The 288358-nt window shown below is 41.7% G+C and overlaps 4 protein-coding genes and 3 pseudogenes across 8 annotated transcripts; 5 read left to right on the forward strand and 2 right to left on the reverse strand.

The window, feature by feature from the left end:
• Positions 1-14827: 14827 nt before the first annotated feature.
• LOC114497482 lies at positions 14828-15373 on the forward strand (annotated as a pseudogene).
• A 20924-nt stretch (positions 15374-36297) lies between these two features.
• On the forward strand, positions 36298-38230 carry LOC114497561 (annotated as a pseudogene).
• Positions 38231-39259: 1029 nt separating this feature from the next.
• GRAMD2B (GRAM domain containing 2B) lies at positions 39260-168216 on the forward strand. 3 transcript variants are annotated; one of them, XM_036020703.1, is made up of 15 exons: positions 39260-39596; positions 41450-41605; positions 141260-141379; positions 144405-144516; positions 148920-148986; positions 149879-149982; positions 153229-153324; positions 155177-155248; positions 155348-155428; positions 158342-158453; positions 158997-159119; positions 159998-160085; positions 160912-161016; positions 163722-163815; positions 167011-168216. In XM_036020703.1, the coding sequence occupies exons 1-15, from the start codon at positions 39463-39465 to the stop codon at positions 167044-167046; spliced, it is 1500 nt and encodes a 499-aa protein (XP_035876596.1). In that variant the 5' UTR covers positions 39260-39462; the 3' UTR covers positions 167047-168216. The 3 variants fall into 3 exon arrangements, with proteins under 3 accessions (XP_035876596.1, XP_028370945.2, XP_028370960.1); XM_028515144.2 differs by having other exon boundaries at positions 39261-39596; positions 167005-168216; XM_028515159.2 differs by lacking the exons at positions 39260-39596; positions 41450-41605 and adding an exon at positions 108314-108531 and having other exon boundaries at positions 167005-168216.
• Positions 168217-208351: 40135 nt separating this feature from the next.
• On the reverse strand, positions 208352-253702 carry ALDH7A1 (aldehyde dehydrogenase 7 family member A1). Of its 3 annotated transcripts, XM_036020704.1 has the most exons (19): positions 253470-253702; positions 252165-252218; positions 251038-251103; positions 243202-243282; positions 242459-242582; positions 239763-239895; positions 238320-238364; positions 234353-234430; positions 230006-230103; positions 225684-225725; positions 224083-224177; positions 219472-219556; positions 218171-218277; positions 216419-216535; positions 215219-215316; positions 214950-215023; positions 211989-212064; positions 210640-210696; positions 208352-208574 (listed from the first exon to the last, which is right to left on the reverse strand). In XM_036020704.1, exons 1-18 carry the CDS (start codon positions 253659-253661, stop codon positions 210642-210644), a joined length of 1620 nt encoding a protein of 539 aa, XP_035876597.1. In that variant the 5' UTR covers positions 253662-253702; the 3' UTR covers positions 208352-208574; positions 210640-210641. The 3 variants fall into 3 exon arrangements, with proteins under 3 accessions (XP_035876597.1, XP_028380582.1, XP_035876598.1); XM_028524781.2 differs by having other exon boundaries at positions 208357-210696; XM_036020705.1 differs by lacking the exon at positions 238320-238364 and having other exon boundaries at positions 208357-210696.
• A 4864-nt stretch (positions 253703-258566) lies between these two features.
• Positions 258567-273239, forward strand: PHAX (phosphorylated adaptor for RNA export). The gene is made up of 5 exons (XM_028515842.2): positions 258567-258713; positions 260035-260645; positions 263927-264047; positions 265639-265722; positions 271939-273239. Exons 1-5 carry the CDS (start codon positions 258618-258620, stop codon positions 272206-272208), a joined length of 1182 nt encoding a protein of 393 aa, XP_028371643.1. The 5' UTR covers positions 258567-258617; the 3' UTR covers positions 272209-273239.
• Positions 273240-275946: 2707 nt separating this feature from the next.
• Positions 275947-280720, forward strand: TEX43 (testis expressed 43). Its single transcript, XM_028505503.2, has 3 exons — positions 275947-276119; positions 276898-277006; positions 280416-280720. The coding sequence occupies exons 1-3, from the start codon at positions 276034-276036 to the stop codon at positions 280623-280625; spliced, it is 405 nt and encodes a 134-aa protein (XP_028361304.1). The 5' UTR covers positions 275947-276033; the 3' UTR covers positions 280626-280720.
• Positions 279399-280347, reverse strand: LOC114502010 (annotated as a pseudogene).
• Positions 280721-288358: the final 7638 nt, after the last annotated feature.

Raw genomic sequence — 288358 nt, forward strand, 5'->3', positions numbered from 1 at the left:
CGAAAAGAGATAGAAAAACAATAACTACCAGTGAGGAGCAAAACTGGATGGTTGGCAGTTAGAGGAGGAAACAGATGTTTCACTCTCTACACATCCATTTATTCTGACCTTTGACCCATACTAAAGTATTATTCTTTAAAATAAAGAAAATAAGAGAATACAGAATAATGGTATTAACTAACACTTAGTAGTCACTTGCCTTGTGCTAGATGCTCTGCTGTTTTGTATATTATTTTGTTCACACATTTTACAGATGAGGACACTGAGGCCCAGGAAGACCCACCGGTAGCCAGGGGTGGGGCTAGAAGATGTTCCCAGAGGTTATGCCGCCTCTCACAACTAACAGGTAATAATAGCAACACTTTGTTAGAAGACATAGTAGTGATTATTCACTCTCTCTAATGGTCAACAATTATCAATACAGAAGTGATTTTTTTCGGTGATATTACCTTAAGAAACTACAAATGATATTAAACTGGAGTCACCAGAAATGAGTGAGAACTGTAATCAGGAGATGTAGATTCTGGCCTGACTCTGCCATAACTTTAATTTTTCTTGGCCTTCATTTCCCCATAGAGGAGATGGAGTAAGGAAATATCTTTTTCCTCGCAAAATCCAAACCCAGTACGAGACCCAGGTCACTGGATGATTACAGGTCCTCCAGTAGTGGGGCTACTCTCTTCAGTAATGCAAGTCAGAGGGTTTATGTGCCTACCCCTGGTCACAACAAGGTCTAATCTCCCCACCTCTTCCCCCTCCCAAAGGTCATGTTCCTAATGCAGTTAAGACAACAGGAATTGTTTCCCACCACCCCTAAGCCACTCCCCAGGGAAGCCCACTTCTCTGCTGCAGCCAGTCACCCAGCAGGCACAGTCAGCTTTGTCTCTTACTGACAGTCACTGCCAGGAACCCAGGAGCTAACACCTCTCTTACTTTATCACCACAGCACCATTAGCACAATAACAAACATCTTCTGGCATTTCCAAAAGAATATAAATCAATACAGAAAGAGCTACCAATTAATAATGAAGGAATACCCTACTGTCTATGCAGTGTTTGAATCACTTTGCTGTGTGATGGGTTGGGGGCAATGCTTCATTCTGATAAGGAGACAGGAGAAACTCTAGTTGTTCCCCCTTTTTCAAGTCTACCACTAACAGTAAAACTCCTTTTATAAAAGGTACAGTAATTTGTAGTTATAAGAGAGAGTTGTAAGCCAGAGAAGTTTGGTTTTAGTTTGAGTGGATGTACATAGCCTCCAGACAATGGAATGTCCAAGAAGATGACTACCTGGGAGGGTTCATGAACTTTCTTATATTTAATCACCCATCCCCTGAAGGTCATAAACTCAGTAGAGAAGGAAAAAACAGCTCTCCTGTTTCTTCTATTTAAAACATCATCTCATAATAGGTGAAAGCAAAGTCTTCACATTTCCATGTGATTTAAAATTCCTTCTATCAACAGTGTGACAGAGCAAGAAAATTAACACACCCTTGGGGCAAGACAGTGAAAATATGTTACTGTCCTATGCAGGCAGATGCAAATTGCTACTGTGATTTTTTTGTATATAGATGCGTAAATAAATGCACTGGCCAAGTATGTTATTAAATATTACAGGGCACATTGGACATTTCTCCCAGAGCTGAATGGGGAATTTCCATCATTCTTCTCTTTGTTCCCATTAGCCAGATCAACTATTTGGAAAGATGGGGGAGCTCATGATGCAAATAAAGCAAATATATTTCCTCTTTCGATGAACTCTGATTTTCACTTCCAGAACCTGTCTGGACAGCAGTCAAAGCCCCTTCTTAATGAGTACTGAGGAAGACTTCCAGTCAAGATGGCAGCAAGGGTAAACATGCCTCACCTCCTCACACAACCAAATCAAAATTACAACTAAACTATAGAACAGCCATCACTTAGAACCATCAGAAATCAAGCTGAATGGAAGTCCGACAACTATAGAATCAAAGAAACCTCATCCACCCAGGCTGGTAGGAGGGATGCAGATATGGAATGAGCTGGTCCCACATCCACACATGATAAACAAAAATCCAGGAGGCATATCTTGGGAGCAAGGAGTCCCAGATTCATACCAGGCCCCCCAGCCCAGGGTTCCAGTGCCAGGAAGATAAGTTTCCATAATTTCTGGCTGTAAAAACCAGTGGGGATTAAGTTGGTAGAAGAATTTCTGGAGCCCCAAGCCATTCTTCTTAAATAATCCAAAAACAGACTTAATCAGACCCACTCCCTCTGAATCCAGGGCCAGGGTAGCAGCTTGAAAGGTACCAGTGGCATACAGAAAGGAACTGAAGTGTCTGGCATCAAGACCAGAGCTGTGGGACAGCTTTCTTCCAGACAGAAAAGTGGGCAGAGACCATTGTCCATTTTCTGAATCCTCCCCCCACAGAGCCATAGAGCCAGCAGGTGGGTGCCATATCTGAGACTCCATCAACCTGGCTTACACGGTTTGCCTTACCCTGGAGATCCCCTGAGACTCTGTCCCACCCAACTTATGGGTCCACTCAAGCTGTTATCAGTGACTTTTCCATATGAATGGCTAGTCTTGGCTCATACTTAACAACTTCCTAAATCCTCTCAAATAAGCAACAGCTGGCCTCAGTGAGCCCATAGCCCCCATACCTTCAGCTCAGTGGCCACAAACTGGCACTAGCAGAAGTCAGCCTAGATTCACAGCTTGGCTTTGCCTGGGGGTCTCCAAGCCCAGCACAAGCAGCAGCCATCTCAGATTGCTTTATAGCTCAGGCAGAGTAGCTCTGGGCAAAACACAGGTTGAGGCTGAGCTTGGCCTGTACCACCTGGGAAACTCCAGGGCCTGTGTACCCCGAGGACAACTACAGACCACATTGGAGCACCACCACCCTGCCCCTGCACAGCTGATCCTCCACAGAGAGCTAAGGTTGGTCTTCAGTGGTCACAGTCAATCCTTGTAGCTGCCTGGCCTGGCTAAACCCTCCCATTGACCTACCAGTAGAATCAAGTCTCAACTACAAGAGGAAGGTATACTCAGCCCACATGAAGGGTGCACCTTAAGTACACAGCTTGGGTGACTGGGAGGCTGTGCCCCTGGACACTATAGGACACCTACTACATTAGGCCATACTACCAAGATGAGGAGTCATAGCAGCTCTATCTGATACATAGAAACAAACACAGGGAGGCTGCCAAAATGAGGAAATAAAGAAACATGGCACCAATGAAAGTACAGATCAAAACTCCAGAAAAAGCACTGAACAAAATGGAGATGAGCAATCTATCAGATGCAGAGTTCAAAACACTGGTTATAAGGATGCTCAAGGACCTTGGTGAGGACCTCAACAGCATAAAAAAAATCCAGTCAGAAACAAAGGATTGAAATAAAGAACAATTCACAGGAAAACAATAGTAGGGTGGATGAAGCTGAGAATTAAATCAATGATTTGAAACATAAGGAAGTAAAAAACAACCACTCAGAACAATAAGAAAAAAGAATTTAAAAAATGAGGATAGTCTAAGCAGCCTCTGGGATAAGTTCAGGACTTCCAACATTCACATAATAGGGGTGCAGAAGGAGGAGATTAAAGGCTGGAAACTGTAAACCTATCTGAACAAATAATAAAGGAAAACTTCCCTAATTTGGTGAAGGAAGTAGATATTCAAGTCCAGGAAGCCAGAGAGTCCCAAACAAGATGGATGCAAAGAGGGCCACTCTAAGACACATCATAATTTAAAATACTAAAGATTAAAAATAAAGTGAGAATCTTAAACATATTAAGAGAAATACAGTTAGTACCTACAAGGGAATTCCCATAAGACTGTCAGCTGATTTCTTTAAAAAACTTTGCAGGCTAGAAGGGATTGGCAAGAAGTATTCAAAGTCGTGAAAAACAGGGATCTACAGCCAAGGTTGCTCTACCCAGCAAAGCTATCCATTTAGAATGGAAGGGCAGATAAAGAGCTTCCCAGACAAGAAAAAACTAAAGGAGTTCATCATCACCAAACCATTATTATATGAAATGTTAAAGGGACTTATTTAAGAAAAGAAGACGATCAAAACTATAAACAATAAAATAGCAATAAATACGTATCTATCAACAATTGAATCTAAAAAGTAAAGTAAACAAACAAGGACAGAATCATAGATACAGAGAGCATTTTGAAGGTTCCCAGGTGGTCAGGGGGTGTGGGGAAATCGGTGAAGAGGTGAGGGAATTAAGAAGTACAAACAGGTAGTTACAGAATAACCATGGGGATGTAAAGTACAGCATAGGAAATGGAGAAGCAAAAAACTTATACCCATGACCCATGGACATGAACAATGGTGGGCAGATTGTCTGAGGGAGTAGGGGGTGCTGGACAGAGAGTGGCAAGGGGTGGAAAATTGGGACAACTGTAATAGCATAATCAATACAATATTATTAAAAAATAAATACTGAAAGGGGTGGAGGTCTGGCTGTTCCCTGTCACTCTCTGTTCAGCATGGGACCTCTCACTGACAAATGTCCTCAGCCTTGGGCTTTCAGACCAAAATTATGAGACAACAGAAAATATCCCATTTGACATCCTATTATATTTACACCATTTTGTCCCACTGACTTCTTTAACTTCCAATGTATTTGGAAATTCCAGCTCAACCACAAAATGTCAGTAAAGCTGTACACAATGAAAGAAAAAACCCTGAAGAGTCCCTTCTGGGGTCAGCCAGCCAGAGAAATAGCATAGCATGCAACATTAAGAAGGGACACTAATCAAATTTAACTAAAGGCAAGTTGTCTTGACTCAGAACTTCCCACAAAGAGTAAATAAGAAATAAAATAGACTCTGTTCATTTTGGCAGCCAACAGTACATTTTGGTTTATTTTCCTTTTGTCCTACAGAATAATGTGTGTGTGTGTGTGTGTGTGTGTGTGTGTGTGTGTGTGTGTTAAGCAAAGAAAAAATAGTTGGAAGGAACAGGGCAAATACCAGGTCAATCTTTAAATAATTTGTCTGCTTTGTCCAAAAGCAGTGCCAAGTTCACATCAGGCATAAGGACACTGGGATAAACACTAGACAATTGAAATTTTAATCAATTGTCAGTGCCCTTGAAGGCCACAGGGTAACAGCCAACAGGACTCTGTGCAAAGCAAGTCCAGTCAAAATGCAAACATCCCCTCCTCTAACCGAGGACAGACCAAGGAGAGATGATGAATTTGCTCTTCACTTGCAACGGATTTTTTTTATTCTGTTACATCCAAGCTAATAAGATATAATCAAGGCTTACTCCAGCCTTAAGGCTTAAAATATACCCAAGCTCACACAATACAATAAGAAGCTGATTATCAACTATTATTTCAGAAAGTACAATCTCTTATGTCTTAGATTTGAGATTTACACATTTATCATTTCCTATACCAGATATACTGACAACCCTCACTTTTACTGATAATGAAAAGAAGTTATAAGTGTCGTATATGTATAGCGTAGGTATCACTTTTACCTCAGAAAATACAATTCGCCGCCTACACATTACCAGTTTAGCTGGCCGTTTAACTACAGATAATGGTCCTTTATGAATCAAGCCCACAACCTGGAGATTTTCCGATCGCATGTTCCTCTGGACCCTTGCAGAAACAATATAGAACGCCTGCGGTGTAAAATTAGTCCTGAACTTAATTATCTTGCAGCCTATTTCCTGAGTTTAATTAACTTTTCTGAGTGGTTTCTGCTGCAATGAGGACTAGGCCCATTTTGTATTATTTAGTGTCATAATCTCTCTTCTCTCCCAGATCCAAGGACACCACAAGCTCCCTCCAGTCCTAATTGCCATGGCAAATGCAGAGATATGAGAACTGAGAAACAGCTATAACCAAAATTAAGAATGTGCTGCTGTGCATGCTAATATCGGGATAGAAATCCATGAGTGTGCTATCTATAATCCCTCCCAGCCTCTAAATGAACTGACTTTAAATATTTAATTATACTGTTAAGTAAATTCAGATTATAAATTCACATCCTCATCATTGCAGAGTGTTGGGTTGCTTCAGAGGAGAATAAATTGAAGCCAGGCCGACAGCCTTTCATAAACTAGAACATGACACAGTTTACTATTTAAGCTGTCCTCCTTCTCCATGCTATGTATGCTGCTTCCCTGGACTCTGAGAAGACCGGCTGTGGCAAGATGCTCCGCCTCTAGAAAGTGCCTGAACCACTCCCCCATGAGTAGTGGGGTGCATGTGGCCTTTGGAGCCCAACAGACTAGAATCAATCCAGGCTATTCCATAATTAGAGCTGTAGCCACTGGCAAGTTTCTAAATCTCTCCCAGACTCGACCGTCCTGCTGCTGAATTCGGGTAAAGGTAAATGCCTCCCTGGAGAGTTTTGATTATGAAATGAGATAACCAACGGGCTCCCTGGCCACCCCTTCCCCTTCTCCTCCTGTTAAATGTTTTACAGAAGAAAACCATTTCTATCCAGGGAAAGTTGGCGGGTGACTCTTAACATGCCAATATGTGAATGGCTGAGAGGGCATGTGAGCAGGAAAATGAACTTGGAAAAGGAGAAGACTTCTGTTGAGACAGGTAAGAATGAAAAACTAGACAAAAAGTTGTAAAGACCTAAATATTGTTTGTACTAGGAAGGAAGGAAGGAAGGAAGGAAGGAAGGAAGGAAGGAAGGAAGGAAGGAAGGAAGGAAGGAAGGAAGGAAGGAAGGGAGGGAGGAAGAAACAAAACATAAAATATCTAGGATACTCTGATGTAAGGTGCAAGAAAGAGGGCCACATCTTCTAGAAGAGTTTATGGCAAAAACCAAGGAGAACCCAGACAGAACACAGGACCTGTCCTAGTTCACCATCTAGCCTGCAGGTCCTATCTCCACACTTACCCATGATTTGGCCGCTGCTCTGCCCAGATCCTGTCTTCACACCACAGGACTATGGAGCCACCTTCCTGATGCCACCAGGTACTTTGAGCCTATGCACCTCTCCACACATTCACTCATTTCTGCAGCTGGTCCAGTCTCACAGCCAAGTTTTCTTTGTTTTAAGTAGATTGTACATCCTCAGTTCTGGAATGTGGAAGAGTGTCCCACCTCTGTCCCAGGTCAGAGGGACACCTGGTTCTATCTAGTCACTCCTTGGTCCTTCCTTGGCTCACTATAGGAAATCTCCCTTCCCCATCAATATCCATTTTTGAACTTCCAGTCTGAGTTTCAGGGGACGTAAAATGAGTCACATTTAAGATTATTCTGAGCCATGCAAAGGGATATCTCCACTCAAAGAAGATGGAACACATATTAATGTCACTAGCGATGGGCAGGCACTGGCAGCTTGAGATCCTCCTGTGAAGGCAAAGAAAAGGGCAGTCACTGCAGATCTCTGGCTCAGGTGACATGCCACCTTGGCTCACACCGGCTGTAATGGCTGATAGTTTCGAGGGTTGTTGCTCAAACTCTAAACCAATGAGCACTTGTGGAAACATGGGTTCCCCGTGCTAAACATCCCACATCTGAGGATGTTGGGGTTGAACGAGGCAATGGCATGGCTAAAACTAGGGCAATGGCGTGCACTCAGGTCCTGGCATTTTTGTCAGTAAGGTAAGGGCACGTAAAAGTCTGTTGTTATCATTCTCACCCCATCTCAAAAATGAGGAAGAATTCCCCTCTACACCTTTATATTATTGCCATTTCCATTCAGAATATTTAAATCTACCTTGTTCAAAGAAATAATCTTCAAAATTTAGTCTAATACCTGATTCCATTCTTCAAAGACAAAAAAAAGTGCTGGGATAAGAGAGCCTATACTTTTCTCATATTTAGTTCATAACCTTGGCCATCACAGGCCCTCACAATCCACTCAACCAGTCCTCATTTGACATTAAAATTAAAATACTTAGCCTTGAGATTATCCGGAGCCACAGAGGACTTTGTGCCTCAAGTCCTCCCACCTGCATCTGGCTCCCAGCCTCCCACACACTCCACTGCACAGGCTTTAAATCATCCCGCACACCCTGCTCTTGTACCTGCCAACATCATCCACTGTCTAAATGCAGCTAGCAGCTGTTTATTTACAATTAGATCTGCCAGCTGGAAAGCAAACATTCTACATTACCGAATCAATCAATGTTACAGGGAGAGAAAAAAATCAGGTACAGCATGAAATGGAGGACAGGAACATTACATTATATTGCAGCTGTCCTTGTCCAATGCCATTAGATGTTCTCAGCACCGAGGATTAATATAACTATAGTCTATGATCAGCTGTCTGCTACTCACAGCTTTGACATCTAAGAAATACAGCCTGCTAGAGGTAAAGATTTGGGCTGTGGCAGCCCGTTGTTTCCGTCTGATGACATAGATAATACTGCCCTATGGGTTCTGCCGTGCAGTCAGGGCTTCTGCCCTACACTACGTTTACCCATTCTGTTTCCTCTTTTATTCAAGTAGCAGTTAGGGCTGAGTCACACATACTGACACTGGGCTTTCAAGACAATGTCATATCACCAGATAGATTATCTGGGGGCACCTTCTCACTTTGGGAAACTCAAATGATAAGGTTATAAAGATCATAAAGTGGCCCTGCACAAGTATCCTCCCATTTTTATTGATTTATTTATTTACTGATGTTCATGACCTTGATTTCAGTTTGGCTACTAATTCATGAAGCACAGGTGAAAACACATTGCCTGATTTAGTCCTCAGGATTAGTAAAGTAAAAAAGAGTCACAGTTTAGTAAGAATGCAGGAACAAAAGCAGGAGAACATGGCTTGGGCTTAAAAACAATACTGCCATTGGTGAGGTGAGCTGTAAGAGTCTTGCTGAGGAAGGAAAGACTACTAGTTACAAAATTATATAATCTCACTAAACCTGAGATTCCACCATACACCCCAAAATTTTTAACCCACAAAAATCCCTTATGAACGGGCTCATACTTGTCAATGCTCCTAAAACCCACTGAAATTTGAGCAGCATTTCAAGTAAATCATAAAAGTCCTTCTCTGGCCCTGCTGTGCTGTGAATTTGAAGATTTCCCCTCTGTGAGCTTGGTCCTGATGGAAACTCTACTGCCCCTAGTGTACAAGGTCTGTCCAGAAGGTATCCAGCCACGTAATATGAAAAATAGAAACATTTGTTGAAGAAGATACAAGATACAGGAAACATTGTACACAGGACAATGACACCTCAGTCCCCTTCAAACTAGGCACCTTGCGACCTCACACAGTTCTTCCAGTCACCATCAGCTGCCCCATTGTATTTTCCTGAATCTCATCAATGGCCTGAAATCTGTTTCCTTTCAAAGGTGATTTTAGCTTTGGGGAAAGCCAGAAGTTTCAGGGTACCAAATCTGGGCTGTAAGGTGGCTGAGTCACCTGGGTGAGTTGATGTTTTGACAAAAATCTCTATACAGCATGAAAAGTGATGCATGAGCGGGCGCATTGTCCTGATACAGCTGCCAATCACCAATTGCTCATAGCTGCAGCCTTCTGAATCATCCAAATAGTTTCCACAGCAGAATGTTCAAGCTTAATGTATCATTTAATGCAGATTCATTGCTCTACTCACTCAGTCATTTTGAATGCAATGGCCACACAGTACACACGCTCACTCAGTGGTGTCTACCACCCCCACTGACAAGTACAGTGAAGTCGTCATTGTTCATGCATGTGCATTCCAGTCCACTCTCCTTGCCTGCTAGATTACAACAGTGTCACACAAATCATTCTTATTATATTAACAACGACTGGACTTTTTCCGGACAGACCTCATATGCAGAAACACCTGCTGTAGCCACCAAAAAGCTCATTGGAAACGTGCAGCCAAGGCTGCTGCAGACCCCCTCTGCCCTCATTAGAAAATCTTCCTGCAGTCAACAAAAAGACAATAAAACTTGGAGAGCTTAAAGGAATCAAGAAAAGACCATGAAGGCCTTCTGGAAAATAAATTAAACTCTCTCAGCCAGGTAGTAGGACTGGCCATTAGTGGATCCACAGCCTTCGGTAAGAGCTTCCCATTTTCCATACCCAGATTAGGTTTAAAACTGCAGGCCCCAACTCCACCCCTTTCAGCTAACAACCTTGACCCAAGGGCTGGCCAAAAAGTTTGTTTTTTTCTGTAAGATGGCTCTAGTAGCACTTATTTCTCTTTAACTTCACTCAAAACAATTTTTTAGATGTATTGTGACAGTTGTCATATCAGTGTGCATTAAAAGAAAATCAAAATTGGTGAATTTTTGGCTAGCCATTTTAATATTGAAGATGGAAGAAAATAAGCAACATTTTTGCCATATCATGCTTTATTATTTCAAGAAAGGTAAAAATGCAACTGGAATGCAAAAAAAAAAGATTTGAGCAGTATATGAAGAAGGTACTGCCATGAATTGAATGTGTCAAAAGTGGTTTGTGAAGTTGCACGCTGGAGATTTCTCGCTGGACAATGTTCCATGGTCGGATAAACCTGTTGAAGTTAATAGCAAACAAATAGAGACATTAACTGAGACCAATCTAGGAGATAAAGATAGCCACACAGGAGATGGCTGACATACTCAAAATATCCAAATCAATAGTTTTTGGTGAAAATTAAAAACATATCTTTTATTTTATGGAAAAAACTACACAGACTTCTTGGCCAGCCCAGTACATTTCTACTACCTGGTTTACTTACTGCTCCAAGGTAGTCTATAAACCCTAAGCTTTCCTGAGTGCATGGGAGAGGACCTGGTTTAAAATTATAAACAAACCCTGGGTGAGAGCTATGTTGAAGAGGTATATCAGTAAACTTACGGAAGTGTCAGGCTGAAGGGAAGGCAATCAGACTATTGCAGGACCACTCTGGATATGAGAGGATAAGGTGCCAAACTGAAGTGAGATAAAAACGGAAAGAATGGTCCCAGTGGTAGGGAGACTGTATTGGCCCAAAAGTGTGGGGCAGACATTCACCTCCCTATTCATGGAACCAAGCATGAACATTTGTGGAATGGGATGAAGGCTTTTCCTCTCCCAACAGCTCACCAAGTTCAAATTTTATATGACCTACTCAAAGTCACTGTGTCACTTTGGTTTCCTTCATTTTCATCTTTTGTTTTGCTCCAGGAAGAATCCCTCTTTTCTCTCTTACCATTTATACTCATTTCCATCCCTCATGACATCCAAGTAACAACACCGTACTGGTTTTGGATTATTTGGTAGAATGCAACAAAAATGGGTTCTGACAACTTTAGCAAAAAATTAACTTTCTGGCAGGAAATGAGGTAGTACGTCAAACGGAAGGGCAAGATGAGTGAGCAGATCTCGGGAAGGATGAAAACCAGCGTAAAGCTGGGAAAATAATGGACAGTCTCTTCAGAATCACCAAAAGGATAAGTCATGTCATTCTGCTCAGGATGCGATTTCCTAGGTTGAGATTCCCAAGGAAACCATGTGGAATGAGGGAAAGGAAGGTCCCCAATGCTGATACCAAAGGAAGGTATCCCCACTGGCCATCCATCAAGCCGTACCTGGATGTGCTTGCACAAGCGACAATGGCATGACGCTCAGAGGAAAAACACATCAGGCTCAGCTCTTAAAATTACAGGTCCATCCAACAGCTCTTCGTTTTATGGCTAAACACATTCTGGTCCACCGCCTGTATTTGGTGCATTTTATTCCTCTTTTTATCATAAAATTTCTCATTTCAATATCTAACTTTCACACTGAACATTCACCTGGCTTTAAGCTCCCACTCTTGCCCATTAAGTAATTCTGATTATTTCTGTTTATCATAAAGAAAAGCCAAGGGAAGTGTACAGGAAATGTCTCCAAAAGAGGGGAAGCATTTTCAACCCCTTCAATGCTGCCCAACAGGACATTCTACAGTAATGGAAATGTTCTGTACGCAGGCCGTCAATACACTGACCACATGTGGCTACTGAGCACTTAAAATGTGACTGGTGAGACTGAGAAACTGAATTGTATTTAATTTCAATTAACTTAAATATAAATATCCAAATGTGGGTAGTAGCTACCATATTGGACAGTACAGAATAGATATATACTCTGCAAGAAATTTCTTGTTCTATTTATTTGAAATCGGTATTGCTTGTATGCCCTTCAGCACTCATATGCTCTGTGAAGGTGGGATGTTCAAAGCTAAATTCAATATTTTTCTGAGAAGGTTGAAAGCAATTCTGTAGCCAGTATATGAATAAGGCAGAAAAACGCACCTTGTGGATAAATAACTTGCATCATGTCACCCCAAATCTAACCCATCCTCACTTAATACATGAAGCTCCAGAACGCGCTGGGCCCTGGCTCTGGCTCTGACTGGGCATGTGGCCTCGGGCACGCCCAGCTTCCTCTCTCATTTCTTGAAAAGAAAGGGGCTAGACTAGGTGCTCTTGGGTCCCTCTTCCAACTCTGAAACTTCATCTTTGTTTTCCTACCACTAAAATCTAGAAGCTGTAGTATAGAGTTGTATTGCAAACATAAATGGTGGGACCTAAAGCAAACTGGAGAATGTGTCCCCGCCAACCGTGCAACTGGGAATGTTAGCCCCTCACCTGGAGATTCCAATTTTCAGAGAGGCCTCAGAAATCCTTTTTTATCGTTGGAGCCTGAGGCAATTTTTAAGAAAATCTCTGTGAACTAAGCAAAACTCATCCACAGCCGAGTGCGACATAGATTGCTCCAGACTACAACTAAAAACCTGCAGCACTCAAGCTCCGCCCATTCCAGTGACCTCCCGCGCCACCTTCGGGACTTCCTGCCTTCCTCTACACTCTACATGGTTCTCAGTTTAAATTCCTGTCTCCGATAATCTCCGTCTGGGATCCAAACACGATCTACCTTAAAATGCTGATTATTAGATCAGTACATGATTGTGAAGGCGACTTTGTTTCTATTGACTGAAACAGAGAGAAAAATTATCATCATGTGCCAATAACTGACAGGCACCCATATCTCATGGATCTTTCGTGATGCTATGAAAAAAACTCGACTACAAATGGAATTCAAGGTTTCTGTGATTTATGAAAATTTTTGTTTTACAGTAAATGCAGTTAATTTATTCTCAGATAAAATTGCAAATAATTACTGGCTAGGAAATTCTAATGTGTCACTGAAGCAGTACTTGTCAACTCCACAAAAGGTACTGCAGTGAAAGAGCATAAACACCAGGTGGCAGCATTTCATCATTAAAGATGCTGAGAAAGTGAAGTATTTTCATAAATTGTCTTGGCATAATGTCCAATCGACCTACATTTCTTCTAGATCACTTCTTAGCTGATTAATGTCTTTTGAAATTATTTTTAATCTATTATTATTATTGTTTTTATTATTAGAAATCTATTATTACTGGAATGTTCAGAGTTACCACTACCTTTGGGGTTAAGTGATGTAAAATTGCGGAATTTTAAATCACTTTTTTTAAGTAGTGCCCTTTCTTATTATTAATCAGTTTGTGTTATAGGCTCCTGGGAGTGATGGATCTGCACTTTGTAAGAGAAATCCTGATGATCAAGATTCATGTCCTGGAATCCCAGAAGCACTAGACAATAGCAGCTCATGAGACAACTTAGATAATAACGGACCTCCTTTAAAATCCAGGAATTGCACTTCCATGCATTCTGGAAATAAAACCTAAATTCAAATCTCCACTGTAATGCTTAAAAATCGGTCACCAGACAACTGGGAATCAGAGTCTCTTCTCCCACCCCCCACTTCCACCCATCCTTCCACACTTTGTTTTCATTCTACCCTGGGAAACTGCCATCTCCTTGAAATTCAAACCAAAACATATTTTACTACAATAAAAAAATCTATATGTGTGTATATGTGTGTCTGTGAAAATGTGTATTTATATGTATGCATGTATATATCTATCATGCCACCATGTACCTAAAAAATAGCAATAATTCCTTAATGTCATCAAATATCCAGAAAGGCTTCTAATTTTCAAATGTCCTACAAATGCTCAAAGAGAAACATTGATCTGTTGCTCAACTTATTTATGTACTCATTGGTTGCTTCTTATATGCCCCTGACCAGGGATGGAACCCTGGTCCACCTTGGCAAATCTTGTCGACACTCTAACCAGTATAGCCAATTCTTTAAGAAAACAATTCTTTTCTTTTAAATTACTTTATTGTTGTTCAATTACAGTTGTCTGCATTTTCTCTCCACCACTTCCCCCCACCCCAGCCAAACCCACCTCCCTTCCTTGCTTCCACCCTCCCCCTTAGTTTTGTCCATGTTTCCTTTATAGTAGTTCCTGAAAACCCTTCTCCCCACTGTCTCTACCCCCTTCCCCTCTGGCTATTGTTAGATTGTTCTTAATTTCCACGTCTTTGGTTATATTTTGTTCACTTTTTTCTTTTGTTGATGATGTTCCAGTTAAAGGTGAGATCATATGGTATTTGTCCCTCACCGCCTGGCTTATTTCACTTAGCATGATGCTCTCCAGTTCCATCCATACTGTCACAAAGGGTAGGAGCTCCTTCTTTCTCTCTGCTGCATAGAATCCCATTGTATAAATGTACCATAGTTTTTTGATCTGCTCATTTACCCATGGGCACTTGGGTTGCTTCCAGCACTCAGCTACTGTAAATTGTGCTGCTGTGAACATTGGGGTACATAGGTTCTTTTGGGTTGGTATTTCAGGGTTCTTAGGATATAATCCCAGCAGTGGAATTGCTGGGTCAAAAGACAGTTCCAATTTTAGTTTTCTGAGGAAATTCCATACTGTTTTCCACAGTGGCTGCACCAGTCTGCAATCCCACCACCAGTGCACTAGGGTTTCCTTTTCTCTGCATCCTCTCCAACACTTGTTTGTTGATTTGTTTATGATGGCCAAGAAAACAATTCTTTTAAAAAATGGGCTAAACAGAAAATCAGCAAGATGAAGCCCTCTCCTACCCACAAGCTCCCTCCCCCAACAGCCACATACGAGAGCAGATAAGCAGCCATCCCGATATTAAGAAAGACATTGATAGAAAAGATGACAGACTGCTGTCATTACTGGAAGATGTGTATGTTGATTCCAAAACTCCTGTGTCTTCTGTGCAGAAAGAAGATGCTGGAATGCCTCAAGAGGCAAAGGAATTCAGATTGCCAAAAGGCCATGACTTTGACATAAGTATTGAGAATATTCCCAAAGGCAGAATTTCCACTGTAGAAGCACTGACACTTCTCAGCAATCATGAACTTTATCCAGATACATGGACTGCTGAGAAAAAAGCAGAATATCACTGAGAACAGAAAGATGTAAATTCCCTCCTCAAACATTATCACTTCTGAAGTCAAAAGCTTCCCTCCCGAAGACAAGAAAGCAATACAATCAAAATACAGGAAACCTTGGGGTTACTTTTCCTATATGCACTCCCTGTCTCCATGCCCTGTTTATTTTCTCATTTTTAGCTTTTAAGTTATATAAAATACTGAGTGTTTAAAGTTCAAACAAAAATAAAACAACAAAACAATTTTCTCTCCATTTGCTCTCCCTGACACCTCCCTGGTGCAGAATTCTATCAAGCTGAAGTCCTCACACTTGGACTTGGGAATCGGTGTTGGGAGGGGCAGCACCAAGGCCCACAAGCAGGTTTCGACTTGAGCTGTCTGACCCTAAAGGCTCCCTCCCAAAACAGAAAACAAATATGCCTCCTCTTCTGTCTTAGCAGGAGCACAAAAGCAAGCCCCTCACAACTTTAGAATAGCCATTTTTATCCTTAACTCCAGCAATCATGAGTTCAAACAGAAAAACAAAGTCAATTCTCAGAGCACCCTGAAACAAGCTTAGCAGTATTTTAATTGTAAAGAAGAAACGTATCTCTCCTTCCTTCTTTTACTCTCTTTTTATTTAATGAGACTATATTGAGTCATTCAGCTCCTTAGGGACCACACCAGCCCTGTAGAAAACCTGAAGAAAGTCAGTCCCTCAGTCCATAAGAAAAGTCCGCAAGCACTGATGCAGAGAGCTCACATTTTCAGAGGACTTGGGGATTGGCTGTGCTGTGCCCCACAGGGAAGTGCCTGTGGCGCGGAAACCTGTGTGGGGCGGGAGTCCGTGCAGGCACACAGTCAGCCCAGCAGAAGGCCGCAAACACTCCCTCTCCACCACTGATGGCCATGCCCACACAGTTTGTTTTGGTTTGTCATTTTACTTTATATAGTTTTGTTTTCTCCACACAAGGCCTGGAGAGGATCCGCAGTGGTCTTGAGAGGATTCTAGGTACTTCCACTGTACTTGTAGCATCTTTGCCACAAGCATTGGCCACGAGCATTTTCACCGCACAACTAATTGGCCATAAGACTATTTTGCTGTTAAAAAAATTAAAAAATAAAATAAAAATAAAAAAAGTATTAAAAGGGACATAAAATTTAAAAGACTTTACTGCAACAGACATATATTTGGATACATTTGTAATGTGTGTAGATTCGTGGCAGTGCCGTGCAAATAGCATGTTATTTTGTGGATTGCACCTAAGCCCTTGTTTTCATTCTATGGGAAATAGGGGTCGAATTCTGTGTCATCAAAAAGGGTTCTTGGCCTCCCTTCCTCCTCCCAGTATACTGTGTCTCAAGATAAGAAACCAGCTCTTGCAGCAAATCATTGTCATCTGTAAAAATGCTAATATTTTAAAACCACCATCACTTCTATTTATCCCTGTATAGAACAGTGTGAGAGCTAAGATTTATAGATAATATAAAAATTCCCATCTTTATAATATAAGAACTTTGTAATGATCTCTTCTCCACTGTCTGCTAATGTAAATATCATAGTATACTGTCTTGCTGTCTTAAACCATTTCACCTTACTCCTCCAACTGATCACAAAAAAAGAGTAGGGGGAAGCTGTGAACACCAGGATACATGAAGGAGACTGCACCACTGAATCTCACAAGTATTCTACCACAGAAGTTCACACCATAATTACAGGGAACCAGAACAGATCAATTTAAGAAACAGAGGCTAACAAGAAGAAACCCACGGACAATGAGAAAACAAAGAAACAATCCCCAATTGAAGGGAAGTGAGGAAGCCTCAGGAAAAATGCTAAATGAAATAGAGGCAACTCAACTACCAGATAGTGAGTTCAAAACAATGATTATCTGGAATTTCAATGAACTCACAATGAGCTATCAGAAATTAGATGGAAACTACATCAGTCTCACTGCAAACTACATAAACATGAAAAAAAGAAATAGAAACTCTCAACAAGGGCCAAGAGGAAATGAAGAATACAATTTCTGAACTGAAGAACACGGTAGAAGGAATGAAAAGCAGGATCAATGAAGCAGAAGATCGGATCAGCGAGCTGGAGGACAAAGTAGAAAACAACACCCAGAAAGAGCAAGAAAAGGAAAAGAGGCTCAGAAAGAATGAAGAGGGATTAAGAGAAATGCAAGACAATATGAAATGTAATAATATCCGTATAATAGGGATACCAGAAGGATAAGAAGAAGAGCAAGGGATCGAAAACCTAGTTGAACAAGTAATGAAGGAGAACTTCCCTAATTTGATGAGAGAAAAAGTCACACAAATCCAGGAAACACAGAGAGTCCCAATCAAGAGGAACCCAAAGAGGCCCACCTCAAGACACATCATAATTAAAATGGCAAAATTTCAAGACAGAGAGAATCTTAAAGGCAGCAAGGGAGGAACAGGAAGTAACATACAAGGGAGCCCCGATAAAGCTAACAGCTGACTTCTCAATGGAAACACTTCAAGCCAGAAGAGAATGGCAAGAAATACTCCAAGTAATGAGAACCAGAGGTCTGCAGCCAAGGCTACTTTATCCAGCAAGGCTCTCAATCAAGATAGAAGGCCAAATAAGAAGCTTCCCAGACAAAAGAAGTCTAAAAGAATACACCTCCACCAAACCAGCTCTGCAAGAGATTCTAAAAGGACTGCTTTAAGGAAAGAAAGGAAAAGAGAGAGAGAGAGGAACACAAGTACATAAAAGACAATGAATAAGTACCTATCAATAATAATCTTAAACGTAAATGGATTAAATGCTCCAATCAAAAGACATAGAATAGCTGAATGGATAAGAAAAAATGACCCACATATATGCTGTCTACAAGAGACCCACCTCAGGATAAAAGACCTGCACAGGCTGAAAGTGAAGGGCTGGAAACAAATCTTCCAAGCAAATGGACAAGAAAAAAAAAGCCAGGGTAGCAATACTCATATCAGACAAAACAGATTTCCAAAAAAGGTCCATAAAGAGAGACCCAGAAGGTCACTTCATAATACTCAAGGGAAGAATCCACCAAGAAGATATAAATGTTGTAAATATATATGCACCCAACATAGGAGCACCCAAATACATAAAGAAAATCTTAGAGGACTTCAAGAAAGATATGGACAGCAACACAATTATAGTGGGGGATTTTAACACCCCACTATCAAAAATGGACAGATCTTCTAAACAAAATATCAACAAAGATATTGTGGCATTGAACAATACCCTTGATGAAATGGACTTTACTGATATATACAGGGCCCTCCATCCAAAAGAAGCTAAATATACATTCTTTTCAAATGTACACAGAACATTTTCAAAGATTGACCACATGATAGGACACAAAACAAGCCTCAAGAATTTCAAGAAAATTGAAATCATACCAAGCATTTTCTTGGACCACAAGGGACTGAAGCTAGAAACCAATCCCAAGGAAAAAACCCAAAACACTCAAAATCATGGAGATTAAATAGCATGCTATTAAACAACGAATGGGTCAAGAATGATATTAGGGAAGAAATCAAAAAGTTTCTGGAAACAAATGAAAATGAACTCACAACAACCCAAAACTTATGGGACACAGCCAAGGCAGTCCTGAGAGGGAAGTTCATAGTGATATAGGACCACCTAAAAAAGTTAGAAACATTCCAAACAAACAACCTAATCCTATGTCTACAAGAACTGGAGGAACAACAACAAAGGCAGCCCAGAGCAATCAGAAGGAAGGAAATAACCAATATCAAAGCAGAATTAAATGACATAGAGACTAAAAGCACAATTCTAAGGATCAATGAATCCAAGAGCTGGTTCTTTGAAAAGATAAACAAAATCGACAAGCCTTTAAGCAGACTCATCAAGAAAAAAAGAGAGAAGACCCAAATAAACACAATCAGAAATGAAAGAGGAGAGATTACAACAGATACCACAGAAATACAAAGGATTGTAAGAAATTACTACAAAGAACTGTATGCCAAGAAATTTGAAAACCTAGGTGAAATGGACAAATTTCTAGAAAAATATAATCTTCCAAAACTCAATGAAAAAGAAGCAGAAAGTCAGAACAGACCAATAACACCGAAAGAAATTGAAGCAGTAATCAAAAAACCCCCAACACACAAAAGCCCTGGGCCAGAAGTTTTCACAGGAGAATTCTAAAAAGCATTTAAGGAAGAGCTAACCCCTATCCTTCACAGACTATTCCAAAAAATCCAAAAAGATGGAAGACTCCCAAACTCTTTTTATGAGGCCAACATCATCTTAATTCCAAAACCAGATAAAGACACAACAAAGAAAGAAAACTTCAGGCCAATATCAGTGATGAACATTGACGCTAAAATCCTCAACAAAATACTGGCAAACCGCATCCAACAGTACATTAAAAAGATCATACACCATGACCAAGTGGGATTCATTCCAGGGATGCAAGGATGGTTCAATTTTCACAAATCAGTAAATGTAATACATCACATAAACAAAAGCAAAGACAAAAACCACATGATCATATCAATAGATGCAGAAAAAGCATTTGATAAGGTACAGCACCCATTCATGATAAAAAACACTCGGCAAAATGGGAATAGAGGGAGCATTCCTCAACATAATAAAGGCCATATATGAGAGACCTACAGCCAACATCATACTCAATGGGCAAAAATGAAAATCTTTTCCACTAAGATCAGGAACAAGACAAGGCTGTCCACTTTCACCACTTCTATTCAATATAGTAATGGAAGTTTTAGCCACAGCAATCAGACAAGAAAAAGAAATAAAAAGCATCCAAATCGGAAAGGAGGAAACAAAACTGTCACTGTTTGCAGATGACATGATAGTGTACATAGAAAGTCTTATAGACTCCACCAAAAAACTGCTTGACCTAATAAATGAATATGGCAAAGCAGCGGGATACAAAGTCAATATCCAGAAATCAAAGGCATTTCTGTACACCAACAATAAAACAGCAGAAGCAGAAATCAAGGAAAAAATCCCATTTGAAATAGCAAAATGAAAAATAAAATATCTAGGAATACACCTAACCAAAGAGGTAAAAGACCTGTATTCAGAAAACTACATAACACTCAGGAAAGAAATCAAGGAAGACACAAACAAATGGAAACATATACTGTGTTCATGGATTGGAAGAATTAATATCATCAAAATGTCCATACTACCCAAAGCAATTTACACATTCAATGCAATTCCTATTAAAGTACCAATGGCATATTTCAAAGACATAGAACAAACACTTCAGAAATTTATATGGAATCATTAATGCCCCCGAAGAGCTGCTGCAATTTTGAGAAAGAAGAGTAAAGTAGGAGGGATCACAATACCCGACACTAAACTATACTACAAGGCCACTGTAATCAAAACAGCCTGGTAGTGGCATAAAAACAGGCACATAGACCAATGGAACAGAACAGAGAGCCCAGAAACAAACCCAGGTCTCTATGGTCAATTAATATTTGACAAAGGAGGCAGCAACATAAAATGGAGTAAAAATAGCCTCTTCAACAAATGGTGTTGGGAGAACTGGACTGCCACGTGCAAAAAAATGAAACTTGAGCACCAACATACACCATATACAAAAATAAATTCAAGGTGGATAAAAGACTTAAATATAAAACGTGACATTATTAAATTCCTAGAGGAGAACGTAGGTAGGAAAATCTCAGATATTTCATGAAGAAACTTTTTTTACTGACTTGTCCCCTAGAGCAAGGGACATAAAGGAAAGAATAAACAAATGGGACCACATCAAAATTAAAAGCTTCTGCACAGCTAAAGAAAACAGTATCAAAATTAAAAGAGAACCAACTGTATGGGAAAACATATTTGCCAATGATACCTCAGACAAGGGTTTCATCTCCAAAATATATATAGAACTTACAAGGCTGCACTCTAAGAAGACAAGGAATCCAATTAAAAAATGGGCAAAGGACTTGAACAGACACTTCTCCAAGGAGGACATACAGAAAATCCAAAGACACATGAAACGATGTTCAATATCGCTAGCTATCAGAGAGATGCAAATTAAAACCACAATGAGATACCACTTCACACCAGTCAGAATGGCCATCATAAACAAAGCAACAAACAACAAGTGTTGGAGAGGTTGTGGAGAAAAGGGGTCCCTAGTGCACTGTTGGTGGGACTGCAGACTGGTACAACCACTATGGAAAGCAGTATGGAAAACTAAGTTTTCCTCAGAAAACTAAAAATGGATCTGCCTTTTTACCCTGCAATTCCACTCCTGGGACTCTATCCTAAGAACCCTGAAACACCAATCCAAAAGAACCTATGCATCCCAATGTTCATAGCAGCACAATTTACAATAGCTAGGTGCTGGAAGCAACCAAGATGCCCATCAGTAAATGGATGGATCAAAAAACTGGTACATTTACACAATGGAATTCTATGCAGCAGAAAGAAAGAAGGAGCTCCTACCCTTTGCAACAGCTTGGATGGAGCTGGAAAGCATTATGCTAAGCGAAACAAGCCAGGCCGTGAAAGACAAATACCATATGATCTCACCTTTAACAGGAACCTAAACAACAAAACAAAGAAACAAGCAAAATATAACCAAAGACACTGAAATAGAAGACAGGCTGACAGTGACCACAGGGGAGAGAAGAAGGAATTTCAGGGGACATTGGGAAGGGTTCACAGGAACAAACTTAAAGGACACATGGACAAAAACTAGGGGGAGGGTGGTAATGGGAGGGAAGTGGGGAGGGTTGGTAGGGTGGGCTGGATTGGGGGTAAAAGGGAGAAAACTGTATTTGAACAATGATTAAAATAAAAATTAAAAAAAAAAGAACTTTGTAATGGAAAAATGACCCCAAACTGACAACTACTTTAAATGCATTAAGTCAGCCAAAGGCAATTGATTCATTGATAAAGAAAAGAAAACAAATAGAAGTCAACCAGTTATTTTATGTTTTTATAGCAAAACTGCCTTACAGCCAGTTAGCTAGACGGCAAAGATGTCTAGAGCAAAGATGCTGTGGTGAGAATAGCTGAACGGCCTGAGCACCACAGCAGAAAACCGCGTTTAGGAAAGCAAGTAAGAAAGTCAAGGCCACATGCCAGGCTGTCTGGTTTTGCTGTGGGTGAAACAATGGGGCACACATTCCACAGGGCAACTGGGCAATCCACGAAGAGACTTCAAATTCTGCACATGCCACGACCTGGCAACCCAACTTCTAGAAATATGGCCTAAGGAATCACTGTGACTGTGCAGATGACATCGCCAAAGGCACTAGAAGCAGAGATAAACTGCCTAATGATGGTTGAACCATAAACCCGACTGTGGTGTATCCGTGGAACAAAATGATACTCAGCCTTTTATATGGGTTTGGTAAAGGTTAGTAATGATATTGAAATATGTTTGCTGTAAATCAGATTCTAAAATAATCTGTGCTAACTGGCTGTATTTTGGTAATATCCATTTTGATAACATTTCCTGAAATGCTATCCACAAAATGGCTGATAGTGAAGCCTCTGGATTATAGAATTATAATCACTTTTATGTTTTGTCCACTTTTCTTTTGAGGAAAAATTTCTTATACAGAAAAATAAGAAATTTTTCCTCATCTGTATTTTTCTACAATGAAAATATATTGATTGTGTAATAAAGAAAAATCATTAAATTGCTTCCAAATATAAGCACAGTCTGAGGACCCTTGCTCATTAAAGTCAGTGACCCAAAGAGACAGAACATTTTGACAGTCAGGGAGGTATGGCATCTGTCAGGCAGGAGCACCCACATGGGGACAGAACCAAAGCAAGACCTGTCCCAGTGTAGCCAGGCTTCAAGGTGGGGGCCAACCCCAGCAGGGACAAATCCCGGGAGCCACAAGTCCTGTCAGGGACCAGAGATGCTGCAGGGAAGGTGACACTGACACCCACCCAAGCACCCTATTTTCTCCTTCCTCTAAAGTGATTCTTGATGTATAAACTCTCCTTCCATAAAGCTGATAATGAAATAAATCCAAGTTTCTATAGATTTATAAAAGGGCTCCCAATGTCTTGGCCTGGGGAAAAGAACATTTTTATTTCCACACGCACATCCCTGCCCCAGTCCAGAAGAAGCTGTCACAGGTGTGGAGGAGAGAACGTGGTCCCGTCCCAGACAAGTGAGATCAACAACAGGCTCAAGCTTGGCTGCCAATGGTGATTTCTAAAAAGGAAATTTGAACTTGTTCCTTTGTAAGTCTGATCACTTTTAACTCAAATATATACTAATATCAGAATAGGTTCCTTATGTTTGTGAGCCTCTGTTGGTTTTTCTCTTATAATCCATGTTTCTGGTCTTGTCTGCCTTTCCACAACGGGCTGCAGCGTTCGTTCTACAGCTACGTCTCCACAGCTCCACAGCACCGTCTCCGCAGAGATGCTCCACACACCCCTCAGTGACACGGTCTGCTTTGTAAAAAAAAAGAATTCTTCATCTGAGTGACTGAAGACAATCCTTCATGGCAATGCTATCACAGACCAAAAACCCAGTGTCAATGTTATGGGTATAGTCACCTGACTTACATTTTGAGCTCCCGTTTTTGCCAAGATGATAAAAACTCAATTTTCATAAATTTGAAATTCCTTCCTTTTCATTGGTTGTATCTAAGTTTGGGGGAGTTTATATATAAAGCCAATGCCTTGAGAAGTGTGCTCCATGGTTGTTGTCATCATCCATAAGGTGTCCCCCAGGCTGCACCCCACTGCCCCAAGGGCTGAGAAGACCACACCTCCGTGGGTGGCGTCACGTGGAAACCCTAAGAAAGTGAGTCAAAGGTGATGGAAGTTCACCAACTTCATGCCAATGACATTTTCCCCTGAAACAAACATTAAGTGGCCTATCCAAGTCTGATGAATTCAGTGAGTGAGAGAATCGCTGCCACATACGAGGGAAAGTCATCCCATCACTTCTGTAACTAGTATGTATCATTTTCTTATGCGTGTATTTATCCTAGGTCTTTTGTAACAGAAAGCTAATTATAACTCATCATTATTCAATTCTCTTAAACCTTCCCCTTTTTTACATGCCATGGAGTGTAATTAATTTAGATTTAGCTATACTTCTCTGGCTTTAAGTCATTTGGGTCTACATGCTATCTTCCCAATTGAATGTATTATTTCCAAGGTCAACACTGTGGTCTTTATAGGACATTTTTGTGCCTCTTTTCCCCTTCAGTCCACACTGTAGTAGGTGCTCAGCAAATGCAGGTCACCTGTGTGTCCCTGGCAGAAAGGTGTCCCATCCCGATCATGGGCTCTGGGTCCTAAGCGCTGTGTTTGAACAGCAGCTCCTCCACGTCCTAAGAGGATAATCTTGAGCACATTATTTATGTTACCCATGCCTTAGTCTCCTCTTTTGTAGGATGAGGTAATAATAGTTCCTGTCACATTGACTAGTTTGAAGGATTAAATGACACAATGTATATCAAGCACAAAGACAAGTATGTGGCATAAATAGAGGCTATTTTTAAGATTTCCATTCAATGGGGTTGTAAAGTAGACCACTGGAAAATGAATCATGTTTTCTCACACTGTTCTATAAAGCATTTATGTAGGGTTTTTTTTGGGGGGTGGGGCATAGGGGAGATTTTTTGTTTTTATTTGCTTGTTTGTACAAAGACTGGCATCAGCTATCTAGTTGCTAGACCAGTGAAATTCTGTACAAACAAAAATAGGGCAAATGTAAACCTTTGTAATTAAAGAGTAATATAACTCAAATTCCATATTAGTGCACCAACCAAACCTCTATTTCTCAAAGCTTCATCTTAAGAAATCTTACTCCAATACCTATTTGTACAAGATGGCAATGCCCATGTACACAAGACTGTCTAAATATAAAAAGACACACATAAAGGAAAAGTCAAATAATGGTGTGTGTCCTCACTTAACAGCGCATCTCCAGAGGGCAACCTTCATGTATTTTCTGCAGAGTGTACTGGCACAAGGAGAGGGATTACTCTTTTGACAAAGACCCTAAGGAATTATAATTTGCAAGATTTATTTCTATGATACTCTGGATACTGACAGTCTCAGGTCTGCAAGATATAGTGTTCAGGTTTTTTTCTTCTGCAACTTCCTACAAAAAAGTCACCGTCAGAGCCAAACCAAGTGCCTCTCAGCCAGGTAACTACCTGTGGGTTGATTTAAAATCCTTCCAAAGATAACCCTCTCTGCTGTGAAGAGGCCTTCTCACCCCTAGGCATTTCATTCATCATCCTTAGCTTTTACAGAAAAAAAAGTCAGCTGTTCACCTCTCTCTAAGGATCAAATCCACTGTGTTCAAGACAAATTGCTTCCTTGTTAGAGCTTTAAAACAAAATATTTACTCCCAAGTCTTAATGAAGATATATTACTTCAAAAGCCACAAAATAGAGGTCCCAGATACACCTTTTGAGTGACTCCCAAGAAAGGTCAGTTAGGTTGCAGTCATAAGAGGCTTCTGCCGCCTCCAATCAATCCCCTTAAAATGCTTCTCCGAGTTCTCTGCCGGCTGTGCTAACCAGAGGCTTTGGCAGGCCGAGGAAGGGCCATCCAATGGAAATGACTTGCATCTCCGATATAGCAACAAGACAATGACATGATTTTTTTCCTTAAAGGAGAATAATTCTACATGCCTTTCATATACCATGGCCATAGGGGAAGACCAAATGACAGCATAAAAAGCTTTCCACAAAAGAAGTAATAATAATTCTCTCTACTCAGCCCTTAGATGGGAAGTGGCTAAGAGTATTCTACCAGACACGGAGACACTCAGAGAGACATCAAGGTCCAGAGGAGCTCAAACTTCCACTCAGTGAAGCACAATGACACCACTTGAAAGGACAGATACACCATCATTTGAGGACAGCGCCCTCTTTTGTCCCAGAACCTCAAAGTGGTACACATCCCAGTCAGAGATCCTTCCGGAATCCTTACAGAAACGTGAGGGGAAATGAGGTGCGCTGATGCTGAGCAATTTTCAAAAGACCTCTCAGCAAGACAGTGGCAGATAAGGAAACAGTCTTTCTGATTCTGACAGCTTCATTTCACTTTATCCAACACAAGAACTTACCCTGGGTGTCCAGATACTAGATGACCACAGTAAAACAACTTTTTTCTTTTTTAGGAGGACCAGCAGGAAATGCAATGTGGAAAAGCAAAATATCATTTTAACAAGGGTTTTTATTGTCCTCAAGATACTCCAAGCCACAGTCATTTCTCCTGCATCTGGGGAGCAGAGATTCAGGTCCAGTGGTTTTCATACCTGGCTCTGAGGAGCCCCTTTGGAGAGCACTGGCAGAGTAAGAAGAACCAGATAGAACTTTTCCACCTGACTTCCACCAGAAGAGCTATCAGATTATCTGCTTCAGGGGGTTCATGATTTTTAAACATAGTTTTTAACAGTCTAGTCTAATCCTACTCCTCTAAAAATGAAGGAAGAGAAACAGAGAGAAGTTGGATAACCAGAGAGAAGTACTGGTAAAAGAATGAGTAGTAGAACCCTGGCTGGTGTGGCTCAGTGGATTGAGTGCTGGCCTATAAACCAAAGGGTCTCTGGTTTGATTCCCAGTCAGGACACATGCCTGGGTTGCTGCCTGAGAGGCAACCCATCCATGTTTCTCTCACACAATAATGTTTCTCCACCTCTTTTCCCTTCTCCCTTCCACTCTCTCTAAAAATAAATAAATAAATAAAATTTTTTTTAAAGAATGAGTGGTGGGAATCAATATGTAAAGCATGCAGCCAATGCCCAGGATCTAGAGAATGAAAGGAGGTGAACTTTGATTGACCCGGGACCAGAGGATGAGCCCTTTTAAGAGGCGATTCCTCATGAGCACATAATACAAACCCGAGATGGACTTTGTTCATCAGCTTTACATCGGCCCCCCTTGCTCTGAACATCACTTTCTTTTGTAACAGTGAAATAACACATGGCAGAATGACCTTTCATCATAAATACGTTTATCCTCCTGCAAACTAATCTCACTGATTCTTTTCCTTTTCTTCTCTTTCAATTCTAAACTCTTCCACTTTTCCTTGGATACCTCTTCAAACCCCAAACCTTCTGTGAGGTTTTATTCAGAATTAGTAAAATCAATTTGACATGACACAATCGCATGTAAATTGATTTATCCAAAATCATCAACTCAATCTTGCACCTGTGGCCAATTCCATTTTGTAAAAAACTCAGAAAAGAGTATTTAAAATAACACAAGAGCTAATACAGGACTGTGAGTTGCCTTCGTCTATTGGAACAGTGGAAGCAGATGAGATGGGAAATCACAGCAGAAAAGGTCCTCCAGAGGCCAAGGCACCAACACTTTTGAGAGCAATATCCGTAGACTCTGACAAAGAGAAGCAAGCTGGGAAGCATCCTGGGAGCAACTTTAACACACTCTTTAAATAAAATCACCCCCTTTCTCTTCTCAGCTCAATAATCCCATTTCTACATTCTGTCCTCGTATTTTTACTTTCTATGTCTCTTTGTTATTTTTTGACCCTTCTCGGTGCTCCTCTCTGTTCTACACACACCCCTCTCATCTTGAAATGCCAGACTGTCCGCTAGGTTTTCACAAGAGTCAGAACATGAAAAAAAAAAACATTTTTCTAAGCTCCCACATACTACATTCCTAACTGGGCATCTAAGTTGTTTTTTCCAAATTACCCAAAAGCCTACTAGCAAGTAAATATTATTGTTACCATTTAATGTATTGCATTTTCTCTGTGTTTTTTCTGTGTAGACATATGGATAACGAAATAGATAGATAGATAGATAGATAGATGATTGAGAGATAACATGATTGCTCATGTTTTTTGTAAAACATTTTATTCAACAATATCTTCTGGATACCTGCCTATAACATTAAAAGAAATCAATATTATCAATATTGTTTTCATTATTTTACAGCATTACATTATCTGATGCAATAGCTTATTTAAATCCAGGATGAATTCTGCCTCCATCAAGTTGCTTCCTTATATTAGATCAGAGTGTTGATCATTCCAACAATTCCTAACTGGCCCGCTTGCCTGCTTTCCCCTCATCACCTACAATCCACATCATGGCTGACCTTACCTTCCTAAAACACAGGGAGGGCCATGCTATTCCCCTTTTTGCACCCTTCTACTATTCATCAAGTAAAATCCAAACTCCTTCCCAGACCCACCCAAAACCTGGCTCTACCCCGGGTTTCCTGCTCCATTCCCACACCCCACCCCCCTGGACCCACAGCTTACCATCCTTCTCACCATTTCCTGCTCACTCTGGAAAATCAACCCTCTGTGCTGTCCTTACTGCCCGTAATGCCCTTCCTCACCCTGCCTACCTGGCAAATCCCACTCCTGTGTTAAGGCCCTCCTCTGCGGCCTTCCATGCTGCCAGAAGAATTGGTCACTTTTCTTCCCTGTGTGTAAAGCCATTTCTATATTTTTATACAATGGCACTTATATTGTTATAGTTTTTATGTCTACGTTTATCTCTCCCAGAATTCTAGCTTTATCCCTAATGTTTTGTGCAGTAATTGCCACTCGATAAATGTTTATTGAGATGAATTTATCCCTCAATCTGTGGATGAGGTTTACAATGAGATGGGATAAGGCATTCGGCTGGGCCTAAATTCTGGGTCCCAGGAAGAACTGTACATCTACCCAGCACAGGCAACGCCTGCTTCCTCAGTGGCCATTGTAATTGCTAATCCATTTTCCCCCAACTTCCAGCTTGAAGGGAACACCCCAGATATGCAGGGGATAGAGTCTTAAGGACAGTGTCATTGATATTATTCCAACTCTTTCTACTGGTGGGAGGAGACAATGAATTTGGGCATTAAGTCCGGCGTTCTATTACGGTCTACACACTGTCGGGGGGAGGCACCCACATGGGAGCAGTCAGTGCTGCTTCAGAAAACACTAGAAGTTGTTTACAGAAAACAATAAAAGTTCACCAACAACTTATAACTAACATTTAAATGTGAATTTAGGCAAATGTGAAATATTTCATTAATCTTACCAGTCCACTTCCTTTTCCCTTCCCCTTCTAAAAGAGTATACACAACTTTCTGATTAAAAGAATCACACAAGAAATATCAAATGACATAGTCTCAAATGTGTTTCCAGGACATACACAAGTGAAAAAAAAATAGAGGGGGAGGGGTAGAAGGTGCCTAGATAACATTGGTTTCAGTGATATCAGTGTGTATTTTTCAGTTTCCTCCTAGGGTTTCTTGGTTTAATGGAACATGATGATTCTTTTTTCAATAAAACACCCCAGCACCGCAATAACAATCATGTCGTCTTGTGCTTTGCTTTGTATTGTTCTCCTCCTGTTTCTGATTGCCACTGACTTATTGGATGTTTGACCTCCTACATGGGGTTTACATGGAGACTGAAACCCAATAAAATCAAAATCAACACTGCAATAAAGTAGCTCCTCCCAAAAAAGTTTGCCAACTTAAAAATTCTTTTCTTAACAAACCTCGGGAGATACCAAACCTCACACTGCCCTTGAAAGTCAAAGAAAACTGTTTCCCCTTTCTGTCCCACTTTTTAAAGGACTGTAACAAAGAAAAAGAAAAGTGCACCAATCATAGATGCACAGCTCACAGAGTTTTCACGAACCAGGCCTGCCAGTGTCCCCAGTACCTCCATCATAAGCAGCACCCCTGGAGCCCATTTATGCCCAGGCCACAGCCTGCCCCCGACGTAACCCCCGCCCGCCCCAGTCAGACTGTAGGTTAGTGCTGCCTGCTTCCCAGCGTGATGTCAATGGAGTGTGCAGTGCATGCTCCTCTGTGCCTGGTTTCTTTCGCTCCCAGTTATATGGTGAGATTCATCTTTGTTTCCACACGTGGCACCAGTTTGTTCATGGTCATTGTTATATAAAATTGCCTTTTGTTTTGTTTTGCTTTGTTTCAGGAGCATCTAGACAAACAAGTGTTCTGAGGACAGCGGGCTGAGACACAGGGATCCCAGTGTCAGGCTATGAAGGCTTTAGTCTGACAAGGGAACAGAGAATAAGCTGACCTTCCGAAAGAGCCTGAAGTCAATGGGGAAGGAGCAACTGTTTGAGGAAAGAAGTGGAACAGTAAAAAGAGCTCTGTGAGATAAGCCAGAAAAACAGTCTCGGAAAGAAATGCCGAGAACCAAGTCAGGCATCTTGGCTCAAAAGAAAATAAAATCTGGGGTTGGGGGGAGTAGTCAGGGGAAAGACAGCTGTAATTGAACAACAATAAAGTAATTTAAAAAAAAATGAAGAAATCTGGCCTTCTGAAAAGGCTTTGATTTAGGCTGCCTTTGCTCTCTTGAGCAAAATCTTTTTTTGTCTCTGAAGTGCTGCCTGCAGGAGGCAGTCGGTCTGAAGGCAGCACCTCTGTTAGGGAGCAGGTCTCACCACACAGTGTTTACCGAACAATTCTCACATGAAAAAAACATTTGCAGTCTCTTTCTGCCTTTTTAAAATACAGGTTATCAAGAGCTCTCTCTGTAAGTTTGTGATATTTCCATAACGGTGAACTACCATTTATGAAAGTTTATAACTTACAAAACTGTTGTTACCAGCTGATTTCAACATTTAAGATAGTGAAAAATTTTACCAGTGCTTGAGAAAACTACCTGCACTTAAAACATAAATTATTTTATTTTTATAAAGATTTTTATTAGTGCAATTATCAAAATGGTCCCAGAAATATTGACTGATTCCATATTATGAAAATAAAACTTTTCCTTTCTCCTCCCTTAAAAAATAACTCAAATTGAAAAAGTACTTTCACTAATTTTTTAAAAAACTTATTTAGCCCTGGCTCGCGTAGCTCAGTGGATTGAGCACGGGCTGAGAACCAAAGCATCGCAGGTTCAATTCCCAGTCGGGGCACATGCCTGGGTTGTAGGCCATGACCCCCAGCAACCGCACATTGATGTTTCTCTCTCTCTCTCTCTGTCTCCCTCCCTTCTCTCTCTAAAAATAAATAAATAAAATCTTTTAAAAAAAAACTTATTTGAAGTACTACAGTTTTTAAAAGATATTAATTGATTCCAGCGAATTTGAAAAATATTTATTCCTAGAATCTAAGCTTTCCCTTAGATCTTCCTAGTTACAAAAGATTCATAAACCTATCACAGATTTCAAGGATCCTGGCTTAAAACATTTATCAGGAACAAGAATAGAGGTGTTGGAATATTTACCAGGGTATTAGTAAGAGAGGAGTGATCTGTCAGAACATGGGTAGTCTGAAGTCTAGTTTTAAAACCAAACCCAGATATAAGAGGACCCCCCAAAGTTCATTTCACTAAAATATACTATTATAAATTAAAAGTGATCATAAATTATTTCAGCTTCCTCTGTAATGGGTTAGAGAGAATAACCCCACAATCTTTGATTGGAGAAAGGAAGAGTGAATCGTACAGCCTTTAGGATACACCACATAACAATGGCAAGTTAATAGCCTTGCCTTCCTGAAGGGAAGGGGGCTGCTGTAGGGGTGGGGGGCCCTCATGGTGCTTGAGAGCCAGGGGCAGATGCCCACCCCAGACACCTGTACACTGCTGGGAACTTTTGCCCTGACTAAAGATGGCAGCCAAAAGAGGGTAAAAGATATGGGGAAATGGCAAAAATGGCAGACACTAAGACATCATAGGAGGGGCCAGATATGAGGTCATGCAGGTAGTTCCAGGCTAAGCATTTAAGTTAGGGCTGGCTGAAAGAGAGGAGAGAGAGCCATGAGGTCTGGAGTGAGAGAGAAGGGGTCTGACTGGAAGAAGATGGCAGCAGAGTTGGTGGAGCTGCCGGGGACCTGCTGGGCACCTGCCTAACCACCTGCCTAGCCTCCCAGATTCGTGAGAGATGCTTGGAGCTGAACTGTGACTGGGAATGCTGAGCTTCAGACTCCTGCTTTCCTGAAAAATGGTACCTCTGACTGGCATATTCTGAAGCTGGCCTGGTTTGGCAAAGGGCAGCAGGACTATGTGTTTTTGGGTGGTTTTAAAGGGAGTGGGAGTTACGGGCAGAAATCTGCCATTTATTCTAAATCTGTACAACATTAAAATAAATAATCCCTCTTCTTTTTCACCAAACTCTTGCATTGGGAGCCATGCTTCTTGGCAGCGGGCAATCGAACCCCACAGTTGTTCCAGAACCGCAGTGGCAGGGCTCTGTAACACTTCCATCGACAGACCGAGTCTATTTCCCTCTGACTGCTGTGAGTTACCCTCTGACTGCTGTGACCAACAGGATGAGGGGAAGTGATGGACGTGTGACTGACTCGGGCTTCAAGAGCCCTTCCAACTTGGTCCTCACGCTCCTGGACCTGCTGCCTCTGTGGGCAAAAGCCTGATCTAGCCTTCTGGGGGAGGGCACTTCATGGAGCAAAGACAAGCTCTCTGCTGGAGTTCCTGACTGGGCTGTTAATATTATATGTCAGCTTGACTTACAGATGCTGATAGCTGGTAAAACATCATTTCTGGTACTTCTGGAAGAGATGAGTATTTGATTCGGTAGACTGAGTAAACAGATCCGAGTGCACCAATGTGGGCAGGCAGCATGCAATCCATTGGGACAAAAAGGTGAATAAAGAGAAAATTCCCTCTCTCTTTTTAAGCTAGGATGCCCATCTTCCACTGCCCTTGGGCATCAGAGATCCTAGTTCTCAGCCTTCACACTTGGACTGAATTGTACCCCTGGTTTTCCTGGTCCTCCAGCCTGTGAACAGCAGTTTGAGAGACTTTCAGGCTCTGTAACTGTATGACCCAATTCCTATGATTAATTATAGATACAGAGATGGAGATGGAGATAGAGGTATAAATATAGATATAGATACATCCTTTTAGGTTCTGGTTCTCTGCAGAGCCCTGGCTGATACAATGACCAACACACCCCCAGAAGACAAAAACTACATGAATATGGAGTTTTACCTCAGGTAGAGCAGCAAAAGAACTGCCTGGCAGAGCACAGCCCAACTTTATGAACAGATTGCTGACTTAAGCCACTACATTCGAGGGAGGCTTGTTAACACAGCCAGAGGTAACTGCGACAGGCACCCAGAACACATTTCTTTATGACACAAACTAATTCAGCCAGGAATACTGGCTGCTATAGTTGGGGTCTTCCTATCAGGTCTCCAATTTTAAATGTCTACAGCCCTTTTCTGCCTGGCTGGGGCCCGATTTATTTTGAATCGGGACAACTATAACTAACTCCTGATATCTGTCTCTGCCCCCACTGCTTCCCACACCAAGCTAACCTCCATGTTGCCACCAAAGTACTAGGGTCCTCATTAAAACTCCCCCTGCCACCACTCTCTCCTTCAAACACACTTCTGCCTGTGGGATAAAATCCTGAGCCTAACACTCATGCCCCTTCCTACTGAGGCCCTCCTGAAGTAGGAGAGGTAGGAGTATTCCCCAGGGCTGTTAACCTCCCCTCTGCTTCCAAGCTGGGCATACTTCATGGCCTAGAAAGCCCCTCACAGCATCTGTGGCACCAAGAGGGCATTAGATGAAGCACCTAGAGCACAGGTGGCAAACACAAGGCCCGTGGGCCAAACCCAGCCCTCTACCTTGCTTTATCTGGCCCGGCACCTTGCTTCTGCTCAGTGGCAGCACCGAGCTCCTTGCCCCTATTTAAGTATTAGTTACATTTATACAGCCCTAAAATTACATTTGGCCCTTTGAAGGCAACCGTGAGGCTGATATGGCCCCCTATGAAAATGAGTTTGACACCCCTGACCAGAGGGATACAGTGTCAACTTAGAGTGAGTGGGGGCTGGCACAGCTTCCAGAGCCGTCACTGCCAAAATCGAGGCAGCCAAGGCCATGTGAACCCATGTGTCGGCTCTACCTGCTGTTCCAAGTCTGGTGTCGCAGTTGAAGATCCGTTCCCTTGGGAAGCCTCAGGGAGTCTTATATAAGAGGCCTCCGTGGCACTGCCAGGCACCCCTGGGGCAGCTGTGCAGACCCTGGGGCTCCATGGATTGCTGACTTTCTCCTTTCAGACCGTTATCTCAGTTAGGCTTACCTGTGGCCACAGTGCTCTTTCTGACAAACTTACTGCACGACAGCCAGAAACATCTCCTCAAGAGCCACCTGATGCAGGATTCTATTTTTAAAGGACAACCAGAGGAGCTTTCCATAATCTCTAGTGACCAAAATTAGCATCATCAGTAATGGGACAGATCGGCATCCTGTTTCTCGGTCTGATGCACCGAGAAGAAACAAACATCACTACTTGCTAAAAATACAGAACCTGGATTTAATCAAGGAGAAACACCAGGAAACCCAAATGGAAGGACATTCTAAAAATAACTACTCAATACTGTTCAAAGGAGTCAAATCAAGGTCATTGAAAAACAAAGAGCGGCTGAGGGACGTCGCGGCCTGGAGACTAGGAACAGGATAACTAAATACAACATGAGATTCTGGGCTGGGGTGCAGCCCAGGAAAAGAGCATTAGTGGAACAGTTGGAAAATTCAAAGAAAGTCTGTGTATCAGGTAATAGTACTGTGTCAATGTTAGTGGTCATGTGAGTTTTTATCACTTGGGTAAACTGGATGAAAGATACATGAAAATTCTTGGTATTTTTGCAACTATTTTGTAAACCTGAAATGACTTTTGTAAGTCTTCAAAGTGAAAAGGCTAAATGATTTAATTATTCAAGTCAACAGGAGAGAAGATGGACAACTGAAGAGGGCCCTTGAAATGAGACAGATTACAAATAACATCTGTCATTTTTGTTGGGTATTGGCTGATTAGAACAATGATTCGCAACACGGATTTGGGCCCCCCAACCCATCTCCCCCCGTACACACTTTCTCATCCTGTTTTGATTTGAATGTCACAAAACCTTTAGAAAATTTCAAAGTAGTGTTAGTCAAAACTCACTTTGATTTTAAGTGTAAAATATCCTGTATAAATACTTCTCCAAAGGTGAAGGGAGAGAACAGGGGAAATCATACAGACAAGCTCCAAAGACATAGCTCTGAGCTTTAAAACAATCAGTTAAAGCAGAATCACCTGGGAAACTTGTTTTTTAAAGCTCTGACACCAAGCCCCATGTAAAACCTATAGAACCGGGATCTGTAAGAGTCGAGTGTTTGTTTGTACAAGGTCACTAAGGGATTCTGAGGCAAACCAGGCAAGTTTGAGAGAAAGGGGTCTCTAACACACGACTCATCAACCACTAGGTGGTGCCAGGTTATCAAAGATGGAACTTTCTGTTACTCCCTTTCGTATACAGCATACTCATTTCTTCTTTTTCTCTCCACATCTACCCAGACTTTTAGAAAAGGATACATCACACCAAAATAAATATGCCACTCAGTATGAGTTCGGCAGTGTCTCCTTGAACTGACTTCGTTTTGACAGACAAGCTTGTTCTGAGGGACCCAGAGCACTGCTTCCGCGCCCGTCTTTCCCTAAGCATCTTCCTTTCTGGCTGCAAAGGTTTGAAAGAAGGAAATCCACTGGAAGTAGAGCCTCATCAGCAATGAATAATCACATAAGAGAGAATGAAGTGACATGTTCCTGGAAGTCATATTTAACCATTTGTAGGTTCAATCCCTGCCCTTACCCAAAAACCATGAATTCAAAAACATACCAGAATCATCAGTTCATTCTTTTCCAAACTCCCACTGCTTCAGAGCAAAAGTATTTGACACCTTCTTTAATAATTTTATCATTTCTTCTCTCTCATATTTTTTCACATTAACAAACACTGTGTGGATGATAATCTTATATCAGAATTTTTCTGAAGAGTGCATTTGTTTGAAATGTTTTGTATGTAACCTTACAAGCATTGAATTAGTTTTTCTTTTGAACAGAAATTGCTGTAAAGCTGAGCAAGCCAAATAACACATTTATTCTGTCAACCTTACAAATATCTATTGAGTAACTAACTATACATAGCAATACAGTGTTACAAGCTAGCAAGGAAATACAGGGGTGAGCAAAACAAACAACATACAAGCTTTCATGCACTTTCATTCTAGTTGAGAGAAACATATGGGGAGAGAAAAGGAAACAAATTAACAAAATAATGACAGAGCAACAATTCTTTTCAAAATAAAATAAAGCTGTGCCCAGGCCTTTTCTCACCTGCCACCAGGTCCTCCAGAGAGATGGCTGCGATGCATGCAGGGCCTGAGGCAAACATGGACCCTGGTGAGCAGACACTGAGCAAGAATGAGCTGAAAAGACACCTGAAAACTGAGAAGAAAGTAGCAGAGAAGGACGCCAAGCAGAAGTTCAGTGCAAAACAACTAAGCCAGACAAATGCTGCTGCCACCAGCTCCACCACTGACAATGCTGTGGGTGCCAAGGAGGAGGGCCTGGTCCCAAACCAACGCCACAAGATCTGCAGCCAAGGAGCCCACCAGCTAAAGGCCAGTTCGGAAGACCAGCGCCCACACAACTTCCAGGTGGACATCTTGCTCACTCAGTTCCTCCAGGAATATAGTCGGCTGCAGCCTGGGCGCCACCTGAGGCATGTCACCTTAAAGGTGGCAAGGAGGATCCATGACAAAGTAGCTTCGGGGGGAGAGCTCATCTTCTGTGGCCTTCCAGGAGAGGGGGTCAAGTTGCCAGTCATGGCCAATTCCAGGAATTGTAAATCAGAAGAAGAATTCATTCATATCAATAACAAACTGCATCAGGGAGACATAATTGGGGTTCAGGGACTCCTGGAAAAACCAAGAAGGGTGAGCTGAGCCTCATTTCTGTGAGGTCACACTACTGTCTCCTGGCCTGCATATGTTACATCGTCTTTACTCTAGCCTCAAAAACAAGGGAACACGATATCGTCAGATACTTGTACTTGATCCCGGGTGACTTGGCGAGGCAGAGATTTATCACGTGCTCTAAGGTCATCACATTTATAAGAAGTTTCTTGGATGAATTGGAATTGGGAATCCTGGAGACTGAAGCTCCATGATGAGTGCCCTCCCAGGGAGCTGTGCCCAGGCCTTTTCTCACCTGCCACCAAGAGCTGGACCTGAGTGCACATGAGAACTGCCCCAGCACTCTTCCATAGGATGCTGCTGGTTGGTGGCATTGGCAAGGTTTGTAAAATTGAACACCAGTTCCAAAATGAAGCAATTGATTTGGTTCACAGTCCTGAGTTCACCATCTATGAGTTATACCTGGCCAATGCAGACTATCGCAGTCTCGTGGAAATCACGAGGTAGGTGATTTCACAGGTGGTGGACACGTTATAGGCAGCTATGAGGTCACTTACCATCTAGATGGCCCCAAGGGTCAAGCCTATGAGATTCATTCACCCATCCTTCTGGAAAATCAGCATGTAGTAGAGCTTGGGGTGAAGCTGCCACACACTAACTTCTTCTAAACTGAACTTGTAAAATTCTTGATATCTGTGTGGCAAAAGCTGTTGAATCCCCTCCACCTGGGATCAATGCATGTAAGTGGCATCAACCCTACATTTGTCTGTGATCACCCAGAGACAATGAGCCCTTTGGCCAAATGGCACCACTCTACAGAGGGTCCGCCTGAGCCGTGAGCTTTTTTGTCATGAAGAAGGAAATACGCAATGCCTACAGCAAACTGAATGACCCCATGAAGCAGCAGTAGCTTTTTGAAGGACAGGCCAAGGCCAAGGCTGCTGGCAATGATGAGGTTATGTTTACAGACAAAAACTGCCGCACCACCTGGACTACGGGCTGCCCCCCGCAGTGGGTGGGGGCACAGGCATCAACTGAGTCACCGTGTTGCTCACAGACTCCAATAAAATCAAGGCAGTGCTTTTGTTTCCTGCCAGGAAACCAAAAACAAAAGGAAAATGTAGCAATTGCTGATACACTGGAAAGAGCAAGAGCTGGCACTTCTGTCTCGAAAAGAAGAATTACAAGTCACATAATTCAGGCATCGTTGCATTTCTACAAAAGACCAAGCACTGCAAGGAAATTATTGTATGTTGCTCTCCATCTGACTATCACAGTTCAGCCACCAGAAGAGAGAAAAGGAATTAAGAATTCCTATTTTACTCCTTGTTACCAAATAAACTGTTTGTCTCTAAAGAAGGGGGCGGGGAGGAAGAGGGAAGAAGAAAGAACAAAAAAAATAAAAAATAAAGCATAGTAATATGGTAGTTTCCCCACAAGGTGGAATTGTTTTAGACAGGATTATCAGGGAAGGCATCCCTGAGGAGGTGACATTTGAGCTGAGAGGAAACGTTGACAAGAAGAACTGGAGGTCCAGCTATCTAGGCAGAGGGTAGTGCAAATGCAGAGAGCTGGGGGTCGGAACAGGCCTGGCATGTTGCAGCTCAGGAAGAACGCCAGTACAGGGAAGCATCCACCAAACAAGGTTGGAAAGAAAGACTTGGTCAGGGCCATAGATCACAATTTAGATTTCAATTTTTGTGAAATGAGAAATCATCAGAAGACTTGCAGGAGGAAAGTAACAGGGTCTAAATTTATTTGACAGGTCATCTTGGCACCTGATTGTAGAGGGGACACCAGCTGAGTTTACGAGATGTCCCTAGGAGGCTTTCAGGTTGATGAGAGGCCTGTAGAAGGCCTTGAGCTCTTTTATTTGCCTGAGGTATTACCATGTGGTTCCTGAAGAGTTTTCCAACTAATGCCTGTGTTATATGTTCATAATATGGAGCAGGAAATAGGTTATTAAGAAATTAGGCACAGGCCCCATCTGGTATGGCTCAGTGGATTGAGTGCTGGCCTGCGAACCAAGGGGTCACTGGTTCAATTCCCAGTCGGGGCATATGCCTGGGTTGCAGGCCAGGTCCCCAGTAGAGAGCAAACGAGAGGCAACCACACATTGATGTTTCTCTCCCTCTCTTTCTCCTTCCCTTCCCTTCCCCTCTCCCTAAAAATAAATAAAACTTTTCAAAATAAAGAAATTAGCCATAAATTAGATAATTAAACTGTTACTGAATTTATGACTTTGTCTCCAATCACATGTGCAACTTTGGATCTGTCCACATTCATGCAAATCTCTGAACTTTCATTTTTCTGGCTGTTAATAATAAGGGCAGTAAAATGAGGGTTAATATTTACTAAAGCTGTGACCCATAACTCAAAGTTTTTAAACCAGCAGACAGTATTTTTACCAGCGATCAAGAGAATGTCAGGCTAACCTTCTTAAAAGCAATAGCTTCTGATTTTTCCTAATTTCTTTCTGCAACTGTAAAGTTAAACTAAAGAGAAAGAGCAGAGTTTTACTGAGGGCCTTGTCTCGTCACCATTTTGCAGAGAAGAAAACTGGAGTTCACAGACATGAAAGCTTTAGCACGTCGGAGGCCCCTAACACAATAGGTATGAGGCAGGATCTGAAGCCAGCTTTGTCTTCCATGGAACGTAAGCTGTCCCTCCAATGCAAAGGCCTGGAGTGCAGTCAATGGGGGAGTAAGAAGAAGAAGGACATCCATAATAGACCTGAGAAGACTGAGCGGTGGGTACCCCTGTAAGCTTTGTGTGGGGAGGCTAGGAAGGGGACAGGGAAGATTGAAGGGGACACTGGAAGGAGGGAATGAAGGGATGTGGTGGCAATAGTTTGTACATCTACCAAATACGATTTTGAGATCTTTAGTAGATGTCATCTACCCTACCCTATGGCTACTCTTCCTTATTTCTTATGATAACAGCCCTCTTAAACACATTAGGCTATTATCCCAGGAAGAGTCCACTGTACTCCCTAAGTTCTCCTGGCCACTTACTGAGACTGAAGACACTCTCAAAGTTCCAGTCATTAAGCGCAAGCAGATGAAAAATGTAATTTCCCCTGGGAGGGGCTATTATCTTCTTACCCTATTAGTAATATGAATATAGAATCTGAAGCAGTTCAATTTTGCTGCATAACAAACCATCTCAAAACATAGTTTAAAACAACTGCTTATTATTTTTTGCAAGTCTGCAGGTTGGCAGGTAGTTCTCCTGGCCTAGACCAATTATTAGTCAGGTGTCTGTGGTCAGACAGCAGGTCAGCTGGGGCTGAGTGGTCTGTGATCAATGAATGACTCAACTCTGCTCCGCGTGGTCTCACTTGCCGCATACCCCTAACTCAGGTATGTTGTCAGGATGATGACAGAGAAGTCAGAGAGGAAGCAGAAATATTCAAAGCTTTTTGAGGTTTAGACTCAAAACTGTCATATTACTTTGGCCACATTGTACTCCAACCCAAGTTAGAGTGGGCAGAAACTACAGTCATCAAGCAAAGGGGATGGCTATGTAGAGGCCATTAAATTAATTGAGGGCATAGATGCCTTCAATCTGACACAGAATAGGAGAGCAAACTTTGATGGCGAGAGTAGGAAAGGGAAGATAGAGGATACAAGTTATTTGCATTCCTAATCATCTCATGCATGGACATCTCATGTTCTATTATCTAGTCTTGTCCTCAAGCAAACAGTACTCATCCTTCTCATTTGTAAATCTCCATCCTGGCATTTCCTGTGCAAGTTAATCATCTCCTCACATACATTTTGTTTTGCAATGGTTTTTGATTAAAATTAATTAAATACTTAAAAACATTTAATCATTTGAGTTTAGCCATTAGATTTTTCTTTGATACAGCGTAAACAAACTTTAATGTCCTTTTATTATTCTTCTAATTAATGAACAACTTTCATGTTTGCATGAATGACATGGTGGAACAGCAATTAAAAAGGAAGAATAAAAAAGACCAACTTCCTTGTGAATTCACCAGTTTATCATCGGTAAATATTTATTGAGCCCCCACAGTGAGGAAAGAACCATGACGTGTACATTATATTACATGTGTAAAAAAAGCATATTCTGATTATAGAAAGCACAGATGAGACATGGATGATCAAATATTGATAATATCATTTGACAGTGAATATCAAAGTTGTTGTGTTAGGTATGTTTAATTTTTTTTTTAATTAAAGGAGTAAATTTAAAGGAGTAATCTGAAGAGCATTTAGGGGAAGTTAGGATGGAGCCTTTGAGGCAGCATATACTCACTACCTTCTAAAGTGAGGAAAAGTGTCAGGACCGAATTAAGACATAGGTCATCATAAGTAAGGGGTCAGTAAAAGTGACCCCACACCAGCATCAAGATAAGGTAAAGCTCTTGGGGTGAGTAGATATTATCTCAGGCAACACACAGAATGTCTCTGTGGTCATTTGCTGGCTCACAGATGTGGGTTTCAGGTGTGGTTGGTCCGGTCCCTCTGAGCAGACTCGGAGAGAGAAATCTTCAGAAGAGAAGCATGCCACTGGCTGAAAGAGCTGTCATTGGCCAGATCGTGAGTCAACCTAGTGCTGCTTCCTGGTCCTCCCCAGAGCTTCTGGAAGAGCTGCTGGCCTCTGGAAGATGTGGAGAACACAGCAGGGCCTGCCAGAAAAGAGCAGCACCCAGCATATATTCCAAGCTCAATTCATGCCCTGGAAGACCATGTGCCAGGGGAAGAAAGCCAAAATGGATGCAGACCTGAAAACGTGAGTGACAGGTCTCAGACCTGGAAAAAAACAATTGAGAATAGAGCGCTGCCTCATTGCTATATGAAAGATCTTTTTGGTATCTCACAAACAGAAAGTCTCTACACGGAAGAGGTCTTTGGTTGCCTGTTGGGGACATTTTTCTTCTTTATCATCAAGGGCTTGAGCAAAAGCAAGAGTGGTCCCACATACTTTAACGTACTTCGAACCTGACACAGCGCATTTTGCTGATAGGTGTATTGCACAGAAGAACTGGCAGAGTTTGAGGTTCCTCATGTTATGCAAGCTGAAGAAAGAGAACTCAAACAGAGGGAGACAGTGAGCAACACTCGCAAAGGCTTCAAAGTGTGATTGTAATCTAGGACTCCATTTGTTCCGGAGACCTCGGTATTGCCCAGTTCAGGAAAAACGGGACTGTAACACACTTGCCCTGTCACACTTGCCGTGTCGACTCTGTAAGTTCTGGTTTTAAGTTCCTTTTAAGCTAGAAAGACAGGTTTGGTTTTAGGTTAAATTTCTTTGACTTCCTTATAAACAGACATTATGGGTTAGGTTTTTGGTTTGTTAGCTTTTGCTCTGTTCCCCAGTTTAAATTTTGTATACAACTAGCAGAGTGCCAAGTACATGTAGATAGTTAACTTTTTTAAAGTTCCTCTGCAATTTCAACTACAATTGCTTAAATATCCCTCAAAGAATCCTATCTTCAAAGGCAAGAAAATTTTATGGGGAGGTTATTTGGCTCAGCCCAGACTTGGGGCAATAAAGAGAAAGCCTCCAGAAAGACACACGAAGGCATCCCCATGGGTAGGCGCAGGGACACCAGGGAGGCAAACCCTGGGCGTGAGGCACAATGGGGACAGAGAATATAAGATAAAATGTCGGTGGGCTCAGGAGACGAGGTATGTGCTTTGCTCCTTTTGGAGGGAGACTGTGTAGAACAGCGGGAAGACACAGGGCTCTGGCTTCTCCAGACCTGCCTTTGAATGCCAGCTCTCAGAGCTGCCGCGTAACTGCATGTGTGCCCTAGGAAAAGAGACCACTTCTCTCAGTTTTTCTCATCTCCAAAATGATGAGACATATACCCATTCCCTAGCATTGTTAAGAGGATTAAATAAAGTTCCTTTCTACTCTTTATCTCCCTCCCTGAAAACCTACTAAGAAACACTGGAACCACGTCTCTAGTGGCCCAGCCCAATCACCATGCCCCGCCCTCTTCCAGAGAGTTTACACAGGTGCATAGGGCAGATGTCGAATTCAAACTCTGGTTTACCAGAAATCTCAAAATAGCATCTGACCTGTCTAGGCTAACTGCTCACTGTGGCTGAGGAGGAGGTGGTAATATCTGTGTTTCAGTCTCTCAGTTTTCTCACTCACAAGCTGTGAAACATGGGATAAATTCATTAACTCTCTGTGCCTCTCAGCCTTTTCTTCTGCAAAACGAGGATAACTCCTTTATGAAATCATTTCCAGTACTGCACACAAGCACGACCTTTAAAAAACTCGTCCGACTTGCTACCCAGTTGGGTCATTTTCTGCATTTTTTCTTAACAAGCAGAGAATATTTTTCATTCGGTTAATGGACATGTGCATTTTTTTCTTCCATAAATTGCATGCTTTTGACCTGACTCACATCTTAAAAGATCCTATGAGCTAAATTCCCAAGATTAAACTCTCACGAACAGCACCATCTCAGTCTCCTCTTCGGAATTCAGCCTAGACTCACTGCTCTTCACTGTTTGAAAAGAATTGCAGGATGATCACTAATGGAATCAACAGTAACTTAGGGATGTATTAGTGCCTGAACTCTTTCTCTTTGCCTGTCTCTAACAGATGATAGTTCATGCTCTTCTGAATGACTGAAGATTTTGAGAGAATCATCCTTGTGTCTTCCTTGTTTTTACCATTGTGACAAACAGGTGAAATAAGCAACCACCAAAAAAGATGTAATTTCAGGGTTATCAAGAAGAGTAAAGGGAAAATACCAAAAATGTTGGCTCTGGACTTACGGAGACACATATTTAAAAAAATTAAAAACATGTCTTTAAAGGGACCAGGGATGATCAGATTCATCAATGGTGAATAAGTTTCTAATTATATGGTTTAAAATAATTATATAGCCAGAAATAAACCCTAACATTTATGGTCAATTCATTTTCAACAAAGGGGACAAGACAATTCAATGGGAAATAAGTAGTCTTCCCAACAACAGCACCCAGAAAACTGGCAAAAGAGCAAAGTGCCAGGACCACATGCAAAAGAATGAAGTTGGACCTCTACTTTACAACACACACAAAAATTGACTCAACATGGATCAAAGATCTTAAACTTATGTAAGTGCTAAAATTATAAAATTCTTGAATGCATAGGAGTAAATAAATCTCCATGACCTTTGGTTAGGGAATTATTTCTTAGCTACAACACCAGAAGCACATGTGATAAAAGAGAAGATTGATAAATTGGACTTTATCAAAATTAAAAACTTTTATGCTTCAAAAAACACCATCAGCAAAGTAAAGACAAGAGAGGTGAGTGGAGATCAAATGAAAGAAAGTGAAGAGACCAGCCAAAAAACATATATGCCTGACCCAGAGAGCAGTGTGGTGATAGCCTCAGGGAAATAAGGGGGAGGGCTGGATGGAGGTAGGCAAAGGGAGAAAAATGGGGACAACTGTAGTAGTGTAAACAACAGAAATAAAGTTAAAAAAAGTAAAGAGACAACCCACAGAATGGGAGGAAATTTTTGGAAATCATATATCTGAAAAGGGGCTTGTATTCAAAATATATAAAGGGCACAACTCGATAATAAAAAGACAACCCAGTTTGAAAATGGGCAAGTGATTTGAATAGCTTTTTCTCCAAAAGATATATAAATGGTCAATGACCACAGAAAAGATGCTCAATATAATCAGTATTAGGAAAATTCAGATTAAATGCATAATGAGATACCATCCCATCCACTAAAATCACTCTGATCAAAAAGAAAAATAAATAAGTATTGTCAAGAATATGGAGAAATTGGAACCTTCATCCATTGCTGATTGGAATGTGAAATATTGTGGTAACTTTGGAAAATAGTTTGGCAATTCCTCAAAAAGTTAAAGAGAGCAATTTTATTCCTAGGCACAAAACCAAAATTATTGAAAATGTATGTCCACAGAAAACATGCACACAAATTTCCATAGCAGCATCATTCATAACATCTAAAAACAGAAACAATCCAAATATCCATCAACTGAAGAGCAGCTAAATGAAGTGTGGCCTCTCCATACAATGAAAGATCATTTGATCATAAAATGGGTGGAGGACTGACACAGGCTACAACTGGATGAAACTGGCAAGCGAGCCAAGCAAAAGAAGCCAGTCACAAGGGATCACATCTAGTGTAATTCCACTTAGTGACATGTCCAGAATAGGTACTTTCTCTGTGACAAAAGGCACATTAGTAGATTAGTGGTTGCCTAAGGCAGAAAAGGGGAGATGTAGGGGAGATGTAGAGTAATTCCTAGTGGTTATAAAAGAGCAATGAAAATGCTCCAGAATTAACTACAAATTGGTAGTCACAAAGTAGTCGCAGGAATGTAAAGTATAGCATAGGAAATACAGTCAATAATATTATAATAACTATGTATGGTGCCAGGGGGCACTGGAAATATTGTGGCAACAACTTGGTAAAGTATATGATTGTCTAATCACTATGCTGTATACCTGACACTAGTACAAAATAATACTGAATGTAAACTGTAATTGAAAAATGAAATAAAAGCAATTTTCTCAGAGTGAATGTAAAGGTTTTTGCCACCCTGGTTGGTGTAGCTCAGTGGATTGAGTGCCAGCCTGTAAATGAAAGGGTCACCCATTTGATTCGCAGACAGGGCACATTACGGGCTGGGTCCCCAGTGAGGGGTGTGCAAGAAGCAACCACACATTAATGTTTCTCTCCCTCACTTTTTCTCTCCCTTCCCTTCTCCCTAAAAATAAATAAATAAAATGTTTTTTAAAAATATTCTTGCTAAAAAAACAAATAAAAGAGAAATAACGTGAAAACAAAGAGAAAATGTTTTAAAATTAGATGATAGTGGCTAGACAACACTGTAAAAATGTACTAAAAACCACTATATTATACATTTTAAACTGGTAGACTTTGTGTTATATAATATCTTAAGCTATTTTTAATGCCTTCAAAAAACAGTTACTTAAAATAAAGCCATATGCTTTTATTATAAATGTTGGTAATAATGATGGTAACACCTTCCAAGTGCTTATTATGTCCCAGGTAATATTCAAAGTTTTTACAAATATTAACTAATTTACTTTCCCAATAAACCTATTAGGTAGGTACTATTATTTTTCCCATTTTACAGATTAGAAAACTAAAGCTCTCAAGTGGCATTGTAAGAATTCAAATACAGAGCCTGTGTTTTTAAGAAAAATATGTCCTGGCCTTGGAATCCAATAGCAGGATATGGGGGGATCCCCGAAATTCAGAGACCTGGGGAAATTGTTACATATTCTACTTCATGAGACCACCTAAGAAAGATAAGAGTAAAAACATAGTTTTTTGTTACTTCAATACCGATGGAAAATGAAAGGTTGTAGGTGGCGTGACTGTGTCCCTCCCTCCTTGTCCTGTACGAAGACAGTGTGAAACACGGGCGGCCTGCTGCTGGGAGTCCTGGGTGTGTTTGCATTCTCCCATGGGTTACAGGAGGTGGAATTCGGCAGAGCAGCCTGATGTGAACAGGGGCCAGACTACCAGGCCAGGAGGGAAGAGAGGGTCAGGAGGGCAGCCCTGGCTCTGCCACTTATTATGCTTGTGACCATCGGTAGTCACCCAAACCCTCTGTGTTCAGACCATAGACCTGTAACACAAAGTATCTTTACCAGATGCTTCCCAGGGTTCCTGTTTTAAAATTCCATCACCCACCACCTAGTTCCTAGACTAGCCTTGAAAACATCTTGGCCAGTGTTATGTTTGCTCCCAACCAAATCTTTCTCAGACCTGTTTCATGGATTTTTCCAAATATGTCTTTTCTGCATTTCTGTCAGCTACTCTGGCTCCTAGAGCTCCACTAGGGAGAGAGAAAACAGAAAAATTGGCCTCTTTGTTACCCTTGGTTCCTCACTTTGAATGATAAGCCCCTTGAAAATAAAAAAGAAATCAATGTTTTAAATGTTGCATATATTTCCAGGATTGCCAAACTATTTGTCTACTCTTGAGGGTAAAACATAATTTTCATAATGCTAAAATGTTCATTATGATTGATTATTTCTGGGGGCTGAGAATCACAGATGATTTTGTAATTTTCTTCTTTATATTTTGTGCATTTTGTTATAAACAAAAAAGTATATGTTAAAAACCCTTATGGCTATCAACTGATTTCTCGAAAGAAACTTTACGGGCAAGAAGGGGCTGGAAAGAAGTATTGAAAGTCATGAAAGCCAAGGACATACAACCAAGATTACTCTATCCAGCAAAGCTATCATTTAAAATTGAAGGGTAGATAAAGTGCTTCCCAGACAAGGTAAAGTTAAAGGAGTTCATCATTACCAAGCCCTTATTTAAAGGGATTTATTTAAGAAAAAAAATCAAAACTATACACAGTAAAATGACAATAAACTCAAAACTATCAACAACTAAACCTAAAAAACAAAAACAAACAACTAGAACAGGAACAGAACCACAGAAATGGAGATCACATAGAGGGTTATCAGTGGAGAGGGGTAGGAGGAAAAAGTACAGGGAATAAGAAGCAGAATTGGTAAGCACAAAACAGACAGGGGGAGGTTAAGAATAGTAATAGAAATGGAGAAGCCAAAGAACCTATATGTACAACCCATGGATATGAACCCACGGATATGAACTAAGTGGGGGGAAATGCTGGAGAGAGGGGTGTTCAGGATAGAGGGAGATAAAGGGGGGAAGGAGACAACTGTAATATCATAATAAATAAAATGTACTTGAAAAAAGAAAGGCAATGAATGCTACTGAACTGTGTATATTTTACCACAATAAAGAATACAAAGAAAATCCTATGGGGACATTAAAATCATATGATATTCATAAATATTCCCGTAGGAAAAATTGCTGATTTGTATAAAATTAAACAAAGGCAGATTATACAATAACTACAATGCAATTTTTCAAAATATAATGCTATTTAAATCAAAGAACACAGTTATTTAAGTCTGATAACTCTGGGGCCAAACTTATGTTCTATCAGACACTGAAGATGGGTGTTTAAATGTTTGCGGTGATGGTAGTGAGTCAGCACACACTGGCTCAAAAGAGCTCATCATCAGCATCTCTTTCCAAAGTTCCGTTCAGCGGCATCATGTTGGTAGTTTGAAGTCAGTCACGCTGGAAGTATTTTCACTCCAGAAATTGGCAAATATGACAAATCAGAGCTCCTCCACCCTGGGAAACCATTTACTAGCATACCACTGTTTAAATAATAAATATATCAATAGGTAGAAAATTTACGCTAACATAATGCTTAAACTATCTCAACTCATTTTATACATTCAATCACACGCGATTGAGAGCAGTGAAAAGACTTGTGCAAGTGAGCAGCAGGGCTATGGTAACTACATGGGTCTTCGTATCCCTTTCCCTTACATGACAAAGACTGAATGCACAAAAGGAAAGATTACCTTAAGTCTGATATTGCTATGTTTACTAAAACTGTGGTATCAACTTTCTAATCTTTCTGGAGGCACAACTCCCTCTGCAGTTACCAACTGCTACAGATACTAATAGCTTTCTGTCCTGGGAAACACAGTGGTCTCTCTGTCTCCTCTTAGAGAAGGGCTCACACCTTTAGGGCAGGAATTAATCTCCTCTCCAATAGTTACTGGAAAGCACAGAGCACAGGAGATTGTGGCCAGAGGAAGGGACTTTGGATATGATCTAGTCTGCCAGTTAGATTGGAACAGCTCAGGCGGCTTGCAGGGGACGTTAACACCGATGTCAGCATTCCATGGGCCCAAATTGTTACACTCGTTCTCCCTCTGAGATTAGATCTTCCACAAGCCACATGCAGACACACAGCTAATGTCACATTTAGAAAGGAAATCACAGCTTCCAATTAGATCATAGTAGGACTTCATTCAACATTAGTGAAAATATAACCAGTTCAAATCATAATCTTCCTCCTTTTCCACTACAGTATTTTCTGAACGCTTACTATGTGCAGACTTCATGCCTAAACTTTACATCGAGTCCTCACAGTGGCCTTTTGAGGAAGATACTAGGATCATTACTATTGGTACAGAGGCTGGGAAAGGTTAAGAACCTTTCTAAAGTAACACAGCAAGGAAATGATGAAGCTACCCATCCAATCCAGGCAACCTGCCCCCAAGCCCACTCTCTAAACCACAACATCACACAGCCCACTCCAGAACGTGGGAACATTCACCCAAACACTGCTTTTCCACCTGCGGTTAGTCCATGATAGAGTCTGAATCTCCAGCTCACTTTGCCAGACCCGATGCTTCTTTGCCCAAATGGCTGTAGTATGGGCTGAGTATATAAACTAATTTCATTAGCACTGGCCTGAACACAGCAAAATCCAGCAGACAAATCTTAACACACGAATATCTATAATGTCACCTAACTCTAGAGGAAATTTCATTTATTTATACATGGAAATTTATATTCCATGCCTCTGGAAATCTCAGTTTGAAACTCTGCTTATCAGTGTTGTCAGTTTGGGTTTGTGTCTCAACATCCAAGTCCCACACCTGTAGCAGGTGGAGGGGAATCCACAGGCATGACTTCCCCACCCCCTCTCTGGGCTAGCTAGCATCAGTAGGCATATCAGTTCCTTACTGGTGGACTTCAGAATGGTCAGATATAATAACCAAAGATTATCGTCATTGCACAAGATTAAATTCTTGGAGTTATCTATGGACCTTGTTTCACTGATGAAAAAAAAATCTTACAGTAAAACTTTAACGAGTGGGGTTTAAGGAAAGAAAGTTAGAGCTGGAGAAGGCTTTCGACATCACCCAGGCTGGGGGCTTTAAACTCAAATGCAGGTAATGAGAATAAGTGAAGCATGTCAGGCAGAGTGAGCAACGAGGAAGACGGCAGACCGAGGCCACCGCAGGCCTCGGCTGTGTCACCAGGCAGCACTGCTAAATGCCGGCCATCTCTTACCAGTCATACTCTTTCTTGCCAGATCTGATTTTCCAGGCAAGGCCAGATGATCGCATTTTATATGAAATGTGTTTAAAATTTTCTACTCCTAATACATGGTAATGGCCAAATAGAACACGTCAGCAGGCCACATCGAGCCTAGGTTCTCTTCATTTGGTAGAAGAAGGGCAAAGTCTAAAGGTATTAACTAAGCTTACCAAGTGGGAGGGGAGCAAATTCATTATTCTCTTTTCTATGTCAGACTCTCTTTTACAATCTCTGTTTATAAAGATGTAACATCAGACAGCATCAGAAAAATGAGATATTCCAGTCATTGGTGGTCATACTTAAAATCACCTGCTAGTGGTCAGGTTTTGTCTTATTTATGGTTTTTAATCTCTGTTTCCATGGAAGGATATAAAACATCTCAGGTACCTTTATTTTAGTTGTATTTAAGTTGTTATCATAAATTATTCTTTTTTTGCTATGAATATGCTTCTGTTAAAGCTATATTTACATAAGTGTCCTACTCCTGGTGTTTATCTTCAATCTCCTGGGCTCTGCTTTCATTTTTACACATAACAATGAAAGCTGTGGCAAAGGCTAGGAATGTCTTGAGCAGAGTTCGTGTCTGAACGGTTGAGGGGGTCAAACCGCGGCAGCTCTGAGCCTGCTGCCGTGAGTTGCTACACAGCAGTCAACTGCCATTCATCTTAAAAGTAAAGCAGCCAGACAGAATCCACATCTGCTTTCAGTGGTCATGTGCCATCAGAATCTTATTCCTGTTTGAACATGAAGTCCAAACACAACTATTAGCAGATCTTGAAAGATTTAGCATAGGCAGCTCTATCAAGAATGGAAATTCAGGGGCCAAGCAACAGCTGACACCTGCCCTTGGACCGCCTGAGGTCACCCCTCCCACCAGCAACTAAGTTTCAACTTTGAATGCCACTAGGGAGAGCATGAGCACTGCCGTTTGCTACCGCTCTCTGAGCTTTCCCTCCCCATCTCGAGGTTTTACTCACCTTTCTGGCTCTGGAAAGCATTTGAGTTTGTGACCCCTGCTCTAGACTTTCAGCAATCTCATCTTTAACATAGTGTTTTTATGATAAGGAATTAATATCTTACATAAGAGTTGAGTCAATACTCTTTCAACTACTTCAGAACTGCTTCCCATAGACCGGTAGCTGCTGTCTAAATGAAATAACCGTATCAACAGATGATTGCAGTAATGAGTCAACCCATCTGCTTCTGCTTCCAAAGTTTCATCCATGTGGCCACCAAACTAATCTTTTTGTTCCCATAATCTGCACGATAAAGCTTGCACTGCCCACTGGCATTGAGGGTCCTTCATAATTCAGCCCCCATGTAAGTGAGCAAAGCTCTCCCCCTACCTCACCAACACAGCCTCTCCACTCACACACGCACCTGGATCATGCTCATTTATTTTCTCATGATCCCTATTCTCCTCCCTTTCTGCCTCTCCTCAGGCTCCCATTCTTTGGAGCTCAACTCAGATTCCACCTTTTCCATTAGGCTTTTTTAAACCATTCCAATCTCAAATGATCTTGCCTCCTTTTGAAGGTAAATGTTCAGTTAATATGTATTGGATGAATGAATGAATTCTGGCATGACCACTCTTTTTTCTTTAGATTTTATTTATTTGTTTGTTTTATTTATTTATTTTTTTTTAGAGAGAGGAGAGGGGAGTGAGAAAGAGAAGGAAAGAAACATCACTGTGTGGTTGCCTCTTGTGCACCCCCTACTGGGGACCTGGCTGACAACCCAGACATGTGCCCTGACTAGGAATCAAATCTGCAACCCTTTGGTTCACAGGCCGGCACTCAGTCCACTGAGCCACACCAACCAGGACATGTCCACATTCTTGTGACCACTTAATTATGGCCAGCTTTTTTAACCTTTTAAAGATATAGCTGTATCATCTGTAAAAATGTACTTTGGGCAAGGATTAAATAAGATGTTATTATGCAATCATCTAGGGGGTGGGATCTTGGTGGAAGTGAACAAATGGGTGAGGAATGGGGACATCTATAATAGTGCCAATAACAAAGATAAAGAAAAAACTTAAAAAAGGAATTATCTAGCAGAAGTGCCACATAGACTCAAAGGACATTATGTACACAGAGACTCAAGAAATACTAGCCTGACTTACTGCCCACCTCCTTCTTTTATTGTTAACTAACTTTTCAAAATGTGTATATTGTCTCTTCCTAGTTACACTGTTGGAGCAAGGACCGGTTTCTTAAAATGGTTTGGTATCACTCAGTGCAGCTAGCATGGAGCCTTGCTAATAAAATATTATGATTGAGTGAGTGCTAAGAAAGCTGCTCTGCTAAAAAAAAAAAATACATTCAGAGACTGGCTGCTGACACTGGAATTTCCTCCTTTACAAACATTTTGTTCTAAGTTAAGCACTGCCCCCAGTTAAAATCCAGCCCTTCCTGGGAGACAGTAACATTATATTTCATAAGTTATTAATATCTGTGCTGATTAGACTGTTTCACAAGGAGCAGAAACTGCCTCACAGGTTATTGCTGTTAGGTACAGTGAAGAGGTTGTTTAATCTAACACTTTATTACAACTTACTTAATGTCTTTCCAACATCATTGCAATCGCAGCATAGAAGTAAGGGAGAAGGAGAAATACAGACATTGCACCATATAGGAAGGACAAGGGGGGGGAAACTGGGTGCAGCAGACCATCAGAATCGTAGTGAGACAGCGCTGGTGTCACATTTTCCCCAGTACTGAAGTGATCCCTAGGGCACAGAGCATTCATTGTAAAACAAGGAAAATCCCAGACACACCGGGAAAAGTTGGTCACCCTATCAGCCGCCCATAAAATCTCACTAAACAACGCTTTGTCTAGTTTCAAAAGTGTGCCTAGAGTCCACTGCACATAGAGCGGCACAAACCTATCCCTAGCTGGTTATCAGCTGGTTAGAGCAAAGTGCTAAAGAGGCCAAGGCTAAAGGTTTGATTTTCCAGGAAACTTTGCTCTCTCCCACAACCGGAATCTGTGTATCTCACCTCAGCCAGCCATTCTCCAGTGCCATTGACTCATCACAGGGGAAACAAGGAGAGAACACAGCTACTTGGGCCAGTCCTTTCCTGCTGCCAGCAACATCAGGGGAGACACCCTGATGTTTTCCTTCTGCATGAATGTTAAGTGATCGAAAAACAACACATAAAGAAATTCATTTCCTCAACTTTCAGCTTAAATGGGTTCTAAATAACAGCAACAATAATACAGGGGTGAACAAAAGTAGATTTACAGTTATGAGTACATAAAACAGAGAGTTTATTCTTGTATTATGATTTACTGATTATCATATTATTTATTATTATTAGCCTGCTTTTGCCCACCCCGGTATAGAGCCTATTCGCACATTTCCACAACACATTTTGCCACATGATTTCATCCTAATCCTCATCCTGTGAGCTAGGCATGGCACACTCAGAGCTCAGCAGGGTTGGGATCACCATGGTTACCCAACCAGTGAGCAGCAAGCAGTGAGGGCCCTGGAGTCAGGAGTATTTTATTGTTTGCCTTAGTTGTTTTGATATAGGTCACAGCCTCCTATAATGCAGCAAAATACACAACATTCAGGGTCCCTTGAATTTATCCATATTACTTCAGTAAGAACCCCCAAACTCTTCAGGTCCCCAGGACCAAGCCACACAACCTTAAAGCTCCTGTGCATCTTGCCAAACACACCCCCAGGGGAGGGCTGGTTATTCCTCACAGGTGAGAAGGCATAAACACATCCACATTCTTCACCCTGCTGGTCCAGCCCAGGGGATTAGAAAAAGTACCTGTGCTTTTAGTGTTTAGCTACTGCCATTTTCTGCACCTCATTGGTTTTTGCTTTTTTTGTTGTTTTGTTTTGTTTTGTGCTACATATTTTTATTGTATATTTTTCCATTATCACTTACTCCCCCCATACCCTCTTCCACTTCCACCCATCCCTCCCCTCCTGCACCTCCTTGTTTTAAGCCTTTACTTTTCCATAGACTTTTCTGCCTACATCCACAGAGTTGTGTGATGTCCTGTTAATGAACTGAAAGCTGAATTTCCCAAACACGTTTATTTTTCCTTCAAAGCAAACGTGGGTAGGATGAAAACCACCCTGTGGCATACTTTCATGTTACTCATTAACTAACTTCAAAAAAAAAAAAGCCTCAGCTAGATTAGGAGCCATGTGAAGAAAGAGCTTCCTGCAATGCAGGAACTGAGCAAAGCTAAAAAGTAGATTTTTGCCTTATTGGGGAGATTCAGAAATGAGCCTTTGAGTTCATTGTTCCACCTGGCATCCGACACGAGCGCAATGGTGAAAAAAAGGCTGTCTTCCAGTGACATGGTGCTCCAGTTTGAGGTTCCCAGCAGTCCCAGCAAGGCCTGCGCCGAGGCGCCGCACAGCTCCACCGACAGCCCCAGCCCTGGCTCAGTATTTCTCAGGTGGGTACCTCTGGTCTGTGCCGCGGTGGCTTCTGCCGCCTGGCAGGTGGTCCTTAAGGAGCTCCTTCCTCTTGCCCTGACATAGCAATGCTCCCAAACACCCATTGGAACCAGAAGACGCAGCCTTGGCATCTGGGCCAGTGGATGAAAGGCTACATAGCAAAGGATGTGTGACCTGAGCAAATAGAACTTTACCACTGTTAAGGGAAAATAATTCAATGCCTTTTTTAGGACTTTTTAGCACTAGATAACCAATCAGTCATACAGTTCCTCAGTTCCTGACTCACTCTCAGGTTCATAGGAACTGAGGCCATAATTGAATCAAAAACCTTACTTCAGTATCAAAATTACCTGTATTCATTATTAAAATATTAAAATATTTGCACTTTTTGGCTTGCTACATTAAATATTAAAATAGTGCTAACCATGCTCTGGCTCAATTGTTTACCATTCAGTGATTTACAGCGGCTGTGCCCAGGTTCAGAACCTTCCCTTTTTAGCTTAAGTGTTAATGCCTACAGCAACACCACTCTGATCATTACACAGGTTAAGTGAAAATTTGTTGATTGGCTCTGTATTCATTTTGTCTCGTAAGACTCATCTAGAACTTATAAAAGGTAGACATCAAGTGCAAGTGGAAATCAATTACAGAAGTTTCCTGGCCAACTCAGACGTGAACGTGAATGTGCCTTTCATATAAATTTCTCGAGTGAAGGGGAGGGATGGCCTACCTCCACACCTCAAGTTCAATTTCACATTGTACCATATCCAGAAAGTGATCATCTGTCCTATCTTTTAATCATTTAAAATCACTCACACAAAGAGGTGCTCAAAATTATGTTTAAAATTTAAATACAAAACAAAGAAATCCCATTTTATATAATGATATTCACACATCAAAATTCAGGTTATGAATACAAATTAAATAATTTTAAAAAGAAGTTTTAGAGACCATGAGCCTGAATTTATGCAAAATGTTATCGAATACCTATTTTAAAGTTAGCTTAGTTTTTCCATCCATCATTAAAATGAATGTGCTTAGCTTGCATCATTTTTATATTTTGCTGAAATTCTAGTATTTCTCAAATCATTTTGTCTGTTTAACCCATATCTTTTGTAGATTTTAGTGTAAATTCTTTTTGGAGGTCAAGCGCTAACCAGAAGAAATTAAATTAAATTAAAGTGCATAAGTTAATTATTAATTACACAAAATATATTGTTTGCCATTCATAATCATTTTTATCTTTCAGGTACTATTGACATATAATATTATATTAGATTCAGGTGTACAAGTCAGTGACTAGACATTTATATAACTCACAAAGTGATCACCCCAATAAGTCTAGTGACCATCTGGCACCATATATAGTTATCATAATATTATTGAGTATATTTCCTGTGTTGCACTTTACATCCCCATGACTATTTGGTAACTACCAATCTGTACTTCTGAATCCCTTCACCTTTTTCACCCATCCTCCTAACTCCCCCTCCATCTGGCAACCATCAAAATATTCTCTATATCTGTGAGTTTGTCTCTGTTTTGTTTGTTCATTTATTTTATTTTTTAGATTCCACATGTAAGTGAAATCATATGGTATTCTTTCTCTGACTTATTTCACTTAGCATAAATAAACATAACACATATGATTTAAAAAGTATAGATAAATAAATAGAATCAAAATAAAATAAAAACCATCGTCCACCTAATTCAAGCCTCTTTCAAAAACAGCCCAGGCCTATTTCACCAGCATATTTAAATATTCAACATGAAAGCTCTATATTAAAATGTTTATGTGTTGTTTTAATGTGTATTGGAACCAACCTAAAAACATTACACATATCTCCAAACATTTTGGGCATTGGAGGACTTTTAGTTTAGTTGAAAGATCTATGTAATATATTGTGTATACAGTCATTGAAAATACTTTGTAGAAGCATTCAGGCACATGTTGGTTATTCAGGCACATTATTTCAGCTCAAAAATAAGAACAGGTGAATATTTCTCTTCACCTTCTAAATAAATATTAAGAATTTTTGTGGCAGTTTTTGTATCCCATTGTCCTTTTCAGGAAGAAGAGCTAATAACATCTACTCTCAGATTAACAACAGATGTAATTTTTGCAGTATTTTTTATCCATCATTCTATACTACAAAGTTTATGAGTGACTATTACATGCCAGGCTCTGTGGAAGGCACAGGGGACACAATCATAAGTAAGCAAGACCTAGCCCCCACCCTCATGAAGGTTGTTCATGTCGAAGAGAGGCGAAACAATTTATGCATACATGCATATGTATATATTAATATAATTCCAGCATGAATGCATGTTATTGTAGGAAACACATACAGGGCTAAGAGAGAGTGAGATGGAGAAGACTAATGTAGTTGGGGTGACAAGTAAGGGCCTCTTAAGGAAGTGGTATTCAGGCCAACTTACAGGATGAAAAAAGAGCTGACCATGCAATGCTCAGGAAGGCACATGTTGCTCTGAGCGGGGGAGATCTTGTGTCTTGCAGAACCTGGGGAGAGTGGCACCCAGTGAAATTGTAGAGATGAGCGGAAGTTGGAGGTGTTTAGAGCTCTATGCCAGTTGCCACGGGAAGATACTAGGGTTTGGAGTAAGAGAATAATATCACATGTGGTGCTCCCTTTAGGAGGGCATTATGGCCACCCTCTGGGTTATTTCCAGTATTTTACTCATTCAAGCATTTCTGCATCTTGCCTGTGTCTGTAAGGTATGCACCTAGGAGAGGAATTGCTGAGTCACAGATAATGCACATGACTAACTTTACTCATTATGTCAAATTGTGTTCCAGCATTCCAGGCCATTTGTGCTACTGCCACCAGCAGTGGCTCCCCTGCCTCAACAACAATGGCATTGTCAACTTTTTAATTTTTTCCATTCTGGAGGGTGTGAAGTGGCATCTTGATGTGGTTTTGATGTGCATTTCCCTTATTATTATAGAAGGACCATCTTTTCACTGTGTTTATTGGTCATTTCCACTTCCTATTTTATAAAACACCTGCTTGTGGGCTGAGGACCTTTTGGGACAGGAAAGCAAGGAGAGAGATTACTATCTTTTTCTTATTTTTGGTAGTTTTTAAAATACTCCAGAGCCTGACCTTTTGTTAGTTATGTGTTGCAAATATTTATTCCAGCATATGACTTGTTTGTTCATGTTCTCTATCATATCTGAGTTTTTATTTTTAACTTATCAGTTTATTAATTGTGTTCTTAGTGACTTATAATTTCTGTGACTTGTTTAAGAAATCCTTTCCTACCCTGAAGTCATAAGAATGCTCTGATGTCCTTCTTCTAAAATTATTGTTTCCCTTTCAAACTAGGATCCTATAAAGGATTTGGAATATAGTTTGGGAATTAGGGGGCATCACTTTAGTTTTTATATGGATAAGAAATTGTCCCACATTAACTTATTGAATCATCTTTCCTGTCCCCATTGATCTGCAATGCTGGCTCTGTCACACCCCCCTGTCTTCATGACTATCACTTTATAAGAAAAGTGTTGTTATCTGATGAGACTCCTTACCTAATTCAGAAGTGACTGGCTACTCTTGACCCTTTGCTTTTCCATTTAAATTTTAGAATCAACTTATGGAATAAGACTATTTTTAATTGATATGGCATTGACTCTGTCACTCAATTTGAGGAAATTTAACACTTTATGGTACTAAATCTACTTATTCATGCACATGCTATACCTTTCATTTAATTAGGTCTTCTTTAATGTCATTCAATAAAGCTTTAAAATATTCTACACAAAAATCTTATACATCATTTATTCAATTTATTATAGGTACTTCCAACCTTTGTTACTACTGGAAATATATTTTAAATTGCATTTTATTTTGTTGATATTGTACTGACTATAATTAAATTTCTAAATTGATCTTATATTCAACATCCTTGCTAAATCATCTCATTAATTTAATAATTAATTTATAGAGTAGATGAAGTTTTCTTTGTAAGACAATCTTATTTGAAATAATAAAAAATTTGTTTTATTTTTCTGATCTTTACTCCCTTTAAATCTTTTTTATTTTATTACACTAGCAAGGAACTCCATGCTGAGTATAAGTAGTAATTCCAGGCTTTCTTGTTTTGTTTTGTTCTTAGGTTTTAAGGGAATGCTTTTAACATTTTAGATTTTATCAACCTTTCTCAGGTTAAAAACAGTTCTCTTCAAACTGAGGTTTTATAAGAAGTTGTTAAAACTATTGAGTGCCTTCCTGGCCCCTCTGAAATGATCCTCACTTGAAAATCTTTGCCATTTGAGGGGGGAGGTGGGTAGAAGAGGGTAAAGGGGGATAAATGGTGACAGAAGGAGATGTGACTTGGGGTGGTGAACACACACTACAATCTGTGGATGATGTATGATAGAATTGTACACCTGAAACCTATGTAATTTTATTAGCCAATATCACCTCAATAAGTTCAATGAAAAAAGAACCTGTGATCTATAGAAACCTTTAAAAAATCAAAAAGAAAGAAAACCTTTGACATTCATAATGAGCACAGCACCTCCTCATTCAAAATTCACAAGAAATCATCAATTCCCAAAGTACAGAGAACATCAGGCATCCTGAAAACCATGAATTGCTGTAAGTTTTATTAGCAGACTGAAAAAGGCTCTGGAGAATTAATGGTTTCCTAAATTAGTCAGCAAACAAAAATCAGGAATTTTTATTGAATTACCTAGCTAATTTTTTGAAAACTATTGCACAAATTAGCCATTAGACCTATTGCTTTTAATAGCTTTGTTTTCCCAAAACATTTCATTTTAGGGTATCAGTTGATTTCAATTTTAGGCAAAGGTGAAAATTTCCCAGTTGTGCTAATGTGAAGAATGGAGAACTATGGGCTTTGGGGGCACAAACAAGGTCCAAAATAGCAACCAAAGAAGCCAAAAGTGAGGCAGCCTTTAGCTGGAATAAGAGAGCAGGGTGGGACCAGCCCAGGCCTGCTCAGACTCCTTCTGTGCTCTGCTTTGGGACCCACGCCAGGCTGTAATCAACAACGACCTTGGCAGTTCTAAGAAGCCTCCTAGTCATAGTCATGTCTCCACTTAGTGGCTCCAGTGAGTCTGCTTCTACTCCTCCCATCTTCCAGCTGCCACCAGTAAGTGAGAGAGGAAATGTTTGCTCTTCTTCCCTGCCATTCTCCCCTCCCAAACCCACTTTTCCTCCTTTCCTCTTAGCCAAGCCCACTTCTCCTGCCATTAGGGAAAGGGCAGCAGCACTATTCAGGTACAGCAGCACTTGGAGACCAAGAACATGTGGCTGTAGTGCCATGGCCTCAGCTCCCGTCCACTGGTGCTGTAGAGATAAGGGTGATGTTTAGAAGCAAGAGGGCAGCTGAATTCTGGGAAATGAGCTTCCTTCTCCAGGAGCAGGGATGAGGAGGGAGCTGTCAAAAAAAGCAGGACTGTCTTAAGAAGATATATGGTGGTATTAGTCCTGAGTGTGGAGTGAGTATTTCAGCGGCTAGGGTAAATCTATTCTGAGGGGCCTAGGTTAGGGTGGCAGGACTGTGATCTCCGCAGAACCTCAGAGTGGAGAGTGAGGGCGGCTGTCAGCAGGCAGACAGAATGAAGTGCATGAGGATGTAGTGAAATGGGGCTGTAGATTTTATGATGAGGATAAAAAGTACAGAGGAGCAGGCCTCTTTGATAGGAGAGTTAGAATTTTCCCAGCAGGAGAGAAAAGAACTTCCCAGCAGCTATCATTGTCAGGAAAAAAGAGACCTACAGTCCCTTTCCCCAGTTTCACCAGACACTCCCCTTATACAAGACACTCAATATTCTCTCCATATATATGCTGTATCCTGTCATCGGGCCTTTGAACATACTGGAAGCCCACCTTGACTGCCTGAAAAATTTCTGTTTGTCTTCCAAGACATACCTCCTGAAGGGTTTGGCTAACTTCCCTGTGGCCTCCTTCTTTCACCCCTCAGAACTAGCAGCCCTTTCTTATTTGTTTGGCCCCATATCCCATCCGAGCCACTTATCCAAATGTATTGCCATCAGGGGCATATTTATTATAAAAACCAATGAAGTTTAAGCTTCTACCCTCACTTATAAAGACCCCTTACAAGGCCCTGCCAAGTCCCTGGCAAGTTGTTCACATAGCCATACATTTTCACTTTTCAGACGGTACTTTAACTGCAGTTATGATTGCTACCTCTCTGCACTCCGGGATCCCTCCTTCACACTTTCCACCCAGTCCAGTAGCCGAGGGCATTTTTGACATTCTGAGCTGATGGGGCTTATTTGGAGATACACTGAGTTGGGGATTAGTGAAAGGTATTTATGTGATTTACGATCGTTTCTATGTGCACATAAGTTACTGCCAGGCACCCTGGCTTCCAGGGATACTCTCAGCATCCACTAAGCCAATTTACCCAGCTTGCTGACATGGAAGTGCAGATGGTTTGTGATGTGAACGTGTCCCACAGGTGCCATGGTTCAGCAGCATGTGGGTAATGGAAGAGAAGCAAGACTGGAAAGGTGTGGAGCTGGATTCAAAAGGTGTGGGGCCAGTCTCCTCAAATTCTTCCAATCATCAGACATGTACACCAAGTGCATTCCATTCTCATTAATGCAAGTCAAGTCCTGTTAGGACTATATACCCAAAAATGGGGCTGACATAATTATAGTTACAACTAAGATTTTTATGCTAAAATTGCACAATTTATCAGAATTCCTGTGTGGATGGGGCACAAACCCAAGGAGTACTACAAACAGCCATTGCCTGTGTGTGTCACACATAAATCACATCTCAGCATTACATTAGCGAGAACAGGTTTAAGTCTGAAAGAAAATGTCTACCTTATCAATAAAAAATAAGCTATTTTCTAGAGAAAAGACTAATTATCTTTTTCACTTAATTGGCAATATTGCAAATTATTGCCATATAAGCAGATCAATTAGTACCAGCTAAAAATTATAACAAAATATCATAGAGCACATCAGGCAGTCAGGTCATGAGAGAGTTGCATTGCTCTTCTGGACTTGGAGGTGTTTATGGCACTTGTCAGCTTTGATCTCTTTCTTCATTCTAAATAAATATTCACTTTTGTACCTAATTTTTTATTCATAATTTTTCTCAGAGAAGAGTCTGAAGTCTCACAAGCTTCAGGCCCACAAAACCTGAATTGGCGCCCAGTGCTAACTGCCTCACTGCCTGTGCTCCCCAGCAGGTCTGCGCCCTGTGTGCCTGCAGGGCCTGGCGGAGGCCAGGGGCCCACAGAGCTGCTGAGGGGCAGGTGACACTGCTGGCCTGTGAACGACTGCCTGGTATCAGTCCCTCATTTCTGGCAATTTTGGAAATATACTTATAGAAAAATTAATTTTACAAAAAATTTTTTAATCAGTGTTCACTTCATATTTTTCAAAACATATAAAATTGTTTTTTAAAAACAAAATTTAATAACCTATGCTTTTATCTTTGACTGCTTTTTTAAATGAAATTTTAAAACCTCATGGAAATCTATTTTGGATGAGATCAAAAACTGTTTAAAGTAACAGGTTAAAAAAATCAACTTCATTTACATGACATCATATTCTCTCTCTCTCTCTCTCTCTCTCTCTCTCACACACACACACACACACACAAAACCAGGCAAGTGTAACTGAATGGAAAGCTGTAGGAGTTGTAACTATGAGGAGCTACATGAGGGCAAACTGGGAACCCCTGCCAAGAAGTACACGTGTGATGAATGAGGGTTTCTATATAACCCAGCAGTAATAATAATAATAGTCTCTTCTATTTGCATACTGGCTTACTCATGGGAACTTTTCACAGACATGACCTTATACACCTTGGTGGCTTTTTGCTATGGTAGATGGATTACAGAGGTTATTCTCTGCACTGTTCAGATGAGAAAAGCAAGCAACAGAATAGGAAAATAAGTTTCCTATTGTTGCTGTAGGACAAAATTAAGACAAAATTTAGTGCGAGTAGTGAATGCACAGCCAGAGAAATGACTAAAATAGCATTCAACTCCATTGACCAATTTATTCACCGGGCTTGGCTTCAAATTATTTGGGCTATTTCCAAAACTCAAATCCATCTTCAAGGGTCATTTAATTCAGTTTCTTCATCTCACCCAGGGTGACTTTTACAACTGCAGAGGGGAGAGACAAGGGTTTCAGAAGTAGTTATGCTACTCTGTTTGAAAGAGCAAGGTTAAGGAGACCTCCCTGGGATGCTCAATTTTATACTGGCTCATTATGTGATTTTGCAGGTTTCATTTAAATTTATCTGGAAAGAGGCAAGGGCACTTGCTCTATGTGCATTTGAGAAGTGGTATGTGATGGGGACCCTGGCAAGGAGGCTCAGCTGGTGAGAGCATCGTCCTGACACACCAAGGTTGTGGGATAGCTGATCCCCAGTCAGGACACATACAAGAAAGAATTAACCAAAGAATGCACAAATAAGTGGAACAACAAATCAGTGTTTCTCTCTCTCACTCCTCTCTTCCCTCTTCCCTCTCCCTCTCTAAAATCAATAAATTAAAAACAAATATGATGGGTAATTTCATTTAACCAATAGTTATGGAATACTTTTTAGAATCTCTGTATAAGGATGCTAAGTATAGGGAAGACTGTCTGCTGTATACATCTGGCTTCATCACTTACCAGCTCTGGGATCTCTCTGTGTCTCACATTCCTAAGCTGCAAAATGGAGATAATCATTGCGTTGTGGAAAGTATTAAATGAGGTAACATATAAAGTGCTTGGCACACAGCAAATGCTCTACTGCTCACTGTAGTTATTATAAGACAGTGGGACAGAGCCACATGTGGAGTAAATAAGTGGCTGAAGACTGAGCTCCTGCTTTCATGGGCTCCAGTCTCTGTTGGTGACAGACACACACCCAGGCTGCTATAGAAGGCAGACAGTGTGCGTGCACTTTAAAGATTAAGTGATTAGCCTAACTCTTCAAACTATCATTTCCCGCAGCATGCTTCCTATTTATATTTTTGCTGCAATACTTAGATCTAGAAATAAACTGCACTTTTCAAATACTTCATGGAACAAAATAAACTTTGCCTAATGTGAAAACTAATAGCTGCCAGGATGATATTGGAGAAAAAGAAACCTTCTATTGTACTCCCTCCAATAAGCCCACAGAGGCAGAACAATGTGCCATGGACAAGCCTTACTCCAAACACACTCCTGCCACAGGGGAAAGAAGCCTGGAAGTAGGACCGGTGAAGCTGTAGACGTGTGTCCACTTATCTCACAGAGTTGTCCCTTGGACTCTGAACTCAGAGGGCCCTTGTGACCTGGTTGGCTCCTCACATGCCAGCCATGCACATAGTTCCAGGCTTTGTACCCTCTTGCCTACAATGCTATGGCCGAGTAAATTCTGAGCTGCCCTTGAAAACTCAACCAGGTATCACTGCCTTAAGAAAGCGTACCGTGACACCCATCTCCCTGTCTCTGGGCTCACATTATACCCTTACCTCCACGATAGCATTTATCACACACTGAATCACACATCTTAGATTTCTCTTTCTTCACTCTGCTGCCTGTTGTTTCCAACACATCACTCAGTGCAGTTCCTGGCACAAAGTGCACATCGATAAATGTTAGATGGGGGAATAAGTGCTGGTGGGTGATGGATAAATAAAGAGCTCCCCTGAGTTGAAAAGCAAGGCCAGCCCTGCTGGGGTTCTGCTGATCTCACCCCAGGAAGGCTGAAGCTCAGCAGAATGGTCAGGGCGCACAAGTGAGAAATTTGCCTGAGGCAGGGACAACAGTTAGTGGCAAATTCAGATGACAACTCAGACCTTCTGACTCATAATCCAGGACCTTCTCACTGTTCCACAGTGTTTTTGTTTTTTGTTTGTTTGTTTGTTTGTTTGTTTTTAAAGATTTTATTTATTTTTAGGGAGGGAAGGCAGGGAGAGAGAGAGAGAGAGAGAGGGAGAAACATCAATGTGCGGTTGCTGGGGGTTATGGCCTGCAACCCAGGAATGTACCCTGGCTGGGAATCGAACCTGGGACACTTTAGTTCCCAGCCCGTGCTCAATCCACTGAGCTACGCCAGCCAGGGCTCCACAGTGTTTTATTATGAGATCTCAACTGATAATTGCCTTGCTGTGGTCTCACGTGCTTTATCCTTGCCCTTAGGAAAAGAGAGGGGGGAGGAAAGACTACAAGGGGCAATGTAGGCTGAAATTTCTGTTTCTATAAATTTAAGCATAAACTTAATTTTAACTTAATTTCACATCAAATTAAGTTTTAAAATAAACTTAATTACTGTAAAATTGAATTAAACTAGATATTAAAGAAGAAAGAATTTAATTTAATAGAGCATTGATTTTTTAATTATATTTTATTGTTTATGATATTACAATTGACCCAGTTTTTCCTCCTTTGCCCCCCTCCACCCAGCCTCCCACTGCTCCCTCAGGCAATCCCCACACCATTGTTCGTTCCCATGGGTCATGAATTCATATATATTCTTTGGCTACTCTATTTCTTGTGCTGTACTTACATCCCATGACTATTCTGTAACTACCTATTTGTACTTCTTTACCCCTTCCTATTTTTTTCTATCCCCCAACCCCTGCCCATCTGGCAACCATCAAAATGTTCTCTGTATCTATGATTCTGTTTCTGTTCTTGTTTGCTTATTTTGTTTCTTAGAATCACTTGTATTATGTCATTTATTGTTCATATTTTTATCTTCTTAAAGAAGACCCTGTAACATTTCATATAAGTGATGATGAACTCCTTTGGCTTTTTCTTGTCTAGGAAGCTCTTTATCCTTCAGTCCTTTTTTTAAATAATTCTTTTATTGTTTATACTATTACGGTTGTTCCAATTTTTCTCCCTTTTCCCCCCTCCCTTTGTCCTTCCATTCTAAGTGATATCTTTGTTGGGTAAAACAATCTTGGTTGTAGGTCCTTGCTTCTCATCACTTTGACTATTTCTTGCCAATCCCTTCTAGTCTGCAGAGTTTCTTTTGAGAAATCAGCGAACAGTCTTATCAGGGCTCCCTTGAAGGTAACTAATTGCTTTTCTCTTACTGTTTTCCAGATTCTCACTTTACCTTAAACTTTGATGTTTTAATTTTAACATGTCTCAGCATGGGCTTCTTTGGCTTCATCTTGTTTGGGACTCTCTGCACTTCTTGGACTTGTGTGTCTATTTTCTTCATCAAGTTAGGGAAATTTTCACATTTGTCTTCACATTTTTGCAGCCTCCCTGTGTTTGTTTCTATGTATTAGGTAGAGCTGCTATGTTTCCCAGGCTTGGTAGGGTGGACTAATATACATTAGTAGGTGTCCTGTAGGGTCCAATGGCCCAGCCTCCCCTATTACCCATGCACCCACTGTGTGAGCAATGTACACCTTCCTGTTGTAGTTGAGCCTTGACTACTATTGGCACATCCAAGGTCAGCCACCTACTGTGCTGTGTCTGGGGTCACAGCATAAGCTACCAAGCAATCTGCAGATGGCTGCTACTTGTGCTAGGCTTGGAGGTGCCCAGATGAGGCAGAACTGTGAACCTTGGTTGGCTGCTGCTAGTGCTGGGCTTGGGGCAACTTAGAAAGAGGTATGGGGCTTATGATGCCAGATGCTGCTTGTTTGAGAGAATTTAGGAAAATCTGAAGTGTGAGCCAAGAGAAGCCATTTGTATAGAAAAGCCACTGGAAACAGCTTGGGTGGACCCAAAAGTTGGGTGGGGCAGGGCCTCATGGAATCACCATGGTGGGGCAAACAGTGTGAGCCAGGATGATGGAGTCTCAGATATGGCACCCACCTGCTGGCTCCATGGCTTTGTAGCAGGAGGTCTCAGAAAAGGAACATTGGCCTGGGCTGCCACTCCTATCTGGGAGAAAGCTGTGCCCCATCTCTCACCCTGATGCCAGACAATTCAGTTTCTCCCTGTATGTCTCTGATGCCTTTCAATCTGCTGCCCCCATGCTGGAGCTCGGAGGGAGTGAGACCTAGTATGTCTCTGTGTGGTCCTTTTAAGATGGACTGCCTGGAATTCCAGCAGTTTCTGTCTCCCACAGCTTTAATCCCTGCTGGTTCTTACAGCTAGAGGTTATAGGGACTTCTCTTCCAGGCCCTGGAATCCTGGGCTGGGGATCTAATGTGGTGCTGGGACCCCTCACTCCTGAGATATTGCTCCTGATTTTTACCTACCACATGCGAGTGTGGGACCAGCTCGTTCTGTGTCTCCCCACTCCTTTCATCTCGATGTGGTTTCTTCTTTAATTCTGTAGTTGTAGTACTTCCATTCAGCTCAATTTCTGATGGTTCTGAATGATGGCTGTTCTTTAGTTCAGTTGTAATTTTAATGTGGTTGTGCAAGGAGGTGAACTGTGCTTACCTGTACCGCCATCTTGACTGGAAGTCCTCTCAATTTTTAATTTCATAAATAATCCTTCACACATGCCACAAACTTTCATATCATCATGACTCTAGGCTTGTTTTCTCTCTGCCTGAGATCATATTTCCCTCAAATAATACTTAGTGAACAGTATGGTGCATTTTTACAGTAGCCTGTTAGTTTCACAGGTCAGCCCCGAGTGTCCAGTGTGGAAGGGAACAACACAAGGGTGGGAATAACAAGAAAGGGGGATCCTTTGGAACCACTTCAGAGGCTGGCCACCACAGATGCTGTGGGTGACACCAAAACTGCCCCATATTTGTAATCTGAAAGGTGGTGTATGGTGACTTGGCAGTGTTGTCTTAGAGTTCTCACACCTGTACTTGAATCACAGCTCCAACCCTTATTGTGTCACCTTTGTCCAGTTATTGAAACTTTCTAAACCCAAGTTTTCTCATTTGTAAGGTGGGGCAAATATGGATAATCCATGGTGGCTGGCAAGTAGGAGCACTCAGTCAGGGATTGCTAACTATCAGTACAGCCACAAGGTACTTTCTGTGGTGAAGTTTTACCACAGAAATACAGTTGGCAATTGGAATCCACATAACACTGTGTCAGACTCTAACCTTTTTTTTTCCTGTTTGTTTGAATATTCACATACATTCTTTTATAACTTATAAATGTCTTAGTGAGAGCTAAACATGGGGGAGGGGGAAGAATAGGAAGCTAATAAAATCCCTCTTACATATTTGAATACATGCAGAGACAGGAGGACTTTACAATCCAAACCTGAACAGCCAAAAGGCTGTCCAACTATTCCACCTCCTCCCATACGGCTAAAGTCTATATTGTGATGACCTTAGAGAAACACAAAAATAAGGTAGGTGGGGGAAACATCACTGGTACTGAGCTAAGTAGCTTTCTCAAAACTATAGCTCTTCTGAAAAAAGAAATGTGATGATCTCTAGAAAAAAAGATAGGTTCAAATGGTCAAGTTCTGTTTCATATCAAAACAAAACATTTTCCAATAGTGCTACTGGTATACATGGTTGAACAATGTTCTGTACTTAGGAATTTGGGACTTTGTGCTTTGTTTTTGTTGTAAATTTCTCCAACCTTTGTTTCTTCTCTGGCAAAATAAGAATAAAGAGACTGAGAGGAGAGGCTTGTTCGTAACTGACTCAAAATATTATTTCTCCAAATATATATACTGAAAGTGTAGTGCAAAGCACCCAGGCCTGACTGTAACAGCTTCTGTGACCTGGAGCCAATGGCTGTCACCCTCTCCTCACCTCACAGAATGGAGCAATCTACTGTGAACAGGAATTTTCCAGACAATGGAGAAATAAAAAAGAGGAAAAAAATCAAATGAGGGAATACACATAAAGCCTTCGATTACAAGCTCCTTATGGGAGAAAAAATGAAGAATTATTTTCAGGTAGTATTTTATTCGTATGGTATTTTTTTAAAGATTTTATTTATTTATTTTTAGAGAGGGAAGGGAGGGAGAAAGAGAGAGAAAAACATCAATGTGTGGTTGCTGGGGGGTTATGGCCTGCAACCCAGGCATGTACCCTGGCTGGGAATCGAACCTGCGACATTTTGGTTCACAGCCCATGCTCAATCCACTGAGCTATGCCAGCCAGGGTACTTATGGTATTTTTACCATATGGTATTTTTACAGGGTACTCTCTTATGGTATTTTTTAAAAATGTACTTTAGTTGCTTAGTGAAGTGGTAAATTGACCACAAAGCTAATAAAGCTGAAACATCAGGGCCTTAGCCAATATTCATTGTTTGCACCTAATTCTGTATTGCCTTTCTTAAAGAAGTCTCCCATATCATATAAGCTTCAGGCCCTACAAAATTGAACCTGCTCCACTTACTGTTGTTAACTTAAAGATACATTTTCAACCAAGACCAATTTTCTAAATGTTATCATCAGTATATCTTATCAGGAAATGGTATAATTTACTAGCAGTTAACAAATCTATACAAGAAATTGTTATTATGGTATGAAAGGTTATGTCCAAAATGACTGATTTCTGGAAAATATGGAAATGAAACTTATCCTGCACACACATATCTTTTTGGCACATCAATCTTGTCATGTGCAAGATGACTGTATCACAAAGGCCATGGGAAGTGGTTAGAAAACTACTGCAAGTATAAGCACTTTGCAACTGTTACTTAAAACACTTTTGGCTGACTTTTAACTCGAGCTGGCATCTCACAAATTGCTGTATCAACCTGCATAATGATTTTTGTTTCATTTTATCCCACTGTCATTCTCCCATTAGTGACAACATCTTGCTTCTAGGTCACCTACTGAATCACTACATTTATAGTGGAAAAAATAATTATTCATTTTGTATTCCCCTAAGATTTTGTGATCCCTAAGTGGTTTTCTGGAGGACGGGGGGGAGAGGAATTGCAAATTAAAATACAAATAATGAAAATAGAAAACTGCTTAGCTTAAAGTAAATGTTTCACAGCATAGGATTATTGTATATTATTTTTCAAAAAGGTTTTTCATATTTGCTAAATTGTCCACACTGGGAAATATAACTATGCAAATTATTAACCAATAGTTTAACTTTTGATGATGAATAAAGTGGCAAAATTTCAGATTGAGTTGTTTAAACAAAAGTTTGTTTTTCAAGGCCTCTTCCTATTAAGTATTAATAAGCTTATCTCTATTGGAAGGTGCCTTGTTTATCAGTCCACCTGCCATGCAGTAGCAGGCTTAACAGATGATATGACTTTGAACTTTCACCACTATCTAAGTTTATAATCATGAAACTATTTGCTTCACTGTGGCCCTAAACTACTCTGTGCCTGTGAACACAAAATGATTGGGTCATTAATGTGAAAGTTCCGAGAAAATGCTGTAAAGCATGGTAAATATTTAACTGAAATATCAAGAGACCTTTCTTACAGTCTTACTTCTAAGTGACAGGGAAGGAGTTTTTGAACATCCAAGTAATTATATAAATGGCCCTTAATTAATTATAAATAATAATAAACACACACTGTAATGAAACATTCAATTAGGCTAACACTACAGTTTTTTGGACTAGGGCTCATTTTTGTATCCCTAAGAGCAACAGCATTGTTTATTCCTGAATTCAAAAGAAATAAAATCCTGCCCTGGCCAGGTGGCTCAGTGGTTGAAGCATCGTCCAGTACACCAGGGAGGTTGCAGGCTGGGTCCCCAGTCACAGCACGTACAGAAGGCAACTGATTGATGCTTCTGTCTCACATTGATGTCTGTCTCTCTCTCTCTCTCTCCCCCACTTTCCTCTCTCTAAAAACATACATACATACATACATACATACATAAAATCCTTGCATGAGGACTTAAAATAAAAAAGAAAGAAAAAATTCTTTCGTGTGCCTATCAGGTTTTTTCATGGTGCCTGAAGGCTATATAACCATAAGCAAAGTTCTAGTTTTATGTAACTTTAACAACCTTTCAGAAATGCACAGTTAGAAACAGAGTGATGATTTTAGTTCCATCAGGTAATTGTTATTTAAGCCCAGATTTGACTTCACAACTTCTTAATAATAATGACAATATAACATTTATTAGCTGTCTACTGTGTGCCAGGCACATGAGAAACTCTTTTCACAAATTCACTAACTCAAACTTCACAATAACTTATGAAACAGGAACAGTTATTACCCCATTTTCCAGCTAGAAAACTGAGCCGTGGAAAGATTAAATATTCAATCCCCATGATAGAAGAGCTGGACTCAATCTTAAGACTGTAAGACCCATGTTATTTCTATCTCGATCTACTCCAACTCCTCCCACCCTAATCTCCTTCCATCCTGGAATAACACGTTGGGCTGGTGGAACTAGACCTCCTAGAGTAAACTGGGTGATTAAAAATCTGACATGAGAGTGGGATATGACACCAAAGGAATGAACTAAAAAAGAAATAAGTAAATTGGACCTCATCAAAATTAAAGACAAAGGACACCATCAAATGAAAGGCAATCCACAGAATGAAAGAAAACATTGCAAATTATTTATCAGATAAAGGTCTAGTATTTATTTGCTGTGTCTAATATTTAGAATATATAAATAATTCTTACAACTCAGTAGTCAAAATAAAACACATTTAAAAATGGGGAAAGGATTTGAATAGCTTTTTCTCCAAAGAAGATATAGAATGCCAATAAAATACAAAATGGTGCTCAACACCACAGTCATTACGAAAACGCAAATTAGAGATCTGAGACAGCAGAGGAGTAAATGGAAGTCACACTAACCTCCTCCCAGGACCAATCTGGAATTACAACTAAATTGAAAAGAAATCATCCTGAATAACTAACTGAAAGATGGCTGGAGAGAAGCCTTATAATCATGGACACACAGAAGAAACCACTTCACCACAATGAGACTTGTAGGGAGTGTGGAAGAGGAATGAGAGGGCTGGCTGGGATCCCACAGGTGGCAGCTGAGTGTTACAGGGGACTATTTCAGCAGCCAGGGTTTCCCCCTCAGAAGTGTGGGGTCTAAACCCCAAGCTGTGGTCCCCAGCCTATGGCACCAGAGCTAAAAAAGAACCCAGATAACATCCATCTGTGAAGAGCAGCAAGGTTTCTGTCTGCTGGGGACAAATAGCCAGAGATATAGACAGCCTCTTACAAGGCCAAAGCACAAAATTTCATTTGCAGCCCCGTACCATGGGCTCTGGCAGAGGAAGGGCAGAATGGACTAGAGACACTTGAGGAGAGTCTGGGGTTGGTGGCTCTGGAGAGAGAATGGAAGGAACAGCTGCCAGGATCCTTGTGCTGAGTCATTCCCCATACTGCAGAAGCCATCTTTCTTAGGCAGAGCACTCCTCTCCAAGTGGCATCAGCCTGAGGGGAAGCAATAGCCCCACCTACAGGAATTACTCTGCCCTACCCTGCGATGCTTAAGCCAGGCTACTGATCACAGCTTAAGGCTATATTGTCAATTAGTTTAACTACTAAGGCAGAAAATACAAAGAAGCAACCAAAATGGGAAGACAAAGAAACAGACCCCAAATAACAAAAGAAGAACTAGATGAGATGGAGGAAAGCAATTTATCAGATAAAGAGTTTAGAATAATGATTATAAGGATACTCAACAGCAAGAAAAAAGACAGAAACCATAAAAAAGGACCAGTCAGAAATAAAGAATGAAATATCTGAAATAAACAATACACTGGAAGGAATAAACAGTAGGTTAGGTAAAGCGGAGGATCAAGGTAGCAATTTGGAAGACAAGGTATGAAAAAATATCCAGGCAGAGCAGCAAAAGGAAAACAGAATGTAAAAGAAATGGGAACAGCTTAAGAAACATTTTGGACAACATGAAGCATAACAACATCCACACTATGGAAATACCAGAAGGAGAACAGAGCGAGAAAGGGATAGAGAAACTATTTAAACAAATAATGACTGAAAACTTCCTAATCTGGTAAAGGAAAAAGAGACACAAATCCAGGAAGCTCAAAGAGTCCCAAACAAGTTGGACCAAAGAGGCCTATACTGAGGCACATCATAATTAAAATGACAAGGATGAAGACAAAGAGAGAATCCTAACAGCCACAAGAGAAAAGCACATAGTTACCTACAAGGGAGCACCAATTAGACTGGCACCTGATTTCTCAACAGAAATATTTCAGGTCAGAAAGGAGTGGAGTAAAATAGTCAAGGTGATGAAAAGCAAGGACCTACAACTAAGGCTACTTTACCCAGCGAGGCTATCATTCAAAATCAAATGAAAAATAAGGAACTTCCTAGGCAAAAAACAGTGAAAGGAATTTATTAACATGGAACCAGTACTGCAACAAATGTTAAAAGGCTTGCAAGAAGAAGAGGAAGAGGAAGAGGAGGAGGAGAAAAGGAAGAAAAACAGAGGAATATAGTCCAGCAATAAAATGGCACTAAATATGTATCTATCAATAATCACCTCAAATGTAAATGGCTTAAATACTCCAACTGAAAGACATAGGGTAGCTGAACTGATAAGAAAACAAAACCCATATATATGCTGCCTCCAAGAGACCCATCTCAAATTGAAAGATACACATAGTCTAAAAGTACAGGGATGGAAAAGGATATTTCTTATAAATGGAAAGGGAAAAAAAGCTGGGGTAGCAGTACTTATATCCAACAAAGTAGACTTTAAATCCATGGCTATAGTAAGAGTCAAAGATGACACTGCAGAATGATAAAGGCAACAACCCAACAAGAGGACATAGCCCTAATAAATACTTACGCCCCAACCTCAATATGTGAAGCAAATCTTGATGGACATAAAGGGAGAGATCGACAGAAATACAGTCATAGTCGGGGATTTTAACACCCCATTGACTTCAATGGAGAGATTTTCCAGACAGAAAATCATCAAGGAGACAGCAACAGTAAATGACACATTAGATTAAATGGATTTAATTGATATCTCCAAAGCATTTCACCCCAAAGCAGAAGAATATACGTACTTTTCAAGTTCATATGGAATGTTTTCTAGGATAGATCACATGTTAGGACACCAAACAAATCTCAACAAATTTAAGAAGACTGAAATCGTATCAAGCATCTTCTCTGACCACAATGCTATGAAGCTAGAAATCAGCCACAAGAACACTAAAAAACAAGCAAAGACATGAAAGCTAAATAACATGTTATTAAACAATGGATGAGTCAACAAGATCAGGAAGAAATCAAAAGAATCCTTGAAACAAACAAAAATGTGAGCACAACAATCCAAAATCTGTGGGACACAGGGAAAGCAATTCTAAGAGGGAAATTCATAGCATTAGAAGCCCATCTCACAAAACAAGAAAAGGCTCAAATAAACAATCTAACTTCACACTTAAAAGAACTTAGAGCAAAAAACAAAGCCCAAAGTAAGTAGAAGGAAGGAAATAATAAAGATCAGAGCAGAAATAAACTAGAGTCTTAAAAAATGATACAAAAGATCAATGAATCCAAGAGCTGGTTCTTTGAAAAGATAAATAAGATTGACAAAACTTTAGTTAGATTCATCAAGAAAAAAGAGAGAGGACCCAAGTAAATAAAATCAGAAGTGAAAGAGGAGAAATAGCAAGTGGCACCAAAGAAATATAAAGGATTTTAAGAAAGTATCATGAAAACTATACACCAACAAACTGGACAACCTAGACAAAATGGATAAATTCCTAGAAACATACAATCTTCCAAAACTAAATGAGGAAGAATCAGAGAATCTGAATAGGCAGATTACACCTGATGAAATTGAAGCAGTAATCAAAAAATACTCAACAAACAAAAGCCCTGGACCAAATGGCTTCACAGGTGAATTTTACCAAACATTCCAAGAAGAATTAACGACACTCCTTATCAAACTATTTCATAAAATTCAAGAGGAGAGAGGCTCCCAAACATATTTTATGAGGCCAGCATTATCCTAATTCCAAAACCAGATAAAGGCACTACAAAGAAAGAAAATTATAGGTCAATATCCCTGATGAATATAGATACTAAAATCCTCAACAAAATATTAGTAAACCAAATATAGCAATGCATCAGAAAGTCATACACCATGATGAAGTGGGATTTATTCTAGAAATGCAAGGTTGGTACATTTGCAAATTAATAAATGTGATTAACTGCATAAACAAAATGAAGGATAAACACTATATGATCACACCAATAGATGCAGAATATCATTTGATAAAATCCAGCACCCATTTATGATAAAAACTCTGAGCAAAGTGGGAACAGAGGGAACATACCTAAACATAGTAAAGGCCATATATGACAAACCTACTGCCAGCATCATACTCAATGGGCAAAACCTGTAAGTGTCCCCTTTAAAATTGGGAAAATACAGGGATATCTGCTTTCCACTTTCTTATTCAACATAGTATTGGAAGTCCTAGCCTAAACCATCAGACAAAAAGAAGAAATAAAAGGTATCCACCTGGCTGGTGTGGCTCAGTGGATTGAGTGCTGGCCTGAAAACCAAAGGGTCAGCAGTCCAATTCCCAGTCAGGGCACATGCCTAGGTTGCTGGCCACGTCCCCTGTGGGGAGCGCACAAGAGGCAACCACACACTGATGTTGCTCTCCCTCTCTTTTCCCCTCCCTTCCCCTCTCTAAAAGTAAATAAATAAAAGCATTTTAAAAAAGAAAGAAAAGGTATCCAAATTGTAAAGGAAGAAGTAAAACTCATTATTTGCAGATGAAATGATACTGTACATAGAAAACTCCAAAGATTCCACCAAGAAAATAGTAGAACTGATAAGTGAATTTAGTAAAGTAGCAAGATTCAAAATTAATATCCAGATATCAGTTGTATTTTTAATTACTTTATTGTTGTTCAATTACAGTTGTCTGCATTCCCCCCCACTACCCCCCCACACACACACAGTTGCATATTTATACGCCAAAGACAAACTAATGGAAAGGGAAATTAAGAAAACAATCCCATTCACAGTTGCTACAAAAAGGAATAAAATACCTAGAAATAAACCTAACCAAGGGTGTAAAAGACCTGTATTTGGAAAATTATAAGACAGTAAAGAAAGAAATTGAAGAAGATATAAATAAGTAGAAGCACATATCATGTTCATAGATAGGATGGATTAACATCATTAAAATGTTCATGCTACTCAAAGCAATCTATAGATTCAATACAATTCTTATCAAAATTCCAATGACATATTTTATAGAACTAGAACAAATTTTTCAAAAATTTATATGGAACCACAAAAGGCCACACACAGCAACAGCGATCCTGAGAAAGAACAAAGTTGGAAGAATCACACTACCTAACATAAAACTCTACCACAAGACCACAGTAGTCAAAACAGCATGGTACTGACATAAAAACAGATACATAGATCAATGGAACAGAATAGAGAGTCCAGAAATAAACCCACACCTTTATAGTCAATTAATATCTGACAGAGGAAGCAAGCACATACAATGGGCTAAAGATAGTTTATTCAATAAATGGTGTTGGGAAAATTGGACAGATATATCCAGAAAAATTAAACTATACCACCTTCTTATACCACACACAAGAATAAATTCAAAATGGCTTAAAGACTTAAATATTAGACCCAAAACCATAAAAATCATAGAGGAAAACATAGGCAGCAAAATCGCAGACATTGCTCATAGCAATATTCTATCAGATATATCTCTCCAGGCAAGGGAAACAAAAGAAAAAATACATAAGTAAGACTATATCAAACTAAAAAGGTTTTGCACAGCAAAGGAAATCACCAATAAAATAAAAAGATAATCCACAGAATGGGAGAACATATTTGCTGATAATTCTGATAAAGAGTTAATACCTAAAATTTATAGAGAACTTACAAAACTCAGCACCCCCCCCCAAAATGACACATTTAAAAAATGGGCAAAAGACCTGAATAGACACTTCTCCAAAGAGGACATACAGATGACCAGTAGACATATGAAAAGATGCTCAACATCACTAATCATCAGGGAAATGCTAACTAAAGCCACAATGAGATACCATCTCACACATATCAGAATGGCTATCATCAATAAATCAACAAACAAGTGCTGGCAAGGATGTGGAGAAAGAGGAAACCTTTGCACTGTTGGTGGGGATGCAGACTGGTGCAGCCACTGTGGAAAGCAGTAAGGAGTTACCTTAAAAAATTAAAAATGAATCTGTCTTCTGAGCCAGTGATCCCACTTCCGGAAACATATCTGAAGGAACCCAAAACACTAATTTGAAAGAGCATAGGCACCCCTGTGTTCATTGCAGCATTACTTACAATTGCCAAGGTATGGAAGCAGCCTAAGTGTTCATCTGTAGATGAGTGGATAAAACAGCTATAGCACATTTACACAATGGAGCACTACTCAGCCATAAAAAAGAAAAAAGTTTTACCCTTTGTGACAGTATGGATAGACCTGGAGAACATGCTAAGTGAAGCCAATCAGACAAAGACAAATACCATATGATTTCACTCATATGTGGAATCTAATGAACAAACAGAACTAACAAGCAAAACAGAGACAGACTCATTGGTGGAGAGCAGGATAACAGCTACAGGTCAGAAGAGGTTAGTGGGTAGAGGGACTGAGCAAAAAGGAAAGAGGACTCATTGGCATGGACAACAGTGTGGTCATTGCTGTAGGGAGGTGGGTAAAGGGGGACTAAAAGGTAATGGGAAAAATACAATAAAGATTAAATTCTAAAGAAAGAAGAAAAAAGTAAATTTTTATCTTGTTTCTGATCTTAAGGAAAACACTAAGTTTTTTTGCCATTAAGTATGATGTTAGCTGTGGATTTGTCATATATGACCTTAATTATGTTGAGGTATGTTCCTTTTGTTTCCACTTTTCTGAACCCAGTGACTGGATTCATACCACATCAGAAATTGAGCCATTAGCTCCACAAGCGGCACACTCAAAGGGAGGTCTCAGCAGGCCCCGGGGCCCGTAGGGCAAATTTCCCTTTTTGGGGTCAGGCCACCCCACCCACAGCAGCTTGTACACTGTGGTCAGGGTCATTCCTCACTATCAACCAGCCTGACAGTCAACCCCACCCACAAATGGACCAATAGCAACCAAGACTCGACTAACTACAAGAGCGGAGCTCACATACCCTGCACAGAGACATGCCTGGAGCATCCAGCTCAGGTGATCGGGGAGACTGAGCCCCATGGGACACCTACTACGGAAGTCCACCCTACCAGGGCTGGGAGGCATAGCAGATCTACATAATACACAGAACAAATACTGAGAGGCAGTCAAAATGGGGAGACAAAGAAACTTGCCCCAAATGAATGAACAGGAGAAATCTAAAACACAAAAACAAAAAAGCCAACTAAATGAAATGAAAGCAGGCAATCTATCAGACACAAAATTCAAAACAATGGTTATAAGGGTGCTTGAGGAATTTAGGGAAAAAATGGATGAATTCTGTGAGAACTTCAACAAAGAGATAGTAAACAAAAAAAGGACATAAAAACCATAGAAAGGTTTCTATGAAATGAAAAATACAACATCTGAAATGAATACACAACAAGGAATCAACAGCAGATTAGATGAAGTGACTGTCCTTCCACAGGTGCCCAGGGTAGGTGCCTGCAAATGAGATTCTGTGTGCTGACCCTTTAAAAGGGCACCTGGGTTTCCAACAGTCTTTCGTTTCACCTGGGGAAGACAGAATCCCCACTGATTTTTGCCACCAGATGTTTCATGTGGGCTCCTCTTCCCAGCTCTTATGCTCCAGGCTAAGAAGCTTGACATGATGTTGAGACCCCTCGCTCCTCAGAGGAGACCTCTGCAGCTGAGAATTCCTCTGGATTTTCCACCACCACCTGTGGGTGCAGAGTCAGCCCTTTTTATGTCTCCTCCTCACCCGCCACCAGTCCTCACATGATTTCTTCTGTATATCCTGGTTACAAGGCTTCTGTTCAGCTAGTCTTCAGATGGTTATCCAGGCTGATTGTTCTATAATTTAGCTGTAATTTTGATATGGTCCTGGGAGGAGGTGAGTGTAATTTCCACCTACTCTGCCACCATCTTGGTTCCAAGCCTTGTTTCTTTTGTCAGCGGAAAGACCACAATCTAAAACAATGATTAAAAAGTATAGTATTGTAAATACATAAACCAGTAACATAGTCGTTTACTTTCCTTAACAAGCATTATATTCTATATGAACTGCGTGGGCTCTACTTTTTGTATGGCTGGTAGCATAGTAGTTTTTTTTGCGCCAGCATCACCACAAACAACGAGAGTAATGTGTTGCTCGACTTTGCAACCGCTATCACGTCACTAGGCAATAGGAATTTTTCAGCTCCATTAGAATCTCATGGGATCACCATCACATATGCAGCCCATCGTGGACTGAAATGTCGTTATGTGGTGCATGACTGCACAGGCCACCTATATTTGCCCTCCTCCCAACCCCCCCCCCCGCCCCGACCCCGTGAAGGGTCTTAAAGAGCATACTCTGCCCTCACAGTTAAAATGTAGCAACATGTGTTCCATGTTTCCACCCAGGGAAACCAGGCCCAGACTTAAATTCAAGGTTTTAATCGGAAACTAGTCACATAGCACCTTATGCTTAGTACATGCCCCAGATTTAAACTCCCAAAGGAAAGCAGATGTTTAGCATAAATCACATTGTTTGCATAGTCTAGGCTCAATGAGCCACAGTTATCAGCTGGGGAATAGTGGGAACACTCCCAAAACCCAAGTTCCCAAATGCCAGCAAAGTGTCTTTTAAAAATAGCAGTCTCAGACCTACTAGGTGAACTCTTTTCTCCACAGGGGTGGAAAATGAAGATCTCAAAACCACTATCTAATGGAAACAGATCCTTGAGGAAAAGAGTAAGAGGACCAAGAGACTCCAGAATAGGCTCGACAGGGTTTCAGGGCCAAGAGAATACCTTACAAGGTTTGGTTGCCAAGTCAGAAGTCTACTGACAGACACCCAGTAAGTACAACAGCAAGTTGGACTGGTTCAAGGAATAGCTGTCAGGCTAGTTAGGCTTAAATCATATCTATTGCATCAGCACGGCCTTCAACTCTCGAACCCTCAGAGTGGAAGTAAACCTTTGGTGCTTTCCTGGAACCAGCATGCCCTTTAAAGGAGAGGTAAAAGGAAGGATAGATGACGTGCAAAGCTTTTTTTTACTTTTATAATACCATTTGCCCTGACATTCAAGAAAGAGTCTCACAGATGGACAGATGCTAAAATAGCTATCACCAAGAACAGAGTCTTGATGCATGACACATCCCTGAACAATACTTACTAGCCCAGCTGTCCTTATTAGCCCAAATGCAATGGTCAAAGAGGTAAGCTTGAGAAATAAGCCATAAGCAGAAGGACCCTAATTTAGTCCTTTTCTCTACTGCAAATGCTTAATAGAAATTATTATCTATCTCATGGAAGGGTAGAAGGATCTGTTGCTGTCTCAGGTCTTTTTGGAACCAGTAGCCATCACATATCAACTAGAATATATATTCAAAATAAATTGTTCTTTTTCCCAGAACAATAAATTTTGGTTATAGCCCTGGCCAAGTAGCTTAGTTAGAGCACTGTCTCAACACACCAAGGTTGTGGGTTTGATCCCCAGTGAGGGCACATACAAAAATCAACCAATTAATGCATAAATAAGTGGAACAACAAATCAACGTGTCCCTCTCTCTCTCTCTCTCTCTCATTCTCTCTCTCTCTCCTTCCATCCCTCCCACCCTTCCTCTCTCTCTCTCAAATCAATAAAAATAAAAAATAAAAAATCATAAATAAATTTCTGGTACATAAGAACTGTTTAACTTCAACTAGTGAGTTACAAAATATATCCTTAAAGCACACGTAAGAAAACAGTTAAGGATCCTGTGGCTACTTAGAATTTCTGACACATTCCACCTTCTCTGTCCCCCCCCTTCAATGCCCCTTCCCCTTATTCTCTTCCCTCCCCATCAGCTTCTTCCTCTACCTGTCCCCTCTTCCCAGTACTCCCACCTCCCCAAACAATTAGAAACTGGTGGTAATTTGAAAGGATTCAAATAACTGAAGCTGTTCTTTTTATAATTTTATTTCTCTAATTACCCAGATGTAAAATATTATCTCACTAGTAGATTATTTCTAATAAAAATTCCCACGTTTGCTTATATATGTACCTGTATCTTCCCCATTAATAGCTTGATTTTTTAATTTCCTTCAATAAATATCAAGGTTCATGAAAATCAATTCTTTTTGCTAAACTATACTTTTAGCCCTATGAGAAAATTCATAGTAAATGCTTACTTTAGAAGCAACCTTACAAAATCTTCACAATTCTGCCTTAACTATCAAACAGCCATACAGGAAACCTTAGTGGCCAGGGTCAGACTGGGTCGTCCCAACGGTTGACTTGGCTGCCCTGCAGGAAACATTCCCAGCAAGGATGGGGACCCTCCATCTAACTCTCCAGGTTTAAGCTTCACAAAGAGTCAAATCCTCATAATAACTTACTTATCCAATTAACTCTTGGAAACAAGACAGCAAATGAACCATTAGCAGGCTAAACCTACCTCCTAGATAATATTAATAAGTTATTTCCCATTTAACTTGCCTTCCATTGAGGCAGAGTTTTGTTAAAACCAAAATAGAAGTTCTGAAAAGCTAAAAAAAAAAAGCAACAAAATATGATTCCTCCAAAAAGATAAAAAGTTAGTTTACAAACAAGCGGCCTAAACAGACTCTAGAACGCATACGTTAACAATCCCATGCCGGCCAGACCTTCCCTGAACCATCATGGCTACTACACAAAGGTGCTCATCTGCAGCATGCTCAGAAGTGAGCGTGTGAGAGAGCAGGAGGGGACATTTAGATCTATTTCAGTTAGGAAAGAACAAGGGGCATTAGTCTGCAGAAGCAAAGCTCAGAGTCCAGGTGGAGGGATTAGGGCATGAGATTCCACTCAGATACGTAAAGGTTTGTCATGTGGCCAGGCAACTCTACACGCCTATAGGGCTGAAATGGAATGAGTTGGAAGAGATGACAGACAGTCCAATCGTTATAAAAGAGAACTCTGAACAATCAGAATTGCCAGAACATGAACTGGGCCTCTTTAAACAGTAATGCATAGCCAGAGCTGTTCGAGTATTTGCTACATTCATTCAACACTAAATTTCTTTATTAAATATTTACATGGGAGGCTTAATACTGGCTATACGCAGGTGAGTAAAATAGTCGTGGTTCCTGCTGTCCTCCAGCATACAGTCTGGTAGGGTGACTTGGTCACATGTGTACAGGAGACTCAAACATACATCCAGGTGGGCTGTGTGAAGTTTTCCCTAACCTCAAGAAATCAATTTTTATGAAATAAAAGTCTGGGCTTTTCTCCATTTGGAGAGCCGTAAATATGGATTTGGTTTTTTTAAGGAGACAGCCAAGTTAATAGCCCCTAGCTATGAAACAGCTTAAGGTCAGCCTAGAGAATATTTAAATGCTGCTGGGGCCAAGGCATTAAAGTTCTAACTGTGGGTCTGCAAAGCACATCAATGAAAAAGGCTCAAACCCATTTTCCAAAAGTGAGCTATTTAGAATCATCTTTTGCTTTTGGTTGCAGCTCTTATGCCTTAGAGGGGTTTGTTTGTTTTATGGTTAGAAGATGTTTTTCCTTTGGAAGAACAGTGTTTTGTAATTAGATAAGAAACACAAGTCTGGGATATATCTATTATAGGAAAGATACTAGGAAGGGCTTTTTCTAATGGTTAACATTTAGTCTCAAAATTAAATCCCTTAATGCACAAAGCTGATTAAGTATGATCTATTCTTGCTTATTAATTATAATTAGTGGAATTAATTTCCTAATCACTTTTCCTCATCAGCACACTTCAAGATGTGACCACTTTACCGTAATCTAAATTTAATAACTATGACCTTAGACTTGAATCACATGGTGATTAGGAAAAATGACTGGTTGTAGCTGAGAAGCCTCACTCAACAATAGGGGAGACCTCTGGACAAATTCCAGGAGGTTAGCCTTGCTGAACTCCCAGCATGCTCCAGACACCACACAACTCACAAACATCTCTTCATGGAAAATAAACTAGCATTAACAAAAGCTCATTTCATTTCATTTTTAAGCTTTTGTTTTCTATTACTAAGACTAATCCAAAAAAAATCTACTAGCAACCTACGCATTAATTAATGCTAGAAGACAAAAAACAATGCCAGGGATTGAGAAGTTAGAAGGAGCAGGAGAGAGCATGCTACTCAGTTTTCAGAACAAGAGGGAATGTTTTGTGAAAACTTCCAGATACAGATCTGCTTTACCTAGGACTTAAACAGAAAACTTTACCACCAGATAGAATAATGATCCTGTACATTCTTATACCGTTTTCTCACCATATGTCCTGAGTGGACCTTGTTTCTACAGCTGGCTAGGCTCAAACAATTAACTATGGAGATAACTCTGATGACCCAGGTCATACACCAGGGACAGACACTCAATTCCCAGCAGGTTGCACAAGAGTATAAATCATAGCCCTGGCTGGTGTGGCTCAGCTGGTTGGAGGGTTGTCCGGTACACCAAAAGGTTGGGGGTTTGATTTCCAGTCAGGGCATGTACCTAGGTTGCTAGTTCAGTCACCAGTTTGGGTCACGAATGGGAGGCAATCAATCAATATTTCTCTCTTGCATCAATGTTTCTGTCTTTCTCTCTCTCCATTCCTCTCTCTCTAAAATCAATAAACATATTTTTTAATTAAAAAAGGTATCATAGAAGTAAGATAATAAGGACCATGGGCCAACAATAAATTGGAACATTTCCAGTTCATTGTTAAGCTTTCAAATTCTTACAAAACTCAGTGGTTGGTCATATTTAGCGGAGGGTCACTATTCTGTGACTGCTAAACTAACCGTAGGAAAAATCAGAAGCTTGGGTTGGCTGGTGGGGGGCGGGGATGGGAGGAATCCTTGAATCAGGTTTCAGGCCCCACTCTGTTCTAGTATCAGGCCTCCTCTCTAGCAGCTTCAGTAGAGTCCCCCCTGCCCCCCACACCCCCACCCCTCTCTCGGGCTGGGTGCTCAGTTAGTTAGAGCATAGTCAGGATACACCAAGGTTGTGGGTTTGATCCCTGGTCAGGTCACACGCAGGAATCAACCAAAAAATACATAAATAAGTGGAACAACAAATCAATGTTTCTCTCGCCTCCCCCCTTCTTGTTCTCTCTCTCTTTCCAACCAATTTTTAAAAAATAACATTCCTTCCCCCTTTCCTGCATCTGTAGGATTTCTGCCAACACCCCCCTTGGAGCTCCAGGCCTTCCCTGTGCCTTCCTGTCACCCCACCCCAAGTGGAAAGAGGTTTTCTCTCCAACTGTGACAGCTCTTTCAGCCAACTCAGAAAGCCTTGCAGTGAGCCCACTAATAACAAGGTTCGGCTGAGTGTTGGTAAAATGCTGCCTGGAAGCCCATTCTTGGCCTTCTCAAAGGAGGAGGTTCTCCACTATCTTATCTGCATAGGGTCCCTGCTGCTTGAGAAGGTCCTGGGACTGAGACAGTCTCCTCATTTCTTCCTTGAGACATATTCCACAGTCCCCTACCAGCCACTCTGCGATGGAAAGAGCTCTGAAAAGTGAACAACTTTTACAACTTGACTAGCAAAACCTGAACTGAAGAGATGTGAGGCAGTATCTCTTTATCTCTCTTAGTGGGAATATCCACATGTTCAGCTGGAGGATGGAACTGTGTTGAATTACAAGCTGAGAATTATCTGTAACATGCAGCACATGTGCCATATTACCTTTGGAAAACCCAAAAATGCCTCTGAATTCCAAAACACATCTGGCCCCATGGGTTTGGAAGAAGGCCTGTGGATCTGTGGTAGCTTCAAAATTAGTTCCAGAGTTTTCCTTCACTATTTTTTCCTTAAGGAGCTGAGGTAATTATACAGGATGTGTGGCTAACAGGAAAACGTCACAGATAGAAATGAGAAGTCCTCATAACTGAGTGGGAAGTTCAGTGGGAGGGGAGTACTTTTATAAAGCCCAGAGTTAGGGCAGAGTCTCCCCCAAAGCCCTGAAGAAGGCGGCATTCACCCCTTAGGAGCCAGATCCCCTTCTCCCTCGATCTCTTTGACGAATAGGCACCCAGCAGGCAGACTACATAGAAGAAAACCTTTCTTTTTTTGAACAGAGAGAGAGAAAGGGAGAATGATTTGTTGTTCCACTTATCCATGCACTCGCTGGTTGCCTCCTGCATGTGCCCCGACTGGGGATCTAACCAACAACCCTGGCGTATCGGGACAACACTCTAACCAACTGAGCACCTAGGCCAGGACGGCGGAAACCTATCTTTGAATTCGGTGGAAAGTTCACCATACAGTAAGAAGTGACTTTCCTTTATAAACAAGTTTTAAAATGATGATTTAATTCCCAAGCTAACCCAGAAACGATTGCTTCTAGAATAGCTAAAACAATGGAATCTTAAATATGCGATAAAGTCACTCTTGTGAGCAAACCTAGGAATTTAAGTTCTTTTCATGTTCCTCTTTATGTGAGACAATGTAGTCTGCATCTCAAATAATGAAATCCAAAATGCCCTTTAGAACACAATGCGTTTCTAAGTTGGATGTTGCTTATAATATGTAGTGTTTTTCTAATTGTCATCATTTATCGTGGAATGAATAATAGGTAGTAGGAACAGCGGCTCAACAAGAGACAATGAGCTGCCCCTCACACAGCTCAGGCACGAGGGAGAGAGACAGCGGGGAAAGAAATGTAATTCAAGTTACACTCATCTTAATGTAAAGCTACAGTTACATTTTTATTATTGTAATTTCATACATCAAAGCTTTTTTATGATGAGTTTCGTCTTATTTTAAGCAGCTTTATATGTCCTGATAAAGTTTGACATACTAAAAGATTCACCTTTGAGTAACATTAAAGTCTCCAAACCTTCACAAAGGTCAGAGGGACTAATTAAATACATATATTTATCCCCAGAGTTGGCTCATAAGGGAGAGGTATTCTGGGAAAGAACAACTTATAAAGTTCACAGCACCATTTTCCTGAAAATTGGACATTCAATAATATTTGAATCTGAAAACATTAGAGCTGAAATTTGTCACTAAAAAACAACAACTACGCCTTTGCCAAAAGAGGATGGAATGATAACATCTGATAGCTGCAGTCTGAGTTCTTAGAAAGTCTGTCACAACACTCTGCGCACCATACTTTTGAAAACAATGGTCTGGGGCCAGTCAAGTCCCCAGGTGACACTGAGTGGAAGCCAAAACACAAGAGCTGCCTTCCCTGAAATCAGGAAATCTCAAGATTCCACAATCTTAACACAGCCCGAGGAAATGGAGCCTTACACTGGTCCTTTTCATGACTGCAACATTTGATGGGTGGGGGTGGGAGGATGTAAAGGGAAGCAAAGAGTTAAAAGCCTTACTTTTCTTCCTGAAGGCTCCTAGGGGGAGTTGAAGGCACCCCTGTCCATGGAGATAGGAAACTGTGACTAGAAAGCACACATTAGAATCACTTACTTGTTAATCAGACTGGTTTGCATCAACCCTATAATACCGAGGATAGAAAGTCAGCCCATGCTCGATGTTAATCCCTTAAAGGAACAACAAAGAAATAACTAATTCCCAAAAGGAGTTGTGGGCACATGCAACTACCCGAGTATCTTTAGATTCCTAAAAGCAATGAGGAATCCGAGGGGCAAATGGCAGCCTGCAAATCAATAGTCAGTATCCTTGAGTAGCAGAAAAGGTCTGGGAGGCTTGGATTCTGTACTTGATGGCCCCATTAACTGGGGAAATTTGGAAAATGTGGAAACCATTAGCTAGAAAAATGAAATCAGTCCAATTGGCCTTGTTGAGTGTCTAGAATTGCTAAGCACTGATCCTGGCGCTGAGGGGAGAATTACAAAGATGTGCAACAAGACACCATCTCCATCGTGCTGGGGACACAAGCCTGTGCACATGTAACTAAACCAAGAGAAAGGTAGTATGTAGCATAATAATAAAAACTAATTGCTAACATCATAAGACACTTATTACATATGTCACACCCTATTCTAAAGGGCTCTCCATGTGTTAATTCATTTAATGATCCTGACTACTCTATGAGAAAGGTACTATTATTCTCTCCCTTTTTACAATGAGAAAACTGAAGCTCAGAGAGGTTGAAGAACTTACCCAAGGTCACACAGCTCTTAAGTGGTAGATCAGGAATTTAAACCCAGTGTCCAAATGCCATTCACCCTTGCCTACCACCGAGTACAGAATGTAAAGGATTTTAAATCTGACTATGGTGGCTAGGGGGTGCAGGATGAGGTGGAGATACGGAAAGAGGACTAAAAAAAGCCTGTAGAAGAAATGGCAATTGAGATGTACATTGTCCAGGTGGACACAGTATAACCTCTCTAGTCCCAGTTTCTTTAACTCAAAACAAGTGAAATTGATGAGATTATCTCTAAAAAAAATCTCTTTAAATCTTTTAATCACTTAAGAATTCACCTCCTGTGACGTCACCAGAGACAGTACAAAAAAAAGCAAGCTTTGGAAAACAACGTAACAGAATTATTAGCTATGTGATTTTGGGAGAGTTGTTACCTTTTCTGAACCTTAGTTTCTTCATTCATACAATGAGACAGTCCTCATTGGGTTGTTGTTGTAAAGAGTGAATAATCCACAGCAGACACAGTGCCTGGCGCATAGGAGGCACTCAATTAATTTTAGCATCTCCCTCCCTTTTCTTTTTCATTGAATTGTATGTAATCTCAGTTCTTGAACTCACCTAAGCCTTAGATCATTGTGTGGCTGGCAACATATTATAGTGTACACTTAGGAGGCGGATTGAAAAATAAAATAAAATTTGAGAGCATCACATATTTTATAAATTATCTGAAAGGCTCTATTTGCTTTCTATTTTATGTTTTAAAACTGATTGTTTCTCATGATCCTTTTAATCATTCAAGTCAACCACCTTACTGAACAGTCACGTGATAAACAAAACCGAGTGGCCATCCATGCCTGATATGGCTTAGGGGGCTTTCAATAGATATTATATAGGTTATGCAAAAAGTGCATAGTTAAGAGTTAAAAACTTTGTAATGTTTTATACTGAAATAAATATGTGAATGAAAGTGGGTGGAAAAAGTCCTCTCCAAAAACTGTTGCCATAATTTCAATTTTTATTATCAAAGATTAAGACAGAGCCAATGAGACATATATCCATAGAAAAGAATAAATAAAGGACAATGATCATATTGATATCCAAGGTCACAAAAAGAGATCAAAAACTGTATGTAAGTAGGTATTCTGTTTCTTTTTTCTCCTACTTTATTAACTCGGAATACATATTTTTAACCAGCTTTGGCTAAGACATTTGAGGCTTTTCTTTTTACTTTATTAAATTGAGGCTAATTTAAAGGAATTAAAATGCACAAATCTTAAGTGTACTCTCTCTGGATTTTTATGTATGCATCCACCCATGCAACCAGCGCAAAACACAGACCATTCCCAGCACCCTTGAAAGTCCTCTTCCCTCTTGCCAATCCATACCCACAAGGTAATCACTATTCACATTTTTAAATAGAGCAGATATCAAAAATAGACATAAGAAAAAAAATAAAGAAGCCCTAAACCTGACTCTGTGTGTGTGTGTGTGTGTGTGTGTGTGTGTGTGTGTGTGTTTTCTGTAAGTGCTAGAGTTTTCCAGCACAAAGCTTACTCACTGGCTGTTTAGTAACCATTAACTACCCAAGACCCTAAGAAATTCGCTCACTGGTGATAAACTGGAAACCAGAGCCCGGGGCTTAAGACAAACAGCCTTCCAGTTCTTTCTGTAGAAAAGTCAGATGCCTGGGGAAAGAAAGCATCTGGGGAATTAAACCAGATTGTTTATAGCCTCAGTGTCAACATAAGTGTGACTCAATGAGGTCTAAGCAAAAATTCTGGTTTATAATTAGCCAAGTCATTATCCATAATAATAATAATCACTTACACCCAGACTCTTGATTGGGTCATGAAGCTATCAACTCTGTGCGTTAAGATGCCTTTAATTTGACATTAATGGAACATAAGCTTTGCGTTGTTTTCCAAGTAATTGTGATAGTTTGATATTCTTGCATGCATTTGTTTTTCCCTGATTATTTTGATAACTTTCAGGTCATTTAATAAAATTTGGGAGTAAATGAGTGACAGAAGGCAGCCTAGTAGACAGTGAGGCAATCAGATCCAAGAGTTTGGTTCATTAGAGACCTAGTCTAAACGACTGAGCTAATGCGATATTTTAGTTCACTCAGTACTATAGGTTGGCTATCAATAAATTTTCCAAACAGGGACACTTTTTCAGAACAAAAGGATACTCTGTTATAATTAGGCCAGAACCCAGGACCAAATCAGAAGTATCCCGAGCAAACCAGGACATCCAGTCGCTCTAGTTATCATAAGCATCCACTCCGTAAGGTGTCACATTGATTAACTTATGACTCCTTCACTAGTTAAGCTGAACTTTTATAGTGGCAAAGGCATCTGAGAGGAAGAAAACCCAAGGACACATGAGGCATTATAGCTGAGATCAAGCAAGTAAATGGATCAGTGCCGCTGTCCTGAATTTGCAGCCTTAGCTTGTGACGTAAAGAAATCAGCCTGAAGAGTTCTCAGTGGGGAACAGAGGTTACATCTTCTGTAGCTTCAGTAACTCCCTTTAGCATATGACAGAGTACTCTGCACTTTGTGTGCTGTCATTAAATAGTGAGGGCCGATGAACTCAGGGAGGGCAGTACCCTCAATTTGCTAAAATATTATGCTGGTCAATAATAATGTCATAATGATAATCAATAGTTTATATGAATTGAGTGCTTACTATGTACCTGGAATGCTGTACTAATTTCTTCATATACATTAGCTCTTTAAATTACCCTATAAAATAGATACTGCTGCTATTCCCTTTTCCCCCCTACAGATAAAGAAACTGAGGCTTAGAGGAAGTAGTAAGATACATATTAGGATTCTCAGATCGGTCTGACTCTTAACCATTCCCTTATTTTACTCCCCACACCCCACCACCCCCAGGTCAGGGCTCTTTGGTTGCCAGGACAAGCTGCTCAACAAGCTCAGGCAAGTCATTTACTGAAAGGATACCACAGACAATGCCTTGGACAGGGGCTGAAAAGCAGATACTAAAGGACTACCTAGGGCTTGTCTCCGTGGCGCAATGGACAGCACATTGTACTTCTAGTAGGCCCACCATTCCCACCAGCTCTCATCTCCTGCTCCTTTGTACTGTCTACTACAAATTTATACAATATCTCCTCAAAATCTGGGGGCCTAGATTCTACACGACCAAGCATTTCTAATGTCTGAATCTCCCTCTACTGTATTATGTATCTTATTAAAGATCTTATTATATAGTTTTTGGTATGGAGGAAAGATGACTTTTTAACTTCATTTCTTTGACTGACTACAAATAAAAATAAAATTCTGATTCTAATTGCTCCATGATGTTAACACACAGGAAAACATTCTGTATGCAGATGGTTTGCTTTAAAAATGGAAACGAACACAAAGAAGCACAAAGCCCCATAGGAAGGGGTAAATGCCATGACTTTCCCAAGTGAATCGATTTCAGTAAGAACTCTCTCCAGATAAAATTGGTTTAAAATCGCCATTTTGCAATTTGGTAGATGTGACATTTCTGTGTACAAAGTTTGGGATTTTTCTTAATTTTTTATTATATTTTTCCCATGATCATTTATCCCCCTTACACCCCTGCTCCTATGATCACCACACTGCGGTCCATGTCCATTCTTCCAGTTAGTCTGTGGAAGGCAGAAAGTGATATTGCTGCAACCACGAGCTCCAGGTCCTTTCCTGGAGGCCAGCATTCTGTTACTTAAATGCTGTATTCCATTAATAGATTCACATTCCAGAACAAAGCACAGTGTTTGGACTAGAGCCCAGCCCTCCCGACTTTCAGTCTAGGGCATCTAGAGCCTTTTCAACAAGTTGTGCAGATGCAGATGGGGGGATGGGAGTGGGGTGGGTGGTGGCTTGTGTGTGATCCAAAACAGAAGAACACAACCCATCATAGAGCCATTTCCTGTCCCTCCCCATCATTTGACATCATGATGTTACTTGGTCCAAGTGTCTGGTTGTGACATGTGAATGTGATAGTTTTTGACTAAAGTTCTGTTTATGTATGTTTTGTAAATATCTGTTTATTGAACTCTCTCCCACCGGACTGAAAACTCACTTATAGCAAGCAGGTGCTTATTTATTTTCATAGCTCGGTTATCCAGAATATAGCCTGGCACACAATAGGCATGAAAGAACAAAAACAAACCAAAAAATGTTGTCAGGAAGGAAGGAAGGGAGGAAGAGAGGGAAGGGAGGGAGGGAGGGAAGGACAGGCTGCTCAGTTTGCCTCAAATGAAGGGTCTATTTGTGATTCAATCAAAAGATTCTGAAGCTACATGAGAGAAATAGAAAAACTTCATTTGTTTGAGGTGTTTTCTGCATTCCTTTCTCATGTGTTCCTTCTTTGCCAGTTTATTTTTTGGAAGCATTTTTAAATGAATAGTGCTACACAGAGAACAGATAGGAAGAAAAGATCACAAAATGCTAATGGGAATTATCAGGAAGGAATAACAATATGAAAGGATGTAAAAATGAATGAAAAATCAGAAAAAGCAATAAAAAGTATTCAATAAGTGATATAAAGAAACATGTAACGTCCAGAAACTCCTTTAATGATAATTAAATATTAACTGCTTCGAAACAATGTGCTGACCACATGGCACTGACTACATTGTCAAAACACCTCACAGGCCTAGCTGGGTAGCTGTTGGTTAGAGCATCATCCTAATATGCCAAGGTGGCAGGTTCAATCCCTAGTCAGGGCACATAGAAGAATCAAATGATGAATGCATAAATAAGTTAAACAACAAACAGATATCTCTCTCGCACGCACGCACATGCACGCTCTCTCTCTCTCTCATCAATAAATTAAAAAGAGAAAGAAAGAAACTTAAAAAAACAATCCACAGGGAGAAAAACAGAACACGCCTAACCAGAGTGTGAGGAAAGAGAAGGGCCAGTACTCATATGGAAGGTGTGATCATTAGTTCCCAAAACAAGAAAAGGAAGTAGCTGTATGACTTTCTCTAAGAAACCACGAGAGACCCCATCACTCTAAACTGTTGCCTGTGGATTATAAACAATGATTCTTGGATGTGATCTGGAGCTAGACCATCTGGGAATCATGGGACCTCTCTGACCTGTCTGAAGTGTTTGCACTCAACTAGCACACAAGTGAGAAGGAGCGTGAGCCAAAGATTTCCTTTTTTAGTTGGTGGGTTGGGGTGGAAGCATATGAGTTATATTTCTTCTTCATTCATTCTTTTCCCCTCCAAGTTGCAAAAAAGACTAATACTATTCAACATTAGAACATCTCAGGTCAGCTAGATTTCCAGGGGAGTATGGCGGAGGACCACTGGTTGGAAACCACCCAACAGCTCATTCATTCATCCAACAAAGATTTACCGAGTGTCTCACATGAACCAGCACCGTGTGAACATGACGGACGTGTCTCTTGTTTCTTGGAGAAGATTCCACTCTTGTAGGAGAGGACAGATAATAAACAAATGGACAGGGAAGATAATACCTCTCTGAGAGTATCTGCCATCAGCCTTCTCTTCCCCCTTCATACTGCCAGCACAGTGGAGAGCAGAGGCAGTCTTACTGTCCCTAGAGTAAGCCAAGCTCAGTGCTGCCTGGAGTCCTCCACACTCCTCCCTCCGGCCGGCCAGCTCTACAATCAGACTTCTTCCTTCCTCTCGTTGGAGTTGCAGCTGAGATGTTACCTCTCAGAAAGGCTTCCTTCATCTTCCATGTAAAATAGGCCTTCCTCCCTCTCCATGGCCTTCTGTTTTGTTTTGTTTTGTTTTTTACCTCTCTTATCTGTTGAAACCATTGGTTTCTCCCACTAGAACATAAGGGCCATGATAGAATGGATTTTGTCTATATTGCTCACTTCTGCATCTTATGTACTTAGAACAGTGCTGTTAGAAATGGCCATTTACTCACATGCCCAATGACAAAGTGCCTGCAGTCAGAGGGCCTAATCTGTTATTTACACTGGCGTAGCTGGTCTCCAAAGATGGTCCCCGGTAAACTGCACTCCTGTATTCACACCTTGCCTTGAACCTGGGCTGGCCCTGTGGCTCACCTTTACCAACAGAATGCAACAGAGGTGAAGCTGCCTGATGGCCAAGGCTATCTCATAGAAAGCCTTGCAGATTTTTACCTTGGTGTCATGGAACACATGCTCTGAAGAAAGCTAGCCTCCAAGGAAAAAGTCTAACTACCTTGAAACCACCGTGTTGTAAAGAAGCCCAAGCTAGCCACGTGGAGAGATTAAAATGCTCAGCCAGTCCCCAGCTGTCCCAGCCATTCCAGCCAAAGCACAGACATAGGAGTGCACGTCCAGCTCAGCTGAGTCTTCAAATGACTCCAGCCCTGGGTGCCATCTGACTGCTAGTGCATAGGAGACCCCAGTAAGAACCAACCCGCTGAGCCCCATCAATCCACCATACCGTGAGAAAGAAAAAAGTATTGTTTTAGGCCGTCGAGCTTTGAAGTGGTTAGTTACACAATAACAGATAACTGCAGAATGCACTCCAAAGACAACTCTAGATTCAAACACTTCTTTCCCTACAAACATTATATACATCTGATGGCCCTTGGGTTTCCCTGCCCCCCCAACACCCCCCCCCCCACACACACACACTCTCTTATAAGGCAAAATTTGTTTTGCTCTGTTCACTCTCCTGTACCCCTCCAAGCACCCCACTAGGAGTCAGGAAAGCTGGGTCTTTGGCCTCACGGGACACTGTAATTTTAGCCAAGTCACTAACCTCGGGGAAGCTCAGGGCCTTCTCTGAAAAACGATGATGAAGATTTGATTTTTAAATCTTGTTTGGTGTGTGGCAGGCAACCTTTTTCCCTACCCTCATACAGAAACGAATACAGAACAGAAACACGTGGAAGAGCTCTAACGGAAGCAGGAGAGGGTGTATATTAGAGGAAGGGCAGGAGGGAGGCAGTGGCATCAGAAGACCTAAGTTCAGATGCCAGCTCCTCCCCCCAACCAGTTCAAAGAGCCCCGGAGTCCCTCGGAACCTGGTGGGGCAGTCACCGCTGAGGCCTCCCGGCTTCATATCTACATCATTATACAGAAGATAGACATATATTTTAAAACTTTGGGGTATATTTTAACTTACTGTTTTTGTGGCATCATTTCTTTTTTAAAAAATACTGAACTAGAAGAGTTTCTGTTGCTTCTGCTGTCTCACAGAGTCAGATTTATACTAGTGCTTCCCAACTACCATCTGCCCGGAGATCAGTGAGCCCTTCCCATCTTGCCTATTCCTCTCAACACAGGGGCTAAAGCTTAGTTCTTGCCTTATCCCTAGAGAGAAAATTAGAGTACATATTTCAGATTTCCTCCTCTGCAGTATAATTTGGCTTGGGAAAAATGGTGCAGAACCATTCTACTTGATTTTCTTAAATATTTTTTCAAAGGCCTCTATAGTAGGAGATTCCATAGCCTACTACAGAATCACATCCCAATGTCCAATGACTGCATGCATCGAGAAATTTTCTTTCGTATTTCACAAAAATCATTCAATAATGGTCTCCTTCACATAATGCTTCTCAACTTCCATTCTTACATTTTTATAAAGTATTTTTAAGTATATTTTATTGATTATGCTATTACAGTTGTCCCATTATTTGTCCCCTTTATTCCCCTCCACCCTGTACCCTCCACCCACCAGCACTCCCCACTTAGTTTGTATCCATGTGTACGACCATACATATCAGTTCTTCGGCTTCTATATTTACTATACTGTTCTTAACCTCCCTCTGTCTGTTTTGTACCTACCATTTATGCTTCTTATTCCCTGTACCTTTTCCCCCACTCTCCTGCCACCCCTCCCCACTGGTAACCCTCTATGTGATCTCCATTTCTGTGAATCTCTCCTTGTTCTCGTTGTTCGCTTAGCTCATTTTTGTTTTTGTTTTTTTCAGGTTCAGTTGTTTATAATTGTGAGGTTTTTGTCATTTAACTGTTCATATTTTTGGTCATCTTCTTTTTCTGAAATATGTCCCTTTAACATTTCATATAATAAGGGCTGGGTGATGATGAACTCCTTTAACTTGATGTTATCTGGGAAGCACTGTATCTGACCCTCTATTCTAAATTATAGCTTTGCTGGAGAGAGTCATCTTGGATGTAGGTCCTTGCATTTCATGACTTTGAATATGTCTTTCTAGCTCCTTCTTCCTTCAAGATTTCTTTTGAGAAATCAGCTGACAGTCTTATGGGAACTCCTTTGTAGGTAACTGTCTCCTTTTCTCTTGCTGCTTTTAAGATTCTCTCCTTATCTTTCATCTTGGGTAATGGAATTATGATGTGCCTTGGTGTGTGCTTCCTTGGGTTCAAGTTCTTTGGGACTTTCTGAGTTTCCTGGACTTCCTGGAAGTCTATTTCCTTTGCCAGATTGGGGAAGTTCTTCATTATTTGTTCGAAAAACTTTTCAATTTCTTGCTCTTCCTCTTCTCCTTCTGGCACCACTATGGTTTAGATATTGGAATGTTTAAAGTTGTCTGGGAAGTTCCTAAGCCTCTCCACATTTTTTTGAATTGTACTTTCTTCATTCTGTTCTGGTTGAATGTTTATTTCTTCCTTCTGGTCCAAATCATTGGTCTGAGTACCAGTTTCCTTTCTTTTACTGTTGGTTCCCTGAATATTTTTTTTTTACTTAACTTTGCATAGCCTTCACTTTTTCCTCTATTTTGTGACCATATTCAACCATTTCTGTGAGCATCCTGATTACCAGTGTTTTTAACTCTGCATCTGATAGGGTGGCTCTCTTTATTGCTTCATTCTATTTTTGGAGCTTTGATTTATTCTATCATTTGGGCCATATTTCTTTGTCTTTGCAAATTTGTTACATAGTAAGGGGCAGGGCCTTAGGTATTCACCAGGGTGGGACAACCCACATTGCTGCATTGTGGCACTATCTGTGGGGGTGGGGTCAGAAAGGGGACAATGCTGCTTGCTCAGCTCTTGGCCAGCTTTCAGTCACTTCCCCCACTACCCACAAGCAAATTGGGCCTCTCTGGTGCTGATTCCCAGGTGGGTGGGTTTGTGCACATTCTAGGACCCTGTGGATCTCTCCAATGAACTCTCCTGTGAAGCTGGGAGTTTGTCCCACTGCCTCAACCCCCACAGTTTTTAGAGCCAGAGATTTTGAGGCTTTCTTTTCCCACCCTGGAACCCTGGGTTGTGCGGTCTATGTCATTCCCCATTTGTTCCTCCTAGTTTATCTGTATGCAAATGTGGGATCTCCTGCTCTGCCAGCTGCCGCCTCGTCTGGTCCTCCAGCTGCCTCCTTGCCATGAGTCCTCTCCACTCCTGCTCTCCATCTCAGTCCCTCCTACCAGTCTGAATGAATGTTTCTTCTTTAACTCCGTGGTTGTCAGACTTCCAAACAGTTCAATTTTTGGCACTTCTGGTTATTTTTTGTTTTCAAATTTGTTTTTGTCCTTTTGGTTGTGCAAGGAGGCAAAGTGTATCTACCTACACCTCCATGTTGGCTAGGTACAGTCTTATAATTAAGTTCTTCAGTGTCACTATATGGCTCTCTCCCAAACTCTCATGTTTTTCCCATTTCTTCCTTTGGATTATTGACCTTAATTTTGAAACAGGAATGGTATGATGCGTGTTCCTGGAATTGTTTGACTTATGATATTGATATATCAAATATCATGCATAGTTAAACTATTACTGAGCTTCCAGGTCCCATCTCGATAAGAGCATCAACATCTTCTAAAACATATCCTTGGACAGTATGCATAAAATTACAAGCATGTGAGAACATGTTACGTGTTCTTATATTGCCTAATAAGTAATAACCTGCCACGTGTCATAAATTAGGTAACTACCGGAGCATAAATTACAACCTTAGCTCCACTCTTATCTCCAAACTCATATTTGAACTCTGCCCCTGGGACTATGGACAGATGCACAGTGCAGCTGATCAATCTTAAAAAGAGACCAACATTTGATCAACATTTTATGCTATTAAAAGGAAGCCCCTACCTCCTGAGAGGAGATGGGTTAGACATGTGTTTTCTACTGGCCTGCTGCAATAACCGGAAAAAATATCAACTGGAACTACTCTTTGATATTAGAAACAAGAAACTATGTTCCCAGAGGCTTAGAGGAATAGAAGTGAAGGTATTTTTATTAGAGAAAAATCAATAAAATATATTTGACACATAATCTTAAGTCTCAATTTTCTCACACTACAGTGAAATTTCCACTATCATTTGGCTGCTGCCACCCTTTATTTTTATTTTTTTAAGTATTTTTTATTGATTATGCTATTAGTTTCCCAATTTTCCCCCTTTATCCCCCCTCCACCCTGCCCCCCCAACCCTCCAGCATTCCCGCCCCCTTAGTTCATGTCCATGGGTTGTACATGTAAGTTCTTTGAGTCCTCTGTTTCCTATACCATTTTTTATCTTTTCCTGTCTTTATGCTTCTTCTTCCCTGTACCTTCCCCACCCCCCCACCCCCCGCCATTCCTCCCTTCCCTCTCCCCACTGAACTCCCTCTGTGTGAACTCCATTGCTCTGATTCTGTTCCTGTTCTGGCTTTTGGCTTAGTTTTTGTTTTCATTGTTTTTCTTTTTATTTTTTAGGTTCATCTGTTGATAGTTATGAGTTTGTTGTCCTTTTACTGTTCATATTTTTTATCTTCTTCTTTTTGTTAGACAAGTCACTTTAAAATTTCTTTCTTTTTTTTTTTTTTTTTACTTTTTTTTTTTATTTCAATCATTGTTCAAGTACAGTTTTCTGCCCCCTACTCCCGTTTCAGCCCCTCCACCCAACCCTCCCCCCTTCCCCCCATTACCCCCCACCCTTAGTTTTTGTCCATGTGTCCTCCAAATTTGTTCCTGTAATCCCTACCCATTCCCCCCTGAAATTCCCTCTTCTCTCCCCTCTGGCCACTGTCAGACTATCCCCTATTTCAGTGTCTTTGGTTATATTTTGCTAGTTTTTTGTTTTGTTTTGTTTTGTTGTTTAGATTCCTGTTAAAGGTGATATCATGTGGTATTTGTCTTTCACTGCCTGGCTTGTTTCACTTAGCATAATGCTTTCCAGCTCCATCCATGCTGTTGCAAAGGGTATGAGCTCCTTCTTTCTTTCTGCTGTATAGAATTCCATTGTGTAAATGTACCATAGTTTTTGGATCCATTCATTTACTGATGGGCATCTAGGTTGCTTCCAGCACCTAGCTATTGTAAATTGTGCTGCTATGAACATCGGGGTGCAAAGGTTCTTTTGTATTGGTGTTTTAGTGTTCTTAGGATAGAGTCCCAGCAATGGAATTGCTGGGTCAAAAGGCAGATCCATTTTTAGTTTTCTGAGGAAGTTCCAAACTGCTTTCCATAATGGTTGTACCAGTCTGCAGTCCCACCAACAGTGCACTAGGGACCCCGTTTCTCCACATCCTCTCCAACACTTGTTATTTGTTGCTTTGTTTATGATGGCCATTCTGACTGGTGTGAAGTGGTATCTCATTGTGGTTTTAATTTGCATCTCTCTGATGGCTAGCGATATTGAACATCGCTTCATGTGTCTTTGGATTTTCTGTATGTCCTCCTTGGAGAATTGTCTGTTCAAGTCCTTTGCCCATTTTTTAATTGGGTTACTTGTCTTCTTAGAGTGGAGTCGTGTAAGTTCTTTATATATTTTGGAGATTAAACCCTTGTCTGAGGTATCATTAGCAAATATGTTTTCCCATACAGTTGGCTCTCTTTTTATTTTGATACTGTTTTCCTTAGCTGTGCAAAAGCTTTTAATTTTGATGAGGTCCCATTTGTTTATTCTTTCCTTTATGTCCCTTGCTCTAGGAGACAAGTCAGTAAAAAAGTTTCTGCGTGAAATATCTGAGATTTTCCTACCTACGTTCTCTTCTAGGACTTTAATGGTGTCACGCTTTATATTTAAGTCTTTTATCCACCTTGAATCTATTTTTGTATAAGGTGTAAGTTGGTGCTCGAGTTTCATTTTTTTGCACGTAGCTGTCCAGTTCTCCCAACACCATTTGTTGAAGAGGCTATTTTTATTCCATTTTATGTTGCTGCTTCCTTTGTCAAATATTAATTGACCGTAGAGGCTTGGGTTTATTTCTGGGCTCTCTGTTCTGTTCCATTGGTCCATGTGCCTGTTTTTATGCCAGTACCAGGCTGTTTTGATTACAGTGGCCTTGTAGTATAGTTTAATGTCAGGTATTGTGATTCCTCCTACTTTACTCTTCTTTCTCAAAATTGCAGCAGCTATTCGGGGTCGTTTATGGTTCCATATAAATTGTTGAAGTGTTTGTTCTATGTCTGTGAAATATGCCATTGGTACTTTAATCGGTATTGCATTGAATGTGTAGATTGCTTTTGGTAGTATGGACATTTTAATGATATTAATTCTTCCAATCCATGAACACGGTATATGTTTCCATTTGTTTGTGTCCTCCTTGATTTCTCTCCTCAGTGTTATGTAGTTTTCTGAATACAGGTCTTTTACCTCTTTGGTTAGGTTTATTCCTAGGTATTTTATTTTCCTTTTTGCTATTTCAAATGGGATTTTTTTCTTGATTTCTGCTTCTGCTGTTTCATTGTTGGTGTACAGAAATGCCTTTGATTTCTGGATATTGACTTTGTATCCCGCTGTTTTGCCAAATTCATTTATTAGGTCAAGCAGTTTTTTGGTGGAGTCTATAGGATTTTCTATGTACACTATCATGTCATCTGCAAACAGTGACAGTTTTGTTTCCTCCTTTCCGATTTGGATTCCTTTTATTTCTTTTTCTTGTCTGATTGCTGTGGCTAGAACCTCCAGTACTATATTGAATAGAAGTGGTGAAAGTGGACATCCTTGTCTTGTTCCTGTTCTTAGTGGAAAAGATTTTAATTTTTGCCCATTGAGTATAATGTTGGCTGTAGGTTTCTCATATATGGCCTTTATTATGTTGAGGAATGCTCCCTCTATTCCCACTTTACTGAGTGTTTTTATCATAAATGGGTGCTGTACCTTATCAAATGCTTTTTCTGCATCTATCGATATGATCATGTGGTTTTTGTCTTTGCTTTTGTTTATGTGATGTATTACATTTACTGATTTGCGTATATTGTACCATCCTTGCATACCTGGAATGAATCCAACTTGGTCATGGTGTATGATCTTCTTAATGTACTGTTGGATGCGGTTTGCCAGTATCTTGTTGAGGATTTTAGCGTCAATGTTCATCAGCGATATTGGCCTGTAGTTTTCTTTCTTTGTTGTGTCTTTATCTGGTTTTGGGATTAAGATGATGTTGGCCTCATAAAAAGAGTTTGGTAGTCTTCCATCTTTTTGGATTTTTTGAAATAGTCTGTGAAGGATAGGTGTTAGTTCTTCCTTAAATGCTTTGTAGAATTCTCCTGTGAAACCATCTGGTCCAGGGCTTTTGTGTGTTGGGAGTTTTTGGATTACTGCTTCGATTTCTTTTGCTGTTATTGGTTTGTTGAGGCTTTCTGCTTCCATTTTATTGAGTTTTGGAAGGTTATATTTTTCTAGAAATTTGTCCATTTCATCTAGGTTTTCAAATTTCTTGGCATACAGCTCTTTGTAGTAATTTGTTACAATCCTTTGTATTTCTGTGGTATCTGTTGTAATCTCTCCTCTTTCATTTCTGATTGTGTTTATTTGGGTTTTCTCTCTTTTTTTCTTGATGAGTCTGCTTAAAGGCTTGTCGATTTTGTTTATCTTTTCAAAGAACCAACTCTTGGATTCATTGATCTTTAGAATTGTGCTTTTAGCCTCTATGTCATTTAATTCTGCTCTGATCTTGGTTATTTCCTTCCTTCTGCTTGCTCTGGGCTGTCTTTGTTGTTGTTCCTCGAGTTCTTGTAGACGTAGGGTTAGGTTGTTTGTTTGAAATGTTTCTAACTTTTTTAGGTGGGCCTGTATCGCTATGATCTTCCCTCTCAGGACTGCCTTGGCTGTGTCCCATAAGTTTTGGGTTGTTGTGAGTTCATTTTCATTTGTTTCCAAAAACCGTTTGATTTCTTCCCTAATATCATTCTTGACCCATTCATTGTTTAATAGCATGCTGTTTAATCTCCACGAATTTGAGTGTTTTGGGTTTTTTTCCTTGTGGTTGGTTTCTAGTTTCAGTCCCTTGTGATCCGAGAAATTGCTTGGTATGATTTCAATTTTTTTGAAATTGTTGAGGCTTGTTTTGTGTCCTATCATGTGGTCAATCTTTGAAAATGTTCCATGTACATTTGAAAAAAATGTGTATTTAGCTTCTTTGGGATGGAGGGTTCTGTAAATATCAGTAAAGCCCAGCTCGTCTAGGGTATTGTTCAATGCCACAATATCTTTGTTGATGTTTTGTTTGGAAGATCTGTCCATTTTTGATAGAGGGGTGTTAAAATCCCCCACAATAATTGTGTTGCTGTCCATATCTTTCTTGAAGTCCTCTAAGATTTTCTTTATGTATTTAGGTGCTCCTATGTTGGGTGCATATATATTTACTATGTTTATGTCTTCTTGGTGAATTCTTCCCTTGAGTATTATGAAATGACCTTCTGGGTCTCTCTTTATGGATCTTCTTTGGAAGTCTATTTTGTCAGATATGAGTATTGCTACCCCGGCTTTTTTCTCCTGTCCATTTGCTTGGAAAATTTGTTTCCAGCCCTTCACTTTCAACCTGTGCAGATCTTTTATCCTGAGGTGGGTCTCTTGTAGACAGCATATGTGTGGGTCATGTTTTATTATCCAATCAGCTATTCTATGTCTTTTGATTGGAGCGTTTAGTCCATTTACGTTTAAGGTTATTATTGATAGGTACTTATTCATTGCCTTTTATGTACGTGTGATCCTCTCTCACTCTCTCTTTTCCTTTCTTTCCTTAAAGCAGTCCCTTCAGCATCTCTTGCAGAGTTGGTTTAGTGGAGGTGTATTCTTTTAGACTTCTTTTGTCTGAGAAGCTTCTTATTTGGCCTTCTATCTTAATTGAGAGCCTTGCTGGGTAAAGTAGTCGTGGTTGCAGGCCTCTGGTTCTCATTACTTGGATTATTTCTTGCCATTCTCTTCTGGCTTGGAGTGTTTCCATTGAGAAGTCAGCTGTTAGCCTTATTGGAGCCCCCTTGTATGTTACTTCCTTCTTCTCCCTTGCTGCCTTTAAGATTCTCTCTTTGTCTTGAAATTTTGCCATTTTAATTATGATGTGTCTTGAGGTGGGCCTCCTTGGGTTCCTCTTGATTGGGACTCTCTGTGTTTCCTGTATTTGTGTGACTTTTTGTCTCATCAAATTAGGGAAGTTTTCCATCATCACTTGTTCAACTAGGTTTTCTATCCCTTGTTCTTCTTCTTCTCCTTCTGGTATCCCTATTATACGGATATTATTACGTTTCATATTGTCTTGCATTTCTCTTAATCCCTCTTCATTCTTTCTGAGCCTCTTTTCCCTTTCTTGCTCTTTCTGGGTGTTTTCTTCTATTTTGTCCTCTAGCTCGCTGATCCGATCTTCTGCTTCATCGATCCTGCTTTTCATTCCTTCTACTGTGTTCTTCATTTCAGAGATTGTATTCTTCATTTCCTCTTGGCCCTTGTTGAGAGTTTCTATTTCCTTTTTTATGCTGATGTAGTTTTCATTGAGTTCATTGTAGCTTCCCTGTAGCTTCTCGTAGCTCATTGTGAGCTCATTGAGCTTCCTGACAATCACTGCTTTGAATTCAATATCTGATAGTTGAATTGCCTCTGTTTCATTTAGCATTCTTTTTGAGGCTTCCTCCTTTCCTTTCATTTGGGGAGTATTTCTTTGTCTTCCCATTGTTTGTGAGACTCTTCTTGTTCACCTCAGCTTCTTATATTGATCTGTTCTGGCTCCCTCGGTTTATGATGTGAACTTCTTTAGTAGAGTAGCAGTGAGTTTCAGTGGTACTGTTTCCTTGACCCCCCAAGCTCGCTGGTCTTGGGCTGTTGTTTAAGTTGGCTTTGTGTTTGCCTTTGGGTTCTGATTGTTGTTGTTGAGTCTTTCTTTGATGGTTCCTTCCCGCCAGCTGGTTAAATGTGGGTCACTCTGTCCACCACCTTCTATATTTTGTTGTGCTGGTGAGGGCAGGTTGTGTTGAGGCTGGTTCTTCTGTGTGTACAAGGTTTAAAGAAATCTTGTTCAGTTGTTTGTATTGGGTACTGTCTCTACTGTTTAGTTGTATTTCCAGATAAGCCCTGGATTGAGGTTTGTGTGGTTACTACTCCCTCCTTCACCTTCTTCTGCTGTTATCTGTTAGTGGTTCCTTAGTTGTTGGGTTTCCTCTTCCAGTGGGTATCCTGGTGTTCACCTCCTCCACCTATTCTTTTTTGTCATCAGATGGAGGGGAGGGCAAAATGGTTTAAGACAGCTACCGAGAATTCTATGCTATTTACAGTAGTAGCAAGTAGGGAAGATATAGGAGATCCTTTCACTATGTATAGTGTTAACCGTGATCTTCCACCCAGCTAGCTGATTTTTAGAAAGGATGGAAAGAAGATAAGACTCTTGTTGGGGGAGGAAGGATTGTGCGTTGGATCTATAAAGCAGAGAGGTTGTGGGCGGTCAGATTCTGGGGTAAGGTGAGAGTAAAGGGTAGTAAATAGGTGTAGTGTGTGAGAGAATAGAGTTAACCACTACATTAATAGAGTTCAGGAAACTTTGAAATGGGCTACGATCTGGGGGGGGGGGGGGGGTTGTGAAGTAATTACACTTGCATGGAACAGCAGTTATTTACAATAATATTATGGCAACATTCATATGGCAGAGTCTATGAAATCTAGGTAATAAGGATATGAAGTACCAAACATTGAGTAGTATGCTTATAGGACACAGGTGAGTTAATGGACAGTAGATTAGTAATACGGTATAGAAAGAGATATCAGGGGAAAGCTGTGAGGTCATACAATAAAACCAGCCTAGCAAAGCAGGCTATACAAAAATAAGAGGGATATAAAAATATTGTTTAAAAAAAAAAAAAAAAAAGGATGTAGGAACACTGGAAAAATAATAATAATACAAATTTGCAATAACTTGCAGGTTCTTTGTAATAGCAGAGTGACATTTATCTCACTGTCCCAGCTGTTGTGATGCCCCTTCTTTGGGTTCAACTTTGGTCTTTTCACCGTTCCAGGCTTTTGTCTCACTTGTAGGTATTTAGGAAAAAATTTAAAAAAGAAAAAAAATAGAAAAGGCAGACGAAGGCAGGAAGAAGAGATAAAATTGGAGCACAGGAAGGAGGAAGGAATAAAACAAGAAATCAGGTAAGAGAGGAAAAAGAAATCAAAAGAGAATAAAAACAATAAAACTTAAAAAATTAAAAATTGTTAAAAAAATAGAATCAAATTAAAAAGTCTCTTGATTTCAAAGTGGCCAAACCGGTTTTTCTGCTCTTGCTGGCTGAGGCAGTCTGAAGGTTGACTTGTTTGGCTTTTCTTCCTAGGCCCGTGGGGTTCGCACTGGCTCCGCGGCCCGGCCGCCGCCCGGCGTGACCAGCGCGACCCTCGCTCCCCGCGCTCCGGTGAGCGGGCGCCTGCACGGCCGTCTGCCGCACGCCGGTGCCCCCGCGGGCGGGCGGGCGGGCGGGCGCGGCCTGTCCGCAGCCTGCGCGCTCACAGCTGGGGAGCAAACAGGCCAGAGCCACTGGTCACTTCAGGAGAATTCCCCAAACAGTGTCTGTGTCCATCCACTCCTTCCTCTTGGGAAATTCCTCCCGATCAAGCCCGCCGCTTTCCAATGGCCCGGTTTCTCTCACCGCCAAAGCTCCAGCCAGAACGGTGACCCTGGGAGTCCGGGTCCGCAGCGCGACTCGGCTCTGGCGTTCACCGCCTCCAAAGCTGCTCGCCACCCGGTGTGCCCGCCAGCACCTGGACTCCTCCCAGAGCCGCCCAGACCTTGCTCGGCTGGGGAGGGAGCAGCCGACCTGGCTCTCTCCCACTAACCCTAGGGCAAACCCAGCCACGGCCCCCGGGCCTGGGGCTGCAGCCCCGGTACCACACGCCTGTCCCGGGAGCCTACCTTGATGCAGCAATCTGTTCTTTGTTCTTTCGGTTCTGCCACAATCCTTGGTCCTCCGTTCTCAAAAATGCTGAAATATGTTGGTTGCTTGCCTTTCCACTCCAAAGATCGGTCAGGACTCTCTCCCCTGAGCAGAGGAAAGCCAAATCTGCTCCTTCCTACTCCGACGCCATCTTAGATCCCCTAAAATTTCATATAATAAAGGCTTTGTGATGATGAACTCCTTTAACTTGACCTTATCTGGGAAGCACTTTATCTGTCCTTCCATTCTAAATGAAAGGTTTGCTAGATAGAGTAATCTTGAATGCAGGTCCTTGCCTTTCATGACTTTGAATGCTTCTTTCCAGTCCCTTCTTGCCTGTAAGGTTTCTTTTGAGAAATCAGCTGATAGTTTTATGGGAACTTTTTTGTAAGTAACTGCCTCCTTTTCTCTAGCTGCTCTTAGGATTTTCTCTTTGTCTTTAATCTTGGGTAACTTAATGACAATGTGCCTTGGTGTGTTCCTCTTCAGGTCCAACTTCTTTGGGAATTTCTGAGTTTCCTGGACTTCCTGGAAGTCTATTTCCTTCGCCAGATTGGGGATGTTTTCCTTCATTATTTGTTCAATATGTTTCCAATTTCTTGCTGTTGCTCTTCTCCTTCTGGCACCCCTATAATTCAGATATTGGAACATTTCAGGTTGCCCCAAAGGATCCTCAGCCTCTCTTCATTTTTTTGGATTCTTGTTTCTTCCTTCTGATCCAGTTGGATATTTATTTCTTCTTTTTGTTCCAAATTATTGCTTTGAATCCTGGTTTCCTTCTTGTCACTGTTGGTTCCCTGAATATTTTGCATTATTTCATTTTGGGTATCTTTCATTTTTTCTTTCATTTTTTGACCCAGCTCAATCAGTTCTGTGAGCATTTTGATTACCAGGACTTTAAATTCTCCATTAGTTAGGTTGGCAATGTCCTCATTGGTTAGTTCTGAGGCTTTGATGTGTTCTTTCACTTGGGCCGTATTTCTTTGTCTTGACACCTCCAATAAGTTGTAAGGGGGCGGACCCTTAGATATTCATGAAAGAGGATTGCAGGGCAACCCTCTTTGCTGCGCTGCCTGTGGGGGAGGGGCCAGAGAGGGAACAATGCAGCTCTCCTGCTTGTCTCTAGCACACTTTCCAACAGACTCTTGAGTCAGACTGGAAGTATCTCCCATTGAGGCAACCCCAGCCATAGCCCACAGTCAGCTCTGAGTCTCAGTTTCCCCTTAAGTCAGTCCCTCCCGCGCAGCATCAAAGAGCTCAAAGGTCAGCCCCACCCCTCCGCCCCTGGCCAGAGTTTTTCTGAGTCGCCCGCCTCGCCTCGGGGGGTCTGCCTTACCGGTCTGGTTGTTCTGCTTGATTTTTTCTTTAATTCCTTGGTTGTGGGAGTTCCTTGCAGTTTGATTTTCTGGTGCTTCTGGTTGTTTATTGATTTTAGATTGGGTGTTATCCCCCTCTTGGTTGTGAGAGGAAGCAAAGGGTTTCTATCTATGCCTTCATCTTGGCCAGAACTCCTGCTGCCACCTTTTAAATACTGTATTCTATTTTAGTATTGGAAGTAATAGCCTAAAGAGTAAACAAATTAGGAAGCTTAGCCCCAAGAACAAATAAGTTAGGAAGCTGTTTCACAATATCTTGTAAACTTAGGCAAATGTCACTATGTAAAATAATGTAGTTTGCTTGCTCTTTTCTAGTTCCTCCCCACTCTTGGAAAGGACTATCTGCTATTTTCCCATACCACTACCCTCTCCCCTCCTTACTTGCTGAGATCATACTATTGAAGTCCTCATCCAATACACTAAAGAACAGGTTTCAGGGCAACTTGAGTGCCTAGCAAATGAGCTGTAAACCTGTGCTGGGACCACTTGCCTTTACTCAGGCAGTAAAAGAGGCCTGACCACGGTTTGTTAAAGAATAAACATAGAACTGCCTTCATGACCAGCAATTCCATTCATAGGTATATACGCAAAAGAATGAAAAGCAGGACTACAACAGATATTTGTACATCAGTGTTTACAGCAGCATTGTTCACAGTAGCCAGAAGGCAGAAACAACCCAAATGTTCATCAGCAGATGAATGGATAAACAAATGTGCATGTAATGGAGTATTATTTAACCATAAAAAAGGATGGAGCACTGATACATGCTATAACTTGGATGAACCTTGAAAACATTATATTTAATGAAATAAGCCAGGCACAGAAGAAATAATGTTGTCTGATTCCACTTATATGATGGAGCCACAACAGACAAATTCATAGACAGGAAGGAGAATAGAGGTTACCAGGGGCTGGGAGGAATGGGGAAGGAAGCATTATTGTTGAATGGTTACAGAGTTTATGTTGGTGATTATAAAAAAAAAAAACCCACAAGTTTTGGATATAGATAGTGGTTATGGTTACCCACATTGTGAATGTGTTTAATGTTACTGAATTGTACACTTACCAATGGTTAAAATAATATTATGTGCATTTTACTATAATGAAAAAAATTATTTGAGGGCCAAAAAGGTCACTTCTGGTCTGAGTTCTGTAGTGGGGGCAGCTTGGAGAGCACCTGAGATTTAAGGAGAGAGCCACTGCCCAGAGTTTGGGAGGGTGACAAGCTCATCAAATGTCTATCTCATCCCAGCCCTGAGTTGGGGTTGGAGCTAGGAAAAAGGTGTGGAGGCTGAAAGATTAATGTTTCCAGACAGAGCCAGCTATGGACACTGAAGAGCATCACTTCCAAGCTTCCGGGTCACCCAGAGCCTTTCCCACAACATCCAGCTGAGCTCATCCAGGAGGGGTCAGTGGTCAGGAGGAAAAAAAAAAATACCAACCAGGAAATAGAGAGAGAATGCTCACGGAATTTTTACCTAAACTTTTTTTTTTAACTTATTTTTCAAGTGTCACAAAAATCGATTTTGGAGCAAGCAGGCTACAGAACTGTACTTTTGTTTTCTAATGATATAAGCTAGGAAATGGAGAGGGAATAAGCAAACTTTGGAAAGGACATGCATTTCCAAAATGTTTGAGGTTATTTAGAAGGGTAGGTGTTTTCTTTTGTACACTCACATATATGTTTATATAAACACTATGGTTGCATAGCCTTTGTAATTATTCTTAAATCTCAAATTAATTTTCAAAGAAGAATAAAGGACTTGCAGCCCCAGAGCATAGAGTTAGTAATTTTTCCCCCATCCATATCATGCTCTACTATTGCCACTTGGAATTGTTTTAAAGTCAAGTTAGGCTTCCAGCAAGTTATTCTTATCCTCAAATGCTCTGTAGCAAATTTGAAAACCACCAACATGTAAGTTATTCGTTATAAGAAACGAATGTTTTGAAGAATGCCTGGAACATGGTAGCCCTCAAAAAAAAAAATGTTCCATGAGTAAATGGATACTTCAAATGCAAAACTTCAGACAGAACCAGCAAGTCAAAGGCGCACCAAGAGGCGAGAAGAAGCAGCATTCGTTCTATTGGTTGAACGTGTAACAAACGTGTGTTAGGAGATTTTGATGAAAGCTTCCCTCCCACAGAACTAGGAAGGGTCAACCAGACAACCACCTCTTATTACCATTGTTATTGAACTAATGTATTGTTTAAGGCCCTACGAATTAGTCCTCAACAAGGAAATATCCTGTTTGAATAATTTAGGCTGAGGCATAGACCAGCCCACCACACCGCATCCGTGTGAGAAGCAGCCTCAACTTGGTCGCATCCATTTCCTGCATCTACAGCTGGCTGTTCATTTTTCAACCCCCTCGTTACAGTCAGGGTAGAAGAAAGCCCCTTTTACCAGGAAGCTAAAAGCAGTGTGTGATGCCTTCTTAGGCAAAGGTTTCACCTGCTTGACCAATTAGCTTCCTCTCGCAGAGAGACTAGTTCAACAGGTTTCTTTTTTCTCTTCCTCTGCCTCCTGGGTTGGGGAAGGAGGCTGTCACTTCGCCTTGGCCCTCCCCTTCCCTCCTCCTCGGCTCTGCCACCCTTGCTCGGACCAATCGCGGTCGCTCGAACGTGTCCAGGTTGGCGGGGCTGTGCGGGCCGGCCTGGATGCGCGGAGCGGCGGCGGGCGCAGGGGGCGGGTGCGGGGGAGGGCGCGGGGCGGCTCGCTGGGCCTGCGCCCCCGGGGGAGGCTGAGAGCCAAGGCAGGAGGACCCGGAGGCAGGACGGCAGGCGCGCAAAGATCTGAAGGTGCCCTCCAGACGCGGCCCCGATGACCGAACTACAGCAAGATGTGGAAGACCCAAAGCCTGCCAAAGTGCTCGGAAAGAAAGACAGCAAAGCGGGCTCAGCCCAGTAAGTATTCTCAGCCGGGACGGTCCCTGGCGATGGAAAGCGCGCCGCCCGAGCCTCTCTGCCAGGGGCTCAGTTTGGGGTGGAGACAGTTTTCTGAACTTTTCCACGGACAGCCTTCAGGCTTGAACTCTTTCCGCGGCTCCCGGTCTCTCCTTTTTGTCAGATTCTGGGATAGTGAAAAGGCACAGCTGCGTTTCAGGGAGGTGCGGTAGCCTGCAGTCCGGTGGGATGTGAATTATTGGAGCCGAAAGCAGGGTTGGTGTTCTGTAATTCCCAGGGGAGGGCTGGGGAACCTATTCAGATCTCTACGCCCTGTCAAGAAACAGAATGCTGACATTTATTTCTGCTGTCCTACTTCTTAAGGACGTGTGGGAGGATGCGGTTGTGTTGTAGATGTTATCTGGTCGTCGGTCTCACCGTGATGTGTGTTCGTCCTTTGATTCAGACCTTGAGGGTGCCTTTCCCCCAATTCCTCCACTGTTTCCTCTCAAAGGAGTGGGAAAGCAGTGGAAAACATGAAATATGCTTTATCTCCCCCCCTCTAAGACTGCCCGCCTTAGGTTGGCTACTTAATACAAACTTGTTGTACACTTTTTTGAGAGAGAGGTTATAGCAGTGGGGTTGAGGAGCACAATGAATACATAATAAAACACTTCAAAAATTGGGTTGTGACTGTTCTCCTAAAAGATTAATGTGCATAATAGGATTTGCACATTGTTTGACCTATACATTCTTCTGGTTTAAGAAACTTAAAACTCACATATTGTGGTCACAGAGATTAGCTTTCTGTAATGAAGCTTGTCTTCCCCTGGGCTGCTTTGTTTTTCTTTTTCTGTGGAGAAGCGTGAGTATTTACATGATTGTTATTCACAAACATTCTTTTAAAAAAGAAGAGAATCTTTCAGTGTTTGCTTATTTGCTATCGCCATAACATTAAGTGATGTTGAGCTAAATATCTGAAAAAGATAAATATTAAGACATAATATCTAAATAAGTCCAGTATTTTTATGTAACCCAACTATTGGGGGTACCTAAAATACTTTATTGATACTAATATAAAAAGATGATAAATTATGTAAGTGAAGATTCAATCTTCATCATTCATTATTTCAGCATTTACTGATTTTTAAAACTCACAGCCTGGTTCCGTGTAAAGATTTGTGTTTATAAAAGCATTTTTGATCTGTGTATCTGTTGAGGTTTGGGCTAAAGTTTTGGAAGAATAGCTTTCTTAGCTGCTTTAATTTATTGTTTCAGAGGCTTCGGTCATATTCTTGTCCAGTGCCCACTTTCTGTGGCTGCTCTGTCCTTTCCCTCCCGCACCGTCAGTTTGAGCTGGTGTTCTTTACTCTTCGTGTGCAAATTGATGCTGGAGAAAAATTGCCGTCAGTATAACCCTCACAAAATGTTTTTTTCCTCACCCCACAATAAAATCCTAACTCTGTGCTAATAATTTAAGTTCAAGAAAAAGATGAACTCTCAAATGTCATCTGTTTCCTTTGCACTTAATCATTCTTTTACATACATAACTTCCTGGAAAAAGAGGTATTGCGGATGGTCTCATCACCATTTCATAGATGTTGGAGGTGACAGGAGTGTTAAGTGGCACAAGCAAGACTAGAACCAGGACTTTAAACGTGTAGTCAGAACTCACCTGCAGACAATATTTAGTTGTAATTACACAAATGACCCAGCCCACCCACCAGCTCCTGAGTTTTGGAATATTCATTTTCCTACTCATCTAGATATTCCATCAAGGAGGTTGTTTTGAATGACTGATAAAAGGTCCCTTACAGCGTTTGGACTAATTCTCTGAACTCAACATGCTTTAGATTTGGGACACATGTTTTTATAGATGATAAGCATTGAAGCTCAAGGCCCCAACAGAGCCTTTTGTTTGCAACAGCCAGTTCAGCTTCATTTCTGTTCAGCAAATGATAGAATGTGTACTATTTGTTCAGTAATGGTGAGGACTACAGGAATGTACATGATATGGCATCTGCCCTTCTGGAACCTCAAGAGCAGTTTTGAAGGAACTGAGAACAGACACATATGAATATTAATGTACTTCTAGGGACATTGGTGGCCACTGTCACACAGCATACAAACGTGATGGTATTAAAAGTTTGGCCCTTAACCATCTCCACAGTGAGGATGTTTATCCCTTTGGCAGTCTTTGTTAACTTTCTCTTGGTTTATTGGGGATTTTGTTTGTTTTCCCCTACAAACTGGTACTTTCCAGGCTTACTGAAGTCACTCGTGATTCATTCTGAGATTTTAGACACTCTCTTCCTCTGAGCTCTTAAAACTCTTGCTCTGGTAACAGAAGAGTAAGTTTAAGAGGGAGGTAGATACATTATCACAGTGATATATTGGTGTGATAATTCCCTATCCGAAATCATTTTTGAGTACCAAATTGTTACCCTTAGAAACCCAATCTAACTGCTCTGTTTTGAACTTCATAACTTAGGGGAATGGTCACTAAGCTCAAAATTCTTGAAGTTCAGGTGTCCTGATGGTCATTTTCTTCCAAGAGTGTTAGAATGGCTTGCTTGTCCCCATTTTCCTGGATCCATAACTACACCCACGTAGGCCTCATCACCGAGAACCTAGCCTCCCAGGTAGTAACCGCCAGCATTCATTGAGAATGCTTGCTGTGTGCTGGGTGGTGTGCTCACCACTTTACATTCATTTTCATACAGAATGAGATAGACACCATTATCTCCATTTACCAATAAGAACACTGAAGCTCTGAGAAGTTCAGCAACTAGGCAGAGACACAGTTAATAAGAGAACAGCTCAAATTTAAGTCCAAGTCTTCTAACTCTGGAGTCTGAACTTGATTACCGAATTTGTACCCCTCCACTGAAGAATCTATGATGACCTTCCATGACCTACTCTAAAACATTAAGGCTTCTCTGCCAAGAACTTAAGACCCTTAAATATCTGAACACGCGTAGACCATTTCAGCCTCCTTTCCTAATACGAGCCAGTATGCACATCTTTTACAGCCAAACAATCAAAGTAGCATCCTTATTCTCAAGAGGTAGTAATACAGAAGGGAAGAAACAGGTAAGTACAGAATAAGGTTCCCTTCGCACTTCTCTTCTCCTCACCTCCATTCCTGTGCTCAAGCAGTTCCCTGTCTTCTTTCTCTGTGCTTCTTCTGTAAATCACCTAAGTTTGCCTTCATTTAAAGCCTTCCCTGACCACTGGACACACTCATCTCTTCCTATCAGTTTACTTTGTATAACATGTATGTGGTTAGCCCCATAAAATTTAGCTGTGGTTATTATTACTATCAATTAACAGTTAACATTTATTGAACATTTATTGTATATAAAGTACTGTTGTAAGTTGCTAACATATATCAACTCACACACTAGTGTAGTGTGTATTGGTTAACTTCCCCCTAAATAGATTGCAGTCATGTTTTTTCTTTTTTAATTTCTCAGAGCACCCAACAAATAATCATTTTCAATACCATCTGTTGGTGAGCTGGGGAGGCTGAGACCCCACTCCCCCTAAAGAAGGTGTATAATATGCTTATAGCCTGGAAGCAGTGGCTTGGGTATGCATCTCCGTGCTAGAAGTGAGGCTGTAGACGTACTTGTTGCTGGAGTCCACTTTGATGCCCCTCTTCTTACTAAGAGCTGGTAACTTAGCAGCCTGTTTCCTTTTGAGATTCTAGTTTCCCCCACTTTCATTATCCTTTTCATTCTGAACTTTATGTTCCCAATACATAGACAGTTCTAACATAGCCTAACTTTTTTGGCACCATTTTCTGAGGTACTCTTTTATTTCTTAAAGTGTCTCGTGGATCTGATTTAGTAATGGGCAGGTTACTTTTAATAAATTTCAGAAAGTATCTGAAACTAAGGCTGATACATTTCTGGGCAAAAGTTATTTTGATTCACATTTCAAATAATGAATTACATTATATGTAACATACACTTATAATGCTATTTGAATTTTTAACATATAAGTTTGAATAACTTGGGATGTAAGAGTTCCAGAAATTTGTTCAACCCCAGACATGGAGAGGGAGAAGGTGGACGTGGGCAATGTAAACATTTACTGTGGAGGGAAGCTCTCTGGTACTACCAAGAAGTGATCATGATTTTAGGGACATTCTTTAAGTAGTGAATTTGAGTAAAAATGAATTTCCTGCAGCGAAAGCATTTATTATTCAACCATCCTATCTTTGTACATAGCATATTGGGGGTTGACGTTGGGAACGGATCTTGGATTAGAGGTGAGAGGAGCAAAGACAAATAATTATTAGAGATAGCTTGATTTCTTAGTGCTTGTTCAACTGCAGACTTTGGAAGTACCCATTTAGCAAGAGAATCTCTATCATATATATTATGTATGTGTCATTTATCTTTCCATTTGTGTGTATTTGTAATATTTCTTTTTTAATTTTAATTTTCAGGTCACTAACTCTTACAGATTACCTTGTGTACTTTTCAATGGAAAATTTGAGGCAGGAAGAACGCATTATAATGTATTTAAAGTATAAAAATAATATTAACAATCAATGGAAAAGTTTAAAGAAATGGCAAAAATAAATAGTGTGTTCTGGTTAAATGTTTCGGAAAAAATTCAATTAACCAAATCAGTTTAGAAATTAATATTGTAGGACATTGTTGACTTATTAAGACAGTATATAAAGTTGTGAAGAATGTAGGCTCTAGGAAAGTAGGATTTAAAACCTGACTTTCGGACCTCCTAGAAGTGTGGCCCTGGCAAGTTACTTAGCCCCTCGCATTCTCAGGTTCATTATCTGTGAAGGCTAGTACTTATGTCAGCTCTTCCACATAGGCTTGCTTTGAAGTTTGAACGGGAAACTAGCAAATGCACTTTGCCTAGTGCCTGACATGCCAGCTCTCCATAAACTGTAGCTAAGTTAGTCCTCACTGTTAAGGATCTGGGACATGCTGTGGGGTGGAGGTGGGAGGCTGACGTAAAGGTAATTGAAGTAAATAGTCAAAATTCCAAAGGCCTAAACTCTTAACAGTACTGTGCACCAGTGTTCTGTTACGTGAGCCTTGGTTCTGTCTGTTCAGCCTGAGGACACTTGTGACAGCATCTGAGTATTGCCGTGACCCCAGCACAGCATCCTGGGTTTTCGTTCGTGCTAAAAGGTTCTCATGCCATCACACTGTGTACTAACCTGTGGGCTTGTTTATATTTTATTTCATCTGTTATTCAAAACTTTTATGTATGATCCATTGATTTCCACATCCACCCTGGCACTCAGCTTTTCTCTCATGGTTCCTCATCTTCAAACAGCTGAGTTTTTTTCCACTTGCTAAATTCCAATAGAACCCCCTTTCAACATCTTTCTAATTTTTTAAGTGCACAGTTTTAGGACTAAACACATTTGGAAATCACATAAAGTGAAGGTGCTGGGGCGAGACTCCTCCCCAGCCACTTTAATGACTGCTCTTTCTCCTTAAAGAAGTGTTTTTATGCAAGCTCAAGTTTATTTACCCTTAGAAGAGAAGCAAAGCCAAGTTCAACTGCATTTGCTGAGGCAAACTAACATGGTCTACGCACTCCCTCATTGTTCACTTGGTGTGTGCCATAGGTCCCTACACCCACAGGGGGACACAATGTCTAAAGATGCAAATTATTTTATGCAGGTTTGTCGAGACATGTTTTACATATCATAAAACTTGTGTTGATTTGTTACAATAGCCTGTACGACCTTCTGCTCCTGTCCCAGGAGATGCTGCTCCTCTCCTTTCCCCTGGCTGTTCTGTGTCCTGTCAGCAGAGTTTCGGGCACTGAGAAGGGAGCTTGGCCTGCCTCCTCCCCTCTGATGGAGACAGTGGCGTGTGCACGCCTGTCCCTGGTTTCTCACAGCCTGTTTCTATCAGGTGTCTGATTATACCCATTGTGTGTTATCCGCTAGTTTTCAGATTATGCCTTCCAGGCGCAGTGGGTTTAAAATTACAAAGAACCTCAGAAAAATGCTACTTCTTGCATCTTTTACTGTTCAGGATTATTATCTGAAAACAATTACCTCATGATCCCACAAATTACTCTGAAACCCCCGGTGTGTAGCACTGTAAAGAAGTGTATTGCAAATTGAGTGAGAAACTAGTTCATCACGACAACTTCCATCACCACTGTATCGTTTCTATAACAATACATCCTTGTTTGATTCTAACAACTTAAATATTGTGCTGGATGCCTTGTACAACTAATGTGGTGCTCTGTGAGCTGTCAGGAATGTATTTCTTTCCCTCCCTCTCTCCCTTCCTCTCTTAATAATAAAGTTCTGTAGGACTAGTTTTGACATGAAGTTGGTAGATTTCTTATGCTCTTCCTTGATTTCATAAGAACCTTTTCTGAAAGTTTTACCAAAAAATCCTATTTTTTCTTAACTCCAGTTCTAAAATTGGAAAATATCAGACATATGAGAGATACAGTCATAAGAGCTAGAAGAAAGGCAGTATTTAATAACTGATCCTGGCCAGAGAAATTTGCTCATGTTCTCAACTGAAGTTACTATGTAGTTGTGTGTGGGGCGTCATGCTGAGGGTCGGCAATCACCGAGGTGAGAAAGATAAGGCCTTTGCCCATAGGAGAATAGAGTAGAGGAAAGGAATATTTTGTTTCGAGAGTTGATCCTCTTTCAAAGGAGAAAAAAAGGTAGCTACAGAAACTATATCAAAGCTCAGACAAGATGAGGTAATAATACTGCTCTGCACTATAGACAGTGTTGAAAGTGCTTTTACATATATACATGTAATGAGATAGGTATTGTTACCACATTTTATGCAGGACAGAAACACAGGGACTAGCCCAAGGTCATACCAGCGCCTGAAGTGTTGAGCCTCCTAAAAGCATTCATATACAACCTCACTGGATTTAGGAGGACCAAAGATGCTGGGGGCAAAGGGGCTCCCATTAAGTGTCCTTGCATCCCTGAGTAGATCCCTTAACTTGTGTAGGGCAGTTTTCTTAACTATAACACTAAGACTCATTTCTATCCTACAGTTCTAGCATTGGAAGGACTCCTCATGTTCTATAGAGGACAGGGCAGCAAGAGCACCTTTAGCTGTCACTTGGGCTCTGGTACGTTCTCTGTGTATTGTCAGACACAGGTGCCTCTCTGGATACCTCCGTATTCAGCTGTGCTCAGCCCTGACTGGAGGAAACTGAATTGTTCCCGTTGCAGCTTTATACAGTGATTGCCTCAGCAGTCACTCATAAACTCCAGTTTTTAAAAACAGAAGTACAGAGCACTTTGCACAAGGACAGTGTTTTGAAATGTGACTGACTTGTTTCAAAAACACATGAATGTTGTCTCTCAAGTAGTCACTGAGGAACCCAAGAACCTTTCCAAAAATACTGCCGCAGCACAAAATCTGTTTGAAATTCTTGTGGAGTTACTTCAAAGCCTGGAGCCCATTCTTTGAATAGTCTTAAGGTTGGCAAACCCTCTGCTTTTGAGAATAAACTCAGTTTGGAAACAGCCTGAAGCCAACTTTGGTGAATAAGGTGGATAAGAACAGTTTAAATACCTATCACCACTCTGGATTTTTGATCAAACACAAGATGTGATCATAAGGTAGTAAGACAGCATTTCTCGCGCAGCTTACACGTCAATGTGTGTACTTCCGCATTTAGGTTTGTTATTTTGTAACCGCACTGTGAAAAGAGTAAAATGTGATGGTTATTATTCTGCCCCAAAATCACTTTTTACCTAGGTAGGGTTGAGCATATCATACTTTGAGGTTGCAAATGTCACACATGGTCTTTTTCTGAAGGCGTATACCCTGTGTATTATGGAAAACAATTTTTGAAAAAAAATTCCATGAATGTAGACAGTGAAGGTTCAGACATCACAATCTTCTCATACTATCTCCTACTTCATTACAAAAGGTGGGAATGTGTTTACCAATTACATTTTCCAGATCTCTCTTCATATCATAGTTGTTTCATTGTATACAAGGCCCTCCTCCTGACTTTACCACGTGGTAGCTATCAACTACCAGAGTGAAACTTTCCATTTTTGTCTAAGTGCTGCTTGCTAGTTAATATCACAGAGCTGATTGGTCTGCCACTGGTACGTCCCCGAGCAAACAAGCAGATTTTCCTGTCCCCTGTTCTTCACTTTTGGTCGGAATGGAGTTATTCAGCATTTTTATCTGAGATCTGGTTTTAATACTGTATTATTCCCTGAATCCTATGTGACATGCCTCCACCCTTCTGTAATCCAGCACAACAACTCAGCAAGCACTTCCCCACTGCTCACTCTGTGCTGGGAAGACCAGGCTAAAGAGATGGGTGCCACGCCCTTCGGGAGCTGCCAGGGTCCGAGGAAGAGCAGGACACTTGCACACAGCTAGTACCACGGGATGAGAATTTCTCAGTAGTTAACAGCTGCTGATGGGAATGGAGATGCAGTGGGGTTTTTTTCTTGAGGTGAACTGAGCTAAGAGGTGATGCTTGAAGTGAGGTTGATGAGTAAGAGAATTTGGCCTCAGCTGGACGGAGGAAATCACTCCAGGCCAGGGAAGAACAAGGATAGGATGCTTGGAAGTTCAAATTTGTGTTTCCGGTCACGACGTAGGGGTCTCCCGTGGCTAGACTGGGTGGGGCAGGCGGACTGGCAGGAAGAGCAGGTTGGGAAGCACTCAGAGGCCCGGTTCAGAATTCTCCTTGCTTTGTTCTCTTTGCTTCACTTCCGGCTTTGGCTCTACTACTGATTCTTTGAACTTCAGGGAAATCATTCAGTCTGGTCTTCAGTTTCCTCCCCTGTAAAGAGAGAGGGCTGACTGACCTGATTTGTTAGATCCCTTCCAACCTGAAGAGTACGAGTCTTTGAAGAAACTGCCCTACTTCTCTGCACTCCTCTGTAGCCTTTGTGTAAAGAATTCTATCGGACTGAACAAACTGAGGAAAGCGTTTTGAATATGAATAGAATCCTTTCTTTCTTACTTGCTTTGGCCTCTTTTACTTTTTTTCTTTTATTTCTTTCCCTGAGTAAATCTGTACCTGGTTAAGGCAGGATTGCCGCTGGAACATACCTAAACTCTCCTCTTACGCACATGCAGGTAGATACACATCGGCATTCATGCCGCGTTCAGACAACCCTGCTTTGCATTTGGCCACAGGTGACAGGGCCGCAGCGCCTCTGGACAAGCCACAGTAGAAATGTCTGATCAAATAACAACGTACAGCCTATAATGCAGGCAGGGACCAGACTCATTAACAGTAGAATTGCAGGTTTCTCCGATATAGTTCAGGTCTGAAAATAATCATATATTGCACTTGAATACAGAATACAATTGAAGATTAACAAGCTTTTTTCCTCAGAAATGAAGTCAGGTGTACTAGCTTACCGCTTCAATTTAATAATTGTTATAGCATTTAAAAAACACTTTATGTTCATTAAAATCCTTTTATTTAAATCAGCAGTTGAATTTAACACACATTTTTTGAGGACCTACTAGTGTTAAGCCCTGTACTCCGTTACAAGGATGTTAGGATGTACTAGACATCAGAGCAGATTTCACTATAATTTGAGCAATATCTTAATATGACATTAAATATGAGTTTTAATCTGTTGTGATAAATGAGAACGTGCACAGGCATTTTTAAAACATCAGTATTTGCCTTCAAGGACATTTTTAAAAGACTTTATTTATTTATTTTCAGGGAGAGGGGAAGGGCAGGGAAAGAAAGGGAGAGAAACATCGATGTGAGAAAAAAACCTCAGTCAACTGCCTTTTGCACACCCATGACCCAGTCTGACCTGGCCCACAAGCCAGGCACATGCCCTGACTGGGACTCAAACCAGCAACTTTTCAGTTCACAGGCCAGCGCTCAATCCACTGAGCCACACCAGCCGGGCCTGTATGAGCATTTTAAAGAGAATAGTGGAGAAGAAACTAGGCCAGTGTGGGACTGAGTGAAGACTTCTTAGAGAAAATGATAATATCTAAATCTTGAAGGGGGAATAGAAGTTAGCCTCCCCTCCTCCCAGAGAGAGAGGGAGTGTGTGTGTGTGTGTGTGTGTGTGTGTGTGTGTGAGAGAGAGAGAGAGAGAGAGAGAGAGAGAGGAGACAAAGAATGTTCTATCCAGAAATAATAGCCTAAATAAAGTGATGTGAAACAGCCTGGTGACCGTGGAGAAGTAATATCACCGGAACATAAAATGTATGATGCTGACTGCCAATACGTTGAGGCAGGAACAGTGGATTGAAGGAAGGTCACAGAATGACCTTTTATGCCATGAGAAGGAGCTTGGACTTACCTATAAGACATACGGATTCACTGAAGGGTTTACCCAGGGATGTGATAGTCAGGTTTGAGTTTTTTAGAAATGACTGCAGTAACAAGGTTTACAATAGAGTTTAAAAAAAATAGGGAGCAGGGATTAGCTCTCTCTGAAACAGTGCAGGTGAGATTGTTTTAGTAGGAAAAATGAGGAAGAGTAGTTTTGAGAATGTCAAGGGAACAAAAGTGGAGGACTGGGTGATGAACTGGGCTGACAGAGGGCGGAAGCTAGAACAACTGCATTTTTCTCTCCAGGGGGGCTGTGTAAATTGCGATGCCGTTGATCAATCATGGAACATAGAAGGAAAAGGAGATTTGGGCATTGAAATGTTGAGTTCCCTTTTTTAAAAGTCGAAATTGGTATGGAAGTCTGTGCTACAGTAAGAAATATATTTGGTCTTTGTCCCCAGTTTCCGGCAGGGAGTTCCTAAAATTGTCATTTCCTGAGTGATTGATTGGATTGGTGGGGGTTTTTTGTCCTTATAAGTAGCCACTTTTAATCACACCTGCATTTATGCTAATGAGGTGATTTAGGGTTTGGCTCCTCTATAGCCTCAGGATGGGGCTCATCACCAGAAAGGCCAAGTGTTTAGAGGCTGGGAGCTTTCCGCCCCATCCCTAACTTCCCGGGAGGGTGGGTGGCCTGCCGAATAAGGGCTATAAAAACTCAAGAACAACAAGATTTGATGAGCTTGCAGATTGGTAAACCAGTGAAAGTGCTAGGAGGATAATGCACCCTGAGAGGCCATGAAACTTCATAAGCCCATGTACCTTGCCCTATGCATTTCTTCCATCTGGCTATTCTTGGGTTGTAGCCTTTATAATAAACCGGTAAGCGTAAGTTAAGCATTTCCATGAAATGAGTCACTCTAGCAAATTATCAAACCTGATGAGGGGGTCATGGGGACCTCTGACTTATAGTCTGTTGGCCTGGGACTTGCAGCTGGTATCTGAAGTGGGGAGAGTCCTGTGGGCCTGAGCCCTCAACCTGTGGGATCTGCGCCAACTCCAGGTAGTTAGTACCAGGATTGAATTGAATTGAATTGAACTGAATTGAATGTTGGACACCCAGTTAGTGTCTGAAGAATTAGAGAACTGGTTGCTGGTATCAGAAAACACCCCAGAAGATCAGAGCTAGGAGACAGATTTGGGACTTGTCTGCATATAGGTTAATCATGTAGGTAAAATCATGGGAGTGGATGGAATTTTCCAATGCAGAGAAGAGTAGAGGACCAAAGAGAGAACTTATGAGTGATCCTATGTTGGGATGAAGGTCAAAAAAAGAGGTCACAAAGGTAGAGAATAAACAGCACAGCAGAAAACAAAACAAAATTAAACAAACAAAATGAAATAGAAACATGAAAAAACAAACAAGGGAAGGAGAATCTCAAGAGTGTCAACAGTGGCAAGTTCTACCAATAGCAGCACTGAGAACTCAGATGCCCTTAGCATTGAGCAATACAGAGATTACCAGTGAACTTTGTCAGAAAAAGTTTAGTGGAGCAATGGGAATAGAGGCCAGACTCTACTGGACTGGGTTAATGGGAAATGAGGAATCAGACCCAGTATGGGTGCACCATGGCTTCAAGAGACTTGGCTGAGAAGTAGAAGAAGGAGAGGAAGGTTACTAGAGGAAATGAAGTCAAAGGAAGTTTTTCTGTTTGGATTAGAGAGCCATGTTATCCGGTACATAAACTAGGGGGGAAAGCCAGATGGGAAGGAAAAGATGAAAATGTAACACAAAGATGGAATAACTGAACAAGCCCAGTGGTACCAAAAAAATGGACTTAAACTTCAAAAAGAAAGAGACGTCTTTCTGAAACTACAAGATTGTACAGATGCAGGAGATGCAGACATAGGTAATCATAGGGGAGAGGAAGACATGGCTGCCACTGTTTGAATACTTCAAATTCTAATTTTCTTAGGGAAGTTGTTACCTGGTCCCTTCCTTCCAGAAGGGTGGGTTGTGTTTGCATAGCAGTTTGGGAAGTGTTGGGGAGGAAAAACTTTTCCTCTACCCTCCTAGGTTCTTCTGGCTTGTCTAGGAATTAAATAGACATGAGACAGATTTAACAGGAGAAAATCAAGGAAACAGAGGTTCAGAGTGTTCCCCTTGCACTGGCTGTTTCTCAAGTAACTTTAATTAAAATAACCAACATGCCATTTTGGCATATGTGGGGGCAGTCTGCCCCAGTCTCCATCAGGAGCATGGAGAGTGTTTGGAATACAAATTGAAGGGATAGTGGGGGAAGATGTAGGAGAAATGCTGAAGGCCCAGTTGATGGCAAAGACACCAGTCACAATAAGGGCTAATTTGTCCCCCACAACAATGCTTAGAATCCAGGGATTTAAAAGTTATAAAGGCTAAGTTTGAGCTGATCTGGTGGTGTTTATGCTGAGTGCAGAAAGACTGGTGTGAGTGGAGATTGAAGGCGATCAATCACATATATGGCCTGAGCTGCTTCAGGAAACCAGTCCAGAAGGGGTTGACAGACCAGGAGAAGATGGGAATATCCAGGACTGTTGTCTGTCTCTGGGGCCAAAAGCACACCTGATGGGAGTGGTGAGGGTGGGAACTGGAAGGATAGAAGATTAGAGGCAGACGGTAGGGGGCTAGAGATGTATTGATGGAGGATTTCTGGACGCAGCAAGCTGAGCAATGACGAAAGCCAGGCGTTGAGCATGCTCCGTGTGAAGTGAGAGTAAAGGTCACTGGAGTTCTGCCAAGTTGTCGGATGTCACCCCATGGGCACTGAAGGATCCAGGTATCAAAGTTCTCAAGAAAGAGAAGATGAGCAGCATGTTAGAGGACAAAGGCAATAAGGAACATTAAATGCAGCCAGGTCGAGTCACACACAGGAGGTTGTACTTTCTGTCTGCTGAGTACAGGTGAAAATTGATTTTTTTTTAAACTCAAGTGATTTAATACAAAAACAGTTAGAAACAAGAGTATTCAATAAGGTGACTGAGTCCCAGAAATAAATTTTAAATCAATTGCCTTTCTTACCAGGAATAACAATTTTTTAAAAAATAAATAAATTGGAGGAAAAGGTACATACAAGCAACAAAAATGTAAAATACCCAGAAATAAATTTGATAAGACTTAAAGTAAAATAATACACCTACTAAAAACACAACCTAAATGGAGAGTTTTACCTTCTTTAAAAGAAACACTCGACAATATAAAAATAGCTGTATCTTAAATTTGTAAGTTCAGTGCAACTATACAAATCTCAGTGACTTTAAGAAAACATTACAAAGTGAGTCTAAAATTCTTTTGAAAGAATAAACATATAAGAATATCTAGGCTAAATCTAAATGACAGAAGATAGACTCATGATGTATTCTTAAACTACAGGCTTTAAATTTAGCACATTGACCCCAGTCTCATTTTCAGCCACCTTGTTTACCTGAGTGTTTACATCAGTATAAATCTGAAACTCATTCAAAACCCTATTTATTTACTTACTTATTTTAAAATTATTTATTTATTTAAAGATTTTATTTATTTTTAGACAGAGGGGAAGGGAGGGAGAAAGTGAGGGAGAGAAACATCAATGTGTGGTTGTCTCTCATGCACCCACAGCTGGGGACCTGTCCCACAGCCCAGGCATGTACCCTGACTGGGAATGGAACTGATGACCCTTTGGTTCGCAGGCCAGCTTTCAGTCCACTGAGCCACACCAGTGAGGGTCAAAACCCTATGTAAAATGCATTATGCAAGGTGTATTCAAATTAATGGATTATAAAACTTACAGGTTTTTTTGGTGAGCCTTCTGCTTAAAATCCCTCCCTAAACATTTACTTGAAATCTGCCCTAGTTTAAAATATTGAGCATAACTGGCGTCTCAAACCCTAGTGTTTCTTTTCCTTCTCTTTTTAAAAGAACTTATAAATAAATTAATATCTACAATTAGAGGAAGCCCATCATAGTAACATTGACAACTATAGATCTTTGTAACAAATAAGACAAAAATCACCAGTAATTATATCTTCTAAAGAAAACTCAAAAAAAAAAAAAAGAAAACTCAAACATCATTCATATTTTGATTTTGGATCGTTCATTTAACTAATATAGACATGTCATTCCAGGAGGTAGCATTATATAGTCATCATTAAGGGGGATTGTTTTTCCAGAAGTGCTAATTTGTGCTGATTTACCACTCTCCCAGCCTTCTTTGTAAAATCGCTGGGTAAAAGAAACAAAAGTAATTGATTGGGTTCCCAGTTGGCCCAATTTTCTTGACTTGGTTTAAACTCAGCTCAGTAGTTCCAAGGCTTCAGTGGGTATAAGCCACGGGTCTTAAAAGGGTCTGATATAAAGCAAAGAAGGGGTGTTTTTACTAGCTCCTCTTCCCCAGCCTCTAGGTGGTTCTGTCTGATAGAGAAGGTCCTTGGGCCTCACTTGGAGAACCACTGATTTAGGGAGTTCACAGACCCGATCTTACCAGAAATTGTGTGGCACAAACACACCTAAATGACCTATCTCGAAGGAGAGAAAAGTTCTTCAGCCTTATTGTATTCTCAGTCCTGGTTCTGGTAAGGTCAGCATATGTATTTGTGTCCTGAGCTAGAGCCCCTCCAGGCAAAACCTTGAGGCTGCTGAGCCCTCCCACACCCTCTTTCACAAGTCCTCTCCTCTGTCTCCAGGGTTGCCCTTTACCCAGGTAACCTACTACTGTCCCAGGGCGATGTTGACATAGTCAGTGACTTTCCTATAAAATACCTTTGCTGTCTTCTCCGTCCATAGAGCTAGTTCTCTCTCAGCTGTGATGGAAAGATGCCACCAGGGACTTCATCATGCATTTGTGTTGTTACATTCAGATCAGTAAAAGATACAGATGCCTTCCAATACCTTCATCCCCAGTTCTGGCTTAACCTTTTCACCAACTGTTCAGATATGGAATACATTGGGGTGGGGGCTGGGGGGGCCTCCAGGGCTCAGTGGTAAGGGGAATCAGTAGTCCTACAAAATAGGGGTCTTAGCCGTTATCTCCCACTATTGAGCAAAGCGTACTAAGCTGATAGTTTAAAAATAATAGCTGGCCTTACAGCTTAGAAAAAACCTTTCCTTAGTGGCTATTCTAAGGTAATCTGCTTGTTTGATATCTCAAGCCATTCAAGGACAGGGTAGGAATTGCTGTTATGTAAGAGCTTTTTCTCATGAACAGAATTCTGTAGGTTCTTGTTCTATGAATTGACAAGAACATCTTGCATAGATAAAGAGCAGGTACCAGTTGTGGCATATATTTATGACTGACAAATTCTAAGAATCTCATCTTTTGAGAGAGCTCATCTTTACACCTAGAACTTTGTATTTTCTTTCAAACCCACATACAGCTTGCTTTTTAGAATGGTGCAGAATTGTCACTTTCTGTGCTCATGAGGTCTGACCTAATGCTGAGACCTCTCAAAGGCAACTGCGCACGTCTGTGGGAAGCCCAGGCCACCTGAGTGCCAGTGCAGACCAAGACTTTGATGACACATAGTGCTGATGGGCCAGAGGCAACAGGCGGCTGAGCTGTCATGTCACATCACTACCTGTGTCTGCTGCTGCTCTGGTTTCTGCCAAGGCTCTCCCTTGGGTGTGAGCTGGAGAGATTGGAGCAGAGCAGCTGTGGCAGGGGGCACAGGCAGGATGCAGGTCTGGCTCTGTCATCACGGCTAGAGACGTCAGAGCTCATCCATTCGGATACCCTCTGCTCACAATTACAACCAGCTTCATGTTGGCCCATGTAGTTGTGAATCTCTTTTCCTTCATCCCCAAGAAAACTTAGTCTGGCCCAGGAATTGAGATTGGCCTGGGAATGGCATGTCTGTTTCTTCCTCTGCTCAGAGTAGCCAGAGCAGCCAGGCTCCCAAACAAAAGGAAATGGAGAGAGCAAGGTATGTACCTCCTGTTGCCAAGCTGGCCCAGCCAGGTAACTAATGCGGGAAACTCGAACCCCCCCCCCCCCCCCCCAAATCCCACACTACACACTCCAGTATCCAATAATGTGCCTAGAGATGATTTAGTCCACTTTAATCCTAAGTACTGGAGAGGCGGAAAGTGATTTTTCCTGTAATCTTTTAAATTTTTTGCCTAGACTCCTATAATAAAAGACAGATTGATAAGAGAAAAACAAACAAATTTATTAGCACATATACTTCATGTATACATGGAAGATACCCAGGAAAAAACGAGTAATTCCCAGATGCCATTAGGATTAAATACTATCTTATAAGGAGATGGGAAGGTGGATGTAGGCTTCTCAGGGGAGAGTAAATGACTTTCAGGAGAGATGAAGGGTCCATAGAATAGATAGGAAGCCTGGCAGTTTGCAGCAAAGTTTGTCTGGGTGTGGTTTGCCTTCTGGGCTCCTGGCCTTGATGAGTCAGTCCTCTCTGGTTGATGAAACTCTCAGGGAGGGATTTATGACAGTTCATTTCCTTTTGGAGGCTCTGTCCTCAGGGAGATCAAGGAAGTTCATAGAAAGCCTTTCCCTGTGTCTACTGTTCTTCAAGTGCCTACAGCTCAAAATAACCAATGTGCCGAAGTGGCATCTTTGGGGGTGGCACGTCCTGTGACTCCTCAACGATAATGCATAAACCTTCCCCGAAGAACCACTAGATTTCACTTATTTTTTAAATCAATTACAATTGTTAATCCTTTTCAGGTTTGAAATTGGTATTGTGTTTATCTGTTATTCTAAAAAGCATAAGAATCTTTATCTTCTAGAGCTACATTCTGCAGTCATTGAAGATGTAGAGATAATGTGGGGATTTGCTTCTAACCCAACAGGAGGTGGGAGGAGTGGGCAGGGATACAAACGAGACAAGACTGGCCATGAGCATATAATCATTCTTCCTTGCATGTGTCATAAAATTATCATAGATAGTGGATGGAAATATTTCTAATCACTTGTGAAAATATGTGGGTACCTTTCATTACTCAATCAGCTGTGGTGTTAATTAAGTATTAATTCCCCAAAAGTGGACCAGTGTGAGTTTCTCTGATGAAATCCATGACTGATCAAACACTGTCATGCCACTTAGATTCATGGGCCACAGAGAAAATGCATGTCCCCTAAGCTCCTTCGCCCAACATTTTTTAAATGAAAAAAAAGTGGGGATGTGAGTTCTGAACTCAGGTCCAACGTGACGGAGAGCAGCCCTGCCCACTGCCACACTGCACACACGCTGTGGGAGGGAGGCCCTGCTGTGGAGGCGAGAAAGCTGGGCTCTAATTAAGACACTGAAATATGATAAACATCCCTTGTGAAGAGGCCACTCCCAGAAACCGTGCATTGGGCTGCTCTGACAAAGACAGATTACAGACTAGAGTCTTCTCCTTAAGCTTTACCTGTGTCCTTTCAGAGGTGAAAAAGAAGAAAAGCAATCCTGCTTTCTTCCAGTCTCTTGGAATCTAGAATATCTAAGCGTTATCCTTTGAACCCTTAACAAAGTAAAGGCAGCTAAGGCACAATGGCTCCCCAGCACGAACAAGGAACTCACTTGGCCGTACTAAGGCAGACTCCACCACCTTTCACCCAGTTTTGCAGGAAGAAGCAATAAAGCTTCCTCAAGGAAAATGTTTCTTCTTTACCCGTAACCTTTGCAGGATGGCTATGTCAGATCTTTGTCTGGAAGAATTGGAAGGGTGGGCCACCGCCCTGTTAAAACTGCCCCTGGCTGGTTCAGTCTGGGTTTGCCAGAATACCATCCAACCCCCAGTGGAAAACTTCTCTGGCCTTTCCCATGCCAGTCTTCCCAAGTCCAGGAATTTCCAGCACAGTACATCCCTTCCTGTTGCTATTTATACCATCTGGTGTAGCCAAAAAGGGCTCTGGGCTGGAACTCAGAATGGTCTCTGGTGCTGGTATCAGGCAGGCAGGGACTTACAGGAAATGAGGGGAGCAGCTTCCTCCTTAGAGGTACAGACTTGTTGTCAGATCCAGACCTTGCCCTCCAGGGGCTTGTGGTCTAAGGAGGGGAAAGGAAGGTAGACAGTGGCCCATGGCTCATTTTAAAGCAAACCCCGTGTTAGCGTGTACAGTTGCCATGGCCGTCATGCCTTAGCAGGTACTGAGCAGGAACATTACAAAAAAAGGTGGGTCAGTCCTCAGGGCACAAAAGAGGTTGGGGAAGGATTCCTGTAGGAGGAGTCCCCAGCCAGAGCTGAGCCTTGGGAGGTGAGTGGTGCTGGCCAGGGCCAGGCGACAGGTCTTGTGCAGCCCATGCACAGGGTTGGAAACATGGCAGGAGCTAAAAAGCCAGCGAGGGAGGTTCCAGCTTGCAGAGAGCCTCCTGTCCTCTTCTTCAGCTTTATCCTGCAGGCAGTGGAGAACAAAAGGGTTTTCATGGACTGGGGTTGGGAGAAAATCACAGGCAAAGCGATTTTCCATAGAGATGGAAGGGGCTGAGATGGGAAGAGGAAGTGTCACCTTTACTAACTCAAGTGAGGTAGGGCAGAGCCGTGGTCCCAGCAGAGACACTGAGGACCCTAGCTAAGCCAACAGAACCAGGCGAGAACAGGATGGGGCATAACTGGAAAACATCAAGGACGTAAAATCCACAGGTCTTGGTGTCTGCCTCAGTTTGGTGGGAGACAGTCTCAGTGTGAGAGGAAGGGAGGTTCCAGCCACTCAGGGTTGTGTGGTCCCTCAACATTCTCATTTTAGTTTGCTTATTTGTGAAATATGCATAACACCTGTCTCACACTTGCCTCATAAAGTTGGCATGAGGGCTGGTATGGTATCGTGGTGTGGGTGGGAATGTTCTTTGAGAACAGCAATATAAAGAAAAGTCATCTGGAAATTTCAGTAGGAAAGAGTGACAAGGAAGAGGCAGAGGACAGGTGTTTTCCAAAGGAATATATTTTCGGCACAGGTAGAAAAAACAGCATGTTTGCTGTGGGAGAAATTAAGTACAGGAAGTAAGGATGTTAGACGTCTCTTCAACAACAGTGAGGAGTTGTTAGTTCTACAATTATTCTATAATTTTGGTGCCTATAATAACATAAATATTATGATGATATATATTATTTATCATGTGTGCCATATTATGATATAAATATTGAATAATTCCATATCATTGACAATAATATGTACAAAACACAGGATTAGATTCCAGGGAAAAACATATACAGGTAAGAGAGAGTTAATGGGTTTATTAGGTGACATTAACACTTTCAACCTTACAACTTCAAGTAACTAAAAATGTCCTCTTTTATTTCTTGCCATAGGATAGACAGCATGAACTATTCTTTCCTTAAGTGTATCGAGGTTGGGAGTGTTTGGGGTAAGCCAAAGCCTTTTATAGGAAACTTTTCTCTTACATGTAGGTAACCTATTTTTAAAAAGCGACAGTACCTTTCTTCTCTAGAAGTTGAGTCCCATTAATTTTTCATTAGAAGGGAATCTTGAGTTTTAATAACACAGAGCACTTAAGCAAAGAGAATGTTCACATTAATGACATCCATGCATCCCACGCCCATTTTGATCACTGTGGGTGGGTGATGTGGCTGGGGTGGGAGGCTGACTCCTGGGAAATTCCTGTGTGGCACTGCCCGGGCAGCATCCTGAGCCGTCCTCAGGCACGTGCAGTTCTCAGCACGGGAGACTGAGGAAGTAGCGCTGCCCAGTTTGAGTAGGGGGAACAAAGGATAGACAGGTTTCTGGAGCATTCTCTGGGGCTCATCTAGACTGTTGTGGTAACTTTTCACTCTGCTGCAATGCTCACAAACCTTGGTCCTTTAGGCTTTTGATCCCCCCCTCCCCTGCACGGAACAGAGGGTTTAGGAAATGAAGGTTGTAAGAGGAAAGACAGCACTTTAGTCATCCAATATGACAGGCAGGAAGGCAGTAGGCAGCTCACACCTCCATGCGCTAGGTCCAAAAGCCTCCTCCACCAGCTGAGGGCCAGAGTAGCTCAGCTCATCTCCATGGAGACTGGGGTTCTCAAAACAAAAGCAAACATTTCTCTCTTCTCAAGTCAGCTTCTAATGGCCCTGGGTTTTTTAATTGTTGGGGTTTTTTTTAAAGCCTTAAATGTTACTGTGCTATTAATAGGTAAAATATTCCCTTCTGGATAACTACATGTATTTCTGGCATGATACATTTCCTCTCTCTCTAAATAAAAGTTATCATAGGTATGGTAACAAGAGAAATGAAATTTATTTCAAGAGGAGTTTGTGTTAACATGAAGGAGTGTTCCGCCCAGGAAGTCTGCTAGTGGTGTCTCTCTGTGGGCTGCCTCTGTCTCCTCCCTTTACCTTTTTCACTTACCATCTGGCCCTCACGCCTTCTCTTTCCCGGGCAAGTGCCCCTCAGCTGGATTTCTCTGACATTACTTTCTTCCAGTACCCATCTATCAGAAGGTAGGAAATAGACAATAATTTTTTCAGGAGTCTCATTTTTATAAAGCTATGCCTCATCTCAAGAAACCATGGCAGGGCCCTGTTTTTTTCTCATAAACTTTCTTTTTTAAGATTTTATTTATTTACTTTTAGAGAGAGGGGAAGGAAGCGAGAAAGAAAGTGAGAGAAACATCAGTATGTGAGAGATATATCAATTGGTTGCCTCTCACATGCCCTCCACTGGGGACCTGGCCCACAACCCAGGCATGTGCCTTGACTGGGAATCGAACTGGTGACCTTTCAGTTTGCAGGCCTGCACTCAATCCACTGAGCCACACCAGCCAGTGGCTCTCTCATAAATTTGAAACAACTCTGCTCAGCCACACTCTTACCCCACTATCTTATAATTATGCTCATCTCTCAGGTTCTTATGAGAAAAAAAAGAAAGAAACACATTTCTTTCTTTTTTTGGCAATTCCTGATTTATATGTTACTTCTTTTCTTTCTCCTTTTTTAGACACAGAATCTTCTTATTACTTTTGCCTGAAGTCCTCGTCCTCCCAATGTTGTGTGATCATGGTCCTCTTTTCCCTTAAAGTGGAACTCCATTGTGATACTCTCTGTGATGGACCCCCACTTAGTACTGAATAATCCACATGGAGGCATCAACAGGTTTTGTTCTGGGTTTAACGGGGTTGCTGTAACAGTGGCTTTTGTTTTTCGTTTGTGCTTAATCTCTTCATTTCATCTATATATCTTTTGAGAACAGGGATGGTCCATAGTATCCAACTGGCTATTTATCCTGGGTATAGGATCTCTTTAGTATAGAGGTGCTTAAAAATAGACCCGATTTCCATTTGAAATTTTTACTTGTGGCCTTACCCAAAGCTAGGTGAAAGAACTTCTTAGCCCTGGCAAGTGTGGCCCAGTTGGTTGGAGTGTGGTCCCATAACCGAAAGGTTGCAGGTTCAGTTCCCTGTCTGGGTGCATCTTGGAGGCAACCATTTGAAGCTTCTCTCTTGCATGGATGTTTCTCTCTCTCCCCTCCTCTCTTACTAAAAGCAATGAAAAACTATCCTTGGGTGAGGATGAGAGAAGAAGAGAGAAGGAGAGAGAGGGAGAGAGAGAGAGGGAGAGAGAGGGAAAGAACTTCTTAATTATTCTTTAATTTTAGAGTTCCTGCTCTGGGTAATAGGCACAGTTGCGAATTTGAACAGTTGCAAGTTCAGTTTATATTAACATCCTTGCTTCATTATGTCATTCAGAATTATCTTTAATTCCAAATGGTTGTTTTGATTTATCACAATGCGTATGCTTTTTCTATATTACCTCCCAATTGCTCTCCATAATCTAGGTTTTAATTATAGTTATTTATAAAATACCTGAGGTACTTTTTGATCTTCTTTGATATTTGTGATATTGAAGTATGTGCCATGATAGCTGAAGAATTTAATGTTACACTTTGTCTAAATATTTCTTCCTGGATTTCATGCCCTATTCCTTTGCATTCCAATCTTTCTGTTTTGGTAAGTTTTTCATTGTACGTTTAAAATCTTCCCTAAACACATCCTTCAGGCCAAAAGCTTTAATTAATAGGTGTCCTCAAATATATGTTAGATATATGAAAAGTAGCTTACTTTGACATTCAGCAATTGCTGGTTTTGAAGCTGTTTTGAAGAACAGCTTCAAAGATGGAGTGAAGATAGAAATATAAAAAAGAATATTTGAAGTGCCTGCCCCTAAGCAAATTATATTCTGGTTTAAAGGATACACACACATACATATATATATTTAGAAACTTTATTAGCACTGAGTGATAAAACATAAATAATGTTTACATGCTGAGGCTGTAAATAAAAAGAAACCACATCAGAGCATCAAGCTACCTTTTCTGGGAGTTAGAAAAGTCACTTACTGCCTCCTTGATGCATTTTCTTGTCATTTTCTTTTGTTGTTTTCTAATGATGCTTGGCCTCAAAATACCACTGCTGAGAATTTTTTTATTGTGATTATTACTTTGCTTACAGTTGTTTCTTCCAACAATGGAGACGGTGCGGTCGAGTTTCCATATGATTTCAAACTATTGCTCACCTAACTAATGACCGGGTGAAAACCGAGTGTGCGCATGTGGTGACGCAGTGGAAAGGATGGAGAAGAGGCGGCCACGTTCCCTCCTCTCCCCACTTCAGCACGACCCTCTTCCCAAAGAACTCGTAAACCTTGGGAAGGAGTTCACTACATAGCTTTTGAGACAAAATTCAAGCCCAAGCCCTGTATCAAATGCTGTGTTGTTCTGCACTGCAGATGTACTCAAAGTTGTCTGCTCAACAAGTGTTAATAGCACAATTTCTTATATCCAGACATTGGGGCCAATATCCGTTCCAATATCAGAGCTGGACATGTCCTGACAGGGAACAGTGGGTAGTTGTGGGTAGTTGTGAAGGATCAGAAAGGATAATCCCAGCCAGAAGAACCAATGGCCAGCACAGAGAGGATGGAGCATGATGTGAGCAAGGCAGTGGCAAGAAGACCAACGTGGCTGAAATGCAGAATTCCTTTTGAAAAGTAGAGGGAGACTGCAAAAGTCCTGAGTGCCGTAGCTCATCATCTCCAGATGCCTTAAAGCGATGCTCAGTAGATAGAAAGCCATTGTTGGTTCTGCACCAGTGGCATGACATAAGGGAGGCGGTGTCTCAGGAAGATGAATCGGGCATTGATGTACAGAAGACTTGGAGAGGGAGACCCTGGAGGTCACTGCTGTGTTTCCAGAGGGCGGAGGGAAACATCTGCAGCTGTTCTCTACTGTTGACTTCATCCGAAACCGGTGACAAAAGGCCTTGTGGATGTGTCTTTTAAAATGTAAGCCCTAGTGAGTTGGGTTTCTAACCTCTTAGAATCAACATCCTGACACTTAAACACTTTGGGGGGTTGAGCGGCTACTTAGGCTTTGAAAGATACACAGTGATTTAGGAAAACAGAATTGGAGTAGATATGAAATAAAGGTGGGAATGAATCGCGTGATTGGTCATGGAGCAATGACTTGTCCATTTTCATGAGTACAGGGGGAAGCTCTGTGAGACCAGGTGAAAGGTGTGTTGGGGCCACTTTGGTGGCCTGCAGTGAGCCCTTCTTCCAGCCCTGGTATCACAGCTGAGTGTTAGGTATTGCTCTCTGCCCTGGCCTTGTTCTTGGGCCTCAGCAGAAATAGTATACAACTGGCAGACCCCTTCCTCTGCAAAATCAGATATTCTTTTTGTTGTCCTTTTGGGCTATTTTGGTTTTAGATACAGTTCACCACCTGCTAACAAGATACTAAGTGTAATGTACTAAAACTAGATTCGCAAAGTCTCTCCCACCAAACTACATTTCCTGTTGTGTTCCCTGCAACTGTTCATGGCAAGGCTATCTTCTCCATCCCCCAGACAGATAGCCTGAGGTTATCTTGCATGTCCTTCTCCACTGCTTGCTCTCCATACACCTTCTCGTGCTATCTCTGGATCATCTCTCCAATGCAGTCTCCACTTCTTGCCACCAAACTTGTCCCTCCCCCAATCTGCCCCCAGCCTCCACTCCCCTCCCCACACCATTCTTGTACACTGATTCAAATACAGTCCTCCAGAAGCACACATCTCATCGGGCCCTTCTCACCCCCATGATCTATATATGGGAAAAGGTGGGCACTTAATATCCCATTGTTTCATTCTTTCTGTTTAAAAGTCTTCAATTAATCCCTACTGTGAACCAAATGAAGTCTAAAAGTAGCTCTGTCTCTTTAGGAATCAAACTTCACGACAACCTGATTTCTGCTGCTTTCTGCTCCCTGTACTCCAGATAGAGCCAGAGTGCTAGATTTCCTTGTGCGTGTGTGACCCTTCAGCGTTTCCTGTATTCCTCGTGCCCTTTCAGAGTCTCCGCAAGTCCGGATTGTATGCACCCAGCTCGAATGTCAACCCTTCCACAGTAAGCTTCGCACAAGTACAATGTTGCCTTAGGTAAAGAGATGACACAGATGACTGCAATGTGATAATGGAGGGTTTGGATTTTTCCATCCAAAGGAACTGTTTTCTTTTTATTATTTTATAGGACAAATAGAAATACAATCCTCACTTCCAGTTTCAGCTGAGATGTATTTCAGTAGAAATACAGTTATACTATTTGTCTAAGCGAGAAAAGACTTATTGACCCATCCCCACACAAGTTCATGCTCATCTCCTCCCCAGAACTTCCCTGTTTCTGCTCTTTACAATTACAAGAGATTTCTGAACTCCCAAGGCACCTTATGGCAGATATCCCTTACATTCTGTATTACGCTTTATCGATGTGATAAACAGAAATTCCCAATAAAGGCTAAGTCCCTTGAGAGCACAGCATCTGGCATAATCTACACATAGTAGGAACTCCAACATTCAAGGAAAGTAAATCCGCCTGTTTTTATGATCTACTTTGTATTGTACATCTTCTCTGAGGATATTAATAAATGCCTTTAAAGGCATGTTTATCAAAATCACACAGTACATTGAAATTTATAATGAACTCAATCCCCTTTCCCATTCTCCATCTGCCTCCCAGTAGCCTCTTTTAAAATTATGCCTGATTTTAGGTGTAGTGGTGACTTTATTAGCTATAAAAATGTGTGCATCCTGCTCCTTTTTTCTTACCAGTTGTAAGCCTTGCCTCCCAACTTCCTGTTTTGATGGAACGGAAGAGTCAACTCACATTAAGTGCCCGCCTCCCTCTTCCCACTCCCAATTTTAAATAGGCACATCACTCTGTCTAGTTCCTATTTCCATATTTTTATCTCTCTGACAAGTACATCAACCTAAATCTCGTGTTAAATCAATTTGACTCCACACTTTTTAAGATAAGAAATTAGGAACCTCCTTTCGCTCTTTTATGGCTCATATTTTTTCTATAATAATACCTCCTCTTTTTTTTCGGTTTAGAACTTCTGTTCATTTGATATGAAAATGCCTGGCTTAAACATGTCTTCTTGTCCCCCTCACTTTTTCTCCTTTTATATTTCTGTAATTTGATGCTATCTTTCAGCCCTTTGATTAAATCTATAGGCCTGATCAAGAAGGTAGCATTTGAGTTAAAAAGGCGAGGAGGGAGTGAGCCATGTGGCTGTGTGACAGAGGGTAGAGCGCCCAGGCAGCGGGAACGGCAGTGGGAGCGTGAAAGGACGGGAGAGCAGAGAGATCAGAATGGGTGGACGGGGCAGGTCACGGAGTGCCTTGTAGGCTGTTAAGGATTTGAATTCAGAGCTAAAGAGTTAAAGATGGTTTCCTTTTCCACAACATTGTGATGTTTTATGGGTCCTATGTTCTTTCTCTGAAGATGTTTATTATAAGGTTTGGGGGTTTTTTCTTGTATTGAGCTTTCTTCTGTTCTCTGAAGTCAATTTTCTAAGAATTTTACTCTTATTGGTTTATCTTGATCTTTTCTGTAAGACTTCAGATTTTCTTCAAATATCTGGCATTGCTTTGTTGTCATTTCATATTTAAGAGTGAGGGGCTAGGGGAAAAATGAATGAGGGACTAGGGTAGCCTTGGAGGAACATGGGTAGGGAGTTGGCACTTTGCCTAGAGACTGATTTATTTAAAACGGAAGGACGAGAAGAGATTTATTCTGGGCCCCACTTTCTATACCAGATACCCTGGTTTTCTGCACCTGAGTTGTTCAATTTTTAATTGACATTCTTCCTGATATCTTTCCCACAGGGGCTAAGTACCTGACTGCCATTCAGGTCTCAGGACGGGGTTTGGGGGCAGAGTGGGTGGGGGAGTCAAAGATTTCCCTGATGTTTCATCCACTCCCTCCTCTTGCAGCGCCTCATTGAACTCTGACAAACAGACCACTCTTCCCTTCCATTGGTGCCCATGTTCTCAACTATGGCTTCCTCTGCTCTGCTGCAAGAATTAAATTGTTCTTTGCTTTCTACTTTCCGTTTTCCAGACATTTGGGGAAATCACTTTCCTGTTGATGGTTTCCCTCCAATGTTGTATCAGGATTATTACTTCTTTTATAAATAGGTTCTGAACAGGACTCCGAAAGGAGGGGTGAACAGCTGGGCTCCTGTTCCCCATCTTAAAACAGAAGCCTGTCGTGTTTCACTATAGGTTTTGCTGAAACCGAAGAATGCTGTTTCTGGCATTCCTTCTTTTTCTGCCAGTAATGTCATTAATATTTTAACATTATACTGACCCCTGCCTTTGGCTTAACTTTTCTAAATGTTTAAGATTATTTATTTAAAAAATCAAGTCTAGAATATTGCTAAGAATTAGTGAGGCAGTTATGATAAGAATTGTTTTCCCTAAATGTTTTAATCAACAGCCTTACTTAGAAAAATGGGCAAAATGTACATACAAACAGCTTAATTCACAAAACAGAACACTTTTAAAAATCTTACATATGTGAAAATAGTACACTCAACCTTACTCATAAGAGAAATGTAAATATCAAAACTATAATGGGATTTTTTAATTTTATTTATTTTTTAGAGAGAGGGTAAGGAAGAGAGAAAGAGAGGGAGAGAAACACTGATGTGGTAAAGAAACATCGATAGGTTGCCTCTCACACACCACCCCCAGCTGGCCGGCCCTACCGGGCATGTGCCCTGACTGGGAATTGAACCAGTGAGTTGACCTCTCAGTTCATAGACCGGCATTCAACCCACTGAGCCACACCAGCCAGGGCAGGGTTTTGTTTTTTTTTAAGTTTAACACCTCGTTAGTGAGAGTGTGTAATCACTGCTGTATATTGTAGGCGTGGGTCACACTCTGTACTGAGGGCAATTTAGCAGTAACTATAAAACTTCCAAATTATGTACATTCTGACACAGTCCCATTACCAGGAAGTTATCCTATGGAAATAGTCACACACATAATAAACATACATGAACATTTATTGCAGTGTCATTTATATTTGTAACAAGACTGAAATCCACCTAAATGCCCATCAGTAAACAACTGGTTAGATTATAATTCCCCCATTGCAGTGACCTCTATGCAGTCATTAAGGAGAATGAGGAAACTGTGGTGATAAGGAAAGAGCACCAAGACACAGTAAGTTAAAAAAAAAAAAAAAAAAAAAAACGCACACATACTCATGCCCACAGACTCTCCCCGGAAGGACACTCAGGAGTTGGGGCAACAGTAGGTACCCCGCGGAACAGGGGTGGAGGGAGATTTGTTTTTTCATTTCTACCTTTTGAATTGTGGACTTGTGCTTCTAGTACCTCTTTAGAAATAAATGTGTAAATAGATAAAGAAGTAAAATTTAAAGTTTCTAGACAAATGTATATCAGAATTGTAAATGAAAGGCTCTTCTTCCTAACTTACAAACATTGAGTTTGGGAGATTCTGAGTGCAATCTGCCACTAGAGAGGCTGAGGGCCTGGGGGAGGTCCCGGTCTCCATCACAACCCCTGCACCTTCTGCTTCCTTATTTTCAGTTAATGTGATTGATGTCTCTGGACTATGGCTGCTGCCCAGCTGTCCCCAGAGCCTTCCTCTGTCCCTGTAGCCCGTCTCCGCTTCCCAAGTGTTGCCGCCCTGGCCTGCCAGCCATGGAGCCACTAAGCAGGCAGCACGCCAAAAACAAGGTCTGTGCTGCCCAGGCCTGGGAGAGTCCACGTGCAGCCAGCATTCAGTACAGGGTCTCGGCAACGCTGGACTTGCTCAGACCTGGCCCGAGTCACGACAGTCCTTTGGGAGGACTTTATCCTAGGAGGCGCTCTGCTGGGACATACGCTCTCTCCGAGTCCCTCTAAACCTCTGACTGTGGTTTTAGGAAATGGTGGTCAGGGATTTTTAAAGAATGACAATGGACATAAAATTACCCTCCCTCTTACTGTCATAAGGGAGTTGAGTGACATTTTGTTAGCCCTTAGCTTAGACCAATTTACCTTGCAGGTAGACTCGCACACAGGTGTTTGCCACTGTAATTAGAAAGGAAGACAGCTTCCTGATGGGAACCACAGTGAGGTGCTTGTTTTGGCTTCCCTGTGATGCAGCTGCATCATCATTGCGCCCAGTAGCTACTTACTTTGACGTGCGTGAGGTGAAGCCTGAGCACAACACGTTCTCAGCAGGAGGGGCAGGCCCGGGACACTGATGTGGCTGATGTGACAGTAGAACCATAAACTCACAGAGTCTCTCTCCGGGAGGAGTGATGGTGGACCCCATGTAAGAATTCTAATTCTGAATATTTGTGAAATCCAAGTCAGGTGGTCATCAGACTAATGAGGTCTGGGAATTGACAAATAGTGGGCTATTGATAGGGACTGTCTAACCTGTGTTTTATTTGTAGATTGTGTAACAGGGTATGGCAGTGTGTCAGTGAAACGAGCACTTGCTACCTGGTAATAAAGCTGCTGTCCCCTCGTAGGTGAAGTCGGGCCTGGCCGGCGTAAGCCTGGTTCTCTGTCTCACTGCTCTGAAATTGCTACTGAAAAGCTTTCAGGGCCCACAACTGATGCTTAAATTGGGATGCAGGTGGGAAAAGAAATAACCTGCCATGGCCAGGTGAAGGTCGGTCTTGTGATTCTAGCATCGGCTGCTGCTTCTATAGCTGCTTATAATCACCCCTTACTCATCTCTCTCACTGGCCCAGCTCTGAGGACCCTGCCCTGCCAGCAGGGCTTCTTCCCATAAATATCTGATGAAAGAGGAGGACAACCAAAGTGTCCTTTAGGAGAGAAGTGGATGAAGAAGATGTGGTGCATATATACTGTGGAATACTACTCAGCCACAAGAAAAGATGAAATACTGCCATTTGTGACAGTGTAGATGGACCTTGAGAATATTATGCTAAGTGAAATAAGTCAGTCAGGAAAAGCTAGGAACCATATGATTTCACTCATGTGGGATGTAAAACTGAAGCTCCTGAACACAGACAGATAACAGCATGGTGGTCACCAGAGGGAAGGGGTGGAGGGTAGTAGAGTGTGAAGGGGGCCAATTAAATGGTGATGGAAGATGACTTGACTTTGGGTGGTGGGCACACAGTGCAATGAACGGATCATGCGTCATAGAGTGTACACCTGAAACCCATGGCCCTACGAACCAATGCCACCCCAGTAAATGGAATTTAAATTTTTTAAAAATTTATCCTAAAGAAAGAAGAGAACTGATTTTTCATTGTGGTTTTGTGTTGTTTTGTTTTGCTTTGTTTTGTTGACTCTTAGTCAGTGTCCCTAAAAGGGCCTTGCTTCTCCGTTGTCAGCTTCGCTGACAGTCATGAGCATTGCATTTCCCCTCCGCATTCTGCTCGCTCAAACACCTGGAGTCTCTGCTGTTCGGCTTCTGTGTAGTTTAAGTCTGCTGCCGACAAGACCTGAGAGGTAGCGTGCTTGTGAAACAATCTCTCCTGTGGTAGGAATTAACTTGCTTGAGTTTCCATAGCATTTTCAAGTTAGCGTCGACAGAAATCTAAAATTGAGTTGGTGCATAGATGGATTTCACTTACTCTTTGAGATGCTACAGAAGTAATCCTGCATCGATCAACACATATAAATGACCACTATGGGCAAACTGCTGAGCTGAGTGCAGTGGAGCAGGGAGGGGACAGACGTTCCCTACTTTTAAGAGATTTGGTCTAGTAGTTGGATAAGTAAGCTATTTGCGAGGAAAAAAGGTAACAGAACAGGGATGCATTAATTGGGGCCTGGTGAGTTATAAACCCAGCAGCAGCAGAGCAGAGACTACTGAGTTGGAAGATGCTGGAGCTTGTGACTCCCTCCCCCTCCCCCAGGATCTTCAAGGACAGAACCAGTGCTGAAGGCCAAGTGCAAGTTGAAAGAAAAGTAAGATGGAGACTATGTAAAAAGAAGCCGTTTTAACTTGAGCAGACCTGTATGTTCTGTCATTAAAAGGCACTGCTTGTGGGTGGGTTGATAAAGAGGTGTGCACTATACCTTCTCAGTGCCAACCTGGGGGCCCTGAATCAGGACCACCACACGTGGTGAAGCACTTAGTGCCCTGCACTGCACAGAAGTGCCTGACCGGCAAGGGGCAAGGAGAGGCTGAAATCCACTGAGCTGTGCTTCCTTGCACCTTGGTGCTGGGCTCTTTCTGGCCAGAGCAAGAGGCGACTTATCTCTGCCAGGCTGTGTATCTGGGGGGCTACATCCAAACAGAGGAGCACTTCTTTACGAGTGCTTCCTGATGGGGGCGGCTCTTTCAAAGCACACGAAGGTGCTGTACCGGACAGTGATGGCTCTGCCTCTAAATCCTAATCTGCCCCTGCCTAAAATGCAGTAAAGGGTTGAATGACCACTGAGATGGATTAGTGACATTCGGCACACACTCAGTCTCCCTACTTCAAGAGGGACTCTCGTGTGGTTTTCTGTCTGATGCTTTGGAAGAACAGCAGTGACTTGGGGGATGGGAGGAAAAGATAGACAGGCTTGAAGGCTCCTTAACAGTTCTAAAATTCTTTGAGTCCACAAATTAGTCATGATGCTAAATTTAAATAAAATCCTCTCTTTCAAACCAAAGCAGTGTTTTCCTGTGTTCAAGGCTTTCCATGTACCTTTTGTCACATAATGCAGCTCAGCTATGGACTGAGCCCTTTTGCCATACATAAGTTGTCTAACTACTTTGAAAAGGACTGAAGAAGTGGAGGGTTGGACTTTGTCCTTAAATACTTACCTATTTAGGAAAAGAGAAGTGTTAACTACAAAATGAGGGCATCAGCCATTTGTAGTGATTTTTAATGGCTACCTTGTGAGAGATACATGGTCTTGATTTTGACACCACAGTGGAATTTTCATGTGCTATAAAAAGTGGCAATTCAGCAACCATAAAGCTTAAACTAACCAATCACATTTCCTGCCTGCACATTCATTTGCAGGTAAAGATACCAAAGGAGTGGTAAGTTAGGATTAAAATGAACTAGACTGTCATAGCAATGCTATTGAATATGTCTTCCCTGGTGCTCAGTCACGATGGGGTTCTCACATTCTCAGGAGTATTATCTCTGAGTTCTTTGCTGTGCAGGCTGACACCAAGAGGGTCTGATCCATGTATAACACCTGTCTTCTCCCTTCCCTCATCCCTTCCTCTCCTCCCCACATTGGAAATGGTTTCCTCTGTTCCTGAGGTTGAGGAGACGCTCCTGTGTCCACCACACTGGTCATCCATCATGGAGGTCACTGAACCTCCATCCATAGTGGTTCAGCATGCAGGCCCTCTTGAAGGGCTTTCCTTTCTATTTCCTTTTTACCAAGGTCAAATCTAGTTTTCAAAAAAAGCCTGTTGATTATGATTATAAATCACCACTGTCCTCGATCCTATTGTCAGTATGTAAATCAACAAGATCCCCACCTCACGCTGGAGCTCTTGCACCGAAGAGCTAATACAGGGGCTTTTATAGGTGGTTGGGAGGCTGCAGGGATGGATTCCCAGGGAGAGAGGGAGACAAAGGGAGAAAGAGAGAGAGAGAGAGAGAGAGCGCGCGCACACATGTGTACACCAAGGCCTATCAGATGGGCAGACTTGAATCTGAATACCAACTCAGTCAGATGCTAGTTCTGCAGTAAATATCTGAGAGCCTCAGATTCCACACCTATAAAGTGGGATAATAATCCTAGCCAGCCTGGGTGGCTGTGCAGATAGATGAAAGATTGTAACTTGCACAAAGAGGTGCCAGTTTAAAAGAACAACAACCCTGAGTAGGACCTATAGAACTACAACAAAAGGTGGTATGTGGCACAGGACAAGTGCAAACAAAGGGCAGTGGGGGTTCCCAGCAGGAAGGCTCACACCTGGCTGAAGGCACGTGATGGAGTGTGTGCAGGGCCCTCCCAGCCTCCAGGTGCTCTGCACTGCAGCAGCCAGGCAGAGCTGAGCAGGCCCACAGGAGCAGACCTGGGAGGCAGCAGGTCCCCACAAAGTCAGATGTTTACCGGCTGAAGCCAGCTGAGAGGGGTTAGAATGGAGATTCAGAAAGGGCACAGCTGCCCAAGTTGACCTCAGCCTTCTGGTGGGGATTGAAGCTCATTCCATTCTCCAGAAGCGAGGTGACTTCACCATCTTGTCTGTCTACCACCCTCTGGATGTCTAAGGTGAAGCGTTTTTCTCTCTTCTCCAGCTCAGAGGCTGAGAATGGTATGGAGGAGAAAAAGAAGTCCTGCAGGTCGCCACCGGCCCAGTCTCCCACCCCGTCTGCTGAGGCTGAGTCCCCAGACCAGAAGAGACTCATCTGCCTGCGGTGAGTCTTCATGCTGACTGTGTTCCTCTTGCTCTTTTTGGGAGGAGGGGTCGCTGGGAGGAGCTGGTGTTTCTAGTGTTATGGTGGTTGTTAAAAGAGTAAGTGAGAATTGTCTATAGGCAAATAACACCCCTGAGAAGGAAATGAGGTGTTTTCCCTTGAAATCCCAGCACTGGCGCTTGCCTTCCTTGTTTGTCTCTTCTTAGAAGCACCTTTTTGTCCTTCCAGCCCCAGCCTTCTGCAGAATGTCTGCCCTTTTCTTCGAGCACTGACTTTGCTCTCTGATAAAGCTGGGGTGGTCCTCATTCCAGATTAGATTTATACAGCACCTGCAAAGGCTGCCCAGGTTGTTTATGAGGCCCACCCAGGGTGACGGCTTAGCCCCTGGGTGTGCACACCTGCTGTCTCACTTCCTGGCAACTACGAAAAAGAGCGGAGGGGAACCCCACCTGGGATCCCCAGGCTGGGTGATCATGGGAGGGGGGCATTTCCTGAGGCAGGTGCAGGTTTGGCTGTGGTGCTGTGGGGGTAAGGGCAGGCAGTTTTGAGATGAGGAGCTGTGGAGCTGTGGACCCCATCACTCTCAGAGGCACCAATTGTGTGCTTTCCTTCAGACGGACAGAAGAACTAGGAACTTAAGAATGGCTTTTTAGCCCTGAAAAAAGAATGGTTAAACCAATGGTCAGGTGTGAGTAATGCAGCCACTGATCTGCAGGCGTTGAGGAGTGATGTCTCTCCTCCCTGTCGTTAAAACTGGCAGACTGCTACCTCCTGCGTCTTTTGGCCTCTGCTAAAGGATGATTAAATATCTCCTGCTTTCCCTCCCCTCCCGGCCACCCAGCCCACACCCTCTCTCCACATCTATACTTCATGCAGGACCGAGTGTAAGTCTTCCCTCTTCCCCCAGATTTCTCTGTCACTCCCAGTTATCTCTCCATCCTTGCTGCACGCCTCAATCTAATCTCTTCCTTTAACCGTGCGTGTTTTCTATAGCTGTTTCCTGTCACAGCACCTGTGTCACTTGGCAGACAAGTCCCTCCGTGACAGCACAAAGCCTGTCGTTTCTTGTGTCTTTCACTGCTATTGACTGGTTACAGCATGCACTTGTAAAATCCTGTTGGTTTTACTCCAGCTTCTCCAGGCTTTAGATGAGACTAACACACACATTATTGGGGTGTGCTTGTTAAACTTCACAGGGCATATGCTCTACATAGTTGCAAAGATCCCAGCACTTGGTTTAAGGCTCTGTTCTCAGTGTAGAAATGCTTACTACGTGGTCCTGCTCATAGTCACTTGTGGGAAGTGAGAATAACATGCTTGAGAAGCCCCAAAGAAATCAGTTCTATGTAAATATGCATCCCTACCCGCACCACCAGAGACCAGTGCTATGGAGACAGGCCCCTTCTGCTGTTCCTCTTGAAGTTATTAGGCTACAGCTGCCCTGCTTGTCACATTTGCTGTCCATAGTTCTGCAAAGGGTCTGATCATTGCCTTGACAATTCCATTAATAATAATTTGAATTGGTAGAGTTGATAAATCCAAATGAGTGGATAGTATAATAGGTAATTTGACAATTGAAAAAATTATTTTATTTTCAAGTACAATACAAATGTTTACTCATATTTTTTAAAGTACTCCCTAGAATTCTAAAGAAATTTCTATCTGTGAACAGACTCAGTGGCCAGACCTGAATCCAGATCACTGTGCTTTGAGTTGCTGAGAGGCATTTCACCTGTTGTGTGGGCATCACAGATTCAGACTGAGCCCGGAAGGGGCCTAGGGCCTCATGTAGTCCGACTTTCCACAGCTGAGAACTCCAGAGCCTGGTGTCTCTTTAACTTGAGTCATTTCTGTCCCTCTGTCACACCCATATGCCACTCGGATTGCTTAAGATTCTTCTTAAATCGGCTTTGAACCAAATTTTTTAACTGTACCTCATTCTAAGGAATCATATTGTGAAATCATGGATTTCACATGCCATTTTTCCCCAATAAACAAAAAATCTACATAATCATAAAACTTGTTCATAAATAGACCCCTAAAAATCATACATGCATTCCACTTTGACATGACTAGGTTGAAGATACGTGCAGATTCCCAAAGCTACTAACATCGAGACCCTTTACTAGAATAGAATCACCTTAGAAGGCAATCCTGGACTTGCCTTTTATCCTGACTTCATTTCAGCTATTTCCCCACTCTGGGATGTTTTGTCTCTTTTCCTTACACCTAAATGCTGCTCATCCCATGAGGCCCCAGGTGTGAAGCCCACAGTGTCCCATTGGTCTCCCCTGTCCTCCTGTCAGACCAATTGTCTCATACCCCCTCCTGCTGCCCATGATATGTTTTGTTTTGGTGCTAAATCATGTACTGCCCTTCTAAGAAGTCTTTTGTCTTTATTTTCATTTTTCATTGAGGCATTATTGACATATAACATTATATTAGTTTCAGGTATACCATATGATTCAATACTTGTATACCTTGCAAAATGCTCACCACAATAAGTCTAGTTAACATCTGTCCCATGCATAGTTACAATTTTTTTTCATGTGCTGAGGACTTAAAAAGATGTTTGCTGTGTGCACAGGTTCTTGTGTGTCCCACAGCATTCAACACAATGCCCCATTTAATTAATGCTTGTTAAATATTAATAGATTTCTGAAATAAAAAAAATTTTGATTGAGCTATAGCTGTAATTTTGTTTAATAGTCTGCCTACTATACTCTTTATAGTGATTGAAATACTTTTGAGATTATATCATTATTTTCACCACTAGGTTGTATTTTTCTCTTCCACAAATTACCATCTCTTCAGTGTGAGATTCCCCCCTGCTGATGTCACCCTGGTTCTACAATGTTCACTCTGTAAGCCCCCATAGTGGTAGGAGTGACTATTGATATCCGGAAGAGAAAAGCCAAGTCAGGTTTTCTCGTGAGGCAGCATAATAATTGAGATTCATTGCAATAAAATTAATGAATAGTGTAAAAAATTCATTCTATAGACTTCCTGGATTTTCTTCCCTCAGGACAAAATCCAGTTTTGATGGTGCCTCTTTAGCAAGTGATAAGAGCGACTGTAAAACAGAAAGCAAGAATGACTCTAAGGCAGAAAGGAAAAAGTCTTCATCTTCCAGCCAGGTAAGCGGAGAATGAGATGTGTGTTGTCTCGGAGGGTGACAGAAGCATACAGCCAATGGGAAGAAAGAACCCAAGTATGCAGCTTTCTGCTGGTCGGGACTAACATGGGCAAAATTTTAGAGACTCTTAAAAAGATAGGCTGCAGATGCTTCAGCTGATTTTTCATCACTGGCCTTTCAACATGTATTGGGTGGGCAGTGAGTTCCACGCTGTGGAATAACTAACCGGGCCCACAGGCATTCCACAGCAGGGACGAGCACCAACCGAGTGCTTGGCCGTTCACTGGTCAAGACCACAAGTGTGTGACGTCCTTGTGTTAAACTGAAGGAGTCTGATAAGGCACTTGTGTGAACAGAAGGCCACCCAACAGCACACAGGAGGAACACCTGTGAACAGGGTCAGGATTCTCCCCCAGAAATAGTTTTGGGTAAGCGTGGAAGCCCAGTTCTCTGCCACAGAGTGTGACGTACTCTCTGGGCCAGCAGTCAGGTTTTTGATACTTCATTCCTAAGCACTTGAATATGTGTCTCCTAAGAACTATTACAAAACAGAACTTCCAGCCAAGATGGAGGCAAAGGAAGACATACTTTACTTCCTTGCACAACCATAAGGATCACAACTAACCTCAAAACAAAACAAAACAATAAAAAACAGAACTGCCAGAAAATCGAACTGTGTGGAAGTCCAACAACCAAGGATTTAAAGAAGCCATATGTATCTGGATGGATAGGAGGGGCAGAGACAGGGAGCCTGGGAGAAGACACGGTGTGCTGGTGATGAGGTGGCCAGTGGAACAGGTGGTCCCACATTCACATGTGGCAGATAAAAACCAGGAGGTACACCTGGGGAGTAAGCAATCCCAGCCTCAGACCAGACCACGAGCCCAGGGTTCTAGCTCCAAGAAATAAAGCCTCCTAACTTCTGGCTGTAAAAACCAATGGAAGAAAGTGGAAGAAACTGCTAGTATCTCAGGAGAGTCTGTTTAAAGGACCCGCTCTGGGATTTCAGTACCAGGGCAGCAGCTAGAAGGACACCAGTCACATGTGGGAAGTGGGGGAAGTGACTGGAAATGGGGCAGGAACCAAACAAACAGCATTGTTCCCTCTCTGACCCCTCCACCACATACAGTGCCACAAAGTGGTGAAGTGGGCTGCTCCACCCTGGCAAAGACCTAAGGCTCTGCCCCTTACAACATAACAGGTGCTCCAAGACATGGAGTCAAAGTAGCTCTATGTAATACACAGAAACAAGCACAGGGAGGCTACCAAAATGACGAGGCAAAAGAAACATGGCCCAAATGAAAGAACAGTTCAAAACTCCAGAAAAAGAACTAAGTGAAATGGAGATAGCTAACCTGTCAGATGCAGAGTTCAAAACACTGGTGATCAGGATACTCAGAGAACTCAGTAAGTACAGCAGATGCATAAGGGAAGAAATGAAGGCTGCACTAAGTAAAATAAGGAAAAATCCACAGGGAACCAACAGTGAAGGGAAGGAAGCTGGGGTTCAAATGAACAATTTGGAACATAAGAAAGAAATAAACAGTCAACCAGTACAGAATGAGGAAATGGGAATTCAAAAAAAATGAGGGGAGAACAAGAAGACTCTGGAATATCTCCCAAAGTGCCAACATATGAATCATGGGGGTTCCAGAAGGAGAACAGGAAGAGCAAGAAATTGAAAACTTATTTGAAAAAACAATGAAGGAAAACTTCCCTAATTTGGTAAAGGAAATAGACATACAAGTCCAGGAAGCACAGAGTCCCACACAGGTTGTACCCAAACAGGGACACACCAAGGTACATCATAACTAAAATGCCAAAGGTTAAAGATAAAGAGAGAATCTTAAAAGCAGCAAGAGAAAAACAGATAGTTACCAATAAGGGAGTTCCCATAAGACTGTCAGCTGACTTCTCAAAAGAAACTTTGCAGGCAAGAAGTATTCAAAAATCATGAAAAGCAAGGACCTACAACCAAGATTACTCTATCCAACAAAACTCATTTAGAACTGAAGGGTGGATAGTAAAGCTAAAGGAGTTCATTATCATCAAGCCCTTATTTAAAGGGATTTACTTAAGAAAAAAGATGATCAAAACTATGAACAATAAAATGACAACAAACAACTATCAACAACTGAATCTAAAAAACAAAAACTACAACTAAGCAACAACTAGAACAGGAAGAGAATCACAGAAATGGAGATTACATGGAGGATTATCAGTGGGGATGGGGAGGGGGAGAATGGAGGAAAAGGTACAGGGAATAAGAAGCATAATTGATAGGCATGAAATAGGGGGATGTTAAGAATAGTTTAAGTTCTGAATTTCTTTCCAAAAACCTAATTAAATAACTGATCTGTTAAAAAAAAAAAACTATTACAATGCACTGCTGACACACCCAAGAAATTTAACTAAATAGTAAATATAAAAAATATATTAATATAAAATCCATTTTCAAATTTCCACAATTATCCCAGCAGTGAATATCCTTTATAAGGATTTTTTGTTTTCCCCTCTCTAAAATCCGATCAGGAGCCAGGTACTACATTTGTCACATTGCTTTTTATTTCAATCAATCTAGTACCTTTTTAAAAAAAATCCTCACCTGAGGATATGTTTATTCATTTTAGAGAGGGAAGGAGGGAGGGGTGGAGGGGCTGTAGAGTGGGGGGAGACAGAGAGAGGAGAGAGAGAGGAGAGAGAGAGAGAAACATTGATGTGAGAAAGAAACACTGATTGGTTGCCTCCCGTACACACCCTGACCAGAAATCGAAACTGTGACCTTTTGGTTCACAAGATGATGCTCCAGCCCACTGAGTCACTGAGCCAGGGCCCCATTACCTTTTCATTTTTTGTTAGCCTCTTATTACAATGACATCTTTGAAGAGTCCATGGCCCAGGATATTTTTAAATCAAATGTGCAACCAGTGTTCACTGTAGCCACTAAAAACAGAATGTTGGTAAAACCCCCATAGAACACCTGCCTTTAATCAAGGTGACTCCTTGGATGCAAAATGTACTCCCAGGAAGCAGCATAAAGTAACCTACTTTATATGAGGTGTTTATCTGTAAGACATGTAACTCCTGGGGGTCAGTCTGTCATCAGCATGACCTGCCTGAAGCTCTTCTCTTTTTTTAAGTATATTTTATTGATTGCACTATTACAGTTGTCCCATTTTTTTCTTCCCCTTATTCCCCACTGCCCTGCACTCCCCCTCCCTCCAGTATTCCCCTGTTTAGTTCACGTCCATGGGTTGTACATGTAAGTTCTTTGGCTTCTCCATTTCCTACACCATTCTTAACCTCCCCCTGGCTATTTTGTTCCTACAATTTTGTGGAGCTCTTCTTTACAGAGATACTAGGGCCGATTTTGCCATTGAGACCACACCTAGTTTGGACAGCGAAACATCAAGGACCTAAATGTAGTATCTCTCTATTTTCCTCACGAGACTTTTTCACCAAAAGCACCTGTAGGCAGAGTGGTCCTATGGAAGGAGGACCCAGCTCCACCTTTGAGTAACTGTAGCTCCAATTACTCAGTATCTCTGAGGCTCAGTGTCCTGACCCACCCAATGGGCATGTCAGCCTCCAGGTTATTGTGTGGTGGTTTGTGAAAGCACCTTGCAAAGCGGAAAGTGCAGTCTGTACATTGTCACAGTTGTGGGAATGGATGCCCTGAAAATGAAGTGCTTTCCAGCATTTCAGCCTCTTGGGCCTTCCACCCTCGTTGAGAGAAATCCTCCTTGTCTTGGCAGTCATCTCCCCTGGCATGCAGGAATGCCTCCACAGCAACAACACTGTTAGTGACAGTGGCAGGGAGTAGGTCCTTTAGCTGTGTTATCCCATGGACGTCTGTGGCATCCCATGGAGGCAGGTGCTGTTTTTGCCTTGGAAAGAGAAGAGGAAACTGAGGCTCAGAGCAGTTGAGTGACGAGGCCAGAATCACATGCCAAAGAAGAGGTGTGGCCAAGACTTAAACTCGGGCTGACGTGACTGCAAAGTTTTTAACCACTGCCCCCTTCTCAGAGTACTCAGTGGTACAGCACCCTGGGGTCTTTGCCTCCCCTGGTGAGTTTCCTCAGAGGTTCTTCTCATTTCTTATTCAGGGCATCTTTCTCTAGTGTGTTGGCAGAAGGCTGGCCACCAGCTACACCATGATTGTAGCTGTCAGTCCAACCAGCAGGTCACTAGTGCCACGGGAAAAGGAAGCCTTTGTGCCCTGCCTCCCACTGTTTGTCACAGGAAGGTTGTTTGTGTTGGAGACTGTGAGATCAGAGATGGAATTCCTGAAGATACACAGTAAGGGAGGGAAAATGTATTGTGTGATTTAAATGGAAGTTGAAATGTGTGAAGTTTCACAGAAACACTAAGAGCTGTGACATCTCTGTTTTGTTCTCACTGCAGTACAAGGCAAATATGCACTTCCACAAGTTGTTTCTTGACGTCCCAACTGAGGAACCACTGAGGCAAAGTGAGTTCGGACCTGTTTGACTTTTTAAGCTACATATTTGAAGAGATGCTAATTGATTTTGTAGGAGAAAGAGGGCGTGGTCTGGGGACAGATTCACCAAGGGGTGTTGGTTTCTGAAACTCAGGCTGCAATAACAATGCCAGCTGCACGCAGCACTCCCCGAGTACCTTGAGAGGCAAGAAAGAATAGAAAACTGAATCTCTCCACATAGTATGAAATCAATCCGAGATGATTGCGTACTTACTGCTGACACACATTGTGTTCAGATTGTCCTGAGATTCGGGATGGAAAGAAACACAGGTTGGGTGGAGAGCCATGTGTGGGTACCGGCCTTGTGCAGAGCTCAGTGGTCACATCCGAACGCCGGGCCCAGCACGCCCATTAAGCACCTGCTCTCCTCATGATTCACCAGGGTTCCATTCCAGCCTCTCTCAGTATACGCATCAGGGCCAGATGCTGGACTCCAGCCGTGATCTCCAAAGAGGGAGGTGTGGGTCCGGCGCTCCTCCCACAATCAGACCATCTATAATACTCCAAAGAGGGTCATTAGCGACAACCCCAGGGGAGGAGGGGCAGGAGCGCTGACATTAGCATGGGGTGCCACGCCTTCCTGCATAAGGGAGGTTTTGGAACACCATTCTTGAACTATCTTTTGTAATGATAGACTTGCCTTTCCATTTTTAATTTTATACTAAAATGTGTAAGGCTTTGAATGAAAAAAATTCTCGTCTCCATAATTTTATTCCACTACACATGGTTGAAAAAGAGGTGATAGATCTTTTGAGTATGTGAGTGTGTTGTCTCTGCCCATGCCGGAGTCACAGCAGATACACAGAATGCTCATTTTACCTGTGCATTCTAAACGCTGTTATCCCTGTGTATGTTTTCTCAGGTTTTACCTGTGCTCTACAGAAAGAGATACTATACCAAGGGAAGCTCTTTGTGTCAGAAAACTGGATCTGTTTTCATTCCAAGGTCTTTGGAAAAGACACTAAGGTTTGTATAATTTGTTTACAAAGAAAGCTAACTTTTGTACTTTACTATATTTGCAATATTGTTTTAAATGTAGCAATATTTGTAAATATCTGTGTTGTTATCATACCCTTACACAAAGTTTCCTTTACCGTCGTTCCATACAGTGCCGGGTCCAACTGCCTCCAGCCGCCGACACGGCTCTCTCCCCACACAGTCCTGCCCCACACCCTCCCCACCACCCAGGGGTCTCCAGAGAATGTTCAAAGTTATTCACATGAAACGTGTCCCACAATCAGTCTCAAGGAGGTACATTAAACCTAAAACAATTTTTAAAGAAATACTTAGATCATATTGTACTCATGCCAGTTAACTATTGCAGATGTCTTGAAAAACAGCCTCTAAATGAGCTGCTTACTGGAGCTCACTCTGTGCCATCACCAGCACAAAAGGAGCAGGAATTGGAGCACTGAAGACCCAGTCTGACCGAGCCGTACACCCACAGTCCCCAGGGGACGCGGATGGACACCTTTCTGTTCTCATTAAATGCAGGTCTGGGGGGAGCAGAGGCCCATGACACACTGAGCCATTAAGGAGAGTAGCCTAAGAGAACTGGCAGTTGTCCCAAGGCACCGCCTTCTGAAACAAGGACCTTGGGCCTGTGGCATCAGAAGGGAAAGATAATTCCATCCCACTGACATTCTTTCCCTTTGAGCTGTGCTGTCACATCCAGGTCACCAGAATAAGGAGTCAGAGAGACACCTCCTTGGGTTTGCGTGACCTCAGTGAGTTTTTAAGCACTGTGACTTATGATTATGAATAAGCAGCTTTTATATTCATGAAGTAGCTGAATAAAAATTCTCTTCAAGTGGGAGGTATGTTTTATTTAAGTACTCTCCCTAAAGCCGGTGGCAGTCCCATAGACAAAGACCACGTAACAAATAAAATGGAGAGTCAGTATTTTTGCTGCTGTGGAGTCAGCAGACTGGCACCCTCGTTTTAGGTCAAGCGTGTTATGTTTATATTGCTCCTTTACTATGTAGAGTTGTTTAGATAAAGATTTTGATGCACAGTGCTAGCTGAATCAGTATAAGACAAGGCAATAAGCAATAGTCCACCATATTTCTAGATTTCTGGCTTCTAAGAACTTGTTCCTGAAGTGGGGGAGGGGATTGGGAAGTACTGAGCTCCAGTTCAACGTGGTAAAGATAATTCTCAGGAATTCGGAGAGACCCAGCACCTTGACTGAAGCAGCAGTGTTTGAAGACATTAGTGAGCAAAGCATTAGCCTTGTTAAAGGAATAGGGGAATTCACAAAGCCAGTATGTACAGTTTCAAGCTAATATGAATCTGCCAGTGGTTTCAAAATCCTACTTCTACCTAAGAGAGAACTGACCCCCCAAAAAAGGTAAAAGAAGTGACCCTGATTTTTTAAAGACTTGGCACACTGCGATTGCTTTTGCATGTGTTCTAGGAGAAAAGAGATTGAAAATTGGTAGGGGTAGGGACCTAGGACCACGAGGTCCCTACCTCATTTCCTCCCCTGGAAAGATGATGTCAAGGAGATTGGGGTTCAGCTCTGTGGCAGAATTTCCTCACTGCCCATAGACCTCAGTTCAACACACAATCCAGTATGAACTAAAGGCAGCCAAACATTTGCTCTAGGAAGGGGAGTCACCCTGCCCAGGAAAAACATTAATCAAGCATAGTCTTAATTTAATCAGGACCTTTTAGCCCACTGGTATTTTCAGATGCTAGTAAAATCAAACATGTGTATCGCATTCCATCTAGGCTCCAGCTAAAATGTTATTTCTAGTTTATTTCTCAGATGTTACCTGAATGTCATTTTATCTTCATGAAGCAGTTGACTGAAGGCTCTTTCTTAAAGGTGTCCCCTGCCTTAGATTGTGGGGGGGGAAACCCAAACTTCTAGCCCCGCAACACTGTGTGTGTGTTGCTGTTCAGAAACAGAGTTAGACTCATTTTTGTATCACTACCTGTGTGAGCAGAGCTAACTTCTTCTTTCCGGAGTTACCGGGTAACCAGAGGGGCAGCAGCACAGTTCTGGCTCATAAACCTAAGTGTGAATGCAGATGTTTTCAACAGGAAAAGCGTTTTTTCTTCCTTTAAGCTGGCAGTACTCACATAAGGCCCTCCTCTTCCCCACTGACCTTGTTCATTTCTTTCAGAACATAAAAAGCATTTTTACAAAATACATGTTCAAGTGAGTGGATGTACCCGTAGAGAGATTCGGGTCATTTCTGTTTACCATGGGTGTGTATGACGCTATTGTCAGGGATCAGAGTGATGTGATCATTTTTTTTTTAAACCTAACCTGGTTGAAGGCATGTAACATTAAAGTATCAGGAACATTGACTAGTCTTTGTGGTATCTGATAATGCACTGTAGGAAAAGGAACTACATATGGCATCTGATTTGTTCAGATTGTCTTTGTAACTTACCGTATTTATGACCTTGAGCAAGTCATATGCCACTGTAAACATCTCTTATCTCTTGGAATATCTGCTTTACAGGCATGTCATAACTAAATGATATCCTCGTCTGGTAAATTGTCATCCTTTATTGTATGAGCCGGAAAAGAACCTAGAGTTCTTTTATTTCACCCATCCTCTTTCCATGAGGCAAATGAGAAAATGAATGACACTTTATTTGAATGCCAGGCATTTTCCGTATATTTTCTCATATAATCCAAAGAAAATGCTGAGAAGTAGAAAAGACTGTCTGCATTTTCCAAATCAGGAAACTGAAACCCAGAAAGGATAACTCATGAGGTTGGGAGGTCGTATAGATAATAACAGAACTGAGCTGAGAATTCAAGTCCCAGACTGTCCGTCCAGTCATGGTTCTGTTACACCAGTGCTTTTCAACATTTTTTCTACCTACACGTGCCTAAGGACGGAGAGTGGAGTATGGGAGATTAGCCCAAACGGAATGACCACCAGCACATAACTTCTTTAGAGCCTTGGGCTTATCTTTAAAATGAATGTGAATGAATGTAAATGAAATAAAGGTTTCCCAGGAAGCCCTGGAGTAGAACTAAGCATCCAGGTTTGTCCCCTGGCTTTGGTGATGCACCCCTGCCCCTCTTTAAGATGGACTTTTCCTATGGATCCCAGAGAACCTGCTGCTGATTTTGACTTGTTATTGGTTTAATTTCATTTTGTTTTGTTTTTCCTTGAACGTGAAGATTTGAAGTGTTGTTCTGTGAAGTCTTAACCAGTATGTTATAACTCAGTGCTTGTGTTTCAGATCTCTATTCCGGCTTTCTCCGTAACCCTAATAAAGAAAACCAAAACTGCCCTTCTGGTGCCAAACGCCTTGATTATAGCGACGGTCACAGACAGGGTGAGTACACGACAGAGCCAGAGTTGCTCCGTCCTGCTCTGACCTTCCACTGCCTGAGGGGCCTTGCCAGGACCAAGACCCTGAACCGTGGATACCATCATCCCCCACAGGGAATCAGCATATATACTGTAAGACTGATCTTTAAAATCCTGGCCTTTCGACATTTGTTTGGTGTTATTTCCCCTCACCAGATGATCTATTCTAACATAATTGTTGCCAATTTTTAATGTCCTGCTGACTTAATTATACTTAAATTGCTTGACCAAGGTCAAAAAAATAAAGTTCTTTCCCAGCTTCCCTTTTTCTAACATCTGTTAGGTCAGACTAACCTGATGTTCAGTTTCTTTAATATTATTTAAAACAACCACTATCACCACCTTGCTGACAGGGTGAGGCAGGGTGACCCTGCCAGAGTCCCTGGGGTGGGGCTGGCCAGCCACCCCATAACCTTAGCTGGTACCTCTCCAAAGACATCCCAAGTACATAAAACTCGTGCTTGCTATGCGTGTGCAGCTTTGGACCCATTCCTGCTCCTCTTTGCTTCCAGGTTTGTTAACTATCCCTCATCCATACAGAAATTCCCAGGCTGTTGCTGACTGCTGGGCTGCCACAGGCATGGGTGGCTAGGAATAGTTGCCCTGAGAGATGTTTATTTCAGCGTGGGAAGAGAGAGGGAGTGGAATATTTTGGTTATTCATATTTCACTTGAAATTACTTTTTAATATTTTACCTATTCTGTCTATGAAAGCATAAAAGCCTCATTCCATCTCTATCAATACTGGATAGTTAAAGAGGGAGAAAGAAAAATAGAAGAGGCTATTCTGATGAGCTAGGTAATATGTTAACATCTAGTTTTTCAAAATGTTTAGATATATTAATGGCTAACAGGCATCAGGTTATATGCTAAATACTTCCCTTATGTTTTCGTTTATTCCATACTCCCACCCTCTAAGGGGCAGGCACTGTTAAGAAAACAAGCTAAGAGGGATTAAGTGAGCAATTTGCCCAATGTTGCCTACTTAGTGTCACAGCCAAAATTTGCAACTGGGTTTGGCTAATGCCAGAACCCATAATGTCAACTACCTTGGAATACAACACTTGTATTGTATTGTATTGTATTGTACTTTTATGGGTGAATGGAGGGGTAATCACAAACTCTGGAAAGTGAGTTTGGAAAGATGCTATAGCTCAATTAAATGGAGAAAGAATGAGTTTTAATATTTTCTCAACATTCTGTTTACGGTAAAATCATTTGTCCTAATGTCATTGGTCTCCAAATTACTTGTCTAGCTCTGATTTTACTCCTTTCCCATAACTTACTTGTAAGCATCCACTACAAAAATTTCTATATTTGTACAAGGGAAAATCTGAAAGTGGCTTTAAAAAGAACGAGCCTATTAGAGCTCCTGGGAAATTTTCAATGGAAATCTAGGTCAGAGCAGAGAAAGAAAAACCCTCAGGAATTGCTAAAGACCTTTTTAAAAAAGGAAGTAGGGAGACTTCAAAGAGGATCTAGTAAATATCACTAGCATTTTTTAAAAGCCCAGTTCATTTCTAACTTGTGCTTATTCGGGGCACCTTTATCAGGAATCAGAGCCTTCATTTTCCACTGCATTTGTTTATTACTTATATTGGGTTTGAGGATGTTGTAGCTATTGTTACAGAATATATTTCTTTTATTCCAGGAATGGAATAAAAACTGAATGTGTGGGTGAGCAGAATGAGAATATAAACCAGAGAATGGCATATATCATTTAAAATGAAAAAATATATACAAACAAATTTTGGAACTCTGAGTACTGACTTCCCGTCAGACAGTATCTATCATTAATTATTCTGTTTTGTTTTTCAGTACATATTTGTGTCCTTGCTCTCCAGAGATTCAACTTACAAACTAATAAAATCTGTGTGTGGACACTTGGATGTGAGTACAACATTGCCGAGCCTATGCTTCTGTCTGTCTTTTGTATTTCTTCCAGTTTCAGACTGAAGCCAGTGTTTTCTTTTGTTTCAATGATTTCAGAGTACAAGTGTTGGTAACAGTCCCAGTCCATCTTCTCTTGAAAACAGTTTCCGGGCGGAGCTCCCTTCATCTCTGCCTCTGGTGAGTTGCCTGCATAACTATGTAAATGCAAAACTAAGAGAATAGATCCCCCAGTCACACCTCCTGCACGGTGACCAGTGTGCAGGAGGAACTTAGGGCCGTAGGATTTGAAGCAAGTTGAAATAAACAGGGCATTTCTGTCCTGAAGAAGAGGAGGACCATAGGAGGTCATAAACCTTTTTTTCAAGTAACTAAGTGAAGGGTTGTCCTGCAGAGGAAAAGAAACACAATAGTGGACCATCCTGGGGATTACAGGACATTGGAGGTGTTCATAAAGTTTTGCCACATTTGCTTGTCAGTGTTGTTTTAGAGGGATTCACCAATCTGTTTGGGGTAAGGAATGATTCATCCCACAGATGGTTAAATGTCTCCTGTGTTCAAGGGTCTGTGCTAGAGTATGCTGAAAGGACCCCAGAAAAAATCTAGACTAGTTCATGCCTCCAAGGACTTGATGGCTTAGTGGAGAAGATGAAGAATACCTAGAAATAACTGTAAAAACGGAAGGAAGGAAGGAAGGGAGGGAGGGAGGGAGGAAGGAAGGAAGGAAGGAAGGAAGGAAGGAAGGAAGGAAGGAAGGAAGGAAGGAAGGTAGGTAGGTCTAATGCCCTAGTGAAAGGTAGAGGTTCTTTGATTCCTTTAGATGTCATTGACTGTAGAATAAATCTCCATTAAGAAGTAATTCCCCCACGTCTCTGTACAAGATGTGTGCCTATGATGGTATAAGTTGTTTGAAACAGTCCTAACCACATGATTCAATGATTATTCCCAAGTTCATTATCGTTAAATGTTGAAATGCCTTTGGTGAAGTGGTACGAGTCTATGTTTTCAATACCTACAAATCTTGATATATTTTTTTTTATTTTATTTACTTATTTTCAGAGGGGGAAGGGAGGGAGAAAGAGAAGGCAAGAAACATCACACGTTCCCCAGCTAGGGACCCCGCCTGCACCGCAGGCATGTGCTGTGTCAGGAAATCAAACCAGCAACCTTTTGGTTTGCAGGCCAGCGCTCAGTGCACTGAGACACACCAGCCAGGGTTACAAATCTTTTCATTGAAAGGTGCTAAAAACTAGTGGGATTAAAAATGCATTCACACAAAAACTTCAATTCGTAATAGTAGAAAAACCCTAATGTCCATCAATTGATGAATGAGTAAACAAACGTAATCTATCCATACAATGGAATATTATTTTCCTAGGAAGGAATGAAGAACTACTGTTATACACTACAATATGGATGAACCTTGAAAACATTATGCTAAGTGAAAAAAGCCAGTCACAAAAGGCCACAATATTGTATGACTCTGTTTATACAAAAATATTCCAAATAGGCAAATCCATACAGACAGAAAGCAGATTAGTGGTTGCCAAGGCATGTGGGAGAGGGAAAAATTGGGAGTGGCTGCTGATGGGAAAAGGTTTCTTCTGAGGGGTTAATAGCAATGCTCTGAAATGAGAGAGTGGCGACGGTTGCACAACATGGTGAGTGTTCTAAAAACAACCGCGTCATATGCTTAAAATGGTGAATTTTATCTTAATTAAAAAAATATTTTAAAAACCTTTTTGTAAAACCTTTCAAAAATAGTGGAAAGCAGTACAAAATAGAATTAACACATGCATTTGGGGATCCGACAAGCCTGGTTTCGGACCTGCATTCCACCCAGTGAGCTCCGCCATCGGACCAGCCCCTTAACTGCCCGCACTCGGCTTCTCTGCAGTGAGGCTGTGAGGATGCAGTATGGTCCTGTACGGAGCTTCGCATACTGCCTGATTCGTGACAGGTGTTCAGTAAATAATCATTCAATTGAAGAGACTTGAATTTTTCCCATTTTTTTCCCCTATGAAAATCTTGCATGAAATTGAAATGAATGTTGAAATGGCCAAAAGACAGCTAGTTGAAGGTGCAAGGTTGGTAATTTGCTTACAAGATGAGTCTCCTCTTCACTTGACAGCTAAGTTGTGGAGAGCACAGCCTCACTGCGCCTGCATCAGGATGTTTTAATGGCAGTTCTCGTCTCTTTAGTTCTGAAGCACTCTGGGGGCATGAGTGGGTATGGAGGAAAACTTTCCTGATGCTTTCCCCACTCCTCCTTCCTCTATCGTCCGTCTGTAATTTCAGTGTAATATCACTCATGCTGTTTTGATTTAGTTAAGAGAAGAGAAAGGAAGCTGAAATTTTCCTTTCAGGGCCTAATGTGTTAAAGCCATTTTCCCTCATCTGTTTCCAATACCTTTTTTAAAAATTATAATCGAAGAATACCTTTCTCTGTGTCTACCTATTCAAACATACATTTAGATCTTTCTGTCTACTGCTTTGTTTTATGTACATCTATTTCAGTCACTTTTTTTCATTACACAGTACTAACTGAGGCTTCTGCAGCTTTACCCTGTAAGCTTTTCAATCATCGGCATTCCAGTTTTGTTTTGTTTTTTTCTAGACATTTGTTATTTCAAAGAAGTTTGCCACTGTTGATAGAATTCTAACTACCCAGAAGAATCTGTTTAGTAACCAGGTACTTACTCAGTGATCTGTTGGGAAAATCCAATAATGTGGAGTAATTCTTCCTTCTTTTCCATATTTTATAGGTCAGGCCTAAGTAAAAAGACTGGGGGGTTACAAAGGCCTGCCTTTTTAATGAGGAGAAATTGGCCCTGGCTGGTGTGGCTCAGAGGATTGGGTGCCAGCCTATGAACCAAAAGGCTGCTGGTTAGATTCCCAGTCAGGGCACTTGCCTGGGTTGCAGGCCAGGTCCCCAGTAGGGGGCATGTGAAGGGGCAGCCAGCTGATGTTTCTCTCCCTCTCTTTCTCCCTCCCTAAACCCTCTCTATAAAAAATAAATAAATAAAATCTATTTTTTAAAAAAAGGTAGAACAGAAGAAACTGGCCTCTCTTCATGTCGTTATTTCCCTTCAGGATTTCAACGATGAATTCTCAGATCTGGATGGAGTGGTTCAACAAAGAAGGCAAGACATGGAAGGATACAGCAGTTCCGGCTCTCAGACTCCCGAATCTGAGAACTCCAGAGGTCTGGGGGATTTTTGTACCTTGGCTGAAATTTAATTCTCTGCAAACATCTTTGCCCCACCCCTTAAAAAACAAAAAACAAAACCAACAACAAGAAACCCTTGTCTTCCTAGTTAACAACTGGAAAGAGAATCTGGGGAAAGGGTAGTTTGAAAGTTCCAGAAAACAGAACTGCTTATGTGGTAAAAAATCCATTTCCATCTATACATATTTAATAAATGTCTCTTAAGTTGACATAATATTAGGTTGATTGAAAGAGAGAAACATATAACGTTTCCTTCCCTCTTTTAATAATACTATTAATTGTCATAGCTGAATTGTCTGCATGAGTCAGTGGGGTAAGGCCGCATTGTCCTTATATCATTTATTACTTATTTGCTTGATCATTGGATTTCAGTCCCCAACGACTCAACCAACTTATGAGAGGGTCCATTTATATATTTGGCCATTGTGCATGTTAAGAGCTTGATTTGCTTTTGTGGTTGAGACTACAGTTTGAATGTTTTGAAGAGAAAACTTACCCAGCCCCATTCTGGCCTGACAGATTTCCATGTGACAGAATCCCAGACAGTTCTGAATGTCTCCAAGGCAGAAGCAAAACCACCTAGGGCGGATCCCCACGTGAACAGAGTGCCTGAAGGAAAAGCCAAGAGCCTCCCTGCACACGGTAAAGAGCGGGTTGGGGTGGGGGTGTGGGGAGAGGGCCATCTGCTTGTACCCTTTTTTCCTTTATTTTCTTCTTTTTTTTTTGTTTGTAACTTTAAAGGGATTTCATTTTATGTCTGCCTTTCATATTCCCTCCCCTCCCTTCCTGTTGTAGATCTTTGCATGTTAAGTCCCCCATTCATTCAGTAAACATCACCAAGTCCCCTGCTTCACTATGAGGGATACAAAGGTGAACAGCCTTCATGGAGGCTCCTCCATTGTAATGAATACTTTGAGACCATGATTCAAAATATGCTGTTAAAAGTGTTGAATTATTTCTTGTTGACTAATTATTCTAATAACTGGTTACCAATTGTACTGGTATGAGAACAAGGATGATATCCATAGGGTTCACCATTCACTCCAACACAATGCTTGACACAGAGAAGGCTCTCAGTAAACATGGAATGAATGAAATATTTGGAAAAAATTGTAACTACTGGTTAAAACGACAGCCAGAAGGCTTCAGTTAGTATTTCCTATGACTTCTCTTACTTAGGAATACTTAACCTCTTTCTGTTTTAATGCATTCTATTTTCTTTTTTTATTTTATTTACCCATTTGAAAGGGAGAGGAAGAGAGAGATGGAGGGACAGGGAGAAAGAGAAACAGAGAGAAACACTGATTTGTTGTTCCACTTATTTATGCATTTATCAGTTGCTTCTTATATGTGCCCTGACTGGGGATCAAACCTGCAACCTTGGCATATTGGGGCGAAGCTCTAACCAACTGAGCTACCTGGCCAGGGTCTAATTTTCTCTTTCAAGGACATCTTTCCCATAGCAGTAGTGCTGGATGAATGTGTTTTAAAACTGTAATTTCTCAATTTCTACCCAACAGGTCAGTCAGAAACCATTGGAGTCTCACACAATGTAAAGTCTCAGAAATACCCAACTCTCCGCCATATTCTTATATTCTACGCAATCGTGTAAGTAAATTTACTAAAAGTGACTTAAGAAAATGATTCAGTTCTTTAAAGGGATAATCTTTTCATGTCGCCAAGAGCCATTGTAAATCTCAGTTTTGTCTAATGTGACCCAAATCTTTTCTGCAACAATTTTTGTTTCCTATTTCCACATTTTCCCAAAAAGCAAAACAATTGTGCCAGATCCAGCAGAGGACTAAGTTTTGGGTGAATACTATTAGTTGGGAAATTAAAATGAAGCATCTTTGTCCTTATTGTTTATTTTCCATCCAACCCATGTTCTCTGGATAGAGGCCAAAACAACTTCAAAATGTCATTCCCTTTATCTAAACCTTTGGCATTGACTTTTTTAACTTCCCCCTCGGCTTCTAGTCTGTAATCAGTTGTTGTTCTGAAAATAGCCTGACCCAGTTCTAGGCTGTTCCTTACCACCAAGGAGGACTTGCCCAGTTTGGTTTCCAGATAAAGAGAGGAATCTGTGAGTCACGGGGAACAAGACTGGGCACTCGCCGTCAGGCCCTTCCACTGAGGGAGACGCACCAAGTGGCAGGAAGTGCACTCACTGGCTTGGTGATCCTCCTTGGGTGTGGCCTATTAGAGTTTCTTGTAAATTGAGAAACTTGAGCTAAAGGATTTAAAAGCCCCTTCTCGGCTCTAAAGTTTTCCGACAAGCATCAGCCTGTCCAGTAAAGATCTTTTTAAAGTCTCTTCAGCCAAGTTGTTTTAGAAAATACCTTGCCTCAAATGTACATTGGCTCTGAATGCAGTATTTTATGAACATCAGGGCCTAGCCATTAACCACTGAGATTTCTCTTTTATCCTTTCTCAGGGTCTGTGCGCTCATCATCTCGACCTTCTACATGAGATACAGAATTAATACCCTGGAGGAGCGGCTGGGGTTGCTCACCTCCATTGTGGACAGCCATCACACTGAGTAAGACATTTCCCTCCCATGCTATCAGCTGCTTGCTATTCAGATTTGTATGATGTTTGGCCTGAGCTTAGCAACCTTCATGGCAAATATTAATTAAGGATACATTTTGTATGAGACATTTTAAATGTATATGTGGGAAGATGTAGGAAGATCCTAGACATGAATGACCTGATTGTGCATGTTCTTGAGTGGCTATAGTGTTGCCAGTGACAAGGCGAGAAACAAGCCTGATTTTACATTATCTTGTTCTATTATGCTAAGACTCAGCTGTGACCTTGGCCCATTTATTGAAATATAAAAGTTTAAGTAAAATGGCAAGGAGTCAAGACTTTCACAAGAAAGAAGTAATTCAAGTTACTCAGCACAGTTCTTCACCTAGAACTCTTTGTATTAGGCCATTCGCTTACAAAACCCCTGACTGTGAAAATGCTCCGTCAGGTCATTTTTACATGCCTGAACTAAGGAAACCTGTGCAGACACCTATGAGTCCTTTCCTTTAAACCCACTTCCATGGGGATCTTGACACACTGCCTAAAAAGTAAAATAAGTTATTCCATGTTAGAAGACATACTTTTAGCATGAGATTTAAAAGTAGAGACATTCCTTTACAGAGTACATACCATGAGCTAGAGACTCTAGTAGAATCGATCCAGGCATGCACAAATACAATTTTCTCTCACTATCTCTCACTATACCCTATAAGGTAACTATTATCCCCATGTTACAGATGAGGTAACCAAGACTCAGAGAAAGAATTTGCTGAATGTCATAGCCTGAAATAGAATCAGGATTCAAATGTAGGCCTGTATGACTACAAAGACGGTAGTTTTCCCAGTCTACCTAGGGCTACTTGGTTGTGAGAAACAGCCTAGAACTGGATCAGGCTCTCCTCAGTGTGCTTCAGAATCATTCAGGGCGCTTGTTCAAACAAATTGTAGGACCCATCCCCAAGGTTTCTGATGCAGTGGATCTGAGCTTGAGCCTGAGGATTTGCATTTCTGTCAAGTTCCCAGCGATGTTGACGGTGCCAGCCTGAGGTCTACTCTTGGAGAACTATTATGCTGTATCAGTCCAGGGCCTTTCTTTGTGTTCCCACCATTACCTAAAAGTCTTATTCTGTGGGTTAATAGTATTCCAACTACAGGTTATTTTTGAACCATAACTATATACTTGACTCAGTAGTGCAGAAGCCTGAAGAGTGGTTTGAAATAGATTCATACCCTGCCCATACTTCTCTCCCATCTCATTCAAAATGTTAATATACTTAGAATTGGCAGTGACTCTAGATTATTACAGACTGTTCTGTTAGCTATCATATAAGGGTTTATTTTAGGAAAATGTACACCGTGTGCTGTTACCATTCCGCTAACTTGGTGGTGATGAGTGGGAAATTCCACTAACAAAGGCAGATGAAATATTTATTCTACTATTTAAATAATCAACTCAAGAAGAAGTACAATCCAAAAAATAATCATTAAAGAACAGTCACAAAGATCATACATGACGTGAGATCAGGGAACCACCTATGACGGAAAGTTCTGTTAATAAAGTACTTACACAGAGCCTCCCCAGTACTTGCTCTGCCCAGGACAGTTCACCTGGCCACCGTGTCCAGGTCGCTGAATCCACATGCCTGATCTGATTTGACTCCATACCTGGCACCAGCTTTGTTACTACAGGTACAGCCTTAGATTGTCAGAATTTTATGTTGACAGTCAGTACTCTGGGTCTCAGATCCCTCACCCAGAAACTGAAAGATTTAGATTCAGGTTCTTTTTGGGGATCTAAGATTTTGATAGCATGGGTCAATGATTAAGAATTGTTTTAATACTAGACAATTTTTTAAAAATCTGATTGCTTTCTTAATATTTAGGTAATCTTCAATAATATACCAAATGCCTACATCTCACAAATGGATCATATGTAAAATATGTTAGACCAATCGTTGCCATCTAAAAATTTAATGGTGACAAATAAATTACAACCAAGAACTAGAGAGAAGCTACAGACCACAAACATCTGATAGACAGCTTTAGACCACATCTTCAGGAAAAATATGTGTACATCTCTGAATTTCCTAGTTTCAGCTGTTACCACCCCCCAGTGGGCCCCAGAGTAAGAAAGAGCCCATGCCCTGTAGTCTAGTGGTGAATAGTGAATGCATCTGCTGGGCTGTAAGACAACAGCAGCCCACATCTGTATGGCAAGACTCAAAAAACCACAGCAGTGGTTCTCACACTGCAACAGAAATTCGATGAGAGACATTTCTAAATGTTCTGAAACTTCTCCTGTAAAGCCCTCCTGCTCCCACAAAAACAAAGTATGGATGTAGCTAAGAAGAGCAATAATTCCAGCAAACTTACCCTGTAGTGGGGATAGAGAAGATACTGGAGGCTAATAAAAAAGGTTTAAGAAACCACATGCTTGAGAATAATTGTACGATTTTCATTTGGAAGCCGAGGCACACCGCAGCCACTTAACAAAAATAGCTCAAGGGATTTACTTCCAGTTGAGCTGTTAAATAGTCCCCCGACCTCTAGACTGGAGCTGTGGATTACTACAGGACTCTTCAGATGTTAACAAGTTAAATGCTCACTCTCTTCTATTATAACCTAGTTTTCTGTTCAAGTACATTTTAGATGTGTTTATTCCATCCCTTTCTTTGCTGTTCCTGCCCACAGTCATTTTTGTCTTTGTTCTTACAGGCAGGCAGCACCTTCCGGCCTGGGGTCACAAGTGCAATTAAACGTGGAGGTCCTCTGCCGCCAGCTCACCGCTAACATCCTGAAATTAGAAAAGGTGACTGATTCTCGCCTGTGTTGGGGGCAGTCACGGTCATGCCTGTCACTTGCCACAGATCAGTGGTTACACGTTAAAATGCTTCTGGTGCAGCAGGCAGCCTAAAGGGCCAAATCCCACCAGGGGTTATGTGATAAATGTGAGACTGTTTGTTATTTCCACCAAGAAATAGGTTTCCATCTCATTTTCCTTGTTGGTCTATCTTCTGCTTGTCCTCCTTGGTTAGAAATATTTTTCTGTGTCATAGGGTCCATTGGCATGTGACCCCTGACACAGAGCCTCAGGGGAGACACACAGTAGGGAGTGCCCCAACCAGAAAGTGCAACCCTACCTCCACCCAGGCCAACTGTGGCCATACGTAAACTACTGCCTTCATTCCCTGTTGTAACCGGGGAGCTGGGTGCTGTTGTTCCTCTCTGGGACAGAGGAAGAATCCAAGTTCCTATTAACTTGCTCAAGGAGACACATCTGGAAAGCTGGCAGACCTGGAACTTGAAGCAGGTCTATGTGACTTCAGATTTGTGCTTGGAACACCCTGCTTTACTGCCCCTCAGAATCCAACCACAGCCCCTGCCAAGGGCTACTGAATACCTTACCTCTAAAGGTATCATCCTATAGGGCGACTTCAGGGCAGACTTGTCCTTATGCTTGTGGCATTCTTAGATCTCAGTAGGAGAGTGAACCAGAGAAAGAGGGAGGCACGCCAGAAGTACCCCAAAGTTACACCTGATTCAATTCTCTTTACTCCTTTCAACATGTTTATCTCTCCCCATCTAAAACTTTGTTTTTACCCCGATCCTTAAGGAAAGGGCTAGAGTGAAGTATTCAGTTGAAACTCACAAATGCCCAATAGCTTTCCATACTAGTGCAGTTGTGCCTACTTGTGAAGAAACATGAAATGCAAATGAGTCAACGTGTTTGTTTGGCTACACTAAATGTTATCTAGCATTTATCCCCTGAAGTATTGAGAGCAAAGGTGTTTCCAAACTTCTGTTCTTAAACCAGGGCATGCCAGGTAATTTCTATTGAATCATTGTATCTATGCACTGACTTGAAAACTTTTTCTCTTTTAAATCCAGAATCAGCCTAGAGAAGGTATGGGGTAGCAGCTAGAATTGGTTTTGTTTTTGTTTTGTTTTGTTTTGTTTTCCTAAAATGTTAGTTACTGGGAATTGAAGATAATTTTTCCCTTTTTTTAAAATAATGAAATGTTTGGCTTCCATGCTGACCCTAAGTGAATGGGGTGATTTTAATTTTCCATTTGCTTACTCTGGTACACACCGGTTTCTTTTGACCAGAAGCACACAGAATCCTGCTGTGCTTTCCTGCATTTCTTCCCTCCCCCCTGCTGAGCCTGGCTAGGACACCACATTCTGTAGGGAGGGACAGGAAAACAGGAACTCAGAGAGAACCCCACTGCTCAGCCAAGAGGCCTGTATACCAGCAGAAACCTTCGTCCAGGGCAGAAGCCTTGCAGGTGAATTTGGGGTCAAAATGCATATGTTGACTTTCTACAAAGTTATAAATTGCACATGTGGCTCAAAGGAATGGAAGCGAAGAAAGTTACCAGGCCACACCCACGTTCTTTTTGACTGGTCTGCCCCTCCAGCCAGAGGCAATCTTGCTATGGTGCAGCACAACCTGGTGGCGAAACCCGCTATGTGCAGTAGGAACGGGGGAGCCCTGTCTCAGCTCATTTAACTCTGTACCAGCAATTTCGTTGTACTCTCCTTCAGCAATGCCTCGCATCCAGGCCTCTTGATCTGCCCTGCTTTAACTTCCTGATTTCTGTTCATGGCATCATGGCTCTTTCAGGGAAATCTGAGAATAGTTTGTGACTCCCGCCTTTTTTTCACTTCCCACCAATGACTGACCAGTTGAGAAGTCCTACATGATCTATCTTCAAATGTCTCCTCAAATTCTCTTCCCACTGCCACCATCTTTGTCCCCTCTGGCTCCCTACTACTAGTCTAACAGTGGGAGATCAGAGCTCATTGTGGTTTTTTATTTGCATTTTCCTGATTTCTACTGCTGATGAACATCTTTTTATGTATTCATTTGCCATGTGGATTTTATTCTGTAAATTGCCTGTTTATCTCCTTTGTTTTATTTTGGGTTTTTTTTTTGTCTTTGTAGGTATGTTTGATATATTTTGGATATCAGTCTGTGGTTTCATTTCTTTTTCTACCTTCTCAGTCCTGCTTTTATCTTTGGTCCTGTGGGAATGGTAGGGGAGACATGAAGTAGACATGTGGAGGATGAAGGCAATGCCTTTTATGGGTAAAGAAGGAAATACTTTCTTAGTACTGGAAGTGGCATTTATGGTTGAGAAGTACAGACGAAAGAGCATAAATTCTAGAGTCAGACCTCTGTTCTTATTCCCACTCTGCCTGTGTAACTAACCGTGTAACTGGTCTTGTCCCAGAGCCCTCTGGCCCCCCATTTCACATGTAACACCTGCCTCCATGTGGCAGTGGCGGCGCGTGGTGACAGTGCACATGCGTGGTGTGCCTGGCACAGACAAGTTAGGTCCCTTCCTCTTCACTCGCCCTGTGTCTGCCTGCAGGACACCTCAGACTCCCCTTCTGGAGGAATGGGATACATTCTCCTTCATTTGTTCCTCGGGGTTCTTTATCCCCGCACAGCACTGGTTGTCGAGGATGAAGTTCATTTACTCAACAAACATTTACTAAGCAAATGCTTAATGTTCATCTCTGATCTGTAGTCTTGAGATCCATAGATATAGTGTAGCCCCTGTCCCTGTGAAATTCACACTCTTCTGGGAAATGTATGATATCTCATAGGAGTGTTAGACATTCCTACGCAGAGTTTGTCTGATTCACACCGTCCAATGGGCTGTGTGAAGACCAGTTCCCCAGTGTGTCCAGATGTTTTGTGTCACACCTGGTATCTCCAGTGCTACTGTTCTTTTTCTTCCATCTGATTTCTCTTGGTCTCCACTGACATTTTCATCTTTGTGCCACACTTTCTTTTCCAGCCTTCTCTTGTTTTAAAGTGGATTGTCCAACAGACTTCTGTTCCATTAAAAAGCATTTGTTTGCTTGATTCAAATTTAACCCATGTGTAGCTTTTTTGAAAAATCTCCAGCTTTGTATAGGCCGTAGCAAATGTGCCCTTAATATACTCCATTCTATTTAGTAACAGGGGCTTCTCTGTTATTATCTTAAGATACAGAACAACTTACAGAAGTTGCTTGAGAATGGTGACTGACCGACCGGATTGCTTGGGCCAACATGATACCTCACGCTTCCCTTTGAAGAAGGTGCTCCCGGAGGTGTCCTGGTGGAGCGCTCCCTGCTGGCCAGAGGAGCAAGCAGCGCCGCATCCCCAGCCTTGTTTGCACTTGGAGGTCTCCAGCTCAGGAAACGGGGGTGGGGAGAATAATTTTGGTTCCTGTGCAATAAAAGTTGACCTTGACTCTTTGAGGAAGTTTTCAGTGCTGCTGCCTGAAGAAAACACCCATCTCAGGAGGTCTCAGGAAGGACCTGGTGGACACTCTCGTGGATGACTGCGGTTCAGTGGCCATAGTGACTGTGTCAGCAAACACACTCCACAACATGCCTTTTCAGTCCTTCCCACTTTCCCTTACACACTGACCTTCAAACTAAGGGATATATCGTGTGCCAACAGACCTGATGTGGTCCTTTAAAGAATTTGCCATAACTCTCCAAAGGCAATAAAGAGCTCTAATGGACAGACTTGCTTCAAAAAAATAACACCAGCATTTTTCCCTTCTGTTATGTTCTCATTTAAATCACGTGTGTATCTTCTGAATTGAATATTGGTGAGAATATTGGGCAAAGCAGATAAAGCATCCCATTTATGTTTTGTTTTGCTCCTCTAACTAATACTTAATTATACTGATTCCCACCCACCCCAGATCAACAATCTGAGAGACATGGGACTGAAGCACTAAATAAACTTACTTTGAAACCAAAACTAATCTTTAAACCCAAAGGTATAATGTGATTTGACACAGGATGAAAAACACCATATTTTTAAGATGATAGGTGGACTATGTTACTTTTGAAAAAGGTTATCTGTTTTGAATGTTGAAACCCATTTCAGCATGATGATAGCATGCTTTTTATCTTTTGCTGACTAAAATAAAGAAATAACTGGTGGTTTGCTAACTTCTATTTACCATATGGGTTGCCTGGTTTTTATTAATAATTATTTAGGTACTGTAAGATCTGTAATATAAAAGATATTCTGTTTCTATCTGCAATGCATTTTATAATCATTTCTATGAAATGTATTTTATTTAATCAGATAAGCTAATAAGTGAATTGGTTACATCATTTGTATCTGTTAGCCTCCTGGACAAGAATTGTGCCTGGCGCACCCTAGCTTTTAATAAATACTCATTGGTTAAAATGCCCTGCTAGCACTATGCTTTGTCGATTTCTAGACTCTTAACTAAGACAATATGCTTTTTAACTGCTTCTTCCTCTCTACTACCAACTCACCCATACCTCTTTTCTCTCAAGTATTCATTTCAGAACACAAAAAGCATGAGGTATTTAAATTGAGTTGCAATAATATAAGGAAAAGAAAATGAACTTTGAAATCAGGAAAACCAGTGCTTGATTCCCAGGTCCACATTTTATGAGTTATGTAACCTTAAGCAAGCTATGTGGCCATTTTCCCCATTTTATTGCCGAGGTCAAAAAGACCAATGGAAAGTGTCACTATGAAGATTAAATGTGAGAATGTCTCTAAACTATATCTCTGTGTCCAGCAAGCAGTTTACTCTCATAACAGACACCATATACATTATTCTTGTAAAGTGTTTTCGTGTCTGACATTCCAGCTTTATAAAAGTTTTATGTCAATACTTTATAGTCAAAACCCATTAGGGATTCAAAAGTGGGTCAACCACCTCTGGAGAGAAATTTTACAACTGTGTGAAGAGCCTTTAAAAGGTTCAAATTTCACTGATTTAGCAATATGCTATCTAGGAATTTATCCTGAAGCAGTAAGCAAAGATCTAGTCAAAAATTTATATACAAGAATATTCTTTGAAATTTGATGACAGCAAAATATTAAAGACTCAAAATACTCAATAGCAGAACAATTAAATGATGTAGTTGTTTAGAAAACTATTGTCAAAGAATGGCATAGAAAACAGCATTAAAAGGGTAGGCACAAAACTACATAGTTTGATCCCAATTGTATAAATTTTTGCATACATGTGTGGAAGTACACACACATTGACCTTTTCTGTATTCTCTAAATTTGCATAATGAACAGTTACTACCTTTTTTAAGTGGAAAATCAGGTTTTTTGGGGGGGGATTGGAAAACAATGACCTGAAAGGGCCTTAAACAAAGGAACCAGAACAGAATGTGTGTGTATATAATTCACATTTAACTTGCTGATGTTACTTTTGCCACTGTTTTATTCAGAACATATGTCTCATGTTTTAATTAGTAAAATTTAATCATTTTTCATAAACCTGAATCATCTTCTCTCAACTCAGTTTTATCCTACCTTCATAGGGTACTTTATCACTGCCTTTTTTCCTTTGTATTGAATTTATTGGGGTGGCGCTGGTTACTAGCTTTTTTAGTCAGATAAGTTTATTTAAAATATTAAGTGGTTCTCAGGGAATCAGATCTTACAACTGTGCATCTCCCTTCCCCTGCACTATTGATAGTTTTTAGTGTTTTTTCCAACAATCATTATAGTTGACTCTTCCGAAGAGAAAGAGCTTCATCATTTCTAGATTTTGTTGTTGTTGTTGTTGTTGTGTTTGTTGTTATTACTATTACTTTAGGGATGTTGCTGCTTCTTTCATTGTTTATAACTGGCTCCTAAGTCAAAATCTGATGCAAGTGGATCTAGATGGTGATTCCCAGACATGTCTGAATATTAACTACAGAAAAGCATGGGAAACCTGTATGTCAAGAGAAGAGATATTTCTGATGTGCTAAACAAACCTGGAGGTAAATTAGCTGCATGACTAACTTAGCCATTGCTGCCAATCAGCTTTGGACATGAAAAACAAAGAAGAAGGAGGGGAAGAAAGAAGAGGAAAGAGAAGAAGGGTCAGAGAAAGAAGCAGCAGCAGCAGCATGGGAAAGCAAGCATCTGAGATTTTCATCCCCTACCACCTAGCTACAAAAGTAGAGAATTCTAAAATAGGAAGGTGTTTCAGACACTGAGTGACCAAAATAATAGCAAATGTCCACCAATGCCTTGCCCTTTAAAACTTGAGTATTGGCCCTGACCACCATGGCTCAGTTGGTTGGGCATTGTCCTGAAAAGTGAAAGGTTGCCAGTTTGATTCCTGGTCAGGGCACATGCCTCGGTTGTGGGATTTTTTCTCTCACATTGCTGTTTCTCTCCTTCTCTTTCTCCCTCCCTTTCCCTCACTCTAAAAATAAAAATATTTCTTCCTCTTTCTTCTAAAAATGAAAAATAAAAAGAAATAAAACTTGAGTATTACTTTAATAGAATCAGAAAAAATAAACCTTAAAAAGAGATTATTGGTTGTAATGCTATTCCTATACATTCTGATATTTTAGTGTATGGTTACATACTATTTTAGTGAATAGAAATTACCAGCCTCACCTAAACAGGAAAAGCTGTTATTATTGACTTTTCAAGCTTTGTGAATATGTAAGACACCTTTCTGCATACAGGCCACAATACTCCAAAGTGTTTCCCAAGCAGGCATTTATGCAATTCTTTGAAACCATCCCAGACACATATTTTAAGATGCCTTTTCCTTATCTTCCACAACTCATCCTAATTCATAAATCATGGAGTCACACCAAGAAAACTTCCAATTTAAGTATGAATTGTTTCATGCTGTTTTGATTTCTATACCCTAATAGTGAAATTCAGGAGATGCTTTCCTTGTTTATCTATTTGTTTCTGATGATCCAAAGGTCATGGATACTAACATGTAATAGACAGCCCAGGTGATTTTACTCTCAAGCATTTTATTAAAAGTCAAAATTCTAAACATCAGTAATAGTTATACCATCATTTGGGATTCATTAACCTGATCTCACAAAGGTGCCCAATCATGTAATATTCTTTTCACGTGCTTCTTTTAAGCCTATCCCTGCTGCTAATGATGATATTAACAGTTCTTAACTAAAATTTTTAAATCATATATTAAATAAATGGCCTTTGATCATTGAATTTCTAGAACTTCTGTGTTTTTTCCTACTGTGAAGCCTTATCCAAAGTAATTTATAGATTCAATGCAACCACAGTCAAAATTCCCATGCCCTTTTTCACAGAAATAGAATAAACCTAAAATTTCAATGGAAGGACAAAAGACCCCAGATAGACAAACAAAGCAATCTTGAGAAAGGACAATGACTGATGCACAATTTCTGTGATTTCAAACTGTATTACAAAGCTATAGAAATCAAAGCAGTACAGTACCAACGTAGAAACAAGCACATAGATCAATGGGAACAGAGAGCCAAGAAACAGACTACTATATACATGGTAAATTAATTTAAGACAAAGGAGCCAAGAATATACAATGGAAAAAGGACAGTCTCTTCAATGAATGCTGCTGGGGAAATGAACAGCCACATGTAAAAGAATGAAAGTATACCACTATCTTAAACCATACACAAAAATCAACAAAAAATGGATTAAAGTCTTGAATGTAAGACACAAAACCATAAAACTCGTAGAAGAAAACATGGACAAGAAGCTCTTTGACATAAGTCTTGCAAAGATTTTTAGGATCTGAATCCAAAACCAAAGACAATCAAGCAAAAATAAACAAGTGGGACCATATCAAACTAAAAAGCTTCTGCACAGCAAAGGAAATTATCAATGAAATGAAAGGCAACCTATCAAATGGGAGAAAATATTTGTAAATCATATGTTTGATAAGGGGTTAATATCCAAAATATAGAGAGAATTCATACAACTCAATTGCAAAAAATAACCTGATTTTTTAAAGTGAGCAGAAGTTCTGAATAGACATTTTTCCAAAGAGGACATACAGATGGCCAACAGGTACATGCAAAGAGGTTCAACATCACTAATAATCAACAAAACTCAGATCAAAACCACATGAGCTATCACCTTACTCCTGTTAGAATGGCTGTTACCAAAAAGATAAGAAATGAGTGTTGGCCAGAATGTGGCAAAAAGGAAACCTGTGGGCACAGTTGGTGGGAAAATACAATAAACTGGTGCAGTCACTGTGGAAATCAGTCTGAAGGTTCCTCAAAAAATTAAAAATAGGACTGCTTTATGACCGAGCAACTCCACTCCTGGGTATATATCTGAAGAAAATGAAAACACTAAGTTAAAAAAAAATATATGGACCCCATGTTAATGGTGCATTGCAGCATGATTTACAACAACCAAGGTATGGGAGCAATCTAAGTGTCTATCAACAGATGACTGGATTTTTTAAAAATGTTTTGATACAACTTCTGGCCAAGATGGAGGCATAGGTAGACACACTGTGCCTCCTTGCACAACCAAAATAAGGACAACAACAATTTAGAAACAAAAAAACAACCAGAACTCACAGAAAATCAAACTGTATGGAAGTCCAAAAAGTAAGGAGTTAAAGACGAAATATTCATCCAGACTGGTAGAAGGGGCAGAGTCGGGCAGCCCAGATGGAGAGGACTCATGGCAAGGTGGCAGCTGGCAGACCCAGTGAGGCAGCGGATCGTGGAGGGGTGCAGCCCACAAAGCGGCTGGCAGAACGGGCGGTCCCACACTGGCACACAGATAAACCAAGTGAAATTCGGGAGTGGGAAACTGGGTAACTGGGCACAGGGAAATAAAGCCTCAAGCCACTGATTGAAAACACTTGTGAGGGTTGAGACAGCAGTGGGAGAAACTCCCAGCCTCACAGGAGAGTTCGTTGGAGAGACCCACAGTGTCCTAGAATGTACACAAGCCCTCCCACATAGGAATCAGCACGAGCAGGGCCCAGTTTGCTTGAGGGTAGCAGGGGAAGGGACTGAAATCCAGTAGAGAGTGGAGCAAGCGTCATTGTTCCCTCTCAGACCCCTCCCTCACATATAGTGTCACAACACAGTGACATGGGTTACCCCACCCTGGTGAACACATAAGGCTCTGCCCCTCATATGTAACAGGCACGTCAAGACAAAAAAAAAAAAAAATAGCCCAAACGAAAGAACAGATCAGAGCTCCAGAAAAATACAACTAAGCCATGAAGAAATAGCCAACCTATCAGATGCACAGTTCAAAACACTGGTAATCAGGATGCTCACAGAATTTATTGAATTTGGTCACAAATTAGATGAAAAAAAAATGAAGGCTATGCTAAGTGAAATAAAGGAAAATGTACAGGGAACCAATAATGATGGGAAGGAAACTAGGACTCAAATCAATGGTATGGACCAAAAGGAAGAAAGAAACACCCAATCAGAAAAGAATGAAGAAACAAGAACTCAGAAAAATGAGGAGAGGCTTAGGAACCTCCAGGACATCATTAAATGTTCCAACATTCAAATTATAAGGGTACCAGAAGGAGAAGAGTAAGAGCAACCAGTAGAAAACTTATTTGAACAAATAACAAAGGGGAACTTCCCCATTCTGGCAAAGGAAATAGACTTTTAGGAAGTCCAGGAAGCTCAGAGAGTCCCAAAGAAGTTGGACCTAAGAAGAAACACACCAAGGCACATCATAATTACATTAGCCAAGATTAAAAATAAGGAGAGAATCCTAGAAGCAGCAAGAGAAAAGGAGACAGCAACCTACAAAGGAGTTCCCATCAGACTGTCAGCTGATTTCTCAAAAGAGATCTTACAAAAGAGGCAAGAAGGGGCTGGAAAGAAGTATTCCAAGTCATGAAAGGCAAGGACCTACATCCAAGATTGCTCTATCCAGCAAAGCTTTCATTTAGAATGGAAGGGCAGATAAAGTGCTTCTCAGATAAGGTCAAGTTAAAGGAGTTCATCATCACCAAGCCCTTATTTTATGAAATGTTAAAGGGACTTATCGAAGAAAAAGAAGATAAAAAATATATACAGTAAAATGACAGCAAACTCACAATTATTAACAACCACACCTAAAACAAAAACAAAAAGAAACTAAGCAAACAAGTAGAACAGGAACAGAACCACGGAAATGGAAGTCACATGGAGGGTTAGCAACAGGGAAATGGGAGGAGGAGAGAGGGGGAAAAGGTACAGAGAATAAGTAGCATAGATAGTAGGTAGAAAATAGACAGGGGGAGGGTAAGAATAGTATGGGAAATGTAGAAGCCAAAGAACTTATATGTATGTCACATGAACATGAACTAAAGGGGGGGAATGTGGGTGGGAGAGGGTGTGCAGGGTAGAGGGGAGTGAAGGGGGGGAATGGGACAACTGTAATAGCATAATCAATAAAATATTTTTAAAAAGAATAATTTACAGAGAATCCATAGTAGAGTGGATGAAGCCAAAAATCAAATCAATGATTTCAAACATAAGGAAGCAAAAAACAACCAATCAGAAAAACAAGAAGAAAAAAAGAATTTAAAAAATGAGGATAGTATAAGCAGCTTATGGGACAACTTCAAGTATACCAACATTCACATCATTGGGTTGCCAAAAAAAGCAAGAAATTTGAAATCTATTTGAAAAAATAATGGAAGAAAACTTCCCTAATTTGGTAAAGAAAATAACCATGCAAGTCTAGGAAGCACAGAGAGTCCCAAACAATATGGATACAAAGAATCCCACTCCAAGACACATCACGATAAAATAACAAAGGTTGAAGATAAAGAGAGAATATCAAAAGCAGCAAGAGAAAAAAGTTAGCTACGTACAGGGGAGTTCCCATAAGACTGTTAGCTGATTTCTCAAAAAAACTTTGCAGGCTAAAAGGGATTGGCAAGAAATATTCAAAATCATGAAAAGCAGGACCTACAGCCAAAATTGTTCAACCCAGCAAAGCTATCATTTAGAACAGAAGGGCAAATAGCTTCCCAGACAAGAAAACACTGAAGGAGTTCATCATCACCAAACCATTATTATATGAAATCTTAAAGGGACTTATTTAGAAAAAGAAGAAGATCCAAAGTATGAACAATAAAATGGCAACAAATACATGTGTAACCACAATTAAATCTAAAAAACAAACTGAGCGAACAAGAAGAACAGAGACAGAATCATGAATACGGAGAGGGTTTTGATGGTTGTCAGATGGGAGGGGGAGAGGGAGGGGGTGAAGAAGTGAGGGATTGAGAAGTACAAACAGGTAGTTACAGAATAGCCACGGGGGTATAAAGTACAGCAAAGAAAATGGAGTAGCCAAAGTACATATGCATGACTCACGGACATGAACAATGGCGGGGGACTGCCTGAGGAAGTGGGCATACTGGGTGAGGAAGGCAAAGTGGGAAAAATTGAGAAGACTATAATAGCAAAATCAATAAAATATAATTAAACATATATACATAAATGCAGGGGCATAAAGCATTGCTGAAAGTCAAAATGTTTCAGTGAACAGGTTTTAGCAGTTCCACTTTATAACAATATAAATTTACTTAAGTTTTTCTGGACAATGCCAACATTTTGATTATTTTTAAACAAGTAAATTTTTCTAATTGATGGCAACTAAATGGTGTTTATAGCATTTTCATCATACAGTAGATACCATCTATTCACTATACTTTCTGAGTTGCACTACATGCAAATACATGTTTTTAATGTTGTCTATGTTCTGGGCTGTTCCTGTAAGTTTGCTATTAAAATACATTAAACTAGCAAAAAAAAAAAAAAAAGGCAGGGAGCAGCAAATAGGGCTGAGAAATTGCTTTTCTTCACTGTGCACATCCCCATACTGACAGCAGCCCCCTACTCAACGAGTTCTTCCAGGGTGGGGAGGTGCATGGTCCTGCGAGGTGTCCTGAGATTTGCACACCCTGACACCCCCTTGGATCCCTACACTGCCCTGTGAGCCCTAGTTGCCCCAGACGGTCTCTGTGGAGAGAAGGGGCTTCAAGGAGCTGGAGGAGCCTCCACCATCCAGCCCTGCCCATCAGGCCCTGGGTATCCCCTGTAGATGTGGGGACACCAAGGACACAACCAGTTTCTCTGCCAGAGACCCCTCACAGAGGCTCAGCCTGTGCTCCTCCACCCCTTCTCCAAGGGGTGGAATTCAGCGTAGGCCCCGAATTCCCAACACAGGTGAGCCGGCAGTGAGGCAAGCAGAGTCCCAAAGTGTGGAACAGGAACGTTGGAACCAGAGGGACAGAAGGAAGAAGAAAGAAGAAGGGAAGAGGAAGGAGGCCTGCCCCGGCCTATCTGAGCCAAGCCACGGAGCTCATCACCGAGGCCTACGGGGAAGGCAGCACCCACCTTTGAGCTCTGCCAGGCCACCCAGACGGCACGCGCACCCTGCTTCAGGGAGTTCCCAGTGAACTCTCTGCTGCCCGCAGGGAGGGTAGGAAGGGGGCAGCTGAGTACCTGAAGGGGGCAGACGAAATCTTGAATGTGCTCCTGTCCAAACTCCTATCCTGAGAGGGTGGGATGCTTCCCCGGGACTCTGGCCCCAGCACTGCCAGCTACCCACTACCCCTCTCCCGGGGCCTCGCCTCATCCCTGGTCCTGGAACTCCAGGGGCCATTTCTGTATGTCACGGGAGCAAGAATGGGGGAGATCATGAATTCAAAACTCACTTTAAAACAATTAATTAAAAGTAAAATAAAATCTGGTCACAGTACCACCTAATTATTTGGTTCCCTAATGACTAACTTGTAAAGTTACCCTCCAACAAAACTCGTATAAAATATTACAGGGAAGGAAGAGAGAAAAGAAAATTGTTACTATATGCACATTTATAATACACACACCATACTAAGCGAGGAAGAAACATATGGACAGGTGCTATTGTCTTCGTTTCTGTAACTAATCACAAAGGCATATTTTTGAGCTTCTTCCGCTGCCCAGTTTATCTTTTCTTTGCCCTCAGAAAAAAACCTCAGCTGGCCACAATTCTGAGGCGAGGTAACCCAAATTTCTATTCCTGAAGGGTCTGAATTCTCAGATCCTTTCTCTTTCTCTCTTGTTCCTTCTTTTTTGTCCTTCTCTCTCCCTCTCTCTCCTTCTCTCTCATTGCCTATTTGTTCGACAGCACTAGTAGAACAAAATGGACATTTGTCGGTCTCATCTTCCAATTCATTGGAAACATGGATCGTTAGCAAATAAAACCTCCAACCCAGTAGAGCTTGAAACTGCAGGGATGGGGAGCAAGAATTCCACAAGTGGGTTGAGTTGTAATAGTAACCTTGACCCTTAGACCCAGGGCTATGGACAACATACACACAGGCATGTGTTGTCTTCTGCTTCATTGCATCTACTGTATCCTCTCAAATAGAATCCCACCCTTTCAGAGTACCTCTTCTGACTGGCAGCCTTATGGATTCCTCAACAAGCCACGCCACTGTTCTATTACGCCAGTAGCTTCTGAGTGATGAAGTATGCAGTAAAAGCCAGTGAATTCCATGGGCACTAGCCCTCTGCTAAAATTCATTTGTTGTGAATATAGCTTCGTGATCAGAAGCAATATATTGTGGTGTGTGAAGCCTCCATGATGGTGAATAAGGCAGAAACATTATGAACAAGGAAAGACCAATATCAAGAACACATATGTATTCCAAAGAAAATACATCTCTTTCCCCTCGCCTGGAAGAGGTCCAATGTAGTGGTCTTGCCGCCAAGTGGCTCAGCGACAATCTCTGCTACTGCCAGTTCAGGCACTTGGCCAGGTCAGCCTTGGTGAGGGGAAGCCCGTGTGGAGGAGCCAGAACAAAATGTCATGACAATCGACATTTATTCTCTATTTAAAGATAAAATTTTCAATGGGTTGTTTTAGACTGAATGCAGAGCAAGAACTACAGCTCTTACAGCTGCACTTCCAATAACAAAAGAGAGAGAGATTCAAAAGTGCCAGTCTGCCTCCCCATCAGCATTGGGCTTGTTAAAATGCTATTTATTTAGCAAACGTTCAGTGAGGAAGCCAGTCAGCTACTGGGGTGAGAAAATTTCTGGGTTGCTTGGCGTTAAATCATTCTGCTGACCATTTCAGGAGACAGCAGTGGTACATGAGCAGTCTTCATGTCCTCCACCTCACTCCACCGCATTCCCTTAAGGCTGTAGCAGATTTCCATTCCAAACGTAAAGTCACCCATGGGAAATGAAGCCGTTTCTTGCTAAACTAAGAAAGAAGAACAGTCACGTGGTAATTCTCAGGCCCTGACACGGCTGATCTGTGCAATGTTGTGTGGAGAGTGTGATGTGCTATTGGCTTTACCGACGAGCATATTGTGACTCAATTCGTTTGCCAGGCAGTTGTTCCAGAAAGGTAGTTTACTGACAGAAGAAAATTGAAGGCAGAGTACTGATTGCACAATCAAAGCCAAGTGGCTGCTGAACTGAATAAAATGCTACGTAAATCCTGAAGTCACCCCAGAGTAAAGAAGATTAAATAACCAGGAGAAAGAGGGATTAACTTACAATAAAACACAAGGTGATTTCTACCTGCCTTGTCCTATCCAACTCACCTAGTGGGCTAAAGCCCAGTAAATTGGTCTCTGTCCGGGCTCAAATGTCTCTCCCTGAGCAGAATCCTACTGACAATCTTGGTAACAAAGTGAATGGGCTTTGGGTCAGCATACACATTCTCTAGCTGTCGCTTTTTTAACTCTTGGGGGAGACTTTGGAGAGATTTCCGAGTGTATTTTCCACCCTTCTGAATGATCAGTGAGTAGTATGTGATTTTGATGGTCTCCTCTAACACTGTTTTCTCTAACGCTGCAACGTGAGACTCAGCTTCAGGCAGGCCTATCTTGCAGGCTCTGGTGGTATTGATCCTACTGCCCAAATGGATTTTTGAATGAAGTTTTATGAGAAAATAACACAATAAGTAGAGTCTTTGAGGGGCTTGAGCCCACTCAAGCCTCCTGACCTTTTTCCTTGTGCTTTCAATGTCGGGAATAATGATTAATTTCAAAGAGCAATTGATTCATGCCTCCTTTTGAGACGCAGAGTATTAAATTGGGTGGGAATCCACACTTTACATCAAGTTATAGTCTCTAGAAGAAGGATCGTGGAAACAGACTCTCCCCTGACCCGGCCAGAGGATAAAAGAGCATGACAGGGTCCAGCCAGAACTAGATTCCTCCATTTTTACACGCAGCCTAAATGAGGGTTAAAAGTGTGCTAAATGTTGTCTGGGGAAGTGGTAATGAATATGAATTAAGGGCACCTGTACAGCCCTTGAAGGTGTAAAATGACATAAAACTATAAAATGATGATGGCACTAAGAGCTGCACTTTCTCTGAAATGAATAACCATAATGGCTTGAGTGGATTTGTGGGAAAGGCCTCCAAGTAAACCCACACCCACATGACCTCACCTGCTGCTGGGGCAGATGCACAGGACCGGAACGTGGTCTTCCTGGAAAAATAGGAGGTGTGTCTATTTCTAAATCAATATTTTTATAGTCTTTTGTTCAGGAATCGTCAGGCTGTTTGCCTGTGAAGACTTCCTGATGTTTGGGTAAATATCAGTAAATCAACCCATGACGTTTATAAAGGACAAAATATGTCACTCCTATCCTCTGCTGCCAGCTTCACAAACATTACCTGAGGAGTGAGGTGAAATCATCTTCTGGAGGCCAAGCAGCCAAAACCGACCAAAGGGGACGTGCTGTGGGCAATCCTGCCCACCGGGAGGACGTTTTTATTCACACACCCCTACACGAACCAGCCCCTGGTGTGAGGAAACGAACAAGCATGGGACTGCGTTTCTCCTCGTATGAATTTGGGTTCCATAGAGGATTCAGGATCTCATAAACATTTTTGTTTTGTGTTTCCTAAAGGTATTTCTTTATTTGGGGGTACTTGGTACCAATGATGACTACAGCACCGAACAGTATAAAACTAGACACAGCAGTTTCTTGCTGAGACCTGAACTGAATTGGCTGGGACGGGAACACTGCTCCAGGTCGGAACACGTGACGCTGTAGCTGCTCTTTTTCCCAAGTACTTAAGTTTCACCTCCCTTTCAAGTTGTGGCAGGCACACTGCTGGCGTAGTAACTCTGGCCCTGGAGAAAACACGGGCCTGCCACAAGATGGTTATCGGCTGCCCCTCTTACTGGATCTGATGGTCTGAGACCACGGGCCCCGTCCAAGGAGGAATGCCCTGCCTGGGCCCTGCCGGCCAGCAACCCTGGCTTCTGCAGGGATGAACTGGCAATGGGGTTGCAGGCACTGGCCCTCCCCCCAAAATAGCATGATCCAAGTAAGTCTTCAGAAGGTAGATGTTCATTGAAACAGATTCTGAAACCCCCACTGGATCTCCTGAATCACAATTTCTAGTGGTGTGTTTGAGAACTTAGAATCACTTGCAACAGAGTAAAATGGTTAAATCCAAAACGGTCCTTTACAAATATGAAGAAACATTCATTGTAAGCAAAACCCAAGGCCATGTGTTATGAGAAACAGGAAGAAGTCAATGTTGCATTCAGCTCAGGTCAGGCCCTGTCTCCTTTAGGAAGTCCCAGATTCTTCTTAGCCCTGAGGACATGTCTAGGACTGGTCTTCGAGGTTTGCACAACACACTGGTTATGCCGATTCCAGGTTGATTAATGGCAGGAGTAGGTCTAAACCATCATTAACACGGAGTGTGAATAACAGCATTCATGGAGGGATGCCGGAGCACACTTCAAACCAGGCCTGTCCATTGCTGTGACCTCAGTAGTGCAGGTCTAGAGCAGACTGTGAACTGAGAGCCTCTCCAGAGATAAGCAATGTGTGTGGTCCCCAGCCGCAGCAGAGGCCTTGATACCACACTGTCAGCTCCTAGGACAGGGAGGCTCTCATGCCTGGATGATGAACCAGGTCAATTTGTTCTACCTTTTAGTCCTCGCTGTTCTTCGGCACCTAGATGAAATTGAAATAGACTATATGCACATCAAAGAGAGTAAGTTTCTTGGTGGAACTTAAGTGTTAAGAATCTTAAGATGGCTCTGTTCTGGCTCAGAAATGGAGATGCACCAAAGCAGGCAGTCAGCTTCACAGCAGGGAGGGGGCCTTAGAGAAATACGGCTCCAACTTTTCTGAACACATTCCATTTCAGGAGACAAAGTCCCTCACAGCCTGCCCACCATTCCAGCTTTCCCATGAGGAAAAAAAGAAACTGGATAACAAAAAATTAAGGAAGAGGAACAAATTGATCAAAATGGTAATAACGGAGCAATTACACAAGCACTAAACAACTACCAAAGGAAAACTGTAATAATTGCTTAATAAATACATTCTTTGATACAAAACTATCCACACCTGCAGGTCACAGCCAACTTCAGTGGTGACTGCCCATCAGGGTAATGGCACGATCACCCATACTATTGCAGCTCTGGGAGTAAGGGGCAGTTCCATTGATACTGGGTTGGCCAAAAAGTTCATTTGGGTTTTTCTGTAAGCTGGCTCTACTAGTGCTTAGTTGTCTTTTACTTCATTCAAAACAATTTTGTTGGATTGCATTGTGACATCTGTCATATCAGCATGTATTTACAAATAAAAATAAAGATTGGTGAATTTTTGTGTAGCCATTTTAATATTGAAGACGGAAGAAAATTAGCAATGTTTATGGCATATTATGCTTTATTATTTCAAGAAATGTAAAAATGCAATGGAAATGCAAAGAAAGATTGTGCAGTGTATGCAGAAGGTGCTGTGACTGATGAAAAGCATCAAAAGTGGTTTGCGAAGTTTCATGCCAGAGATTTCTCTCTGGGTGATGATGTTCCACAGTTGGGTAGACCAGCTGAGGTTAATAGCGATCAAATAGAGACATTAATTGAGAGCGATTGACATTCTACTGTGTGGAAGATAGCCAAGATAATCAAAATGTCCATATCAATAGTTACTGATAAAAATAAAAAATGTCTTTTATTTTACAGAAAAAAACACACAAACTTTTGGCCAACCCAGTAATTTCACCAGGACAGCGGGAACTATGGACTGGAACTAACTATCCCAGGAGAACAGGACTGACGACCACCCTAGTGACAACTCACAAACAACATGCTCATCAAGAAAAGTGTAGGGGATCCAAGCATCTGGGTGTGTGCACACTCATTAAAGACTTTGCAGCATTATTGATGGTCAGATACTGAAGGCAAGGCCTCAGAATTCTCTAGCAACAGGCTGATTCCAGTGACCAAACTCTTGTGACAGTTTGAGCCTTCTTGCACCTCAGAGATCTGGGTTAACCTAACCTCCGTCCATGAGGGTCCTTGTCCGCAATGCCCCACCTCTCCTGTCACTCAGTTCCCAGTACTTCTTAGTTTGGGTTTTTTTTTTTAATTTATTAGTTCTTTTTAAATCTAGATTTCTTTAGTGATGTTATTTGGTTTCCAACGCAGGAACTGTTTAAGCTTTTCTTCTGCTATTGATTTTTAATATTATTGACAGTTATAATCAGGTAACAATTTAGATGATATTGTTCCTTTTGGGATTTATTTACAGGCACCCTCTGTGGCCTAGAGCTCTGTATTAGAATTTTCCAGAGAGACAGAACCAATAAGATATATAGATAGATAAGAGGAGATTTTATTATAGCAATCGGCTTATACACCATGGAGGATAAATCCCATAATAGCCATCGACAAAGCTGGAGAGCCGGAGAGGTCCATGGTATGATACAGTCAAGTATGAAGGCCTGAGAACCAGGGGCTCCAAAGTCCAAGGGCAGCAAGAGATGGTGGTCACAGCTCCAAAAGAGAGAGAAATCCACCCTCGCTCTGCTTTTTCTGTTCTGTTTGGTCCCAACGATCGGATTCCCACACACCAGGGGGATGATCTTTACTCAGAACACTGATTCAAAATCTAACCTCTTCCCAAGACGTCCTCAGAGACACGTCTAGGGATGCTGACAGGAATCTTGTCATCCCTTAGTCCAGTCATCCAGTTGACACAAAGTTAACCAACACATGCATGGTTTTTAAATATTTCATTTTTGCTCAAAAAGAATGTATTTTTTCTGTCTGGCAGGTTTTTCCTTCCTCATGGCACCTGCATTGCCATGTGGGTGCCTGCATCTGTGGGTGCTGGCACCCGGACACCAGTGTCTCCATCAGGTTCCTCAAAGGGTCTGGTATAGGTTCCTGACGTGTAAAGATACTGGCAGTCGGAAGTGTCCTGAAGAGCCTTCGCCATGCACTGCCCAGCCTCGTGCCATCGAGCTGCTCTCCCTGCTCCTTGCCCCCGACCTCTCAGAGTCTGCCCTTTGCCAAGGTCCATGCTGACACCAAGTGACCGACCCTGAGCTTGTACCACAGGCAGCAGCCACTCCCGCCAGCCAGCCAGCCTCCCCTGACTGGAAGCCCAACTCTGTCCCCAGGGAACTTCTCCATCCTTTGCCTTCACCAAGATAAAACCGTCCCTACAAGGGATGTGCTTACCAACTTCAAAGGGAATATTGTCTTCGTATATTGTACCAGGCAGCAGTACCTCTAAATGTCACATTTACTAGGTACCTCGAGAACTTAGTACTCAGTCAAACATGCAGGTAATATGATATCCCAAAATATGCCATTTTAGCACGAGAATTATTCTGAGTTGAAGGCAGTTGAGTCCCTGAAATCCCCCTCTACCTAAAATCAGATCCTCCCCAAAGCTCGATTTTCATAACCCTCCTCCCCGAGAAGAGCTCGAAGCTAATCACACCCAAGCAAACATCGTCACAAGCCTAGCACATCTCCATTTAGTCTCCCGTAGTGTATTCTCTCCCTCCCTTTCTCCTACTACACTAGGTATATAATCCTCCAGACACAACTGCTTCTTTGGGGTTTTAACCTCTCTCCTGGGAAGTCCTGCAATATATGTAAAATTATAAACACCAACATAATCTGTATAGCTTTTCTCCTGTTAGCCTGCCTTTTGTCAATTTAATTCACAGGCCTCAGTTACCGAACCTAAGAAGGTAAAGGAAAAGCTTCTCTTCTATGATATCAAGTAAAGCCCATGGAAATTTGTGCCATTCATCCACTAGAACACCCAGAAGAATATTTCCTTTTTAGATCAGACTCAGCCCAGGCGAAGGACATTGACTTTCTCAGGAGTTCTGGGGGAAGAGGGGCTCTGCTAGAGACAGTCAGTCAGTGAGCTCAAAGGCAAAGTTATCATGCAATGAAAGCATGGATTCTGGAGCCCAAATATCTAGATTCGGGTTTTTCTTCTGTGACTTACTAAGGGTGAGGTTTGGCAAAGTTCCATCTCTGCAAGCATCAGTCACACCACTTGCAATGGAGATAATGGCTCAAGCCTGCCGGCCATGCAGTGAAGCGGTAATGTGTCCCCAAGGGCTTGGTGCTGCGGCTGCGGAAGGTGCCGTGGGCAGTGAGCCTGAGCCTCACTTACCAGAAGTGTGATACACATACTTCCCCTTTATGATTTTTGTTTAAAACTTGGTTAGGGAGCCCTTGTGCTGAAGAGTGCCCTATCGCAGAACGCAATGAACAAATCTGTGCTTTCTCCTTGTGAGTGACAAATTATACAAACAGTGTCTCCCTCGTACAAATAGTAACAGGAATTTGTTACAAAGTCCTTTTTTAATACAATCTGTCTTCAAGCCACAAAAAAATCTGGTTAAAAAAATAACTCAGGCCCATATTGGCATGAACATTTATAGATGAGGAAGCTCAATTCCGAGAAGCTAAGTGGTGTAAATACCCAGGGACTCCATTGCAGGGAAAGCATGTGAGCCCAGGTGTTCTGATGAAATCCCATCTTCTTCCTCCCACCCTCTATGTCTCATGAGTTTGTCCTAAATCCAGACTACAATGCTTTGAAAACACCTCGTAACTAGTAGGAGAAAAAAAGGTCACTCAAGAATTCTCACAATTAACATTATTGTAGACTACATATTAAATCACATCTCATAAACCATCAAACGTATCACAAACAAGCTGTTATATGGATGAGATTAATACAGACATTCTTTAAGTAACTAACTCAATTTGCAATTTTTGTTAAATATGACAGCAGTAGCTCAAGAATTTACCTTTTGCCTTATGTCATGTAAGTTTTCTTCTGAAACTTTGAAATAGCTGGATTTTAATCTTGTTGGGACAACTCACTTTCCTTTAAAGGTAGTTGTGGGTTCCGTAGCCTTTCAAAATCCTAGCATTATAATCCTACAACTTCAATGATTCCTGAAGTTTAAGTTCAATGGTAAAGCAATATTTGTGATTACAGTTTTGCCACAGGCAATTTGCATCAGCATAAGGAAGTTTAATGCACATATAAGGCTACTATTAAGGGGGGAACAAGATCATTACAAAGCCATCTTCAATAAGAATTAATTTATGTTCACATAGTATTTTGAAATTAGTTTTCTGGATTTTAGGGAAATGTAAATCAACTAATCTATTATTACGGCTCTTGAGTATCTCATATGACTCTGATCCTAATACATAAGATTTAAAATATCCAGATTCCATTCCAAGAATCCAAGTCATTTTGTTTTGAGGTTAAAAATTCTCTACTTGTCCCAGATAACAGTGAAATTTCTCATTTGTTCCCTTAGTTTCCACTCCTACATTATTCATTTATATCACCTCAGTGATCCAGACTTCAAGCCTCCAGAATTCACAAGCAACCAGAGTACCTCAGAGCCTGAGAGCTTGAAAGAAAAGAAGGCAAAGTAAACCAAACAATGAGAAAGAAAGACAGCCTGAAAAATAACTGGAAACACAGCGTTGGAGGTTTGCCGGAAGCACAAGAGCATTCTAGTTTTGCGATGACTGGGTCTGGTTCTGTGGATGAACGCCATAGCGTGACGGGGAAAGAGAAGGTGCTCAGACAACAAGGCAGGGCGGTGGGGAATGGCTGCTGATGGAGAGGAACTGCTCACTCCGGAGCCAAGGAGAGAGCAGAGCTGCTCTGCTGAGGGGTCACCCTCTCTGAGTGGGTCACTCACCCTTGAACAGCCCTGCAGCTGCCACCACCCACCGATCTGTGTGGGAGAGGTGCCCCGCACCTGGGGCATGGCCTGGATGCCAACCCGTCCCCGCTGTCACCTGGGGGAAAGGCTGGGAGACCCAAGGAGCCCCTTCAGTCCAGACACACCCTTTGATTTTGACAGTAACCACCACTTAATGAGCACTTACTAAATTCGAATCCAGCTCTAATTACATCTTTCACTCATTCAGTTCTACCTCTGAGGTAGGTATGATTGTGAGCACCCTGTGTCAGTAAAGGTCCCCCAAGAATCAGATACCAAGATGGCATTCAAGTTGCCCAGATGTTTTTGCCAGATAAAATGAGTCTATTAAAAGTTAAAATATACTTATGATTTTAAAAATTATTTATCTTGGATTCAGATTTAACTGGATACCCTATTATTTGTTTATTTGTTGCTTAATCTGACAACCCTATACTAGGGGAAATGCCTGTGGGAGGGAAAAGAAGGAGGGAGCTGGAAGAGGCTGGGAGAGCCCTCAGATCGTGATGCGAGCCTGAGCCCAGCTGGGAGATGGAGGGAAGGCTGGCTGAAGACTGCGCAAAGAGGAGGTTAGGCAAAGCCATCAAGGCATCCTCCAGCCAAAGTGGCAAAGGAGCAGCTCTGCGTGGCCCACTGTTGGTTTTGCCTTAGTGTCCCACCACACTCAGTAGGCCAGGAGCAGCCATGGGGCCTGCTCTCACTGAGCCCTGAGACAGGTGTCAGAGGGCCAGTGGGTCAGCAGCCAGTGGTCAGTTATGTTCCCTGCAATTGGGGGTTTGCAAAGCACACCCTACTGGCCACAGACCACCCCCCCCCACACACACACACGCATACCACCCCATTTCACAGAGAAGTTCACTCATCCAAAGTCAGGGCTACTTGGTAGAGTAGCCAGGATGTGCTGGTCCCAGAAGCCTGGCTGGTGGCTCCTGGGCTAGGCCATCTCCTGTCCTAGCCCACACTTCCCATATCTTCAGAACTGTCTGAAGTTCACCACCGTGTCTGCAACAGATGCCTGCGCGTGCTTCACTTGGTGCAGACTGTTCGAGACAAGGAGGTCAACAATATCATAAACAGATATCCATCGAAGCAGCATTAACATGCTACAAATTGCCACCATTCGATGAATTTCAAAGCCCAAGTAACTATAGAGCAGTCGGGAAAAATTATAGATCCAGAATGACTTCTGAGCCCCGGTGTGGCATAACTGAGATTATGATTATTTCTTTTTAATAGTACAATAGCATTAGCAAACTCTATTTCATTAGGTCCCTCAAGTGCAATATGTTTCTATTATCTAGTACCAGGTGAGGCCAAACTCTGGATGAGAAACCCAGTAAATAATCCTGTAACGCTGGGTGAGGCTTTTCTTCACAGGCTGGGAAATGTGTCTCAGTGGCGTAAGTGTGTTTCCTATCCCACTTAAATAGAGAGTTTCACTGGGGCTTTGGGGAAGCATTCAGTGGAGAAAGCCCACACGCTGCCTCCCACCTGTCCACTCAAACTCTGGCCCCAGACCACCCACTTCGGAGTCTTGCAGCTTCCCCAGACCCTGAATCACAGAGGGCGGTTTTCTCGTCCTCTTTCTGGGCTTCCGATTTGCTTAATAAAACACATTTGATGTGTCTCCCTCCCTCCAGATGTGGCAGAGGACCAGGAAACAAGTTTTATTTGAAGAAAAATCTATAAAAAGCAATACTCAAATAGTACTAATTTGATTCTTTTTTCCTTACAATTCAGGAAAATAACTGCAAGGTATAACAATCCCAAATCTTCTTTCTAAATCTCAAACTGGTCTGAATTTGCAGTGTATGTGGCCACCCCCTCCCACCCCTACACACCAGTCATGGAATGTTCTGGACTCATGAGACTACAGGTGGAGACAGCTGTCACATCTCAGATCCTGGTTTTACCAAACAAGTCAATGGGGTGGGGAACTCCAGCTGGGTATGGATAGAGTGGTTTTTCCCTCCGAATGGTGTGTGGTAATGAAGAGTTGTCCTTTCTCACCCTCCACCCAGCAAAGCTGTCCAAGGCACAGGCCCAAAAAGCATCCCTCCTGGCGGAGACCTTGGGGAATTACCCACCAGCTGTGACCTGGTCCCTGGCTGTGTTGTTTTCCTTCTCTGTGTCGGATAAGCCTGTCATCCAGGGCAACCCCAAACATGCCAAATCATTTGGGCTGCATTTGTCTTTCAAAACATTGTCTTACTCACTGAAGCCTGTGAACTGTGACTTGTCAGGCCTACACGCTGTGATTCTTAATGTGGAAACTCGGCAGGCAACTCACGTCCCTGCACCAGTGTGTGTCGCACTCCCTGTGGCCATTCAGTGGTTATTGACTGAAAATGGTGACAGCGACCAAAAAGCACAGGATGCAAAACATATAAACTCTCTCCCCAAATGCTCCACTGATCTACCGGCTGGAGGGCAGAGGGGCATGTTAATTTCTAAGAGAAATCAGAGCATCGCTCTGGCTAAATACCAAGTTACGTTAAGTGAGATTCTGAAGAAACAAGAGTAGATGGATAATGTAATTGTAGGGTGTTACAATTTAATTAATGATATTAACATTGTGTACGAATTCATTTTTATCCTTTGCCTGGGCTTCAGAGAGGGCAGGAGGCAGGCCAGTAACAAAAAAAGAATCTTTCCTGTTAGAAACATGCCCATTCACAGGTTTTTACTAGTCCCAGGGAAACTACGTCCACAGATGCAGGCACAGAGAAGTGGCAGGGTTTCCGCCCTAACTTATATTGTACTGGTAGAAACTGAGAGTCCAGTTCCCTCTCATAACAGAGACAGTGAGAGAGCAAGTCCCAGGCAAGGTGACCTGGGTACGGGCACTTGCGCATCGAAAAGACTATGCACTTGGCATGTGTCTTAATAATTAAGAAAAACAAGTTACAAATAATCATGTACCCAGTTATTTCATGTCTGTTTTTAAAACTACATGTATAATTAATGTCCCCTGTGGGGTAGAATTTTGGCTTTCTTCCAGATCCTACGAGAGCACGTGCAGTGGTTTGCCCATGCCCCCTGCCCCGCCCCCTGCCCCACCCCCAGTGACACCGGCCTCTTGTCCTGCAGGAAAGTCTGTCGAATGCTCTAACCTCCTTCCACTAGAGAGGCGGAGGGACCTCTCCTCCGCCCTCTCAGGCACCGGGGTGGGGCCTGGGAATTGAACTGACAAAACACCAATTAACGGGGGAAAACATGCAAATTTTACTTGATGTTAATATTTTTCCATGGCCTGGGGTCTTCCTAGAAAGAAGTGAGAATTCCAAAGAGGCAGTGAGACCCAGAAGGCTCGTGTCCCACTTCACCTAACCAAGAGGGGAGCGTTGCAGACGTGTGAGGGCACAAAGGGAGGGTGGGTTCGGGCTAAGGGCAGTACACTGTGGGCAGTGACTAGGACATACCTGGGGAAACTAATGGGAAAGGAGGGTCATTTTTGAAGAGTTCATTCATGCAGACTCATCTCACGTTGACTCCCTGTCTCTGATGACAAGAATGTTCTCCCTTCCTGGTACAGGTAGGGCACCTCCTCACGGGAAATTGTGTGTCTTGCTTTTAAGTACAAACAGGGAGGCCAGAGACCCTGCCTGTGTCTGCTCTACTTCGAGTGCCTTTGAGCTCAAAATAATCCTTATGCCACAGGGCCTACCGATATTTGGGGGTGGTGTGTCCTGAACCCCTCACTGCCCTGACTGTACCTTCTCCTAGACACTCGGCTCTCTGCATCTCTGACTACTCACCAGTCTTATCTGACATGAGATGTCTCCTCCTCAACAAGGCCTTTTCTGAACCCCCACCCCACCCTGTCTACATTAGGACATTTCCCACTCTCCCTCTTACCTGGTAATTCAGTATCACAGACCAACCTATTAAATGACACTTTGTTTCAAATACCTCAATTTGTACTCAATGTATTTATTGATTTACTTGTTATTGACTTTGGCCTCCTGATGTGCCCAGGGCAGAGGCCATCTGCTTGTCCTCCAGCCTGCCAGCCCCGGGAACCGTGCCTGCTCCACAAGCACTGGTGAAACAAATGAGCACGTGCAAATGTTAACAGTGCTGACCTCCGGTTGTGCAATCATGGCAACCAAATTTCTTCTCTTTTGCCTACCTGTATTTTTGAGTTGTTGTTTCTCACTGCCGTGTGTTCACAGTAAGAAAACAAGTCACTATTACGCTTAAAAGGGATGAAGGCTAATGTTAACAACATGCTGTAGGGCTTCATTAGTTCCAAGGAGTCTCACGATTATACAGAAGCTCAAGGCTTTCTAAGTGCTCCAGAATGGAAGAAGGCTCATTTCTGTAGTGATGACTCTTCTTCTAAACTTGACCAAAGAGGTGACTACATTGAATGCAAGTGAAGGGACAGTGAGCCTTGATGGACAGGTCACAGGTTACAGGTTCAGCGAGATCCAGGCTCCCATAGGACAGTTCCCAGTTCTCTACACCTGGGCAATATCTCTCTGCTCTCACAGCCTTATTTTCTTTATCTATAAATCACTCATTTTTAATGTATCTCTTTTTTTGCCATTGTTTTATATACAATATTTTGTTCCTGGTAATATTTATGCTTGTATTTTAAGTTAATTGTTTTTCAAAACAAAACAAAACAGGAAACAAACCTCATCCATAGGCTGAACCAAATAAACTGCCAATTTGACCATTTGTAAAACTTAAAACTAAATGGTAATGGGATGTGACTTAGGATAATTGGTGTATTTCAAGCTGGGGGTTCGGAAGCAGGCCTACTGGTTTGGACTCTTCCGTGAGCCCAGGCTTTGTCCAAGCCAGTGGGACTTCCAGATGGCCCAACCCTCCAGGACCCTCTGCTTTGTGATCCTACTAGTTCAGGGTCCATTGACATTCAGGGGGAAAATGTCTTATGTTAATGTCCTATAGCTCCAGTTAGACTGATAAAATTCTCAATTTCATTTGAGATTGTCTGAATTTCATGGGAATTCCTATTTTAAAAATCCTATCATTTACTTAAAAATGAAGGAATTTTCTCATGAAGCCATAGCTCACAAATGTGTTCATCTTTGTTTTATTTTAAATTATATTCTGCTGATTATGTTATTACAGCTGTCTAAAAATTCCCCCAGAATCCCCACTCCCTCAGACAATCCCCACACCATTGTTAGTGTCCATGGGTCATGTGTATAAATTCTTTGGCTGCTCCATTTCCTATGCTGTCCTGTACATGCCCATGGCCATTCTGCAACTACCTGTTTGTACTTCTTAATTGCTTACCTCTTCGCCCATTCTCCCCCACCTCCCTCCCATTGGGCAACCATCAACATGTTCTCCATATCCATGATTCTGTCTCTGTTCTTCTTGTTTGCTTAGTTTGTTTTTTAGAGTCAATTGTTGATACATACGTATTTATTGCCATTTTATTGTTCATAGTTTGGATCTTCTTCTTTTTCTAAATAAGTCCCTTTAGACTTCTGGCAAGATGGAGGAATAGGTGGATGCACCGTACCTCCACGCACAACCAAGATTAGAACAACAACAATTTACAGCTAGAATAACACCCAGAACTGACAGAGGATTTATCTGCATGGAAGTCGGTCAGCCAAGAAATTGAAGTAGACCCGTACATCCAGACTGGTAGGAGGGGCCGAGGACAAGATGGGCAGGCACAGGTCGGTGGCGCACGGAGGTCAGGGAAAACTTGGCGCGAACTCGGCCATCGGGGCACGCAAGAACACAGCGGTGGATCCTGAGTATGCAAGCTGTGGCTGGAGGACCCAATGAGGCGGCGATTGTGGACCAGGGCAGAGCTCGAAGCCCAGGATCCCCGAGAAGGAACTGAGATCCCAGGAGAACGGAACTACCGCTGTTGTTCACTCCCGCCCCTACTCCTGCCCCTGCTCCCGCCCCCACATATAACGTCATAATCTAGCGACTGGGGTGCCCAGCCCCGGTGAACACCTAAGGCTCTGCCCCCCACCGTAACAAGAGCAACCAGACCGGAAAAAAAAAAAAAAAAAAAAGGAGAGAAAGGAGAGATAGGGAGAGATATATTTCTAACAGAAGAACAGATCAGTCCCTCAGGACTCATCCTTTTGAGCGACCAGGAAATAGCCAATCTATCAGATGCACAGTTCAAAACACTGGTGATCAGAAAGCTCACGGAATTGATTGATTTGGGGCGCAAATTAAATGAAAAGATGCAGGTTACCATAAAAGAGATGAAGGAAGATATACGGAGGAGAGCCAATAGTGAAGGGAAGGAAACTGGGTCTCAAAACAATACAGTGGACCATAGAGGAAGATAGAATCAACCAAGCAGGAAAGCATGGAGAAATAAGAATTCAGAAAAACCAGGAGAAGCATAAGAGCATCCAGGACACCTTTAAACGTTCCAACATCCAAATTATAGGGGTACCAGAAGGGGAAGGGGAAAAGCAACAGATTGAGCACGTATTTGAACAAATAATAAAGGAGAACTTCCCCAATCTGGCAAAGAAAATAGTCTTCCAAGAAATCCAGGAAGCTCAGAGAGCCCCAAAGAAGTTGGACCCAAGAAGAAACACACCAAGGCACATCATAATTACATTAGCCAAGGTAAAAATGAAGGAGAGAATCCTAGAAGCAGTAAGAGATAAGAAGACAGGAAACTACAGAGGAGTTCCCATCAGACTGCAGACTGATTTCTCAAAAGAGACCTTACAGGCAAGAAGGGGCTGGAAAGAAATATTCCAAGTCATGAAAGACAAGGACCTACATCCCAGATTGCTCTATCCAGCAAAGCTCTCATTTAGAATGGAAGGGCAGATAAAGTGCTTCTCAGATAAGGTCAAGTTAAAGGAGTTCATCATCACCAGGCCCTTGTTTTATGAAATGCTAAAGGGACTTATCTAAGAAAAGAAGATAAAGAAAAAACATGTATAGTAAAAGGACAGCAAACCACAATTATGAACAACTACACCTAAAGCAAACCCAAAAGAAACTAAGCAAACAACTAGAATAGGAACAGAACCACAGAAATGGAGGTCACATGGAGGGTTACCAACAGGGGGGTGGGAGGAGGAGAGAAGGGGAAAAGGTACAGAGAATAAATAGCATAGAATGTAGGTTGAAAATAGATAGGGGGAGGGCAAGAATAGTACAGGAAATGTAGAAGCTAAAGAACTCATAAGTATGACACATGGACATGAACTAAAGGGGGGGGATGTGGGTGGGAGAGGGGGTACAGGGTGGAGGGGAGTGAAGAGGGGAAATGGGACAACTGTAATAGGCTAATCAATAAAATATATTTTTTAAAAAGTCCCTTTAAGATTTTATATAATAATGGTTTGGTGATGATGAACTCCTTTAGTGTTTTTTGTCTGGGAAGCTCTTTATCTGCCCTTCTATTCTAAATGATGGCTTTGCTGGGTAGAGCAATCTTGGCTGTAAGGTCCCTGCTTTTCATGACTGAGTATTTCTTGGCAATCACTTCTTGCCTGCAAATTTTCTTGTAAGAAATCAGCTGACAATCTTATGGGAACTCCCTTGTGGGTAACAAACTGCATTTCTCTTGCTGGTTTTAAAATTCTCTCTTTATCTTTAACCGTTGGCATTTTAATATGATGTGTCTTGGAGTGGGCCTCTTTGCATCCATCTTGTTTGGGACTCTCTGCTTCCTGGACTTGCATGTCTATTTCCTTCACCAAATTAGGGAAGTTTTCTTTCATTATTTTTTCACATAGATTTCCAATTTCTTGTTCTTTTTGGTAATCCGATGATGTGAATGTTGGTGTGCTTGAAGTTATCCCATAAACTACTTACATTATCCTCATTTTTTTTTGGATTTTTTTCTTCTCATTGTCCTGATTGGTTGTCTTTTGTTCCCTTGTATTCTAAATCATCCATTTGATTCTTGATTTCATCTACTCTACTGTTTATTCCCTGTACGTTACTCTTTATTTCCATTAGTATATCCTTCATTTCTGCCTGGGCCTTTTTTAATGCTGTTGAGGTCCTTACTAAGTTCCTTGAGCATCCTAATAACCAGTGTTTTGAACTCTGCATCTCAGAGATTGCTTATCTCCATTTTGTTTAGTTCTTTTTCAGGAAATTTGATCTGTTCTTTCATTTGGGCCATGTTTCTTTGTCTCCTCATTTTGGCACCTCCCTGTGTTTGTTTCTATGTATTAGGTAGAGCTGCTTTGACTATGTGTTTTGGTAGCTTGACCTAATGTAGTAGGTGTCCTATAGGGTCCAGATAGGACCTCCCCTATCATCCAAGCTGGGTACTCAAGGTGCACCCTTTGTGTAGGCTGAGTACACACTCCTCTTGTAGTTGAGCCCTGGTTGCTATTGGCAAAACAATGGATTGGATTTACCTAGGCCAGTCAGCTGCAAGGACTGGCTGTGACCACTGCCCACCAACCTCTGCCCTCCATGGAGGGTCAGCTGTGCAGGGGCAGGGTGATGTTGCTCCAATGTCTGTAGCTTTCCACTGCATGTGCAGGCTCTGAGATCTCCCTGGTGGTGCTGGCCAAGGTCAGCCCATCTCTGTTGCACCTGAGGCCACCCAGCATGAGCTACAAAGCAATCTGAGATGTTGCTACTTGTGCTGGGCTTGGAGGTTCCCATGAGAAGCCAAATTGTGAATCAAAGCTGGCTGTTGATAGTTGTGGCAGACTCCAGCCATCAGAGTCCGCCTGTTGTGACCAAAAGAGAAAATAAATGCACAGGAGACAGCAGTCCTGTGGAGAAAAAGGGGACGGCACACCTAGTCTCTTAAGGGGAGAGTGTCTGTGAGTGCCTCGGCCACTCTCTCAAGAGGAGAGAGTCCGACCTTTGCCTAGACAGGCTTTTATTGTTTTTCTTGGGTCTTACATCAAAGAAGGATTTATTTATCTATTACATAGAATATTATTGTCTGCATTTTAGGTACATTCAAGGAAGTGAAAATAACATGCAGAGGGGAATGTCAGTGAGCGAATTAGCTCTGTCCTTGGGAAAATTCATACAGGCTTTGGAAATTACCTTGAAGACAGACAATATACATTTGTTGTTTTAGACCAGGGTGAGGGAGTTTTAGCAAGAGCAAGCCATAGCAGTCAGAATGCATTTTCTAGGCCTGATTCGCACAGGAAAACTTGGTTTGAAGGTCTGGCTCCTGCCCACCACTTTGCTTCTGTAAGTTTTCCATAGAGAGCTGAGTCACATTTGCCAGACTGAAACAAAACAGTCCTCTCCAGCTAGTGTCATCCCTGGGGCTGCCTAGCCAGATGTTCAGGGAATAGGGGCTCACTGAAGCTGATTGTTGCTTGTTTGAGAGAATTTAGGAAGATATGAAGCCTGAGCTGAGATCAGCCATTTACATGGAAAAGCCACTGTTAAAAGCTTGGGTGGGCCCTTAAGTTGGGTGGAGCAGAGCCTCAGGGATTCCTCAGGGTGGACCAAACCTTGTAAGCCAGGTTAATAGAGTCTCAGATGTGGCACCCACCTGCCAGCTCTGTGGCTCTGTTGGGGGAGGGCTCCAAAAAGGAACAATGGCCTCTGCTCGCATTTCTGTCTGGGAGAAAGCTGTGCCCCAGCTCTCACCCTGACAGCAGACACTTCAGTTCCTCTCTGCATGCCACCGGTGCCTTTCAAGCTCCTACCCTGGATCTGGAGCTCAGAGGGAGCAAGTCTGATTAAGTTCATGTGCAAGCCCTTTAAGAGGCAGTGCCTGGGACTCCAAAAGTTCCTTTCACTGACTCAAACCTCATTGGTTTTTGCAGTCAGAAGTTGTGGGGATTTATCTTCCTGGTACTGGAAGCCTGGGCTGGGCATCCTGGTGTGGGGCTGGGACTCCTCACTCCCAAGATAGCCCTCCCATGATATCCCTCCCGAGTTTTTATCCACCACATGTGGGTGTGGGGCCAGCCCGTTCTGCATCTCCACATCTCCTATCTGTCTGGATGGATGTGGCTTCAATTCTACAGTTGTTGGACCTCCATTCGACTTTACTTCTGATGGTTCTGAGTGATGGCTGTTTCATTGTTCCGTTGTAATTTGATGTGGTTATGCAAGGAGGTGGGCCGTGTTTACCTCCGCCTCTGTTTTGACTGGAACTCACAGAGCCGTTCACCTTCAGGCATAGCTCGCAAGTCGCCCCTTCCCCCACCTGCATGCCGCCCACAGCCACCGCTCCATGAAAATGACTGAAACTCCTAGCTTCTTCACAGTCAGCGAGGTAGAGAAACATAGTTCAGACCATCAATGTACATAGGAAAGCGTGTTTAGGAAATAAACATTCACCATCAAAGGCTTCTTACTCATGTGAGCTAAGTTAACTGAAGCAAAAAAGAAATTTAAATCCTTTCAAGAAATCCATGAAAAACATTGGCTCTCATGACATAAAAATCATAGGGGAAAATCCCAAAAGAAAAAAAAAACAATCGGTTGCTTTTTTTATGTGTAAGACTAAAAAACACCAAGGTGGACACGTCAAACTTCCTACACTGTTGCCAGTTTCAGGTGCACAGATATTTTCAGCCTAACAGGATACATGAAACATCCTGTTAACATTTTAATGCACAAATTTGTCATTCATTTTCCTAAGCCAAGGGGTAAGGTGGAAAAAGAGGACATGTTCCATATTTGTGAGTGGATGGATATGAAATAAATTAGCAAAGAGGATAACCTCAGCTAAGGCTGTCATCAGATTCTGAACACATGTAACTGATGGTTTTCTATGGCCATCCCAGCTGGATTTAAGCTTTTGATCCCAATCTTTCGCTGGTCTGACACATGCAAATGTTAAACCAACATGCCTGTTGTGATGAGGTTTAGCTGCAAGTAATGAACAGAGCAGCAAAAGCACAACAGCACAGACGAGCTAGAATGTTATCTCTCCGCCTCAGAAGAACCTAGAGCTAGGCGGCCCAGGGCAGGTAGGTCCACCTAGAAGTCCTCAGGAAGCCTGCCTAGTTTTCCACAGGGCCACACCTCACCGCATACAGGCTGACAGGTGCTGTCTTCATTCCGGGCAGCCAGGCACCCACCGTAAAAGGCAGTAAATGAGCCATCTCCACCACAGCCAAATTCTACCAAACACATAAAGGGGATCAGAAAGTGCCACCCCAAAATACATCTCTTTGGCATCAGAGTTATGTTGAGTTGAACACAACTGAGTAAAAACAGACACAGAAAATGCTCTCTGCCCTCCTTCCCTCTGCTTAAAGCAGGGCACAAACTTCCCTCGTGAAGGAGCCCCTCTCTCATACCTGAAAGAGAGCAACCTTTATCACCAGAGATGGAGAGGTGCTGGGTGAGTCTACATAAACTAAGCCCTAGTAGATAACCCTTATCTTCTATTAGTTCCCCCCATACATTTACCTTGCTGCAGTAAACCCCTCCTAGAAGCCCAAACCCCTTTTCCTTTGCCTGTCATTTCTCCACCACTTATCACCCTTTGTTTAAGTGGTACGTATGCCCACAACCTCAATCACTTCTCTGGATCATTATTTTCATGATGGTCTCTGTGTACATACAAAATAGTAATGTCAAATAAATTTGTATTTGTTAGGGTGGTCAGTGACACAGGCTGTGTGAAAAATTTCACAAAGAGAAGTGTAGAGAGTAAAGATTGTATTCACTCTCCAAGAAAGAAGCGGGGCCTGGTGTGGAGATACACGGCATTGGGGGGTTGGAGCTTTGAGCTTTTATTGCATTATAATTGGATTTAAAAGGGCAGAGGGTTGCTACTGTGTGGCCCCTGGGCAGTGTGTTCCAGTGTTATCTCCTGCCTGTGGCTATAGGGAGCAGTTAGTCACATTCTGTTCTTGCTTACCAGTCATTTCCAGTCCTGGGGACTCAAGCTCAGAATGTGAACCGGCAGTCCTGTTCGACAAGGTCACGGGCGAGCTCGGCGAGGGATGCCACAGCAGCAAGTGGCGCTGGCTTTGTCCTTTCATCCCTTTCCTCCTATTATTGTCTTTTTTTCCCAGCTTAATTCACAGGTCCCAATCGAAGAACTTAAGAATATAGGGAACTTTTCTTCCTCCCTTACACATACAAAAAAGAAGCCAAAACCTCCACAAGCATCCATTTATTTGCTTACTGAATAAACACTTGCTGATTCCATACCATGTGCTGGACATCTCGCTGCATGTGGAAGAGACAGAGAACTTGAAAAATCTAGACAAGATGCTGACCTCACTGAGCTTTCATTTCATGAGAGAAACGGACACTAAAATATCAGAGTGCACTGTAATCATCAGGGACAAAAACAGGGAAAATGTCAGCTTGACCTTGTGGTGACGATAGGCAAAAAAATCTTCCGTGCCCTCCCTCACTGTGGTTTAGGGAGACACACAAGGGAAAGAACTAACGAAGGAGAAGTAGAGCCTGAAGTCCCATTAATCCCTGAAGCTGCAATCCCTGCAGTGATGATTTGACTAAGAGCCACAATGCTGGCTGGAGCAACCTGCTGAACTCTAAACAAAGGTCAGCCAAAGTGGCTTTGCTGGAGGGAATAGTTTGTCCAGTTAAAAAGCCCCTTTTCTTTCAGTGGTTTAAGTAACTCTGAGGAAACAATGAGGCTTTTGCCTACTTCAGAGAAAACCTTTTACCCAAAAGCATCCTGTTGGGAGAGGGTGGCAGGCGCAAGGACTAGGTTATTAATTGAGACAGGGAACTGAGAGGTTGAGAGGACTGGCCCCTTGGCCCAGGAGGCACGCGGGCTGTGAAATCACTGCAATGTGGATGTTCTGGGAGGCCACAGGGGAGGGCGTTCCCGGGAAGGCTGAAGCAGCTGCAGCCAGCACTGCCCCGTGCCTTCTGTGAGCAAGAACAAAATGCAATCCCTCAAGGAGGGGAGGAGGTAGAGTGATCCTGAGGAAGTCATCATTAAACGTGTAGAGGTCAAAAAATACAAATGGAGAATGAGCCCGGAGGCCCTCCGCTTACCTGTGGTCGCAGGAAACTCTGGGAGGATTTGCCTTTTACGTGGCAGCTGAGGCGGAGGCCGAGAAGGCAGCAGTGGGAAAACGTCTTATCTTTGTCTGACTAGGAGAATAAAAATCCACTGAGTCACTGCTGTGGGGCCTGTCTCCAAAAGCTGCCGAAAAATTCTTGGCACTTTGCCTTTAGAGGTTCTTTTATTTTTCCTCTCTAATTTTAAGAAGTTTTAAAAATCCTTTGATCACTTCTTCGGGTATCTGAGGTCTGGATTTAAAACACCAGGGAGCACTGCAATGATTATCCTTAATTTTTTTTAAGTTGTAACAGATCATTACCTTACAGTGGGTAAGGAAAGTGTTCAGTGAGTCATCTTGATTGTTCTTACAACAGTTTGTTACATGTTTTAAATGCAAGCTGTTAGTATTGAGAGACGTGGTATAGAACTACCATCTGATTCTCCCAATCACAGTATAAAATAGAGCGAGATACCTCCCTGCATACTGCCCCCTCACACTATCCATAAGAAAACATGGGGCAATGAATGTATTATCTAGACCCCAAAAAGGACACAGGCAAAGCTTCCTTCCCAGGCACTGTTTGCAATCGTGAACAAAGCTCACCTTCCTAGCTCACAGCTGAAAGTCCTCAGGTCAGGGGCACACTATAAATAGGAGAAAATGTCTCCACACTCCACCTGGGGGATTTTTCACAGCCAAAAGCCAAGAAATTTGAACGTGAGTTTATCAGCTCAAACCAGGTCAAAAGCAGTGAGATTCAGTGGTATCATCACTATTTGGCTCATGGCAATCTAAGACAAAACCAGTTCTAGCCACAGTCCCTGGGTGCCTGTCAACAGCCCTGGACTAGGGTTTCCTCAGCTCCTTCCTTCAGAGGCAGCCCTGGAGATCCTGCCCCACCTGCAGGGGCCCGGCCTCTGACTGTATACCTGACACAGGTCGATTTCCTTTTCTGCCTCTCCAGGCGGGTGTCTCCTCCGAAAGACCAGATCCTGTGGCCTCCACTGGACTCTGTCTTCCAAGGACTGACCTTTGAATCAGGGATGACTCCCATGGGTCCAGATCTTTGAGCCTCTCTCACCTCTTCAATAAATCAGTGGCCCCTGGATAGCCCAGGTCTAGACCAGCCCCACACAGCCTGCAGGGAGCTCGCCCCGTTCTGCCAATAATACCACCTGTGCGTTATACTTTGCACAGTAAGTTTTTGCACTTGATGTTGTATTTGTATTTTATAGTAGTGTTAGGAAGGGAAGTATGATACGAAGGTTATTCCCTTTTTACAGAGGTTTCCAGATCTTAGAAGACCTGTGATTTCCCCAATACTACCTGGCCCAGAGTTGGGGATTGAGTCTAGTTCTTCTAACAGCCCTGAGGCAATAGATGAAGAATCCACTGAGCCAGAGAGTAGAAAATGGACCAAAGAGCAATGCGGAAAGGGCTCATGTGCCAGTTCCTAGCCTCACTCCCTTGTTTCCCTCCTCTCGCCCACCAGCACCACCTTCTCCAGGTATCCAGTCTCTTGTGGGGCCCCCTGGCTTCCCACAGGGCTTCTGGCCTGTCTGAGCTGGCCACAGCTCCTGCTGGCCCACTTGTCCCAATTCCTCTCTCCCACCTCTCACTCCTCCCTAACCAACTTTGAAATTCCCCCGATTGGCTGCTTTTGGAAGCAGATTACCTATACTTCTGTTACAGGGTGCAGCCAATGGGGTCCAGAACTCAAGGTGTTCAGGAAATTTTAAGATGTCTTCACCCCTCCGCGCCCCCAGGTATGGGTTGGGAGAAGGGACAAATGGAGCAAGGCCATTGAGAGCTGTTTCACATAGCAACAGCCTTGCAGCTAACCTCTGGCGTGGTCATTTAACATTATCTATAGCCTTTGACTGGTTACATAGATATATTAAATAGCTGTGGCCTTGATCTGAGCCAGGGGAATAGAGGTGGCTTCCCCACCAAGATGTAACTGGGGGTGGGGGGTAGGTCCCCCAAATTGCAGCGCCTGCGTGGGAGCTTGGAGATGATTGGCTCCATGACATGGGGCCACGCCTGCCCAGACTCATGATGGCAGCCCAGTAAAGCTGGAAGGATGCCATGTGTAGCCAATTGTGGGAGGAGTCGGAGATAGGGCTGCAGAGGAAGATTGGCGTGGGGATTTAAACCCAGTTGCGGCAGCCATTGAGGAGAGAACCACACGGCTTTAGCAGAGTGGGGACTCCCGCAGCCCTGCAAGAGAGAATCACCTGCGGCTTTAGCAGAGAATCACCAATGGGCTTTGGCAGAGTGGCAATCCCCCTCCCCACAGCTTTGTAGAGAGAACCACGTGTTTTTGGCTGAATGGGGACTCCTGTGGCCCTGGGAGAGAGGACCATGTGCCTTTGCCAGAATGGGGATCCCTGCAGCTTTAGAAGGGGGAACCACCACCAGACTTTAGCAGAGATCCCAGCGACACAGCTGAGGGTGCCGGGAACCGAGGGAGGCCTACCAGCCGAGCAGGGAGTACTGGGAAGAACCAGGGACTGCCTGAGCCATGGACTTCTATTTTCTTTCCTGAGATACGGTACCCCAGACTGGGCAAAGGGGGAAGGAAGGACTGTGTCTGTTTGTGGGTGTTTTAAGGGACTTTAGGATTTTTGAGGAAGACATTAGGTCACTACTTTAAGTTTGTATAGGATTAAATAAACATTTCCTTTCCTTTTCACGAATCTCTGGCATTGAGAGACATCTTTCCTATAGATGGCGGACATAATAGACCTGGGGGCTTCTTTCAGTAATAGTTTATCGTCCCAGGCCCCCCTTGTTTGTTCTGTAACACTTCCATTTTTCTGCTAAGGGATGAATGTGAATAGCACTGGGGAATGACAGAATCTAAATGAACTCTTAATTGGAAGACTATCCGGTATCACGAGGAAATAAAATGACAGGCGACACTTTTCTTGCTGTTGGTAGCCTTTCCACCATCCTGTGAACCAACCTAGGCTGCCTTTCTGGAGGATGAGAGCACGGGGAGAGGCCTCGACCACCCTGCCAACCCTTGCCCTTCCAGCAGAGGCATGAATTACCCTCCAAATGGGATGCCTGGCGACGAAGCTGTCCCAAGTCCCTGGCAATGCCTCAGACACACACAGTGGTCGACAGGAACACCAGACTGAGTGAGGCTGCAGTCAGCTCCATCAGAGTGTGGACAAAGGAGCAAAGGGCAGAAATATTTTTTGTGTCTAGCCAGCAGAGCATCCCCAGGGAAATATTGTTTTAGAATTACTACAATATACTACCTTTTTATCAAAAGTTTAAGGTGATTGAAATATGCTAAAAAAATTTCCTTTTGGAAAAAAAAAAAAGACATGCAACAGAGGATATTCCAGACAAGTGAGCTGGGGAAGTATTTTTAACAAACGCTGTGGTGGAAGCTGCTCATTTGCCTCTAATGTCCGTACTGTCCTCTCTCGATGCAACAGAGCACCCAGGTTTTGACGGGACACACGGCTCCCAAGCATCGAGGTGTGTTCCTCATCCTCTCCTTCGGCTGCGTGTGCCATGCGGCTGAGTTCGGCCAACAGAGGGAGTAGCAGTAACATGCCACCTTGTTTCTCTCCCCAACACCAAAAGAGCCTCACACTAATGTTTAGAGAATGAAAAGCACATAACACTTTGTTAACATTTGGTAACTAAAATAGGTGATGAGCTTAATGCTGTTAGTACAACTGGAGGTCTATATTTGACTTGCTTAAATTCCCTTTTAAGAAACCTAATTTATGGTTTTGATTTCAGGTTGCAAACATTTAAAAACTTTTAAAAGCAGCAAGTTTTCCATTTTGCCAATTCTTTTACTGTCATGTAATCAACTTTGTGTGTGGGTTTTGTTGTAAACTACTGTTCATTTTATGTATAATTAATCATGAAATTTAATTTTGCATCCATTTGTAATGTTTCCTTTATGTAAAACAAACTGATTTTGTTGTACTTAAACAAAAAAGAAACCAGAAGATGTCCTTCTTTATGGAAAAAATACACTCGAGTATTTGGGGTGATGGAGCATCAGGCCAACAACATACTCTCATACAGCTAAAGGCAAACATTCTTTGTACTATATTTGTTTTTCTTTAAGGCTGTGATTATGTCAAAATGAAAAATAAAAAACATTACATAAGAAAAACCAAAGGGTCAGCAATTAAGAGAGGGAGACAGAAAAGGAGGGCATTAGGGGTTAATACCCAAAATTTATAAAATACTTACAAAACCCAACACCAAAACAAACAAACAAGCCAATTAAAAAATGGGCAAAAGATGTGAATAGACACTTCTCCAAAGAGGACAAAGACATGGCCAGTAGACATATGAAAGGATGTTCAATGTCACTAATCATTAGAGAGATGCAAATTAAAACCAAAATGGGATGCCATCTCACCCCTGTGAGAATGGCCATCATTAACAAATCAACAAACAACACGTGCTGGTGAGGTTGTGAAGAAAAGGAACCCTAGTACATTGTTGGTGGGAATGCAGACTGGTGCAGCCACTGTGGAAAGCAGTATGGAGATACCTCAAAAAATAAAAAGTGAATCTGCCTTTTGACCCAGCCATCCCACTTCTCAGAATATATCCAAAGGAACCCAAAACACTAATTCAAAAGAACAGGAGCACCTCTATGTTCATTGTAGTGTTATTTTAAATTGCCAAAATATGGAAGCAACCAGTGCCCATCAGTAGATGAGTGGATAAAAAACTATTGGGCATCGACACAGTGGGATACTACTCAGCTATAAAAAAAAGAAAGTTTTATCCTTTGCAATAGTGTGTGGATGGACCTAAAGAGCATTATAAGTGAAACAAGCCAGTCCAAGAAAGACAAATACCATATGACTTCACTCATGTATGGAATCTAATGAATTGAACTAACACAAAATAGAGACAGACTCATAGATGGAGAGCAGGATGACAGCTAAGGGTGGGGGGGGCAGGGAGTGGAGGGACTGAGCAAAAAGGAAAAAGGACTCATGGATGTGGACAAGAGTGTGGTGATTGCTGGGGGGGGCAGTATTAGGGGACTAAACTGTAATGGAAAAAATAAAAATTTTTTTTAAAAAAGAGGACATTGTATAAGAATCCAAATTTCAGGTGATTCATATCACTAACTCTGGAGCCACATTTGCTTGGGTTCCAATTTCAGCCCCATTGTTTATCAGCTGTGCGACTCCGGGAAAGTTACTTAATCTCTCTGTACCTCAGTTTCCTCATGGACAGAATGAGGACGGTAATATCACCTACCTTGGTGAATTGCTGAGTATGAAATGGGCTTATATTTGTTGTTTTGAAAAGTGCCTGGAACATAGTATTACATAAGTGTAAGTAAAACAAGTAATACATCCTCAGGGGAATAAGTGAAAAATAAAATGTATGTTCTTTAATTTAAAAGGAAAGACACTAATCTGCACTTAAATCCAAACATTGTTTTATCTCCTTAACATTTGGGGGCCTATGTTTTACCCAAGAAGAATAATCAACTGAAGCTCAGGTGATCTGTGTGGTTATCACACGGGAGAGAGGAAAGCAGGTCACTAAAGGTGCTGGAATGTAAAGCAGCTCATAACAGCACTGCGCAGAGGTTAGCACATCTGTCTGAATAGGAAACCTTTTCCCTGGTGACCTCCTAGACACTAGAGCCAACACAGAGCATTTCTCTACCAAACCAGAGTGCCAGAGTTGGTTACTCTGACCAGCAGTGCCACCTACAGGTCAACACCATAAAGGCAATTTGATAATATCTGATTCCTGAACACATTTCTAGAACCATGGGGTTTAACCAGTGGGAAAAGACATTCAACTAGCTAATGGCCAAGTAGTTGCACGATCCTTATTTTTATTTTCCGACCTAACACACCTCGGGAAAGTAAATGGGTTCTTAACCAGCTTACATATAGAGGGAAATCCCATTTAGTTATTCAAATCATAAAATATATAGAAATAAACTTCAAAGTTAAGACACTACAGAAAATTACAGAATCTTTCAGGAAATTATAAATATGTGAACAAAACAAATATACCATATAATTAGATAAAAATATCTAAGCACCATAAGTTAGTTCTTTCCTAATTTATTTATAAATTTAAGGTGATTCCAATAAAAATACCAAAGAACTTTTCAAAAACCTGAAAAATACTAATAAACTCATTAGAAAAATATGTAAAACACCGTAATATCAATAGTCACTACTGACTGAGCCCTGACCGTGTGCACTGCCATTTTTATCATTTCTGTCTGTAATTTTTACGGCTGTGTGGGACGAACAGCATCATCATCACCACCCCATACAGTGGCAACGCAGGGTCTCCGCAGGCCAGCATCCATATTTCCTTCCTATATCACTCTGACTTCCCGAGCAAAGGAATTCTCTTCCCCTGACTTGAACATTAGGACCATTAGTCCGGCGGTCCTGCTCTCACCTGGCCAAGGGCCAGGTAACTACCTCACATGTAAAAGACCCATGCCAGGTCAATTGCCTGCTGTTTCAAAATTTAATGTTGAGTAAAGAAACAAAAAGCCTAAAACTGGTTAAAGTTCACTCATACTGGCAGTGGTGTTCTGACAAGACAGCTGATTGCTGCCTCCTGTTAGCTAGCCTCCCGGAGGACAGGAATCAAGGAGGGAAGGTGATGACCCCTGGGGAGTGCTGACAGAACCCACTGGCACTTGCAGACTGAAGGGCAGGACAAGGGAAGCGCTGGCAGAATCCTGTGTGGCCACAGCAGAAGGGACACCTGACAGGGCCCCTGGTAGTAGAAAAGGAATAAAACCGTCCACGATCACTACTCAGGGCTGGCAGGGAAGGGTGGGGAAATGAATATCCTGACCTGTCTGCTCTGATTGTCTACCATTGGCCAATCAAAAGCCAGAATACAAGGAAAGACCAGGTGAAGCAGTTCACGGAGGTCAGCCCCAAAGGGTGTGCAGCGGGAGAATGGATATGGGGGGGGGGCGACATGAGTCCAACAGCATGCTCTCCGATTTCTGCTAGAGGCAGATTGGTATCTGCAGCTTGCAAGGCAAACTGCTGCAGCCCCATATCACAGGTAATGGAAGTTCAAAGAGGTCAGGTTACTTTCTGAAGGTCACATAGATAATATATGTAGTACTCTAAAACAACTTAAATTTAATCAAGAAAATTTAAAAGGCTACAAAAATTAAATCAACCCAATATGTGTCTGCATGTACACACACACACACAGAATACACAACCTAAAGACAGACCCTGCTGTCCTTAGTGTGTGGTGTGTTGTAAAAGGCATCAGTGGGGAAAGGAAAATTCATTAGTGAAATTTGGAGGGGGAATTATTAAATATTTGAGGGAGAAATTCATCTAAATCAAATCATAACACACTCCCAAATTCCAAATGGATGAAAGACCAAAATGTCCCTACCACAAAACATTTGTGGGCCCTTCCAGTGCAAACAAGACAACAAAACAGCGTATTCTACATCCAGTTCCTATATCCAATCTTCCATTCAACGTGGGGATGAAGTCCTTTCTTTTAGACGACTTTTCAAAAATTCCCTCCAAAACAACCATTCTTAGGAAGTTTCTGCAGGATGTGCTCCAGCAAAAGAAGAGGAAGATGCAGGATCCAGGGATCACGAGACTCCAGCACAGACGGGCGGTGGAGAGAAGCCCTCGGATGGTGCTGGTGCAGCGGGCCTGGCGAGCAGCCAGCCTCACTGACGCAAACAGGACAAAGGGCACCTGATTCCAGGAAAAATAAAACAAAAACAGAAACTGATATGGGTAATTGGAAAATATTAATAGGCGTGTTACAGAGATGATTCAGGCATTTGGAAATCATTACTAATAGAGATTCTCTTTATATGAAATATCCACAACAGGTAAACCCATAGATACAGACAGCAGGCTGGTGGTAAAAGGTACTTCGAGGTCAAGGAGAATGGGGAACAACTGTTTAATGGGTACAGGGTTTCCTTTGGGATGATAAAGATGTTCTAGAACTAGGCAGTGGTGAGGGTTGCACAGCTCGCGAGTGTACTAAATGCCACTAAACTGCACACTTTGAAATGGTAAATCCTTTGCATTGTACTACAATAAGAAGATACAGAGCAAATTAAGCAATAAGGGCAATTATTAACTCTGGGAAAATAAAAGAATGTAGGCATAATTTTAAGGCATGATTAGGCTTGCTTGTCTTTGCATATTCATAATAATTAAATGACTATAGATTTAACCAAAAGTTGTGATATTAAAGAGTAAGCTTAGGGAGGTGGTAATAACATTATTCCTCACCTACCACAAGTCAACAGACAATCTAAATTCTCTAACTACAAAATAGCAGTACAAGCTTATTACGTAGAAATGTGGAGGTCAGTCAGTCACAGCAGGGAAGGGAGGGTGGTCTCCAGGCGGTTGCTCTGGGAACTGGGGGAGGGACAGCAGAGGGAATGGGAGCGGCCCGCGTTTGTTACAATCTCCATTTGAGTTTGTGACTGTATACGTACAACTATCACTTCTGTAAAACTACATCTAAAAAAGCCAATGGAAATATTTGTAACCTAACTTTTTAACTTAAATTAGAAAAATAATAAAAGATCAATAAATTTCATTATATGAAAAGCTCCAAAATTCGGTGCATTAAAATATATCAACAGTTTCTGGGGCTGAAAAAATGACCTGTCACCTAATCTCATCACACATCCTCTTAAAAACCTTGAAGAAGGGGTGCTAAACTTGGGGAGGGGAGAAATTGCAGCAGTGGTTACCCGTGCAAAGGTCTACACAGCAATCAGGCAGATAAAATAAGTCTGGGAAAGAGGATAACAAAGGGACCAAGCCAGGTGTGTGAAAATAGGGTGTTGGGACCGCAGGGAGTGTAGCCTACATGCCCTGTGTGGCAATACTGAAACAGAAAACATTTAAAACCATTCCTAGCCAGCTTCCCTGTTGGCAACCTTGTTCGAGTGAAGGCAACAGAAAAATGTTTGGAAGAGCAGAAGAGCAAGGTCGCTGACCCCTCTCTGTCCCTCCCGCATTCCCAGGAACAGAGAATGCCACCAAGGACGTTCTGTGGTTGCAGAGCAGAGGAGTGAAAGATGTAGTAGCATCCTGATTGGCTTTGAGAAAACTGCCTCATCTTTGCTGTATGACGTCCTCATCAGGAGTGCCTCCCTACCCAAACAAAGGCCAAAGTCTTCCACCCACTTCCCAGGGAACCACAAGCGTCAGGATCCTGGGATCAGCCAATTGGACGCTCTCTCTGGGGACTGGAGATGTACAGCAAGATCCTAAGAAACTTAGGGTTCATCACAGTGGCAGAAGTCAGCCCGCTAACCACAGTTGCTCCTGCCCACAGTGTGGGCTGGGAACTGGCAGTGTGGCTACAGCACCAGGGGCGGGCAGGGAGGGACAGGACAGTCAGCAGGGGCCCAGGATAACCAGTCATCAGCAGCATGGGGCTCCCAGCACCTCAAAATAAAATACACGGCCAGGACACACCCCCCCCCCCCCCCACACACACACATACACACACCCCCCCCCACACACACACATTTTAACCACTGTGGTTGAAAATACCAATGGGCAACTTCCACTTGTTAGGTCAAAGAATAAAGAACAAAAAGAGACGATTTAAAGGCAATTATTTTTTAATAAACGTTATGACAAAAAAAAATCCAAGTTGTTGCTAGGAATGTGTATAAAAGTTATCAATTAGTTTCAAAGAAAGCTTTCAGAGACAGTGTGACTTGGCTTCTACGCGTAAGAGCAGAGCTGCCAGTCCCTGCTGTACCCCATGTACTGGGGGTTTCCCCACACTGGACACAATGTCGGGGAGTCTCCTTAAATGCCCAACTGCAGGGAAATTATAAATGAAAAAGTGTTTAATTAAAACAATCACTGATACAGCTTGTGTTTTGGAACACTTGTTTAAAAATAATACGCTGGGGAGAAAACAGGATATAAAAAGATTTCAATCAAAACTAATCTTGCAAATTTCACAAAAACAGCCTATTAACATGATTCCTAAAATGTTTTAAACAATGCTTCCCTTTGTTCAGACAGTATCACAGTGACCAAGCGAGGCAGAGATGGAATACTTAGCATTGCGACCTAAAAAGAAAAGCCATAGTAAGATTTTTAGAGTAAATGCCCAATTTGCATGAATTTCTTAAGCAGCCACGTACATTAAAAAGTATATGTGTATTAATACAAGATAATATAGTCTGTTTCAGACTCTTAAAAAATGGAAGGAGATGTGGCTTTCACAAGATCATTTCACGAGGCATTGGAAACAGAGTCCCGGGTGTGCACGCCTGTGCCCCGGGGAGCGGGATGGAGCGGGATGGAGCGAAGGGCGTCTGGAGATGCAGGGTTTTCCAACATCATTTCCTTTTCCTTGGTTTAAATTTTTAATCAAAATTATACAGCCTCTTCATTCAACACTCAAATAGCTCTACAGGACTAGTTATGAGAAGCAGCAATGTGCCCTGTCTCCGTGCCCCACCCCCCTAGCCCTCCCCTGAAGCAATGATTTGGAATTTGCCTATCTTTATAAGCCCAGGTTGCTATTTTGATTTTAGGTATTACAGACTCACCACTACAGAACATGAGGAACTGTCACCTTTCTAACCTACCCTCACCCCTGCCTTCTTCCTGCCAGCATGCTCTCAGAAGGCTCATCATCAGCCTTCGGCCTGATTAACATTCAAGGCTGACAACTACATACCCAGGTGCCACTAGTCACACTGGGCCATGGAATACGGGACCTCTCTTTCCCTGATCAATTTGTAATTGCTTCGTTTTTTCCATTTGCTTGCTTCTCTGTCACAACAACCCCCAAACTGCCAGTTGTGAAAATCTGTCCATACATCCTGATGCATTAGGTCATCTACAAATGCCATCTTCAAAGCTTCTGCCCCAGTCCAATCTGACAGGAGTCCAGGGGGCAGCTGGTGGCTGCCCATCGGGGGAGCGCAGACTGCCAGAAAGAGGAGGGCTGCACGGGCCAATCCGAGTTCCATAGGGGCCCTGGGCGGAATCACTCCAAAGGCTTCTGAGCAGCCCCTCGAGGGAAGGAAGCAGACTCCCAGCAGAGAGACAGCGACCTCTGCTGACTTCACTCTGACAGACACATGCTGCCACACACTGTGGCTGTCCGCCAAGAACAAACCCAAGGGCAACTGCAGAAGCCTACCAGCTAAACAAACGGTTGAAGGCTGCGTGAGAAATCCAGAGACTCTTTCTATTGAAGCTACACAGGCAGAGTGCATGGCAGGTGCAGGTGCTATGGCAGGAGTGGTATCTACATCCGCCCCACAAATTTCTTCTGTGGGTGACACAAGCCATTGTGGGCAGGAGAAGTCGTAATGGTGATGAATACCTTAGTCATATTTAACAGAGTGAGGCATTCCACAGATGATGTGCTGTATGGCCCCTCCATAGAAGGGATGTACTCCCTGTCAACCACACCCTCCCCAACCTTCCAAGGCTGGAAGAGGGCAGTGTGAATCAACTCTCACCGGAGAATCCGTTACTTGCTCAGGAGATGTTCCTGCATCTACTGAGAAGACCTCTATTTTCCTTTCTGTTAGGTTCTGTGTTTTTCCAAATTCCTAGCACAGCATGTAAGTATTTTGTCTAAATTATGAAATAATTATAAACTTTAAGAAAATTAGTAACTACTTGTAACATAAAAATGCATTTTTCTATCTTACTAAATATGGCTATGCCATGACAACTTTTATTTTTTAAAAATAAGTCTCTTGATTTAGTCAGGACCTTGGGGACTTAAAAGATTAGCCACTGTCACACTCCAAATGATGCATTTATTCAGGGCAAATCTTAATTTTCTGTCTTCTTCAGAAGAAAGAGATGCAAGAAAACCTAAAAGACTTGAAGTAATGTCAATTTAAAGCACCTTTACTGAAACTTGATTCCTTGGGCCAGAGGAAGGTCCTTACTGTAGTTGATGGTACTAGAGAGAGAAAAAAAATAAACAAAATTAAATGAAGGGTAGTATATATATAATAGAGAATATTCTTATGCCTTTAAAAAATGTAGTATATCTATATACATTAACAAGGTGGAATGCCCAAATTACACGCTGGTGAAGAAAACAGGATACATAACATTATTAGTATGAATCCAGTTTTATAAAATATTTAAAAATGAGAGAAAAACAAAAGTCTGGAAAGACACAGAGCATCCATGTTTTTCAGTTATCAGGGCACAAGAATATGGGACTGGAACAATTTTCTTTCTATCTCTCAATAACTAGTACTGAATTAGCAGAAAAAAACAGATCTCATTTTGATAAAAATAAGAACTGTAATAATTTAGAAAATTAAAGCTTCCCTTTGTGTCAGTTATCTGGTAGTGATCTCATCTTTCTCCTAAGAGGAAAAATGTCCCATTAAACGGGTTCCCAAAGACCAGAGCTAAAAGTTTTCCACTGTAGATCCACAGTGCTCAAGGAAAGTAAAGGAACGTAAATGACTTCAAAGAACAAAAACCAGGCAGAGAGTATACATGCTGGAGACTTAACAAGCCACAGCCAAAAGCCCCTCAGAGATTTCTGACGGACAGAAAGAAGCTGTGACCACAAAAGGAGCCCAGGTCGGGAACCCACCCGAGGCTAGGGAGCTAGTAAGAAGGAGTAAATGGGACGAGGACGGTGTTCTTGGCCCCTCACCCTGCGCTCTTCCCACAACGTAAGGGCACATGGGCCTGAGCCCCACACTATTTTACTGCACTTGGGTAAAGCTCTTTCCACCCAAGGAGGAGAAACAGAATTCAAGTAAAAGAAACCACTCCTAGTCAAAATCTCCTAGAAGCCAGCTTCCTCACCAACTACCACGTGCTGGGTGAGTGAGCTAACCAGGTTTCAAGGGTCATGCTCACTATTCTGAGGGCTGGTATCCCGCAGCTTGCTAGCCAGGCCCGCAACCCGCCCCCACCCCCTGCAGCTCCATCTCCTTCTGATTCCTCAGCCTGCAAGGGTGGCAGCCACACCCAAGGAAAAAACTCAGAAAGGACAGCCTCTTCCACCCGCCCCTGCCGGTTGACACCCCCACCCCAAGTGTCCTGTTCCTGTGCTGTCTCTAGGTAGAAACCACCGACCAGACGGTTTCACAGTGGAACCATTAGAAAACATTAGAAAAATAAAATTAAACGGAAACACCTAAAAACAGAGCGGAAAGGAGAAAAGCGCAAAAGCACCCTGCAGCAGCCTTGAGCCCGGCCCATCCCCCCAGAGCCCCTGCTTACCACGTAGACCTTCTCATGTACTGCTTCCAGGCATCACTGCCCGACTCCCGCCCGCCGCCAGTGTGCTTTTCTCCCCCTAGAGAAACACAAACTCGGCTCACACCCCAGCTCTGGGGCTGCTCCCCTCTGTGTGGGCTCCCACTCAGTGTCCCTGAGCTGAGGACACCGACAGGAGACCAGGCGACCTGAGCCACTCCTTTCCTTTATATCTAGCCCATAGTTTCCTTCGCAAACAAATAAAAGATAGAGATGAACATAAACATGAAAATCAGAGGGAAAGTGGAAGGAATTAAGAGGAAAGAGAAATGTGTCAGGCAGCAGAAGAAAACCTTTAAAAAAACCATATCATTAGACCAAGGTGTTAAGAATAGAACCTCTGGACAATGGAAATATGTTTTTATTCTTTCATTTATGCTTCTCTATATGTAATTTTCTACAATGTACATAAACTGTTTTTATAATAAGACATTTTAGATGTTAAATTAACATACTTAGGTTGTAAGAAGATAGTGAATCCATGAACAACAAAGGGACACTCTTTAAAAGTGTGCCATCAAAGCACAATAAATAAGTTTCAATGTTATATTTAATAAGAGTAGAGGAGAAAATACTTAATAGAAGGACAAGAAAAATCTGATGAAATTTCCCATGTAAAAAATAAAGAGATTAAATGAGAGAAAAGATAACAAAATCAGACAATCAATTTCTCAAGAGATAACATTTAAATAATAGGAGTTCCAGAAATTAAAATAGAGAAAATCAAAGGGAAAAAAATGTCAAAGAAACACTACCAAAGCAGAATCAGAACTGAAAATTATGAGGCCCAATAGTCTAAGGCCAATCACTGGCCACTGAGTGTCCACCAAATGTTTTTACAAACATCCCCATTGAGGCATATTCCTGTGAAATTTCAGAACATCAGACATAATGAGTAAATAGTACAACCAATATTTTTTGAAACAGGGAAAAAAAGATCAGAAACCAAAGTGGATTGGGCTTTTCAATCACAACACTGTAAACCAGAAGATAAATGAGTAATTAGTTTCAAAAGTCTGAGGAAAAACTCTTACAAAGCTGCAGAAAAGGGGTAGCAGGGCTGCCCGTAATGCTGCTGGCATCAGGACTTGGTGGCTACACAGTTCCCTGCGCCCACAGAGAGCATTCCCTAAATGCTCAGGTGTCTCACTGGGCCTGAACTGCTTTTACACAAACAATGTGGTTTGTGTTAAACACCTGCTTTCCTTCTGCTTGGCTGAGGATGCCGCTGTGACCCGCCCCCAGTAAAAACCTTTGGTGTGGAGTCCTTAACGAGTTCTCTTGGTGGACTACACTTGTCACAATTTGTGACGCCACTGGAGAAGACTCTTAGAAGCTTGTTCCTGGTTTCCTCTGGACCTCACCCCACACACTAATGCCGTATCACTTAAAGGGAAAAAGAGAGAAAACTTGAGAAGGTTAATCTAGCACAGCAGAGGGTCAACACATAATGTCTCAGGTTGTGAAAGAGTGCAGTTAAAGCACCCTATTTAGAAAAATTAAAGTAAATTCAGAGGTGAATTACTTTTTTCATTTAGTAAGAATCTCAAAGTATTTGTCTCTGGGAAAGAAGGAGGAAAGCGAGGGCAGAACTGCTTTTTCCACTCTAAGACTTTTTTAAAAAATTAACTGTGAGAGCTGGAGTCCATGGGAAAGAGAAGGCACGAGCTGGACAAAGGGATTAAAGGGCTACAGAAGGACAGACAGACACATTCAGACCACTAAACAGTGGAGGGAAAGAGTGAAGGGCTGAACTGAAAGCAGAAACTTCCTGTCAAATTGTGCGCACTGGGGAGTAATTACACTATTCGGTCTGAAGAAGATGAAGGAATGCCCCTAATTATTTAACTTTTACAAGTATTAATGAATGTTGGTTTTGCTTCTTTATATATTTAAAGGCAATCTGTTTTTACTGTATTTTGGATCACTTTTTATTATTTATCAGGGTAACATTGGTTAATAAAATTATATAGGTTTAGGTATACAATTCTATAGTACAGCATCTGTATATTGTATGATCATTTTCAATGAGTAAAACAATAAATGATTGTTGGGCAGAGTTTTTTTTTAATTATTGCTATCACTAAGGTTAAGCACTAAGAACTCAAAGCATAAAGACAAAATAGAAACAGGGCTCAGTGAAAAGAAACAACTTAGTATTTTATCTAAAATGCAAGATAACATTTAACATACTATGTTACTATGCCCAGTTTGCCAACAAAATCCAGAATTTTCAGGTTGAATTTTTCTGGCTTTAAAACAAGTGTTCTTAATCTTTCCTGGGGTCTTGAACCCTTGCCCAGGAAACACATGCCATCCTTTCAGGGTCTGCACCCCTCAGGTGAGGGCCCTGCTCCAGGGTGATCCTGCATCTGAGAATGAGAGGAAGCACCCTGGACAGGACTCCGAACATGGAGCATAGACTTCCTCAAGAAGGTTAGACCAGATACGGCTATTATTTCTGTTTCCTGGTTACTACTGCTTTTCCTCCACTGCCTGTTCTGAACTGAATTGTCTCCCTACTCTTCCTCCCCTGCCCCGTGAATATGTTCGAGGCCTAGCCTCCAACAACTCAGAATGTCGCTGTATTTGGCAATAGGGTCCTCAAGTAGGTAATTATGGTTAAATGAAGTCATAAAGTCAGGGCCCTCGGCCAATAGGACTGGTGTCCTTATAAGAGGAAGAGACACCAAGGATGTCTGTACAGAAAACAGGCCACGTGAGGCCTTCAGAGGAAGGTGGCCATCTGCAAGCCAGGAAGAAAGCAAACTCGTCAACACCTTGATCTTAGAGCTCCAGCCTCCAGAACTGTGAGAAAATTAATTTCGGTGTTTAAGCCACCGCCCCGTGGTACTTTGTGATGGCAGCCCTAGCAGACTAACACACCACCCAACATGGAAAACAAAACGAGGATTCTCCACATACCAAAGGCACCTCCGATCTCAGCCCCGCTCGTTGGAATATTGACGTTTACGATGCCACAATCCGATCCTTTTGGTCTGTGGATAAAAAGGGGGACATGGTGAGAGCAACGTATGGGAAAGTAAAAAACAAAATCCAAACAAAACCTCTAAGACCCTCAATGCCGAAAAATGGATTTTCAAGTATGATGGTTCCATTTCCTTTTTTCAAAGTCCCTCACCACACACATCAGACTCACACAGGCTTTTTTTTTTAAATAAACAAAGTTATACCCAAGCCAGCGGAAGATTCTGCCCAAGTCTTTGGTAAAGATGCTACTTGAAAGTCCCTGTTTTACTTCATTATTCCACGCAAAGACTTCGTCTTCATTCTGAAAGGGCAGATGTTAGAAACTGTTACCTGATACAGTGTTCAGGTCAAAGTTACAAATGTTGAACTCACTTTATGAGATGTGCCAGTATGATTTTAGGGCAAAACAAGGAAACTACAGGGTCAACATCTGACTAACTCCGTTTTGCTTATACAGTGCCTTTGTGGGGTTTTCTCCCTAATTGGGCTTTAAGGACAATTAAGAGCTTCCATTCTTCTAGTGCATTCTTCTATTCAAGCTATCACATATAACAGCTAATATTTCTTGAGCTCTTATTACATACACTGACCTGAGCACTCAGCATGCATTCAGGTAGGTAATCCTCACTCTACGGCACAGGTTTTCTATTATCCCCAATTTACAGATTGGGCAAAGCAGGTGCAGAGAGGCTACATTGTTTGCTCAAGAGCTCACAGTCACACACACACTACAAAACATGAAATTATACTCTCTAGTCACCATATTGGAAACAGTGATAGACAATTTTAAGCAAGATTTTAAGAAATACGATCATGTAGTAACAACACGGTGTGATTCTCATGATTCTTTGACTGTGAATCACGGCACAGTCAAACCCTGAATGAGCCTCTAAATATTTTCTGGCACGGCGAGGGCCTGTCCCATGCCGGAGAAGGAGGCCATCTAGTTATCTTCCTCTGTTAAAACCTCCACAGCCCATCTGTCCTCACACAGATTGTAACTGTAGATCTCTAGGTTGCCCTCTATCTTCCCATTCTGTCTGCTGAAACGTAGCTCTCAGGCTATCAGACTATCTAGTTCTTCTGCAGGGAAGCCCAATGTGTGGCGCACACAGCCCAGAACCAGGTGATACAGGAAGTGAGGGCCACCTTCTCCATAAACTGCAGCATCGGTTCCCTGCTCACCCGGCTTCCCAGGCAGCCAGCATGGCATGCTCTATAGTTTGAAGTGTTCATCCTATCATAGTTTAGCCACAACCATCGAATTTATACTAATCAAAATGACTTTCTAAAACCTCCCTAAAGGCGAATTGAGTGAAATTTAATACACCTTCATTTTCTCCCAGTCTTCTCGTTTCTTTCAACATGAGACTAGAAAAAAGAGAGAAAGGACCCATTTTTACCGTGAATTTAAAGACATAAAGAATCGGAGCAAAAGTCTCTGTGTGTGCAATGGATGCATCATGAGCGAGACCTGTCACAATTGTCGGTTCTACGTAATTTCCAGGGCGATCCATAACCTGCAGTAGAGAGATGAAATAAAGACAATGAAAGCATTTTGTATTCCAGTACTTGTGGTCAGAGGACAGAGTGTTTGCCTATATTTGTGATAAAAGCCAACACCATGTTAAGTAAATTGTTTCTGCAAAATAACTTCCCATCATGAACATAAACGTCCTCCACTTCCTATTGGCTCTAACCTGGCCAGAGAAAAATAGGAAAAGAATAGGGATCAAGGATGGAGAGCTATGCCATTTGTTACAACCAAGTAGCATTGAAAAAAGTCACAGTGATGATTGTAAAATTTATATAACTTTACAATAGGTAATCTATACCCACTGTGTTATCAATCACATTGTATCCTCCACCTCTAAATTTGTATGTGGAAACCTTAACCCCATAGTGACTGAATTTGGAGACAGGGCCTTAAAGGAGGTAATGGAAGTTAAATGTGGTCACATGGGTAGGGACCTAATCACACAGAACTAATGTCCTAATAAGAGGAAGAGACACCAGATACCTCCTCTCTTCATGCATGGAGGAAAGGCTGTGTGAGGACACTCTGTGCCGGACACAGAGGCTTCACCAGAATCCAACCCCGCCACACCTTGATTTTTAAAACTTCCAATCCCCATAACTGTGAGAAAAATATTATACTGCTGTTGTTTTAGCCATCTAGTCTATGATCTTTTATTATGATAACCATAGCAAACTAATATATATTATACAAAAATTAAAAGCTCCAAAAGGATATAGTGTAGACACTCCTAACCAGCCTCCATGTAACCAAATTACTAGCTCATGTCCACTTATTACCTAATACCTGCTTCTCCTTCCATACCATACTGATGCCCACGGCCAGCTGCTCTGGCTGCTGGCTCACCCTCTGAGCTGCATGTTTACCAAGAGTCAACTGTCTTCACTTCAGATCCTGAGCATGGCAGCTGTATTTGTTATTGTAATGCTATACTGTGTTGCAAAACTTAAATATTATACAAAAGAAAAAAGAGCTATTTCCATAAAAATCAAGTGGAATGTTTCAGAAAATAACTCAACAAAAGTAAAAAACAGACGCATAAATATTCATACCCACGCTGTCCAATGAAATGTGGCTATGTCAGTGATTAAGATGACTAGAGAGAAGGAGTCTTGTCTCAGCTTCACAAGAAACTCAGTTCTCAGTGAATTTTGACCAAACTGAAACTAACATGTCGACAATAAATTATTGGTACAGCTTCTGCCAGGATGAAGACAAATTCCTACCACAAGTGAAGAAAATGCTTTGATTCCATCCAAAGAATCAAATGTAGTTATCTGTGTTAAATTAAAATGCTTTTGGTGTGTGTTTTTTTATTCCCTGTTTTATTTGACCTATTAAAATAACCATTACATATGAATTCTAATTAGTCTGAATACGAAGTCTTCTACTGTATCATGAAAAGATCTCCCCCCCATATAAATTCCTAGAGACTCAATTCAAAGGCAACCATGGCTGAAATTGTGTGTCCTTCCAGAAATTTTCCATGTAGTTTACATTGTCATTCTTCAAAACACATATTTCCCCCTTACAAAAGGGAGGAGAGAAGAAAGACACCAGAGTTGGGGGCTTTCACCAGTTTGCCCAGAGCCCTGCTTGGGCCCAGAGCTTTCATTACCTTGCCGCCATAGACCACTGTGCCTCCCTCTTTCTTTGCTGCCTCCACTGCTCCAAGGAACATGCTCACTGCCTGTTTGGTGTGTAGTGGCCCATAGAGAACATTAGCTGGAGAGAAAAAGGAATATTCCTCATTTTACCCTAAGTAGCATCATTTTATTATTATAACAGCTTTCCCAATGAACAGACCAACCCCTTCAGGCAGCCCTTCAGCTTAGAACGGGAGTCTGTGACCTTCTGTAAAGGGACAGAAAGTAAATGTGTAATGCTCTGCCTGACATGTGTGGTCCCTCACAATCACTTAACTTGGCCACTGTGGTGTGAAAGCAGCCACAGAAAATAGGTAAACAAGTAGTGTGGCCATGTGCTGATAAACTTTCTTACAGGAACAAGTGGCAGGCCAAATTTGTCAACCTTGGTTTAGATTCATTAATCAGAGTGCCACGTTAAAAACGCAGCACCCGTTCATTCACTGCAGTGTGATCACTCTCTAAGAACTTCGTAGGCCTAGCAGCTGGTGTACAATTTATAGGGGAAGACTGATGCTGCCCTATGTATGGCTGCCAGGAAGCAGAGCAGATAGGTTACCTGGGGAAAAGGGGGAGTAGGGAGGCCTAGACAGGCCTCAGGGAGGAGGTGGCCTTGCAGCAGGAAGCCCGTGGTGGGGAGAGCTGGGTGAGGAGCATTTCCAGCACTGAGAGCAACGGGACAAAGCCTTCGAGCCCTGGAGCATGAAAGGAGGTTGGAAAAGCTGGAGCTCAGGGAGCACAGGGGGCAAAGGTAGGCAGGAGGTCAGAGGGTAAAGAGGAGAGGCACAATCTGTGTGACCCTGACGATCACACAGATTGTGAGCCTGCTGAAGGAGGAGTAAAAAACCTTGATTTTAGTAGAAAAACAAAGAAAGTCACTGGAGTATTTAAAGTAGGAGAGTGGATTATCTAATCTAATTACATTTAAAAAAATCACTCTGGTCACTCTGGAAGGCAGAAGTTAAAGCAGGAAAGTCAGTCTGGGGACTCTTGAGCCTTCCACGAGAGAGGAGGTTGATGGCTTAGACGAGGGTAATAACAGTAAAGAGAAAAAAACTCACCAAAATCATCCAATCTCAGCACCACCGCCAAACTCACCCCCCAGACCACATCAACACTCAAGATCCTCACCCAGAAGCAGACACGGCACCTTAAATGTCCTATTACCTGCTTTGTATGCCCGGACTCCTCTCAGGGAAGGGGGGAAAGATCATAAACACTTGTAACAGCAGCTATCAAAAAGGAACACACGTGAAATCAACCAGATACTCACAGTCCCAGGGGTTCCCGACCCGGACCTGTGCATAGGCCTTTTTCAGTCTATTCACAACTTCATCGTGGATGCTTTCATGTAAAAACTAAGAGCAAAAGAAATACACATGGGAATAGTCAAATAAATGTACAAATTTGTTAACAATGTACAATTTTTCCTAATGTTGATTTATAGTTCATACAGTTTTGAACTATTGTGATCTTTAAACATGCGAACAGATGTTTATTTTTTAATTATATAATCTCTAATTTAAATTTAACTACATAAAGATAATAATTTTCTAAGTGGATGTTAGAATAAAATCATAAGACAAGTCTTTTTTTTATTGATTATACTATTACAGTTGTCCCAATATTTCCCCTTTTACCCCCCTCCACACAGCACCCCCACTCCCTCAGACAATCCCCCCACCACTATTCATGTCCATGGGTCGTGCATCTAGGTTCTTTGGCTACTCCATTTCCTACACTGTACTTTACATTCTCGTGGCTATTCTGTACCTACACATTTGTACTTCTTATTCCCCTCACCTCTCCACCCATTCCTCCACACACCCTACCCATCTGACAACCATCAAAACACTCTCCATATTCATGATTCTGTCTCTGTTCTTCTTGTTTGCTTAGTTTTTTGGATTCAATTGTTGATATGTATTTATTGCTATTTTATTGTTTATACTTTTGATCTTCTTTTTCTTAAATAAGTGCCTTTAACATTTCATATAATAATGGTTTGGTGGTGCTGAACTCCTTTAGCTTTTTTCTTGTCTGGGAAGCTCTTTATCTGCCCTTCCATTCTAAATGATATCTTTGCTAGGTAGAGCAATCTTGGCTGTAGGTCCCTGCTTTTCATGACTTTGAGTATTTCTTGCCAGTCCCTTCTAGCCTGCTGAATTTCTTTTGAGAAATCAGTTAACAGTCTTATGGGAATTCCCCTGTAGGTAATTAACTGCTTTTTTCTTGCTGCTTTTAATGTTCTCCCTTTAGCTTTAAGCTTTGGCATTAAAATTGTGATGTATCTTGGAGTGGGCCTCTTTGCATCCATCTGGCTTGGGACTCTCTGTGCTTCCTGGACTTGCATGTCTATTTCCTTCACCAAGTTAGGGAAGTTTTCTTCCATTATTTTTTCAAATAGATTTCTGGTTTCTTGTTCTTTCTCTTCTTCTGCCCCTCCTATGATGTGAATATTGGACCTCTTAAAGTCATTCCAGAGGCTGCTTCACTATCCTTGATTTTTTGGATTCTCTTTTCTTCTTCTTCTGGTTGGCTGTTTTTCGCTTCCCTATATTCCCAATCATTGATTTCATTCTTGGCTTCTTCCACTCTACTCATTTCCCTGGAAATTGTTCATTATTTCAGTTAGTGTAGCCTTCATTTTTGAATGGCATTTTTTTATGCTGTTGAGGTCCTCACTAAGTTCCTTGAGCATCCTTATAACCAGTGTTTTGAACTTTGCATCTCATAGATTGCTTATCTCCATTTTGTTTAGTATTTTTTTCTAGAGTTTTGATTTGTTCTTTCATTTGAACCACGTTTCTTCATCTCCTTGTTTTGGCAGCCTCCCTGTGTTAGTTTCTATGTATTAGGCAGAGCTGCTTTGCCTCCATGTGTTGGTAGTGTGGCCTAATGTAGTAGGTGCCCTATAGGGTCCAGTGGCACAGCCTCCCCTATCACCCAAGCTGGGTTACTCGAGGTGCACACTTAGTGCACCCTCCTCTTGTAGTTGTGCCTGGATTGCTGTTGGCAGGTCAGTGGGAGGAATGTACCCAGGCTAGTCAGCTGCAAGGACTGGCTGTGACCACTGACCACCATCCTTTGCCCTCTGTGGAAGATCAGCTGTGCAGGAGCAGGGTGGTGGTGCTCCAGTGTGGTCTGTAGCTGTCCACTGGGTGGACAGCTCTGGGGTTTCCACCCCAGGCTCTGGAGTTTCCCAGGTGGTGCAAGCCAAGGTCAGCCACCCCTGTGTTTTGTCCAGGGTCATCCTGCCTGAGCTATAAAGCAATCTGAGATGGCTGCTACTTGTGCTGGGCTTGGAGATTCACAGGCAAAGCCAAGATTGAATCTAGGCTGGCTGCTGTTAGTGCTTGAGCCTAGGGCCACTTCCCAAGAGGTATGGGAGCTGGGGGCTCACTGAGGCAGGCTGTTGCCTTTTTTAGAGGATTTAGGGTGTTGTGAAGCATGGAAGAAGACCAGCCATTCATATGAAAAAATCACAATTAACAGTCTGGGTGGACCCATATGTTGGGTTCAATGGAGTCTGCGGATCTCCAGGGTGGGAAAAATGGTGTTAGCCAGTTGATGGAGTCTCAGATATGGCACCTGCCTGCTGGCTTTGTGGCTGTATGGAGGGAGGGTTCAGAAATGGGACAACAGTCTCTGACCACCTTTCTGTCTGGGAGAAAGCTATCCCTCAGCTCTCGCCTTGATATCAGATACTCCAATTCCTCCCTGGTGCCTTTCAAGCTGCTACCCCAGGGCTGGAGCTCATAGGGAGTGACTCTGAGTAAATCTGTGTTTGGGGTTTTGTTTTGTTTTTGCAGTATGTATGGGTTTTTTAAGGGGAACTGTTTGGGGCTCCAGAAGTTTATATCACCAGCTCAATCCCCACTGGTTTTTGCAACCAGCATTTATGGGGTCTTATCTTCCTGGTACTGGAACCCTGGGCTGGGGGCCTGGTGTGGGGCTGGGACTCCTTGCTCCTATTCTATTCCTCCTGGATTTTTATCCATCACACATGGATGTGGGGCCAGCTTGTTTCTTGTCTCCACCCCTCCTACCAGTCTGGATGGGTGTGGCTTCTTTAATTCTGTGGTTGTCAGACTTCCATTCAGCTTGATTTCTGACAGTTCTGAGTGATGGTTGGTTATATTTTAGTTGTAACTTTGATGTGGCTGTGTGAAGAGATGAGCTGTGTTTACCTATGCCGCCACCTTGACTGGAAGTCTAAGACAAGTCTTTATCAATTCCATAAGGACCTGTTTGAGTAAGCTTTACAAATCAATTACGCCTTTTTTTTTCTAGAGCATTCAACACCTTATGAAGCAGAAAACCTCAAGCATAACTATCCCACACTACAACTGTATGAGTCATGGTGAATACATTCCACCACGATTTGGTCAGCCTACCTCTGCTGCTGTGTAACCATATGCTCTTAACCTCAGGCCAACTAGGTCTCTAGAGTGAGGCCTTAATCAGGTGAGGACATGCACTGGGCTCACTCTGGGTAGGATGTGAGCTCCATGCTATGTTCTCAGTGGTGGAGATGAATTTGTCAAGCCATCTATTCTGAGTTGGTCTCCATGTGGCGAACATATTGGCATTATGAGAACTAGTTATGAGAAGGTCTGAAGTACTGCAAAGGATTTTTCTACCTATTACTTTATTGTTCCTATGGAAATTGATCTTGGGCAATGGCTAATAATGTGGTCTAATTTTTAACACTAAATATAAAACATGAATATGTGTATTTGCTCTAAGACACAAAGAAAAAGTTGGTTGCATAGAGAAATGCTTCTTTTATGTCATTTCATATTTGCTATGTAATTACGATTATAATCATTTTTAAAAAATTGATTTTCTTCTTAGCATTAATATAATAAATGTTTAAGGTGAATAAATTTAATAAATTATAAATACTTTATGAATACTGTATCTTAGGGATTTTTTTTGAGAACTTCAACAGAGTAATGATTAAAAAAGGAAAGATTCATTTGTTGTAAAATACAGGAAAAAATGAATACAAAATGTGATGGGAAAAGTAAAGACTAATTCCGTATATCTTTTATCTTATTTTCATTAATTTAGATTATGCCAACCTTATGAAGAATTTGTTCACACTCACTGTGAATGACAGTAAAACCCAAAGCCAACTCCTCTGTAATTCAACTGCAAACTGCTTTCTTAATTAAACAGAAAGAAAACACTAATCATTTAAAACTGGCAAATGTAGCCAAATTTTGTACCTAACTGAAACCTGCCTGGCTATAGCACTCACAGTTTTGCAGTACCGTGTGAGTCGTGAAAATCAAGGCTATATCTGACACAAAACTGAAATCCAGCCAAATGTAAGTGTGGAGATTAAATATCCCAAACCCTGAAACTAAACAACGTGCTGAAACTAAACAACCTCTTGTTTATTATAAACAGAGAAAAATCAACATACATAGAGTCATTTGCTTTTCATTAAGCCATGTCACATCAAGTCAAATCTGAGACTTGAGTTATAGTCCAAAAATTAAAGTCTTTAAATGTTTCTACTTGAAATTTAAAAAAAAAAAGGCTGTCTATCTTTCAGCTGAGAGTTTTAAAATTTTTCAAATATTTAGCTTGTTTTAATCTCTAAGTAACATTGGACTTTGTTCATATTGATCTGAGTGAGGGACTGAAAATGGCCTCAACTCCCAGTCCAAGTCCAACCAATCAGAGCGAATCCCTGGTTGACTGGCAACATGTGCCATGAGCGGAGAAGAGAGAATAGGGCCACACATTTGCCAACCACATCTAGGAAGTCCATGTTTCTAACAATACTTCTATGACACCTCCTTATACAATTGGTTAGAAAGTGGTGACCGAAGTGCAGGACAAGCTCATGTGACTACACAGACACACTCACCAGGCGCCTCGCAGTGGTACACCTCTGGCCGGCTGTCCCCACGGAGGCGAAGAGAGCTGAAGGAACGACTAGGCTGAGGTCCGCATCATCAAAGGCTTAGAGAAGCACAAACACACACCCATCAGTGCCGTGAAGCAGGCAGACAAGGTACTTGCTAACTGGTATCACTGATGCCTTTACTACAGGACTTGCAGTAAGAGTATCAGAATGATGCCTGTAAAATAAGCACATTCACACTGCAGAGGCCACTCTTCATCCAGAGAAAATTATGTGAGAATAGAGCCCTATGGTCTTTATCCAAGTACAGATGTACATGGAGGCCCTTGCTCCTCTGACGTCCTCATCTTTCATTTCTCAAAGTTTCTCATACTGAGAAGCCTCCTCTGTAGCCTCCTTGTAGTCCCTTCTCTAAGACCTCATCCTTCCTGTCAGCTTTACTTGCCTCCAGTCTGAACCCCAAGGCCCATGTTGATGCCAGCTTCCCTGGGCCTATAGAGAGAGTGATGGGAAGCTTCTGATTATCACCACCATCAGACTCGCTCTCTAACATCCAAATCCTCACCTGCATCAGTCCATGCCTTTAAATGCCTCTTGTTGCCCCTCTATAGAACGTTTCCAAATCTGTGAAACCCCTCAAGCTCTTTACTCCTACACCGGATTACCTTACCCCACTTAGGAAAAAAATCTCAAAATGATCATACACAAAGGGCCCTTTTCTGCTTCCTCTGTTCCTCTGAAGAGATCAATGCAAAACCAAATTTCTCTATACTTGAGTTCATTCGTTCCTCCACCTCTTCACGGTATCTCCCTTGTGCGATTATTGTGGGGATTAAATGAAACAACACACATGAAACAGCAGAGCACAATACCTAGCAAATACCCAGTGCTAAGTCCTAAATGTATTTTTGAACTCTCTCTTTAACTAGATTAGAAGTTCATCTCGAACAAACCCTTTGCCATATACTTTTTAAACTCTGTATACCACAAATATATAGGCATTTAAACACAACCATGGCAATATACAAATTAGTAAATTTTGCTTTTTATCACAAAATGCATGCTTTTACTAAGTCTCAAACTACTGATATTCATTATATTATCCAGTTACATTAGACTATTTCCTTTTGTGCCAAAGAATTGAAAACCGGAAGTAATACCGAAGTCTACCGATACACGATTAAAATGCTTTAAGGAAGCATTCCTTCTCAGTTATAAAAGCACTAAATATTCCACTAAAGATAAACTAGTGTTTCTGAAATCCAATGTAATCAACAAGTCACATAAGAGTTACTTACTCATTCTAGAGACACACGTGGCCAGTTTTCAAATAGGAGAAGGAAAAACAAGAAACAAGGCCGCGTTAGGAAGTCTCACACGCAGGTTCTAAACCCGGGTTACATTTACATGAACACTTTTCCTTCCTAGTTACCTCTGCCTTCAAACCATCGTGTCCTGTCTCATGAGTAAAATTCTTAAACATGTGAATTAGGCCTTGGCACAGACAACACAGGACAGAGGAGTTCCTGAACAGGGTATATGTACTCAGGACTACTGAAGATACTCTGAATGGAAGACAAAATGAAAACCAAGGGTGGCCTTACCAATAATGGCATTATTTCCTCCAAGTTCTAACAAACTTCTCCCTTTAAAAAAACACATAAACACAAATGAATGCCTATTTTAGTATTTAATGCAAGAGATAAATGGCCTCAAATCATAACCTATCCCAATTATGTTTTAATTTATTTCCTGATTTAAAACAACATGAACACTGCATCCACATCAAATTTCCTGATTTCAATAATTGGACTGCGGTTGCATGACAGAATGTACTTGTTCCTAGGAAATACACTGAAACATTTGGTGGTAAAGGAACACAAGGTCTTCAACGTTCTCCAAATGGTTCAAACATAATATGCAACCACAATGTGCACGCACGTGTGTTCCTGGAGAGAGAAAATGATAAAGGAAATGGGGCAAAATAGAAGCACTGGTGAATCTGTTCAACAGGCGTATAGAAATTACTTGTGTATGTTATAACTTTTCTCTAAGTTTGGTGTTATGTCCAAAAAACCCCAGGTTAGTGTAAATGCTATGTTTTCCACTATGGAAAACTATATGGCAATTTCCCAAGAAATTAAACACAGAATTACCACATACTCAACTTAGCAATTCAAATTCTGGGTACATAACCAAAAGAAGCAAAAGCAGGAATTCAAACAGATAGTTGTACACCCGTGTTCACAACGCCATTATTTATAATGACTAAATGATGGAAGCAAACCAAGTGTCCAACTGAGGGATGAATGGATAAAAAAAAATATGGCATATATATAAAATTCAACCTTTAAAAGAATAGAAATTCTGACACATGCTAAAACAAGGATGAACCTTGGAGACATTATGTTAAGTGACATAAACCAGTCACAAAAAGACAAATGTTGTCTGATTCTAGTTATATGACATTCTTAGAATAGTCAAATCCATTGACTCAGAAAGTAGAATAGTATGATGGTTACCAAGGGGTTGGGGGAAGGTGGAAATGAGGAGTTTGTTTGTTTGTTTGATCCTGGCCTGAGAACATTCTTCATTGCTTTTACAGAGAGAGGAAGGGAGAGAGAAAAACAACCATGTAAGAGAGGAACATTCATCAGCTACCTTCCAAACATGTCTGGACTGGGCATTGAACACACAACCCAGGTATATGCCCTGACTGGGAATCAAACATGCAACCCCTTGGCTATAGGATGACTCTCCAACCACCTGAGCCACACCAGCCAGAAGTTAGCTTTTAATTGGCACAGGGTTTCGGTTGGGAAGACAAAAAAAAATTTTGGAGATGGATGTTGTTGATGGTTGCATAACAATGTAAATATGCTTAATGCCATAGAACGGCACACTTAAAAATGGTTAAAATGGTAAATTTCATGTTTTATATATTTTACCACAATAAAAACAGTTTAAAATTTACGTGCTCATTATAGACATTTATTTTTTTAGCCCTGGCTGGTGCAGCTCAGTGAATTGAGTACCAGCCTTAGAACTAAAAGGTGGCCGGTTGGATTCCCAGTCAGGACATATGCCTGGGTTGCGGGCTAGGTCCCCAGTAAGGCACCTGTAAGGCACACACAAGAGGCAGCTACACATTTATGTTTCTCTCCCTCTCTTTCTCCTTCCTTTCCCCTCTTTCTAAAAATAAATAGAGTCTTTATAAAAAAAGAAAATTATTTTTTTAAAGAGCAAAATGTATCAAGCAGGAAAAACCTACGACCCAAAGGTCACCATGAAATCTTTCTATATACTTTGTTATAGTGCCTTCTGATCTTTTTTCCTATGCATTTATATTTAGTTGAGATCAACTATCTAACTTTGATTTGTTTTCTGATTAATGTTATACCTTCTCCTTAAAATTATTAGGAGCTTATATTTAATCACTACACAGTATCCATCATGATGATGTACCAAATTTTATTTAGTTACTTCTCTAGTGTTCAATATATCAATTGCTGAATATCTACCTCATACCTACTTAGGTCAAGGCCAAAGGGCATGCATATAAGGGCTACTACATATATGGCCAACTTACATTCCAGGCAAGTTACAGAGCCCACTCTGAATGCCATTCTGACTGTATACTCCCCAGCATAAAGATTTAAAATTTATTTGCCTCAATTTCAGAGCTGTGTTTACTGCATCTTTGGGACATACATTTATTTTTCCTTAAATGCATTTTAAAATCAGCTTCTGTGCAAATACCTTTTATTTACTTGTGGTATCAGGAGTGAACGTGACAGCAGGAGAGAGCATGCTCTCACTTCCACCACTCTAAACCCGCTAAGCATCCAGTGAGTGTTAATATAAGGTGATAAGGCTGCTCTTACCAAAAGTCACTGAATGCTACCTCAACTCTAGTCTCTGCAACAGTTGATTTAATGACGATTCTGGCTACAGCAGAGCACTATTCCAGATGGCAAAAAAAGGAAAGAGAAACAGAAGATTCTATACCTAATACCGGCTCCTCCTGACTGGCTTCAAGTACTTTGTGGCAGAAGAGAAGAACAGTACTTCCTACACCCTTCCCATTCTCTCTGCTCCCTACCCTCACTCCTACAGCTTAGCCCCTCCAAGAAAAGCACTTGTAACTTAAGACAAGCTGATACATTTTTTTAAAAAGGGGACAGAAGGAAAAGAATAAGAAATCTGCTGGTGGGAAGAGTGGAATTAATGATCTTGAGTGTCCCTGCACATAGTTGCTGGCCAGTTGTATATATTCTTTGAAGAAGTTTTTATTCAAAACCATTGCCCATTTTTAATTGGGTTACCTGTCTCTAATATTGTTGAATTGTAAGAGCTCTTTATATCTTCTAAATATAAGTCCCTTATCATATAAGATTTGCAAATGTTTTCTCCCATTCCACAGGCTGTCCTTTTTATTTAATGGTGTCCTCTGAAACACAAAACCTTTTAATTTTGATGAAATCTAATTTATCACTATTTCCTTTTCTGCTTTTGCTTTAAGTGTCATAGCTAAGAAACCAGTGCCTAATCCAAGGTCATAAAAACTTACTCCTGTGATTTCTTCTAAGAGTTTTATAGTTCTAACTCACGTTTTGGTCTTTGATACATCCCGAGTTACTTTTTGTGTACCGGGTGAGGTGAGAGTCCAACCCAGTCAGTTTTGGCACGCTAAGTGAGGCAGAGGTCCAACTTCACACACATTTATGTGGATGTCTAGTTGACTCAGCACCATTTATTAAAATGACCATTTTTCCCTCATTTAAATGTCTTGGCACCCTTGTCAAAATCAGTTGGCCATAAAGGTAGGAGTTTATTTCTGAACTGTTAGTTCTATTCAATTGACCTTTTTGTCTATCCCTGTGAAGAATCTGTGAAGAACCCACAGATTCTTCATTAGTGTAGTTGCAGTTAAGTTTTGAAATCAGGTAGTGTGAGTCCTTCAACTTTGTTCCTCTTTCCCAAGACTATTCTAGCTATTCAGGGTTCTTCGCATTCGCATGTGATTTTAGGATCAGCTCATCAACCTTCACAGAGATGTCATCCGGCATTTGGAAAGGGACCACATTCAATCTGTAGGGCCCTTGCACAACACCGATCTTGGGCAGTAACAATATTTACTTTTCAAAAGCATGAAATTGGGATGGCTTATTCTTATTTAAGTCTTTAATTTCAACGATGCTTTATAGCACCCCGTGTGAAAGACTTACACATCTTTTGTTGAATTTACTAAGTATTCTCTTCTTTTCGATGCTATGCTATTATATGGAATGTTTTTCATTTTCAGATTGTTCACTGTTAATGTATAGAATGTAACTGATTTTTGTTTATTGATCTTATATCCTTGCTGACCTTATTAGCTCTAATAGTTTTTTGTAAACTTGCCTTTTAAAAGCAATGCCCAAAATGCAAAAGGGCTGGCAGATTACCCAGTCAAATCCCCCTTATTGAAGTCTATATTCATGATTGCCAAAACCTGACAGTCAGTATTATCCTTAAAAATCTTTTTTAATCGCTTCTAAAGTAGAGCATACAAAGCTATGTTTATATAAATGACAGCACACATTTAAATCTTCTATTCCACATTCACTATAGGTCCTGTACTCAGAGATTCTATTTAAATTGTGGGTTTTCTTTTTTTAATTTGCCAAATAAGTCTGATAGAATTTGATAAATACATTTGATATTGTACTACTGTAGTCATTTAGAGAAAATTACATCCTTTTCCAAACTATGCTATTTAAATTTGTGATTGCCCTAATATGAACCCACTAATAACTGTACCCTTCTTTTTCTTGGATACTCAAATAACTGTGACTGGTATCTCTATGGGGAAAAAAACAACTTTTAGATTTCACATCTGTACCTCTGAGGGAATTAAAATCCTCATTAGAAAGCCAACACTTACCAAACCTCTCCTGCACCATAAGGGCCACCTGTTTTCCCACCTGAGTGCTCCCAGTGAAGGACAGCAGGCTCACTCGCTCATCTTTGGCCATTGCAGTGCTGCGAGGCAATGGACAATGTCACTTGAGCAGAGAAACCCAGAAATGGTGCCACCTAATGGTACTGGCCAGAAAGCCCTGACTTGGACTCTTGGAAAGGCAAAGTTACAACAGAACATGGGAAGGTCTCCTTGAAAATGAACTAGATTTTGACAAATAGAACCATATATGAGAATAGGCTAACCTCTTCTGTGAGCTCTCTACAAACAGAAATCATTGTTATGGAAGAAAGTCCTTCTAGTACTGAATGGGTGAAGAGACAATGTGACCTTGGCATTTCTTTGAGGAGCATCCCAGTTATTTGGCAGATTCTTAAACTACTAATTCCTTTAAGAATTAAAAATCTAAAAAGTGTAAGGATACATCCTAAGTATCCCTCATGGAAGATGACTTATAAATTTAGGCTGTGCTAGGATTTCCAGACACTAATGATTTGAACCTCTTTGCTCATAGTTGGTGCTTCAAAAGCTTGGTGTGGGCCAAGCAGGGTGGCCACAGCATCAATCTTATATGGGGCATGAAGAGCTTGATGAATTCACCCATGCAGGCTTCCCCAGGCTCAGCCCAGCAAACATGAGCACCCACACCCAAGGCAGCTGTTCCCTAATGCACTCCTACACACTAGTGCAATTACTGCAGCTACTCTAAGGTCAAAGCCAAGGAGTGGATGCCCAGAAGGCGAAAAAAAGAGTTGGTGGAAGGACAAACTACTCATGTTATAAATGACATTTAGATAATACACCATATATATTTTTCACTTATAAAAAAGAACAAAGGAGTAACTAATTGCTCATTTTAGAGGTCACTCAGTAAGAAGACTAGTATAAAAAAAGTGACAGAGGGATACTAACATTTCAACCACACCAGTAAAAGTTATAAGACTTGACCTCAAGGACATCTGCTCAAGATGGTGGCACAGGCAGACATGGCTCACCTCTTCACTCAACCACATCAAAATTTAGAACAACTATCACTCAGAACCATCAGAAATAGAGCTGAACCAAGTTCACAACTCCGTCAACAACTACAGGGTTAAAATATCATACCCATTCAGACTGGTAGGAGGGGTACAGATATGGAACAGCTAGACCAACACCCACGAGTGGTGGATAAAAATTTGAGCCCTGGCTGGTGTGGCTCAGTAGATTGAGCACCAGCCTGCAAACCAAAGGGTCGCTGGTTTGATTCCCAGTCAGGGCACATGCCTGGGTTGCAGGCCAGGTCCCCAGTAGGGGGTGAACAAGAAGCAACCACACATTGATATTTCTCTCCCTCTTCCTCCCAAAATAAATAAGTAAAATCTTTAAAAATAATAATAAAAATTCAGGAGGGATATCTCCAAAGCAAGGAGTCCCAGCCCCACACTAGGCCCCCCAGCCCAGGGTTCCAGTGCCAGAAAGGTAAGTCCCTACAATTTCTGGCTGCAAAAAACAAGAGGGGATTAAGTCAGTAGAAGAAACCTCTGGAGCCCCAAGCAGTTCCTCTTAAAGAACCCACACATGGACCCATTTACTCAGACTCACTCCCTCTGACCTCTAGCACTGGGGTAGCAGCTTGAAAGGCAGCAGAGGCATATGGGCACAAGCTGAAGTGTTTGGCATTAAGGTGAGCAGAGGCCATTGTTTCTTTTGTAAACACTTTTTCCTCAGAGCCACACAGCCAACAAACTTGTGCCATATCTGACACTCCAACAACCTGGCTAACTGTTTGACAACCTTGGAGAAGCCCAGAGACTCTGCCCAACCCAGCTTTTGGGCCCACTCAAGCTGCTTTCCCTATGAATGGCTTATCTTGGCTGCACAACTTCTTAAATCCTCTCAAACATGCCACAGCTGGCCTGAGGGAGACCAAGGCTTGGCACTAGCAGCAGTCAGCCTAGATTCACAGCTTGGCTTCACCTGAGAATCTCCAAGACAACCACAAGTAGCAGCCATCTCAGATGGCTTTATAGCCCAGGCAGAGTGGCCCTGGGCAGAACACAGGTGAGGCTGACCTTGGCTTGCAACACCCTGGAAACCCCAGGCCAGCAACCCCGGTGGACAGCTACAGATCACGTCAGAGCACGACACTGCCCCTGCACGGCTGATCTTCCACAGAGGGCAAAGGGTGGTGGTCAGTGGTCACAGCCAGTCCTTGCAGCTGACTGGCCAGGCTAAATCCCTCCCATTGACCTGTCAGGAGCAATCAAGGCTCCACGGCAAGGGAGGATGTACTCAGTCCACACAAAGGGCATACCTCAAGTAATCCAGCTTGGGTGATAGGGGAGGCTGTGCCACTGGACCCTACAGGACACCTACTACATTAGGCCACACTACCAACACATGGAGGCAAAGCAGCTCTACCTAATACATAGAAACTAACACAGGGAGGTGCCAAAACAAGGAGATGAAGAAACGTGGTTCAAATGAAAGAACAGATCAAATCTCTAGAAAAAATACTAAACAAAATGGAGATAAGCAATCTATGAGATGCAGAGTTCAAAACACTGGTTTTAGGATGCTCAAGGAACTTAGTGAGGACCTCAACAGCATAAAAAAAGCCATTTAAAAGTGAAGGCTACACTAACTGAAATAATGAACAATTTCCAGGGAAACAGGAGTGGATGAAGCCAAGAATGAAATCAATGATTGGGAACATAGGAAAGCAAAAATCAACCAACCAGAACAAGAAGAAAAGAGAATCCAAAAAAACGAGGATAGTGTAAGAAGCCTCTGCGACAACTTCAAAAGGTCCAACATTCACATCATATGAGGGCAGAAGAAGAAGGGAAGGAACAAGAAATTGGAAATCTATTTGGAAAATAATGAAAGAAAACTTCCCTCATTTGGTGAAAGAAACATACATACAAGTCCAGGAAACAGAGATCCAAACAAGACGATGCAAAGAGGCCCACTCCAAGATACATCATTATTAAAATGCCAAAGGTTGAAGATACAGAATCTTAAAAGCAGCAAGAGAAAAGCAGTTAGTTACCTACAGGGGAGTTCTCATAAGACTGTTAGCTGATCTCTCAAAAGAAAGTTTGCAGGCTAGAAGGAACTGGCAAGAAATATTCAATGTCATGAAAAGCAGGGAGCTACAGCCAAGATTGCTCTACCCAGCAAAGGTATCATTTAGAACCAAAGGGCAGATAGTTTCCCAGACAAGAAAAAAAAAAATGAGTTAAGCACCACCAAACCATTATTATATGAAATGTTAAAGGGACTTAAGAAGATTAAAACTATGAATAATAAAATGGCAAATACATATTTATCAATAATTGAATCTAAAAAAAACCTAAGCAAACAAGAAAAGAGATAGAATCATGGATACAGTGAGTATTTTGACGGTTGCCAGATGGGTGTGGGGGAATGGAAGAAGAGGTGAGGGGATTAAGAAGTACAAATAGGGACTAAATGGTAATGAAAAGAAATATAATAAAGATTATATATTTAAAAAATACTACTACTACTAAATAGAAGCAAAAAAAAAAAGAAGTATAAATAGGTAGTTACAGAATAGCCTTGGGATGTACAGAAGAGGAAATGGAGTCACCAAAAAACCTACATGCACGACCCACGGACATAACAATGGTTGCAGGATTGCCTGAAGGAGTGAGGGGTGCTGGTTGGAGGGGAGCAATGGGGAAAAAATCAGGAAAACTGTAATAGCATAATCAATAAAATATAATTTTTTTTAAAAAAAGGACGACCTCTATGGAACCTCACCTAATCAAAGTCTAAGCCGGTAATAACAACCTCTTTCATCATGGTTCTGAGCAGTTATATGGTCAGTTCCAGTTTGAAAAGAGGCTGTGACATTATGCTCAGTGAAAGAAGCCAGACACAAAGGCCACATGTTGTATGATGTGATCTTATGAAATGTCCCAGATATGCATATCCCTGGAAACAGGAAGTAGTTTAGTGATTGCTAGGGAGAGGGGAATGGGAAGTGACTGCCAATAGTTACAAGTTTTCTTTTGGGGCCCCCCACCCCAAAATGTTTTGAAATAAGACAACAGTGATGGTTGTACAACAATGAATATTCTAAAAACAACTGAACTGTACATTTTTAAAGAGATAAGTTTATGGTATGTGAATTATATGGTGGTTTTTTAAAACAATAAATTTAAATGAAGAAGCTGCATTCCCAGGTTTCCCTTTCCTGGTCAGCACTTCAGCTGCAACTGGGCTTAGTTATTCTAGTAAAGATGACTCTAGGCAGTCAACCTGGGGCCCTTCCACAGACGATATTCTCCATCACGGACCTACCCGATGTCCGCTCCTCCGCAAGTCATGGAACAAATCGCACCAGGCAGCTTGTTGTCCTCCAGAACCTTGGCTATTATCCTAGAAAGGAAAACAGTTACTACTAAGTAAGGGAGCAGTTTAATTTCTTAGGGTTTTTGAACAACTAGGAATAAATTCCAACCATCCAGTTTTCCTGTTTCAACTCCCTCTCCCTTCCCTCAAACATCCAGGATTAGGTTTCTCCTCATAAAACAGAAATGAGGTTTTCAAACCCTTAAAAGATTCCCTAAGAGAATTTTGAAAAGAAATGTTTAAAAATCCAAAATAAACAGCACTAACTGGTATAGCTCAGTGGACTGAGCACCGGTCTGTAAAGCAAAGGGTCACCAGTTCAATTCCCAGTCAGGGCACATGCCTGGGTTGTAGGCCAGGTCTCTAGTCAGAGGCGCATGAGAGGCAACAACACACTGATGTTTCTCTCCCTCTCTTTCTCCCGCCCTCCCCCTCACTCTAAAAATAAATAAAATCTTTTCATTAAAACTTAATTTTCCTTTTAAAAAATCCAAAATAAACAAAAGACATAAAGCATTGGGCAGGTAGTTCAAGTGATCATTGTCTTCAAGTATTTTCTGCCAAACTATGAGGATGTATCTGATTCAAATTCAAGATTGCTGACTAATCACAGCGCTTTTTTTTCTTTTCGTCTCTCACTATGAATCTGTTAAAGTGATAGTACAGAAATAAAAAAGAAATAGTAAGGAATAAAACTTAGAACGATGGAAAAATAAAAGGGCATCCCCATCAGCAAAAAAAGAGGTTTCAACATATCTCTGCAAAGCAGAGCCAGCTAGAGAAGTGCTACATGATGAAAGCGGAAAGAGGTCCCCAAACCTCGAGCAGGTCCTGAGGAGACACAGCTGAGGGAGCTGGACCCGCCTGCAAAACCGTAAAGAAGTTCAGGGCTAGTGTCCGCTGGCTTCACGGCAAACCTTTCCTAGTCTCCTCTAGGTTGAAGCACTGCAAACAAGCACAGCTTTTTTCCTAAACTTATACCGTCAGTTAAAATGATAAATACAGTTCAATGCTGATTAAATCTTATTTCAAGTTCTAAAAATGGCTCCAGTAATTGTTTTCTCTGAAACAGGGATCTTCACCGTGAGCTTCCTGAGGAGCATGAGCCTAAATAGAGAAAAGATTCTTTACATCAACTTGCTGGCTACCTTCTAACTGGTTTAGTTTAAATCTCAAAAAAGATCAAAAGCCTATACCCACTTCCATAAAAAAAAAGATACCATTGCGAATGCAAGTAAATACTCAGACTCTCCCCCAGCCCCCGCCAAAATGTCCTTTATAGACGAGCACCCTGACTTCACTTATTAAATAGAAAGCAACACACAAAACAAAGAACTTACGGACACTAACACTAAGGGGGGTTACCAGAGGGGAAGGTGTTGGGGGAGGATGAAGAGGGTAAAGGGGGTCAAAATGGTGATAAAGGGAGTCTAGACTTTGGGTGGTAAGCACACAATGCAATATACAGGTGACGTATTGTAGAATTGTGCGAGAGAACCGCTTGTGATTATTTGGAGTTTTCTTTCTAATAAATGTACTTTGCTGGGGAAAATAAAAGAAACATAAAGTTATTAACTAATGTCATCCCAATAAACTTAATAAAAAATGTCCTTTACAGTGGTTTTCTTTTCCCCATCCTAGCTAGGAATCCACACTACAGCTCTCAGGTCAGAGACTAGGTGTGTCAGGTTGTACAGTTCTGCCCAGGGACTTACAGTGTATATCCTATCTACACAAGTAAACTGGTTGCCCTTGATAGGTACAGATTACTCTTTGCGACCACAAGTACAGATCAACAAAACCCTCTCCCCCTAATGCCTGAGAACCTAACCTTAGGTTAACTCTCCGGTTCTGTTGCCCAGGCTGCTTGATGAATGTCAGAGTGTCAACAACGCCACCCACACAGACGACATAGCTTCTGCTAAAAACGACCCCTGACGGGCCCACCATATCGGGACCAGGATAACTACCAGAGAACGATAAATAGGAACTTCACACGTTTTGGCCTTCTCTGAGTGCAGCGACTCTTGGAACTGCATGTCCCTTGAAGGCAGCTGAAAGCTCTGCCAATGGAATTGGTACAAGGCATCCTGGCTTCTGTGGGGCCTTAGGCTATGAAGTCAGGGCAACCCCTACTCTGGTCCATTGTAGATCTCACCTCCCTACCTCTGTGCAAACTGCTACAAAGAAATTAAAAGAAATACCTAACGCTATCCTCCTGGCACACTAGAATATCCAACAGAGAGGGATGCAGAGAGGGATGACCTCTGTTCATCTTATGAGTCTGAATGTTCAGTTAAATTTAAGAAATTCCCCTGGATATGGCCGCATCCTTGCTGAATAATGGCAAAATTTAGCATCATTTTACTTATTGTCTTCCATTACAAAACAAGATAATATTCTTGCTGTGGCTGGTGTGGTTCTGTGGACTGAGTGCCAGCTATAAACTAAAAGGTCTCAGGTTCCATTCCCAGTCAGTCAGTGTACATGCCTGGGTTTCAGGCCAGATCCTCAGTAGGGGACATGTGAGAGGCAACCTGATGTTTTTCTCTTTCTCCCTGCCTTCCCCTCTCTCTAACAGTAAGTAAAGTCTTAAAAAAAAAAACAAAAAACAAAAAAAACGATGCCCTGGCTGGCGTAGATCAGTGGATTGAGTGCAGGCTGCGAACCAAAGCATCACAAGTTTGATTCCCAGTCAGGGCACATGCCTGGGTTGCAGGCCATGGCCCCCAGCAACAGCACACTGATGTTTCTCTCTCTCTCTCTTTCTCCCTCCCTTCCCTCTTAAAAATAAATAAAACCTTTAAAAAAAAGATAATATATTCAATTATCTAAAATATCAGCCACATTCCTATATGAACATTTCAAACGCTTCAAAATGATTAAAGTAAATAGTAAATATAAAACATCTCAAAGCAACAACTTTGAACATTTGACAGTATTTTAAACCAGTTGCTTAAACCAGCAAGCCAGTTCACCATGACCACGTTAACTGTTTCAAGTTTTATTTTTTAATTTAAAAAATTGCCTGGGGAAGCTCATCATTTTTATGTTTTATATACAGAGTTCTATGAAATATTTAATTTGAATATATCCTTCCCTAACTGGAAGGATATATTTCCCTCAATATCACACATTCCTCTCAAGTAAATATTATTCTTTTTCAGTCCTAAGCCAGTGCTCCTAAATGCTCTGATATTAAGGACTCTCTTACACGGAGACTCCACCATGAGCTCTCTACTAACAACTCTCAATCAGAGAATGCAAACCAGGAAATCAAGCATGAAGGATGCACCATCGCCCTACACGGCAGGCATCTCTCAGGCACAATCTCTAAATTCTGAATGACGATTAGTAACACTGATTTTATGACATAATCAGAGTTGTTAAGTTTTCAAATAAGAGTAAATAAAACAATTTTGTAATCAAAAGATAAAATAATACATTTTAGATAGCGTGAGAAGAATCTGTGGAATAATATAGTAAACATTTCTTTCTGCTTTGCTAGCACTCTATGAAGCAAAAGCAATGAAAGAATTAGCTGGGTGAAATCAAAACCATTAACATGTTGAATAGTTATAAAATATAGCTCCTAAATTGCAAGGAAATTTCCTCTTGGTTGGATTTGCTTTTACTTTGCAAGTGATGGTAATGCTCATAAGAGTTCAGTCTCAACACTTAACACCTGGCATGTTTCCAAAGAGTTAAATGATGTGGCCCTGAAAGAGCACTGTAAACTGCAAACACTACACATGTTGTAAAAATGTTATCACAACCAAAAAAGAAAGAGGTGATCGAAATCCCATACTAATTATGATACTTTAACACTGCATTAGAAATTTAGTGCCTGTTGATCACCCTTTTGAGGTTATTCTATTCCCAGGAGAAAGAAAGCCACACATACACACATACTCACTTTGTGACAGCAACGCTAATGAGGGAAGTTGTTGGAGCTCCTTTCCTTGAGAGGGTTAAAAAAAAAAGCAACTTAATTTGGTGGAAATCATAAGTACCTTTTATTATCAAGAAGAAGCATAAGTCTTTGTGAGAAAACCTTGTTTACACAACTGAGCCTAGTAACTGAAATAGGAATCTATCCTTTACCTTGGTGTCTCTGAGACCCAGCAGTCTACAAAACTTTCATAATGCCCTGGCTGGTATGGCTCAATGGATTGAGTGCTGGCCTGTGAACAGAAAGGTCACCGGTTCAATTCCCAGTCAGGGCACATGCCTGGGTTGCAGGCCAGGTCCCCAGTGCAGGGGGGTGTTAAAGGCAACCACACATTGATGTTTCTCTCCCTCTCTTTCTCCATCCCTTCCCCTGTCTCTAAAAATAAATAAAATGTTTTTCAAAAAAAGAAAAAGAAAAGAAAGAGTCAAACTTTAAAAGAAAGTTGTGACTCACTACAAGTTCTTTTTTTCCTCCTACTTGTTTCCTCAGTTTTCTGTTTGGGGAAGGTAGTACAATAAAGATTATTTATCTGGTCTGTTTCTGACACAGAGCTTCAAAACACCTTAGAATTGCGAGTGACAGAACTCTGGGTTATGCCAATAAGGAGACTTGTGGGGCCCCCTAGGTAGCTTCAAGATGGGGGTTGGTTGGTCACCAGAAAGACCAACCAGGGCAAAGGGAAGAGGAATCTAGATTGAGTTCAATCACATGGCAATGACTGAATCAACAATGCCTATGGAATAAAGCCCCAGTAAAAAAATCTGGATGCCAAAGCTCAGTGGAGCCTCCCCGCTTGGAGGGTGACGTGCCCCAAGCTCACAGGGGAGGGCATGGAAGCTCTGCAGTCTGTAACCCTTCTAGACCTCGCCCTGTGTGTATCCTTTCTAAGAAAACTATAATTATTAAGTTTGGTGCTTTCTCGAGTCCTGGGGGTCATTCTAATGAATTACTGAAACCAAGGGTTCTGGGAACCCGCACCTTTGCAGATGGCTGGTCAGAACTGCAGGTGTTCTGGGGGCTGGGGAGACTCGCAGCCTGCATCTAAAGCGGAGCCACAGCCAGCCCTGGGGAGGACGGAGCCCTTACACGTATGTGCGGAGCCTGACACTAAATCCAGGAAGTTCGTGTCAGAATTTAATGACAATACATCCGCTTGGGGTGGAAACAATGGGAAGGACAAGGCTGTGTCAAAAAAATATGTAAAAAAAAATAAATTTTTACCAATGGTTAAAATACGTAATAATTCAAAATTGATGTTTCGCAAATAGCAGGCAGATGTGACTCAATATGTAACAGAAAGAGTAGAGTTGTAGAAAACATTTCACTCCATTTAAAACACTTGTACTAGGCCCTAACAATGGCTGCTTTATCCTCCTCCTACTAGACAAGAAAGTGAGCAGGTCTCACCAAAGGCAGACATTCCCGCAGATCATGGCGATGGCGTTGTTCCAGCCGTACACCGCCACGGGGAAGTTGAAGGCAGTGATGATGCCAACCAGGCCCACAGGATTCCACTGTTCGATGAGCGCATGGCCAGGTCCTGAGGACAGAGGAAGGCAAGGAATATGTTCAAGCGTGTTCATGTAATTCAAGTCAAATTAATAAGAGCAAAGTCTAAAACCTTTCATCTTCAGAACAAAGGTACACAGGGCCAAGTGGGGATTCCAGGTGCCTCGTGGTAGATCACTTTACACAGCAGTGGGACTGGGTACACTAATTAGCACACTACAAAAGCTACTCTTACTACATTACCTTATAAACCATAATGACAGACACTATGCCCCTGATCCTCATACGAACTGATTATTTTAATCAAGGGCACCCAGCCAGAGCAGTGAAGAACCAAAGCAAGGAGTGATGGCTCACGAACCCTGGCGAAAACCACAAACCGACTGGGAAGGCGGTGCTCCCAGCCATCCATCTTTCAGGCCACACTCACACGGCAAGCTAGGAACAGGGAAGCCGCCAGTGGCTGCACCCCACCGCCTGACCCTCCTTTGGTGTAGGCACCCTAACCTCCCTTCCTATGATGTGCTGGCATGACCTCCTCCTGGCAGGGCCTGCCTCCTCCCCTCTAGTCCTCCCCCTTTTTTTTAATCCCTCCCCCCAGAGAGGCCAGTGCAGCCCTGATAACATCACTCCCTTGCTTAAAACCCTTTGCTTGTCCAGATCACTACTGGAGCTGCCCTCTGGTAAATTACAAACTCACTCTCAGGAAAGCCTCTCCCCTCATACTGTGCCCTCCAGCTGTGCTACAGCAGCACAGTTCCCCAAGTACTCCACATTCTCCCACCCTAAGCTTTCATTTTTTCCCTCCCTATTTAAAATAGCTCCTGCCCCAGCACTCTACCCCTCCCTTGCTTGAGGACTTAACTTGAATCACTTCCTCTGGGAGGCTTTGGATTACTTTCTCTGGCTGAGCTTCAGGGCTCACTATCTTATCCTATCCTACACCCCATCACAGTACTTAGCATGTTGTATTATAATTATCCCTTTACTTATCTCCCACTTGCCTCTCACCCTCAAATGTAAGGAACCTTATAAATTCCTTGAGGACAAGGACTATGGCTCATTGATCAGGCATCACCTATTAGATCACCTGGCACCTGGCAGACACTCAATAAGCGTTAACTGCATGAATGAGGTCAAAGTTGCCCCAAAGCCTCTGCACCAATGAATAATCTACTCTTTAAAATATACATTTTTTTAAAATTTTAAGTAAATAAAGATTTAAAAATCTATGAATTTTCACTCTGGCCAGGCAGGTTATCCCGATATATCAAGGTTGAGTTCGATCCCCAGTCAGGGCACATAGAAAAATCAAGCAGTGAATGCATAAATAAGTGGAACAACAAGTCAATGTTTCTCTCTCTCTAAAATAAATTATTTAAGTTTTTAATATATATGTATTTTTTCTTTCCCAATCATAAATGTAACATAATTCTCATCATGAACATTTTTGAAAAATAGTCTAGAATAGAAAGACAACAATAAAACCCATCAAGAATCTTGCCACACCGGAATAACCACTGGTATCACTCTGGCAGACTTCCAGGCCCTGTATCTTCAATGCGGCCATACAGAATGTCTGTTCACTCCATTAAAACTGCAAACATTACATATCACGTAAGTCCTTAACCTCATCACTGAAACTTCCCAGAGTACAAGGCTGGTCCTGGCAGCACAGTATAACTCAGCAAACTGAAAATATCCATCATTCTGGAACAAACTCAGTAAGTTACAAAGAGGATCTTTACAGCAAATTGCCATAAAAAAAAAAAAAAAGATGAAGGAGACACCTTAACGGAACAATATGAAATGATTTCTAACACCCATTAGGAAAAAGTATAGAACAGAATGTATAGTTTGCTAATGTTTGTGTTTCCAAAAGACACGTATCTGCCTGTAAGGGAACAGAAGCTCTAAAAAGCTGTACGAGAAACCAGAAAACAGTGCCTACTGCCATGGGAATATGTGGGATCCCCAGGGGGGGTACTTTTCATCCTTCACTCTTTTATTACTTTTCAATTTTGTGATGAGTATAACATCTCTTCAAAAAAGTAACATTAAGGTAATTTAAAAATAAGTAAAAACAACCTTCTCATAAAAGTATGGTGCTGAAGATAGGCAATTCATAAATAGGATTTTTATTACCCACTAACGAACAGCCAAAATGAACTCTACCTTTGCCTTACAACATTTAGGTCATTTTTAAATGTTTCCTACTGATACCACAATGAACATCTTTACACACTTTGTCACATTTCAGATTATTTACTTAAATTAGATTCTTGAAACTGGCACTATATGTAAGCCTCTATTTTTTCCAGATGGATGGCACTTCGTCACTATAAGTCCCCGTAAAAGGCTGTCTCACCCATGGACTTGCTGACACCAAGTTCCATCTTTAAAAATTAAAGTGTCTTGATTTGATGTTTTTATCTGTTTCAATGTGCATTTCTGGGTAGAAAGATTAAAGACATTTTCATGCATTCACGTGCCACTCACAATTCCTCTTTTCCAACCTGTTCAGAGCCAGGGCATGTTTCGGAGCTCCCTGTGTCAGAGCACAGAACTCGGAGCTCAGCGACTTCACTGCTTACGTTCAGAAGGCAGAATGGGTCCCCCGATCATCCGTGACAAGCCAACAGCATAATCGCAAATATCCACATACTCTTGAACTTCTCCCACACCTTCTACTAGGATTTTCCCCATCTCCAAAGACACCTGAAAATACAAAAAGTCAAGCTATATTTTTCCAACAAAATTTATATGTTAAACATCAAAACGATAAGGCAGAAAATGGAAAACATATTTTGTATCTGCTTTGTGAAGGTATTAAATTTCAGAATATCCACTCATATTTTTTCTGAAAAATTTTAAAACCCAAGAAGAGTGTTCACTTTTTCCTGTCCACTGTGTTCATCTTTCCTCCAGAGAAAAGACTTTTGAAATGTATTAATTGCTTTTCTTAAAAACCACAATCATATGCCCTGACCTGCATGGCTCAGTTGGTTGAGCATCATCCCACAAAGGAAAGGTCGTCGGCTGGATTCCTGGTCAGGGCACATGCCTGGGTTGCAGCCCAGTCGGAGTGCGTGCGAGAGGCAAACAATCAGTGTTTCTCTGACACATCAATGTTTCTCTCCCTCTCTCTCTCCCTCCCTTCCCCTCTATCTAAAAATGATTAATAAAAGCTTTAAAAATATATACAGAAAGCAAAAGCAGATAAATTGAATGTCATCAAAGTTAAAACTTTTAAAAAAATCACACTGTTACATACAGAAATGCGTGAAGGCCTTATTCACCTCTAAAAGATCATATTTTTATTACAGAAATACTTTACCAAGTTTCCTAGTACTTGAATCTTCTCTCGCAAGGCATCGCCAATCTGTCTCACTACTTCTCCTCGCTTTGGAGCAGGAACCTAAAGAAAAGAATGGAATTTTAGTGTCCCATTCAAAGTGTCAACTCAGCCCTGGCTGGTGCAGCTTAGTTGGTTGGGCATCGTCCATGAACCAAAAAGTCACCAGTTCAATTCCTGGTCAGGGCACGTGTCTGGGTTGCAGGTATACTCCCCTGGGGCACATACAGAAGACAACCAGTTGATGCTTCTAGCCCTCTCTTTCTCCCTCCATCCCCCTCTCTCTATAATCAAAAATAAAAAATCAAAGTGCAAACTCACATCTCTAATACTGTATTGGGTAAATGTGCTATGAGAGAGCAAACTACAAGCAAATGGCTTTTTTATCACATCAGGACTGTGATACAGCGGGCCCCAAAGCCAAGACCAACAGCCCAGAAAATATACACATGATAGGTTCATAGTGAGCAAGGAGCTGTGCCAAGGAGAGAAATTCAGAGGTTGAACACAATCTTTTGGGATGACTCCAGAAAGCTCAAAATACCTTAAAGATCTACATGCCTTTATGATTCCCAGCAATGAGTTTTTATGGGCCAAACTGGCTTCATGCCCAAACCCTTGATGCAGCTTCCTTATACACTGGTATTCCATAATACGTTCAAATCGTATCATTCGCTTACCAAATATTTCCTGAACACCTACTCTGTGACCGCAGTACTAATAAGCACTGGGACTAAAATAAGAAGTGAGGCATTTATGGTGCTAATTAACACCTAGTGAAAGGCACAGGGATTAAAAAAGGCTCGAGTAGTTACTAAACTGCCAAAAGGGTTATAAAGTCCAAGGAGATGAAGAGGGTGCTGAGACAGAGATTACAGCAGGTTTGGGGGATAAGTGGGTAAATTATTTAACCTAAATGGTGGTTGGGGAAATCTCTAAGGAGGTGAGGTTTAAGCTGAAACCCAAAGAATAGGAAAAGTCAACCACAGGAATATTCTTCCCAGCAGGAAAAAAGAACATGTAGGAGAGATCCAAGGGAAATAAAAGCTTGTCATATTTGAGGGCCTGCGTGGGAAGGCCAGCATGCCTAAAGTCAGAAACTTTTAAGGAGTCAGAATCTTTTTTTTTCCAGCTAAGAAGAGATGTACACATTCAGCCACAAATGATAACAGAACCAGTCCAGAATGTCACAGATCCAGGGAAAAGGACCAAAAGGGACTGTTGTTGTAAGAGCAGCATGGGTCTCTCAAAAGGTGGTCGCAGAGATCAGACTGTATGTTCTATATCCATCGACAAGTTCTCAATAGCAGGCATGCAGTCGAACAATTTGTACCAGTGTCCCTGGCCTCTGGCTGCCCTTATTTCTGCTCCTGTGGCTTCCATGGGTACACAAGCTAGTAGTTTACTTGGACCTCTGCCTCCTCTTTCTTCTTTTGCGCTTCAGCCTGTGCATTCGCTTCTTCCTGCACTTGGCTCTCATGGCGCAGAGGTTTCTAAGAAGATGGTGTTAAGACCGAGCAAGAGTCAGAATCTTAGCTAAGTGCAATGGGAAGTCTTTAACAGTTTTTCAAAAGCAAAACAAAATGATTTGCTTTATCTCTTAAGGCCACTGTCTAATGGGTAGAGAACAGATTGAGGTGAAAAGAGAAGTAGGGAATCCAACTGAGAACCAATTAGGGGCCCTTGCAGGCGGCTCAGTAGGTTGGAGCACCGACCCATACACCAAAAGCTTGCGGTTCCATCCCAGGTCAGGGCGCACGCCTAAACTGTGGGGTCGATCCCCATTTAGGGCGCATATGGAAGACAGGTGATCAATGTTTCTCTCTCTTTTTCTCTCTCCCCCTCTCCCTAAAATCAATTAAAATAGAGAGAGAGAGGAGACTCTGGCTCTTCCTCACCAGAGATGGAGAGGAAGAAGGAAGACGCGCAGGGGATGCAGAGGGGCAGAAACAGGTGGCCTCCTGAGCCAAAACTGTCTCATGAAAGAAGGTAGCACTCAGCATTCCCAACTATGCTCTCTGTGGTAGTTCCAGTGAAGAGGCAGAAATCCGTTTTTATTAACTAGCCTTCCACATTTTTATACTTTATTTCTTTTCAAGAAAAATGTACTCCTTGAAAAATCCCAGGCTTAATTCAAATGAACTAAATGAAACAGTGATTTGTCCTCAAACAGGCAAGGCCAGCCCAGAGGATCATGGCCACCCAGGGGCTCCATCCACACACATGAGGAGCCAAGAGGGAACACGCATAGACCAGGAGGGGACCTGGTTCCGCTTGGTTCTTGTTTGAGGCCCCAGCGACCTCTAACTCACTGCCCACATCGGTAGGAGACTGGCAGGCAGTTAGCAAAGTCTCTGTCTCTTCCCCAAACTCTGAACTCAACTGCTTAACTCAAATTCTAATAAGTAGATTCCCAACTGACTCTACCATCACCCAGAAAAGCAACCTAGTCCCACTTAGCAGCCCCCGTTCTATAGGGAGTTCTGAACTGTGTGAGAAGTATGAGAAAGGACGTAAGGCATGGAGTCCAGCATTGCCAAGTAAGAGCAGACTGCTAAATGAGATCCTGAATGCAAACACAACAACAAAGTACAGCCCAATAGTCAAGGCTGGCATCACAACATCAGCCGCCACCCTGGAGTGAGGACAGATGGAAAGGGCAGTTCAGAAAAAGCAAAGGCTCTGAATTCACACTAACTCTCTCCTCTAACACGACCGTAGTTATCCTGGGTAAATATACACTTGTAATAGATATTTCTGGTCAAATGTTTCACTGGCATTCAAAATGGTGTATACAAAGAGTTAAACCCTAATATAAAAGATGGACTTTATATATATGTGTGTGTATATATATACACATATATATTTAATAATAATGACTCAATATTGGCTCACCAATCATAGAAATGTACCACACTATGCAAGGTGTTAACAAACTTGCTGAGAGTGAAGGGGGAGGGGGAGAGAGCTCTCTCCTTTCTGTTCCTCTTTCTGTTGAGTGGGCTCAGAACAAGTCACCCCAGAACGTGCCACTTCAACATATGGATTACTCTGTGCTGAAGGCACACAAGACCCAGCAGACTCAGGAAACGCATTTTATCTCCCCTTAACTTCCTAGAAAAAATTGGAAAGGGGGGAGCTGTATCAGGAAGAGACCTAGTACTAAATATAACTTCTTATATCTGAGAGACTTGTGTGCACAGCAGGGCAAACATTTGTTAACCAAACATTTGCTCATTAAAACCCCAGACCCCTATTCATTTCCTTCACTCAAGATGCTACACAAGCACCAGTTACCTGGTTGCCTTTTGGTTTAATATCTTTGAGGGAACCAGGGAACCTTTATGTACAAAATTAAAATTTGTTTTTCTGTTAATCTGTCTTAGTCAATTTAATCATTAGACCAGCCATAGAACTTAGAATGAAAGAAAGGAAAATGTTTCTTCCCCTACACTATGAACTTAAAACTGCTGTAAAAAATAAGTCTATTAATTTTTTTTTTTTTTACAAAAAGTGCAGTGGTGCCTCAGTATTCATTGTTAATTCATTCTGGAACTCACGTGGAGTGCCGAAACCTAGGAATGCTGAAACCTATGAGTGCCAAAACCTAGAGTACTGAACAATGAAGCACTTTCTCTTGAGGGGCAACATCACAACTCATACAAGTTCTGGCAAATGTGACAAGTCCCGAGCAGGTGTCGAGTGCTGGAACTTTTTTTTTCTCATCAAAATGCAACGAGTACAGGGTTTGATGAGTTCTGAAGCCAATGAGTAGTACCAAGGTATAACTGTATATGTATAAGAATACATACATCATGGTTAAAAATTTTGCAGTGATTCTAGCCTGGCATAATGCAATCACAGGTCACAAAATTTTATACACATCATGTATATATGCATGTAACTAGAATAAACATAACTATGAAATAACCACATAGAAGACTGAAAGGAAATGCACCAAACATAACTCTAATTCAGTACTGAGAATGTAAGGGGAGAAAATAAGGGGATCATATTTGATTTTCTTGTTTACTGCATCATCCAAGGTTTTAAAAGAGTAGGGAATATGTATTACATTACTTTTATGATAAGAAAATAAGGTCTTACTTCTGGTCAAGATGGCAGCATAGGCAGAGATGGCTCGCCTCTTCCCACAACCACACCAAAATTACAACTAAAATAAAGGACAACCATCACTCAGAACTGTCAGAAGTCTGACAATGATGTAATTAAAGCAGATACGGAACGAGCTGGTTCCACAAACATGTGTGGATAAAAATTCAGGAGGCATATCTTAGGAGCAAGAAGTCCCAGCCCCACACCAGGTACCCCAGCCCAGGGTTCCAGTGCCAGGAAGATAGGTTTCCACAACATTTGGTTGCAAAAACCAGCAGGGGTTGAGTTGATGAAGAAACTTCTGGAGCCCCAAGCAGTAACTCTTAAAGAACCCACAGATGGATTCATCTACTCAGACTCACTCCCTCTGAGCTCCAGCAGTGGAGTAGCAGCTTGAAAGGCACCAGTGGCATACATGGAGAAACTGAAGTGTCCAGCATCAAAGAAAGCGAAGACCATTGTCCCTTCTCAAAACCTTCCCTCCAGAGAGCCACAGAGCCAACAAGCTGGTGCCATATCTGAGACTCCATTAACCTGGCTAACACTGTTTGCCCCATCCTAGAGATCCCTTGAAACTCTGGCCTACCCAAGCTGTTTTTTTACATGAAGGGATGGTCTTGCCTTCTGCTTCATAACTTCCTAAATCCTATCGAACAAGCAACAGCTGGCCTCAGTGAGCCACCAGCCTCACAACCTCTTGTTTAGTGGCCCCAGGGCCTGCACTAGCAGCAGCCAACCTAGATTCACAGCTTGGCTTTGCCTGGGAATCTCCAAGACAAGCACAGGTAGCAGCCATCTCAGATTGCTTTATAGCCCAGGCAGGGTGACCCCAGGCAAAACATAGGTGGGGGCTGACCTTGGCCTGCATCACTCCGGAAACCCCTGAGGCTGTGCACCCAGTGGGCAGCTACAGAACATTTCAGAGCACCACCACCCTGCCCCTATACAGCTGATCTTCCGCAGAGGGCAGAGAATGGTGGTCAGTGGTCACAACCAGTACTTGGCCCTGAATGGTCTGGGTAAATCCCTCCCACTGACCTGCCAATAGCAATCAAGGCCCAACTACAAGAGGAGGGTGTACTCAGCCAAGCCACACAAAGGATACACCTCAAGTACCCAGCTTGGGTGATAGGGAAGGCTGTGCCACTGGACCCTACAGAACATCTAGTACATTAGGCCACACTACCAAGACACGGAGGCAAAGCAGCTCTGCCTAATACATAGAAATAAGCACAGGGCAGCTGTCAAAAGAAGGAGACAAAGAAACATGGCCCAAATGAAAGAACAGATCAAAACTGCAGAAAAGAGCTAAACAAAATGGAGATAAGCAATCTATCAGATTCAGAGTTCAAAACACTGGTTATAAGGATGCTCAAGGAACTTAGTGGAGTTCTCAACAGCATTAAAAAACCCAATCAGAAACGAAGGACACACTAATTGAAATATAGAACAATTACAGGGAAACACAGAACAGTGTCTGAAACCAAGACTCAAATCAATGATTTGGAACATAAGGATGAAAAAAACAACCAATCCGAACAACAAGAAAAATAGAGAGCCCCCAAAAATGAGGATAGTGTAAGCAGCTTCTGGGACAACTTCCAGTGGTCCAACATTCGCATCACTGGGCTGCCAGAGGAGAAGAAAAAGAGCATGAAATTGGAAACCTATTTGAAAAAAATAATGAAAGAAAACTTCCCTCATTTGGTGAAGGAAATATACATACAAGTCCAGGAAGCAGAAAAAGTCCCAAACAAGATGGATGCAAAGAGGCCCTTTCCAAGACACATCATAATTACAATGCTAAAGGTTAAAGATAAAGAGAGAATCTTAAAAGTAGTTTGCCTGCAGGAGAGTTCCCACAAGACTGTCAGCTGATTTCTCAAAAGAAACTTTGCAGGCAAGAAGGGATTGGCGAGAAATATCCCAAGTTATGAAGAACAGGGACCTACGGCTAAGACAGCTCCACCCAGCAAAGCTGTCATTTAGAATTGAAGGGGAGATAAAGAGCTTCACAGACAAGAAAAAACTGAAGAAGTTCATCATCACCAAACCATTATTATGAGAAACACTAAAGGGACTTGTTTAACAAAAAGATCAAAACTATGAACAATAAAATGTCAATAAATACATATCTATCAGAAATTGATTTTAAAAAAAACTAAACAAACAAGAGAACAGAGACAGAATCATGAATACAGAGAGCATTTTTGATGGTTGCCAGATGGGAGGGGGATGTGAGGGAATGGGTGAAGAGGTGAGGGATTGAGAAGTACAAACAGGTAGTTACAGAATAGCCATGGGGATGTAAAGTACAGCACAGGAAATGGAGCAGCCAAAGAACCTATATGCATGACCCACGGACATGAACAATGGCGTGGGGACTGCCCGAGGGAATGGAGGATGCTGAGTGGAAAGTGGGGCACAAAGGGAGAAAAATGATGACAACTGTAATAGTATAATCAATAAAATATAATTTTTAAGAAGAAATTCGTTATTTTTTAAACATCACAGTAATGACACTGCTCTGGACACTGGTCTCTACCCAGGTAGAGTAAACTTTTACTTGGCACAACTGTTTGGAGCAGGAAAATCTGCTCAGGGATAGCTTTGATTGTGTATCATTGAAACTTCAGCCTAATTCTTGGCCAGAATTAGTGAAGTAGAGGAAAAATGTTCCTCATGGTTTGCACAGAAGCAGTCACTTAGCACCAACAAAGTTACATCCAACCCAGGGCTCTCCTGGAGAGTCCACCCGTCCCCGAGACCTCCTGGCAATCACTGACTCAGAGAAAACACTTGGCTCAGCAGTCCCACACTCAGTGGCACGTGGTTTATCACTGGCAGGTTACTGAGGCTTTTCACGTGCCAGGCTCTCCTGTAAGCATTTTACATGATTAACTCATTTTACCCCGGTGATAACTCAGGAAGTAGGCACACAAGGTCTCTCCTTTTTGCAGGACGAAACACACTGAGGTGAAGTAATTTGCCCAGGTATAGCCCTGGGTTAACCACCCAGGATAGCTCTACAGCCTCCATCCTACAATTTTTGGTGGCAGACCAAAAGGGATATTCAGGATGACGTGAGGATTGGCAGATCCAGGCTATCGCGGTTCTTTACTCTCCCCTCCTCCAGAGCCTGGCCCTCATCTAGGGACAGCTCAGTGGGGCCAAGCTCCAATCACAGTCCCTACACTCGTGCATGTAGCCCCTGATGGAGACAGAGCTGAAGGAGGCAGAACCCATCTCAAAGCCTGATCTGACAGCTGAAGAACTCGAGCCCCTGCCCTTTGAAGGAGCTGCCACCAATGCCCTGTGAACTAGAAATGCAGACCTATTTTAGAGGTATTCCCCACCCACCCCCCATAAAAGTGGCAGGGAGGGAAAAGCAGCAAATGGATATTTTTAGTATAACTATGCCTTGCATTTTGCTTAATTACAAATTGGTGAATAAAGAGTAGTCAATAGCATGAATTTATGCTATATCAGCAAGAGTTTTAATACATTTAAAATGACCAATTCACACTGAAGGCCAAATATGTAAAAGGCACTATTCTAAGACTACAGCAGGAGGCTATCACAGCCCTCAAAGAGCTCCCAGCTCAGCAAGAAGGCACTGACCTGCTTTCCCCATGTTCCACTGTTTCTTTATCTCACTGAACTACAGTAAGTGAGTGATCATGCCGTGGCCTCCATACTTACATCTGCCCAGATCCTCCATGCTTCTCTGGCTTTCTTCACAGTTTCTTCGTAGTCAGCCATGCTAGCCTAAATTAAAAATTGAGGAGTTTGGGTGGGGTGGGAATAACAAAAAATTAATTAAAAGAATTAATAAAAAGAATTAGGGGGAACCCTGACCAGTGAGGCTCAGTTGATTGGGTGTCATCCCCCAAAGCAAAAGGTCCCTGGTTCGATTTTTGGTCGGGGCACCTGCTTAGGTTGCAGGTTGGTCCCTGGTCGGGGCTCTCCAAGACTGATGTTTCTCTCCTCTTGCTCCCTCCCTTTCCGTCTCTCTTAAAAAAACGGGGGTGGGAGAGGAAAAGGTAGTAATCCTTTTCTAAGAACACACAGATTATTTCTGGAAAAGAATTAGAAATCTCTGGGTAACCCTAAGGTTTGTGGTTTGGAATGATTTTCACAGCCTATGCTTCCAAAAGCTCGCTGGGACCCAGTAGGACCCTTTAGAATCTAGCTGCGCTTTTTTTAGCCTTGGTTCTCAAAGCAAGGTCCATCAGCCGCATCTGCAAACAACTGAGGTGTATTAGAATAACAGAACCCTGGCCTCCAACCCAGATTTAAGAGGTCTGAACCTTCACTCTAGAAGTCCCCAGATGATTCAGAAGCAAGGCCTTAAAGCACAGGTAGCAAACACAAGACCCGCGGGCTGAATCCAGCTCTCCACCTTGTTTTATCCAGCTCAGCACCTTGTTTCTACCCGGCAGCAGCGCTATCCAGCTCAGCACCTTGTTTCTACCCGGCAGCAGCGCCGAGCTCCTTGCCCCTAGTTAAGGAGTAGTTACATTTACACAGTCCTAAAATTACATTCAGCCCTTTGAAGGCAACTGCGAGCCTGATGTGGCCCCCAGTGAAAATGAGTTTGACACCCTTGCCTTAAAGGGACCCCCTCTCTTCCTTCTTAGTCTTCGTTGTGGTTCACTTCTTCGAGGGCACACACGCCTCCATCCAAAGAGTGGGCAGTGTCTCCTAGGCATTCTTAAATGTCAGTGAAAAAGAAACACACTGTTCTTTGACTTTCTGATTTTGTATTGCTTTTGATCACTCCCACTAACTCCACATAAACTGTTTGCATGACAAACAAAAGTACTTACCTGTCGGACTCTTGCTATTGGCTCATTGTTAGCAGGACAATAGGTTGTGATAACCTAAAAACAAAAAGATGACCACCATATGTAGAAAATGTAATCCCTTCCAAAATTGGGAGAGCAGACCAAATGAGGGAAGAAAAGGGGGAGGAAGAAGAAAAAAGATAAAGATACAATATCCACACTTGGAATCTTAACTTGTTACAAATAATCCACGCTACAGAGCTTTTCATTTTGACCTAAACATTCAGAACCACCTTTCTGCAAAACCCATCCTTGCCATCTAAGTATTCGGTACATTAACAAAAGTGTTATTTCATCTTTTTCCATTAACAACAGACTGAACTCGAGTTTTACTTATTCCTTCTGTCCCTTACTCTGCCCAGCCTCTGGTCATGAAGTAAGACAGCCGAGGCCAAACTATGGGAAAGGACTGTGTCCACACAAACTGAAAAGGTCTAGTTGAAAAGGTCAACTAGAAAAAAAAATGCCTTCAGCAGGAAATATTTTATCCAAGAACCTAATGATTAGGTGGCATAATGGGAAAAAAGAAACCAACAGGAAACTACCAATTGGGAGTTGGGGGAAGGGTATTAAAACCACTTGCGTTTCCTACAGTTACCAAATGGAAGATGTTTCCTCTAACAAAGCAGGTTCATTATATAACATGCACAAAGTTTGTTGCATGTTATATAACATCTCCTTACAAAAACTTCTTATGAGACTCTCAAAAAAATCTAGGCGACAATTACCTTATCTTCCCATCGTATTCTATAGAACGTTTTATTGAGCACTACCTGGGTGCTAGGCATGCATAGTGTTAGGCTCTGGAAACTGAGAAATGCGGAAAAGCCGGTGAAAACATGTGGCAGAATTCCAGGAAGTCCGAGCTTGCAAATTTCAAAGGATTTCAGAAAACAAAGCAATATAAAACTATAGTGTATAACATTACCTGCGGCACATGTCTTATCTGAGGAGCCACAATCAAGAACAAAATTCATCTCCACCGCTAAGCGTGTGGCATTTCTCACTACAGATCGCATAACTCTAAGGTAAGGCTTCAAGTAAGCGTGAGAAGTTTAAACCCAACCAGCTCCAAAATGGCATCGAATCGACTCTCCAAAGCACACGAAGACCTAAAACCTAGGGGAATTTTTTAAGGCACCCTACAGGAGAAAACTTTTGCCGTGGAGCACAGAAACTTCCCACCCAGTACAACACCTACAGCAGCAGTGGAGTGGGACTAAGCAGAGCCCGCCCGGCCTCCCGGAGCGAACTGAAGCTGCAGAGATTTCCCGGGACGCTCCATACCTCTCCCCGGCCGCCCCAGCTTCCATTATACACGCCCTCGTTCTCCTCGCGGAGCCCCAGCTCCTTCAGCCAAGCATACTGGGGCTGATTGATGAGCAAGGTGGACATGAAGGCGGCAGGCCTGTTCCAAGTTCCTAAGAGCTTATTCTGCCTTACAACGTGCACACACAGCTGGCGAGACAGAAGCCACATACCGACCCTCAGAAGCACAGCGCGCCTGCGGCCTAAGGAACCGCTGAAATACAGCCCCGCCCCCCGCCCGGGAGAACCCATTGGGCAGGCCCAGCCCCGCCCGGGACACGCCCCCCGCCTCCTCTAGGCCTGCTCCAGTCTTCACCCTGAGCTTCATTTTTAGGTCTGGAACAAAGTGGGTGCTACAGAAAAGAAACGAGAGGGCTACTGCCACCTAATGAAAGACGCCGGAAGCCGTGGCCTCAGCTAGAGGTTGTTTCCAGCAAAATCCTGACTCTCAAGTACACTAGGTTAGAGCGGGGCTTCTCAGACTACAATGTGCATGTAATCATCTGGCCATAGTGTTAAACGCACTTTCTGAATCCGTGGTTCTGGGCTGGGGTCTGAGAATCAGCATTTCTAACCAGCTCCCTACTGATGGTGGCACCGCTGTTCCATGTAATAACCAAAGGAGGGGTTTTGTTTGTTTGTTTTGGTGAAGGGAGGGACAGGTTGTTTTCACTGCTATTACAAATTAGAGTTTTCTAATTAATGAAAATATTATACTTCCTTCTAAATATCCTGCCTACGTATATTATTGCTTTTGAAAAACAAAGACAGTTTTTGATCAGTTTTCTTCATTCTCAGTTGCTTTTATCTTCTGACAATATCCACTCCACCACCATCCCATTTCCCATCTAATTCCACGGCAATGGGGCCTATCCTACGTAAGGGAAATACTGAGATCTCAATCTATATATAAACACATCAATATAAACCTATGTAGTCTTCTCACTGTGTCTTTGCCCTTGCTGTTCTCTCCACCTGTCAAACACTTCTGTCCATTTCTACATTCAAGCTTGAGCTTTATCTTTTTCACCAGTATGGCATAAATAATTTCAGCAAATGCTAGACATGCATCAAGCACCTACCAAGAAACTGCAGTAAGTGCTGAATAATGCTTCTGTTTGTAAATGTTATGTTTTTCCCTGTGAAGGCAAGTACCATCTCTGACTCATCCTTTCATAGCTCCACAGTTTCCACCATTGTATCAGGGTCATGTCCACCTATATGAATGAATAAATGAAAAAATAAGCCTTTGAACACACCACAGGAGTAATAAGCATAGATACCCTGTCAAGAATCGGTAATTTTTGTCAACAACCCAGCTGCCGTCTTTCGTCTACCCCAGGGATTGAGGCAGTAATTTTCTCTATTTAAAATATATATATATTGATTGATTGATTTGAGAGAGAGACTGATTTGTTGTTGTACTTATTTATGCATTTATTGGTTGATTCTTATATCTGCCCTGACCAGGGATTAAACCCGAAATCATGGTATATGGGGACAATGTTCTAACTGAGCCAGCCAGCCAGGGTGTAATTTCCTTCTTTTTTTTTCTCAGATATTTTAACTGAGAATTTAATTGTTCTTGCTTTCTGGCTGCCAGCAAGATTCTTTGTACATGTATCCCAACACCACACCCTCCCTTCTCTTTTCCTCATTTGATTCAAAAACGGAAAGACATTTGCAGATGCACTAAGTTTTAGGAGCAATACATAATGCCCTTAGGAAATGTTAACTCCCTTCTCTTCACTAAGTCAAGGAGAGAGAGGTTCAGGGTTGTCAGCCCTATCTGGGAAGATAGTCATCAGCAAATGCCAATTTTGAAAACTAGGATCACACCTCTCTTCCACTTCCTTTTTTCAAAACTCAATTCTGCCCAAAAGAGATCAGGAAAAAATGAATTTTGATGAGGCAGAGCAGGAGTAGATAAAATTAAATGAATCCTATAAAAGCACATTTCATATATGAAAGAGAATTAAATGAATCATATATGAAAACTTATATAAAAACTGCAATGCGCTATAGAAATTTAAATGTACTGACTGAACTCAGAACAGCTTGAATTAATTCCATATTAAAAGTGGCAGGATTTACAAATGGCCAATTCTGCTTTTCAAATGACTTATCAAAGGCATCACAGGATGGTGATTTAGGCAAGGACTCTGGAATCACAGCGTAAGTACAAATAACCTGTATTTAGGATATCCTCAGCAAATGCTAACTGTCTTCATTCTTCTAAGATAGCTGGCCAGGAGGCAGATGTAACTTGAACTTGTATCCTTGCCCCAAGGCAGCAGTAAATTGGAGAAATCATCGTGACTCAGAATATAGTTTCATTATTGCAAACTGGGAACCTAATTGGTTTGTCAGAGAGTGGGTAAGTGGCACTATTGTTCTGGGCAGACTGACATTAATCCAATTCACAAAACTTGATGCTAGAACTAGAATGCTGGCTTATTATTTTGTAGGAAAGACTATCTTCAGAAACCTGACCATTTACCCCCTCTGATCAATTCATTCCCTGCCAGGACACTTACTACCTATCTGGTTGTTTAATGAGCCCAGACTCAGAAGAAGAGTTGTTGATTAACAATAAATGATTCCAGCCCTGGGTGGTGTGGCTCAGTGGACTGAGTGCTGGCCTACGAACCAAAGGGTCACCAGTTTGCAACACAGTCTAGGGCACATGCCCGTGTTGCAGGCTAGGTCCCAGGTGTGGGACACACAAGAGGCAATCACACATTGATGTTTTTTTCTCTCTTCCTCCCTCCCTTCCCCTCTCTAAAAATAAATAAATAAAATCTTTTAAAAACAATAAACGATTCCAGTGTGGGTAATGGCACCAGGCTAAGACAGTCTCCCTAAATGTGTAAATTAATTTATAGACTCAATGCAATCCCAACCCAAATACCAGAATTGGCAAGCAGATTCTAAAGTTTAAATGGGAATGCAAAGGATCTAAAACAGCCAAAACAGTTTCTATAGGGAGAAAAAAGGACAAATTTACCTGATTTTAACAATTATTATAACAATTTTACAATTATTACAAAGCTACAGTAATCAAGAAAGTTTCACATTGGTTCAAAGACAGACATAAAGATCCATGAAACAGAGCAGAGAACCCAGAAATAGACCCCTGTATAAATAATCAATTTTCAGTGAAAGTATCAAGGAAATTCAATGAGGGAAAGGATAGTCTTTTTAATGAATAGTGCTATAGTGATTGGATATTCACATGCATAAAAAGGACCTTGATTGTTACTTCACACTACATAGTTAACTCAAAAAGGACCATGGACCTAAAGGTAAGAACTAAAATTCTAAAACTTCTAGAGGAAAACATTGGAGAAAATATTTCAGGGGTTGGGGGAGGCTGTTCTATGATATTTAGTTGCATCCCATACCACAAATTATAGCATGAAATTTGACTCCTACCTCACACCATACACAAATCAGTTCCAGGGGGATTGTAATCCTGTGTAGGAAAAAGTAAAACAGTAAAGTTGTCCAAGAGTTAGGAGTCAAGACTCAGGTTTTCAATAGTTTAGCTGTGTAGCCTCTATGCATTTATCCAAAACAGGAATGGGACCAGGTGATTTTGTAAATTCTTTCATATGTCTTGCCCTGGCTGGTACGACTCAGTGGACTGGATGCTGGTCTGTGAAATGAAAGGTCACCCATTCCATTCCTGGTAAGGACACATGCCTGGGTTGTGGGCCAGTCCCCACTTAGGGTTGTGTAAGAGGCAATCAATTGTTTCTCTTGCATACCAATGTTCCTCTCCCTCTCTCCCTCCCTTCCCCTCTCTCTGCAAATAAATAAGTAAAATCTTTTAAAAAATTCCTTTATATGTCTTCAATTCACATTTCAATATTCATTCTTTTCCATACAGTCTAGAAACATATCCTAAGGAAACAGCAAAACAAGTTTGCAAAAATACATTAATTGCAAAATTGGCTACAGCCTAAACGTACACTATCGGGGACTAAATACATAATGGTACCTCCACACAATGTAGTACTAGGGAGTCATTAAAATGGAACTAGATCTTTGTATTTAGGTACATGAAGGTGTCTGGGATAAATTGCTATATTGTTTATTTCTTTAATACAGATTATGCGATAGTAAAAGGTACAAATAATAAGATCCTGTTTATGTAAAAATAAATAAATATTTCTTGATCACCTATTACATACAAGCAGTCACTGGGCAGGACACTGGGAGAAACAACACTGAATAAAACAGACATTTGGTGGGAAACTCCAAGAATAAAATAAATACACACGCGACTGTTGATGCCATGAAGAAAATAAAAGGGTTGGAGAGTCACAATAGAAGTTCCTGTTTGGCGGTGGTCGAAGAAGCTTCTCTGAGAAGATGACATTCAATCAGAAATCTGAATCATCTGCAAAGAATAGAGCGTTCTGGGCGTTGGAGAGGGCCGCCTGACCGCGGAAACAGCAACTGCAAAGGCCTTGAGCCTGGAAAGAACAAAGATGCCTGAGGAACCACGTGAGCAGCGTCACCGTGGCTGAGGAGCTGGAAAGCTGGAGAGGACACAGGCGCAGGCCAGGGGCCCTGTTTGCGGTGCCGAGGGCTCGGCCTTATGGTGTGGAGGGGAGACCCCGGGAGTTGTTAGCAGGACAGTGACCTTAGGTAATAGCTTAGATTGCGCCGAAGCAAGAATAGAAGCCGAAGGTCTGGCATCCAGGTGAAAGGGTGAGGCCAAGGAGGAATCCCCGATGACCTCTGTCTATGCACAGATTTAGGATTGCTCGAAAACCAACTTTGGAGGAAAACGCACCAAAGTCATGTTGAAGCAGAGGACACATATTTTTGGAGTAGTGCAAGTGACTAATTTGTAGTCATCGTGCGTATCCATCAGCCTTGAGCCTGTGTCCCAGCAAGAGACCTCTCGGCCTCGCCACACACACACACACACACACACACACACACACACACACACACTCACTCACTCACTCACTCACTCACTCACTCACTCACTCTCACTCCAAGGCTGCCAGGGCCGGAGCAGCCCCTCGCGGGGGCGCCCGAGATACCGCCACCCGGCGGACCTTCCCGCCACCGCACCGGAAGTGCTCTCCTAACTCGCCGCGCCGCAGGAACATGGCGCAGGAGGCAGGCGACATGGAAGATGGACAGCTTTCTGACTCGGATTCCGACATGACGGTCGCACCCAGCGACAGGCCGCTGCAGGTGCCGGTGAGCGTGAAGGGCAGACGGGTGGTTCTGGGCCCCGCGCGCGGAGATCGGGCCGCGAGGCGGCGCTTGTGGGGGGCGGGGGCCGCGGGCCCGGCGCACCCCGGCTCGGCAGCTCGTTGAGAGGAGGGACCCGCGGGCTCGCGGCCTCCTAGAGGCCGGCGTGCGGCCGTTTCTTCTCTGCCCACCATCAGCGGCTCTTCGTTTTCCAAACTCAGCGAGTTCCCCACTCCAGTCCAGCTAGGGTGTTCCGGAGGGGGCACCGCCCAAAACAGCCTACGGCGCTCGTTTTTCGCCCTCAGCAGATATGGAGATTGAGGATTGGGAATGAAGTTCATTACTTGCTCTGGGGCCTGGTCTAAAATGTTCCCATCAGACCTTCCTTTGTCAGGCGATAACGGGCCACTATTTTTGTATTAGTGTCCCCATTTTCTAAGTGGGAGTTTGTCTTGGTGCCAGGCTACCCGCTGCGAATCCTAGCGCCGCCACTGTGGTACCTGGGGCAGGTTATTTAGCCTAAAGCCCCCGTCTGTAGACTAAGAAGGGGAGTGCTACGCCATTGATAGGGTGGTTGTTAGGAGTCAGTGGAGCATACAGCCTGAGAGATGTTTGCTGTCATTATTTGAAGAGAGGAAGACTACCTGATTGACTTCCATCAACCCCCGCCCTCATCTGCAGCACATAATTAGCTCAACGGTACTTTATGGTTCGGTACCAAAAGCAGAGGTGAATCTTTTGCATATAAATGATACCGACGTATTATGTTTTACAATCTGTTTCAAGTTGTTTTACATATATTGACCCACAATTTGCTAAACTTAATGCCATGGGATTTGCTTTTTAAAAGCAATATGTCATGAATCCCTACCCAGAGTTTACTGTCTAATTTAAGAGGAGTATAAGTCACAAAATTGAAAAGGAAATTGATGTGTTTCAATGGATGAAAGGGCATCTTTGGAACGAAAGAAACTCTGATTTAATTGCTAGTAACAAGTGTGTATATATCATTTTCAAACATTCTGACAATGACTGAAAAGAATGAAAATCTCAAGGTGGGAATGCAGGGCTTTGGTAATTTTTAGAAGGAGGACTTAGAACTAGGTTCTGCATTAGTTATAGAAATAAGAGTCTGTGCTTTTAAAATTGGAAATCCCTTGTGGACCTGTAGAAAAGTAGGGGCTGAATTGAATTCAGGGATGTTTTTGAAAATCAGTTCTGCTACGAAATGGTTCCGCTGAGTCCTTAAATAATTTCTTTTTAAACAGCACATGGTGGGTAGGGTTGATGTGTTTCATGGAATTGATTTATTTCCCTCCTCTTGCAGAAAGCACTAGGTGGGGAAAGTGCAGCGAGGCCCTTCCAGGGCACTGCAGCAACCTGTGCACCAGTCTCTCATTATCGGACAGTTAAAGGTGTGGACTCAAGTGAAGAGAGTTGTTCTGATTCAGATGATGATAGCTCTCTTTGGAAACGCAAGCGACAGAAATGTTTCAACCCCCCTCCCAAACCAGAGCCTTTTCTGTTTGGCCAGAGCAGCCAGAAGCTTCCTTTTGCTGGAGGGAAGAAGGTTAACAACATATGGGGTGCTGTGCTGCAGGAGCAGAGTCAAGATGCAGTGGCCACTGAACTTGGTATCCTGGAAATGGAAGGCACCATTGACAAAAGCAGACAATGCGAGACCTACAATTATTTGCTTGCTAAGAAACTTAAGAGGGAGTCTCAACATACAACAGAATTAGACAAAGAGCTAGATGAATATATGCAAGGTGGCAAGAAAACAGACTCAAAGGAAGAGGAAAATGGGCAAGGTCATCTCAAACGGAAACGACCTGTCAAAGACAGACTAGGGGATAGACTAGAAATGAACTACAAAGGCCGGTATGAGATCACAGAGGACGATTCTGAGGAGAAAGTGGCTGACGAAATTACTTTCAGGTGAGCATTTAAATTTTTCCTGCAAATGAGCACTCGACCAACTATCTTCCATTAATAGTAAATAAAGTAGATTTCACATACATTAATAATAATGTTACTTTTAAAGATTTTTTAATTTAAAGAATGAACTCTAGGCTTATTTGGTAGTATGACTATATTTGGATTTTATTAAATTTGGACAGGCTGGTAGACTAATTCTGAAAACTTTTATGAACATTTAAGCAACTCTTTCCATTTAGGACTTCAGATAAAAACATTACTTTTTAAATTGTGTGAGGGTTTTTTTGGGGGGTTTTTTTTTGGTATAATCTAGTATTCATGACTTTTTTGTTACTTGATTGAGGCATATTGTGCCTGTGGTAATACTTACCCATTTCAAGTGTTGATATTTTTGTAAATTTATCACTTGTACACCCTCACCATAAACCACTTTTAAAACATTGCCATCACCCCAATAAGATCCCTCCTACCCATATGCTCATTTAGAGTTAACCCCTGCTCCCATCCCCAGATAACTGCTAATCTACTTTCTGTAGTTACAAATTTGCATTTTCTGGACATTTCATACTAATAGAATTATACAGTGTGTGGTCTCTTGTGTCTGGCTTATTTAATGCAATGTTTTATTCATTGGGTTGACCAAAAGTTCATTTAGTTTTTTCCATAAAATGAAAGACACATTCTTTATTTTCACCAATGACTTTATTGATGTGGATATTTTGAGCATGTCAGCTCTCTCCTGCCAGTGGCTCTAGTGGGTAGAGGCCAGGGACTCTGCTAGATATCTTCCAATCCATAAGACCCTCACAGTAAAGAATTATTTGGCTGAAATGTCAATAGTACCAAGAAACTTCACAAACCGCTTTTGACACATTTGATTAGTCATACCACCTCCACACACTGCACAGATCTTTTTTTGCATTTCAGTTCTGTTTTTACCTTTCTTGAAATAAGCACAATATACCAAATGTTGCATATCTCCTTCCATCTTCTTTTTTTAAAATTTTTTTTATTTTAATCATTGTTCAAGTACAGTTTTCTCCCTTTTACTCCCATTCCAGCCCACTCATCCAACCCTCCCCATTTCCCTCCCATTACCATCCTCCCTCTAGTTTTTGTCCATGTGTCCTTTAAATTTGTTCCTGTAAACCCTTCCCATTCTCCCCTGAAATTCCCTCTTCTCTCCCCTCTGGGCCTTCCATCTTCAATATTAAAATAGCTGCACAAAAATTCACCAATTTTGATAATTTTTTTTTTTAATGCACGCTGATATGACAACTGTCACAGTCCAGTGTAACAAACTGTTTTAAGCCTTGGCTTGTGTGACTCAGTGGACTGAGTGCTGGACTGTGAACCAAAGAGTCACTGGTTTAATTCCCAGTTAGGGCACATGCCTGGGTTGCAGGCCAGGTCCCCAGTAGGGGGCGCGCAAGAGGCAACCCCACATTGATGTTTCTCTCCTTCTCTTTCTCCCTCCCTTCCCCACTCTCTAAAAATAAATAAATAAAATATTGTTTTTAAAAAAGAAACAAAACTGTTTTGAATGATGTTAAAGACAACTAAGTGCTACTAGAGCCATCATATGGAAAAAAACATAACAGACTTTGGCCAACCCAATATTATACATACACATATTAATATTGAATGGCTATTCCACTTTTTGGCTACTCTGAATAATGTTATTATGAACTTTCAGATGTAGATCATTGGACATGTATTTTCTTTCTCTCTTTATTTTTTAAAAGACTTTATTTATTTATGTTTAGAGAGAGGGTAAGGGAGGGAGAAAGAGGGAGAGAAACATCGACTTGCGAGATAAACATTTATTCAACCTATAGCCTCTCACACGCCCCCATCTGGGGACCTGGCATGTGGCCTGACTGGGAATCAAACAGGCAGCTGTTCAGTTTGCACGCCAACATCCCACGTACTCAGCCACACCAGTCAGGGCTGGGCGTGTATTTCCATTTCTCAGGTAAATACCTTGGAGTAAAGTTGCCTGATGTAAATATCATTTCATGTATTTTTAACAAGTTCAGTTTTTTTTAACTTCATTAACTCTAAATCGTTAATGAGTAGTGTCACAAATTTGAAAACAACTATGGTTAAAGAATAATGTAACTAGTAGAAAAACAAGTATTTACTTTCCAGGCAGGCCTATGAGCATTAGTACTGGATGTTTTATATACTGAGGGAGTTTGGAATTTGAGTGCTGGAAAGGAACTTAGAGATTTCCTAAACCAAAAGCCCTCACTGTGTAGATGTGGAAACTGAGGCCCAGTAGTTGTGTGGCTTGCCCAAAGTCACAATTGAATAAGTGTCAGACCTGGAACCAAACTTGAGTCCCTTTGTTCCTAGCGGAGTGTTCTTTGCCCCGCCCGCTCTGGAGAAGAAAGGCAGGAAGCTAGCTCCAGTGAGGGCAGTGGTAGGACCTCTGCAGTGCTAATCCTCCACTATCTCTGTGGAGTGTGGGCTCTGAGGTTACAGGAGTCACTTAGGCTCCCAGTGCTTTTACCTCTGGATGGTGAAGTGAAAGTAATAGTACCTATTTCATAAAGTCTTTGAGAGAATTAAACAATGCATGTAAAGTTCTTAGGATTGTGCTTATGCTATAATGAGCCATCAGTGAATATTAGCTCTATCCTTTGTTCTGAAGTAGGGTCCCTGTGAGGGAAAAATCCGATCTATTTTAAAGCTCCCAGATATCTCTGAAGTTATGAGCACTAACTTTTTGGCTTAATAGTTTTGTTCCTTTTTTTTTTTTATGGTGGTGGTGGGTGGCGGTAGTGGTAGAGTGGGGTTGGGGGGTGGGGAGGGGCTTTGGTGGTGGTAGAGGTAGTGGGTCGCAGTGGTGGGTTGGGGGGTGGGGATGGTGGTGGGGGTGGTAGCAGTGTGTGTGGAATGGGTGGGGGGTGGTGGTGATATGGTGTCAGGCTTAATAATGTAAAGCTAGTGTATGTTTGTTACTTGTTTTGGCTTGTATTCCCTTGGTTTATGTGCACATTTATTTTGAAATTCATTGTAATCCAATAAAGTACTGTGAAGAGGCCAGTTCTGAGACTTGAGATGGAACCTTAAGGTTACTACTCCTTGGGTGATCCAAGATAGGAATGTTTCCATGTCATTGTCTTCAAGGTAAAATATTGAAGATTTTGAAAAGCAGATGTTATTAGAATAGGATTTTAATTCTAGATGAGGACTAAACTGAAGACTAAGGTAGATTTATTCAACTTTACATAACAAATAAAGAATTTACTATTACTCTATTTGTTTCTTACCAGGTTGCAGGAACCAAAGAAAGATCTGATAGCCCGAGTAGTGAGTATAATTGGGAACAAAAAGGCAATTGAACTTCTGATGGAAACTGCAGAAGTTGAACAAAATGGTGGCCTTTTTATAATGGTAAGACAGACGGCTTCGTTGTCTCTTCTTTGAATTGTGCTTCATGTGGTTTTTCACAAAATAAACTTGTCTCTGATTGTTGGATCACAGACTTACCATTAGTTACTAGTTTGAAATTTAAAAACACTTTTTTAACAATGAAGACAATAAAGGATTAAGTATGATCAGTTTTAATGCATCACTTAGAAGAAACATACCTGAATTGTAGCCCGTTGGTGTGCAGACGAAACACTCACCTGGAGCTCGTATGTTAAGAGCTCCTATGTTAAGACTTTGGAGTTGGGGGTCCTTGTGTTGAGTTCTGGGTCCGCAACTTAACAAGTGTGAGAGCTGGCTAAAATAATGTGACTTCCCAGGGCCTCAATCCCCTCAGCTGTAAATGGGGATTAATCCTGTGTGTGCGGATTAGAGAAGATGATGCCAATAAAGTGGTTACCACAGTGCCCAGTACTTAGTTAGCAGTGGGGAGCAGGCGTGTTACTCTCGGTTCATTTAATCCACATGTTCTTGACAATTGGTTCCTGGGGAACAAAAGAAAAAAATCGTGTTAAATAAAAAGCACAGTAGATACATAGTATATCTGTGAGTACTAAAATTTCATGGGTGGTAGGAGTGAATAGGAAAAAAATCTCCAAAAGACGGGTACAGAGGGGAGAAGCGGTAATGGAAAAAAGGGTTGCAGACACTCGCCTGTGGCAGAACAGTGGCAGCGAGAGCACCCATCTGTGGCTGGGCGGGATCACAGGTGGCGGCAGCCTGCCCAGGACAGGGTTTCCCAGGTCTCATTTAGTTCTGCTTTTGCCTCCAGGCAAGGATGAGGTTGAATGGCCCGCCTCTTATTTCCCCTCAAGAACCTGAATAGTACCAGTTAGAATTGATAGCGTTGGCTGAGGAAACAGCCTGTGAACATAGATTACTGAAGTCAAAACCAAAACAAATTATAATAGTCTTGAATGTGCCAGCCCCTTGTTGGTGTCATTGTCAAGGTACTTTGATTTTCATTTAGTTGAGCACAAAGATTTTATTTATTTGTTTTTAGAGAAAATGCAAGGGAGGGAGAAAGAGAGAGAGAAATATTGACATGTGAGAGAAACAGATCAGTTGCCTCTTGTACACGTCCCCATCAAGGGACAAACTCCGCAACCCAGGCACGTGCTCTGACTGGAAATTGAACTAAGCCACATGGGTCAGGGAGGTTTATCAATTTTTTTAATTCTGTAGTAATGTAGTAAATTTTTATATTCCAGTGAGCTAATGCAAATCTATTGACTTCTGGGAAGATGCAAGTCCAAATTCACTTTCTTTTGACGCGTACCAGTCACTATATTAGACACAGGAAGCTTACGTTGTAGTGCGGGTGGGAGGGAGACAGTCTATAAAAAATAAATTTCATGTCTTCAAATATATTAGAAAGTGGTAAGTGCTGTGAGAAAAGAAATAGATCAAGTGTAGGTGTAGAGGAGGGAGGGCATTGCAGTTAAGCTGAAGGGTCAGGGTGGACCTTGTCACCTTAGGCATGTCTCTGTTTGGGGAGCTTTGGCCATTCATGGGAAGAATCTACACAGCATATTTTTTCTGTTTGTTTTTGTAGAATGGTAGTCGAAGAAGAACACCAGGTGGAGTTTTCCTGAATCTCCTGAAAAACACTCCCAGTATCACTGAAGAACAGATTAAGGTAAAAATGATAATGTTCTTGACTTTTAAGATCCACAATAATCAGATTTCCACTCAGCCTGTGGCTTCATTTTCTACTAATCTTCATCAACTGCCCTGCCTTAAATTGGCCAATTTTGTCACAGTCCCATTTCGAGTAAACTTGTGCCTTTTGTAAGCTCTGCCTCTTCTTCTTCTCTTTCAGAGCCAAGATCAAGATTTCTTTTATGGCAGCTTTTCCTAATTTCTTAGCATGTAATTATTTTTGTATCCTCCTACAATTTTTATTAATGAAAAATTTTAAGTGTGTGGACTAAATGAAAGAATAATAGATTGAGAACTCAGTTATCCCCCACCTAGATTCAGGGGGTGTTGATAGTTTGACTTTCTTACTTTACTGTACTTTTTTTTTTTTTGGTACTATTTGGAAATAAGTAACATGGCACTCATTGCTAGTTATTTTAATAAGCTTCACTCAATAATAATGACAATATCCTACATAGCCATACCTAAAAGAAATAAAAAAAATTTATAGTATCATTCAATTTCTGCACCTTACTCCAATATCCTAAATTGTTCCAAGAATATAATTTTAACCCTATTCTTCCCCAAACCAGGATTCTGTCCAGATTTTCACATTCCATTTGTTATATCTCTTGATCTTTCTAGTCCCACATTTTCCTCTATGATATAGACCTTTTGAAGAGTCCAAGATGATTATCTTAAAGAAAGTACTACAGCCCTGGCCAGTGTGGCTAAGTTGATTGGAATGTCATCCTGTAACTGAAAGGTTGATTCCCAGTCAGAACCCACACCTAGGTTGTGGGTTCGACCCCCAGTCCCAGAGCATATGATACTGGAGGCAACCAATTAGTGTTTCCATCTTGCATCAGTGGTTCTTTTTCCCTTTCTCTCTCTGCAAAAGTAATGAAAAAATGTCTGCAGGTGAGGATTAAAAAAAAAATGAATGTATTATATTGTCACGGACACTGGCCCACAGTGTCCACAGCATTATGGATAAGACATGAGATACATTCTTACGGACTACCGAGTCCTATAGAGGAAAAGGGACAGCACGGCCACTCTCTCAAGAGGAAAGCACCCCAATCCTTGCCTTGACAAGGTTTTATTGGGTTCAATTTGCACAGGAATACAGGTAAAACTCATTAATCATTGTCAGGCATTAAGGATCAAACAATAGATAGTATACAAAGAACTACGAGAAACTATTCTGAGTCAGGGTCTGTTAGCTAAAGGCCTATAAAACTTTGGGAAACAAACTCATTTCCTGCTCAGACCCTTATCATTTAATTGAGAGCATTCTTAGCAAAGCAGGTTTCACAGGATTTTATGTATTCTTTCTTAAGCATGATCACCCAGGGAACCCACCCTTTCCAGCACAGAGCTGCACCACCCTGTCACTGTTTCAGGCTTAAGTCAGGCAGGGGAAGTAAGGCAGCCAAGGGATCAGGAGACTTCTTGCAGACAGAATGAGGACTCAGGCTATGTCAAAGCCAAGGGGCGAGGGTCCATTACTCCCTTAGGCTACAGCCTCCCAAGTCCTTCCCTGGGGCCTCTCTTAGGTTGTTCCCCCCTTGGGGAATCTTACACGTCATTGACTAACTGATCAAGCATTGGGGGCCAGGCAGGGTGAAGTAAAAGGAACAGAAGTGGCGCTCCTGCCAGAGGGATAAGCTTTGTCTTCGACCATAAGCTTTATGGTCCAAAGGTCGCTCACTCAGCCTCAGCCATGGTGGGGGTACAGCTTCTGAAGCCAGGCAGGGCAATTCCCAACACTGTATTCTAGTGATTGTTTCCTCATAAATTTTTGTTCATTTCTCCATCTCCAATATTTCTTATAAACTAGAAGCTAGGTGCTTCAGTATCCTTAATCAGTTTTGTGTTAATAGAATGTCTTGTATGGGAATTTTACAATGAGGATGTTTTACAGCTCAAAATTTGTTATATTTTAATTTGTTAATCAAGGAACATGATTTTCATGTAGTAGAAATGATCAAGGTTCTAACTTATATTGGAAAAATGTGTACACATGCAAGACAGCTGCTATGTTTTAGGAGTGTTGTATTCTCTTTATTATTAGAGTGGGTGATAATAGGAATGTATTTTAGCTATACTGATTATGATGCTAATGATGACATAAATAAAAGCCATTTTTCTTGAGTTGATGAGAGAATATTTTGCATCTGCTCAATGTTGGGTTTTATCCTTAAGGTTTCTGGCTGTTCACTTCTGAGTCACTTTTTAAAGATCTGTTACTGAAATTGCTACAGGAAATGTTACTGTTGTTGCACATTTGAAATCTATAGTCAATAACTTTTTTCTTATTGGAACAATTTTTTATTTTTTTAAAGATTTTACTTATTTATTTTTAGCGAGGAAGGGAGGGAGAAAGAGAGGGATAGAAACATCAGTGTGTTATTGCCTCTCAGACGCTCCCCACTGGGGACCTGGCCTGCAGTCCAGGCATGTGCCCTGACTGGGAATTGAACCAGTGACCCTTTGGTTTGCAGGCTAGTGGTCAAGCCACTGAGCCACACCAGCCAGGATGGAGCAATTATTTTAATAACATAAACTTGTAACAATGTAAATTTCCTTAGGAGCACAGCCATTGAATGGCAGAACAATTTATGCCTTCATGTTCTCCTTCCTCCCCCAATATAATCCCTGATAAATAGTGTGTACTTGGAAGGAAGATTTTTCTTGGGTTTTCGTTTAATAGCAGAATGTCAGTGTTTTCAGAGAAATAGAATGATGTGATGAATATAGTTCTCTAAGATTAAAAATCTGGGTTTTAATCTTAAATTTGCAGTGATTTACAGATGACTTGTTCTCCCTTGGCCTCCATTTTCTCATCTATAAAGTGGGGACTTGAATATGTGCCCTGCCTATTTAACAGTGCTATAAAAGGATTAAATAAAATATCTATAAAAGCTTTTGGTAACTAACTGAACAACAGAGAAGAAAATAGCATTTATTCACTATTAGCCTGGCATTGGCCAAATATTTATATGGCTTAATCTATACCATAGGCTATCAAAGTGGGTGTTGCCCTGTTATGCAAATAAAGTAATAAAAATGATATGCCTAGGATCGCACAGAACACTGACTTCAAAAGTACCCATGCTGTTTTCACTGAATCCACCTGCGTTTGAAATTCAGTTTTTCTAACTCATTGTAAAGAAGGGGATTTTAATGTTAGGTTTTTATATTACACTACCAGAAACATTGCATTGTAATAACAAACAATAAAAATATTTAGAATGTCTAATAATAGAGGAATATTGAATTATAGGAACATTCTTTTTTTCAAGGAAGGGGGAGAAACATCGATTTGCTGTTCCACTTATGCATGCATTGTTTGCTTCTTGTATGTCCCCTGACTGGGGAATTGAACCTGCAACTTTGGTGTTATCAGGACGATGCTCTAACTAACTGAGCTACCCAGCCATGGCCTGTTGGGGCATTTTTAAAAGGACCCCCCACAGGGGTGTGCTATACCCTGTATTTTTGTGAAGCAACTTTAAAGAAATGAAAAAATGCAATAGTACTGAATTTTTTAGGAGGTAAAATAAAAATGTATAAAGAAAAAGGTATGGGACAATAGATTGGTATGTAAAATACAAAACTGTTAACCAATGATTTGGTCATGAGGGATTATAAATGTTTTGGCTTTTAAGATTGTTTTCTGTGTTTTTCCAAATTTTCTATGTGTGCATGGGTTGAGTACCTTTGTTATTAGAGGAAAAGACCTGAATGCAAAAAGAATTTTATTGTAGGTAATTTCATATGCCACACAAATGATTATGTTATTTTCTTTCATTGCTATATTGCTAAAAATTGCATTCTGCAAAACTTGGAAGCCAGAACTAAACCAAGTGGGTTTGCTTTCTTTTTTCCCATTTGGTTTTATTTTGTATGTGACCTTGTACTTTTAATTTTTGTTTTTAAAACTGCAAAGTTTGTGGAGAAAAAAAGAGTAAGAATAGTTAAAAGCCAATTAAAAAAAAAAGCTCAGCTATAATGGTCTCCCTCTGCAAATAGTATCTACCTCAGGTTCTTACCTCAGAGTTAAGTACTTAGAGACATGAAGGGGAGGGGAGGACAGTGCTCACAGATTATCTGCTGTCTGCATTTGCTGTAACAACTTAAACAACATGTTCTTTGGGCCAGCCCCCAATTCTGTTTCGATTCATAACCCATGGGAGTGGTGTTTCTTTTTCATAAGGCTTGCCATATTTGGAGGGAAAGGGAACCTCGTAATTTTACTTAGTGTTGCCAAGCTCTCGACTACTTGAAATTATTTTTAATAAGATACTTGGATGTGCTCCCACATAAATGAAAATACTTGTAGCTTCTGTCTGTCCACCTGAAGGTAAGTAGACACTTGAAAAAATTGTGAATTATCACATTTTTGTGAAGGTAACAAAATAGGTTTAAGTATATGGATTTGGAGAAACTGTATATGGGTTAAAAGTTTATACCTTCATATGTTAGCTCTGTGGTCTTGTGCCTCACTTTCCTCATCTGAAAAGAAAGATAATACCCACCTCTTAAGGTTCCCGTGAGAATGCGAAACGTGTGAATGTGTAATCCTGGTACGTGCTCATTCAGTAAGTAGTAGCTAGCCTGATTTTCCTCTTAATTAACCTTTTTGTAGTTCCAGAACTTTTTCATCACACAAGTAATTATCCTCTTCCTTCAGCCTTAGTCCCTCCTCATTTCTCCAGCAAATACTTGTATTCCTCCTTTTCATTAAAACCCTCATATTCCGAAGCTTTCCCTTACCCCCTTAACATCAGGCTTCCTTACTTCTTCCTCTGCTAATTGTGTGCTGCTTATAACTATTTAGTATAAGTTTTAGGAGATGGCCCCTTTTATGTCACCTTCATAGAGTTTTTTAAAAATGACAAGGGACGTGCACCTTGTGTACATTAAAAATATAATAGGGACTGGATCGGTGACAGCCTTTAGGAGCTCCTTTCCAGAAAGTAATAGGGCGGCAGTGTGTCTGGACTATACTAGCCTCTGTTTTAAACCTTTGACCTTTTCTCTGTCTTAGCTGAGTCACTTTGGCCTTCTCTTTAGCTCCCGTCCTACCCTCTGAAACCACACTTACCTAGCCGTATCAAGGTTCCTGGATGTTATTTTATGTTCTACGTGTGCTATTTTAACAATAATGTATTTTCTGCCTGAAGAATTCCTATCCGCTGGTAATTTTTGCCTTTCAGAAGACATTTGGCAATGCCTAGAGATATTTTTGCCTATCACAATTTGGGGGTGAAATGGGTAAGTGGTAGTGGGTAGAGGTCAGGTGTGTTGCTAAACATTCTACAGTACATTCAGGCTGCCACACAGAGAATTAGCCGACTCGAAATTTCAGTATCGCCAGGGTTGAGAAACTGTGTACTAAAAGAATCTCATATATTCTACAAGATTTTATTTATTTATTTTTAGAAAGAGGGGAAGAGAGGGAGAAAGAAAGGGAGAGAAAAATCAGTGTGTGGTTGCCTCTCACATGCCCCCGAATGGGGACCTGGCCTGTAACCCAGGCATGCGCCTTGACTGAGAATCGAACTGTCGACCCTTTGCTTCACAGACCTGCACTTAATATATTGAGCCATGCCAGCCAGGGTAGAATCTCATATTTTCATACTGCAAAATCCTTTCTCTGCATTCTGGAATGTATTCCAGTGCTGACTGTTATTTCTGTGCCTTGTGATAAAAGATTTACATTGTCACACATGAATTACAGTAATGGTTTTGAAGGCATAGAATTGTTCCTTCATTGTGTAGGTTACATTATTATACTTAGTCACACAATTCAGGACTCAGTTTCTTAGCATGTGCAGTCACATGTGGTGATGGTATTTCAAAGGAAATCTATATTCCAAAGACTTCTGTTGTGATGAATTATATTTCATTTAAATCCTAAACAACATCATTTTTCTACTGTGTCTTTCCATTTAGAAATCTTTGAGAGGTGATGTGTTATGATATGTGTGGGCCCTCGACTTAACACTAAGTTGAGTTTGAAACTTAACTCTCTCCTCTTCTTGCAGTGGGGACTTATTTAATATTTGGACTCTGTGTCTAATTTTGAGTCTAAAAATAATGGCTTGTTTTTTGTGAGAAATGGAGATAATGTAAAGAGTCTGCCTAGTAACAAACCTTTAATAAATAGTAGTTCTTACTTACTAAAGTTGTTCCTTTATTGTAGGACATTTTCTACATTGAAAATCAAAAGGAATATGAAAATAAAAAAGCTGCTAGAAAGAGGAGAACACAGCTGTTGGGGAAAAAGATGAAACAAGCTATTAAAAGTCTAAATTTTCAAGAAGATGACGATACATCACGAGAAACTTTTGCGAGTGACACAAACGAGGCCCTGGCCTCTCTCGATGAGCCACAGGAGGGACATGGAGAAACAAAGCTGGATGCAGAGGAAGCCATTGAGGTTGACCATTCTCACGACTTGGACATTTTCTAGTACATTTTAAGGAATAAACCTTTCTTAATAATATTGTAATAAACCATTTCTACTGAATTGCTTTGTTTAACTTTGCACTGATAAACATGAAAATCTGGAGAGAAAGACCTGTATTCTTGTTTTAAATAAAATTGAGTATGTGGTGAGATGAATGTGATTGATAGAAACATCTAGAATTTTCTCACATCTGACAACATAACGGGAGCAGAGCATTTAATTTCGCAATCTGTTGCATGTGCTAATTATAACTAGTTGATAATCAGTTGTCTAGGTCATTATAACATGCCATTCAAAAGTTTGTTTTCTCTTTCTGATTTTGCAATGAATTATGACTGGTTTCAAAACATTCCATTAAAAAATCCTAATGAGATACATAAATTGTTAAACTATTTATTACATATGCATCCAAATTTAGTTTGTGTTCTAAGAACTCTTAGGCTTTTTTAAGGATAAGAGATTAAACTTCAAATAGGTTTATACTGATGGCTTTTTCCACTTGTTTGTCCAGAAATAAACAGCAGAAGCTCTTCCAAGATAGATTGATTCAAACTTCAACTTTGTTTTGTCTTTTTTTTGTTGTGTTTAATTTAACTTTGTTTTTGACTTATCAACTTGGTCATACACTCAATACTGAATGTGAACCATACCTGTGTAATTACCATGTATATTTAATTTTTTAATGGTGGCTTGCCTAAGACTGTTTTACCTTATGTTAAGGAAGTATTAAAAATGTCACATCTGCATGAATTTTCAAATTATTCATTTTTATTAAAAAGGAGGAATAAACCTTCTAAAGATAGGTTACTTAAGATGTTCCAAGAGTTGACTATAGTTTACAAAATAAATTAAGCAAAACTATGTAGGATGTGATTAGAACTATACAGACATTGTACTTGAACTCAGTCGTTCCTGAACTACATGGTCATTGAAGTTGGATTTAAGAATTTAAGTGGGAAAAGAAGAGAAAAGTGGTTATTGGTTCCTTTGTGTTCATAAAGAATGCAAAAATAAAATTAATTTTAGAAGTCATTCAAACTCAAATGACTGTTTTTTGTTCATCTCAAATATGCTTTCAGGATGTTGTTATAACCAAGAAAAAAATAGGTAACTGGATATTGGTGCTGAGATTATTTATGAGAGGTGATTTTAAAAGGTTTAGTACATTAGGAAAGATAATCACTTAGAAGTCTAAATGCCACATATTCATGTAAACAATGCTTATTTTTTCTAGTGAAAGTTACAGCTTTTGAAGAGCATTAATGCCCAAGAGGCTGCATCATTAAACAAGATTGTTTGGATCCCTTCCCCTGGCTCCCGCCACCTTTCTGGTTGCTTTTATGCAATAGTTATTTCCTTAATATGGAAAGCCACACAGATTTCTGGCTTCTATTGCATCCTAATATATATATAGAAACCAACAATTCCATATTTAAGGTTCCTAAAGCTTTGTCTATGAAAATTACTTTTCTCTAATCCTCTCTGCATCCAGTTCTAAGGATAGGTGTCTAAACTTCCCAGGTATGTATTCAGTTAACACCCAGTGAACCACTCAGTAAATTTTGCAGTGATTCTTTGTGCTCAGTGTAACATTTTTCATACTTGCTGCCTACTAGGATTGACAATAATAACCCTCCACCTCTCTTAGTCGTTTATGAAAGTGAGTTTTTGGCCCTGGCCAGGTAACTTGGTTAGAGCATCTTCCTGACACACCACGGTTGCGAGTTTGATTCCCTCCCTGGTCAGGGCACAGACAGGAATCAACCAATGAGTTCATAAGTGGGACATCAAAATCGATGTCTCTTCCTTTCTCTCAAATCAATAAATTTTTAAAATGAGTTTTTGTAATCTAAAATACAATATAACATATATTGGGGGTAAAATGGATTGGTTTAGGTTTAAACAAATTTGATTCACATTTTTAAAGTACGCTTCTAATTAACAGTTTGCTTAATGTAAATGGAACATATCAACTATGTCCAATATATAAAGAGGAAAATTAGGGGCCAGTTATTGGAAGTCATCAGGGAAGGGCATGGTGCTACCTGGGCCTTCAGGTAAGGCTCTGGTAACAGCACTAGAAATGCTGATTGTCTTGATTGCTCACACACAGAACTCCTCAGAGCTGGATGTATCCTAGTTACTAATGCCACACAGCAGAAATTTTATGAGTAAACCACATCTTAAGCTGAAGGTTAGGTTGTTTTCAGAAAGTATTAGTATTTTATGTCTTAAAGCTTAGTATTTGGTTCAGAAACAAAATGCATCCACCTCACCACCCCCCACCAAAAAAAAAAAAAAGATCAAATAAAAGCAGAAACAAGACCAGGGCTTAGCCCTTTTAGAGAGCCACTGGACAGCCTGTATTTTTACTAATAACTTCATTTGAGCTTGCAATGGTAGTTGATATAATTATCTTTTTTTCCTTCTGTGTAATATCAGCAAATTGCAATGTTTAACAGGTTAATATTTCAAAGACGTGGCTATTAGTATTACCTAAGAAGTTAGACTTGCGACTGTGAGACTATCATCACCACTGGAAATTGCTTTACTTCATATTCAGCTATTAATTACATATTCAGTGAATTTTAAAGAGATGTAGAGCTGCTTTCAATAGCTAGCAATATTTATTGTTGTGTGAGCACAACTAACTTTTAAAAAGCCCCATATATGATTTCTAAAACAACATTTAGAGCTCTATTAGTCAGAAATATAGACTAATGCTCTGTTTAGCAAGCAAAAAGATTGTGGAGCTCCCTTCAAGGTACTAAACCTTTTACAGGATAAAAATGTTGCATTTTCCTGCACTGTAGATTTTACTGAAAGATTTCACAAAATCGTGTTTGTATTCTAGAACACCAATGTATTTTGGTATAAATTCTTATGACATTTCACATGGGAATTTTTAAGACAGGAAACGTCCTGCTTCCTTATTTGCATATTCTTCTGACCCCTCCCCTTCCTCCCTCGCAGAAGAACAGGCAGTTTCATGCACATCGTGTTAATGGAGAGAAAAGGCACAGTTATAGGGGGACCCCAGGACACCAATATTAGCGAACATATTTTGGAGTGTTTTCAGTTCTACAGTTTACATTCTAGCACTCAAAACGCAGGGTCAAGTTTTAACAAAAGTGGCATTTAATCACACTAAATACTGACAGTATTTTTATCTTAGATTAGTCAAAGTAAACCACAGGCATTTTGGGTTATGTGCAAAAATTGAGGAAAACAGTGATTCAATTTTGCTAAGCATAAATTTACCTTCCTAATTATATTTAATTAAGCAAGTGTTAAATTTTGTTTGCATTCCTTGAGAATGTATTAGAGGTAAAAGCAATCCCAATGTATGTACATATATATCTAGATGTTAGGCAGAATCCAATTGATGATTTTAAAATTTCCTTGGATAGGTCATAAAAAATGAGTAATTCAAATATAGATAAATGACAGTCAGCAGTGTATTACAGTGATGATCTTGTATTTTTCAGAAAAAAAAATTTAAAGCAAATTCCTCTTACTTTTTTTCCTTTTTATTGTAATGACCAGCTTGTGCCATTTCATTGTTACTGAGATCTATTTTTAGAATATTGCCATTTCATTGTTACTAAGATCTATTTTTAGAATAAAATTTTGTTCTCCAAGAAAAAAACAAAGGAAGGGGTATAAAAAAACACTGAAAATAGCTCTCAGGCCTACACTTTTAATCAACTGCTTACGAGTACTGTGAAGTTAGCAGGACATTGTTACCTCTGAAGCAGCAATGTCATCACAATTAGACTAAAGGATTAGTGAAGTTCCAGGTGAGAATTTCCATCACTCCTGGCAGCAATGGCATCAGGAAAAGACACTTGTCCTATCTTACCTAAACTGGCCAACAACTGCTCAGATGAGAAGTCAAATAAGCCTGATAATAAGTGAGTACTGAAGGGTTTGTGGGCTTGGGGTTCGTTTTGTTTGTCTGTTTTTTGAGGATAATAATGTTGTGCTTCCCCCTGGAATCTATATAGGAAGCTTTGTGTTCCAGAAGGAAAAAAATGTGTGTGCAGGGAAAGTCTGACTTGAGTGTAGAGCATGTACTAAATTCAGAAGCTAAATTAGTTACCTTTTTTTTAATTTATTTTTTTGTAACTGGCCAGAGATTCCTTTAGGCAATGGGTAGGACTGAGGCAAATCATGGTGCTCTGTCTTCTCCCTGAAAATCAGGTTAGATTGAACATGGTAAGCAAATTATAAAGGACAGCAAGCAACTGGAGGTACAGACACCCAGGTCTGACTCCTGATCTTGGTGATACTTAGGGATTTAATGGGTTGGTGATCTACCAGGTGACCTTCAAACAATGGCACCTCTGTGCTGCAGATGACAGGGTCCCAACATCATGGACAGGACTCAACTGCCTCCATTCCAAGCACACAGGTGGAAAATACAAGGCCCATGGGCCAAATCCGGCCCTCCCCTTTGTTTTATCTGGCCCAGCACCTTATTTCTACCCAGCAGCAGTGCCAAGCTCCTTGCCCCTAGTTAAGAAGTAGTTACATTTATACAGCCCTAAAATTACATTCGGCCCTTTGAAGGCAGCTTTGAGACTGATGTGGCCCCTGGTGAAAATGAATTTGACACCCCTGCCCTAGAGTGATGCTAAAATGATTGTAACTCACAAAATATCTTTTTCTCCTTGCCTTCCTAATCTTCAGGAGTAGTGAGATTCATTTGCCACGATTTTCGTTAAAGCAAGGGATGATCCCAAGACGTTACACTATGCCTTGGAAAGAAAGTATGGAATTCAGGAGTGTGAATCTGAAGGTATTTTCCTATAAATATTTATAATAAAAAATACTGTGCTATTTAATATAATGAATAGACATAATAATTATACAAAAGCTATTTTAAAATTCATGTTGCATTTTTCCAGCTTTACTGAGGGATAATGGGCAAATATTAGTGTACACACTTAAAGTGTACAATGGGGGGATTTGATGCACATTGTGGAATGACTGCCAGGACCGTGTAATGAATATATCCATCACCTCGCACAGTCAGCTTTTCTTTTCTTTTGTGAGGATGCTTAGGATCTATTCTTAGCAACTTTTAAGTACACGATATCATATTATTCATTGTAGTCACCATGCTGAATATTAGATCCTCAGAACTTACTCTTCTTATAACTGAACATGTCTGCTTTTACCTATATCTCCTCATTTCTAAGCTCCTCCTGGGTTCTGGCAGACACTGTTGCATTCTCTGACAAAAATATTTGATGCACTTACACATGAACTTGCAAACAAAAGTTAAATATCAATATCTAGCCAAGTAACCCAATCACAATCCTAAAATTAGATACACTGAAAGATTTCAGAACTCTACATCTACCTTTTGCTTCACACAATTAAGAAGCTCATCAGAAGTAGGACCCATTAATATTAAAGTTACAGTACAGAGCATGTATTTTTAAAGTTGTGCTGCATATTTAGGTTGAGAGCTATGGGAACAGTCGGGCTAGATTTACAGATAAAACTTGTTGCCCATTCCATGCTCCTGTTCAGTCAGTAGTTTCAAAACATTTTCCAAACTCAAAATGACCATTCACTTGTTAAAAGGTAAATTGTTTCTTTAAAGGAGAAAAGTATAATCAGACTACAAGAGGAGATTCCAAGTAATGATTCCTAGAAAGAGATGTGTATCACTAATTTGCAAATTTTAATAGGTAAGCAATTAATGTTGAATAAGAATAACTTTGCTGAGACAGAGATGACATTACAAAATATGACTCTTACATGATGTAAAAATACATGTCCTAAAAATAGGGCTCATTATTCTCTTATAAAATGCACACATACAATGTAATAAAGCTGCCATTTACCCTGAGATGACTATTTTAGATGTATTTTATGTTATGTTTTGATAACAAAGATAAAACTAAGGAAATCAAGACTGAAATGACAGACTTACACATCAAATTTATATGATTATTAAGACTTTCTACAGTCTTAACATAGGACTGCATTTCATGTGACTTAGTGGCTTATTGAGTCATTTTCAATGTCCTAACTCACTTTAGCATTTGACAATATCAGTACTGATTTTATCTTTTCCGTTTACTAGAACTACAGGGTATGAACTTCGAGTTGGAGTCAATAATGAAGAACTGTTTTGAATGCATCAAACCATTTTTTATTCTTGAACTCACTCTTTAGAATTCAGCACAATTTTTCATAGCTACTTCACATTTACAGTTTAGTTGACAATTTTCCTAACAATTTTTAAAATATAGTGACTGGCATATAGAACGTTCTACAGAGTAAACGTGAGACTAAGAATTAAATGAAGTGAATGTACACTGAGTAAGTGCTGGCTGTGCTTTCCTTCTTCTATTCACTTTCGCCACTTTTCCTGCGGAAGATGATATAATTGTCTAACAGCACAGAAAGGAAAGCACAGCACAGCAGAGATGGGGCTGTGGCTGGCGGCTGGGCCAGAGTGCTGTTCAGCGGTACTGAGGAGTCAGAAAGGGACGGGTACTCAAGACAACCACCTCGAGCGGCTGTTATTTATCCAGCTGTAGGGACAGTCACAACAACATGCTTTATATCTATTTAATATACTTAGTAGTTGGCAAAACTTTTTTCACTCACGTGTAATATTTTATTCAGAACTCAGAGAATCCTTTAATAATTTTTATTTTATTTTTGAGGAAACTTGAGTGTCATGGGGTGACTTATGCAAGATCACATAGTAGTGAAGTTAAAGTTCAACAATCTGACTCCAGGTTTATCTCTTTTTTTGAGTTCATAATATTCCTTTATTCTTTAACTTATAAACATTTAATATGTCCTTCAAAACAATTATAATTGGTGACAGCTTTTCTCAGATACTTCTCTCATGTCCAAGAGAGGGGAAGACCTTAGCCCCATACACAGAAAGGAGGAGGGGATGGTTTTGGTTTTTTAAATTTTATTTTATTTTACTATTTTATTTTATTTTAGAGAGAGGGGAGGAAAGGGAGAAAGAGAGGGAGAGAAACGTGGATATGAGAAAAAAACACCAACTGGCCACCTTCCATGAGGCCCCAACCTTGGAACCCAACTGGAAACCCAGACCTGGGCCCTACTGGTGACCTTTTGCTTTGCTGAGGACACACAACCAACTGGGCCACCCCGGCCAGGGCAGGAGCAGATGATTTTAACTAACATCCTTCTGCAGTTACATTATTGCATAAAGCTTCCTAGTTGGCCATTCTTCCAGATGCTCTCTTCTGATGGATATAATAGCTGACAGCTTGATATTTACGCGTTGCAAACAATGCCTCTACTTCGTTCATAAATTCTCAGAGGCTCCTGTAGCACCGCCCACCTTCTGTCACGGCAGGCTGTGGTCGCGTCATCTTTTAAATGAGCACGGGGAAGCAAAAATACTGAGTCTGAGGCTGCCTCCCTCGGAGTTGGTTGGTAGACCATGAAGCTGATCCCTACCTCGAAGCATCGTTCTGCCAGCAGCACCTGGCTCTACTCTCACAAGCCACCACATTTGTGGCACTCGCTTCAAAGGTGCTTTTTAATAGACCGGACACGTGTGGATGCAGAAGCCACCACCCGGCCATTGCGACGCTGGACAAGCGCTTCTCCATGGCGCTTAGTCCCTACACCCAGCCACCTGGGCCCGAGCTCCAGGGAGGGCCACTCTGCCCCCTGCCCCGCCCTTTTCTGGCTACAGCGAGGCACTCCCGATCCCAGGGTCCCAGTTGGTGACTTCTGGGGCAACAGCTTCGTTTCCCAGAGGGTCCGCTTCAGGCTCCACCTTTGGCTTGGAACTGGTTGAGAGCACGGCAGCCCCACGCCGGGGGGTTCCCACACACCGACAGCAACTCCCAGAACCGAGGCCGAAGTTCCCGGGCCCAGGAACTTCGTGGGCAATGCCCAGAGGAAGCGTTGCCTCCTGTGCTCACCCGCTGCCCCGGGCTTGCGGGCCAAGGTCAGGTTACCTCCTGCTGCAGGTTTGTCTTTAGAGTCCGCAGTGCACGCCACTCTTCCTGGTGGTCGGGAGACACCAGTGAGGGAGCCTTGACTTTGAAGAAGGGATGTTCCTCTGTCCACTAGACTTTCCTTCTCGACAGGGACAGTTAGAAAAACTATCCGCCAAACTAACATGTTAATCTAATAAAGGGATGTTCAGGGTCATGCACAGCAGTGTTTTGTTTGTTTGTGTTTTCTCTTAGCATGCCGAAGCGTGTGGGATCTATGCTGGCCCTTTGGAAGACTCTCTGTTTTTGAATCACAGTGAAAGGCTTTGCCATGGGGAAGACCGTAAAGTGGTGCTAAAGAAAAGCCCATCGAAAATAAAAATCGCAGATATGCCTATGCATTCGCCTCTCTCCAGATACCAAAGCACCGTGATTTCCCATGGCTTCAGGAGACGGCTGGTTTGATGGAAGAAGAATAAAGTGATGAAGCATTGCACTCATTCTTGAGCTTGCTCTCTCTCTCTCACAAATGTTAAGTCCATTGAACATTTACATTTCACATACAGTCTCAGTTTAAAGGCTATAAGTCGACTGCATACTGTTTACATTATTAAAGCTTTAGAAAGGAAATAGGCTCAGAGCGTCTGAGATGAAGTGGGGTAGCAAGAAAAACTGTCTCACAAATTCATTTCATAGCAAATAGCTAAGGAAAAGCAGATCGATCCAGTCCTCCGGTCTGACCTCATCTCACTCTATCTTTCCCCCCTCACTCCAGCATTATTACTCACACCCTCCAACACTCAATGTCAAGTGAGCCAGGCTGATACAGAACTGCAGGATGCAGAATTATTTTAGCCACTTTTCTGACTGTTCCCAAAAGCTTCTAACAGCCCCTGCCCTGCCCCCACCCAACCCCCATCCCAGGCCTCTGGACATTGGTAACTAATCAACGCGGTCATTAGAAGTGTTTGGCAAGCTTCTCTTCGATTGTCTCTTTCCCTGATCACACCTAGCTGTTTAACTATACTAATTACAGACTGTTTGCTCTATTGTTTTAAACAATGTCCTAGGGAATGAATTTCTCCAAAGGCTAATCCCACCAAATTTGGGCTCTTTTGATGGAATGTTCCCTAGGTCAGTAGGATTTGTTCTGACCCCAGGAGGGTTTCTCCAACTAGCCATCCTACAAATCAGCCTCTCTCTCCAATTGCCCTTCACCACAACCTTCTTTGTTTTAGAAAGTAACCTTAGGCTTGAACTTCTCCATACAGGGCTGCAAATGAAGACAGTTCCTCTGGGAAGAAATTAGGAGCTGTATGTTTATGGCCTGCTTTTTCTCCCAGAGGAAAATCTGAGCCTCCGCTGAAGGTCAACGGCACACTCCCACTCTCCAAAGCTGATCGGTCTGGGGAGGAGGGTGACTGTAGTCCCCAGTTTTCTTGGCTTGTCTCTGCCAGCACGGAGCCAACACCCTAAGATCTGGGGCAATGGCGACTGAGGCCCGGTATCCTCAGTGGCTCTGTGCCCAGGGCAGAGCTTTTATCCCACAAACTGGGGCTGAGCAGAAGGGGGTGCCCCACCTCTTGGCCATACCTGCTTGCAAACTTAGACTCAGAAACAGGTAGCTGGGGGTCCAGGTGAGAACTATTGATATCCTGGTCCTCCTGGGAAGATAGCCCTCCAGCCGGAAGCTGAGGGGAGAGGAGCCCTGTGTGCTTGGCTGCATCAGTCTGGAGGAGTGTTTCCTCTGGGGACTGGGAGGAGAGAGGGCAGCAGTGGGTTCCAACACCTCAGTGTTCACTGACCTTTAGTAAATTTTCTCAAACATTTCTTCATTTGCTGTGTGTACCCAGAACCATTTCCAGACACTTTATATGGTTGTCTTTTACAAGAGGAGACCCCCCCCAAGAAACTGGAATTATCTTCTGGAGGGTGGGCCCCTTGTATTACAGGCTTCCCCTGTTGGGTGAGTGTTCTAGGAACCCATCTGTATCAGTGTACCAGCTGGTGGTGGTGTGAGAGGCTGCATTTGGCTACAGTGAATTTTTTGTGAAAACTCAATTCATTTGCCCATTTCATGATGGGTGATTTACGAGTGCACCTGCCCACACTGTGCTGAGTGTTCAGCAGTTTTTGACCAAAAATGGCATGGACCTGTGCCTCACTCTCCTTATTCACCATATCTCACCCTGAGTGACTTTTTTTGTCCTCACCGCCACCCCAGTGGAAAAAGCCCTCAAAGGGATATGTTTTGCCAGTGTGGAAGAGGTGAAACAAAAAACAACAGAAGCACTAAAAGGCATCAATATCCAAGAGTTCAAAAACTGTTTTGAGCAGTGGAAAAAAAGTCTCGATAGGTCTATTGCATCAAATGGAAAGTACTTGGAAGGTGACTGAAGTTCAAACTTCTAAGAATAAAGATAAGTTTTTATAAATAAATTTGGGGTTGCCCCCCTTTTATAATTATCACAAATTTTTCTGGAGAGCTGCCGGGGTCCAGCCTCAGCGGGCCTCCGGGTCCCCGAAGGAGGAACGGCTCAGGCAACACGAGACACCAGGTGGGGTGCTGGAGGACAGCCAGACTCTCTAGACCTGACTGACTCACCAAGAAAAATCAATCTTTATTTTTATAGAGGAGGTTATACAACATTCAATGCATAGTGTGATTATTAAAACAGACACAGTTACCACAGAAATAACTTTAAAAAGTACAGAAGATTTTACAGATCAATCATGTTAAACAAAGAAATAACCGAAAAGTACAGGAAGTCCCACAGATCAACCATATTAAACAAAGGTTATTTTGACTAAGAGGGTCACTAATCAGATAGCCAACGAAGCTATACAGGCACAAACTTTCAGGTGCCAATTAATAACTAGGTATCTATTAAAATTCTAGAAACTGGTCTAAATTAAAAGAATGCAAGGGGTGATTTGTAGATATATAAAAATCAACTATTATCCATTGAGATTAAATTTATCTCAATTAGGTAACTGGATCTTTGCCTAGGTTTTTTGATTTATACATCTTGGGGGGGAGGGCATGTTTTGTATTCGTTTCCATGTATTGAGATTATTATATTTAAATGAAAACTTCTTTCTCCCCTGTTTACCTGGTCCCATCAATAACTGCTCCTGCCCAGGGCATGGGAAAGGCAGTGGTTCTAATAAATCTTGAGCTTTTGAGTGGTGATTCCCTAGCCATTCCTAGCAATGGCCTCCTTCAGCGTTCTGGAAGTTGGTCTGCCCATAGTTTAATTTTGTCCTTAACTTCCCAGGTGAGGGAAACAGGCAACATTAGGGTTGCTAGGGGTCTCTAGTTAGTGGTCAGCAAGTCATTTCATGCAGAATCAGAGGCATCGTGCAAAGTTTTTTGTTATAAAGCACAGGTGTCCAAAAACCTCACCACCTGATGCTAATAGGAACAAGCATACGGGAAGATATAGACAGGAGACCCGGTCACAGCCACTTCTGCTATGCAGACGCGTCTCATCTGTCCCGACTATGTCAAAGGTCGGTTGTTGGGTGGCCTCCAACAGAGAGCGAGTCTATGCGCAGAGTGCCTTGCAGTCACACTGGAGGTGGAACTCTAGCCTTGCACTTGAACACAGTTCTAATGAACCCTGTGGTCCTTTAAGGCCAAGTTCTCTAAAAAACATCCCAGTCAGAAGACTCAGAAGAGATACTAGAGTAATCCTGTCTCTCCCTCTGACAAGAACTGGACTCATTAAAAGCATGTCAGGAAGAAAACAGTGAAATATAATTTATATATTTATGTCATTCTACCACTTAATTCAGTCCAGACTTGAGAAATGGCTGGGAATAAATACCCCACAAAAGGGTTATTTCATACATCTGAATGAAAAAAAATGAAAAGCAGGCCGTGCTGAATTTCTAAAAGTAACTCTTTAGGGTAAGTCAAAGACTTTTATTTCCAGACTGTTACCAATTGTGATCACATCATAAAAAATATAAACGTTCCCTCCTATGTTGTCCACCTGAAACTAATATAATGTTCTATGTCAACTAAAGAGAAAAGGTCTTTATTTCCTGTAATCCTCTCCTCCTACCGTACTTCTAAAGTAGACCTGAGACAATGAACCCATTTCTCCTCCAGAGTAAACATTGACACGACTGTTTCTGGTAAGTATTCCTCCATTGTTTTCTCTTCCTTCAAAAACAAAGGCAACTTTGGATAATGAGAAAATTTTCAGCAAACTCTTCAATTTATAATTTAAGGTACTTCTTTGTGTTTATTTCACTTCATTAGAATTTAAAATCTGAGGTGACGCCTGAGGCTTCACAGAGATGAGGAACGGGAATGCTACAGGACAGAGTTCAGAGGCCAAGTTCTCTGCAGGGGCACCTTGAACTCCGGAAGCTCATCTGAGTAGGGTCTTAATGCATCTCTAGGACTAAACTGAAAAATGTCTTGCCCTGGCCAGTAGCTTAGTTGGTTAGAAGGTCATCCTTATACACCAAGGTTGTGGGTTTGATCTCTGGTCAGGGCACATGCAAGAATCAACCAATGAGTGCATAAGTAAGTGAAACAAAAACTGATGTCTCTCTCTCTCTCAAAAAAAGCAATAAGATAAAAATCTTAAACAAAGAACTGAACTGAACAATGCGGAATGCTTGGTCCTTGCCTTATGAAAACATCTGAACACATTGTTCACATCCAATTGTGTTACCCCATTCACCTTCTGGGAGGCCCGACTCAGTGACAGTCTCATAGCCCTACCGCAGCAATTGTTCTGTCCTCCTACTTATTTTTTCCTTTTCCGTGACCCCCAAGTTACTTCTGAAATATTTTTCAGATAGTTCATCCCCTAATTTCTGTCTCCTAAAAAGTATACTCTTTTTGGCTTCCTCCTTTCAAAGCCTTCCTCCTCCATCCACCATGGGTTAGTTTGAGACTATAAATTTCCTTGCAAGAGAGCAGAATATTGTGTTGCATTTAACCCAGGTGGATTAGTGCCAGTGATTGTGAAATCTCTGGGATTTCTGAGGTCAAAAATGCCAATGGTTATATTTTTTCCTAAGGAGAATATCAATGATTATATCTGACCATTGCTAATTAGCTTCCTGGCAGGCAGAGGGGCAGTCATAGTGGGTGTATAGGTGCAGGCGGCACAGGGGAGGCTGGCCCTGCGGGGGAGCAGTGGCTGCAACGCAGCCAGCACTCCACTCACCAAGCAGGTGCATCTCAACGCAGTAACTGGGGCCCTGGTGGTTCAGTATAAGATACTCACTGAAATTTCTCTGGCTTGTAAATGATTTACACTTAGAAGTCTGCAATCAGAAAATAGCTTCTTCTTCTTTTAAATTGAAAAGGTCAGGATTTACCCAGTTTTATGGATGAAAAAGAATTTACATAACCAGAAAACAATGCTAGAATCAGTGCATACAGTTTTTTTTCCTGGACGGTGGAATTATGAATGATTCCTATTTACATCCTTGTACCTTTACACATTATCTACAGCAAACAGGTTTTATCATTAGAAAAGAAGGAACACTTTTGCTCTTGCACACGCTGCTCCCCACATGTGAAATGCATTCCTCTCTCTGTTCTGCTCGTCAGAGTTCCAGAGCCAATATGAGACTTATTTCATATTCTATTTTCTCTGTTACCAACTCTGGCCATTCTTTTTCCACGTTGCTTCTCTGCTCATGGCTTCTGCTTCTTGACCACAAGAGGTCTCTGTTGCATTGCTCAAGGGAAAAAAAAAATAATAAGCTTGAGTGTGTGTAAAGAGTTTTACCTGCTCTTTTTTAAATAAGTGGAAGCTTTGTCTTTACCCGTTAGAGATATTGTAATATTATGGAAGTTAGAAGTGAACATCCTTCAATGCCTCTGTAACTAACAAATTATCAAATAGAATATTTTGTCAACAAAGGACAGCTTAAACCTTTTGGACTACTCCCATTAGTACCTGCACTTTACTAAGCCACAGAGGAATTTTATCTCATATGTAAAAACTTGAAAGTGAAAAAGAGGAAGCAAGAGTGAGCATACTAGGATGAATTAAAACCATCAGCAGAGTGCTTCGGGGAGCACGGACTTGGGATTTAGGCTGATCTGGGTACAAAGTCTGACTCCACTACCTATTGTGTGGCTTCAAGCAAGCTCCGTGTTCCTATGCCTCTCCTCAAGCTTTTATCTGGAAAATAGGGCCACTAACAGCAAATCCATAGAGTAGTCATGAATAGTCTATCAGATAACATATAAAGAGCTCAGTAGGACACCAAATACAATGCAGGTGTTAGTAGGCCTGTGGATAGGCATTTGGACTGGGTTGTCAGTTGCATTTTAGCTATACCGTGGCGCAGTTGCATTTTCCAAGAGGAAGAATACCATGAAGGGAGAAAATAGGAAGTCCCCCCAAATGGCAAGAAGGACCTTTTCATCCACCATCTTGGTTTCAAATATCACTGCTAAGAGAAAATCCAAAATACACGTCTCCAATCTCTTTTACGGGCTAGAATTACTACTCCAAGCTACATGTTTCAAATAACTGTCTCACCAAGAATCTCCATTTCCTCAGATGAGTTCCTCGTCTTCCCCACTCTTTTCTTCTGTTCAGGTCTACTCTTTCCTTCTGAGTTACTTATTCCTAAACTTTATCTAATATGGATAAATATCATCAGTTAATAAGGTTCCCATGCTCTCAGTCACTTTGGGTCTCAGAAATCACCTTAGACTCCCTGTGCTTCCCTCACCCCCAGCCATCCAGTCACCTCTCTTTCTTGTATGTACACGGTGGCGACTTTAGTAGCTGTCCCCATTTTCCTTCTCTGTGGGGAGTGACTCTCCCTGCACCAAGTTTCTTGAAATGACCTCCTAATGTGTTCTCTGTTTCCTCTCTCTCCTTTCTCATAAATACATGAAGATAACTCAGTCAATCCTGTCTTGTACTAGAGTAATCTTGCTAAATATCTTGTGATCCCCTCATCCTCTTGCTCAAAATTATTCATAAAAAGTTCCTGAGATAGATGGTGGTGATGGCTGCACAACAATGTGAATGTACTTAACACCACTTCAGTTAAAAAGGTTTAAAGCCTTGGCTGGTGTGGCTCAGTGGACTGAGTGCTGACCTCCAGGCTGAAAGGTTGTGGGTTCGATTCCCAGTCAGCACACATGACTGGTTTGAGGGCCAACTCCCCAGTTGGGGGTGTGAGAGAGGCAACCAATCAATATTTCTGTCCCTCTCTTTCTCCCTCCTTTCCCCTCTCTCTAAAAAATAAATAAAATCTTTCAAAAAAAAGTATTAAAAAGGTAAGTTTTATGTTATGCATATTTTAACACACACAAAACCCATTAATGATTCAAACACCCAAAAGTATAGATAGATAAATAAATAAGTAAATAAATATTTAAAACAAACAAAAAAAATACCAAAATGACCCAGACCCCAGAGCATAAGGTTATACGTGCTGCCATCCGAGCCCAGTCAGTTTTTACCAGCACAGCGTCCGGCACACTGGACAGTGAAAGGACGAACAAATGGTTGTCTTACTGCCCATGACCCATGTCCAACCACCCACATCCTTCACTCACACTCCTTTCTGTGAGATGGTTTTCCTCCAGAGTCGCCAGACATGCACTCACCGGGGACTGAACCTGTTAACCCGGGCCTGTGCCCTCACTGGGAATTAAACCTGCAAACTTCCAGTTTGGGGGACGATGCCCAGCCAACTGAGCCACACCAGCCAGGGCTCGGTGGCAATTTCTGTCACTATTCTGCCTACGAAAATCGCCTGAAGGCCTGAGACCGTGCCTTAATCTTCTTGGCATTTCCCCTAGATTTTGCCTCAGTGCTGTGCAGAGAGCAGGTCTGCAGTGAGGGGAGCCGGAGAGCCACTGGGGGAGCTATGCCTGACTCGACATACTCCGCCCCCACCGGCTCACACGACTATCCACAGGGTTTTTGTGCTTGGGTACGACGCATTTAGTTTTGCTGGGGTTTGGAAGTATCAGTTTTCCTGCTTTCTTTATATTATTAACCACTAAATTTCAAATTATGAAAATTTATGTTAATTGTGGGACAAAAATGTAATGGATTCAGAAACTCCCTTAGATTCCCATAATAACCTGTAGGAAAGGAATATTCTATACCTCTAATTCCACTTATTTATTGGGTGTCCTGGCAGCTTTTTGCTATTGGGTGGTCTTAAGGACAGAATTTCAAAAATAATGA

Source organism: Phyllostomus discolor, chromosome 3 (assembly GCF_004126475.2).
Source record: "Phyllostomus discolor isolate MPI-MPIP mPhyDis1 chromosome 3, mPhyDis1.pri.v3, whole genome shotgun sequence".
Lineage (NCBI taxonomy): Eukaryota > Metazoa > Chordata > Mammalia > Chiroptera > Phyllostomidae > Phyllostomus > Phyllostomus discolor.

Bases quoted from the DNA above. Each gene is read 5' to 3' on its own strand.
- TEX43 (XM_028505503.2), top strand. From the start codon at position 276,034: ATGGCATCAGGAAAAGACACTTGTCCTATCTTACCTAAACTGGCCAAC. The intron at 276,120-276,897 runs GTGAGTACTGAA...CCTAATCTTCAG, and splicing joins TCAAATAAGCCTGATAATAA to GAGTAGTGAGATTCATTTGC. The intron at 277,007-280,415 runs GTATTTTCCTAT...GTTTTCTCTTAG, and splicing joins TCAGGAGTGTGAATCTGAAG to CATGCCGAAGCGTGTGGGAT.
- ALDH7A1 (XM_036020704.1), bottom strand. From the start codon at position 253,661: ATGTGGCTTCTGTCTCGCCAGCTGTGTGTGCACGTTGTAAGGCAGAAT. The intron at 234,431-238,319 runs GTGAGTATGTGT...TTTCCTTTCTAG, and splicing joins ATTAGCGTTGCTGTCACAAA to GATAATAGCCAAGGTTCTGG. The intron at 210,697-211,988 runs GTAAGCAGGGGC...TTCTCTCTCTAG, and splicing joins TACATGAGAAGGTCTACGTG to TACCATCAACTACAGTAAGG.
- GRAMD2B (XM_028515144.2), top strand. From the start codon at position 39,463: ATGAGGCAGGATCTGAAGCCAGCTTTGTCTTCCATGGAACGTAAGCTG. The intron at 141,380-144,404 runs GTGAGTCTTCAT...TTCTTCCCTCAG, and splicing joins AAGAGACTCATCTGCCTGCG to GACAAAATCCAGTTTTGATG. The intron at 148,987-149,878 runs GTGAGTTCGGAC...ATGTTTTCTCAG, and splicing joins TGAGGAACCACTGAGGCAAA to GTTTTACCTGTGCTCTACAG.
- PHAX (XM_028515842.2), top strand. From the start codon at position 258,618: ATGGCGCAGGAGGCAGGCGACATGGAAGATGGACAGCTTTCTGACTCG. The intron at 258,714-260,034 runs GTGAGCGTGAAG...CTCCTCTTGCAG, and splicing joins ACAGGCCGCTGCAGGTGCCG to AAAGCACTAGGTGGGGAAAG. The intron at 260,646-263,926 runs GTGAGCATTTAA...GTTTCTTACCAG, and splicing joins GCTGACGAAATTACTTTCAG to GTTGCAGGAACCAAAGAAAG.